Source organism: Mastacembelus armatus, chromosome 15 (assembly GCF_900324485.2).
Source record: "Mastacembelus armatus chromosome 15, fMasArm1.2, whole genome shotgun sequence".
NCBI lineage: Eukaryota > Metazoa > Chordata > Actinopteri > Synbranchiformes > Mastacembelidae > Mastacembelus > Mastacembelus armatus.
The window spans coordinates 8,400,441-8,670,016 of NC_046647.1; the positions used below are offsets into that span (position 1 = coordinate 8,400,441).

The 269,576-nt window shown below is 41.2% G+C and overlaps 7 protein-coding genes across 14 annotated transcripts; 3 read left to right on the forward strand and 4 right to left on the reverse strand.

Annotated features, from left to right (window-relative positions):
- Nucleotides 1–5,938: 5,938 nt before the first annotated feature.
- Nucleotides 5,939–6,889, forward strand: LOC113131998 (transmembrane protein 121). Its single transcript, XM_026309795.1, has one exon. It carries the CDS (start codon nucleotides 5,939–5,941, stop codon nucleotides 6,887–6,889), a length of 951 nt encoding a protein of 316 aa, XP_026165580.1.
- Nucleotides 6,890–72,253: 65,364 nt separating this feature from the next.
- npas4l (neuronal PAS domain protein 4 like) lies at nucleotides 72,254–81,033 on the reverse strand. The gene is made up of 10 exons (XM_026308547.2): nucleotides 77,973–81,033; nucleotides 77,658–77,779; nucleotides 76,485–76,648; nucleotides 76,151–76,296; nucleotides 75,915–76,014; nucleotides 75,418–75,682; nucleotides 75,220–75,329; nucleotides 74,673–74,808; nucleotides 73,302–74,566; nucleotides 72,254–73,203 (listed from the first exon to the last, which is right to left on the reverse strand). The coding sequence occupies exons 2-10, from the start codon at nucleotides 77,756–77,758 to the stop codon at nucleotides 73,175–73,177; spliced, it is 2,316 nt and encodes a 771-aa protein (XP_026164332.1). The 5' UTR covers nucleotides 77,759–77,779; nucleotides 77,973–81,033; the 3' UTR covers nucleotides 72,254–73,174.
- Nucleotides 81,034–81,502: 469 nt separating this feature from the next.
- klhdc3 (kelch domain containing 3) lies at nucleotides 81,503–105,224 on the reverse strand. Of its 2 annotated transcripts, none has more exons than XM_026308548.1 (11): nucleotides 105,143–105,224; nucleotides 103,259–103,500; nucleotides 101,731–101,907; nucleotides 101,368–101,483; nucleotides 101,188–101,259; nucleotides 99,694–99,907; nucleotides 98,997–99,083; nucleotides 97,847–97,955; nucleotides 87,385–87,458; nucleotides 86,558–86,636; nucleotides 81,503–84,693 (listed from the first exon to the last, which is right to left on the reverse strand). In XM_026308548.1, exons 2-11 carry the CDS (start codon nucleotides 103,410–103,412, stop codon nucleotides 84,627–84,629), a joined length of 1,149 nt encoding a protein of 382 aa, XP_026164333.1. In that variant the 5' UTR covers nucleotides 103,413–103,500; nucleotides 105,143–105,224; the 3' UTR covers nucleotides 81,503–84,626. The 2 variants fall into 2 exon arrangements, with proteins under 2 accessions (XP_026164333.1, XP_026164334.1); XM_026308549.2 differs by lacking the exon at nucleotides 105,143–105,224 and adding an exon at nucleotides 104,488–105,133.
- Nucleotides 105,225–117,465: 12,241 nt separating this feature from the next.
- On the forward strand, nucleotides 117,466–144,723 carry mymx (myomixer). Of its 2 annotated transcripts, XM_026309419.2 has the most exons (34): nucleotides 117,466–118,109; nucleotides 118,689–118,742; nucleotides 119,892–120,035; nucleotides 122,520–122,666; nucleotides 123,133–123,324; nucleotides 124,151–124,237; nucleotides 124,473–124,591; nucleotides 124,697–124,811; nucleotides 124,900–124,977; nucleotides 125,053–125,168; nucleotides 126,207–126,369; nucleotides 130,421–130,557; nucleotides 130,672–130,777; nucleotides 131,244–131,393; nucleotides 131,643–131,792; nucleotides 132,305–132,561; nucleotides 133,587–133,722; nucleotides 134,168–134,362; nucleotides 134,826–134,978; nucleotides 135,833–136,050; nucleotides 136,357–136,540; nucleotides 136,623–136,778; nucleotides 136,973–137,350; nucleotides 137,582–137,701; nucleotides 139,229–141,196; nucleotides 141,771–141,890; nucleotides 141,984–142,073; nucleotides 142,170–142,256; nucleotides 142,361–142,452; nucleotides 142,561–142,646; nucleotides 142,749–142,812; nucleotides 142,928–143,127; nucleotides 143,634–143,777; nucleotides 143,870–144,723. In XM_026309419.2, exons 1-34 carry the CDS (start codon nucleotides 117,609–117,611, stop codon nucleotides 144,121–144,123), a joined length of 7,161 nt encoding a protein of 2,386 aa, XP_026165204.1. In that variant the 5' UTR covers nucleotides 117,466–117,608; the 3' UTR covers nucleotides 144,124–144,723. The 2 variants fall into 2 exon arrangements, with proteins under 2 accessions (XP_026165204.1, XP_026165205.1); XM_026309420.2 differs by lacking the exon at nucleotides 137,582–137,701 and having other exon boundaries at nucleotides 130,421–130,556; nucleotides 130,668–130,777.
- A 4,639-nt stretch (nucleotides 144,724–149,362) lies between these two features.
- Nucleotides 149,363–152,170, reverse strand: ntpcr (nucleoside-triphosphatase, cancer-related). The gene is made up of 5 exons (XM_026309576.1): nucleotides 152,098–152,170; nucleotides 151,504–151,666; nucleotides 151,312–151,414; nucleotides 150,580–150,789; nucleotides 149,363–150,107 (listed from the first exon to the last, which is right to left on the reverse strand). Exons 1-5 carry the CDS (start codon nucleotides 152,165–152,167, stop codon nucleotides 150,030–150,032), a joined length of 624 nt encoding a protein of 207 aa, XP_026165361.1. The 5' UTR covers nucleotides 152,168–152,170; the 3' UTR covers nucleotides 149,363–150,029.
- A 710-nt stretch (nucleotides 152,171–152,880) lies between these two features.
- map10 (microtubule associated protein 10) lies at nucleotides 152,881–155,910 on the reverse strand. The gene has a single exon (XM_026309589.1). The coding sequence runs from the start codon at nucleotides 155,831–155,833 to the stop codon at nucleotides 153,329–153,331; it is 2,505 nt and encodes an 834-aa protein (XP_026165374.1). The 5' UTR covers nucleotides 155,834–155,910; the 3' UTR covers nucleotides 152,881–153,328.
- A 483-nt stretch (nucleotides 155,911–156,393) lies between these two features.
- On the forward strand, nucleotides 156,394–232,768 carry LOC113131589 (signal-induced proliferation-associated 1-like protein 2). Of its 6 annotated transcripts, none has more exons than XM_026309011.1 (21): nucleotides 156,395–156,687; nucleotides 183,688–185,498; nucleotides 189,216–189,349; nucleotides 190,596–190,784; nucleotides 195,404–195,578; nucleotides 195,818–195,921; nucleotides 197,128–197,285; nucleotides 197,943–198,519; nucleotides 203,904–204,178; nucleotides 209,751–210,005; nucleotides 212,826–212,972; nucleotides 214,330–214,433; nucleotides 214,578–214,666; nucleotides 216,027–216,400; nucleotides 218,410–218,655; nucleotides 221,654–221,792; nucleotides 225,249–225,468; nucleotides 226,894–227,025; nucleotides 229,349–229,466; nucleotides 230,650–230,725; nucleotides 231,147–232,768. In XM_026309011.1, exons 2-21 carry the CDS (start codon nucleotides 183,965–183,967, stop codon nucleotides 231,291–231,293), a joined length of 5,193 nt encoding a protein of 1,730 aa, XP_026164796.1. In that variant the 5' UTR covers nucleotides 156,395–156,687; nucleotides 183,688–183,964; the 3' UTR covers nucleotides 231,294–232,768. The 6 variants fall into 6 exon arrangements, with proteins under 6 accessions (XP_026164797.1, XP_026164796.1, XP_026164793.1 ...); XM_026309008.1 differs by lacking the exon at nucleotides 156,395–156,687 and adding an exon at nucleotides 156,798–156,836 and having other exon boundaries at nucleotides 231,147–231,293; XM_026309009.1 differs by lacking the exon at nucleotides 156,395–156,687 and adding an exon at nucleotides 161,402–161,424 and having other exon boundaries at nucleotides 231,147–231,293.
- Nucleotides 232,769–269,576: the final 36,808 nt, after the last annotated feature.

Here is a 269,576-nt window from a genome sequence, read left to right on the forward strand (position 1 = left end):
CTTTTAAAAACTGTAAAACAAGCAAACTTTAAACCTGACATAAATTCTCTAATGTCTAGTTCATCATTGATATCAAATGACTCTAATGGTGCCTGGTAGGCTGTGTTGGGAATTATTATTTACAAATCTTATCTTATATGTCTGAAACTGATTCAGACAAAAAAGTATTGTGAGGAGTCTGGATTGTTGATGAAGTGCTTGCTGTAACCCCCCCCAACCTGACCTCAAAATGGGGGAGGATTACATAAAATAAATCTGCAATCATGAGCAGTGATCATAAGGCCTGACACTTTTTTTTTGTGTGTGCGTGGTTGTAGGTACCATTTGAAGAGACATAATAACCGCCTTGTTATATAAGGTCTCTTGAACTTTAGATTAGATGTTTTTTTTTTTAGAGGTTGTGTTAAATGTTTTGTGAGTTAATCTTCATGCTGGTTTTGCTGTGTGTGCAGCGGTAAAGTGAACAGGTTTGTTAAGCTGTAAGGGTTTTTGAATTTATATTAAAATGTCTCCCAGCTGATTTCCTGATTGTGGCAATCATTCTACCCTTCCTCTGTTGCACAGCCCACCTACATGGGTCTCCAGGGTGTTGAACTCAGCAGTAGACTTTCTTCTGTCTCAGGTTTCAGCTGATGTCAGATATAGCCATGACACCAGATTACACCTCTTTAACTGCTTTCTTACAGACAGCTCCACACCTTAGCCACAGAGGCTGAAATGACCTGCATCTCCTGCAGTGTGTCTATTGGGTGGTTAGGCCCCCTGCCCCCCTCCACTCCCACCTCTGATCTATTAGCTCCATGGGGAGCAGCTTTGCCTATCCACGTCATGTGTCCCATTAGGTGGTTACAACGCTGATGGGGATGTTTAAGGATGGGAAGCCTTAACGCTCCTATTTGTTTTCCTGTAGGTAATCGATGGCAGACTCAGGGTTACAGCTAATGTGATTTATGTGTTCTATTTCCACTGTTATGCTTCATGTACAAAATGTCTTTGGTGATGTAAATTCCCCAGTCTTTTCACAACTTGCTGATACAAAATGCCAGCTGCCAAACCCAAGCAATTAATCCATGTTTTCATGCCCCCCCCCCTTTATTTTAAACACACAATGTTTTGATGCCAAAACAGTTCTTTGCTCATCCCTCTGTATAATGACGCCATGCAGAGACAAAGACCCACATTCACATTTCACCTACATTTCTTGTCAAAACATGACGACGAATCTCATGGAAATTTCTAATTGGCAGGTTTTTCTATTTGGATTTCATATAGCAGAGTGAAATTAACCATGCATCTCTCTTGAGTCTTAAGTAAATCATCTGCAGTCTAAACACAAAGAAAATCAAATCAGCCTATTCATTCACTGATACATACCCTTCTAATTATGCCAGTGCCTGCGGCAGTAAGGTGTGCATTAATATCTCATCTAATCCTCACACTGGCGGAACAAGGATGCAATAAACATTGGTTATGTTAGCAAAGTGTGTACTGTGTTTGACAGGTGCACAAGAAAACCTGTTTTTGTTGTATCAAATATAGTACAGTATTTATAGTAGGCAGTACTTTGATAAAAGCCTTGTAGGTAATTTATTTATTTGAAAAACGCAAAAAACACAAAGATCTTCTGTTGAGAGTAAAAAAGAAAATTGGAAAACGATATGGTCAGAGAGGTGCCATAAACAATGGGCACAAAGGGGAAATGAAGAAAAGACTCCTGATTGAACCAGCAACTGCAATCAGCTGAAAGGAGAAACTGCACTTGAAAGCCCAATTTTGTTACTACTGTGGCATTTTCCTGTTACTCCTGCTGCAATGTTTCTAAAACATATTTTAAGTGTCATTTAAGCTGAGTTCAAGGTGCAACTTTGCGGCGGTGAATTCCTTCCATGATATCTTTTCTGACAAGATGAGAAAACATGTTTCTCAAGCTGCTGCACTTGGTTGTCAAGGGAACATTTCTGAAACTGGAGTGAGTGATGCTCTACAAAAGAATGCACAAATATTTACATAAAGGCAACCCTCCCCCTACGCATTTTAAGGAAAATGTATGAATTTGACTGTTTTATTTTTCAAAACAGAGCCCCTTCTACAACAACTCCAGCCCAGCATTGAGAAAGCTGCATTATAGCTGCTCCATGGCATTTTACCTCCAGTCCTCTGACTGGTTTCTGTAGATGCTTTATGTTACAGAGCATGTGTCTGGTATTTTATCGTCTGCTATCTGTTGGTTGTTAGCCTATCTGGAGCTATCTGGAACAGTGATGATGCAGTGTCCCTCTCCAAGAGCCAAGGACAGTCCTCTGTAGGAGGCTGGGCAGAGCCTGATGGACAAAATAGAGAGAGCAGAAAGATGGACCGGGGTGTTCTTTTGTTGGCTGAAACTTCATAAATCAAAACGTAGAGCCTCGTGTTGGTGTAACAGCATAATTACATTAATCTGAACTGACAACTTTGACATCAACTGAGTATATAAAAAAAACATGAACCTGCGCACAAATCAGCTTCATCCTGCAGAGTACCTATACCTCTAAGAGTATAATGTGATTTCCTTTGTACTCATGAATTATAAACAGAGTGAAGGAAGACAAAATGGGGAAATGCAGAGTATGTATAAATGGAGATATTCGGTATATGTGATATGAAGGCAAACCCAGGTTAAATGCCCTTTTGAATGAAGAGGTTAGGACTGTCTCAGACTCCTTTACATATCACTAAAGCCATGTAAATGAGGATATAAATTATAGATCACTAGATGAGATGTTGCCGGAATTACGAAGTGGATGATAGAGATGTATTAATCTCTTAAACTGATTTTAAGGGGAAAGACTGCTAGGATTACAGGGACGTTATCTTGTGGAACAGACAGGCCATCCACTCATTTACGTTTAAAATTCAATCGTTCAGCTGATGCCGTTACCCAGAGTGACTCTGGGCAGGTAGCAGCTTAGCGTCTCAAGGACACATGGCTGTTTATCGGTGCTCTGCCCGCCGTGAGGATCAGACCTGTGACCTTTCATTAGACAGTGAGGTTTCCAACCACCAGGCCACCTTCTCTGACAGTGTGCTAAATTTGATGCAGGATCATTTAAACACCTGTGTGACAGTTTTATAAATACTGTCAAAATTTTGTGGAAAGATCACCAACTTTACAGTTTGCAAAGGAGGATATTGGTCATCACTTCACTTGTCATATATGGTTGGTAAATCCAGAGGAAGTAGACAGTAAGAAAGGAGCATTTTGAAAGAAATTCATTTTGTCAAATGTGAAACCCCCACATGCCTTCATGAAAAAAGCATCATAGATGTCACCAATAGACATGATGGCAGCTGTCAGCTGATCCACAGCTGGTCGATCTGTAACCACATTCATTCAGGACTGTAAAAATCTGCACAACTGATTGCCGTTCTGTTTAGTTGTCATTACCCAGTTGGTTGAAAAGTGCAGCTAAACTGCATTGAAAAACCAACACTTTTGACTCTTCAATGACTGCCATTCATGAAGGAAGCAGTAAATGGCTTCATACTGTAGTAATGAAAGCAGTTTGGTTCCTCTGAGGACAGATTATCGCTAATTGGCCCAGCTGGATAAACAGACCTAGCGGTGTTAGCATACTGCATGAGAAGCAAACCTTTTCCTACCTTTTTAAATTTTTGCATAAGCATTAACTCCCAGCCCAGGTATGATTACATCTCAGGATAAAAATGTTCCATCGGCATTTAGTCCCACCTGCACATCTGCTGCTGTCATTTTTTTCCCTCCTCTCATCACGTCACTCCTCATCTTTTTTCCTCTTTCAATTCGCTCTCCCCACGTGTGCTTCCCCATCTCCTCTTACCCTCTTCTCTCTTGGTCTCTGGCCCTGTCTCAGCCTCCTGATTCACTGCTCTGTCAGTAGATCAATAGAAAGGCTCTCTGTCAGGAGGAGCCACTGCACGCCTCACCCCTCTCTGCCTCCCTCCCTTTTCCCCCTATGTCTCCCCAGACTGCAGACACACAGCCTGCTGGGAAGCTGGCTTTCTACATCTCATACTGGAGAGCATCTCCTCTCCACTGCCCCCCCCCCCCACACACACTCCTTATTTTTTCCTCCTTTCCAGATCACTTTTCATCCTCGCACCTCCAACCGACGGAGAGATGAAAATGCATAGCACCTTAATGGACTTCTCAAAGAGGAAGGAAACCAGGGATTTTTCTGGGAGCTAAAAACATTAAAAACATCCTGAGAAAACAGGATATCAGGATATCAGCACAAGACACAATGTATAAAGAAGAGACAGATATGAAATAAAAAAAACAAAACAAAAAAAAAAGGGTGAGAGAGAAGTTGTGCATTCAGCTAAGCTGCAAAAGGCTGGCTCGCCTTCCTTCCCACCCTCCCTGCCTTTCTCCACCCCCTGGAAAAGTGCTCTCTCTCTCTCTCTCTCTCTACCTCTTTTCTCTCTCCCTCTCTCTGCAGCTGTGGTCTACTGAGCGTCACCTCCACACAGCAAGTGCCTTTACTTGCACAGAAGAGGAAGAGGGTAGAGGAGGGTAGCTGCGAGCGACAGAGAAAGAGGAAAAAAAAATCCCAGGAGTGTGTTTGAACCCACCAGAGGATCATCTCGCTGACTTTGCACAGAGAGCTGAGAAGTGCACTGAGGCAGACGACATTGGAGTATCACTGCGCTGGCGGTGCTGGCAGAGCGTGCTGAGTGGAGACAGGGGAATCCACTGGCGCTGTTGATCTTAGTGTCCCTGGCAAAAGCTGCTTGAGCAGGAGACAGAAAACGGCGCAGCAGCCAGGATCTCGCCAGGGGGGCAGCATTTTATATCGACAACGAAGCGTGAAGACGGCTGAAACCTGCACAGACACACACAGGGACACAAAGATGCACACATGCACACAGCTGAGAGGGGATGGACAGTCAGACACACACTACATTTAAAAGACAACCCTGCCTCCACACTCAAACTTATAAGCTGGAAAACAACAGGAAACTCAGTGTAAAATGTTTGATTTGATTTCCATGTATGGTAGATGATGGAGAGGAAAACTTCTGGGGGGGAAATTTTCTTTTAATCGAAGACTTACTGCAGAGATTTTTCCACTAACTTTACCACTTATTTCTTTTTTGTTTTTGGAGTCGGGGATTTAAACCCTGTAAGCACAACACAAAATAACTTCTATTCTTAGTTGCTGAGCTTAAAAGCAGCCTCTGTGACCATTAAGATGCCTCCTCCTGATTCAGTTTGAGCTGTAAGTGGATTATCACAGCAATATTTTGGGATTTCTCTTTTGCTTGAAAAAAGGAAAAAAAGAAAAAAGAAATCAATCCAGGACTGGTGGATTTACGTCTGTCAGAGAAGGCAAGGATCTCGTGTGTTTTCTCCTTTCTTCTTCTGTGGATTACAGATGGGCTTTGTGATCTCCCAGCGCAGACTCATGGATGATTTCTCACTGCCAGTGATTAGGATAAAGTACAAAGAGGGACACAAGTGAGTTTTCAGCTTGATTTTTATCTCTTAAGGTTTAAGCTATATGAAAACAAGGGTGTTGGGAGTGAATCTGTAATAAGAGCATATTGCAGCAGCTTTTTTCTTCTTTAATAACAGAAAATGTAACTCGCTGATGGTGTTTAATGAATGACTATTGGGGAGATTTATTCAGTTTTTACACAGGTGAACCATTTGACCAGTGAACATAATTTACTAAATGAGGGGTGCTGTCTATCTGGCAGGTGGCTTGGGCACAAGTGGAGATTGATTAAAGTGATCTGTGTGAATCCTATTAATGCATCCTGGATTCTGGCCAAGGCAGAAGCAGTGGAGGAGAACACCGCTGTCTAGCAGCACTATCTGATCTGCCTCCTCACTGGACAAACTGAGGACCCTCTGCACTCCCTCTTCGACAACTCTCCTCCTCCTCCTCCTCCTCCTCCTCCTCTCTCCCAGGCAAGGATGGTGCCCCCACCCCCAACAAACAAGCCCCACGTGTGCCTGTCCACCATCCTCATCATGAGCAGCATGGCACTGATTGATGCCTACCTGGTGGAGCAGAACCACGGGCCACGAAAGATTGGCATCTGCATCATGGTGATGGTGGGAGACATCTGTTTCCTAATCGTCTTGCGTTACGTAGCAGTGTGGGTGGGTGCTGAGGTGCGCACAGCTAAGCGAGGCTATGCCATGATCCTCTGGTTCCTTTACATTTTTGTGCTGGAGATCAAGGTCTACTTTGTGTATCAAAACTACAAGGCGGACAGGAAGAGCCTGGATGCTCTCGCAAGGAAGACACTCACACTGTTGCTGTCCATCTGCATTCCAGTGTTGTTTGTGGTGCTGGTTGCTATTGACCATATGGAGTATGTACGCGCCTTCAAGAAGCGTGAGGAGATCCGTAACCGTCTCTTCTGGGTGGTGGTGGACTTGCTGGACATATTGGACATCCAAGCCAACCTGTGGGAGCCTCAAAAGAAGGGACTCCCTCTGTGGGCGGAGGGCCTGATGTTCTTCTACTGCTACATCCTACTGCTCGTCCTGCCCTGCGTGTCCTTGAGCGAGATCAGCATGCAGGGCATCAACATAGTGCCCCACAAGATGCTCCTGTACCCCATCCTCAGCCTGGTGACCATCAACATCATCACACTCTTCATCCGAGGGGGGAACATGATTCTGTACAGGGACGCCAGGGTGTCTGGGATCCTGATAGGAAAGAACATCTTGGCTATCATCCTAAAGACCTGCAGCTTTGTGCAGTACAGGAGACAGTTGCAGAATGCTCCTCCTGCCTTTGGGGTCGAGCTCCAGAAAAACTCTGTGGCCCACGCTCGCCCTGCCCCCACCCCTCCTCAAGTGGTCATGCAGGACCAGACGCCCCTCCCCGAGGTGACGACCTGTGAACACACATGACAGAATAGTGAGGTGGATCCTGGAAAAGTCAACATGAATTTTTATGAGCCTCAGGACGTTGGCAGGGCACAATGTTCCACAACCTTTTAGGGCATGTGAACGCTCATATGAACAAGAAGGAGACCATGAACTCCACTGATGCTTTATGGCACACAGGACACTGCAGACGCTCAGCAACGACAGAGCAGTGCTGTATCCAAAGCTGTCATGGTGCAAAACTACAGTATCACACGTGACTTTGTGAAAGCATTTCTCAGTTGTGTGTATTTTTTCTAAGTATACAAAAAAAAAAAAAAATGCTACTACTGCAAGATTAGAGGATATATTTTTTAATTGTGTGTATTCTAATGTTAAACCTAAGGGTCTGTGTGCTGTGGTGTGTATTTCTGTTGCTCGAATGTTCGTAGTAGTGGATGGTTTTCATGTGATAAACTCAGAGGGAGCAACGTAAAGAGCGAAAACAATAGTTAAAGCTTTCCCTTGAAAGAAGTGTGTTTTTATATGTGATTCTTTGATAAAGTATTGTGTACGAGATAAAGGCTTTCCTGCTCTTTTATTGGCTGTAAATGTTTTCGTTTCTTGAAATGATTTAACTTATTGGACCAAATAAGTATATTTCACTTTTTAATTAAAATTCAGCAAATGTCCCTTAATTAACCTGGGTAAGAAAGGAAAATGGACAATGATTTTTAACCTGCTCTAGTCCAGTGAGTGGTGCCTTTGTAATGTCATTCATCTTTAGCGTGACTGATATATTTCATGCTGCTTATTTTGAGCAAAAGGATGAACAATGAAATAAATCCTGTGTGTAGTTATGAACAGTTTGACAACTGCAAACGGTGCTTATGGTGCTTTCGCCATATAGGATTCTATCCATATAGGATAGAATACACAGCCAAGGGGCAACACTACAGATGGATAAATGATTCCCAAATAAGGAAACCTGTTTAACATCCTCCTCAGGCCTCAGTGACTGACTGTGCTTGTGCTTAGTGGCAGCAGCAGATCTTTGTAAGCGCTGTCATTTTGTTCCTCACACAAAAGGACAAAATGGATACTTTGGTCCAGTGATGTGAATCCAAACAACAGCCAAGAAAATGTCATGTCTTCTAATATGACAAATCTCTTTCTGTCTCCAGAAATTTTTATCTTCATCACCACCAGTTGAGTCAGAGTTTTTTTTTTTTTTCAGGTTTTTCCTAAAGGTCACAGTGAAATATATTCGGCTGATGGAGGATTTTTTTTTTTTTTTTTTACAGAGTGACCCATTACTAACACATCCACAGATGCTAAATGGAACAATGAGATCAGGTGGTGTGATAAGATAATAACACTAAAACTGGTGCCACAGTAAAAAAAAAAAAAAAAAAAAAAAAAAAAAAACCTACATTTTTATAATAGGTTCATTCCCTTCTGACTACACAACAGTTACTTCCCTTTGTATAATGTGACTGCACAATTGAAAGCAAATGGCTGTACATTTGTTAAAACCCTGGGAGTGCAGGAGCAGGTCTAAAATTTGCATCTATGCAAGGAGCAGCTACACAAAAGGTGGCATCATTTGATGGCACAAACAAGACTATCACATCAGACTGCTGTAGCCAGCATTATTTGTCAGTGCTGTTGGCTTGTAAAGTTATAACATCAGCAGTTCAGACCCTGTAATATAATATACAATTGGATGGCATTGTTTTTACTGCAATAAAAATAATTTATTATGGTTCCACTGAAGGGGCCGAATGATGAATAATGAGAAAATGTTTTTGGTGAAATGGGCTGCATAAGTAGGGTTGACCATGTAAAACTTCTGATGAAGTGTGCTCTACCAACAGCATTAATGGTTTGCATAGTTTTCACACTATACAGTTACTGGTCTTACAAAAGCCGACATGGAAGTTAACACAAGACTAACTGTCTTGATAATCTTCAGTGTTAACTGTGTATATATTCACAGATTCACACGCTAAATCTCCGAAGTATTTCGGGTATCCCACAAGACCATTCTCTCTTAAGCCGGTGAAATATCTGTTCCCCTTTAAAAAGCAGACTTTGTACCTTAGGTAGAGCATACTTCATATTCGCTGGAGTTTCTGGTAAAGCACAAAATGTGGATAAGAAAATGTTTTCTAAAAGTGCTACTGAACCAGCAGCACTGGGTTTATTTAAGGAACATGACTGTTCCTGCCTAACTGCAAAGTACATTAAAATACACAGATTCCCAGACAGCATCAGACAAGGGCTTTAGAGGTAAGTAGTCCATTGCAGAACAAACAAACAAGCGTGCTTTTTTTCTTAGTCTCAAGTTCACATGTATTTTGACTGTGTGAAGAAAAAAAACATCTCTAGTATAAGAAACAGTTCAATATAAAGTGTGCATTATGTAAAGTAATGCTAAAATTCAAGCCTTTGTGCTGTGATGTGGCAACTTTAAACTGTGACAATATGTGCAACATAAATTCTGCCTGTGCAAAAGAGCCACTTTACACAAGACAGACATAAGCAAAACTGTATATCTGAATTTGAAATAGCATTTCCTGGATGATGAGTAGGTTGCCACGAGTGCGACCAGATGATGCACTACAATCGCACACCAAAAACAGATGGCTGATCAAGAGATAATGAGCTCATGACGGCTCAGTCCAAAAGCCTTCCTCTCTGTATGTTGATACTTTCATTTGTTAAATCAAACATAAGCTAAATTTAATAATGAGGCACTATGCTGTATCCATTAATTTACAATTACTATATCTGATGTTTACATTTGGAAAAATATATAAAATCACACCAGTGCCCATGTTGATTTTACATCTTCTTTCAGAATAAACTAAATCCGTATTATTAGCTTATGACCATCTAACGTCAGTATGTTTCAATCATGCACAGATGATTTCAGAAGAAAAGATAATCTACTGTTCTGCAGGCCACAAGTGTGCCTTTGGGCATTCTCCCAATCCAATCTCGCTGTACCCTCCCACACCACTGCACATCACCCTTCCCGCACTGCCAGTTCCTGAATGAATGTTGCATTCATCCAGATGACCTGTTTTTTTCTTTGCTTTGCACTATCAAATGTTAATAAACTGGGAAGGCTGTTGGATGCACCTCCACATTTTCCACATTAACACTGACAAAGAGGCCTGTGCCAAGCAAACAAGACAAACTGCCGCAGTAAATTCACAGCTCGACCTTCGGCAGCCTTGGATGGCAACTGAGCCGAACCAATGTATTTTTCATGTTGGAGCATGAGGCAAACAAACCAGTACAGAAAATTAATGCTCATTAAGTATTGATTCATTGATTCTCTTGTCTGAGGAATAACCGATGTTAGATTTTAAAACTGCTTTCTAAAAACAAATAACACCATGTTTTTTTTTTTCCATAAAGCACAAAAAAGACGTGATGCAGTTTGAATAACTCAAACAGTGAAGTGGTTAAGTTCACTTGATAGTGAATACTTTAATGTAAAATTCAGGATGTGTTCAAAGCAAAGACAAGTCCATAAAGTTGTTCTACAGAGTTTAAGCCATATCTGATACCTAGTAAACTTACCAAACACAGATTACACAGTGATTTTTCCAAGGACGTTAGCTCTAGGCAACATTTAACACCCTTGAACAATTTTGCTGAAGACCTGCAATTATCCGTCCCTCAGTCAAAACACTTGTGCAAGTTAGCGTTTTTTTTTTTAAGCACACTGGATCACCAAATTACCGCCAGTGTAATTACAAAACTATTTCCTCACATATACCGCTTAGACACGCATGCATGCATTTTATGAGAAGACATCTGAGAGCAGAGTTGCTATTTGTGGCACCCCTGCAACAGGGAAGGTTTCACTATCTTGCTCCTGCACAGTTCAGCGGGGATTAACGACAGCTGTGAAGTGTGAGCCCGATGGAGGAGCCTGTGACTTGCAGCTAGAGTATGATGTTTGTAATAATCAGGTCACACTGTTGGACTGCCAGCAACTTCCAGTCGACCCAACAGGGAACCCAGGGTGTCAGTGATGAGAGTCGGCCGCTCCGAGCGCTCTCAAGTGCTGAATGTAAACGTAAATTATGTAGAAGTGTTTTAATATTTAAACATGTTGGCATTTTCTTGAGTTTTGGCATTTAAATCTGGGCATTTATACAATATTTCTATCAGATGCTGTTGACCTATTAAAGATTTAGATTCTTCATGAGTCTTCCAGTTGATGATAGTGCTTTTTCACAGGAACCCATTTATTTAATGGTATTAAAGTCCCTAAAGACAAAAAAGTTTACTCTATACCTACTATTAAAGAAAACCATATTGACCTGCATCTGTATAGGGTTTAATTTTAAGGAGCATTTTATTTGCTAATCACCTAGACGTCAAATTGAATACACAGGAATTAATGAAACAGAGCACAGGAAAATTCAACAACAATGATTTCTCACCTCTGTCCACCATCGCTGCTGTGACATCCCAGTGCTGCACGGCCACAGTCACAGCAAAGCTATTTCTGCACAAAACGTCCTGTCGCTGAAAACCTACAGCGATCAGAGATTATATATTAATGTTGGCTGAGCTGGTGCTTTATTGGTTAGTGTGTGACATGGAATGTCTAATACATTTTTAACAAGGGATGTTTTCTCATGCTCGTTATTGTGTTGATAGCTCTGACATCTGTAGTGCTGTTTTGTATTGGCGGAGGCCAATGTTTGAGCGTCTCTGGTATTTTTCATTCTAATGAGGCGAATCTGGTGTTATAATGTTTCCACAGCATGCCGCTGGCATGATAGTGGCTGCAATTATGACTAAGCATTTATTGTTGGTTGGAGGCTGCTCTCAGCTGGGGCCTGAAAGATGAAATAGAGCCTCACAGAGGAAGAGGGATATCCCTTACAATGAACACTGGAGCATCCTGGGTAAGAAAAAAAATGTACTGTGCAATGATTTGGTTAAAATGGTCATTTAATACACTCACTGGTTTCTATGCTATATGATGATTTTAGGAGTGTTGGACTAATAAAGGGTTAATGTTTTAAGCCACAAAGTGCATTAAAACATTGTTCTCTTTTAAAGACTGGGACATTTTGGGGGAATTGTTTCTGATTTAAAATATTATTGGTTAATTTTTTAATAGGCTGTCAAATTTAGTCCAACTAAATGATTAGTTGGAGGACTCCAAATGCTCTATAGTCCCCAAAAACCTCTCAGGCACTTTTCAGAGTATGCACCAGGTGAGGAACTAAAAAACAAATGGGGAGCCATGTTTGATACTTTTTTAGTATTGAAAAACAAGAAATTAATCTTAAATAATATCATAATTAAAATTCTAACAAATTGGATTTGAAGCTAAAGGTTTTAATGCAAGTTTATTTTCTTTTGTCTCTCTGTGCCCCTGTCAAGTCTCTGTATTCTGGCTCTGGCGTCAAACACAGATAATGATAGATCCATTCAGACGCTGGAGAGAAAAGAAGCACATTTGTCAATTTATCCAGACCTTTTTTCCCCCCTTCCTTTCAATAACGAAATAAAACATTAACATTAGATTTTAAATTCATCTTGAAGCTTGACAGCTAAAAAGGATAGTCACTTCAGCTGAATTTTAACTACAAACCTAACAAACAGCATTTTATCTTGGTCTTGTCATAGCAAATATTTCCTGAGGCATTTTTATGATGAAGCATTAGTTACAGCTGTTGCAAAGCTTGGGTATACTCCATCACTGTGTGAGACCGACCTCGACTTCTGATGAATCTGGTCAAGTAAACAACTTTCAAATTATTCATGTTACATTATTCAACTTTTGTTATTGCAGTATCACACCTTTTCCTTTTACATTTTCTCTCTATATTTTGTGATACTAAAAGTTCGGGAATCTAGGGACTTGTCAAATCATCGAGATTCAAACTCTGCCGTCTTCCTGGCAATCTCAAATCATCATTTTGGTCCTACTGAGATATAGCACATCTCAAAAAAATCAGATATTTATAATAATATGCATATAGAGCGGGAGAGTAGTGTAGTTTATGCCTAAATCAGAAAGCATAAGAGCATATTTCAAATGGGTAGCTTTTTGTTCTACTCTGTTGGTTTATTGTGCAGTTTTCTTCTCAAGTAGCCACTGAAGCTGATGCTCTACAATAGCTATATAACATATAGCCTGTACTAAAGTTGTTTTCAGCAGTGCAAACATCTGTAAACTATAAACAGACTCAGAGGGCCAAGCCTTTTGATGATACACAGTTTTTCTTTAACCCTTTTTAAAGAGATGTGTCTGGAGGCTGCTGATCAGAAGAACAACTTTATTAATGTGAAGTGAAACGGTCAAAGGTGTATCAGCTGGTTGTAAATGGCTATAATATATATTGCCGGACTGCCAGGGCGGTATAGATAAAGTGTCCTCTGGAGAGAGCTGGGACGCCTTGGGGGGAGGTGGAGGAAGACAGAGCAGTTTGCAGCTCAGTGTGGATCTAAGGAGGAGAGGGAATGGAGGCTGCTGATGTTCACAGAAGGCAGACCAAGGCCTAAACAGATAGAACTTGTGAGTTGAACTTTGCTGTGGCCAGCAGGATGGCAGGAAAAGAAAAAAGATGACCCCTCTTGCAAAGATGTCTCCCAGGAAATAGTCCAGCCAAGACAGCAAAGGGGCAGGAGACATTTGCCCTGCTGTCACTGAACCTTCTTAGTATCGATGGCTGTGTAGTGACATTCCCTAACCTTCTTTGTATCTGTGGACATAAGGGAGATTATTTATAAGCTTATTAAACCATAAATTCTGAAACACTGTTGGACAATGTGTGGGAGGCATATATTAATCTGCCAAGTTGCCAAGCTGATAAAATAGTGCAGATAAAAGGGGGCAATCATGTGGCTCATGCTTTGATGAGCAATATACAGTATATTTCAGATCACAGCACCCTGTGTATGTTAAGCCTTAACACAGTATAATATAAGGTTTTTTTTTTATATACTTTTAATATAGAGTTTTCTCCACAATAAAAGAAAAATGAATTTCGACACCTACATGGCATTGCAGGTTTTGAACAGAACCTGAACAGGGTGGATGACAGGGATATAGTCAGAAACAAAAAGTCAGAGCTGATATGTAGAAAGGAAAAGTAAATTTTATGCAGATAATTTTAGAAATTACCTTAATGACCTCCCCCTGTTTAAGTTTGTCTTTTTAGGCATGTTTGTTGGTCAGTTGCTGATTTAGGAGCCTGTAAGGTTATGCTTCTACATTTACCCTCAGCTTTTAGATCACATTATAAAAGCTTCACAATGGAACTGAACAAAGGACTCCTGTGGGAAAGTCCTCTGTTACTTTCTGACTCACCTGGAGTATATATCCACCTCAACCTCCACTTAAATGGACTGTGTTGGTCTATATACTACACAGATCTTAATTTCCACCTTTGCTTGTGTTATAATTAACCCAACCACTATATAAGTCAAACAACACGTCACATTTTTACACAGATTTTTGCAAAAATGAATACAAACAAACTAAAACGTGTTACTGTAATAATGCACATTAGAGTGTTACCTTCAGACACAGCCAGGCTACAGTAGCTGTCCCGCTGTTTTGCAGCTTTGCAGCCATCCATCTGCAGGTTGTAACATCATGAGAGGCGAACTCAATTTCCTCATGTAACTCTGCCAGAAAGCAAATGAATAGATTGGCAGAAATGTTAAACAGTGTCTTCAGGTTTGTAATTAAACACCGGAAAGACTAAAAATGGAAAACGATAGTAACATTACATGTAATCTTGTGTGTATCATTTGCTGTATTTGTATCTGACAGTGCAAGTAAAACCTATTAGGAGTTACACTCAAGGGTGACACGGAATTACTTAGGAAACATATAGTAGCCTTAAGAAAAGAGGCCTTTTGCACTAATAAGATGAAGTACAGAGAAGCTCCCAGCAGCAGACTCAGTTCAGCTGCCAGCAGGTATTTCATGCCAACCATGCAGAAACATTAGGACATAAGCCACCATGACACTAAGCCTGCATTAAAAAAGGCTTGGATGCAACATTTCTGAAATACAAAGTTAGCTTTGATGTGACAGAACATTGTCCAGATTGAGACTTATGTCAAATATAATTTTTCAGTCCATGTCAAAGGCCAGGATGCTTTGGATAAACTACTGAATGTTTGTTCAGGATGTTAGCAGAAGAGATACAACACTATGTTTGGATGAAAACGTTGGATCTAGCATGGGAGCTTTTTCCTCCTTGGTGCATCGTGCTCAGATGGCAATTATGTGTGTAAAGCTCTGAGTGATCTCAATGTGGGATCTGGTAAATATGGGCTTATTTTACAGCTCTACAGGCTTTGTTGTTACAGTGATGACAGCCCCAGTAAGTAATGCTGGCACAAAAACAAGTGTGTATGTTGGGAATTTCTCCTTTTTTCTGTCCCTATTAGCTGCTACTCTGTGAGGTCCAGTACCTGAACACACAACATGCTCAAATGAAATCTAAATTCATCGTTTCAGGATGGCAACATGGTTAGATTTACCTAAATGAATGTGCTTAGGGGCAGCACGGTGGACCTGTCCAGGGTGGACCCCTGCTCTTCACCCAAAGAGAGCTGGGATAGGCTCCAGCAGATCCCTGTCACCCTGGTTAGGAATAAGCAGATATAAATAATGGATGGATGGAAATGTGCTTAAATTACATAAAAGAAAATGATATTGCAAAGAAATCAGTTATAGATAAGAATAAGAGTAAGTGTTCAAAAAAATAACGACAGCAAACTGATCACAGGAGACAAATGTATTAAATAATTCAGCAACTTTTGGAGAAGACAAATATTGTTGCATAATAGCCTATAATGATTATTAATACAATTCCATATTACACGCTAACAAGTTCTGTCTCATTAAAAAACAGCATTAAACTTCTTAAGCTTTTCTGTGAGAGCTCAGTGATTAAAGGACTATAATTATGTTATAAATAAGGCTACACTGTAAAGCAATTACAGATTAAATACTGCGCAAATGTTGCAGTTTTGTAGGGAAGACTTATGATTGCCACTATAATTATATGTGAAAGAGTCAAGAAAGTTTTTCATTCAGTGCAACTCATAAAACTACACTTTTTGAAAAATTCAGAAGGGCAAGATAAGTCATGATAAATTCTGAAAGTCTCTGGCCAGATGACACAGTCTTTCCTCCTTTCTGCTGAAAGGCATGTGTGTGAAGTAAGTGCTTTGGCATCGGACTCTTAACAGGTTTCCTAATTTGAATGAAATAAAACTGAATCTCTAATCTTGTCTGTGTGCACAGAACAATTAATCAGTGTTCTACAGTATGCCAAGCTGCCGTTTAATGGGTTGAGTCACCCTGACTGCTTTGTGTGTACAAGTTGTTATCACTGACATTGATGTGTTTGTTAATTGCTCGAGTATTGTCTCATACAGTGTCGTCATTTCTTAAAGTGTGACCAAAGACTCTCAGTGGTGTTTTTAAAGCTCCTTGACTTAAACAATCTGCAAAGACGAGTGTCTGTGTCAAAATGACGTGTAAATGAAACAATGTCCACACAATGTGTAAACAATATCTGTTTCAATAAGATGAAATTTTGCTTTTTGACTGGCTTCATGATTTTATATGGAAGTCTACAGTTTTGAAATTTTAATAAAATAAAAATAACTGTTTTCCCGTACTAAAAGAAAAGCATTTCAATTCCTAAGACACAAGTTACTTCGAGGAGACTTTGTGGTGGGATGAATAACCCTCCATGACTGAAAGTACAAACACTGGCCACCGGACCAGCACCACCTTCTAAACCTCTGTCTTTTCTCTCAGCAGTTCTCCTTCTCTTTCTGAGGTTTGGTCCAACATTGTCTCGGGCAATCTGGGGCTAGAAATCACTTACTAGCGGTCGCTGCACAGCATCCAGTATTGTCAACAACCAGGCTGGAGCTGGGACTCAGCACAGGGCTGTGTGTTATAGCTGCCATAAGGTTCAGAATCTGGAGGAGCTCCTGCATGGAGATAGATCTGTGTCTGAGGCGGGGTGGCAGGCAGCGCCGGCAGCCAGCTGTCTGTGTGATTTAACAGGGTGTGTAAATCAACAGTGAGTCTCTGCCCGACCAGCCAGCCTCATTTCAATCTCTCTACAAATCACAGCACGCAGGCAGTGCGAAGGGGGAGAGCTATAAAGGAACCCCAAAATAATCATCCTCCGCAACTCTCTTTCTTATGCTTCCATTTATTAAGATGAGCAGAAATCTGACATCCATCATAGGAGACACTGAAAATATGGTTTGGTCCAGCAAGATAAGATTGAGGTTTTGAGTATGCAGGGGTCGCACGTTGTCTTTCAGAGGTGATGCATATATGTTAGAGCAGTATTTGAGGTAAATGTTTGCAAAATCATAAAGTAGCTCTCACAGAATGGCTGTAAAGCTTCCACAAACCCAGGCTTGGGAGAAACTTATTTATGACATGTAAAAAAGTTAAACTGAATTAGCATTTCTTGCCATCAGCCAACTGATGTTAAACTAGATATTAGAGTGAGCCAATGCCAAGGAGCAGGCAACATGATGATTCACAACCAACAGATTAATTCTCTGCTCTGTTGAGGGACTAACCCGAGCACCCGGGGAGGGCAGAGACTATGAAGGACACACAATTCTAACAGCCCTCACAGAGGCATAAAGGTTGTTTGGAAGCAATTAACTCAGAGCTGCCACACAGACCTGGTGGTCGATACCAACAATGTCAGGTTTAAAAAATAATACCAGTAGTATTTTAACAGATCCTCATGTTGCTCCTGTTTGTGTCCAGACACTGAATGATCCAAACAACCACATTACTCCAAAAAAAAAAAAAAAAAAAAAAAGCAGTACATTTATTTGAAATAAACCATCTCCTTGGGCTGTTGGACGTCACGGTTAAATGTTAATTGTAATATAAAATATAACTGTGTTTTTTATGCGGCCACTATCAAAGTCCAAATATTAAGTCAGAGTTCATCAGTATTCTTAAGGAACAGCCTCTGGCATTAATGAATTCAGGCAAGCATTCACTTTGTGAAATGGCTTTAATAGAGGGCTTCCCATTTTCATGAATGGTCTGTTATAGATTTATTCAAATGAGATTGAGATGGAGTTACTACAGTACTGCAAATCATCTGCACTGAGTTGCTAAGATTGCTCTCTGCTTGTCTTCTAAATTGTTTCTGGGGCCACTTAAGCAGTGCCTGAGCTGATGGTATTTACATCTATAAGATCATTGTAACATGTTCATCTAGGGTCTGATACAGTAGACACTTCAATAGGAACAAGTGTCCAAGCAATTAAATCTATGTAGAAAATAAAATACTCTCCACAAGGATAAGGAAGTGGGAGACTTCTCTACCACAAGGCATTGTGAGTGTGAGAAAAGCATCTGAATGTAATAAAAAGGCTCTAACAAAAGGCTAGTGCAACACAACTCCTATTATTACTGCAGCAGTTATTATTCAACATGCATATCAAAGTCTCAATTATAAATTTAATTAACACTGCAATGGTTGGTGCAATTTTGACAAAAGATTTGCTGAATCCTTTTAGGCCCTGAGAGGTAATTGTAAACCACAGCCAGCTGGAAGTAAACCAAGAGCATTTTTTTTAAATTCATGCCCCACTACAACCCAGCTGAAGTTCAATATACATGAGCAGAGCCTGTGCCAGTGATAAGGACAATACAGTGACCTTTGTCAGAAATGCTGAGTCGCTTCTCTTGTGAACAAACCTGCTCATTAGTCAACCAATAAGATGCCAGCTACTATTAGCTGCCGCCGCTAAACACAATCATCAAATCAATACTGTCTTGCAAATTAAGTTAAGTTGCAGGAAATGCTTGACAATATTACCAATGTATGTATGTAATGCATGAAATATGCAATTAAAATGGTAAAGAAAATGTTGAAATTATATTGTTCAAGTATTTCCCTGATATTATTGGGGCTCTGAATGAACATGGACTGGTGACCTGTCCAGGCTGTACCCCTGCCTTTCACCCAAAGAGAGCTGGGATAGGCTCCAGCTGATCCCTGTGACCCTGGTTAGGAATAAGTGGGTATAGATGATGGATGAATGAATGAAAATGTCTGGTACATTGAACCTACTGTATGTTTGATCTGTAGCATGTGGACCTGAACAACTCATAACTTAATGCTATCCAAAACAAACAGAAAGACACAACCTCTTACCTGCTGCTGTGGTAGTACATTCAACCCCTGTTGACCATGGTGTGAGTCTTTCTGAGGGCTTGAAGAGCAGTAATGAGCACAAAGTCCAGGAATCTGGCTCAGACCTCTGCTTTTCACTATTTCATCCTATTAGTACAAATGCCAAAACAAAAACAAAGTAAACTCAGTGTCTGCAAACCCAAAGGAAAAGCCAAATCAATCACACAACTGTCTTAAACACTGTCTGGTCAAACTATTTGCTAAATATTAAGGGTTAGTTCTATTTTAAATGTTCATGACATGAACTTTTCTGTTAACATACCATTCAGGCTACATGTGGTCCCATTGTTGATGTGCTTGCACCCAAAATATTGTTAAGGTAAACCAGGATAAAACATAAATTATCTGAACGTCTTTGGTAAGAAGCCACCTGACACCCACTGCTAAATGTTCCACCAGTCACTAACAGTGTGTGCCTATTGTTTGTGGCTGGGCAGACAGCATACAGGAGAGTCTGAATGCTTTTTTTGATGAAAACAGCTGCTTGTGGGTTTAAGTGATGCTATGAGAGAAGTAAGACCAAACACAGAAAGAAGTTGGGAGCCATAAAAACCACAACAACGAGTGGAAAGAGGCTAAAAAGCTCCATAGCTGATGGCAACTGAAAAGTTGGCCACTTCATCAGGAGAAGTAGTACCTTTCACATGCACCTAGCCATTTGATCCACTGTTAATATAAAAACATTGATTATGCAGTAGCAGCTTTTTGGCCTGCATCCTCACAGAAAACAACGGCTACCTATAAACCATACCACTGAATGAAAAATGTTTGTCGTCTAAATATCACAACAATCGCCATAAAATTTCCAAGCCTGGAGCTGAAAGCACAGTAAAGTTGTGCACTGTTAACATTGACATGCCCACTTCTCAGCTTTTAACTTTGCTGAGACTTCTGTGACTTAATGACGCTTTCCACAAAACTCTAGTGTGGTGAAGGGTATTAATGTGCTACTAAAAATGTAGATTTTCACAGTGCTCGACTCTGCGGTTCTCATGAAAAACCCAACTTAACAGCTGAAAGTTGAACCTCAGAACCTCAATTTCCCTAGGAGCTCTGTCATAATTTATTTAATTGCCAACACCAAAACAACAACATTAATTAGGAGAGCATAACTCATGTTTGTGGAAAAAAGGTTTAAGCACCATTTCAGCAAACTGCGATAATATTTTATTCATTTGCTTACATGCTAAATGGACAGCAAAGAGGTGGATGGAGTAAAATTGCCTGCCATTAGGAGAATATAATTACAGCCACTTAAGAACAGAGTTGCCATTATCACACAGGAATTGTAAAAACTGGTCAACTTGCTTCCAACTTGCCCCCCCCCCCCCCCCCCCCCGCAGAGACAAACTTAATCTGCAAACCGGGACTCGCAGATTGTTCACAGAGGCAAAGCAAAATGCCCGAATAACGTACTGGTGGAGTCCAGAGCACACACCAACTCTGAAGTCGAAGTTTTGGAAACAGAATTTATTAAAATATGTCAAAATTTCCTTTGATGTGTTATAACCCAGTGACTGATTGATGAAGCTCAGTTTGGCCAAATTACCTTCAGAAAGTCATACACTCCATTTATTACACTATGGAGGAGGAAAGTGTTTTGGAAACATTATTGTTGATGACAACCAATTCTGCACCTAATTATGAAATAATTGCCACCAGTTTGAACTCATTGGATATTAAAAACAGTAAGTGGGTTACTTTGATGCCGCCTTCTTGGCTAAGAATTTCTTGACATTTTTTTTGACATTGCCATTTTTAATGGTAAATAAATAAATTAAGAAATCCCAGCACAGTTAATTGTGATGAATGGTGCTGTATCACCTGAGGCATGAAGCCTGACACTATGGAGTACATGGCCCCCAGTTGATGTAAATCAGAGCATTTGCATGACACCAGAACATTTTTTTTTTCCAGAGAACAGTGGAATCCCTTTAAGCAACACGCCAGCACTGTTGTACACAAATCTGTTTGAAGGAGGTGAGTTCTGGCTGACAAGTGACAGCTGTAACATGAATAAAACATTGTGTGTGAATAGAATATAAATTCTGAGAAATCTGATTGGACATATTATCAGTCCTGAATGTGTGATGCAATGTGAAGGAATTCTTGGTTGCGTCCTAATCTCTCTTCCCAGCACCGAGCAGTACTGTGAAAGACAAACAACTTCTGTCTTAGCTACCGCACGCAGTCCACAGCTTCTTGGCAGGGTATAAAACTATAACACTGACTACATTTATCACACATACTACCACCCCTGTGTCTGCGTTCACAACCAGATAACTGGTAAGAGATACAGTATGAGTCAACAGGGTCTAGGCCCTGTTGAACTTTAAAGTGCGGGCCTGTGAAGTACGGTGCCAGGTGACTGGAGGTAAATGAGCCTGTTCTCACCCTGCTGACATGGCTGGATCCTCTCCAGGTAGCACAGCCTTGCACACAACTCCCGCTAACTAAGCACTAACAGAGACTAATGTCCCAGCTTTAAGTGCCTGCACCGCTTTACATCTGACCATAACCTTGTTTTGTTTTCTCCTCCATAGCAACAGTTTGGCATTAATGTAAGTCGTTGCAACATGGGGCAAAAAGGGATGGACACATCTCCTGCTTTCATATTCATTGATTTTAAATATTTTAGGAGTCAGGTGGAGGTAAACACTAGTCAGTTTCAACAGGGTATAGTCTCACACATTTGTCACTGCTTCCTATGTAATTATAGCTGATGCTTTGCAGCCAGACTGAGCATTAAGAAAACTGGTGCTGGGTTTGTTTTTAGTAAACAGATGCAAGCAGGAATTTATTTTGGTTTGTGCCAAACATAAAAAAAGGGAGGAATTAAATGTTTATTTAGCTTCCCCTATTTGGTCTGATAATGGTGTTTGTCCATATGGAGCATGGAGACAATGCCTTAAAGTAATGTAGTTGAGGAGATCCATAGAATTAATTTTTGCATAAATTCAGAATGAGATCAGATTTGAATGAATCTAGAGAAACAGAACAGAACAGCTTAAAGTATTACAAATGGCAATAAGATGCAGAGGTTTAATAGCTTAATGTCAGCTTAAGAAGTATTAGGCAACTATGTACTTTAACAGCATTTAACAAACCTCTGTAGCCAGAATGACAGTATAACATAAGTGAAATGTTGTATTGACAAAACTGCAATGTCATTAAGCACTTGAGGGAATAGAAGTTGTATCTGTTACTTCCTGAGGGGAATTAATTAGTGAAGAGCTTAATAAGAAATACATTTCTCCAATTTCTCACAACGTCTGTATCAACTCCATCATGTTCTACATGAGGCAATTTCACCAAAGGAATCTTGTACAATATAAGAAATAATTACATTATTGCTTGTTGGAGTTTAATGTCCGTCAAGAAACTTGATTTAGCACAGTTCCATAATCACACAGTTTTGCCACACTGAGTTTGGATGGATTTGCTCTAAGGTGACTTTCAAAGTGAAATTATAAGTCTAGACCATTATCAGCCAGAGAGAGGAAATCCAATCAGGCAGCCAGGTAAGTGAGACTGCCCTCCCCCCGAAAACCACCCCATATGCTGCCTGTTATGACCCATAGTTACTTTTTATTTTTAGGTGGGCTCTAGTGGCCATGTTAATAATGGTGGGGCCAAAGGAAAAGTCAGATAACCTAGCATAAAGAGGAGTATACTGGGAGTACACTGGGAAGGGTTGGTCAAAATACCAGAGGGATTTGACCAGAGAGACCACAGTGTGTTCCCTGTTTCACACCAATAGTCACCATTTCATAATAAATGCATGTTTATCATTATAACCAGGAAGACAAAGGTCTGTGCGATAAAGCAATTCTTTAAACCAAACCCTGATCTTTCTCTAAACCCAAGTTATTTTTGTGCCTAAGCCACGAGCATAGCCTTACCTGCTCCAGTGGTGTCATAACCAAAGGCTGGGACATGCAGCCTACATGGTTGTTTAGGTTGGAGCACTATTTATCTTAAGCACGTTAATATTTGAGTTTGCTTTGGCAGGTAACAATGTCTTCAGAGGCTTGTTGCCATCAGCTCTATGCAAAGTAAAAAGTGTTTATTAGTTTTGAGTTTACATTAAATCAGATGATTGGCTAAGCAGCAGCTTCAATGTTATTTCAAATGTTTTATTATATGTGTTGAAAAAAAAAAATCAGGCATGTGAGGAATTTGTAATTGGTTTCCAAGCTAGCTCTTTGCTGTTGTAGTAATGCACAGTTTGTTTAATTTATAGTTGTATAATAGGACTTAGAGTCTTAATATGGTTTAGAAAAGTTCTGCCTTTAAGTTTGAGTCTTCAGTAGGCCCAATAAACTGGCTGATACCACAGCTGCAGTCTGGCTGCAATCCTCACCTTCACTGTCATTAAACATATAACATAGAGGTTGTCACGTCTCTTGTTTGAACAGACCCAAGTTCAGACAGTTAAATAAAATAAATAACCAGAGAAACTCACTTTCTATCCAGGTAAACAGGATCAGTGAAGTGCTAATCCAAACAAAGTTCAGGGGCAGGAGCTAATGAGGAACTGGAAACAGGTTGGTGAGTGTGGAAACCAGGACTGGATAATAAAGGAATGACAGGGAGCTGTGCTGGACAGAATCAGGGGAAACTTCTGGGCACATCTGGAGACTGGATGAGGATTGACAGTTCACAGAAACATCTGGAAAACAACAGTGCCAGGACTGGAGGCATTTTTACCACGTACGTGTGACAATTTGATACAAATTCCATCATCTGCCAGTGTTCAGCGGGTTTGTACAGTCCAAATTTTGAAGTCTGCATACATGTGGTAGAAAAAGCAAGCTGGAAGTGTGTTTCATGTACTGCATTTCCCATCCTTTGTCATATTCTTTTTCAGTTCTCACACAGACCATTTTTTTACATAACATGTCACACAACTGTATACAACAAACAACAAATCAAAAGGGACTGTTCTTGCTGTTGTGAGGTTGCCATTCTGTTTTTAGGTGTGTCTAAGGGGGGCCTCATTTGTAGTATGCATTGTAGTGTCTGCAGGAGATCATCTTGAGGGGTTACATGGCGATCCATCTGATCACTGTTTCAGACTGGATCAAAGTGGTGGATCAAAGTGATCAAAATGAGCACAAACCTCAACATATCGAACTGCTATATCTAAACCACGACATCTGTTTTGTGCAGTCATCAAGTGGTAGCTGCTGCAGCAGTTTCAGTCACAGAGAAAAGGAAATCTGACTTAATGGACTGAATGTTTCCTTGAATTTTTCCAGCCACATGTTTTTATTTAACTTTATAATGGTAAGGCTTCTGAAGAAGAAAACGTGTGGTTATCGACAGAAATTCACCCTGGGGGCTTCCTTCTGTCTCCCATTATCTTTTGAAGAGTCCCATTAAGTCCCTTTTGAAGGTGTCAGATTGGTCCAGCTTCTATTGTCACAAAAAGATTGGAGAGTTCTGAGGGACACATTTTCACTCTAAAAAAGAAACCCAAACATTGTGGGAGAAAAAAAAAGTTTCATGAAAGCGCTTGAAGAATGGGAAGAATGACAGAGAAAAATTAGTTTTGGTCTCCCTTGGGACCCCTGCCTTCATTATTTTACCATCACGTTTCATCCAGCAAGTGGGATTACAGGGTTTAAAGTTCTGTTCTTTTTTGATATAACCTTTTTCATTATATGAAGTTGTTGACCAATAAATAATTGAAAATTGGCTCTAGCTGTACCATAACTTATCCATTCCTTTATTTATTACCACACACCCTGTACCACTCTGTCAGTCACCTTTGAACTGAGCCCCTCAAAGGAAGCCAAGTCTCGCAGTGCAGGTGTTACTCAGAGTAAATATGCAGGCCCAGCACTGCAAGCTTATACATTTATAGACCTTCTCATAAATATTTATAGCTAGTGGTTGGACCTCAGTATCGCAATCATGCAAATTGCTTGTGACGTGAATATCTATCAAATATATGGATCATTTACAGGCATTAATGAATGAATTTGCACAAAAGAAAAATGATTACACACATTGAGTACCATTTTCAGTGACAAGCAACAAGTCCCAAAACCCCTTATCACAGCTAAATCGCCACAAATTATGTTTGCTTTTTTTTTTTAGTTTTTAATTAATCTCATATCTGAATTATAGATACACTTTATTCCATATAAGCCACGAAGAAGGAGGAAGATGTAAATGCTCCATATCTTCAGATTTTCTCAATGGCACTTGATTTAGAAACATTAAAAGTCTTTTCCTATTTTTCTCTCTTGTCCCTACAAATCCTGTGTACTGATAAACCATATAAATGACAGGTGCGTTCTGAGATATTAAACATGCCTAATTCTGAATAATTCCCTGAGCTCGGTGACAAATTCTGCCTTCCTCCTGCACTGTGTAGCTGTCGAGTGTATGCATGCATACAAAGCAGGGTAGAGATTTAGCTCAGCTTGCTGTAGTGTGGCTTCCCACCTCTCTGCAAACTGCCTTGCACTTCTCTCCATATTTTCTCCTCACTCGAGCCTCACCTCTGTCTGGCATAAAAGGACATGTCCTCTGTGGCTGCTGACTGCGCCACAGTGTCGGTCAAGGTGGCACATCCCTTAGAGACACAACAGGGGTGGGGGGTGAACCACACATAAATAAATGCTGAAGTGTGTGTTGGTAGGGAAGAGACGGCATGGGTTACGAACCTTCCCCTACTGCTATGAACTTCCAAGCGAGCAAACTTTAAATTTCACAAAAAACACTGAGGTTGGACAGAAAATGAAGCTGCACCGCTCATGGTCATAGCAGAATAAGTAATAACTTGTGTTGGAAGCTACAACAGAGTGCCTAGCTCCTTACTCATTACCACACTTGGCCTTTCCTTGAATTCAGCTGCCAGAGATTTAGCGGAATAGCAAGCTGTACCTGAATAATTGATATAAAAACTCAGCTGGGAAAGAAAGTTCTGAGCTGGCAATCTGCAGCCTCTTATTGATAAGTTTGTGCACAGGTCTTGTGCCAAGTTCTGATTCTATGCTGCAGGCCAAACCGAGGCCATGACTCATACTTTAGCGCAACAGTTTTCTCTACCACACCACCTAGAGTTTACTGCAAGGCCTCCAGAGCATTGTACGAAAGAAAACTGAAGTAGTAATGATAAGGTGCTGTAAAAAGTCAGATAAACTCGGTGTCAGGAGGAGCTCGGAGTAAAGGAGTGGGTCAGAAAACACACATTTTTCCCACTAGAGGCCATCTGTGTGTGCTATTCATGACCATTAATATTGTAACCATGACGATGAACGTTAAGTTAATCCAAAACTTGTCTAAACCTGACCAACTGGTGTTTGTGCTCAAACCTAATAAAACTGTAATGTGTTTATGATTGTTCCCATGACGACAAAGTTTCAAGTCGCTCCCCACAACTGTATGAAGTGTCTGCTTATCACCATGACAACAAAAGTCTGGTGAGTGTGCTGTGAGTACACTGTCATTCATGTTTTGTTTTTTTTCATTTGTAATATATTTTTATCGTACATAAATAGTTTTTTATTTTTCTATTCTGCTCCGCTGTGGGACAGATAAAGGTTCTTATTTCCTTATGTTATCTTTAGATGAGAGGACTTGTTGGTAAAAATATTCATGGACTAAAGCAGCATAGGCGCTGACCCTGGGTTTAATGACAGGGATAAGTACATGAATTGTGTGAAATTCAAGAAAAAGCTGGCAGTGAATGTGCATTTCCAACAAAGACTACAAAGTTCTTAGTTACTGAGGCACTGAGGCAGTTTGGTTGCCTCCAAATAGCATTGAAAAACGGAAATTGCTTCTCATGGTTTATTTAATAAACTGTTTCCACATAAAAGCAAATTCCACACTTTTAAATGGATGAACAACCATGAAACACAAACAAAAACAAATCACAATTTATAAACTTAGTGCCTCATACTAGATTATAAGATATACTGATGATAAATATGGTGGATGTGTGTGTATGAGCGAGATTCTCCTTCATATTTGGTGCATAATGAATTTATTTTATGGTTATTTTGCGATGACGTTTGTAGGCTTATTTAAATGATTTAGATTAACAATACATGACGACAACAACATTTTATAATGAATTCATCTGTTATGCAAAAATACTGTAAAATTGAGACAAAGACCCTCCAACACACTGGGTTTGTTAATAATACATGAAGCAAAAGGCCTAAAGCACTGTCAAAATGATGTGGAATATGCCAATGTTGTTTTCACATTTAATGTTGTCTTCATGGTAGTGACTACACGCCAGATGACTAATGGTGCAATTGTTTTAAGCAGTGTCACGTTTTGGAGTCTATATGCACTTAATGTGACTCAAACTACTTTTACAAAACCAACAGCAGCTCAGGAAAACAAAGCGAGTCCTTGACTGCCTGCAGACAGCCTAGTCAAAACGCTGTCAGCTCTGATCCTCTGAAAAACGTGTCAGATTGCACATGTCTGTGCTGGGAAAACACACAGTACAAATAGGATATGTTATTAACATCAAAGCTCATACGTGTGTTTTCTGGGGTCCTAACCAAAATCTGCTCCACAACCTGAACCACGCGTTTATTATTGTAACCATGATGACAGTCTAGTATGACACCATCATTATGCTCTGCGTCATCAGGGGGGGTGTCAAGGATGCCTGCAGCCATAGGGGACCTGCTTCATTAGGGACCTGTGGTTTGTATTAAAAAGACTTTGTATCAAGACCTCTAACCTGGCAGACCAAAGCAATAACAGAACCAAAACAAACTTTCACCATAAAAACAAAATAATAATAATAATAATATATAAATTATATAAATTATTGTCCCCAAATGTTTGATTAAAAGCCATATTTTAGACTGCGTCTCATTACCCAGTTCAGTTCAGTAATTAAAATAATAAACTAATGTTACTTGTTCTCCTGTTACATTTATAACTGATATTATTTTCATGCTGTTTCACGCTGAACTCAAATGACACCTTTTTATTCAGTTACAATACGACCACAAGTGAATTAAAAAGACAGAGCACACTTTCAGTTCAATCATTCAATCATTGATCATAGACCTCATACCGGTTCAACTGGAAATTGTGCATATTAAATACAGCGTTAGTCTGTCATAGAATTAAAAAACAGGCTCAGACCAACAGGTGTAAAATTATTTGGATCAAAAAGATGCATTATATCCAGACACTTCTGTGTGAAATTTCCTTTCAACCCGAAGACTCGTATGAGAACACATAATGGGTTCACTCCTGAGAAATGCAAGACAACAAGCAACAGGGGAAGTGGAACAAATATGAGATTTAGAGAAAAAATGGAAGGCAGTGATAGCAGGGAGAAACTGTGTGATGTATCTGACCTGAGTAGTGAAAGATTGAAGAAGATCACATGCTGGCAACCCAGCTTTGTATCTGTGGTGGGCTAAGGAGATTCATCAAATGCTCCGACATGCTCATGGCTGCAGCAGAAATTGATGCTGTCCAAACATATTTCATCCCACATGCTTTTTAGGGGGCCAAAGCAGTTCTCAGTTAAAGCCGGACTGAAATTAAAATGCATTTTCACCAATAAATCAGTAGATACAGTATATTCTGTGCTTGTTTGGACTTTGCATATGGATTTGTTTGGTAAAAATTCCATTTGCCAACAACAAACAAAGGGCTGTCAGTTCATAGGCAACACTGTGCTTGATAGTAAAAAATTGATGCCTTGGATCCTCCTAGAGTATACGATTGTAACGTGCTTCAGTTATGATATTGACACCTGCACTATTCATACCAATACCAACTGCCAAATGTCAGTGAGTCACTGCCAATGCAAAACAATCACCCAGTCTCAGAAAATGTCAGAAATATTTGGTAAAATACTTAACAAAAGTGAAATCATTATACAGTAAGTGTTGGTCATTAGGCATTATAGCATATTTCCTTACATGAAAGGTGAAGAAAATCCAAGTTTCTGTTTGAGTGTTATGGCTGATTGCTGACTGACTGAAGAGAAAATGTACCATTCTCTTGGAAAATGGATCTGCATCTTTATTTCCCATTAAATCTCTGAATGACCAAATACATCATTTTGTGCACAGACAAGAAGAGAAGGAACTAAAAAAACTATATGGGAACACTATACTAAAACAAGCTTGGGTTTTTGTTTTTTTTTGAAGTGTCATTTCAAAGCACACTGACAAGATGAACTCATTAGAGGGTGAAAATAGAAAATCTTAAATGTTAATCGATGCACAACAAAGGCTTCATCTAGTGCATGCACGGGCCGCAGACACATGAGCAGAAGCCGAATCACTGTATCCATGGTAATACACGTTACCTGACAAGGGTGGTTGTGTTTGACAGGGTGGCTGGTGTTGCTATATGCAAACGAGTTCAGCGTTCTGCTGACAGTCGAGTTGAGGGCAGTGACGGGCTGCTTGTGGCTGCATCTTCATATGGCACATGTACCTGCTGCACAGTGCAGGTGGTGTTTTGGCAGGTATGTAAATGCTTACACATTCTGCAGAGTGCAAATGATACAAATAAATTAAAAACAGATGTGTAATTACAGTTTGTCAGTTTATTTTAATGTTCTGGTGCAGCATGTGCTATGTGATTACAGTGGATCAGCAGTATCACACAGCACGTTCAGAGCTACAGCTATAGAACAATAAAAAAAGTCTGTGATTAAATAAAAAAGATTTGGCACATTTATGTAACTCTAACGATCAGTTGCTCTTAATGTATCAAGTTGGATCATGACCTAGACTGATTTTAAATGAGCATCTCTCTCATTGTCGGATTCTTGCTGAAGTCAGCTGGCTGCTCTGAAAGTCTTCTTGTGACTCATATTTATAGTTTAATGAGGCACTAAAGGAGTTTAAAGTAGAGATACATGATTAATTGATGTTTTGTGTAATAAAAATGGATGATTAACTTGTTTTAATGGGTTTGTCAAAGGCAGCGGGGAAAAAAGGAAACAACCAGCCTGAAGTGTCATTTGGGTGGCAGGGAGTAAATTATTATAGTGCTTCCATTAAACTAAAGACAGTTTTGGGGCTTTTGCACAGGCGAGGTGCTACCTTTGATATTATTCTACCAACTTTCTACAAAGCTTCACCTGCTTTGTTCGGCCTGCCAGTAAGCTGTTAAACAGCATGTAGTTTAACTTTTCCTCCTTAACTGATGTTAAAGGATTATTAGCACCCCGGCTGCCTTCACAGCCAATAAAGGGAGCTTCAATAAAGCTGTTTAAAATCATACTTAATAAATGTTTAATACACCAACCTGTGGTAATGTTTTTTTTTTTTGTTTTACCTTGTATTATTCAAATTATTAATGTTTTACTTAAGGGGAAAGTGGACATTTCAATCTGTCATGTGTTTCTTATGTCAAGCAGTTAAATAAATAAAGCCACTAGTGTTATCTCTTCTTTCACTGCCTATTCCAAAAACTGATAATCCACGTCAAAATAGAATCTGATATTAAGGTCTTTTCAATCCAGGCGACAGATGCAATCTTGTAAACACACAAGGCCGCAGCCAGCAATATTGTACACCATAACATATGGCTGTACAATAAACTATCCTTTAAAAAGAGGAATTTCAAGTAGACAGGCAGGCGATGTATGATAGATTAGTTGTGTCAGGTTTTATATCAGCCATTTAAGTTGTCACCCTCCACGGCAAACAGCCTCGGAGCAGACAAACCTCAGCAGATTTCTGCACCTTGAGCACTCGTCTACTTATGCAATAAAGCCGATGGATATGATTGAAAAATTAGAAATGTATGACAAAAGCAAAATATAGAAAATAGATTGCACATTACAGACAACACATCATCAGCCTCTACAGACGTTGTGTCCATTTCAGTGTACTCTTATGTATTTGTTTTTCCCCCCCTGCATATTTATCAGTATCAACCATTCTTAATAAACAGGTTCTGGATTTGCCATTGAGTCTCATTCGAGCCTTCCCCCTGGCAGCCCACCCAGCTGCATCCCCTGCCACTCTAATGGTATTTTCTCATATCAACCAGCTTATCAAATCCAAATTCCAATGATGGATAAATCTGCCTGAGCTGATGCGCTGGAGTGCCGCCTGCTGCTATCAATCAACGTGTTGCCAGGTGATTGTGTCCTGCTGGGATGTATGACATTATGAGGTCTATTTGGAGGCCCAGCTGAGTTACAATGGCTCCAATCACTCAAAGTCAATTTCTGGCATTGGTTGCCTTTTCGTGATCTGTAGATATCCAGTTAATCTCTTCTTGTGCCCCCCTTAAGCAAATTGTGCTCTTCATGAATAAAGCAAAACCATTTTGCCTGTTATCCCTCAACATGTGCTGTCCACTTTTCCAAGTCATTCCTTTAACCCTTAGGAGTCTATTGCCAGCGTGACGCTAGACTCCTAAGGGTTAAGCAAGTGTGGATTGCATGGCTCTATGTTGAAAGCAGCACTTCTATACACACGGACACATTTAGGCACCATGGCTATTTCTGCTTGTTATTGAAGGCGTCTCATTTGAAGGCAGTTAGCATCTGGTGGCAGCATCACCCAAGCTGGCAACATCCAGCATTTATTTGCAGCATTCTGCAAACTGCAAATAAAGTACAAGTTTACATCTAAACCATAAAAAAAATAATAATTTAATAAAAATAAAAAAACAGGCAAAACATCAATGTTGGGCAAAGACACTGGAAAATAAAGTTTAAAAAGCTAGAACGATATCATATTGCATCTATAACAAAAATAAGAGCAGTGCTTTATAAAGAAATTCAATAAGTTTTTCCTGAAGTCATTAAAGCCAGCCGCATCAGTGAGACACACGTTCACTCCTCCAGTGTAACTTAAGAATATAATCTTGCCATGAGGAAGCTGCTCTGACTCAATATTTGTAGGTTTAAAATGCTGATCTTGACCTGTTAGTAATTGCTTTGCTTCTCTCAAACCCATTTGGCCATTTTAAGTCTGACTGCCAGTAGCTATTGGGACATATAAATTAAGGAAACAAAATAGATATTTATTAATTGAACCTTAAAATATAGCTGGCAGGTAGACTCACATCACAACCAATAAGACCTAACACACATTCATTATTGTTCTCCCTTTGCCCTTTATACCTATATATATATCAGAATGTGTGGGGATTTTTAAGGATTAATTCAATTTTGAATTAATTATTCAGTCTCTGCTGATCAAATCATTTAATTTTTTATTCCTGCAATCAGGCTGTTGGCAAAGTAGTACCCTGGGGTGTCAAATAATAATCAGCGAATTTGTCTATGTTCCACTACTTTCCTAAACATTCCCAAACACCATCTGTAACAACGGTGCAATGCAAGTCGAATCCAAGATGATAAAAGAAAGTTTAACAAATGATTTTATTTGTGATTATATTTCAATTTGTGTGTACAGGAAGGTCCATGATATGATTAAACACTGGGGATGCTGACAAGTTGGAGTGACAGTAGGTACTCAGACCCTGATTAAGTTTGGAATGATATCCATGGCTCCGAAACTCAAATTAAATTATTTTTTGTTTACATGACACAGCTCCAAGACTAATGTGATTAATAATTGGACAACAAAGCACACAAGGTTTCACATTTAATTGCATTTAAACACCACAAGCGCTAAACAGCATCTTACTGTCAAGCTGTCAGATTTAAAAAGATGTAATTTATGCACAGCCTTGAGTAAATCTCACTTTAATTTATTTTTATGACAGAGACCTTCCTTCAGATAGGTGACATCTATCTGTAGTGACTCACAACCTAGCAAGGTAATGCTTAAAGGTCATAGATAAAATTGCTCGGGTGATAGCACTAAATACTAACATGCAGCAATATAGACACAAAAGAAAATGGGTTATTTATCAATGGGCAGAGCACACTGTAAACCCATGAATGTCTCAGGGCAGATAAAACAGCATTTCACACATAATGAAATCATGCTGTCCTTCTGATTAAATTAAGGACCATAAGTTGTGTGCAGGTTGTGGCTGAAAGAGTCACACAGTCGATTCACTTTGGTCTAGAAAATGAAGCCATTTTACCACTGTGTGGAGGGGGATGTAAATAAACCGTGAGTTAGAGAGAGGGAAGTAGAAAAAGAGACAGCGAGACAGGAAAAGGGAGAGGAGCTCTCTTCAATGAGAAAGATAAGACTTAAGAGGTACTAAGAAATTGAGTCTAGCCTGTGTTGTTAGACAGTGAATATGCACATTGTATAATGTTGAGCTCAGGTCTTTTGAACTGCTATATATTATTGTACTGTAAGTACATTTTTATTGCTCTTTTTTCAAGACTATTTCTTTACACAGTAGGATACAACAATAAACTCCAAACATAGTAACAACTAGTTTCAAACTATGTCAACATCTATTTCCATTTGTTGGACAAAGCACCTACCATGCAGCACTTGGTTTGTTTCTGAGCGTTAGATGGAAGCATGATGGTACATGTGTATATGCACGTTGGAGCTGGGAGAGATTAGTTTTTAGCCTTATGATAACACAGTGACACAGTGTTTCTCATTTATTTAACCTGCACACAAACAGGTACGGCAAACACACCTGTTTTAGTCATTTTTGCATGCTGTCCCCAGCTGTTGTGAATAGCCTCACAACACCACAAAGAAATAAAATTCTGAGAAATCCTCGATTAATTAGCTTTAGAGACATTAAAGTAAAACTTTGAACATAGCCAGTCTAGCTGTTTTCTAGATAGCTAATTACTTCCCAACCCCAGCTTTTTTAGTGAAGAGTGCTATCTCACGTTTAACTAGATCACACTCATGTATTCTATTTATACGTATTCCAAGAGTTAGATTCATTCATTATCTTTCTAATCTGACTCTCAAAAAACATAACTATATTTATCAAAATACTAATGATTGCTTCTTGTACAGCTACAAACAACGTGCCTTATGCTAATAGATGTCAAAGATTATACTGTAGATTTCTTTTCTTGGTTGTTCATTCCTGAATATTGTTATTCAGTACACATGGTGAAGATATTTACAATCACAACGGATTAAAGCTGCACAGCAACTAATTTAAAATTCAGCTGGAACCAATACCACTAATAGAAGCTAAATCCAAAGGGACTTTATCACCCTCCGCTCAGTCTTCATTAGTCTGTCATTCATTCTTGCTTTGAGCGAAATCTCCTATGGTCTCTGCTTTGAGTCTGGAGCCCTATTATCTGAGGGAAAACAGTAACTGCAAGTTACAGCAAGTAACAGCTCTAACCACCCTACTCTCTTTTTTATATCAATCTCTTTTCTCGATCAAGGAAGCGTTCACCAGATTTTCTTGCTCGAAAACAATATTAAAGTGAAATTTAATCATTTGCCTGTGAACATCAATGTTAAAAGCGATATCTCAGGTGATGATGTTCACAGTTTTCAGCACTCACTGACACTGATGGATTCATTTGTTTGTACATTAACTCCTGAATTGAAGAAATTCTTCATATATTTTCTTAAATGAGACTTTGCTAAGACCTGTGTGGTCTTTGGCAGCAGTTAGCTGAACGTTTCATCTTTTTAAAGACTGTTTAAATCAATAATTATGCATGTGGTGTGAGCAGTCCTGCGGTATCCTGTCAGACAGTTATACTTTACTAACTGTATTCACATGCTGCGTTTAATCTAGGGATGTTTCAAGGACTTTATTGGTTTGGAAAGTTTTCTATCTTTCTCTCTATCCTGTCATCCTGGTTTCTGCTAGTTAGTGTTACATTTGATACTTAAAAAAAAAACGCCAGCAGCCGTGAACGTAGAGTTATCCTTGTGGCAAAAGGTTAAAAAAATGCAAAGATGTAGCAGGAGCTTTTAAAAAAACTGTGTAAAAATCATTAAAAATCCACCAACCTTCACTTGTACTTCAATTACAGTGGCTGCAAATTGATTATGTACACTTCCATTCCCTGTGGCTTTTCCAGAAGCATGCTGGGAAAGAAATCATTAATTGAATTGAAATGGACAAGAGAGGAAATGGGAAAGTGGGTTAATCAAAAAAGAAAACATCACAAAATAACACCCACGGTGCATTTAACGTCACAATCCGACAATACACAACACTGTTAGAGCGTCCTTAAAACAATTTGCTTTAGTTCATACTCATATAGGTGGAGATTATTGCTGATGTACCGAGCAGACAGGCAGCCATCAGCCGTCTTCGTATTTGTTTTTGTGTCATGCTTGGCTCTACTCATCCCTTATCAGTGACTGGTGAGCCGAATCAGCATGTTGAGTTGGTGCCAGAGGCAGTCATTGAGAAAAAACTGTCTGACTGGCTGTCTAGTTTATATCAAAGCGTGGTTATCTTTTTTTTTTTTTTTTTTGGTTTTCATTTCTTCTTCCACAAGCAAGAGTCAACAAAACCAGGGCAAAACTAAGATGAACTGTACAGTGCCAAATGCCACTTTTTATTGGAGGCATGCTCAGCTTGCATTTAGAGAATTTAGAAACACAATTTATGGGATTGAAAATAGTGGCTGGTTTGTCTTCTATCTTTATCCTTTTGCAGTGCTGGCTCTCCAGGTTTTATTTATAAGAAATACAAAGTACTGACCAATTATTTCCTCTATGCTGTATACAGCATGCAGAAAATGTAGAAACCTGACTCAGAAATATCTAGTTTAGCTCAGCTGAAGCATAACTGGGTGGTTCATCTTGTTATAGAAACTTATTTATTTGCATCACTGCTTTACTTTAATCCACATTCATATTTGTCCAGCTTCTCCTTGTTCTCTGGATTATTGAACAACATCATCCTCAAACAGATAATGTTGACATTATCAGGAAATGAAGTACACTAGTCTAATAATACTGTCTGTATGCAGCAAGCTTTTTGCATATTTCTCCACAAGTCTGGCTGGAAAAACTCATTTCAAGCGATAGATAAAAACCCAATAAAAGGACTTGTTGAAGGAAATTTAGGAGGTGGTCAGAGTTTGTTAAACGTATTACACACTGTGGCAATTGTTAAATTATGGGATGTACAATTGTGATTAATCTTTTAGGCATATTAAGGTCATGATACAGGACCCTCACCAGGACCCACTAATTTTAGTAGATCTGTGTGGTGGGTGATGAAAATATGGCCGAATAAGTGTTCAGCCTACACAGATGTTGGCGACATATTGTATATACAGATACATTTATCAAACATCTGCACTGGTTCATTCGCTTATACAGAGATGTGTGGACGTGTTGTGACTCAACACAGGTGTGTGGATCAGACCTTAGCAGTGCACATACAGTGGACAATGCAGCTGCTACCAACTGTCTCATGTCTGACTGAGTCTGGAACCACATATGTCATCCAAGCTGGAGTTCAAACGTTTTCTTTGCCTCATTCTGCGAACATCCGCCCTTGTAATTTTTCTAGAACATATTCACTTCATGAGTCAATCCTTAAATATAGCATTAATTTCAGAGAATCAAACTACATGTACTTCACAATAAGATTATATTGCAGCAGCATAACTGAGCACCCACATTTCAGCTGCATTGTTTCTAAGCTTTTACTGTAAGGCCAGTTTTCAAGAATGCAAACTGAGTTGAATATGAACATGAATAAGAACTAGATTTGTAAAATATGTACCATATATAGCTTGAATGCATAGTGGGTCCATGCCATGGTAAAAAATAAGCATAACAGAATCTTAAAATGGGTGTTTAGGAATTAACACAGAGACAAAAATTAAACAAAAGTGAAGACATTCAGGTTGTCTGCTGACAAATACTCAATCTGAAGCCTAATAGTTGAAACAATAAGAGAATAATAACAGAAATATTGTGATTTTACGGCTCACTGCTTAACTAATTTTACAAATAGCCAATTTTAAAAGCATGGAGACATTCAGTTTAATTTGATATGTTAAAAAACTTTTCAATATGCTAATCAGAAAACTTAATCAGGTGTATTGCTGAATGTGACCTTTCCTAATACTTGAATATTTTCATTGAAAACACATTGTTGCTGTGAGCTGACTGTGACCTTTTGGGAAGCCACTGAAAAATGTTAAGTAGGGCTGCAGAACAGAAACACAGAATAACAGATGCAGGCTTCTGGGGGGCTTTCAGCACTGAAACTCATCAGAATAGAAAATTTTAATAGTAATAATCCATTCATCCATTTTTTATATGAATGAAAGACATTTACACACTTGTTCGTTTACACATAAAAGACAGGACAGAAAATGTTTCATACTTTTGGAAAATTCTGAAAAACAGACAGATGAAGTCCTGGTTAATGTGGTTATGTTATCCGGGTTATTCACCTTTGATTCTCATGTTCTTCTGTTTGTTTGCAGTTTACTGAGAATCCTGTTGTTGTTGTTGATGAGTTCAGAACTTGATTATAGATGCAGCTTCTCGTATGACAATGTTGCAGCTTTTACTTTCTTTAAATGTGTTAGTCGTCAGATATTTCTGAACCTTTTCAGCAGTCATCACAATAAATTATGTCATTTCTTGAAGCGAAACAGATTGGGGTGATATGTGAAGTATCTCTGGTCACTTCTGTTTAGAGGTTTTGATTTTTTTTTATTCTCCACAGTCTTCTCTCCTCACCTCTGCTGATTTTGAAACTGGTGGGAATTCCTACCTCAGTCTGACTGAAGGTATAAAACTGATTGAATTTATTAATTAGTGAAGCACAATTGAAAGAATGCAATCCAGAGTACTTGACATTTTACACAAAGGTAACAACCGGTCTTTCGAACATGTGTGTATTTTCATGCAGTGATGCTATCACCATCAAAGAGCAGGTCATCTAATAATGACATGCTTGGCCATTGACTCCCCAACTCCCCCTGTCTAAGTGTGTGTCACTGGTGTTTGAGTGAAAGAAAGACAAATTGTAAATCATTTTGGACAGTAGTGCAAAAACACAGCCTGACAAAGCATTCGCTCTTGACATGTGGCACGTAGTATATGCAGCCTTTTATTTCCTGACAACAAGCACTCAGTGTGTTTTTTTTTTTTTTGTCATATGTATTGACGGGTTGTCACTCTTTATTTGGCCACTGTGGTCACAAGTGCTATAAAGTGATGTTGTGTTTGTCTTCCCTGCCTGCAGCGTCCTTTTTCTTACTACAACTTGAGTGTGTGTTGGCTTAAAAGAATGTACATTGTTATCAATTAGATGATGCCTTTAAAAATGTGGTGTGACCTGCAGAATAAAATAAATGCATCTGCACACATCGATGATGAATGTGTGTATGTGTATGTGCAATGTTTCCCACTATAGAAGGGCACCTTCTGTTGATTTGTACCCTACAGAAACACCCGATACCCAGCCGGGAGGAGACAGAGGAAGACTGCAGCTCATCTATAAAATCCCCAGTAAGTACGAGGCAGCTGAGCAGGTGAGCTCTGCTGAAGCTTTGCTCCTGTCTTTCTGCCTTCCCTCTCATCATCCATCAGTGGTAAAATCGAATAGGAAGAGAGTCAGAGAGGAAGGAAGACAGCTTCTACACAACACAAAAAATGAAAACAAAACAAAAAGTCCAGTGATGCAGGTGATCATCCCCAGGCAAAATGAAAAAAAAAAACAGTCCAAGAGTCCAACTGTTTGATGTTATCACAAAGAAACCTACAGAGCTTCAACTAAAAATTCACTCAAAAACACCATTTGTGTTTGTGTTTGTTTGTGTGGTCCTATGTGTATGGATGTACCATATAAAATGTTAAATCCCCTGCATTTCCTATTTGATTATTTCTTGTGTTGACAAAATGAATCTTTATTCCTTGAACGCAAACTAACCTGAGTATGGTAACTGTTTCTCTATGTTTTCTTAGGTCTTTGGTTTTTATTGTTGATAAAATGGCCCCCATTTACAGATCACAGTGTAATTTGTCCAGGAGAGCTGTTATACAATGAACGTTTAAGATTCATCAATTCTCATGTCTTTGTGTTAAAAACAAATGACAGCAGTGGTAGCTCTGATTCATGCCTTTAGTACATGATTTTATGATATATCAAATTAAAAAAACGTTTACTTCTATTCAGCAATGACGAGAGGCTAAAGGTATTTCTGTAGACACATTGGGTTTATAAAAAAGAATTAGATTAATGTAAGGTGTCTGTTCGGTTTGAAAGCTAACCTTTGCTGCTGGGCTAAAATAGAGTAGAGAAGCTGGAATAACATCAGAAGGGCTGTAGGTCATGGAAGGTGTAGTATAGCTGTGAGACAACCACGCTCTGTCCTATTTTCACTTGATTTATCAGACAATGTGTGAAATCTTAATGCACCTTAAACTCATTCTAATTATCCTTTAGGCAGGTGAATGAAATCAGCGAGAGGATGAACAAATTCTCTCAAACACACACACAGAAAAAGTTCCATTTCTAAAATGATGAGGTTTAAAAGAAAAGTGTGTTAATAAAGTTAAATGATTACTAGTCAATGTGAGCCACTCCATTATAAATGCAAATGGCAAAAAAACAAAAAAAACAGAAGACAATTCAAAAAGATTGATCTGGGGGGCTTTCAAACAGTGGTGAAGATTCGACACAGAGAAAATTTGTTTTTCATGTTGGACACAAAGACTGCATTTGATTGGGTTATCTCCTTCCCCCAGGGCACAACAACCCAGAAATCAATAGCAGTACATTGCAGACAATGTTAGTGAGTGAGAGCGGCCAGCAGCCAACACGTGGAGGAGAATGAATCATTTGATCAAGGTTGGAGTTATATGTTCCAGGAAAACGTCCAATGCTGTGTGCTAGTGTGGCTATATTCAAAAACATCTGCCACTAAGATACCCCTGCCATCATCCCCACCCAACACAAACACACAACTATGAATATTGTATGACCATCCAAGCTGAATACCAGTGTTACTCGTTGAAACCTGTTAACCCTACAAAAGGCAGGCCAACAAAACATCTGGAGACTGACAATGACTACAAACTGCACTCTCTTCTTGAACTCTTCTCTGTCTTTTCACCTGAGGACTAGTATTGACTAGGTATTGACTAGTGTACATTTTAATTATGTGCCTTGCTAAGTGGGAAGTCTTACAGTGATTCTCCAGCAAGTTAGTGCAATTTCAGAAATATTGGAAGTGTGAGGGACAGATTTTTACAACATGTCACACTTGATAAGGTTAGAATGACTTACCTCCTGTTTTATGGGTCAGACAAAATCTCCAGTTTCCACAGTGCAATTCAGTAGTGACCCTTACTGATCAGTTATACAGACATCACTTCTACAGGTGCCAGTCTGTCCAGGTAACTTCAATAAGAAAAGGTAACAGGAAAATTAACTGTATGTAAAATTGGTGGCATGCCCCTTTAAATAGTTTGCCTGTAAACTATACATGTGCACATATATGTTGCAAAATGTCTGATTTTACACTGAGCTTATTTCTCTAAATTTCATGAGACCATGCTTAAAAGCCTTTGTGCTGTTTTCTCTGAATCTTCATGAAAAGCAAAAACCCAAAGCAAAGCTTGACCCAGGTCCTATAAATCCCCAGTCATTTAGTCTCAACACTAAAACAATCCATTATTCTCTGCCCATTTACACCTTGTTTACTTGTAGCCTTTTACCAGCAGTCACTATATACTGGTGCATTTTATTTATCACTGTTGAAGGTCAGACATGGAGCGTTGCATCATGCTTGCTAAATCAGGGGTGAAGGAGAGCGACAGTAAAGCCTCAGGGAAGAACAAATTAAACCAGTCAAGATCAGAATGATACAGCTGCTGAACTTTTTATGTACACTGGCATGCTTCATGTAATGTGGCACCTGTTTAAACAAAATGTCAATTTCAAAAGGTCTTTAAGTTGTGGATTTTTTTTAATTTTTTTTTTTTACAGCAATCATGTTTGAGTTACAGTGACACCATGTCCAATCTAAAACAGATATTACGGGTTACTTCGGTGAAACTGCTGATGAAAATAACGTCCTCACAAAACACAAGACCAAAGAGTGAGAACAATTTCCATGAAGGTTTTTTTTTTAGCAAGATGAAATATTGCAGCTGTAGTCCTTTTGTTTCAAATGCTCGATAAAATAAAACAGAGCTGACCATAATCAAAGGAACTAATAACAATCAGCTCTGTTTTGTGTTGTTGTAGACTTTTACTGCAAAGACTCATTCAGTCAGTAACAAGCTGCATGTCTGTGTCTGTGTCAGTTCGGGCTTAGGCACACTCTATGAGAAGTAATGTCATGTATTGTCTGTTATTACTGCCCTTGTGTGAATTATCTTTTCCGTTCATCAGCCTGTGGCAACTTAACAACCTTTTCTAATTATATTTGGGAAGAAATTGACCGTTAACTCTTAGATGAGCCAGCACAACTTAGCAGAATCATTTTTTTCAATCAAAGATCTAACTAATCTAAAGGACTGATGTAATGCAGTGATGATCTCCACTTCCAGTGATGATCTTGTAATGAAACAAACCATTAGGACAGTAATGGTTTGCTATATGTTTGTTTAAGTGTTATACTGTTTAGCTTCCCTTTTCTCTTTTCATGTTCTACATTGCTGTCATGTTGTTCACCTCTGAGTCAGTGGCATCACTAAAGGGGCTTGTCAGTTCAATTGTTATGACCGTGAATGTTCTGTGGCATTGAGCAATTCTTTTAAAACACAATTTCTGCCTCGGTGAAGTCTTAGTGGAGACGTTTATAAAGGAGTGATTGCTTAGTTATGTGGCAAAATATCAGGCTATTGTGAAGATTTGAAAAACTAACTTTCTAAATTTTAGTGTTGCAAATGTGATGTGAGGAGTTTCCTGTTTACCCAGCTGGCACCCACTTGGCCTGGTGGGAGTCGACCCCATTTACACTTTGTCATTAATTTTGGCCGAAAAAATATTTTGACCATTTACTGTATAAAATAATATCAGAGCTTCTACATTAACATTTTGTTTGCTTCTATGTTGCAAGTGACTCCATTTATGTCCTGTTGTCTTTTTAATCAGACAATGAGTTTCCACCCTTTGTCCAATGATCAGGGAATAATGAAGACCTAAAAACACCTGATTGATTTTGTTATTTGTGGCAAGTAATGTCCCAGTTTTTTAAAGCTTAATTTAGATTTGTCCGCAACTGCGCATAGACATTGCCATGTACTTGTGCAGCGAAGGGGTTTATGGGTAAACGTAGGTCACTGATGGTTGCAGAAGGTCTAACGCACACACCTCTCCCACGCGTGTCCTGCACACTGATTGATTGATCTGATTTCCTGATGGCGGGCAAGAGCAGTACTTCGTGGTTTGAGTGCCCTCTAGCCAGAACATTCACATTCACCTAGGTATAAATGTTACAGCTATGCAACCATCTCTGGACGCATATGATACCATATGTGCAGTGACACAGAAGCCTGAATTCAGCTTCATAATCAGCAAACTGAGAGAACTTAGTGCAGAGATGGGTGGCAGATAGCCCTGCAGATGAATTTAAATAGCTTATTAAGGTGTGAGCTTTGAGTCCAAACAGACAATACCAGACAGAGCAGGAGACAAAGTCCAAACACAGAGTGAAACATAAGTCTAAATCCAAGCCAAGGGGAACATACAAGCGACAAAGCTTAGAAACAAAGCACAAAAATTTGAGAAATTCAAACAGGTTACACACAAGGACGCAAACAGGTAAAACATGGCTGGGGCCCTTTGGTTCTGAAGCACAACAGATGATCTAGCAGAGGACAAGGCATAACAAGGCCAGTAGGCCTGTACTGTACATACTGAGTAGGTGATGAGGGAGCTCCAAAGGTGTGGTGGCTGGGGACAGGATAATGGTTCCCTCATAGAGAGACAAATCTGGGGACATCTGGAGACTGGATGGGTAATAACAGATCATGGAAAAGTCCAAAAATGAGCAGTGCCAGGACTGGGATTATGACAGATCTATTAAAAGGATAAAGGGCTCCATAGAGACTGCATTGGTACAGGGCCCAGGGCCATCTCTGCCCGGAACCCAAAACTACAAATCAAACAACTCAACCTTAGAGACTTGTCTCTGCATCTGTGCACACCTCAGCATTTCCACAATTGGTCTCTCAGTTGCACCTGTCATGTCTGTTGCATCAGTGGCTAATTATAAGTCAGACCCATCCTCCCAGGTGTGACATCAGTGCTGACTGTCAACATTTATCCTGTGCATGCCCCAATAGGACTTTTTGGCATTTCACTTTAGGGAAAGAACAGACCGATTGATGGATTGTTCTGTGCATTTTTATCCCAGTAAATATTTCTGGAGTCCAATAACAAACAGACACACCACACCACACATACACATGCTGTAGCTGAAAATAGTGGAGGAGAAGGAAAAGAGAAGAAACCGAGAGAGACAGGAACTGCTTCTCTTATACTGTAGCTCAGGACTGAGAACACATCTTTCTACAAACATTTTTACCCTGCCACATACCTGCTGCGCAGGCTAAAGTTAATTTGAAATGTAATGGAGACATCAGTAGGATGTCCATGTGCTGCATCCTTTCACTGTTTGCCAGCCAAAGTGTTCCTGCTCTTCAGTTTTAGTGACTGCTGTCCTTACTCTTACATCTTACACATTTCCAACAATGTAAAGTAAATAACCAGGCAAACAACCAGCACTGGGTAAATTTTACTGATCATTTTGTTCAGAGTAACCAACAGCTTTGTTGCGAAACTGACAATGAGCCTTTAAATGTTTTAATTTCTAGAGTAAGGTTGTTTCTTTACAGTGAAGACTGCAGGTGCCTGGAAGGTGTCTAAGTTCTCTGGCAGTCCTGGATAAATTATTCTTGTATGAACCAGCATTAGGATTCTGCCGGGGGTGCTGGGAACCTAAAAACTGCAGTGAGGAGGTACAGCTGGTGCGATATCATAAGGCAAACTGCCTAGGCAAGTTAGCAACGCACTCAATTTCAGGTTTTAAGTTTGTTTTTCCACAGCCTACAGTAACAAACAGAATTAAGATGAGGGAGAGTGTTCAACACAAGGCCTGGGGAGTTTCAGAGTCCAGCTACTTGCCTGTCTTAAGCTGTTTAGTTCTGAGATTGCCATAATTATAAGTGCGACTGCTGGAACTGAGAGCGCACTTCAGCACACAGGCAACAGAGGTGGATTCACACTCACCCATTACACACTGTTTTTCTGTGGTGGGCTCATAAGGGTACACTGAGCTGGCACTTGCAGAAACCACCACCACGTTCACTCACCTTAGGGTCTGCTGCAATGAGCCACCAGCTCATGGTGTGGTGCTGAATAACTAGGAGCTGAAGGAGGAGGAGTGGAGCACTGGACGACGCTGTTACAGTCCATAACGTCCACATACACTCTAACACACACTCACTGCACCGTAACCACCTCCCATTATGCACTGCAGCTCCCACTAACCCATGATTACAACCATAAGACTACAGTGGCATGCCAATCAGGTATGTAATTGCTTGATATGCTGCCTTTATTTGGGAAATGGAAATGAAATGAGAAATGGAAATGAGCTGAAATTTCTCTAATTAGTGTCTGGTTGCTATTATCTATGCACAAAAATGATCAGAGAAGATTGGTGTTTTCCAGGGAGAGTAGGTGGAGTGGAACATTTTGCCAAGAAGCACTGTCACTCCACTGAGTCACATGAATCAGTGTGAGGTTTGGCTCTTTTTCTTCCCCTAAACTATTTCTATACCTTCTGTGAGAAACACTGTGGCAGGTCATAATCTCCACCTTCATCAGTGCCCAGAAAGGTCAGTCAGCAAATGTTTGATAAATCATCCGCCTCCATTACTGTTGCTGCAAAGCCAGCAGGATAACTTAGCTTAACATATCATAAACACTGGAAACAACTAGCCTAGCCCTGTCCAAAGATACTACACACAGGTCCTGATTTTAACCATTTTTAAAAAATAATCAGCATCAGCCAATGGCTGAGCTTGTTAAGCTGGTTAACAGGCAGATGCATCCACGTGCAGCCCAGTGATGTTGTTCTGGGACCTGTGTCACACTCCCCCTTGTGTCAATCAAATTGTCTTTCTACCAGGCTTAAATTCTTATTCTTCAAAAGCCTAAATATTTAATTAGTTAGATATCAAATCTTACTTTTAGACAGAAAATGTGAATGAACTCAGGCTACTTTGAACCACTGCTGAAAGTGAGCCTTCAACCAAGTGTAGCTTACAGATGGGAATAGGTACTGAAATTAAAAAAAAATCAATCCAACATATGGACTGAAAAAAACAAAACAAAACAGTATCATATATCCACCGTCAGCTGCCATGATTTCTAAATACCACTATCGACATCATATAAAAAGCCATATTGGTCATCCTCTAAAGGATACAGTAATACAATTCACCTACAAGTGCCTCTAAAAGTCAATAATTAAACGGTACAAAATCCAAAGCATGGAAACATCAGGCACCTAGTGAAACTCTAGGCGGTAACTGGTCTTTTGAGATGCTGGTAGTAGATTGTGTTACTTTTGGAGAGGGCCAGACTGGCTGTTTCTCCGTTCAGTGTTCGTGCTAAGCCTTACTTGCTGTAGGCCTTACTTGCTGTAGGCTACAGCTGCAACTTTTTTGTAGCATTTCTTATACAAACATGAGAGTGATGTGTGTTTCCCAAAGTTTCAAACTATCCATCGAATATAAAATGATTACTTCAACTCAACTATTACACCAGCACATAATATTAAAAGAATAATCACTTTTATGTGTGTCAGCCTTTAACTGCAGTGATGTGATAAAATAGCACCTTGCAGATGCAGGAAGTGCCAACTCTAAACTCTTAATTTGACGAAAAGCTTGAAAAAACTCAGTGTGTTTATCTTACAGTGATTCCCAGAATATGTCTGGGACCACAGTGAAGTCAGCTCGGTGCCTGTCAGCACCTGCGCTTCTCAAATGGTGCTGCAAATAATTGACTCATGTTGCTGATGCTTCATACATCAGAGAGTTTAACTGCTGCTCTGACCTAAGCATCACTCACCCACCCACCCACACATGCATTACAAACAGACACCTGAAGATCCTGCAGTGAAAACAGCTGAAAATAATTTGAAAAAAACCAAAAACAAAAACACTGTACCCAGACGTTTTCCTGGAGAATGTCTGAATGACTATATGGTTCGCTGCACGTGATGTAATTTGTGGGTTATTGTGCACTATTAAAAACACTAAAAGGACAAAACCTTTTTATCTTTTTTATAAAATTTAAAGACTAACCATTCTAGAGGAATAAAAAACATAAACCCTAGGGCAGTAATGTTACATTCACAGTTTTATGCCTTGAATTAAATGCAGGCTTTGGTAATATTATGGCTTGGAAGCAATTTTTTCACAGAATATTTACTTTTGTTTACATTGCTGTCGAGCACGCCTCTTTAAGCTGAGTGCTTATGGGTTAGGTTTGTTTTTTTTTTTATTGCTAGGTTTATGAATGGATAAACAGAGCAGGAACCATTCTATTCAAAACACAGGTGATTTTAATCAATTTATTATTTATCATAAGACAAAATGTGCAGAGCTTGTAGTGCCAGGCAAAGTCTTGTTTGCCAAAAAAGTTTTTTTTGAAAAGGCAAAGAGATGACATATACCATTGCTGTCATACATAGTGTAGGAAGCCCAAGCTGCAGACTGTAGATACTGTCCTTGTCAGTATGTGAATCATAGATAACTTGTGTGCAGAGGTCACATCACAAATTGATAGAGAAACAATATTTCAAAGGATGACAACATTTCATCAGAGGGCAATATTTTATACGGCCTGTGAGGTGATATTTTAAGCAGCCTGTCAACCATTCCTGGGGAAGCTTCAAAGCCAGAATAAGCCATGCTTGCCTTTGAAGTTATTGATGAAGAACAACTTTAGAGCTATGGATTATCATAAATATCTGGAACCACAAAATAAAACTGCCGGCTCCCTGCATGACCCTAATACATGGCATGCAGATTGGTTATTTCTCAATTACAGTGTCAGAAAATGTCATGGCCCAGATTTAACACAGCTGTTTTCTCTCATGAAATGTATCTGATTTCTCTCAGTGCCAGACTGTATCTCTGATGCAGAGGACAGCAAACAGACACTTGTGAGTTTCCAAAGAGCCTAAAAAGAGACGTTTCTGTGTATGAAGTCCAACTTAAAACCTGCTGCATTTTATTGATATCTTCAGTGCACAGTTTGGTGCTGCAGGATATGTACAGTATAATCCTCCAACACAGTCACATCATCTTCTTCATAATGGAGCTGCTAGAACATGTCAACACACAGTGGCCCAATTTTATCTCAGCAGTGCCAGTGGATCATTAGCTCATATCGCTTTGCAGAAGCTCCAGTTGCAGTGCAGTTGAAATAGCTGAAGGAACACTGCTGTATTTTCATCTAATTTTGTATTTCACTTTCCTGAGAATGGTATTTCTCATTGAGATCAAGGGTCACAGTGACGAAAAATACACCCAGTTGGCAGTTTATTACAAACACCCAACCTAAACCAGTCTAATGCAGCAGCTTCACAATAAGTCCTCCCTCACAGGGGTGGTGATATTTAATGCTTTTGCTTAAACTGTTTTAGAGAGGTGTTGATTCAACTGTATGGTCATTTTGGAGAAAGTGCATTGTGGTATGACCTTTTGCATTAGGGCTGAGTTGCTCTCTGGATACAAGTATGTTCTAAAGCAATAGCAACATTTGCCACAGAATTGAGAAATCATCTTAAAGTTGTTCTAATCAACAGTTTTATATTACAAATAGATCAAGCAACTGTATATGAAAGGCATCACAAATCTTCAAAGAATTATCACTTGAATCTGCACTTTCCCTCAGCCCTGTGTAGCTTTATAGCCTCTTTGAGTTTATTGTTTTTGTTTTACAGGCTGCAACTTCAACATTTCAGTTCACTCCCACCCAACCCAATCACACAGCTTCAGCTGGCTGCTGATTTCAGCCAAAAAGCTCTAATCAAACTACTGCACATTTATTTCAGCTAAAGAGCCAAATATTTCCCTTTTGAGTTGGTGGAGACCAAATATGGAGCTAAATTAGTGGATAGACTTATATTCATTAGGTGCATTAGGCACATTAAGGACTGTAAATACACAATAAAAAACTGATCATCTGTCATACCATTTTAGGATGATAATATCCCTACCTCTTTATTTACAGCTTATTGCACTGTCCCCAAGTGGGCAAAAAAAAAGAATTAACTCAAGTTTAACATTTAAGTGTTTGCACTGACATTTATGTGGACTGCATGTGATATATAAGAAGATGGTAAGTTGAAAATAACTTCTACATTGACAGTAGCAGACTTGGATATTTTTGTGTGTGTATTTTTCATAACAGCACACCAAACTAACACCTTCAAGTTGTCAAGAAATAGACTCCAATCACAAACTGGTGCAAGATGCAGATTCACTGAGGCCATTGGGTTTGGTATTGACTTCACTGCAAAGTGTCAGCATCGGTGTTTGATGTTCCGAGACAAAAACACAAGCATCACAGAATCATTCTGCTCTAATGATCCACAAGTAGATGGAGACATGGAGAATATTTGCCTAATTAAAACTTTAATATGCATTCACCTCACTAAAATGATGGAAGCAAACATTAGCAGAGCCTGAACAAGTGCAGCTTCACCCTCTGTAAAGTTTATCATTTTAGGAGAGATTGCTGTTTCTGTATCCGGAACAAGAGGCCTTTAAGTGGCTTAGTATTCACTTCAAAGGAAATGTGTCATTTAGTAAGAAGCGATTGCAGCAACAAAAAAGCTGTTTCCCCAGTCATGCACGTTGCAGGCATTTCACATTATCCCACATTAACCTAATGCAGCCATTATCACAGCAATTTCAGTTTTGCCAAATGCGTAAGTGCTCCATTCAGTAAGGCAACATCCCTAAGTCATATATGGGAGAGGCTTCTGTGAGGCAGTTTGAGGGAACAGAAAAAGCAACAGAACTTAATGAGTGAACTTATTTATAAAACAGCCAAGCTCCAAGCTTACAGCCTGTGACAGCCAGAGTTTACACATCACACATAGAGTAAGCCACACAATCAATAATAAACATCTTTGTAAAAGTATATTTAAAACTTGGAAGTCTGGTATTGTTGAATTATTACAGTATGTGCTTGTGCTAATAAAGAATTATTATATTCATAAACAATATAAGACACTATATATGACAACACTCAGGGCAGGATGTTAAAAAACTGGTATTAATAATGAAATTCATGTGTCCATGGCAATAAAACCTTTAAATGAACTTATTTAATGATTTTGTATATGTTTTAGTGAATCAGTACTGTACATCCATCCATCCATCTTCTATACCCGCTTTTCCTGGTTCAGGGTCACGGGGATCTGCTGGAGCCTATCCCAGCTCTCTCTCGGGTGGAAGGCAGGGGTACACCCTGGACAGGTCACCAGTCTGTCGCAGGGCCACATATAGACTCCTACGGGCAATTTTAGAGTCACCAATCAACCTGACATGCATGTTTTTTGGACTGTGGGAGGAAACCGGAGTACCCGGAGTAAACCCACGCAAGCACAGGGAGAACATGCAAACTCCACACAGAAAGGCCGGGATGCGAACCCACGACCTTCTTGCTGTGAGGCAACAGTGCTAACCACTCAGCCACCATGCTGCCCCAGTACTGTACATTTCATGTTAATTTATGAAGCGTATTTTATATGTATTAATTAAATCGAACAAAGAATGTGGCTATAGGTTGTTTTCTCTGCAGTTTTAAGGCATCTGACGTTGTCTGTGCTGAAACTGTAGTCGTGGCTGCACTTGCTGTTTTGCTGGGTTCATTTTAGTTTGCTCAAAATGCTGCCAGAGGGGGTCCAATTTGAGATGGCAGTAGCTTCAAAATCAATATTCTGAATGACCTCAAAAGCCCCAGTTTTGTTTTCTTTCTTTCAATTTCAATTTAGGGAAAAAAAAAAACACTTTTTTGCATTTTAGCGATTTTTAATGAAGCAGAAATGTTTTTTGTTCAGAGTGAAAATTCAAACAATGCAGACAAGAAAGGTTTTGCAGCTGTAGATGTGGAATACATAATTAGCTGTCATGTGCAGTAAATCTGACAATTAAAAAAAAAACCTTTGCTCTTGTGATTTGTATGACTGTTTGTTGTCAGGGTGTTAGGATTAAATCAAAGATTAACAAATCTCCTTTTAGGAAAGTAAACAAACAAGCGGCTTGTGTAATCACCATTTTGAAGCTCATTAGATGCAGAGAATTTTAACATATGGGTGTTTTGCTGTAAGTAAATGTATGTCATTGAAAAAACATGCAGACTAATGTCACAACAACAACAAAGTCAGTCTGAGATTAAAAGATTAGAAACTTGGCTCCAGTGCATGTTTCCTTTGCTGTCTGAACTAGCCAAGTTCAGTGTTGGCTTCAGCAAATTCAGTATGAACTTGAGCTTTAGCAATTTATCTCTCTTGTCACAAATCAGTTTTTCCACAGTTCTTCAAAACAGTGTGTCCCAGGGTTGCATGCCCCTTTTATACCCTGTAGCATTTAGGGTGAAATGTGCTCATTCAAATTTCTGTCCTTGCCCTTGAGGGTGTGTATGCATGTCACCAGCAGAACCGCTTTACATTTGGTAGGGCTGACAGCACAGCGAGGAGAGGAACGGTGAGGCCTGTTTTGGGAATTGCATGGCAACATTTGTTTGTAGAGGGGAAGATTGGATAAGGCAAATCCTCTAATGGTTTAAATGTCAGCTGGTCAATAAAAGCCTGGCATCCTGTCACTTCTCATTTGAACTGAGACAGAGGATGCTATTAAAATATGAAACTAAAATTACCAACCTGACATTTCCCCATTTATTTGCTGTTGTTTCTCATGTCAGTTCTTCATTCTGCTCTTGAGTAACTGTGAATCAGCTTTCCTTCAGACTCCTCACAGTTGCCTGTAAAATTTGAAAATCACATCTATCATTCGCTCCAGGAGTCTGGGATGGTACTTATTTTCAAATAGCACAATATGGCTGACTGAATGTGCCTTATATTTTTGTTGATCATGTGATCTGTTGAAACAGAAAGTTAATAAAATATATTATCTGGATTAATAAATTAATCGCTGTATTCCACTTTTGACACCCAGTATTTTCACCCAGACACTTCCTCAATCAGTTCTATGTAAAGATCCAAACTTTTTACTGGTGGTGTAGATTGACATTTTGAGAAGTATATGACAGCCACAGTCAATGTGAGCAAGTGCCACACAACAACCTAGTTCATATTCAAATGTTAAAGCCCCCAGGCAGCTGAAGTACAGTAATTATCATGGGAGCAACTGAGAGAGTCCAGTGACATTTTTATACAGCAACAAAGTCCAGATGAGCAAAACACACAACTTTAACATGGGAGAGCCCTGCTCATTTGTTTAATATGGAGAGTTTGATGAGAGGCCTGAGACCACTCTCCTGTCTGCATGTTAAATATGATGCTAGAGCCAGCAGAGATTAGCTTAGTTTAGCATAAGATATATTTAGAAATGCGTTTGTGTATGGATTAAATAAACAGGGTAACTACTTAATTAGGCAAATTTCGAAGTGCCAGTAAACAGATTTTTAACTTTGGGTAGAGCCAGGCTAGCTGTCTGCCCCTGCTGCCAGTCTTAATGCAAAGTTAAGCAGCCATTTCCAATAATGTTATCACTCCATTAATTGGCCATTATCTGTTGTTATCTCTCTCATAAGTATGGCTCACTAGGGGCAAACTGTGCCTACCATTACACCAAAAGGTGCTTATCACTGATACTTGCTAGAATTAGGCGACCTCCAGCGGCTGCAGTAATTACGACAGGAGGGCTTTGTTCGAACTGCTGGGTTTGTGCCTATATATGGTATTCTCTACATGTATTACTAGAACTTTGATGATAAAGGTCCAGCAGACTACAACCTACTGAGAGGTGGAGTAGGGCCACATGTGTGATCCTGATAACAACTGATATGAGCTATCGAAAGGCATGATAACATTTTGAGTGGGGGAGTTAAGCTAAGCTAATTACCTGCTTTGGGAATTATGTTTATTCACTTTTTTTTGTATAGTAATGTCTTTTTATGTTCAACAACCCAGTTGTACTGTACTGTAACAGGTTGAATGAACGTATCTTAAATATAGCTGTGGCTGTATATTTCCCTATCAACATGAGGCAGGCATTAATCATCTCATTTAACTTTTTACAAGAAAAGGGAATAAATGGATTCACCAAAATATCAAACGTTTGAAGTGCTCAGCTTATGGGAAAGGTCATGTGGGTTATGGCTGATTTTAAGAACATATTAATGGATATATGTTTTATTTAAAAAATAATGTGATTACGATGCAGTGTATTATATGCGGTATCTGTCTGGATGCAGTAAATACATCACTTCGCAATTTTCAGGGTTATTCTAAATGAGATGTGACAGTTCAACATCAGGCCCTTCACTACAACAAATAAAGCATGTACGCAGAATTCATTAAAATCTAATGGGATTCTTTATTGGACACAGCTACATGTACAAGATTAAAACTGCTTTTTATCTGATAAGAAAAATGAAGTCTCCCAGTGTGTCCTCCAAGGAGTATGGTTTTTCCGTGCACAGCGCTGGTGGTAACAATGAATATGTTAAGAGTTCAACTCAGAAAAATAATCCAGGCCACAAAGATTCAGGCAGGCTCCCCACTATCTACCCTCAGGATTAAATAAGTGAATATAAGCAAACAAACAAACAAACCAGAGGAGCAAGATAAGGATTTCTGCTTGTGTCTGCTAATGAGCCAAGCCAAGACAGGCTGCAGATAAAACTACTCTGCTGTCTGGTAACAGACAACAGACCCAATTTCATCCATGAAGCTAGAGACAAAGCTTTACTGTTGTGGTTGTTCAGGGAAGGACAATGAGCCTTAGCATCTAACACTAAGAAGTTAAGAGGCTGCCTGCGCCTACGCACCCTCCACTGTTGTTTGACCTTCTCTGATTTTATTTAATCTCACTCACAATAACTACATTATTGAAAAAAAAGAAAGTGAATGCTTTATTTCGCTTTGATTTGGTCGTCATTCAATGAGTCAAGTCTATGTGCAATATGTACACTGATTACTGCAAATGAAACTGTGGTGAAAATTCACTTACAATAAAAATATATTACAACTCACATCTACACATTTGATTCAGTATTTACTTCATTAATGTTTCTGTAATTCTTGACTGTTTTATTAGTGGCTGTAATCCAGACTATTTAAATCCTCTTGGCCCTGAAATTAAAAATATCTTTAAATCTGTTACAGTTGTAAAGGTTATCAATTCAGAAAGGATTAGAATATTAAGTGCACTGATGATACAGATTGATCTCCTCTGCTGAATTAATTACTTCGATCCATTAGTGTGTCTAAGTGACCCGTTGCCAATTTTCTCATCAGCTCAGACTAATGTGAGGTGATGTTCCTTGAGTACTGATGAAACATTTGTTCCTCCAGCTCACTAAACAGGAATACCTGGTGTATGGGCCCTAATTGTACGAAGTGAAATAACAGTGTTTTTCAGAGCAATACAAGCACAGCTGTGAAGTACATCCCAGAACTCTGGCAGCAAACAACCAAAGCACAATTCTTTGCAGCTGTCATATTTATTTTGATTGTAAAATCTGTCTTTGCATATGCAGTGTGAGATTTTTCAGTTTCAAATAACACCATAACTAGCTGAAAAAAGAAGCACCAGTACTGAAAATAGAGCATGTTTGCACAAAAGATCTTATGTGATTATACAAGTAAACATGTTAAATCACTGGAATCTCTCAATTCTGTGTTTTTAAGCATTAAACTTGCCAATTAGCTGCTGTATCATATAGCGACATCTTGTCCTGGATGAATTCTCAGGGCTTGTTTGTGTGGCCATGTGTGATCTGTCAAGACAAAAGGCTCTGGGGTACTTGAATCCACTGTTGGCCAGTGCTTAAACTGCCTGCGTACTTCTACACTAGTTTGCAGTCTGTCTCTCATCACTTTCTGCAGGGAAAGGGATTCATTACCCTCTGAGAGGATCATAATTAGTTTCTCTTCATGCATATTTGGTATGAAGAGAAAAACGATGTCAAATTTAAATGTGTGTGTTCAGTGGATGTGTCACTGTGTTTGAATAATTAAGAGAAATTCCCAGGTGTATTCAACATATGGAGCTGCATGTAATGATCAACATGGAACTACTGTAATTGCCTGTTGTGTAACTTCCTGCCTGCATCTGATAGTTTACAACAAATACAGTCAATTAATATGAGAAACAGCAGATGAAAAAGTAAGGACATTTATTTTTGCTAGAAGTGAGTTTTATTAGTTGGTCCATAAAATCTGGATGGCTACTACAGTACTTGTACAGCTGCAGAGAAGCCTATTCTTTATACTATACTATACTATACTAATAGTAAAATTAGTGATACAAGCAATTGGTTACCTTTATCAGCAAAATTAAGGTAATCAGCCTGAATTCTTAATTTATCTGAAGTCTATTGAAATTTAAATGTCTACTATCAAGAAGACCAGGTGCTGTTGCTTATCTTATCATATTCTGTCCTGCTTCCAACTTCTGCAGTGCAATGTATAATTTATGTTTCTGTGACAGAAAAGAATGATTAGCAGGACTAAAAATGATACTGGGAAGAATCCCCTCTTTATATTCAGTTTTGTCAAAGACACATAAAAACAAGGCTTAATGATAATCATTTTTTAAAACTTATTTGATTCTTAAATCCAGAGGCGAACAGTGACAGAATGCTTTGTAGAATGGTTCACATTTTATAATGAATGGCCTGTCATATCGAGCAAATGTGCACATCTAATGCTAAAAAATGAGATGACAGTGAAAAGCTGGTTTTCGCATACAGTCTCCTCTCTCGCCTTTATTATTAGTGCTGTAACTGAAGGAGTGTAAAATGACAGCAGAAATTGCTGGCAATAATTCAAGTGAGGTGCAATCTCAATGTTCACTGCATTGGCTTAAAATTTCAGAGCAGTCATTGTTTACTGTTAAATCCATAAAGCTGTCAATTCAGGCTGAGACAACAGACTTCTAGTTGCCCCTCCTTCTAGCTCAGGACCTTGATCTGAGCATGTAGTGATGAGCGATTAAAGCACAGCTAAACATGGTAATCTGAATGAAGTGAAATAAAAAGGGCTCTATTTACAAATCAGCATTATTCATTTGCAGAAAACAAGTGAAAGACATTTGACTGAAACATTCAGAGATAAAACATCTCTTCCCTTTGTACTGTGTGCCACAAACATGCGTGACATCCCCCGCCCCCCTCACCCTTTCCTCTACAATAATAATTCCCTGCTATGGGTTTCTGACCCTGCAAGGTGGAATGATGGTAAAGGTATTTCATTGTCAGTCGCACAATTAAAATGCACTTGTACAGTTTGTATACAGTACCTGACTGAAAACAAGTGCACTTTAAAAGCTTCCAGTCTCATCAGTTATATTCCCACTGCCTTTGATTTGCATTTGTAGGAAACACAAATTAAAGGTTCATGAATTGTTTTTTTAAAAGATGCTTTCTTTGTTGCAGTCTCTTTTCACATGCAGCTGGGTAAGATTCAAAAACAAAAGCACGGCAGCTTCTTAATAGGCAGAAAAAGACTAAGCAGTTTTCTGGGTTACATTGTACCCTCTCTGTTGTCAGCACATTGAAACAGATACTTCAAAACCTTCTTTTGTGCTTTATTAACTGGAAATTCCTACATCATGCTCTTTCATTAAAAATGTTGCCACCAAAGGATGGAGCTGAGGATTGAGAGAGCAATTACAATTCAAAAGCGTACTTGAACTTTGTTATTGTGCAACAAATTACTGCTGTGGAACTCATTAATTCATTTATTAATTAATTAAGTGTGTACTGTAAAGTTCAAAGAAAATGCATCAGTCCAATACATTTAATCATAAATGACAATTCCTCACAAAATATCATAACTACACATGTAAATCAACATAACAGGCATCTATTCATGCTCAGGCAACACTATGCCCTATGTCTTCATATAGTGACTGCATGGATGTTATACAACCCTCTTCAGTGCAATCCACAGTTTCAAGAGTACCACAGTGACTCACATGGGCCAATTCAAAGCAGAGATCAGTGTGTTTCATGGCACAGCATATGCTGGGAGATTAGTATACCTGCACTTTGTATTAGGAAGCTTATGGAGCAGCCTTTGTATTAATTCCCTGCTGCAATAACCATATTAAGTTCCACATTAATCCCTGAAGCAAATGCTGAGCAGCATAGAGAGCAGCTGTCCTCAGGGGGAGTCAGGAAAAGGAGCATGGATGATATGAGTATCATGACTGCTTTGAGACATTCAGAAAGAGGGAAAGGTTGATTTTCACAAAAGCCCTACTTGTTTTGAACATGTAAGCTTATTTCCTCTTATTGTACCGTATATGTGGTGCTATGAAGTTGGGTCTGGGAAGCAGCTCTGATGTGCTTTTCGCTGACTAGATGGAAACAGAGATGTCCGCCTTAGGAGGTTTTGCTTCAGTGCTGCTGAAATTGGTGTCTGTGTTAATTTATTTATGTGTAAACGACCAGAGGAACCTACTGTAACACAAAGCCTTGTGAATGATCTTCCCAGGCAAAGAGAAGGTGGTATAGCTCTTTGCTTTGGAAAGTCACATGAATAAAACATCATTTCCTGGGAGAAAGAGGTTAAACCAAAGTTCAGTGATCGCATTTTTAATAACTGTCATAATGTGAGGGTGAAGATTTTCAGAGAAAGATTTTCACAGAGGGGGAGATGTTTAACATCTAACGTGAGCAGTGATTAAATGCTTTGAAAGACTAGTAAAGGTTTTCATCTGTTCATCACTGCCTTTTCCAGTTTACCTACTGCCAAATCAGAGAACTGATAACACCATGACACAGGTCATCCACATCACTCTCTCCCATCTGGTCAAGGGCAAGACAACATACGGCTGATATTTTTTTGACAGCCCAACACTGCTTAACACCACTGTGAAATTTACAGGGCTAATATCTAATAAGAAGCAGCCAGCCTATTGAGAAGAGGTGGAGAAGCTGTCTTCATGGTGCAGAGACAACAACCTGAACGTCTCCAAAACCAAAGATCTTGTGATTGACTATACAGGAAAGTGAAACACAGGTCTCACCGCTTACCACCTGACATCTCCGGGACTCTGGAGGACTTGACATGGTCCAACCACATCCACAGTAGTGAGCAGCTAAAGAAGTTCATGTATCATATGTAATAATAATGCATGCAACAAATTAAATAAATCTTTATCTTAGATGTTATAAAAATATTCTTCCTTACTAGAGTTTTAGACAGCATGGGGACATTACAAAAGGTGAAACAGGATAGAGAGAACATTTCTATGAGACATGATCCGCCCGTTTTAAATAATGGAGACATTGTTATGTGCTGCAACTCTAACATTGTTTAGCTAAGAGCCGCGGTTCACTCCCTCTGGCTGGAGCTAAAATGCTAGAGGTGATTCCCAGCTATTCTCCTGAGGTAAATTAGGTGAGCCATCAGGATTTGTCTTCATCTCAAGTCAATTCAACAGTTCCTCTTACCTTGCAATTCCTGAGATGGGGATTCTATCATCTCGCTGCTCTGCTTATTTATAAAGCTTCATAAATACAGGTAGCAGAAAATTAATAGAAGGCATGGGTTGGAAATATGCAACTTGCTGCAAAGGTGATGACAAGGACACCTCTCTCTGGTTCTTTCATCTCAAACCCTCCTTGCTCTCTCAGTCTCAGCTTTTTTCTTTAACACATTGTGCTTCTTTAACACTTTTAACACTTACCTAAAATCCCTGTCTATTTTAAAGAAGTCGTACAAACAAACCTCTAAAAATGGCACAAATGAAATATGCATTGTAGGCACACATTATGTGCTCAAGAGACTTGCTCTCGGTTGAAATGGCACAATTTTGAAGAGGTGACATCCCCAAAAGGTGCAGCAGCTCAGTTTCTGTTGGCAGCACTCCAGCAGAGGGAGGTAGGAGTTTTACATGGAATAGATACAGCCTCAGTTGTGGGCTTATCTTGGGACTTTCTCTCAACCGTCTGACTGACCCTCTCTACTAATTGAAAGATGGACTCAATAGAATGGATATTGTTAAATTCACTTTAGACTTGATCTCCAAGTGAATGAAACAGGTCCTTAAAAATCTTCAGTGTAGAACTGTGACTCACCAATAAGAAGGAAATTATGTTTTATGGTGCTTTCAACTGGAAACAGATCCTTCAGGTCTCTCACGGATCCCAATAACTCAAGAAAAACCTTCTAACCAGTAAAATAGCATTAAAAACAATCAGCTTTTCATTAATGGAGTCACAGTTGTGACTCCATTAATGGAAGGTTTTGGTGGCTTTTAATTAAAGTCTTAATGCATTTATTTAAAAACATTTTCGCCCTTGTTTTATCATTTTTCCTCTTCATGTTGACTTGTGTGTTAGCCTGACGTGTGTGTGCTCCTCAGCAGCCCTCAGGACCTCAATAGATATGTTTATTTACAACTGTACAGCACCACTTTGCAAATGAAGTCAGTATCAAACACATTTGCATTAGTTGCTTCAGTGATTCCTGTGATTTTATAGCTGAAACCTCACACCACTTTTGGGAGTGTCTCACATTTATGCCGCCATCAAGTGCACCACCCAGAACGATGTGTGTCGTCACAAACGTCACTTCTGACTAGCCAGGCCTAGCATCCAGCTACCCTTTAGTTTTACCAATAGGTGTACACTGCTGATTCAGACAGTAATACAGGCTGGCTGTTCAGTTTACAATTGCTGCATTTATCTATAATAGCTATTGAGAGGTAATGAAACAATTAGCTCAACATGTCATAGAGTGTATTTATAGCTCATCATAATAAATATGCCACATTGTGAAAGCACAATGAGAATGTAAGTCTGAGGCTTTTCACTGAGAGGCAGAAGAGTGACACCACAGTCACGTCTTAGACAGGAATTACATCTAAATTAACAAACACACACAGTGTATGTGGGTAAAGATTAAAAGATTACTGTCACCACTTTCCACAAGGAAGTGCGGTTGTAAAGTAGTAGTAAATATTAAGTTAATAAACGAATGGCTGTGCCTATAAATGAGACAAGTCTGTCAACACAGACGTCTGGATCAGACCAGCCCTGAGCAGAGAAATGCATCAGCAGCTAACAGTGAATCCTGCAGACCTGGGCTCCAGGCCGTCTGTTCACACATGGGAAACCTGAGAGTGATTTTTAAATAGACAGTGCAGTTGATAAACCTATAGGTGTTGTCCTGATGCAAATAGCACTGGAGTATGAATGTTTGATAAATGCTGGGTGAGTGCTGGATGCAAGGTGAAGAGTTCAGAGGTTTAATTTACAGTGAGACTCCAGTGAACTCCCAGGCTCTTGTTGCTATGGCAGCTGGGGCCAAAAGGTTTGCCTGTCTGTGCTCATCGATTGGCAACGACATACTAATGTGTTTATTGATATGCCACTAAATATAAAGACTACATAAAACCAGATGATAAAACATCTGATATTTGATTACATTGAAATGGAGCTTCTCCTTCTTCTTTGTTCTACTAAACATTTCCATCAATCTTTAATGTGCTGTAAACCACAATATCTGTCTTATACACTGCCTTCGCATCAGCAAGGTTTTAAAGCCAAACCTATTTGATCAGAGACATGACCTTTTAATATTAAAAAAGGAGCTTCTGGCACTATGATTGATTAAGAGTAACCCTCCTAAATCCTCTGCCGTCCACTTTGCTACATGAAGATAAATGCTGTGTGCATGACACTGTTAAGCATTAAAGAGGCAAACACAACTCAAGATCCACCAGGGGTTTAATTTTCAGGCCCCTGGCTGGAGAAAACAGTTTGGGTGGTCAAGTGGTCTGTCAAATCAGGGTGAAACATGCCGACAGTGTTATCCTTAGGGGTGATACCTTTGGGGGCTCAGCCTGTAATAAATTATTTCACTGCAAAGTAATTAATACATTAACATTGTTCTATATATCATTATTTAATTCATCACAAAAATACTTAGCACAATATCATCACTATGTGGTCTTGACTACCTGTCCACCTTCTCACCTGTTCTCCTTCTGTCTTTCTGCCAACTCCTGCTCTCCGTCCATCGCTCCCTCTCTGGCCTCCTCTTTCCTCTGTGCTATCAACTGAAATGCAAACATAAGTGAACTGAAACTTTATTATTTAATAAGAGGTATAATGGATCCACATTTATTTATCACATTAATCTAATTGAATCTGGGGTTGCTGCTGGCAAAACAATTCAGTAACATCCCTGTGACCAAACTCTCATTTTCTTTAAAATAAATAAATGTATAAATCCATCTATGAAAAAAAGACAGTTCAGATGATTGAGGGTTTGTTTCACTGCACTGTGCATAAATGTACTGTTAATAATAATATTAATATATTGATGTTTTTACATGTTTTTACCTGCTTTAGCTTCTTGACTATGGTGTATCCGATATGAAGGACAATAGAGGACATCTTGAGTACAGTCCCTAACCGTTGTGTTGGTGGGACCCTGCAAATGTGCAACACACAATGTACTTTTCCTGTGCTTCAGTTGCAGCTCATCTGAGGATGCCATGCAAATCAATTAGAGACGCATCAGAGTTTTCTGAACCACCGGAGGGAGCCAGTCAGAGCAAATTAGGGAGCACTCTATCGTTTGATCCAGGGGTGAAGTGTGCCGGTAATATAATATAGACCATTGTTATCTCTTTGTCTACTTTTGGCAAATTCACTGAAAGAAAAGTACCATTTTAACGATAAAGTCAACAGAGCTACATGGTGCCAGTTTCCTTTAAAATAAGTTACTGGTGCAGCTGTGGGCTGTCTGAGTGACAGTAATACTGGATGTCTAGTGGTACTAAGTAGGGAATTGTTTTTGCCGTGGGATGGAACTCCTGAAGAGATTAGTGCCAGATGAGAAACTTTGGAAAGAGACAATTGATACGGACGCAGGAACTTAGAGAGGGGGTCCTGTTTTACCCCACACTCCTCTGGCTCTGGTATTATCTGGAAGATTATCAGATTGAAGGTTTAACCTGTCAAATTCTTTATTTGTAAAATATTATTCAGACATTGTTGAGCTCTGAAGAGGAAATGTTCTTTGTTTGTGTCCATAGATATACACACTTAGATGTTTATCTGTATAAAAGTTTGTCAGTCCATCCAATAGTTGTTGCGAAACTTCAAGTGTGGGCTGAACTGGTATACTGACAGAAAATATACTGACAGAACCAGTGGCAGACTGCAGTTCCTGTCCATTCATTAAAAAAAAAGACATAATTACACTGAGGCAACTACACAACAAATTGTGTATTATTTTATTGGCTTCTGTGATTACAGTAAGTTCAATGCAGGAGTGCTTGTAATTGCAGAAAGTCCCCGTAATGAAGAACTCAATAAGCCAGGGAGACATTGGGTGAAAACAAAAATCTAGCGAGCGCTTTAGTGATGCTGGACTCATCCCACTGTCGCTCTGTTTTACAAACAGTGCATGAGTGTGCAAGAGTTGCCTTGTTTGCTGTGCAGAAAAGCATTTAGGTTAACAAGGCTAAAGTAAGATAGCAATGTCACAGCAGAAGCCTTAAATAATTAATGAGTTAGTGCTGTTGTACTATGTGTAAACTGTTCACAGCTCCCTCCTCAGTAGGGGAAACAAACATTGATCCTGTTGCTGCTTTATGGCCACAGCACTTTTATAAAATCAAAGAAAAAGATTTATATTTTGCTTTTGTTTGGTCAGTGTGAGACATTGTCTGAAAGTAAATGCTTCCAGTCAGAAGTGTGGAATTTGTGATGAAGACAGAGTCTAGATATATATATAGATATTTGTATTTGGGCAGAATTACAGTGCATTTTTGTCTGAATGTATTTGCTGTTTTAATTTAGTGTACAGACATCATTTCTATGAGACATAATTTTCTTGTCCTTGAGTTGAATGTTGTTTTGGCTGATGTTTCTATGGTAAGTAATGTCAATGCATGATACATGTGGCCACCCACACGCAGCCTCCTTTGTGTTTAAATGAAATGATAAACAAGAGTCCTGGACTTATATTTGATGCTAAGGGTAAAATGCTGCTGTCTTAGGTTTGTAATATTTCACCCAGACCTGATCAAATGCTATGAAGTTGAATGTTGAGAACATAACATATATATGAAAATCTTTTCTATAACTTTAAAAATGGAGAAATGCTAACTCAAGAGATCTGACACAGTCTGTCTCTGCATGCCTCTGATTAGTTACCAATCAGTGCCATTTACGACCATTTTCTCATGATTACTCTTATTATTAAAGTATGAACGAAACAGTCCCAGTGACAGTGATGAGATAGAAAGGGAACAGATGGCTGAGGATCATGTAGGCTGAGGATCAGATGAGGGTAAAGGCACAGAGATCAGAGAAGGATCTAGTGAAAAATAGCGACTGGGACTCTGCTAAACGTCCTAGCCTCTCAACATCAAAATCAGTGAAGCCTTTTGTCTCATGGATGAGATCAAGAGAAAATGTGGCTGTTTTTTTTTTTTTTTCCTGTAACCTTGGTCGTCAAAGCCGAAACCCATGGTCTTCACAGAGACTTATTCAAACAGAGCAGAAAAAAAGCAGGAGAACATGCATATAATATATAATATAGCTGATGTATTGTGAATTGAGTTTTGTATTTGAGCATGCTTGTTGCTGTTTCAAAGGTCACTGACTCCGATGACATTTCTGAGAGGTTTTGTAATGCAGACAGGCGACGCATGGCGAGCCCTCCAACACAGGCTACGACAACACAATAACACGCAGTGGAACATGTGTGCTAATTGATGCCAGCCCTCTTTCCATCTGTATTACGTGTGTGTGTGTGTGTGTGTGTGTGTGTGTGTGTGTGTTTGTGTCTTTCTGTGCTCTCACACATTTTGTTTGTGTCACACACCTCATTTCCCAAACATTTATTGACACATCATCAGGCCTGAACAATGTGTTTTACTCCAGATAATTACTGTCTCTGTTTTTCTCTGCTGTGCAGCCAAATTTGGTGAAATTGCACTTGTCGCTTTAATTACTTAATTGATTTAGTTTAGTGTCATGGATCTCCTGATTGGTTTCAGTATAAGAAGGTCACAGTTTTGGAGTGTGTACTGTAATCCACTGCTTCCACATTTGTCATTAGCTGTTACGTTGCTTTATTTGCCATTCACATAATCACATTTGTATCTGTCACAGATAGCAAGCCTGACTAAATGCATCCAATTATTTTAGATTGTTTCAAGAGAATTTATTTGTCATCATACCGTGTTTGACCAGCTATGTAATTGTCTTTGTATTTTTCTTAAGGAAAAGAATTACACATCCATGCTCGCGACTGCATGTCCAGATACAGACCTAAAAATTACCATGTCCACCCTATTACTACCATGGCTAAAATAACCCATTTAAAATAATAATGCTATGAAAAGTCAACCCTATAAAGTCAGTGAAGACATGACTGAAGATGATCCAGCCCTGATGAGCCAGGAATGACCTTCCTCGTCAAGAGAACCTCACATTACAGCCACAAACAAAAAGCCTGTGGTGGATTTCTAATAAATAACAGCTTTTTGACCCATGACATTCATTTTTATTTTTTTTTAACTAGACAATTAAGGAAAACTCTGGTTGGGTTTTCGCCATGTCCATGTCAGGCCAGGGTGTAGGTCCGCGAAGGCCATTTCACCCCGTGCATGAATGAACACATCATTATTATCCCATGAGCGGCTGAGTGATGCACTCTTAGTCACCTAACTGCTTTCTCACCTCGTTTGCATTCCAGGAGCAAGATTTTCCTATTAGGGGAAGTTAATAACTTGCTAATACTCGGAAATTTCAACCTCAGCAAAAGGCCACTCAGCACTTTAAACATGATTTGAATAAATGCAGTGAGGACTTGGAGTGCACTCGTTCAATTTTTGACCCTTTCTACGTTACTCTGTAATCTGCAAAGTTTGATTAACTGTAATTAACACTTGATTCTTGCTGCCAATTGAAGGGTACAAAGTAATTTAATCAATTTTAGTACAAGGCTGGGATAAAATGAACTCTATTTCTTTTCTCAGTGGTTGATTGGTTGGTTGGTAGGGACTTGTGATTCAGCAATTCAGTCCTTCCCCTCAGTCCCAAAGGTGGACAATGAAGTGCTGTAGCTGAACATCCAGAGCATTACATGCCTCCCCACAGGCTTTTATGTATGTAAGAGGGTACTAGTGTTGCTCACAGTAACACCGGAGACATAAAAAGAGCCTGTGACCTTTCATATGGACAGACGTGGTCTAACTGGCTCTGATCGATAGGAGAGAAAACGGACTGCTGCAGTTCTTAGTTTGGGGAAGCACATCCCTTCCACACACTTCCTTACCACCCACTAAACCTGTCAGTCACAGGCTGCTCTCCTCCAGTAATGCATTGTGACTGAAAAGGCCATGCACTGCATGAGAGCACAGCACAATTTAGATACAATACATGACGTCTAACTTAGGATCACAGGCAAATTGACTATAATGAAACCCTTGGCGAGGCATTTTATATTAAAATGGCACAGGAGCATGTACTTTAGCATGTGTTTTCAAAGTTCTAATCTAATACATATTAGACTTGGTCAAACTTTCACTTATGTAGAAAATGTGGCCTTGCCTTTGGTGTTTATTGGTAAAGAGAAGAATGACCTGAGGATCATCCAAATGACACCATGTGTTATTTTTAGACATGTAATTTTCCGTTTCTAACCTCATTTTGACTCATGGTTTCTTCATGGCAGTAAGTTGGTTGATTATTAGGGAAGGATTTATCAAGGACAAAGAATAAATTTAAAAAAATCACAGTACTGGTTTGAATGATTAAACCTCAGGCTTCTTCTCTTTCTGCCATGAAGCTAAATTAGTCTCAACAATGTAGACAATGCATTTACAAATTAAAATATAGTGTATTACAAGTATAGAATAAAATATGATTGTATTAAAGGAATAGAAGAAGGACGATGTACATGCATTTTACCATTTTAAACACAGATTGCTCAGCCTACATACATTACCCTTCATTTATTCTTTGACTTTGTACAAAAACATCTGCTCGATCAATGAATGTAAATGTACATTCAGGAACAGCATTTTCTGTATTGCAGCCAGCTTTTATAGGCTTTGTGCAAATGTACTGTTTTCAGCCAGTTTGTGCAGATTTTACAGCCACCAGGAATGTGCGCATTAATGCATATTGATTGAAAGGTGGCAGGGTTACATGTTTTTTTAAATTGTCACATAGAAAGTCATTGCGACTTTGACGAAAACAATATCTTATAAAACAGCGTGCGATGTTGTGACATGTAGTGTTCACGTGGCGAAATAGGACATCAAAATATGATGACATGTCAGAATACAATACACAATCAGAGTCAAATCTTTTCTTGGGTATTGTGCTGAACTGTGGCTGCTTTTGCACTAATGTTTTTCTTTCCGTGTTTGTTCACACAACACGATGGCCCTCAGTAAGAAGCATGAACAGACCCTGGTGAAGAGCTTTGTTCATGTTTGCAGTGAAGCACAAAACAATAGTGTAACTGTGAGCAGAGCGCTCTCCTGTCCTGTGGGTGCCTCATTAGTGGTGTGAGTCATAGTCGGTGCAGAAATCGAGTAAATGCAAATGAGAAGTGATGGAAGGCATCTCCAGGGGTGGCACAGGCAGAGCACACCAACACTGAGTACTGTACAATAAATCATCCTGGTGTCAATGCCTCAGCGTTCCTAATCAGAACTCCCATTAGACACCAGAACCTGCATGGCCAGAGTCATAAACCTTGGATTAGAAAAAAAACACAGCATAGTGTCATGTGGTAAAAATACACACACAGAAAGTGTCGCACAAAGAAGAAGAAGTGACGGGAGTTTCAAAAAAACCTGTAACCTCTGCTATTCTGGCTCTTTGAGTATTTGAAGGCACCCCTGAGGAGCTCAGATGTATTCAATAAAACTGAGCTTACTGAGAGACCAAAGTGACTGTTTTAACGCTAAATAAGGTTTATTCAATTCAAATCAACTGCTTTTCCTGTCCAAAGTCTAAAGACATCATGTTTGATTAGCTGCGTGAAATCTATATTGATTTTTGTGTGTGAGTACGATACTGTACATGAGGCCACACACACACACACACTTCAAGAATCCATGAATACAGTAGAATATCTGTGCTCATTTTACTTTCTAATTGCATCTTTATTTTCCACTTGGCAGTCAGGTCCAGCTGCATTATCTGCCACTATCATTTTCAACAAGGCCTGGATTCTTGCGCAGTTGATCCAGCAGTGTTGTGTGTGGGAGGAGGTGGGCATGACCTGAACATGTGACTAAGGTCCCTGCAGACTGGAGGTCACCAGGATCACAGTCAGCACATTAATCTGAGTGTAAAATAAATAGATTAATGAGCAGGTAATGCCAAATTGTCACCTCGCCAGCACTATCTTCAATTATCATCATTACTGAGGGCTGGAATGATCTGTATAGTGATAGCCAAAATGAATAGGTCTTGCCTCCACTTGTCTTTTAAAACAGGGTTTTATGTGTAACATGACTGATTCATGAAATAAAATAGGAGAAGGATAAAAGGTGCTAATAAACAGAAAGCAGGACAGGGTTCACAAATCTGAGGAAATATCTCAGCCTCAAGTATATTTTACTGTGACAATAACCTCTCGGGACTTTACATTTTATGAAGACTGTTCTCTATAATTCAAACCAATTCTCTGTTAATGAAAAGAGATGACCTTGATGCAGAAGCTGGAAGTGTCAGGGAATTTTTTTTAAATTTTTGGTACGGTAGTCTTCCAGTTTCTTTTTATGCATTTTGTAGAAATGCTCACATGCACATGTCATGTCAATTTTTGGCCTTCCACAGGTATTAACTAGATTGTTTTAAAAATATATCCTGTTTATAACAACCTGAATAATCTGGTGTATGCAAATATTATGCATTATCCTGGGATTCAGTCTGTTTATCGTTGCTCTGTGCACTGTACCGTTTCCAAGGTAATTTCTTTGCACTTGAACATTGGCACTCGTGTGACTGCAATGTGAGGATAAAAAATTTTGAAATCTTGTTGTACAACGATCTTTTATCTGGGACACTTGGTACATTTACAGAGACACTTAAGCGTTTGGTGTCATCCACTGCTTCCCAGCGTGCATGTTTGCACAAACAAACAGGCCGAGAGATAAAAAAAAAAAAACATGAAAGAGTGTCATTGAGGTGTGTTCTCTTGCAGCTTAACTTTGTCGTTCGCGTTATTTCTTCATCTTTCAGACGGCTCACCTACGCTCTGACCCCCGCCAGGCTGAGTATACGCTGCAGAACTGGGAAACCACAGGAGTTCTGCATTGTCCCCAGAGTTTCCCTCATGTTTGGCAGTATTTCAGAGATGAATATGTTTCCTCAGTAATAGAAAAAATTATGCTCCTGCCATTTCATCAGCACAATAAGCCATTATTCAGAGATATTAATATCCACTCAACACATATGTTAATCCTGAGAACTTCCAAGTATCTTGCAGAGAATGTATTATTTAGAAATGCAACTGACTGTGACAGCAATGACAGAGCTCTGCTGTTGATCGATTGCACAACAGCATCAAAAAAATCCGAATGTGATTGGATGTCAAAAAAAGGACGGGGAGCACTCTTTGGTAACGGGTGTGAACAATTAGGCTTAAAAATTCCTTTTAAAATAAGGAGAATTGAGTGAAACACTTGAATATTGTTTCTGTTCTGCATGAGGACCCTGTGCCCTTCGAGTGAGCTGCATCGTCAGAATTATTAATGAGGGCTAAACCCAAGCTAACTGGGTGTTTAAAGGGGCTGGTGATTTGTGATGAATTTTAAAGAACCATCCTCTCATCCACCCACACACAGACACACACACAGAGAAAGAAAAAAAAAAGGCAATATAATTTTACATTCCTCCCAGTCAAGTCAGATTAAGTCCAGTAATAATTAGTCATAAAATGCCAAACGTGCTTTGAAACACAAACTAATGACAAAGAGAGAACAGCTATAGCAAATGTTACAACAAAGACTTTTAGACAGGGAGGAAGTGTCACCCGCTCTATCCCAGTGTGACCAAAAGTCATTGTTAAAATCATGATTAAGAGTGGCATTGGTGAGAGTGAGTCAACTCTCACTAAATTCAATCCTAACACTTGCCATAAAGCCAGCGATCACCGCTGTGCTTATCAGTTACTTTAAATATCCAGTGTGCTGAATAAACAACAACATGCTGGCTAAATCAAGCAGCAGAGATTCACCTAAGTGCTGCTGTGTATTAATGTACACACATGTTATCACAGAAAAACAGCTTTAGAGCGTGCCTCGCCATTGTTGTGTATGAGGCGCATTGCAGTGACTTACTACCTGAACTGAAAGATGGATGAAAAACTACTTGTGCTTCTGGATCTCCAGACCTGCAAAATAATAAACAAGCCTCATGTGTAGCCCAGACAAAAATATGAAATATTCACCAAGCAAAAAGTCAAAAATAAGAGTCTCTAAAATACAGCTATCTACTGGCAGCAATGTCACCACTGCAGCTAAGATGGTGCCATTTTGTACAGCAGCACTGGAAGAAATACTGCACCAGCCAACATAGTAGGTGCAGCATAGGGCATGTTTAACGTGCATACTCCTTCAGAATTTCAGCACAGATCATTGATTTTCTGATTTCCGGAGGTTTCCGATATAGAGGGTAAATACACAATTTATTTAGAGACGTTCAGTGGTATTGTTTCTGTAGGAAAGAGAACTAAAGACTCTCTGTCTTTGTCCATTCTCGATATGAGGGTAATTTCTCATTGTACAGTTTGGGAAATTCAAAAACAGAAGCGGCCTAATTTGTTTTTTGCCCAGTCGAGCAGTGGGTCACAGTGATTGGCTGCACTCACAAAGGTCAGCACAGCTGGAGTCGAAGACGAGTTTGACTCTGCTGTGGACATTAGCACAGAAACACACACCGTACAGCACATACACACCGCAAAGAGGAGCCATAATGTCAACACGCCTATAAAGGTAAAACTGAAAATCTGTTTGGATCCCTGAAAAGCACAACACAGCAATCCCAGCACATACTGCAAAGTCCCAGATGGAAATTTTTACACTATATGAGAAAATGTTTTTTTTTTTTTTTTTTTTTTAGTACACAAGAATTTCAACCAACAAATATTATCATGTTTATCAAATCCTACCACAGCGGGATGCATATGTTGCTTCTGTGGACAGGTGGATTGCCTAAAGCAGCAAACTCCTCCCTGAGAGAGTAGAGAAAACAAATCAGATATTCATATGCAAGCAGGATGTGCTATAAGGCTGCCGTTTGTATTCTTTTGCCTAGTTGGCTGGCCTCTCTCTCGTGAATATCAACAGGATATGTTGACTCTGCATGACTGGGATCCAGTGTTGAATCAGAGCTGTGGTTTCAGGCACAGCAACAGAAGAAAGAAGGAGAGGTACTGAAGAAACAGGCTGCAGTCTATTTTGGGCCTTTTTGTTTAACCCAATTGCAGTGTCAGTGTAAACCAGCACCAGTCACCTCCTTTGAAAAGTGGGACAACGACAATAGAGACATGAAAATGTGATGCAGCCAAAACAATAGCAGGCAATGTTTTATGCATTGAGACAAGGAGAAAATGAATTGCATGCTGGGAAGGGTCTCCTCGTGGAGACTGGAGAATGAAAAGCGAGGTTGAGGTTAACATGCAGCAACAGCTTGGGTCTCCCTCATGACAGCATGCAACACGTTTCTGCGACCTTGGCGGCTATCGTCTGTCACCGCTTCCATCTGCAAAACAATCCCGGAGCAAAACAGACAAATCAAAAGTTTAGCTGGATAGCTTTCCACGTCTTCATTTACTCCAAAATGAATGTATGCCTCAGGACAAACTTTCAATAAAGCCCTCAAGCCCAGTTTCACTGACAATAAAAGCATAAAGCTGGTAAATAAACAAAGACACTGCAGTGCCACCTGAGACCCTGTTGTCTGAAATCAGCAATGAGTTTCCATGTGGAGGCTTTTCTTTGCAAGTAAATGAGGTAATTGTTTGCGAGAAGCCACCGGTGAGATAGGACATAAAAACCTGGCTGCTTATCGGATGCACGGCTTTGAAAAGAATCATATCCATGAGCTGCTCTGTTTAACTGCACTGAAACGCTTTTCCCTCAGCATCCGCCCTCCAGCCATCCACCTGAGAAAGCTCTTCAGGAGCTACTGAAGTACAGCAGATGACAGTTTTGCCTGTGTTTCTTTTTTGTCAGTTCTGCTGTGTGGTATCGTCTTCAGCCCCACTGCCGTTCTCAGATACCAGATATGAATCACACTCTAGCATCACTCACTTCAACCAGCAGACTCCTACAGTGAGGCATAGAATTTGATTCAATCTCACATCATCTTAATTCAATATCAGGGAGACAGGAGGGTTGCCTGTGAAATTAAGTCATAAATTAACCCAAGTTAAAGTGAATGTTTTTGTGTGTGTGCTCCTTTATGAATCGTTGTATATTCACCTTTGTATCTCCCTTTCTTTGCAAGACCCTTTGTTTTACCTTTGCTTGAAATTTACATTATATACTATTTTGCATGTAGTATATAACATCATTTTTATCCACCACAGCCAATAATCTGCTGCTGCTACTTCTACTACACATGAATAATAATGATATTATAACATTTTTATTTATTTCCTAGTGAAAAATCCCCACCACTGCAGGGTCTAATTATAGTCCTGTAACCAGAGCTACATAAATGTGCCAAATTCTTCTTACTCTTGAGTCGTGTAATCTGCAGAGTGTTTGGTGTGTTCGCTCTGTGTGTCGGTGAAAAGGTGGAATCTTGCTCTCTCCTTGGTGTGAACAAACATGTCAGTGCCACAGGTTTGGTGTCCCCGTGCCTCGGGTTAATCATTATTGTTCCAGGTAACACAACGTAGTGATGCAGGAGGACTGAAGCAGAGCAGATGTGGGGACTTGTTAGGAACCCCTTTGTACCCTTCACCAGACCTCACTCTTAATTAGCTCTCCATGGATAAGACCAGGCATCTGGACTGTTTGCTCATGAAGAGACTGAATGATGTGCTTTTGTGCTCCCATCACCACACACATACAGGCACTCCTCCTTGCACTTCATTTCAGGCTTCTTTGAGTAATATTACACCAATTGCATGCAGATGTCTATGTCAGTGGGAAGCTATTGGAGCTATCACTCCATCTAGTGGCTGTTGCAACTTGCATGGGAAAAACAAAGGGGGGGGGGGGGGAGTCTGCATTGCACACACAGCACCAGCAGTATGACTGTAGTGCCCCCTGTGAGCTTTCTGTTCCACATTCATGCACATGGACCGGGTGATTCTCTGGAGTGACATGTCTGTTTAACCACGGTGATCCATCAGTCGCTTTACTGCCCAGTCAATTCAATTCTTTGTCTAACTACTCATTTATGCATCGACTCTGCACATCTGTCCAAAGCCATAATTAATTCCTCTGTGTACAGTCGCTGTGTATGCTCTCATTGGTCTGATCAGTGACAATATGTAAAAATCAATTGAGCAGTGAGGAGCTGGTGTTGGGGTGGGGCTTCTGACCAGATTAACCAATAGAGAAAGTGCACATACTAAAATGCAGCGTAGACCCCTGTGTGATGAATAGGTCACTACCAAAAGGTACATTTTAAAGCTGCACTTACAATATGAAAGGTGTCAGAAAATGATCAGTCAACTCTACAGTTTCCCTCAGCTCCAGAGACAGATGTAGCACTGGTTTTATGGCTCACAACTTTACTGTCATCAGTTTCCACCCACAGCCAGCAGCTGCTTTTGGCAAAAAAAAAAATGTTCTAATGAACACGGTGCATTCAATACTGCCCAGCCCAGCAAACTGCAGATGAACAAAGTTAGCAACCAGCTGGTAAACATAGTGGAGCATTTAAATAAAATATATCTCACAGGAGCTAGCAGAGACTAAAACAATTATCAGAAGACAATGAATATTGAACTTCAATTTATCAGGAAGCCAGAAACAAAACTCCAAATGAATGCTTAAGTTGCTATGTGAAAGTTAGATACAAGTGTTTGACATTAACCAACCTAATGAATAGATCCAAAGAAGCCATGTATTTTTATTACTTTTATTTGCGTTTTAAACGTTCGATACAAATTGCAGCAATAACACAATATCATTAAACATTCAGACATTTACAGTCCCAGTACCAAGAAAAAAAAACAAAACAAACTCACCTGAAATAAATGAACATATGCTTAAGATTCACACTGCAGTTAAGTAAACCATTTTTTTACAGTACAACTAAATAAAAAAAAAAAACAGTGTGTTCAAAACCAAATAAATATGATTAATTACTACAATTCAGACGTGGAATGTATTTAGATGGACCACTGAGGTAGCTTTTGCATTTACAATCATCATCTCGCTGCCAGCTGATTGAGGTTGTTTTCTTTATTCATAACAGCATGAAAGCATCAATAGCACACTGAGAATAATGCAGCACTAAGAACAAATAATGACATATTTGTGAGCAGACGCACTCAATTTGTTTTGCCTACATGTTTTAAGGCACCTAAACACGAGCATTTACAAATGGTTTTATTTATTTATTTTAATCTCAGTAGCTGTGAAATCTAGGTAATAAACAGCACATCCTCTCTTTTGGAAATTGCATTAATAAAGTGCTCAAAAGTAAACTGTGATTACTCAGTATTAGGAAAAAAAACATACAGGTCTATTTCAGTGATTAAGTGTTGTCAGGCAGATTTTAAAAATAGTACCTTTTCCATCGCATATAAGACATCAGTAACATAAAACACAGTTGACAGTAGACTAAAGCAATGAAGACAAGTTTGTGTCTGAGTGCAGAATCTACTTTAGATTCTTTTCTACATTCAGCAAGAAGTAATCGGTGTCTTAGCAAAGATGTCCTTTAAATGTCTTTACTTGCATTCTTCTTTGAATCCAGCGAAGAAAGATTTGCACTGACAATATGTCATACAAGTGGTAGTACAGCAAGTCACAGACTTATTTCAGTAGAGGTTTTCTTCAGCAAGTCCATCTGGAAGGACACAGAATATTTTATTATAAGTTTTTTATATTCATATATCAAAGCAAGATATATTCACATCAATATCTGCACTGTTTGAAGGAAATTACCTTGCTGAAGGCTACTCTGTACATAGTGGTTGAGTTGATGCAACCCATTGTTTTGGTCATGGCTTCCCAACTGCGAACTGAAGGGGTCCATGGCAGTGAACTGCTCTGCAGAAAGCGAGTCCTCCGGGGAGGCCGTGGAGAGCCCGAGGGGCTCCTGCTGTCGGGTGTCACTCCTGCTGCACACTAAGCCCTGCTGGTAGCTGCATGACACAACAGCTGGGCCCGGCGTGCTGTTTTTCCTTGTGACCATGTGCAGGTCTTTCAGGATGCTGTCAAATACAACGTCATCGGGGACCAGATCGCGCTTCAGAGGGAGGACCGAAAGGACGGGAAGGTGATGGGAGCTGCAGGCTGAGGCCACAGTGTTGGGTGCTGTAGGTTGGGACACATTTGGAAGACTCATGGTGTGGTACATGTCAAAGGTGCTGGCCAGAGAGGAGATCTGCTGAGCCAGAATACTGATCTCTTCCTGCTCCATCTCGTTGTACTGGCTAGACTCTGTGGATGTGGGAGACTGGTTGGGCGTAAGGAGACTGGAATGCATGGGCAACACATGATGGGGAACATGAAGGAAGTGGATGAGGGTGCCCCCTTGTGGCTGCTCAAGAAGGGTGAAATCATCTTCATGCAGAGCACAGTCCACTGGGCTCTCGCTCATGTCGAACACAGACAGGCAATCGGGAACTAATCGAGCATCAGACATACAAGCTTGGAAATCATAAGTCGGAGATGAGGGGGAGAGAGGAGAGCGAGCAGTAAGCGTGCCAAAGGCTGTCTGGTCAAAAGTTTGTTCAGCAGGTGCAGGGAGGGAGCCTGAGGGCGACTGCTGACAGGGGAGCCCTGCCTCTGGGTAGGAGTAATAGGAGGGAGAGCCCTCTGGGGACGACAGCAGCTGATCTGTGTATCCATGCACATCCATCAGGAGGTCATGGCTGAGCTCCTCCTGCTGCAGAGGGGAGCTGGAGGAGGTCGGGCTGTAAGGAGGGGTGAAGAGAGCAGGGCTGTCACCCAAGGGAATAGGTGAGCTATCGCCTTTGGAGGAGACCCATGTCACACCGTAGTCTTGCTCTGACTCCCTCCTAACTTTGGCACAAGGCTCCTCACTTTGGCTGTTAGACGTTCTCTGTCTTTTAAAACATTTAGCACAGCTGTAGCTCTGAGTGTGTGACACTTGTTGAGCCCCAAAATGACAGGCATTTGAAAGAGGTGACGGCCTGCAGGCATCACTGCTGATTTTCCCTTGCAGAAACCTGGCCTCTGCTTCACTACAAGAGCAGAACAAAGTGTCATGAGTAAGTGTTTTTTAAGTTGAACAGCACTGAGTCATTACATGCACTGTCAATTGAGGAGGAACAGTGAAGTTCATCATACCTGATGATAAAGTTAGTGCAGCTGATGCTCTGACACTCTGAATTCTTGTTAGCGCGAGTGTAGATCCAGGTCCATGACAGATCCTTGCACTGGAGTCTCAGCACCATCTCTATCTGAAAGCCCTCATCTGCCTGCACTGGAACAGACATTAAAGAGATGCTCATTGTTATTATCATGCACATTCACACACATGATCCACATAAAAAGTTCTAATAACAAACTATTCTTATTTTATTCTGACAGAAACTGCACCTGAAGTCGTAGAGAATGCTTGCTTCATTAGAAAAGACACTGTACCAAAATTCCTGCTCGGAATTTGTGATTAAAAATAACTTCTGCAGGCATTACAGACTGAAAGTTCAAGTCCAAGTTGCTGCACGAATAAACTGATGGTGGAGAGCAATTAATGTACCAAAGAAATGTCAATAAGCTTGTTCTAGTTCAGCTTTGTCAATGCGACTTTAACTTGTTCACCATGGCTACAGGCTGTTGGCTAAGTACTCACTGTAATGCAGTAGAAGTTTTCCTGCAGTGGATTGAAACTTACCTAAACTTCTATGAGAATCTGCACTTGATGAAAGGTCTTCAGGATGGACGAGACTGTACCATGAGCGACCTGTCATTTCATTCGCTGAGTATCCCAAAAAATACAAAACACTGAAGAGGAAAAACACAAATGTTTGTCATTATATGGGCATCATAAAAACATCTGAACCATGTTTAAAGGGAGCAGTTGTGAATTTACCTGTCTGGAAGCTGAGTGAAGGTCATATCCAGCCTGTGCACGCTGTTGAAGCTGTGGCAGAGGTGGGAGTCAGAGCTGCTCAGGCGGTTCACTGTGGGGGTGCAGAGAGCCACAAACAGAGGCCCGGTGGTGGGACAGGCTACAGACGAGGACAAACAGAGCTGAGGGAAGGACTTGAAGCTCCCTCTGACAAGCATGGAGCAGCTGCTGCCGTGCTGCAGCTTGAAGGCCTTGGAGGTTTGCATACAACATATAAAGCTCCTTTCTGAAGAAAGCAAGATGGGAGAGAGTACGACGTTTTAGAAACTTTACTGAGAACTGAGTGATTAAAAAGAACTGCAGGTCAAAGGTACTTTCTGTGGTATTTTTAGATTACATACATGATATCAACTTTGGAAATCACAACATTAAGAACAGAAACATAAAGCGACCAATCTCCATAGTTATATTTATGTTAGACACAGCGCTAACAGTTTAAACTGACATTTCGTCATTACCTGTTGATGAGTAATTGTCAGTGTCCAGGTTGGATCTAACAATATCGATGTCAGAGCACTCCACCATGTCATAGACAGAGTCTCCTTGAAGCACGTCCACCTGGAAATGTTACAGGTACTACCATTAGACCCAACAGATTGAAAGCCAGAGTCCAAAATATGAACATGCACAAAATAAAAGTACTGCAACATTTGAAGTGAAACTGAAGCATAATGTGTTAAAGCCACAAACTCACCATGGAGATACCAAGATATTTAGCTACATTTTCAGACACATAGACCAGCCTCCCATTGGTGGTGGTGACCAGGATAAAGCCATGCAGGGCTTGAAGAAAGGCCTCGTATGGAAGGGAACGGGGTAATCTCTCCCCAGCCGGAAGCCCTGAGAGAGGAAAGACTGGGTTCAGCCTGGGTGACACGGTCTGCAGGTTGTCACATCATGTACCTTTGATATATTCCCTAAAGTACTGCAGACTTAGTCGTGTTTAGCTTGACAAGGACACATTCTGAATGTAGATTAGAAGTTCAAAGATATCAAAGAGCGAGTGTAAGTGAAGTTTGCAGCCTTACCCTGGAAGAGAACAGACTTCTTGATGTAGGTGCAGATGGCGGCCATGGAGTGCAGGTAGGAGAGACGCTCCTGGTCCTCCAGGGTGATGGGCAATAAAGCGCGCATGTTTCTGATCTCATTGTTGATGTGGTCCCGTCTGGCTTTGGATGCTCCTTTAGTGGATCTGTGAGAGACCATGGTCACTGAGTTCAGAGATTAGAAGAAACCGGAGGAAACTAAATCAAGGCAGCCAGAGATGTCACTACTGCCACGCTTTCATTTAAAAAAAAAAGTCTGAAGTCATTTTTCTTCATGTGGCAAGTGTGAGGAAAAAAAAAACTCAATGAAGACAAAAAAATAAAATAAAATTGGCCTGAAAATGATCCGGCCACTTATTCACAAATCAGCCTGGTGCCTCTTTCCAATGAGCTGAAGCGGCCTTTGAATATCAAGGGTTCCTATGGAAACTGCTGATATGAGAGGCTGTCGTGCCTGCAGCAGAAACAAGGGCTCTCAATTCACTTAGTCTCTGTGATCAGTGTCTGTCTGGGCCCATCCACAGAGAGCCGGGGTTTTTATAGCTGCCACGGCTGCAGCGTGGGCGTCACACACAAAGGGGAGGCTGGGCTTCTGCTGCTCCCTTCATTGCCTTATAAAGTGGGTGTCAGTGGAATGGGCGCCCCACGTCAGAAGGACACACAAAGTGCCACAAAAGGAAAATTACATCCCAATGTGTTAATAATAATACTTATTAGTATATGTGTATTTTTTTTAAATATTAGAACAAAATGTTAAATGTGTTGTGGATGTAACATAGCACTTTACATTCATTTTAAATTCCCATCAGTTACCTGTAGGCTTATTCCTTAAGCAACAAGGTGGTTTTTGAAGATCTGTGTATTTGCAGGCAGTTTCTGTACCAAAGCAACGTTAACACCCTTTCATTTGTGACAGGCCCGCTCAGAGGCCGCCCTGAGCTGTCTGATATGTCTTTCCAAGCAGCAGCAGCGTCCCTGTGCCTAGATTAGTATGTATCGCTGCAGACGAGAGAAAACTGGATTAAGTGCACCCTGTGGTGCCTGCACCGCACGCAGCAGCAGAGCTGGGTCGAAATTTTCTCAGCAGCCATTTGTTGACTCGGCCACTAGAGGACGTGGAGCAGAGGGGAAGGGGGGGGGGGGGACTTCACTGACCTGAATCTTCTGCAGAGCGACCGGCGGTGATCCTCGGGCAGATGAAGAGAGGTGCACGGGGCGCTTACATAACATTTGCACGAGTTGCACCAAAGAGTCATTTTGAACGCGAGAGAAGCCACCTGTAAGGCAAAACACACACCCAGCATCAGACACGGCTCAGAAAAGAATAACAAAGTTAGTTTTCCGTAAGAAAAAAAAAAACAACACTTTGCGTAAAAATGGATAAAACTATTTTGAACTAGAAACCTGAAAAGAATTTCAGCGAGAGGAAGAAAGCATCTTGGCCAAAGATAACTCGTCTTCATCTCCTACCTTTTCCAGGCTCCAGTCTGGATGATGAGTGCTATGCCCTTGTGTGCGTCTCTCCTTTTATACCCCCAAACCCGACACCTCTCATCCAGCTCAGCCGGCGGCCAAGAGAGAAAAAAAAGCAAAATTGGGATACTGTGACTTTTTATGACGCGCTGATAAAAATAACCCGTCAGATCGGGCGTAAGTTCCGATGTGGGAAAGATATGAAACATCATTAAAACAGAAGGAATCTGTGTGTGCGTATTAAACACGTGATGCTCCATGCGTGTAGGTAGATGGCAGCCATCTGCAGGTACTGACCCGTGGGTCCAATGTCTGCAAATATTGTGTTAATTAAATAAAAATAAATAAATAAACATTTTGCGGCCAATCAGCAACAAAAAGTTTTTCCAGTGTTGTTTATAGACCGATCCAGCATATGAACACAGGTTGGAGCTCTCCAGATGGACTGCGGATATGTTAAGTGAAAGCTCAATGTCTTGTGTGACTGTTCATCATTTGCTCCCTGCAGCAGCTTTAATTAAGAAGTGACTGAGCAGAAAACACAAGTCCCATGAGCCCTAATGTTTCTTAACAGCAGAGGCACCACTTCAGTCTGCTGTTTTGTTGACATTGGCTTTGGGATCTCGCAGTGGTGGGAGAAGTACTCAGACCCTTTACTTCAGTATCAGTAGCACATAGTAAGTAAATAGATGTATTATCAAAAGGTAAAGTATTCATTTTGCATTAAAAAAAAATCTGACTTTTGTAATCAGTTATTTTATTAATAGAGGGCAGCAATGTCTAAGCAGTATTTTTCAGCAGCTCTGTAGTATTAGGTACTTTTATGATATTGGTTCCCAAGTTAGGGGTGGGGCTCTTCCAAAGTCTCCCAAGATAAATCTCTGAGGCCATGACCTGATTAATGGCCAAGGAAATTCAACAAACAAACAATTCTATTTACATTTGTAGATTTTTTCCCCAATCTTTGCTTTTTCTTTGACAAAATAAATAAATTGAACTCATGCACCAAGACCTGTTATTGATGTAACAAGGCATAAACATTTCAAACATGAAAATGTGGACAAAAATAACAAGAAATGCAGAATCAAATCTCCCTCACTTTCCAGAGTCCCAAAGTGGACACTGGGGTTCACATATTTGAACTTACTGTCTGTACTGGCCTTATCGAATCCTTCTATGCATTTTACAGTTCAATATCAAACCGGAAGGTTTTAATGACAGAAAAGCACTGAGTTGTCTTCTCTGTTTGGTTTATCTTCCTTATTCTACTGGAGCACAGCTTACAGAAAAGAAAAAAAACTTAGTTATATAAATTGCAAAATATCTACTTTTATTCTGCAATATTCAGTACAAGGATTAACACTGTACTATACCTTGTCTCTTTATCTTTACTGATAATGAAGTCACCTCCGCAGTGGAAGATAAAACTCTTATGAAGCAACATCTGAGAGAAGGTGCTAATTATTAGTTAATAGAATGAAATGAAAGATTGCAGGGGGCTGCTTATCTTGTTTTCACATTACGCCTGTATTCTTACAGTCTACACATCTACACTGTATTGAATTTTGCAGCAACCACACCCTGAGCATGAGTTAAACTATGAGTTCATCATCATTCAAGTTTCAGCAGAAAACCAGCTTGATGCATCATGGTTTCATTTTGGAACAGAGCTGTGAGGCAGACAGCTATGGCAGTTTCTCATCAATAGGCTTTAACTGCGTGTGTATTAGTCACTCAATTAAACCCCTGCTGGAAGGAAATTAAGCTACAGGTCTGCAAATGTGACGCACTGAGGCTGAGAGGCTCGATCACTAAATTAGTTCCTTCAGCAGATGAACAGATTATGGGCATCACCAAACATGACTAAGGCATACTAGACAAACTTCCATTTTACAAAAAGGGTGCCACTCATCCTAGAGGAGTTATTTTTGCATGCACGATGCCTATATGGAAAAATAAACACTCAAGTTTCTCTCTTTGCCAGTGTTACGAAACACGTGACTCTTTCTTTCTCATCATGTTTGCATGAGTGTAGCTTAGATCCTGCAAGGACTCCAGCTCCTTTAATGCCTCTTTTCTCAAATCCCCAATTTAGTGGCCTCAACAACACTGGGAGCAAAGAACTCGAACTTGAGTGAGGTAATTGGACAGGGGTGGTTGGCGGGGACAAGACAAAACAAATCACTCTGAACAAATCCTCAGTCTGATTCTCAAGGGCCAGTGGGATCGTCGAAGTCCTGAAGGGAAATTAGAGAGCAATTTGGCTGACTGTCTCCCTGCATTAGCGCCTGGGATGTTGGGTGAGGCAGGCTCCGGGGCCAGACAGACAGGAGGGACCCAGTGCAGCCTTGCTTCCTGTGTGCGGCGGGCTCAGGCGGGACAGGGTGTCTCTGCTGCCTCACTTTAAGCTGACCCTCCGTCTGTGGCCTGCACTTAACACTGCAGATAACAGTGGCTTTATAGCACAGGGCTGGTGACAGACAGGAACAAACTGCCAGGCCGCTACTGGCAGCACAGGCAAGATTGGAGCTGGGGTTCAGGGTGAGACACTTTCTAATGACAGGACCCCCAAAGCAGCCGCACGCATCCCATTAACCAGTCTGAGGGCCAGCAGGGGGGTTGGGTGGCACCATGGCTTCAGAATACCCAGTGGAGCAGACGATGAGGGCTATCAGACAGGCCGACTGGGGTAGATGCGACTGGTTTTCGGCAGGAAGCAGCGATGGGCTGACTGCAGGCTTCAAAGACCTGGTAACTATTCCAAAATAAAAGATGTGGAATATAGATGCATCTAGCTTTGGTAAGGATCAGTCATGCTGAGGTCTAACAGTGATGGGGAAAACAGTTCAAAATAGCAGCAGCAGCTTTTAGAAACTGACAAGCTCATCATACCAGACTGAATGTACTGTCATGGTGAGCATTCCTTTAGTAGAGATCCATTGTCACTTTGATATTAAACACTGTTTTCTCAATTGTTTTTTTTTTTTTTTAATCAAGGTCAAATAAGTTTGATTTATCATTGTATCAAATGTTCTTCATAGGCTCTGTATGGTCCTACTGATGTTCAAATCATTCATGTAAATGAGTTCAATTTTCTTACAAGCGTGTTAGGCAGCAGTTCTTTTCTGTGAGGAGACGCATGGTGTATGGCATGTGAACAATAAACACTTCAAAGCTGAGCAATTCCTCTTTCTCCCTCGTCTCCTCCAGACCTGTGATAGTACAACAGCCACGCGCACTGACATGGCTGGTTCAGCTTCAGGTATCATCATCAAGCTCAACAATTTCTGAAAATTAAAGAAATATTTCAACAAATGAATGCATAAGACACTTAAAGTGGATACCAAAGTTAACAACTCAAATTGTCTCAGATTTATTATTGATACAGTTATAAAGCATATTGCACAGGAAGTCCTGACCAACCTCGACAGAGTCCTCTCTAAAAACGTGTAAAATATAAAATAAAATATAAACAATAAGCATAGAGAGCCTGCACAGTTGTAAAATGAATCCAAATACATCCATACTTTGTTCTCTTTTATCCAAGCATTCTTTGTTGTTTATTAGTATTTCAACCACATACTGTAAGCCCTAAAGATACTTCTTGGCATGAAAGTCCAACTGATGTACTTCTGCTTGGCAAAAAAATATTCTCACACTGAATAACTACATTAAGCCTGAAATTTTGGGGTTTTGCATCGCCGCCATTAAAAATGTAATGCCAGTATATTTACTCCAAATTACTAACACTTGGCATTAGCATTGGCCAACTGGAGATGAGTGACCATCACTCAGCAAATTAGATTTTTTTTTCTTTTTTTTCGATGTAGTGTCTACAAAATTATTTATTTACTTCATGACACATTCCTGAAAAGTCCATTAATGAAATTACCATCACCTATAGTTTCATTCACAACAAGAAAGGACCAAAATCCTGAAAAAGGGCTTCAATGCCACACATCAGAAAAACAAACATCAGTTTTGCAGACAGCCATGTGGTGTCACAAACAGATTTGTTCACAAGAAGTATTTTTGTGTGAACGCATGATTAGCTTTCCCTGTGGATTCACTGCATTGGCTGTTGTATTGTCCAAGTAACTGGGATACTGAGGAATTTCAAGTGCGTGATATGTCCACGTGTGTGCAGTGCAGAGGGTGTAAGACTCACTGAGTCACATTGGCAACACCGGTCTTTAAGTAAAATTCAGACTTGGTTTGGGCAGGCAAACGTCTCAAAGTCCGGCATCTACTTAGGCAAAAAGCAGCATCAACATCTCCTCCCAGTAAGGCCTGACATGCCATTATCGGCTTTAGTGCAGTTATCTGGTGACTTCAACCTGCGTTTAAGATTGTTTTACACTGCTTTACATAAACTACACAGATCTGTAAACATTTACAATGTAGGTCAGTGTTATTCAATCCAGATGTTTGAGACACAGAAACTTGCTTCTAACCAGCTAATCAGGGTCTGACGGATACAGAGGAGATTTAACTACCTGGCAGAAGTGACAACAACAACACACTTGGTCCCAAAGACCGGGACAGAAAAGCAGTGATGGAGCTCACAGGTGTGAGGCAACACAGTTCCTAGTGACACATTAAATTTTCAAAGGTTTAGGGTTTGTTGCTGTTTCAGACCAACTGAAATCCATGGTAAAAATGTTCAAATACAAAAGCAGTATTAAGAACAGCTCCTTCTGCCTGCATATTTATCCGCACCAAGTCATATCACTTATTATGCACATTTGTAAGATTCTTGGAATAAGTCTGGTGACATTTAAACATTTTTTTATATTGTTGACTAAATCCAATATGAATTGATCTAACAAGCACTGTCTGTGAATATTTTTTTAGTCCACAGACTTTGAATTTTATGTAAAAATCATTAAAACCACAGAGCTCGGAGTTGCCCTGATGACAGGAAAGAAATTCCCTAAATGCACCACCCTGCTGCCGTAACTGCACCAAATTCACAACTGGTATTTAGTCCAACAAATGTTCTAATTTATTCCTATCTGAGTATTAAAACTACTTATAATAATAAAAGCAATCACGGTTTAAAAACTCTAACATCCAGGTGTTTTTTGCTAATTAATGAATGTTGGGTTAGTACCATTTAGAGGCAAAGAATGGCAGCTGACAGGGATGGAAAGTGCAAGTGAATAATGCACTGTAGGCTTTGTTTTCTGTTTTATGTAATTTGCTGAGAAAATCAGAAAGATAAAATATCACCAGCCTTATCCTAAGATTAAAATGGATGAAGTTATAAGGTTGAAAAGATTACCAGCTGTACGTTGCCCACGTTTTGTTATAGCAACTTGTAATTTGCATTAAATAAAAACACAACACAAATAAATGGCCCCAGTTTAAGCTGTTCCAAATAATTTTCAAGATGTGAAGTGGGTAATCTAGTAACAGCCCTTATGCATTTATAAGATCTGCTCAGGTGTAGCTTTATGTGTAGCTGTACATAAGCACACATGCACACTTCTCTGGTTTTTCACCATACTGTGAATAAGCAGGTCACAAAGAGAGTCTCTGAACGCTGTTTGACTCAGTTGGATTGTCTACTAGAGGAACAACTACACTATGCATATTTAGTGATTCTCTCCCCCAAAACAACAAACTGTAGCAGGTGGGCTGGGATTAGACAGGACCACATGCTTACACACATACACAGTATATATATATTTGCATTTGGCACTGAAAAACAAAGGGGTAGGGTACAGAGTGGAAAGTGAGGCACATTCATCCGCTGACACTTCAAAACTGCTTGGAAGAATACAACAGATGACCACAATTACAAACTTACCTGTGAAAGAGATTTTTAATGGGGTGGAATAGATGTGCCATGAATGAGAAGTCTTATTAAAGACTCAGTGATTCATGTTATTGAGGGAGGTAGATGGACTCTTACAAGGCAGACCGCTTGCCTTGGGCACCTTAAAAACTACCTTAACAGCAGAGGGGTGCCAGCCAAGTTACAATGAAGTAGCAAACAAGCTAAGCACTGAAAGCCAGTCAAACAGAACCTTTCACAAGCACTATATTCCAATGTTGCAGTACATTGTGCACTTAACACCAAGTAAGTCAGCATTGCCCACTCCATTCACTGTGTACAATAAATTAATTTGCTGTAAATTGACGTGGGAGCTTTACATGGTTTTAGGACCAGGTTAGAGCCAACTGCGTCTCTTTACATCAGGAACAGAAGGTTCACATTTGTTTCTTCAGGGAGATATGCTGAGTGTGACGTAAGCATGACATCCTCGACAAAGAGGTTAGCTCTCATGACCTTTGGCTGAAGTTCTCGACTCTTCCTGTGCTTAGGATTAGAAGTCTATGATTATCATAGGCTGATCGGATTTCTAGAGATGCTAGAAACAAGAGAAAAAAGGTGAACAGGTGTCAACAAATTCTGTCTCACATAACCCGTGTCTCAGGAGTTAAAATATTCTTATCCATGAAAAAGCTCATGATGTCCAACAAAGCCATATGAGGGATAGTTTGGTCAGTAATGGCAGTTTTCACTTGAAGAATGTGAGAAAATAAATCCGATATAGATCCAAATTCTAAACAGTCCTTCGGAGTTCAAAGATAAAGAGCCCAGTGTCCTCAAAGAGTTCTGACTCTTCCTCCTATTCAGTGGCGTTAGCCATGGGAGGAGAAGATGGGCCTGCTGATGTTGCTGTTGGTGGTCATGGCTGCCAGTTCCCACCTGGAGTGAACAACAGAAAGAAATAGCAACACTCTTTATCTTCAGGAAGGCAGAACGCTCCAAATTTTGTTTGAAAGTTGCTGCTGGCTTTAAGATTTCAGGTTGATGTCTTTACCCCGAAGTCTTCATGCAACTATGAACATTTTATGACTCTGACACAATGCACAATAGGCTTCTATACATGAAATACCAAAGGAGCCAAAAATCTACTGCACTGACACTCTATCAAGCAATTGTGTGACATTTGCTGTCACCCTGTACTCCCCTTGTCTAAGTGAAGGGCTATGATATGGACAAGGATGAGGGAAGGCCCCACGGTAACACGAGAACCAGGAGCAGGGGCTGACAACAGGGTCCAGTGCTGACCTGATGACAGGTCAGAGGTTGAGCTCCAGATTGTTATCACTGGCTCTGGTTTCACACTCACTCCCTCTCAATTGCTTTGTTCGTTTTTTTGTTGTGCACGTGTGTGTTTAAGAGGCGAGATTGGCATTGGAGCTGGAGATGCCAGTGAGGGGCAAAGGGAGTTAACCAAAGTCTTGTGACCCCACTGAAGCCACTAGAAGGGTTAGAAACACAACTGCGAACACCAAAGAGGGGAACATGCAAGGTGGCAGTGACGATGTAAGAAAAATGAGAGGCTAAGAGGAGTAATTAGTATCAGGTTCTATGGGGTCCATGGGTTTAAAAAACACACTTCAATCAAACCCTTCCATTTCAGACACACTTGCCTATGAGATAGATCAACTTGACAAAGTCTAGGTGTTAAGGTTACTTTAGAATTGGTAATATGCTTAAGATGGATGGATTATGTGAATTAGTCTATATGAAGCACAATGCTATGTTTTATGTTAGTGAGAAAAATACAGTTTAGTGAACCTTCACCTGCCATTTTCAGACAAGTAGCAGTGTGTTTGCTGAAAAATCTTTAGTAATTAATGAAGTTATTAAAACTTCCCTCACTTGTGATTAGACCATCACATAAAAACAAAGTGGTGCACTAAAACTTTGAAGTCCCTCTTTCAAGTTACATGTCAAAATAATAACATGTCAACAGCACCACAGCACTTATGATGTACCTGCATTATAAGTATCTTTAAGTCTATAAAGGTGTTAGTTAGGTGTTAATTTCCCCCCAACTCAAGCAGCCAATGAGAAGAAATGCCTGGTGAAGATGACAGAAGTACTGGCAACTTCTAAGAGTAAGCCACTGACCCAGTGATTAGTAGTCTCACACCCTGAACCAATAATGCTGTTAAATAAACCCTACAAAACAGGGCTCAGAGCTTGTTTCAGAGATGTTTTCCATCATTTGTAACAATTAAGGAACAATGATTGTGACAAGCTGAAATTCAAATAAATGAGTTAATCATAGCCAAATCCAGATTGTACTCGACAATCCTCACCTGGCTGGTGTTATGTTTTTGTTATGTGGACTGTGCTAGCACTCAAGTTTTAACATTTGAAGTCTGCCAGCTTATGAAGCATGTTATTCAACAGGATAATGCACTGTAATATATCTTACCTGTCTTTGTGTGTGTACTTTTGGGAGACATTTTTGAGCTATCATCATTCTTTCAAGACTGTGTGTTCCTAGGTGCCATCTTACAACACACCATGATGATATAATTATGAAAATATTACATGCAGGGCCTCAAAAGAAAGTTAGCCAAAAGCCTGAATAAAACTTACACTTGCTAAATGAAGGATAATGAGCCATAATTTGTCTCTTTCAATAACGGCCTCTCTACTGAGAGAGAGAGAGCAGTGGCAACAATGACAAGCATCATACAAATAGCAGGAACAACAATATGTCAGTTCAATGACAAAACAGGACTAATGTTTGAGAGGATGCTTGTCTGACCTGATATCATGTGGGAGTCCTGACTGCTCCAGACTGTACTGAATAACAGCTATTTTGCATAATGTCTTCAAATTAGGGCCTGAAAAGAAGAGAAAGTGTAATGAGTCATACTGTGATCATAGACACTAATCATACTCAGGCTAAGAATATTCACTTCAGCTGTGGGAATTCAAAACGTAACCAGAATCGGTAGAAGAAAGGGGTAAGATCTGCTCCCCATGAAAAAAAAAAAAAATCCCCACACACTGTTCAGAGAAACTGCAGAACAACAGCATTCACATGAGGACACCGTGGTGATACTAGGGTTAAATCATGTTGGTACACAAGGCATTTTATTACAAACCTCCTTTTTAATACGAATTACAAACTTACTCCCAACTACTGTCAGCTCCACCATATGTTCAGAGATAAACAGCGTGAAGGCACGAGTGACTGGCATGTGGAGGCGTATGCCACAGGGGAAGCCACTGGGTACTGCCAGTCCCATACGGTTCCTGTGTCCCTGTGTAAGCCCACCTACACAAACCCTAACTGTGACCTGACAGCCTTACAGGCTACCCCAGTGCAGGCAGGATATGGCTATATTTGGCAAAACGGAAATGTCCCATGTGATAACACAAGACAGGACCAAGGCCAGGTGAGAGATGAAGCAGTGATGTAAGCAGTGTATTGGTATTATAATATTTGAGGGGACCACTAAATATCCAATCTAAACAAGGCGAGGTGGCTGAAAATACAAGGTGGGGTGAAATATGTGGATTTATATACCTGGAGTTTCACACTAATCTCAATGTACCTTCTTTAAGAAATAAGACAAGGATACTTACTGAAGTCCAAGATATAGAGGTCTGAATGATCCATGAGGTTAAACTCATCACCCATTCCTTGCTCTGGACAGGGGCTGTAAAGCAAAAAAAAATGGTTTTGTTGATCAGAGATCTCAACAAAAATACACCAAAATAAGTTACATACTGACAACTAGCCCACGTTTTAACACTTTCACATTATGGAACGCTGTGTTTACTATTCAACTGTTTTATAAAGGTAATTTCATTATATTTTCCCCCTTATGGAATTACCAACAATTAGTTACCAGTAGGCTCCCTAATATTAACCTTGTAATCTTTCTCTAATCACTAAGGTTCATAATCAGGGAGCCACAGATTGTTCTCAAAAAGAGCAGTGCTGGTCACACAGCGCTCTGCTGTCCTTATCATGTGCTGGCATGATTTAAGCCCACAGGAAGTCGAGCATTGCAAGCTGGTCGACGCTGATAGTCTCCCAGACCCGTGCAGTCGCTGATATCACTGCACATCTGTTTCCTGCCAGAATTAAGCATACACACCTGTGATGTACCTGGTGCACCACAGCTCAGAAAACCCAGCTGTATCACACTTTCCTTCAGTCACCATCTCTGCATGAACTGATTAAATGCAAAACATGGAATGATTCTGTGTAAAAATGCTGCTGAAAGTAACAGGCTACAGCATTAATAATTTGAGAAAGATTTATTCCCAGAACAGCAGTTACCATATTCCTGTAAATGTACTCGATGCACATAATTGCTTTATATAGATTACAGCAGTGCACCAAGAGAGCTCTGAGCTCTAGTGGATAAAAATGCACTTTGCAGTTTTACACTACCCAGAGGACAGTTCCAGCCAAACAGGTGCAATCACCAAGTTTAGTGTCTATGACTATATATCATGGAGAATAACACAGAGATGTGGCCAGACAGGTTTGGTGTGGAAGAACAGCTTTAGAAACACACAGAGTATCTATGGGCTGGCAAATGTCCAACATCAGATACCACTACAGTTCTTCTGAACAAATCTAGCAGAAACTACTGGTTCCGATTTACTTTATTATATGTTCCTTCTCCTTCCATCACTTTAAATATTTTATGCTTGCACCAAACCAGCCTCTTGCTGAACACAATATGCTCTTGCCCCATCCATCTATTTCTATTTCTCTTTCCTGCTGTCCTCCTCTATGTGTCCCCCTTTCGCTGCGTGTTCAGGATGTTGTAAGGATTTTACGTTGCTAATCTTCCCTAAACAAACATGGTGGTGACTTAAAGTGGCCACGAGAGGTGCAGAGCACGAGCACAGTCGTCCCAGGGGACCAGCTGGGGAAGTCATTACGTCCCCTGCCCCCCAGGAGGTGATCCACCCGGGCTTATAGCATGGCCCTTTATCACAATACTCTCAACCATCCAAGCCCCTCTGTCATCATCAGACCATCTACTATTGGACCTGCACTGCACTGCTGGATGCAACACTGCTGCAGCAATTAAAATGGTAGTTTTTCTGATTCATGCAAACTAACAGGCACTTAAATTGGTCAACTGCTAAAAGTGCCATTTATTTGAGATTTAAATTCCAACAATCAAAGTTAATAACACAACAACAGTGAGCTGTTGTCATCGAGCTGCTGTCATTAAGGAGTGGTGCAGTATGCCTAGCATCACTGGCTTGAGTTGGTCCTTACTGACTGCTGGTCACAACATCAGCTGGATGAAAAGAGAAAAAGGAAGAACACTTATTGGATATATTAGAAGCTGTATGTGTGGAAATGAGACCAAGATCAACAGCCTGTCTCCATTACAGAAGTAATGAGGAGTAGCATCTCTATCTGAAAAGCACACTGCAGTAGCTGTCAACTACTGTGCAGTATAAGCCTGGGATGCTGACGCGTGAAGGGGTGTAGATAAGAGGATGCTTTAGCAGGAGCAACATGAGAGATGAAGATCGTGTCCCCTGGGACAAGTCTTTCTCGCATGCTCATGGATACTGTCAACCTGGGTGTGAAATTCGGCAGAACATTAGAGAACAGTAATGCTTTAATGGTCACCGCAAAAGGGGAGACTGAAAAGGATCACAGAACCGGGGGCAGAAAAGAGGAGGTGGTAAGAGGTATCTCATAGATGGGCAGCAGTTAGAAGCAGGAAAATGTGTGTTTTTATGTGGCATCCTGGTGTTTGATGGGTCACTTTGTTACTTGATCAGCAAAGTATCACTATGTGTGAAGTGCTCCTCCCCCTACAGCAGCAGTGGTTCCCAGTCTGAATGAGGCCTGAGTGATGTTGCACCCCCACTAAAACAACATTGGTTGCTATTTCAAACAACACTCATTGAGGGTGTCTAATCACCCAATTGCCAGTACTTTCTAGCAATGCACTGCCTGCTCCACCTCATTATCTTCGAAACCGAGGTCTCAAAACAGCAGAAGAAAGGTGAACTACTGTCCTAAAACTAATGAGGGAACACCATGGAGCCTGGGAACATGCCTAACTGTCTGAAGTGTCCAGGAATTGAATTGCCCACAGACTTTGCAAATGACTTTGAGAAAATCCATCAGTGACACCTCTTTTTTTGAAACACTGGTGTGAACAATATAACAGGAACCAGCTCTGTAAGACGTATGCTTTCAGTGGCTTCATTGGCCATATCCTCATTCTTGAGAGTGAGCTGCATCCTTCCCCTTTCTTCACTTCCTATTGAACTTTGGTCCTTCAGAACCATCTACTTCACAGGAACTCATCATGCACTACAACTTCCTGCAAAGCACCTTATCAGGATGGCCAGACATGCATCAAATTATTTCATTAGTACTTTGGGATTGAGTCGAAACACATGAAAATGCTGGGAACATGTAGTGGCCGTATAAAAACAAAAAGGCATAGAGGAATTTATACTGTACAATACCTCTGCATATTATCTACCACATGAGGCACTGCATGGTGAACAATCCCTCACAGAACAATATTGGTAATTTCATTTACTGCAAGTAGCCACAATTAACTTATAACATTTCTTTTGCCCTCTATTTTTTTTACTATTACTGTAAAGCAAATTTATGTTTCAATTGAGCCTGCAAACAGGCTCTGAGAGAAGAAGTTCACTTGACTTATAAGAAGAGTTTGCAGCAAATTCTGAGCTCAATTTTCTTAAATCCAATCAAATAGATTTAGTTATCACAGATCGATCGATAGATTCCTGTCCATTTCTTTTGTCTTAATCTCCACTGTCTCACCTCATCTTACCTAGCTATCTGTGCCCCCTCCTGGGCAGTGGCTGGACAGTGGATTAAGACCTGCAGCTGCCCAGACCTAAGCCCCATGCAGAGGGTGAGACACAAACTACAGCTGGCTCCTCGAAAGAGACGCCTGACTTAAGATTAGACAGGGGAGATGCCAGCTGCTAGTGAAGCATACATCTCAGATTGCAACCCCTGTGGACAAAATGTAGCTGGACTTGGTGATGTGCTGGAGAGGAAAACTGGACTTTCAAGCGAATATGTATCTGTCCCTTTTATCACAACAAATTTAGTTCCCTTTATCAGGACAAGTTATTATCAACTTTGCTGCTTATAAAATAAGGAAGGAGATATTAAACAGGGACCTTGAACACAGCTGGTTAATATAAAGGAGATGGGCTAAATGCTCCTCAATAACTGGCACATTGTTTTTTGGAAAAATAAGGTACTTCCTCTATAGCCCCAGTCTTCACCTGCAGCTCATTTAACAAGGATTCAAGGTCAGTCGTCTAGCAGTCGACATTCACAATATAAAATACAGACACACAACAGCTACAGTTTTAATACATGTATGGTTATGATCGATGCCCTACATGACAGTATCTTATTAATAATGCAGCTACTTATGGAGGCTGAGTGATTATCTCTTAATATCCTGCTCATTTACCATTGTTACAAGTGTTTCCTCTCATGAGAGTCAGATCATTCTTTCACTAACAAAAGCCTTATGGTGTTTCCGACAAATATGTTTCACAGGCAAGCAGTGTTGTTTAAACATGATCTGTTGACTGTGAATGAACATCCACATATTCTGCTAAATAGCTAGGTTAGCATGTTGCGCTTGTAATTTTTACTTGTCTACATAAGTCTGATGTTGTCTACATAAGTCAGGGCCTAAACCACCAAGAGGTGGCTTGCTTATAGTGGCAGTAGTAAACCAAAAGTTAAACTACTACTATTTAGACATGTTAATTTATGTGTGCAAAGGTTGTTTATTTGAGCTGCTGTTTAACACTCAACTCTCTATCACCTTTATGTATACAGCCTGTTAGTGGGTTGAAAAGGGTTAAGATGCAGATGAAAAACTATCATGAGCTTGTCTTTGAAGAGTAAATCAGTGTTGCTGTGCTGCCCCAAGGTCTTGTCCTGCCACGTGCAGGATGCCCCAAATCCTGCTGGGGTCACCTCGACTGTTTGACAGATTTATCTCAGGCAAACTAAAGACAGACACAGACACAGACACAGACACACACACACACACACACACAATTAATAAAAGGAAACTTCTGCAGGCTACCCCTTGACACTGAAGGCCAGATGACAACATGTGTGGCATCAAAATCTGTGGAGTGTTGATAAGCATGTTTTCACGGAGCCAACCTCCACTGCAGCAGATTTTAAGATATTATGGGCTGCAGCAGGGGCTGATATCTAAAACTCAGCAATAAAAAACTTAAAACAGAAAGAAGGGGTTTTGTACAACACCTAACAAGACAATTAAATGCTTTAGAATGAGTTCTGCCTAGGTCCGATGGTATGTTTAGTCTAAGATTTTTAACTGTCACATTCACCCATGATAACAAACCACACTTTAAGCAGCTGGATTATTGTAACAGCAGTCCTCTCAGCTATTGATAACACACAAAATGGCCTTCTAGGTGATATCGAGGCACCAGGCTTCTGACCTTGATTATCAACTAAACCAAATCACTGCATTCTGCAGAAGCTCTCTGGCTCAACTTGCTTTAAAATGCCCAGTCAAATTCCAGGCAGATTAAATATCATGGTGAGATTTTGATGGATTAAACCAGAGGTTTTGGGTCAGAATGTTGTGGCTACCAATAAGATTACCTGGTATGTGGCCTTCCTCTCGCTCAGAGGATCTAGCAGCCACTGACTTTCTACCTGAAAAAGGTAGCTAAACAAGTGACACATAAAGCCTGTTTACATTTTATGTTGAATTTAAAGTTGACTTCTATATTTACCATTTTGCACTAAACTAGGTTAAGCAGCATGAATGTTTCTGCATCGAACGTTAGAAATGCCATCAGCACTCCAGCTTCACAAGATGTGCCAGGCAGAGCTGCATATTGATAAAGTGAACACATGCATTAAGGCTGGCAGAGCATAGCAAGCATGTGCGTGTGTTTGTCCACCACTCTGACGTCAGCTCAACAAGAAAAGCTGTGAGTCATTAAGTCATGTGAATGCATCCAAACATACAAACACACAAATGGCACAATGCACCGGAAAATTGGAGTGATGGAACCACTAGGATATCTCAGCAGTGATCTGCAGTCATTTCTACAATTTGACAGAAATTCTGCACTAGGAAGTGAATCATGGCCACTGGGACATCTGTGACATATATTTAAAATAGTTTGGCTTTCGAAAAGACCCCAAAAACACAATGATCTGAAAAAAAAAGTTATCTTCTCTATTTAAGAATAATTTGTTTGTTCTATGAAACATCAAAAATGGTGGAAAATCACGACCACAAGTTCAGAGAGTCGACAGTGACCAACTGTCAAAAATGTGTTACCTCATAATTTGTCTGATCTTGTACAAATGCAGATAACTTTGTTTCTTATGTCACTGGATAACATCTGGGACAGGCACCTCAGTTTGGTCTGCATAAGCAAAGTGATGACATCAAAGAGGCTCATCCATCGCTAAGGTCACTTTGGTATTGTTAGACCTAAACTGTCAGCCACTGGTCAGTGACAGGCAATTTAAAACCCTTTGAAGACCTCTCATTATCAGCAGTTTATACAAATGTGTAAAAGGGCTAAAAGGCATAAAATAAGTTCTTCTGACATCTGGGATGTTTAGGTCTTAACTTTTAGCAAAGACACAAACAAAAGCCTTTGTAGTAGACAGTAGTATTTCAACACAAAGAATTTAAATCAGCCATCATTACAGTCTTCACAGAGGCATGTATACTTGTCCCCATAAAAATATATTTATATATGAATATGCAATGATAAAATGAACTAGTTCAAGGGCCAGTGCCAGCTTTCCCGTCACAGATTCCAAGCTGTCTGGTCCCAGCATGCCAATCTGTCATGTCCTTGTTCACATCCTGCCCCTCATAGGATGCCCTGTTCCCAAGCTCAAAACGTTTCCCTATTTAGCCCAACCTGGGCTTGTCGTAAGCAATTATACACAGAGTGTGACGAATGCCAACAATGACAACATAAGCTCAGCTGGAGATCCATAATCTCTTGTGTCTTTTGTGTGCAGCTCAGTGTTAGCTGTGTGCAATTCCCAAGAAGATGAGGAAAAAACAGAATATACAGGGTTTAGCAAAGTATGTTGGTCATTGCTTGAGCGCGTAGGTGAAGGTCAGTGCAGGTGGAGTTAGTCATGCATGGGTCCTCCTTCGTGGGGCAGCGAGCAAATGAGTGTAGCAGAGGTGCTGAGGGCATATCAAATTGCACTTTGAGAAAGAATGCTCCCTAAGGTCATAAATCAGAGATGGGGCAGAATTTCGCGCCTTTCTGCAGCTCACCAGGCCTGTTTACACTGACGTAAGTGGCACTCAATAGACTGCCACTAATTCCCAGCCTGTCATTCACACACACTCTGTTCATTTATCCTCAAAGAAATACAAGCATGGACAAAAAAAACAAACAAAAAAAACAAAGGATATCCTGCACCAAATTATGCTTATTAATGACAACATAAAAATAGAGGCTCATTAATCTAAACATAATCTAATACAAAAACTGAGTTAGTGCTTTTTTTTTTATAAACACCAGGATGTTTATATTCAGTAGCATTTATACTGTATCACTCTATAGATGTTTGTTTCACAAGGGTCTTTATAATTAACATGCCTCTGTACAAAGTGTAACCCCTTTTAAAGCGGAGGGCTATTGGACTTAACAGTTTAATTTTCTTTCACTAAGGTAATAAATTATTCCCGAACAAATCCCTGCAGGTAAAACAAATATCATAAACTGTGTATAAATATCAACAGCAGGGTTCTGTTTTGGATCAGCTTGAAAGAACAACCAACCCAGGAAAACAAGATGTGGACCATAAATTTCAACACAATTTCCTTGGCGGCCTTGCCAAATTGAGGAGCCCCACAAAGAATACAAGCAAGGTGTCTAGCAAATAATTCATGACGGCCTGTGCACGCATTTGTCAATTGCATTGAGACAAACACCAATAACTTTTTAGCCCTGTTAACTGCCCTCATCTTGTTAGGTCATGCAAAAATAAACACAGGAGATATGCCAATGGCTGGTTTTAAAGTTAATGTTCAGACAAAATTAGAATAAAGCATTAATTACAATAACACTTGCTCTGTCTAATGTTAGTCAGTACAAATCTTGACAAATTAAAATATCAAATGGGAAATTATGAGGAACTATTCGAAAACCTTTCTTAAAAAGAAGAACGCAAACAGTTGAGTGTGATACGAAACTGCTTGGAGTGTGTTTGTGTGTCTAAGTATGTGTGTGCAAGTGCTTATGAGAGTTCCTGTGTGTAAGAGGCTTAAGTGTGTTCATATAAACAACAACCATGCATTGCCGGTTAAAAGAACTTGTGTGGCCAACTTGGTTTAGAGCCTGCAAGGATCATGCTCTAATTTGTACAGTAAAAGGGAAACATCTTTACAGATTAGCAAACAACAGAGAAGTTGCTGTAGTCTACTTTACAAATAATACCAAAACAACTTCTCCTGTATAAAATACTTGGTGTGCATTCAGGTGGAAAAGTTGAACTGGCCCCAGCTTCCTAAAAAACAAAAATCTGCCCTGCTGCTTTTACACAGGATGTTGTAGATATTGTGTGGTGTTTGATTTCTTCCTCTACTCAGCCAGCACTCTCCATCATTCCAGTGGCCTCCCTTTTCCAGCCCTAGCCCTATCTGCTCACAACAGGAAATCATGACTCCTTAAAACCCATCTTGGACTAATCCCGGTGAGAAACCAAACAACGCATAGCAAGCTTCAAAAATAAGCACCATCTTAAGCTCTTTGTACAATGTCTTCTCTTTCTATTCCAGCTTAACAAATGACTTCACTGATATTTCATTGCTACTGTTATCAAGCAGCAGTTTCCGTCTCTTTTCAAATATGAAAAGAAGTCATTAAAATGGATCTGCTGGAAGGTGGTCACAGCAGCAAGTTAAGGTTTGTGAACTACATGTTCTGCTATATTATATTTTTACCTAATCACTATCATCATACATATGCAAACAGTTGAAAAACAATGATTGTAATAATTCCTCTAATACTGCTGCATAATGGATGACTCAAGATTACACTTGTGGATTAGGGTGGGTTGCTCCCCATGATGTCGTGGAGCAGTGGAAAACAAATTCAGCAGAAGCCAGAGGCCTTGAGGCCGTGTAGACGCAGTGGAGCTGAGAGGACTCTTATCCACAGCCTCCCAATCCCCACTATCAGGTTATCCCAGTGGGGTTTGCCTGATAACACAATGCTGCTGATAACGGCAGCCCAGGTCCTGAACGACTCTGGACCATGCTAACGCAGTTAGCTACCTCACTACTCCACTGGCTACTGGGCTATCGCAAGCTCGTCACCAGCACAGTGGCACCTCAGCAGTTACAAACCCCCAACAATCCCTACTGACAGAGCCAACAAGGGAATCATCACAGACTGCTGTCTACAGGAGCCAGACCCTCCCTTGGAATACTTGAAAAGAAAGGACATTTTTCTCCACAAACTACTCTAAAATACAGAATGCTTTTGTTTTTTTATAAACATTATGATGACAAATACTGAGTGTTAGTGAAGGAACTGATAACATTCCCCGTCTTCAGCCAACCTTTGAACTTACACAGTTTTTCTGTTTTTTATTGCAGCACATATTTCAAGAGTGTTCATGTTTGGAGAAATTCAAACAGTGAAGTGGTTAATGTTAATAGTTTATATATGTGATTCACAATTCAATGTTTAGTTCACCTTTGCTTCATAAGCCAATTCACATTTGTGTATGAGGCAATAAAATGAATGAATAAATAAAAATGAATAAACATGCCATAATGACAGACACTATCCTTATTCTTTCAGAATTATTATTAACCATTTTTGTAATTAAAAAAGGTGAAATATGTCATAGTGAACTATATATTGTGCTGTTTTTCTAAAACAGTAAACACTACAGGGCAGGCCCTTTATACCCTTTAGATTTGTGTGTTTAAAGGTTGAATCTTTAAATTTATGCACTAGCTGATTTCAAGGTGCACCCAGCACATTCATTAGAAATAACCTGTGTAGTTATCACTCTACTGATCAGCTCCTTCATCTGTTAATTGAGACAGCCAATCTTGATACAGTGACAACTTTACCTTGATTTATTAGCTTTGTACATCATTGTCTGTGAACACTAGCATCTTGGTATGTAATACCCTGGCCACAGTGTCTATATCATTTTTCAGAATCAGATAAGCAGTGTGACTCCATGTCACAAAATACTTTCTTAACCAGAAGTTCTGTCACCAAGTGTGTACTCAAGCAGTTACAACACACCTTGACGATGAATATGCTGATATTGTTCCTACCAATCTGACATGACAACACACCCAAGCATTTTCTATACTTTCCCTATTTCCCTATTGTAATACCATGCAGCAATGACCGTAAATAAATAATGAAATAAATGAAATATAAATTAGACATTTTGTTCATTATGATAGATTGCCTGATTCAACCAATTTCATGTTTTTGCAAGCTGGCTTTACATACTGGAACCAACAGTGTGTGGATAAAATGAGACACACATTTTCATTCATGTTTTACATATCAAACACCACAGATCATTAACTCAGGGTTCATCCACACATTTTACTTTGAGATACTTTGTGTATTTTTTAGCATAAGTAGGATGCTGAAAACTAGTAAGAGCTGTGTGGGACTGCTCTCTGTATAAGAAAACGAGCTAATCTGGCACATAGGGGCATTATCATGTGTAGTCACTTTAAGGTTTTATCTCCTGCGTGAGAAGTAGGTGCACAGTCAATAAGAGAAACAAATTGACAAGTGAATTCAACTAGGTATTCTCTGACCCTATATATGATACATAATACAATATTGAATGCTTGTGTATAATGCATATTAAAACCTGCTGTAGGCTTTATAGGTGTTTATGTGCTTGCTTTTTTACTTTGCATAATTGCATTGAAGCATAAAGGAGCCGGTCGTATTTGTATGTTTATAAACTAAAATAAAAATATATGTCAGTTTTAGTAAGTAGTGGTATTTTGTTCTTCACCTGGTTCCTCCAAAGAGGATGATTCGATCTCCAACCATACAACAGCACTGCCGTCTCCGTGGACATGGTCCTTTCCCCTTTGGTTCTACCTTCTTCCAGGAAAAGGCTTCTGTAGTATGTACACACAAGATGTTTAAAGATGAGATAACAATATTCAGACACAATGATGGAAAAAGAAGGAAAAAAAAATAGACATATATTTAACTTCTTTTAAGAAAGAAGATTCAGTAAATCTCCAAATTACTTTCTTGAGTTAAAAAACAGAGGGACCTTTGGCACAACACATCTTTTGGCCTGTGTGGCCAACAGCACAGCAACTAAACAAACCTCTCAATGTTGTTCACTGAGGTTCCTACTATATTTACTCACAAATTTAAGGCCCAGGGATAAAGGAAGAAATGGAGTGATGAAAGCAAGAAAACAAAACCTAACCTTCATTTGAAAACAACACTTTACATTTCAGAAATAGAAACAAATCCTCTGTTCTGATCTGCTGAAGTGCGGTATGAGTGACGATGGCAAAGCTCTCTCAGTTGTTCCATATAAGGATGAACCATGGTGCCTCATACTCTGAGCTAACAGCATCATTACTTCTCCATAGCAACAGGCCATTCAGACTTCGTAGATAATAAAGTCTGTTACTGAGGTGCTGCCATCTAGTGGCCTGCAAGCACCGGTTTAAACAGTCAGAGGAAACACACTATACTGGTTATGAAGACAATAGAGAAAAAATGTTTAAAAAAAAAGCTCCAAAAAACATTATGATCTCTATGACTGTGAGAGCATAGCAAAACTCCAGCAAGTGAATTATCACTTAAATTATCACTTATTATCACAAAAACTACAGAGCGTCAGTGTTTCACACCCAACATATTGAAAAGGATATGGCCAGTCACTACCATGAGAATCACAATGATAAAATTAGGAAGCAGAGGACTGTGTGCAGGACTCTCTGCAGAAGAGCGAGGAAGAAAGTGGGTCAACACAAGACAGCAACTGCCATTACTAAAGTAAACAGTCAGCAGTGAAGGGAGATGAAAACTAAATTACTATGCACTAAGCAAGAAATGTTCCCAAGAAGGACAGTCTGAAGGAAAGCTTTACAGCAACATAACACATTTTCCAAAATTTAACATAAGAAGTAAATCACCTGGATTAAATTTCCAGAGATCATTGAAGTGCCGGTCCAGGCGGGCATTGTATCCTCCAAATATGTACAGCTCCCCATTGTACGCAACTTAAAGAAAGGAAAGGAAAACAAATTAATGAACCAGTTTTTATCATGTATCATACAGATCAATGAAGTGTGCAGCCCAGTAAATGGAACCAGGCTAAATAGATACCTGAATTTCTTTCATGAAAAAATGTGGACAAAAAATACAATCTAAGTAACCCACAGAATGAACAACACTGTTTATAGTACACAAACAATAAAAAACAAGCCATGTGGGAGAATGAAGCAGAGACAAGTCACACTGATGATTCCAGTTTGTACACAAATAATCAGTTTGAGTCTTGAACATGACTGAATAGGTTGAGGTTCTTCCCATTAAAAACAGAGTATTCAAACTATATCATGTTGGTTTAATGACACATGCTTGATCGTCCAATTTAAATTTAATTTCTTAACCTCCACAGTTTATTAAGCAATGTGTACATCTGCCACATGTATTCTTTTAGTAGTAACATTATCATATTTAGCTATTGTCTAACACAGCTCTCGTGTCTACATTATTTATGCTTGGAAATGCCTGAGAATACTCAAAATAAATGTAATGTAATCTTGTAAACTCAATAATTACAAAACTATTCATTACAGTGATTTTATGTGTGTGTTTGTGCCTTACAGGCTGAATGACTCCTGCGTCCCTCCGGTAGTGGCTGTGTTGAAGGAGTGCTCAGCCAGCAGTTGGTCTCCGTGTCAAACACTTTGATCTTGTTGCAGTAAATCTCGTTGTTGGAGTGAAAGGGGCCAAAGCGATCGGCTCTCCCTCCAAACACAAACATCTTTGTCCCAATGATGGTAGCTGAGTGGAAGTCTCTCCAGCGTGCTGGAGTGCCCTGTGAAGAGAAAACCAGCAGATGATTTTTACACTCGATAAGTAGAGAACACAAGGTAGTGTAAACAGAACAAACAGCAAGGATGCTGGATGTAAACTACATACTGCATTCTTGGTTCATGTGAACTACTACTGCTAAACTGGTTTCAGTTCAAAATTCTTCAAATATTTTATGTTCATCATAACCCTGAGTATAGACTATAATAAGCAACTTCAGGTACAGAGCACCATCTAGTGGCCCAAGTTACCAGCTTCAAAAGAGCAGTTTAAAAAAACAAAATCATTTGATCTTTTCAAAAATAATTTACACTAATAAGAGCATTGTATAGTGTTTAGTGGAAATCCATCTCATATGCACCTCATACTATCCGTGGTTACTAGAAAACCCAAATAATAAACAAATATACCATATTGTAATGTGATCTGTTTCCCAGAGTGAAACTGTGCCTAACAGACAGACCTCTATTGCCCAAGATTTACCTGGTTTGTAGCCATAATAAATCCTTTCACAGGCCTTTCTTTCCAGAATATGCTGCCATTCTTTAATACATTTTATGCAGAGAAGCAAGGCCTTACTCACATTAAAAAATAGAGCAGTGGAAAAAAACCTAACCATATAAAACAGATAGTAGTGCAAAAAGAAATTAATTTTAACACATCAACTTTCAGAAACAAAGTTCAGCAAATAACTTAGTTTTCCAAAGAAAACAAAAGCCTGAGAACACGAGGAAAAATGTATTATTCAGTCACATGCCAAACTAAATCTAAATCACAAAGCTGTAATCTCCTTGATGGCTTGAAGTTGTCAACAACCAAAGCTAGCACTGCAGGAGTATGTCCTTCATCCAGCAGCCCCTGGTTTACCCTAGAGTCTGGTGTCTATGTCTAAAATATACTTTCACTTTATCACATGAGTAAGTTCCCTGGATGAAAACACAAATGGCATTTGCCAAAAGGGGAGTGTATATAATCCACTGCTAGGCTTTTTTTTTTTTTTTTTTTTTTTTACATGGCCACCTACCAGGGTGCAGAATTACATTGCAGTGCCTTTGTAACCAGCCAATCTAACCACTGGGTACTTGTTTAGCTGTACTGCCAACCCCAGTAATAACCCACAGTTTGTGCATTCCCAAGGGCGTTTCGGATGTAACTGAGAACGCTAGCTGTCTTATTCTGTCTTTATGTTTCTTTGAGTGAGTGCTTTGTTTCGCTGTCTTTCGAAGGGGGAAGGGGAAAACATTTTATTTTTTGAAGAATTAACAGTTGATGCTTTTAACTCACTCTGGCATTAATTAATGACCAAACCATTGTGGTGGTGTCCAGCTTGTGGATGTCATTGGAGAAGCAGTCAGCCTTTAAAAAAACAAAAAAAAAAAGGCAGGGGAGGGGTTAATTTAATCATGTCTTGATGTCTCAATGTTCAGAGAGTGGGTCCCACAGTGAAGAGTGATGATAACTCACCAGCTGTTCATATCCTCCAAATATATACATTGCCTTCCCCAGGACACAAGCTGAGTGGCCATCCCTTGCCCCTGGAACAGTCCCCGAAATCTTGGGTGTGAACCATCTGTGGGTGTCTATGAAACCGGGACAGTTTATATTAACTCTAAAAACTCTGCCAGGGACCTAACCTCTCATTTTACACTATTGAAATAACTTTTGAGTCATGTGCAATGGAAAAACATCTGACGTGTAAACAGGTGTTATACCTCCCTGACTTAAAAGCAGTATTCTCTCCCTCAACATCAAGCAGGTGCAACTGAGAGGAAATACAGCCTGAAACTATCACTTCACAACACTATAACTTAACAGCGTTCTACTTACTGACATCAAAGGCATAAAGCACATTGCAGGCCCCCTCTGTGTCGTTACGCCCACCCCAGAGGTAGATAATATCATCCAACAGCACAGCTGTGTGGCCATAACGCATATATGGCACTTCACGGGTACGCTCTTGTCCTCCCGTCCACACTGGGGGCAGCTTCATCCAGCGCAAAGACACTAAAGACAAGAAAGGGACATTTATTCAATATATACAATTATTTAAAAAGTAACTTCTTTAATACATCCTGCATCATGTTTGTGGAAAACAATTAGAAGATACATATGTGAATTGTGAAACATTTCTTTGAAACTACTGTATAGTATGAGAAAATGAACACAATGTATAAAGGTATGGATTAAATCCAAACAGCTTATTTTCCAACAGTCTCTACTGCAGAACAGAAACCAACAAGAAAGACCACATAGCAGGCAACAAGATAAAACACTGAAACAAAGCTTAAGGTGGTCTCATTTCCATTTCAATCACCAAAAGGCATCTATAACAGGGTTTGGCTCTATAAACCGTTTCATGATAGAGCAACAGCAAGTAGGCTAAAGATTCTTTAGGAAGTTGTAAAATCATAAAACAGGTGGCTCGCCACACAGAAGAAAAGACCTATATAAAATGTGTTACAAGGACAAAACAGAACCTTTTTCTAAAAGATGGAGCAGAACATTTAAATAAGCACCTGTTTGTTAGACAGCAGTGGAAAAACAACTAACATAGATTTGCACAAACCACCAATGGAAAGCTTGGCTATGCATTGCCAGCTGTACTGAGTTACCGTTAAAACTAGAGCCTGACCGTTATGGGTTTTTTGGGGCCGATGCCGATACCAATATTATGAAGTAAAAAAAATATATATATCTGATATTAATATATTGGCCAATATTATTTATGTGTATATTATAGTACAGTACCAGTCAAAAGTTTGGATACACTTGCATAGGCAATGGCATTTCAATTCATGTGTCCAAACTTTTGACTGGTACTGTATATAGAAAACAGTATACATAAACAGGATATGTATACTTAAACGCATTTTAAACGCACATTAAAAAATGTTAATATCGGCGGCATATTCGCCGATACCAATATATCTGCGATAGGCTCATGTCAGCTCTATTTAAAACATGGTGAAGGTTCAACAAACACAGCCTGCATCCTTACTACCCAATTTAAAAAGGCATTTTTTCCCCACTTTGCTATGGATAAAACACAGTGCATTGATTAATGCTACTTGGGATAGAAATAATTTGAGTGCAAAGTAGGTAAAGAGGTGGTCCTGATGCAAAATTCTAAGACTCTTGAGATGTGAAAACAATTTTTATTTATTTATTTATTTTTTTGATTTGATGATTTTGTTTTCTAGGTCATAAAACAGCAAAAGGATGAACAATCATGTTCCCACAAGGGCTGCACTACCTGTCAGCTAAATAGATATTGTTGTAAGTATTTATATTTATACATTTAGAAGTTTGCCCATGACCAAAGTGATCCCTAAATATATCTATATTCACCACCTACCTGTGTTGAAGACATGCACGTCAATCTGACGGAGTGTCTCATAGTCCTCCCCAGAGCAGTAGCCTCCAAAGGAGTAAACCTTATGCCCCACTGCCACAGCAGCATGGTTGACTCTCCGTGGCCCTCCTTCTAGGTGCACCGACCAGCGCAACATTCCACGCGCAAGCACCTCTGTGACTGTGAGTCCTTAGACCATCACTTTGTTGGCCACTTGGACCCCATCAAGCCAACACCATTGAAACCTGTGAGCACAATGACAAGAGTCTGCTCAGGAGAGCGGGGGCAAACTGGCAGGGGCAGCTGAGGAGAATACAAAAGGGAACTGTTTGTTCTCTGGGGCTAAGAGTTGCTCAGCTCTGTGGCTGCTGACATGCTCACAAGCCCCAGTATTATCTAAGCTGGGAGAGTATTTTAAGAGGTGATTAGATCTACACCTTACATTCATCTTTCTTTCTCTTCACTCTTATCCCTGTACCCTCCTGCTGCACCACAAAGATTTTAAATATAGAATCACATAAACAACTGTGCACTCCTAGGAAATGCCACACAAATAACAACATTATACCATTACACAAACTGCTTCAATAACCATTTAAAAAACAGTAAAATCCTACAAAGTTACTGCAAAGATGCAAAACAAGTGTGTTTCTAACCTGCTGAAAAGAGAGCAATAATGACCGTCATCTAACTCTCTTATCAACTAGGTCTGTATGGCTGGATGGCCATGCAAATCAAAAGTGGTGCTAACAAAACCTAATGGGAGAATCTGTAATAAGCGCAGCTCTTAATTCAATGGTGGCCTGTAATTCAATAGCACTTACAGAGGCAGTTTCTAACTCTAACACAAACCTTTTAAGAATACAAGTCATTATTCATTCATTATGCATATATGAATTGCAAAAGAAGCCTGTAAGACAAGCAAACCGGCTTCTTGCGAAACCCAATGTGTCCCAGCTCATTTTGTTTCAGTGACTCACTTTCTCACTGACCTCCAACCTTTGTTTGCTCTTAAAAATAAACCTGCAGAACACTATTAACATAGATCTTTCTATTTCAAGCCCGCACATCTCTGGGGACCAGCACAGGCCAGATAAACAAAACAGACAAACATAAATGAACTTAGACTGTTTCTTCTTCTTCTTTGTTTTTGTTTGCAAGTGTAAAGGTTGCCATGTAGGCAGAAAACAGAAAGGAGGACCAAATACATCCTGAAGCCAAAAATATCTTACCTTTGCTGCAGTAGACAGGTTTCCAGTAGTTTTCCCTGCTTGAATTAAACAACAATAGTCGCAATTTTCATCCCTAGTCTGTCTCACGAAGCCGCATTTTGAAGACAGGTGTATGTGGAGCTCCTACCACTCAACAGGACTACGTTGGCACCAGATGACTCGGGACTGACAACTCCCAAAGCTGTGCTCGGTCAACAGACAGGAAAACCGAAGCGTAACCTACAGCAGTGAAGTGTCGCTGTGGGCACGTCTGCTGAGGACGCACACACTGTTGGTGAGTAAAGCTGATCCAGTCCCGGTGACATTGAGCTGTAACACGGTTAACACAGTCCTTATACACAAGCACATCGACGGCAGCCGTCAGACAGGAACAAGAGACGCCTGTGACAGCGGCCACGGTACCCGCAGTGTAACTTTAATAATAAAACCAGCAGAGATAACCAGCTCCACTGCCTCCAGCTGTTTAGTAGAGGCTGCTAGCCCGGCTAAAGCTAACGTGTAGACGCTAGCTAACCTGCCGCGTTTAGCTGTTAGCAGCTAACGTGGACTCGGTGCAAACGACCGGCGGAAGCTCACATACCGACGTCCGGTCCTATCGGTACGAAGAGGTGAACTAACAAAGAATAACAGCAACAGAGCAGGGTGATTTATCTACCTTCAGGTCGAGTCGGCTGTGGTTAGCTGCAGCTCACACAGGCAGTGATAATGTTCAGTGGGAGTCACTACCGACTCCCTCGTGACTCGCTGGGAGGAGAAACGTCCGCTGGCGCCCCCTGTCGGTGGTTTTCATCCTGCACTTCTCACACTGGCCAAACCTGGACTAGGAGCTGAGGTTTACCAAAACAGACCAGTATTCATGCTTAACCACTCTTTTTCCTTTGCATCTCCCAAAGCAAGGCTAAGGCTTCACAACCAGTAGAGCTACTGACCCCATCTCTCACCATCTATGTACTGCAGGGGCGATTTTAGACCCTTAAATTATAATAATCATCATTAGGCCTATTATTAACTAATGTCAGATTTTGTGAACACACTGTTTCACCACACACAAGCAGTGTAGGAGAAGAAAGAGCAATGGATTTCAAGTTGAAAAGCAAATACAGTTTACAGTTTCTGATCTAGCTGCACACTTGCCAGGGAATGAGCTACTGTAACTGCTGCACCTTATAATTTTAGTGTCAGTGGAAATAAATTGCCCAACCTGTGCACTATTATAAAGATTTGCAATTATTAATCTTCATTATCAAATTAAAGAACATTCAGTTTTATGTTAACATTAAAGGTAGGATTTTTTTTTTTTTTTTTTCAAAGAAAACGGTTCAGGTGAGAAAGTGAGGTCAAAATGACTCTACCTGACTGCATTACCCATAATAACTCAGTATTCAATTCGAGTAATATAAATCTGTATGGATCAATTTATGCCTTTTAAAGGGTTATATATTTTGTGATTGGATGTTAAGTTTGCTTTTTGGCTGAGAGCACAGAGAAGTAGAGAGGAGGATAGAGGTGACAGTGAGACAAAGGGAGAGAGCAGGATTTAGTCACCAGATAGACCACTGGGCATAGGGCCATGTATAAATGCCCTGGCGGCTGAGCACCCCTAAAAATCTGATCCCAGAATTGCCCCTGGTGTATTGTTGAACATGTTGCATGTAGAGCTTCCAAGAAGAGCTACCTGACCTTACCCCCAAATGTCAATTAATCACACTGACAAACTACACTTGCCATGAGATTTAAAACAGGAATATGTACGCTGGGACACTTGAATAGAATGACGCAGAATGAATCAATTTGATAAGTAAAATCTGTGCCTTTCCCGGTAATGTGAGAAATATACTTTTGACAATGAGATACAAACAAGTAGTTTCAGTCTGGGGGGAACAGGACCTCACATTGTGTCTCAATATATATCTGAAATGTATTAAAGAGAAACAGAAAATTCAGATTCTTGACTAGTCTCTTCTTTGTGGTGAAATTTAGGTATGTTTACCACCCCAGGTCTATAAACATCCTTCAAATTAAATATTCTGAGAAAGAAAAAATATATATTTTTGGTTACAGTGCTTCTAGCATATCCCTTTCATGGTCCTACAGGCCACTTTATGGGATCACAAGTCTGCAGCTGTTCTACTAGACCAGGTTAATGGAGGAAGCTGGACCCTACCCCTGTTGTTTACGACTGAAGCAACCTAGTGGAATGTCTCACACACAGTTATGTAGCTGGGTCAGTAGATGGCGCTGTCACACACGTTTTGGAGTGCTCATCAGGTGAACAGACTATCAGCCTCCTGACCATAATATTTCTAAGAATATGATCCTAGTATTATTAGTCAGATAACATGATGAGAGGGTCTAGTTGCACTGGCTGGGGAACACATTGACAATGCAGTTAACAATTTATTGCTCTGTTTTGGCTGCTTGCAAGACAACAATTCATAAGAAGGATTAGACTATGGTCAGTTACCAAGTAGAATTCATAGAGATCTGGGTGCTTTATTATAAACTGTATACTAAACACACTTTATAATAAAGTGTCTTTAGAAACACTTTAAACATTGTAATGGCATACTGACAGAGGCTGGTGTAAAGTCAGTGTATTTAACATTTTACCATTGAAATGGGGAGCAGGGGCTTTGTGGTAAGATCACTGTGAAAGGGCTACAGCCTCCTGGGCATCACCAGAGCATACAAAAGAAAAGCCATCTGTAGAGCCTCAGAAGCTGCAGACAAAGTCTCAATATAAATGGTTTCAAAGAGATAAACAGTGGGCTAGCGCTACTTGAGCACAGGCTGGTGACTGGTCACCCCTGGTTGGGTCTCCTGGGTGAGGGGGTCTGAAGTTGAAAGACCCAAAACCCCCAATGACCCCAGGTACAGTGATGATGTTTCCAAGTGCATCAAGAGATGTATGTATCAACAAACAACTGAAAATAACCCTGACAACCTCAACTTATTCCAGCGTAAGACTGTGGGATGTTTTTAGGCATGAATTTGTATTTGACGTAAAGAAAAGTCCTTCATCTTGTAACCATTACTTCTAGCTTAGTGTTGTCAATAATTAAGAATGTGCTTCTGGACAGCTCGCCTGGGTTTGAGAACAAAACAACTCTCATCTGAGGTTCATATGGGCATGACTGAGCTAATTCTATTGCAACTGAGGTCCAGGTGACGGAGGCCAAGGATACAAGTGAACAACTGCAACTTGCTATTTTGTAGTATGTGAACTGTATCCCACACAGTGAATTTTAGTGAAATCCATTAAACATCCTGTTTTGCACGTCTGGGCTGTAAATATGGCACTCATGCAATTTGATTTTGCTACCTCACTTTTAAAAGCAATGACTTACAAAGGCCTGGCTTTAATGTGAGCAGCTTGGCTCCGAAGGGTCAGGCCGACATGAGAGTAGAGTTGTGCAAAAGGGATTATGGCACCAAGGAGCCATGTTACAGCTGCTCTAGGTCTGCCCATATCAGTGTCCAGGTCTGGTCCACTTAGGAAGGGTTTTGATTGATTCGCTGTGTGTAGGCATTTCAACCCCATACCAGCTGCACGTCATGCACAATGGTCAGCTTGTGCCTTAGGCTGCCAGAACGACAGCTGCCCATGGCTGCCCCATGGAGCAGTTACAGAGCACAGACAGATCACTACTGAAAAATGGGTTACAGCACAATGTAGGTGCAGCAGATTCTGAAAAATGTATCACCGTGAAAATCAAAACATCACGAGCTCTGTAGTTTGTTGGACTTGTAGAAACACTTACAATGTCATTTTAATAACCATCCATTTTTCACACATTTTCTCTTCTTTATCTCAACCTGTTAGATGATGTCAAATTCTAAATAAATTCTCACAGTTCGATGTTTCTTTTATTCTCTTGACAATTAAAAGTTGGAAGATATTATTGTCTGAAAGTGAACCCAGGAATTTCTTGGATTTAGCTGATCATGTCTGATAAACAGGATGTTATTTTGGGTAACGGTTTTTGTTTTTAGCCTACATGCAAACCTCATATTGCAAAATGATATGGGATACACCATATACTAAGGCATGGACACACTCTTCCTATTTTATGTCGCACCTGCCCTCAGTTTATAGTAAATCTGTTTATGCACCAACAAAGACAAAAGAGAAGACTGCAATTATTTTGTTATTCCAGTATATGCTTATATTTTACAGAGCTGACATATGCAGCTACTAGTTAAAAATGTCAGTTTGCCATTACACAGGAACAGAGACTCGAGCCCAACCCAGTGAAAGTCTTTTTAATCACTTGCAGTTACGCCCAGCCTAAAAAGTCAGGCATGCCATCCCACCTGTCAGCATTTGCCCAGATTGCATCACCCATCTGCCCTGCTGAGCAACTCTTCGACACATTTGCTTCATGGTGTATTTTACAAACTTTATAGCCAACACATGTGATGTCTGTCTGTTGTTATGCTTTCACATAGGGAACAGGAGTTGCCCAACTGCAGCATAGCTCTGCAAGTCAACAACAACTGTGAAAACCAACTGTTGTTTGGTATTCCTGGGCAGACCCAGTGATGGAAGAGCTTTGCAATGTGTTGTGGCAGAGAAAAATATGGCCTCTACTTACTACAGCTCATTTGGTTAACCTTTTTCTTTACCATGGCACATAAAAATCCTAAGTGTGCTGTTATTATAAACAGTAAAACCAACTCCATTCAAAATAAACCCAAAATGAAAGGATAAGGAAAGAACTGTTTGTTGATTTTGACATAAAACATGCATTATAAGAGTATAATTTTGCAGCATTATTTCCGCTTGCTTCTCTGTTATCTTTAGTTAGTGAGTGAAACATGCCTGACAATCTTGTTATCACATTTTACACTATAATGGATCGACCCCTGAGGTTCATCTGTAGTTCTAATTATGTGTTTATATTGCATGGGCCGAAAATAACATTCTTGCCTTTGGGACCATTACCTCAAAAATGTTAATATGCTGCATTTCCTAAGACTTTACTGCAATAAAATCATATCCTGCTACAAAAAAGTGCATCTACCAGCTAAGGTCAGCCCTGACTAAAGTGTGCAGAGATATTCCCCGGATGTTTAACACACTGATTTTACTTCCGCTATAGTTGGATTAGGTCAGCTGCATTAACCAGTCCAGAATGATGTCATAAAGCATGATCTAACTCTGTGGCCAAATGACTGAATCATACATTTTCCTTTAATTTGGGGGTTATTAAATGAACAGAGCTCCTCTCTGTGAGTTTTTAAAGAAGACCATTGGTATGTGCCTTAGGTCATTTTCTCGCTTATGGTTAATTTGAGTTGCTCTGAAATAAGAGTGAAATTAGTACTTTGTAGCAGTGTTTTATTGGTTAAGCTGTGTTTCTAATTACCAATTAACCAACAAGCCGTAGTTTATAAGCAAAGTCATGAGGCTGTGCAGGGAGGCCAGTTATTGGGCAAAGCTTAAAATCCTAAACAGATGAATGACTGAAGAGCATTATAATTTCTAGTCTGGTCATAAAAACATGCAAAAATGCTTAAGCAGCAGTTAGGATGGGTGAAAGCAGGTATGAATCTTCTATTGCTGATCTCTAATGTGAAAGCCAAGTAAAGACTGAGAAACTAGAACACTGTTCACTGCATTTGTGATCATATGGTCTTTATTCAGAGTCTATGAGGTAAGTCTATGACCAGTTTGGTTTGGTGATATAGGGAGAACCAAATTTGAGTTAAGCTTCATTAAAACTGCAGTTCTGTGACTAATTAGAAAGAATATAAAACAGCTCTTAAAGGCATTTTGTTTGTTTGTTTGTGATTCTTATGGAAAGGTTTCTGGTTTTAACTAAATACAGCTTGTGTGAAAGTGCTCTTCAACCTCTGTAATCGCACTCTGAGGCTATGCATGTATGCCATCTACATAATCACACTCAACTGTCCCACAAAAGTTTTTTTTGACTGGCAACATTGTGTGTGTGTGTGTGTGTGTGTGTGTTTTGATAGTGATACTGGTATTTATTATGAACATGTACAATGGTATATAATCATTTCTAATACATAGGATGTTTCTGATCTTTTGGAATAGGAGACAACTGGCAGCAAGAAGTATTTTTATGTGAACCACTTTAATTATGTGGTTTGCTTTCTATTTTTGCCCCATGTGAGCTCCACGTCACTCCTGTTCCTACATCCGCCCCCTTGCCCCCAGTCCTCCTCCCACATTTTGTGACAGCTGCTTTGTAGATTGCACAGCACCTGCTTAAAACCCAATTGTTATCACACAGTCCTCACACCTGTTCCTATCATATATTGCTTGAATAATGTAGTGTGGTGCAAAGCATTGTTTTATCACATGCAGTCGCTTCAAAGCAACACTTTGGCCTAAAATACTGCATAATTTATGTGCTTTGGACAATCCTGATCTGTGCAACAATCTACATCAGAAGAAACAGCAGACTGGGTTATTTTACTAGTGAATGTGATTTTGTGAACACCAGCAGTGGGATTAGTTTCTGATTTGTGACTGGAAACTCTGCAGTGAAAAGTCATTTGAAAGTAAAATATCTATCAGTACTTTCTGTAAACACAAACTGAGCATCACAGCATCGATGTGATTGCATTTGTGATGATGCAAGCTGAAGTTTAGCATCACCAAGCCCTGCATAGGTCAGACTGGTGTCAGCAGTGAGCTCATCCATCCCACTAACAGGCGGTGACATGAGTAAAGCAAACAATATGGCCGAACGTTCAGGTAGGTCCAGTGTGTTCTGTAAAGCCCTCAAGGCCACCTTGCATGTCAGAGCAGAAAAGTCTACATTCATCTGTCCTGTATTAAATCCAGACTCTTTGAGGTGAACTATAATGACATCTGCATGGTGAGATAAAATAAATGTTGACCCTGCTGCTTTTCAATAAGGGCAAAGAACATCTGTGAACATTTTTCCAAGTTGTCTCTGTATTTATTGGTATTTTTTTATTTACCTCCAATTAGAAAATCACAGAGAAGAATGACCTCAACCAAAACATTAAACAAACCTGCAATGCAATAGTGGTGTTCAAAAATGACTCAAGATGTACTTTGGCTTACTTATATTTTTCCATTTGCCTAAAGCACCTCGATGATGTGTTGTTTTCTACTGTTGTTTGTCTTGTGAAGGTTTGAAATACATAATGATTACAGAGCACATCCATCAAATATCTGGACGTGCATATGTTTAAATGTATGTTCTCCTCTTTCTTAATTCTTTATGTCTGCGTTGAAAATGTTTAACAAACCGCTCTGCTTGACAACATTTTCTGATTCAGATCTCAAACACACATGGAGGTTGGAGCACACGGTTAAAGTTCCTGTATGTCATTAATAAATCACACTGCCAGCTCAACAGAGCTTCCATATAAAGACCTTAAGGCACCCAACCTGCAGCAGAAATGAAATCAGAGGTCAGACATTGAGCCTCACTCTCAAATCAATCTCAAGATTGATACTTTCAAAGAGGGAAAGAGAAAATAAGGTACAGCTTATTTCTGTTATTTAATTTGTGATATTGAAAATTGTTTCCTGCTGCCAGAGCACTGTTGCCATGATGTCAAAAGATGGAGTAACCTCAACCCACCATTCAGCGTGATTTCAACCTATGGGCGGTATACCCAAAGAATAGTACAATTACATGGTACTGTGTGTCCCTGCTTGCTGTGCTTCTCATATTAGACCACGGATACAGTGAAATGCTCTCTTGTTAATGCTTACTAAATAAAAAAAAGCCAACTTCAAGCAGGAGCTAGAGGGGAGCAGAGGATCACATGTAGCAATAGGATTCAAAATGCCATGTCAAACCAGACGATATTTACTGATGCAGGTGATTCTGGTCTCAAACTGTGGACCGACCCACCACCACTGCCATTCCCTGAGGCACAAGGCTACTGTGGCTAAAAATGTAATAAATTAAATATTTTCTGTTTAGTCCAATTCTTTTTCAGTAACAAGTGAAAGTTTGGCAACAAATGATCCCAACAGATCCGGTCCAGAGGTACAGAAACAAACTTACTGTGAAATGAACACATTTGATCATCTACAGCACATTTTTTTCTTCTAACCTCTTCACTGACTTGTTGGATAAACCTGAATGCTGACTTTGAAATATCAGCTTTGCTAAGAGCCTGTGAAAGCCTGTTCTGATGGGGATTTTTTTCCAGTTTCCAAACTCTACTGCCTGATGTATTTCTCTAACGTCGAGGTTGATTGTTCCGGTAGGATTAGAAATCCATTTAGGAGGTCTAAGTCAAAACAAAGGCCCTCTTGTAAAAAAGCCAAGTCTGACTCCTGCCTTTATATTTTAATATACTGACTAACAACTAACAAAAGCTTCGAGACACTGTTTCTTCTCATGATACCATGTTACTGCCAAAGTGGGAGGCTGAATAGAACAAATATTACAAGTTGCATGTAGGAATGCTGCGAGAGGAGGCCAGAGATCATGGTATTATTTATGTCAGTACAGCAGTTACCTTTAAACAGGCCAGTCCACATGACAACCACCTACAGTATGAACATAAGCCAGAGGAGGGTATATATTTAACATAGGAACTTTGTTGTTTGGAACAATTCTGCCACAGTTTAGTAGATTTTTAAAAAAATATACGCTACGTGACAGATGGTTGAGTTATATTGTCGCTGCTTGCCTCCTGCTGTGTGACAAATTTGGCACTGTCTCCCTCCAGTGAGTACTGACTAACTGAGATGGCATTTTATTGCATGTGATGTCATGCAACACTCAAACTTTCTTGGGCTCTTCATGGCTGTGATAAGAGTGAACATGTTCAGGAGAAATGTGTGAAACAGGACTCCCAGGATCACAGGTGTGTGTGAACGTCAGCTGATAAGCATGCAGTCTCATTAGGTCCAATATAGCCTCAGGTGAGTGTCAAACCTCATGTCAGTATTATATCAATGATTAAAGGGCTTGGCTGAAAAGTTTTTGGGATGTCTCTTTTAAGCTTAAGAAAAAACTGACTGAAGTAACATCACAAACCGGTTTCTAACCCATTCTTTGCTCAGGCTGGAGAGAGTGATCCTAACCCATGTGGACATAGTCGGCAACATGTAGTATATATATACTGAAAAAGTAACAGTTGAGATGTGTTTATATTTTCTGTTTCCAATGAACTACAACTACCATGGTGTTCTGTTCAAGCACAGATCCTTTCATTGTTAGAGCTGTCTTTTAGCTTCAGCAGCTGAAGTACAAATGCCCAGAGGCGACCCATCTGAGAGTCTAGGTCATTGTCAAGATGTGGGTTCAGACTTGTGAGCTAAGAACAAAGGAATTTAAAGCTATTCAGATCAGATAAGCACAAGTACAAAATGACTTCACAATTTTGTTGGCACTATGTCCCACTCCCCTTTTTAGATTTTGTGTTTGATCATTGCCATTCACTAACAAAGAGTGAAAAAAACTTCTGCATAGTCTTTTGTTTCCTCCCTTTAAATTAAATTTAAAAAGTAACTGAATGGTATAAATTAGTTTCATAACTTTGTCAAAACCTTGTTTTTTAAGGTATTCCTTTTAACCATTGTCTGCTCTACTTGCAAAAACATAATAATAGTGTCTTGGTCCAGGTCTAGCCTTTAACATTCAATAATACAGTTTTAGCCATAAAACTAAACTGATACTAAAACTATTAAAAATAAATAAGTAAAAACAAAAACCAATAACCAATATTTGATTATAATGACTTAAGATGCAAAGTTTAGTTAAATTCATTAATCCCTGATGTTTTTTGTATAATGTTAAGCTGTTCACTGTTAGATCTCTGAGTACTAAAACTCTCAGGCCAGACGTCTGGCATATGACTAGTGAAGTCAGTATTTTCATTTTTCTGTTCCTTGCGTATCAACCTTTTTTAGAACTTTTGAATCTTTTCTTTTCTGATCATGATCCAGAACAAAAGCTTAATCTTATCTGTACTGAAACTTGACCAGCAGGCTGATCATGCCTTTGTGATGACATAGACTGAGTGGAAAAGTACAGACCCCCTTTAGCTCCCATGCATATTCTCTCCTCCACCGCAGCTATCAGTCTCCTTTCATGCGGGCAGCATCAGTGACATCACCCCTTGAAAAAGTCCTCCAAGTTGTAGTTACTGACTCTAATAAAATGGAAGCTATCTAACAGGGGGGGTCACCAAGCAGGGTCTGCGGTGAGAAAACGTAAGGTTTTTATTATCATCTTGGGAGGCAATGATATCAGCCAGAGCCACTTTGTCTTTAACATCCATCCTCAAAGATGAAACTAAAGAAAGATATCAAAAATAAAGATCTTTCAGATCCAGGCTGAGGTTGAAATTACTTTTAACGGATGCAGGGAGCACAGTTAAACATTACGCACAAGATGTGACTGAGAGCTGTGGGGAGGGAGGGAGGACTTCCAGGGTAAACAACATAAGGAAGGTGTTACAGTAGCTTAATCTGACTTGGATGGCAGAGGTGTGACACCTGGTTCAAATCTAATCCAACAGTGTCTGTGGGCAAACAACTTTCCATCCTTTATAAATGTTTACAGGCTAAAACAGGGGATACAAAAACAAAGCTTCCAGACTAAAACCGAAGAATTTGGTCATTTTTCCTAAAACTCTTCACCTCGAAGTTTCGCATTAGTACACTAAATGTGTACAAGCCAACCTTTAGCAATGCTTTACATGATGCTACGCAAAATGAGGAGATTGATAAGACTTTTTTATGTTAAGTACTAAGCTTGAGCCAGGGGGGAAGCTGGGTCCTTAACATTAAGTAAATGTTAGGTATGTTTTTGAAATATGAAAATATCCTTTCTGGCTGTTCCCCTCTGCCTCCAATCTTTAATGCACTGCTAATCAACTCCTGATGCTAAGTCAGTACTTACCTTAATACTGAAAATGTATGCCCCAAAAGGTCACCACATTCCTTTAACAGTAGTGGTTATATCTTATATTTTAAGCTCCATGTAGCAAAAATAATATAATATATCTCATTTGAAAATATGACAGAGTATTTTGAGTATTTTTCATTCTCAGTGAAGATCTGGACATTTTCCACATGTAAACACTGAAAATGCTTTACACTTCAAAATACAATAATAATTAAACCATTTTATGTGTTTGTAATTTCCATATAACTTTATATTTTGATGTAAATGTATCATAGGCTCAGCAGATTGCAAGTTGTCAGCTCTGCTTGTTCACACAGCATGTCTTGCGTACAGATGTGTAGATTTTTATTTCTCAACAAAAACTGGTGTGAATATAAATAATCTCCCACATTTTCCAAAAGTTCCAGCTGAACCGTAGAAGCGTTTAGGCATACTATGGTGTCATAGTCACACAGTGTACTCACAGCACACATGAATCATTAACTTTTAGAGCTGTTCACCCAGCAATATGAGGAAATGGCATTTTAAAGTTAGCCAAACCCCTTGAACTCCACCCATATTGCCTTCCGCTAACACCACCCAGCCTGTGCAGAATTTATCTCTGATTTCAAGCTGTAACACATTAAAGCTTCGTTAGATGACTTCATCATGAAACCAGAGAGCTTTTAAAAGTATCATTAACCATGTCAACTCCAGAGCTCTGTCATATGGAGCTCTGCTGAGTGACTGTTGTCCCACTGCTGGCTGTTTTAGCCCTACTCAAATAAAACTGGAAACATTAGACTGCATGAATGAATACATTACTTCAACGATTCTATTTCAAAATGTTATGTAATTTGACTAAATGGGTGGATATTATATAAACACTAATTCCAAAAGCACTGTATAATAAAACATAACATCCCTTCATGTTTACTGGCTTTTGTTGGAATTGGATAAACTGCTCCTGAGAGCCATCGAACCAGGTGCAGGGGTCACGTCACAGGGCAGTGAAGAGTAAAGAGTGAGACTTCCTTTTTTGGGAAAAGCTTTCACCAGTGGAAGTAGATTCTCGCCTCTGCTCCCTGCAAATATTTTTTCTGTCCTGCTCAGTAATCCCTGCTTCACTGACACAGACACACCACCCCTGACATTCCAATCAGTCATCCCGACAAATGCTCTGCTGAGCCCCAGCCACCATCAAGGAGTGGTTTGGGTCATCATCTGCTTGACTGTTATTTGCCCCCAACACTTGTCGTGCCAGCAGCTCCGTGGTTTAAGGAGCCGAGCGACGGGGATGTGTTGCATTCAGCTGTAACCTTTGTGACAACTGCACCTCACTGATGGGGAAAGAGGAGGCTCACAGCAGAGGAAAGCACTCTCACTCCCGGGCAGACAGCGCTAACATGAGCCTCTGACGCTGATTCTCTCCTTAGATTTTAACTACTTGGATTCTTTTTTTTTTTTTTTTAAATCTGTCTTTTATTTTTTTTGTATTGTTTTGGTGCTGGAACAGAGCAGAACACCTAAGAGCTGAATCTGTTTCTCTGCAGTTCAAAGTGAAGGTAAGGCTCAGCCAGTGTGGGTGTGAGTGTGTTTCAGCTGAGGATATTACCTCATAGAGGATAAGCCGTGACTGAAGAGGTCTGACAGAGGTCTCTCCCTCTGACTCCATTACTCCTCGCCTCTTATCTGGGCAGATTTTCTGTCCAGGTTCAGAGGGGAAGCTTTGACAGCCAAGCTTTACAGCCCCCTCTCTGCTGTCGCTCCTGACAAAAAAAGAGGGAGAGAGAGGTGGTGACTTCATCCCTTCTCTTAACCAACCCTCCTCTTTACCCCTCCTTTTTTGAGCTTTCTTTTTTTTTTTTTTTTTTTTTTTGTATAGCACAGTCAGGCAGCATGCCAGCAGTTTTCATCTTGCTGCGGTCCCTGGTTATCAGGCTCCTCAGTAGCAGGCTGGCAGGCTCACTGGCACAGTTCCTCAGAAGAAGCCTCTCTACAGGCGCTGCCCACCTTGGCACAGCACTGCGCCACGTCTGGGACCGCATACGATCCCAGGAGTCCAAGGAAGCCATCCTGGGCTGTGTGCTGTGCATTCTCAACATGCATAAGAAGGTGGAGAACTGAGCTCTCCCTCCACTTGCCTGCTGAACAGAGACTGGACAACTGTTGAGTGAGGAGGGTGCAGAGAGGAATGTGACAGACTTTTTTTATGCTCATTTGGACTTCAGTTTGTTGTTTTTTCTTATCGGGACATCTGTCATGTCTGAAAGTATTGTGAGGAAGGTGCAGCCCTTCACCATTGGGACGAGGCTGTCAGTCCCCGCTGTGCCAAAATGCCAGGAGTTTACACAGAGTTATCTGCAGAGCCAGAGTCTGGATAACTGCACGATACAGCACAACCTGAACTCGCTCTACCTCAGTCAATCCCAGGTCTGTGCACATGGCCCCTGTCTCATCTCACCCATCGTCAAGCAGGTTGCCCCTGTGAAGTGCAACCAGGAGCACATGGCAGCAGAGGACCACCTGAACCAGAACGTCGCTTCTCCCTCTGCTGTCTCCAGATCCATCAAGAAGATCACAATCTCTGGAAGCCAAGAACGATCAGACAACAAGGTGACACTGGGACCAGCACAGCGTTCAGTCCCAGGGTCCACATCTGAAAACAACAACAACAACAACAACGTCACCAACAAATCAGCTCCACATCTGCCCAGGATCTTAGGAGTGAGCTGTGAGAATAAACCCAATTCTCAGTTTAAGGTAAACTACAGATTTTACTTATACTAATACTAATACTAATACTAATACTAATACTAATACTTTACTTATACTAATCTAATAACCATGGAAATAATAAACATCACATGCAGATATGATATGTTTTAATATTTCAGTATAATTAAAACACTTTTGGGGTTAAGCTTTCACTTTTAAATTCAACTTTAAATTGTAAATCCTCTTCTTTGAACAGGTTTAAATAATATGCTGATAACTACACTCAAACTCAGCACAGAACACTGATGTTTTATTACATTTTTTAAACTTACAGTTCAAAAAATATATTAGTTTTGGCTACATAAGAACACAAATTGTTGTCCCCTTATTTTATTTGTTTGATTATTTATTTATGACATATTATTTGACAAATCTATCTGCAATGAAACTGTATTTGATCAAAAAGTCAGTTTTAAAAAAGAAAATGTAAGATTTACTGTAGTTGGGACATTTAATGTGTCTGTCTTTGCCTACTTTAATTTTTCTTTCTCGTCCAACTTGTTCGACTCGTTCACGGCTCACGTTCACCAAATGCGTGCTGCTTATTTTGTTTTCATATTTAAGGTTTTACTCAGAAAAGACAGCGGGGAGGGATTTCAGCGCACGGACGTCCAGCAGGTAAGATGCAACTAAAGTGAACAAAAAACGACAAATAGTCAGTTCGTTGCTGTTATTTCAATGAACATGCGTTTAATTTAAAAAAAAACAACAACAATGTGAGCGTTATATTCAGCCTAAAATCGTTTGTTATATTGGTTGTCGCGTTGTTGATAATGATGCTGTTTTCCTAACTTCATTCAAAGCGGAGGAGAAACAGTTGTTTAGTTGCGAAGCAGCTGCGGAGCTGATGAATCTCTTGGAGTTTAGGAAGTGAAGTCATGTGGTGGGTTCGCCAAGCTTAAAGAGTTTATTATATTATACATTTGGAACAAAGTTAAACAGAGGTGGAAAACGCGTTATAGAACCAACCGTGTCTTTGAACGCCTCACAAATATTCCTCTCTTTTGGCTGTAGTTTATTAAAGAAGAAAAACAGCATCAGCATGTTGTAGGATATTGTTTAAAGTCAGTGGGCTGTTGGATTTGGCCTGTTCCTGGTTGAAGTCATCCGTGTGTGTTACAGCAGACCCTGCAGAGGCAGGACTCACTGGAAAACATGAGGTCAGGGAAGATGTTAACAAAAGAAAAGGCTTGCTGAAGTCCTTATTGAGGCTGCTTATAATAACACACTGACACAGCAATGGTCTCATTTCCCCTTTTAAGACAAAAATGACAGTAATCATTCATACCATCTCTTATTCTGTAACCACAACAATGCTTTACTTTGTTCTGCTTATATTTTATTCATGCATATGGCCAAAAATGCTTATAATTACACTGGAGAATGAGGTGGTGTCGTTACCTGTTGCACATGATTTACCTTTAAAGGTGATATGTTTACATGCAAGGCTGACAGTAAAACACGTCAGACAGACGGTCTGTCCGTTCTTGCTTCCTTCATGCGCCCAGATGTTTCCTGATAGGAGAGCTGCATGCTTGTCCATTACTGAAACGGTGATATTTGTGCTGATTTCATCTCATGTAGTGCTGACAGTAGGGTTTTTTTTTTAAAGATGGACCTTGGCAATGTCTCCAGTTAGTATAAAAAAAAAAAAAAAGTGTAATCGAAATTAATGGACATTTCTAGAACAGATCCCCTCAGTGTGAAGCGATTGTATCGGGACCATATCACATTGATGATCTGAAGGTCTGCATTATGTGTTCACAGATATCAGTGTCTGAATCACAGAAAAAAGAGCTTCCAGGGAAAGAAAGTCATCCACACACCCAGAATGAAGCATCAGCAGCTGTTACGTCCCAGTCTGACTGCTTCACTCAGCGCAACTCGCTCTTCAGCAAAGAAGTACTGCAGGTAAAACGTTACATACTTAACCAAAAGCAGCACTTTTTCACATGCTGCTTAAGTGAGAGCCTGTGTTTCCCACTTAAGTTTCTCTGCTTCCTCGTATAAGTGGAAACTAATAAAAATGTTTGAAGAGGGTACACTTTTTCCACTTCACTTTTCCACAATCTGTTTATTTTGCAGACGGAGATGTTTTAAATCATTTTAAAATGAAATATATCAGTATCTCCCATCTCCTTTGGTGCTCTGATGCTAAATGAAAAGAAGCTGGAGCGGGTTTATGTCAAAAGCAACAGTTACACTCTTGAAATGAAGTCAGACTGGAAGCTGCCTGTTGCATGACCCTCGGAGGAGAGCAAAATATGTACTGGTTCTTATTTTGTCTCGAGAACTGTATGAGCTGTGTTCGGCTGAGGGAAGAGAGGGAGGAGAAGCCGCCACAAGTGAAGCAATTATTTAGGGATGAGATCATTGTTTGGCTCCATCTCTTCACGCCTATGGCCCAGAGAGACTCAGCCAAGCAGCACAACTGGTTGTGTTATCTCATCGCTGCGTCCACCCCAACGTACAAGGACATTTCTCAGCGAGTTCGGCTGAAGGACATTTTGTCCAGCAGTTGGCTTTGTCATCAGATCGCTGTTGAGCAACCAATTCGAGTGATAGGCTGTGAGCTTCCAACAATAAGAAATGAATTTCGGATGTGTCCGCTGAAAGAAACATATGATATGCGTACGTGCTGAAAACAGCTCTGTAGCACGTCGTTAATGTTAACAGGCTTAGCAGGCCCTTTACTCTTAAGTGGAGCTTACACTTCTTTTGCTTTCAGAGGAAGCGGTTGTTTGTGTTTTAGCTTTTTTTTTTTTTTTTTTTTTGTACAGAGGTTTTAGTAACTGCAGACCTGCTTGTTTTACAGGGATTTGCTTGACTGCTATCGCTGATGAAAATGTGTTATTACAGTATTACACCACTGTGGAAGTGGAAGTGAGCCATCCACAGACAGACCTTTAAAGGCCCCTAATGTTTCAAGCTAAGAGAGCAAAGCAGGTCACCACATGGAGAAGCATGTCTTCACTGAGGTCTCAGAGGCTGTTCTGCAAAACCTCTCCCCTTTCATCATATCGTTTCCATGATAGAGAAAGTAGAGAGGCTTCCACTCCCTCAGTCTTCCCAGGGCCAGGTTGATTTCCAGAGAGGCTAAAAATGTGGCTTGTTAGTAAACATTTTATGAGCGTAAAGATGAGCACACCATCCTCACTTTCCAACTAATCTGGTTCAACTGGGTTTGTTTGAAGCTTGTAGAAATGAAAAGATCTGAAAAACAGTGGTTTCTGCATACAGATGAAATGGGGAGTTTATTTTCAGATTTGTTCTGTGTTGACTGCTGTGATGTTTCCAGCGTGGCCACACATTTTTTACAAAAAAAAAAAAAAAAAATCACAAGCAGTCTGAGCTGCATACATCTGCTCTCTACATAGCCAGACTATGGCCCAACTGTACATGTCGATAAACAGACTATTGTTGTGGAGAGTGCACAGGAAGAAACAAGGGAATCATAGACTTCCTGTATGAGGTCATTATAAAGCCATGGGAGTCAGTGTGAGGAGATAGAGGCAGGCCTGTTTTGTCAAGCTCTTTTCCTTCTGTTCAACCTAGAAATACCTCCGCTGCCCCGAGGGCCTCGTAAAATTAATGAACTGCCTCTCTGAGGAGAAGTGACATCACATTTTAATCTAAAGCAAAGAGTTGTTGAGCGTTCGTATCGTGTGTGGTCTTAAGTTTTTGATGGATTCAAAAGAAGGGTTGCTACAGAGTCTATTATTCATTGTCATACTGGATTCCATGGGAAATGATTGTTTGATGTAATGTTATAATGACTTATTTATGTGTGTAAGTATTATTTGACATTTTGCAGCATACACAAAAGCAACAAGCTGGAAAATAAAATTCTGCTAATTTTATCAGCTGTATGACTCATTTAGGATCACTTTTAGAAGTGGAGGAACATCAGTTGATTTATTGTTCCATTCAGTTGTTGTGACTTGGATGGATCATTGACTTCCCACACTGGGTTCTTTACAGAAAACAATGTACTTTCCAACATTTTCTGACTTTGGCCACCCTATTTGCTGCTCTCACTTCATACAAATGTTGCCAGAAAAGGCTGCTGTGCAGGACAAAGTCTTATGCAATGGAGTCCGGACACATGCCAAAAGAAACTTCTGCTCAGCATAACATGACATTGGAGAACAAAGGGCTGTTCTTGATGTGTCTGAGGCTCTGTATTACTTAGGTCGGGGAAGAAATTATGGTCTGTTAGCTCTCCTGGTCAGCAGAAGTAAAACTGTGTTCCCGATGCCAATCTCAGTTATGTTATATTACATCAGGTCTCTGAAGCAGATGCCTTCTCAGATTTAAACACACGTAAGGTAGTGCTGGGTGTTGCATACAGTGTGCAGCATATCTTGAACATTTTTGTCTGTGTCTGCGTCTCAGGCAGAGGCATGGATCAAAGGCAAGCTGCAGGATCTGAAGGATGGCTGTAATATTCAGCGCTGCCCCCTGCAGGACTGGGAGGAAGCCTCACAGACACTTCAGAGAGACCTCAAAGACTTTGAGAACACCCTAATTCAACTCAACCAGGTAACAAAATGATTCAACAAGAGGCTGAACTCTAACTGAAATATCCAAAATGATATGTTTGCTTTAACATCTTAGCAAGTAATGCAGATCTGAATGAAACCATTAATCACTGTCTTTGGTGCTAAAAGAACCTGTCAGATCACCTAACACATAACATAATGGTCTCATAGACCAGAGGGAAAAGCAGACCGTCAATTTTCTAGTCAGCTCTGTCAAGACAGTTTGTATTTTTTCCCTCAGGAGAAAGTTTTGTGGAAATGGTACATTGCTGATAATTAACCTCCCCCTGACACAACATTTTTCAAGGTTGTATCCATGACATAAATGGCAGTTTTCCAAGATTTGGGAAGCTGGTTATTAAATGAACAATGACCCTGGCAGCCACTGTTCTGTGTTAGCCTGAGTGCTCCATCTCTACCAAACTTCAAATAAACAACATCTTAAGGTTGTTTTTCTGTCTCAAAAGATGGGTGAGCAGTTGATCTGCAGGCTGAACCCCACATCTGATCTGGTGAAGAAGCAGCTCAGTCAGCTCAGGGACCAGTGGCAGACCCTGAAACAAACGGCCGCAAATCAGACCAGGGCCATGGGTGGAGCCAAGAACCTGCAGGAGTTCAACAAAAAAGTGGACAAGCTGGAAGCATGGATCAAAGAAAAGGTAAAAAACGTATTCCTCCTTTTCTGTTATCATACCAAGTGTAAGAAGAATTTGAAACCATTGCATTTTTAATAATAGCTGTTTTTCAGCAGTTGGATGTTTGGGATTTGGCGTTTTCATTTTCTCTGTCTTCATTTTTAAATTTTAACACTGACTACTTCAGATAATTGTGTTAGTTTGGTGCATTTTAATCTCACAGGCATCTCACTCCTAAGATGTTTGATCCTGTACCCACCCTCCATTTCTTCATTTCCTCTTCGGCTTTATCTAAACACAAAAGCTAGGAGTGTTAATTAAGGTCTCCAGCTGAAACACTTAACTCCTAAAACAGTTGACTCAGAGGCAAATGTGAGTAGACAGACAGACCCTAATCAACAGTTGTCAAGATAATTGACTAAAAAAAAAAACACAACACTTGCTAATACAGGAAATTAGCTCAGTATCCTGAAGCCATCACTTGTTTATTATTCACTGGTGTAAAACATCTGCCTGTCATTATCAAAAAGCAATCATCTAGCGTGTCTCAGTGCTTGTGTTTATTTCTGTTCATGTCCGAGGGAACTGATGATTGATAACGGACCTGTGGGAAAGTCCAGGAGGATGTTGCTTATAAAGCTTACAAAAAAATATATCATTCTTCATTTTGTTCCTCTTTTTCTTTCCTCTCTGTATTAGTAACAAGTTTGTCTCCTAATGTTGACAGCTATTTCTGTTCAGCATCTTGGTAGCTGGGGTAATGTGGTTTAATCCTGGTGTCTGTGTAAAGAAATAATGGTTGGGTTCCTGAGAAACAGAGGCTATAAACACTGACTTTTATGTGTGCCAGCAGGAAGAGGAACAGACTCTGGTGAACATCTTAGGGGAAAATGTTGACAAAATGCAGCTGACCAGAAGAATTTTAGATCTGAAGCAGGTGAGCGTTTGTAAAGGAACAGTAAAAGGATCAAGTGATTAAAACATTTTACGTACTTGCTAAAGAACTTTCTTGATATAAAGATATACACATTCCCAAATGTTAATGGTTTATGTTATAATTCAGTAGAGCCTTCCCGGTCATTTATCTATGGCTGTCTGTAATTTGTCTCCCAGGGTGTATGGTAAAGACAGCTGAGGTCATAGTTGGATTCTGTTCTTCTGTTTCCTTGCAGGATGAGCAGCTATACAGAAACCTCTATGAGGAGATCAACCACTTGGCCCTAAAACTGGAGAAACAGGGGAAGACAGATGGCAAAAACATCTCCAGCAGGAGGAAACACATTAATAAATTGTACACTTTGTCCCTTAAGTTGAACTAATATGCAGAATGAAACAGCTTCATTCGCGATGACTTGACAAATGAATTTATTTGTTCTGTCATCTGTTGGCTGTGTAGGTGGCTTAAGGTCCAGTCTCATCTGAAAAGCTGCCATGAAAATCTTCAGCTGGCACTGGAGTTGTCCTCATTCTACCAGCAAGCCAATAATACATTGTTTGCTATTAACAACATGGTAAAAATCCCCGGCCGCTTCTTTCTTTTCTACTTAAAAAAAGGAAATTCAAAATTAACTCACCTCTGATATATATCATTTCTCACAGAGGAAAAGCATATCCGAATCCAAAGAGCTGGACAACTTCGGAGACAGAGAAATCCGTGAAATTGCCGGACAAATCATGGTAGGAAACACCTTCTCATTTGAAAGTGTGTTGCCGAGGCCTTCTCTGCCTAACCTACGGGCCTGTGTGTGGTAGATGCTTGATGTGAGTGTGTCCCAGCTGTCTAATCTCCATCCTACCCTGGCTGCCGGCGTCACACTGAAGCAGAGTGAGGTGAAGGACTGCTGGGCGCTTCTTCAGAAAATTTTCAGGTAAGACAGCAAGCCAAGGATATCATCAGCAACTTCGGTGGCCTTGTCAATACATGCGCCATTTCACCCAGTAATTGGTCCTCCACAATTTTCCACTGGAGTTGGAACAGTATTTTTTTTTTTTTTTGTTTTTACTGTACTTCAACAATCTGCATTGGCAAAACCTGTTAAGAAGTTTTCCAAATGAACATGAGCTTCACGTAAAGAATTTTAGCTCTTGATTAGCCTTGTTTAATTTGGGTTTGAATGAGTGAAAAATTATAAGCAAAGCAACAGCCCGGTCTGTCTGGATGTCTGGAGACTGACACACAGCGCATCACTCATCACCCACTTTTGGGTTTTTAACGTAGTTTACTGCGCTGCTTGGAAAACTGCTCGACCATTTGTTCGAGTTACTGCATGAGGTGAATAATGTCTTGTTTTTCTAAGTAAGCCTGGTTTGTTCTCACAGTTTCAAAACTGTGGTCACCTCGAATAGCCAGCTGAACCTAAAGTAAATACATTACATGCATATTTTGTATAAAATTTGTAAATGAAGTTTATAGTTACTTTAATAGCCTTATGTAAGAATCCTGGCTTTTGTATTATTATACTGTCAGAAGTAACAGCTACCGAACTAAATATATATCATTTAAATCATGTAGTAAACTGGGAAACAAGATTTGTGAAAAATATTTTTGATTTGATTTGATTGTATAAAGGAAACATGTTATTAAAATCGTAGGGTTCTTCAGGGGATTACAAATATTTATGGCAAATTTCACTTTATCTTAATTCACATGATAATATTACAATATTTATACCTTGGCAATAAAGATGTATGATAGTGGTAATAAATGTAGTTAGGAGTAAGGTCACAGTCATGCATTTATCGCCAACATCTTCTGCTTTCCAAATATTTCACAGGCTGAGAGACTCTCATGTCAGTGGGCTATCTTTAGATTCAAGTATTACATCATCTCATGTGTCTTATCAACTTCAGCGCTATAATTGGAGTTCATCATAGACTTGCTGTCAGCTGCTCTGCTTGTCCTGCAGGAGTGACAGGACTACGCTCTCTCCCACTGGCTCCACTTTCACCAGGGAAGATGCTGACCCCCTGACACTGGGCCAAGAAGCCCAGTGGAACGTGGGAACAGAGACGCAAAGGATCATGGGAAAGGAGGTGAAGGAGGAGCAGAATCGTCTGAAAGGCTGTGTGGTAAGTTCCTCTGGTATTTTGTTCTATTACTGGAGTAACCACACTGTGGCTCACGACTGGGAGAGAACAACGCCGTCAGTGCTGGCAGAGGATGAGCTCAGCTTCTTCCAGTGCTACGGCATCTGTGGCTGCAGAAAGTGACGCACTTTGTCCTTTGGTTTGGAAAATACCTGATTTACAATAAGCAGTTTTTTTCCTAAATAACAGTATTTTCGTATATTCTGTCAGCGCAGTGGTTTCTACTCAACCCAGTATACTGCTGGGTTTCCATCCCTCCATTTGGTTAATTGCATTTAATCTGATGTCCTAGTTGTGAGGACCCCATTGATAAAAAAGTTCAGATTAATACCAGCTCTAAAAATCAGACAACAGGATCGAACAGAGCAACATGTCCTTTCGCTCTCTGTTTTCCTGCTAGGAGTCTCTATCTCCTGACCAGAACCCCAGTCTGCAAATATTATGAATATCGCCCTGTAGAAGTCACAGGAAAAGCTTTTAGAGCTGTTATTTACCCTGGCACAAGAATTCATAAGTTTCCATGAAAAATGTCAACTTGTGACTGTACAACATGATTCCAGGGTGTGCCAGTGCAAACAAGCCTTTTCCTCTGACTCGAAATTTCATGTTATGGTAAAAAAAAAATATATCTTGGATTTCAACTAATTTAACAAAAGTAACCAGTCATTGGATTTCTACTATAAGAATAGACAGACTGTGGGTCCGTCCAGGTTGACAGATAATCTCCAGAACACGTGGATTCCTCAGACATTCCTCATCTTGAAGGCCTACCAGCACTTTAGTGAACACGTGGCTGTTCATACAGTGACCCCAGTGCTCATAAACCTACAAGAAAACACTGTGAACTAAAGAGTGTGCTGCACTTAAAAAACAGTAACTAAGTATATATTTAGTCTTAACACGTTTAAGGTCTTTATAATCCATACGTGAATATACAGTGGCTATTTGGTTCAGAGGTATCCCATAATGCAGTGCTCCTCTCCTCTTGTTGACCCTGGACTCTTATGAAGTGCTTGGTTTGCACACTGAGAAAATGCTGCTGATGTCAGAGGAGAGAAAACTTTAGCTTCAGCTCTCCCTGGGTTTCTGGAAGAGTTTCTCTATCCCTGTTCATGTCCTTAGGCTCTTACCCGCCCTTTGGTCTCTCCACCTGTAAGAGGAACCATCAGGCCAGCAACACTGACTAACTCAACAGGAGCTTAGCTCATTGGTATGGCTGTCCTGAGCCCTTTCAGTGCAGGTAGTAGTCTTTATTGCACTGGGAGCTGGGTGATACCTGAATGTAGTGTTTGATAGAGCCCCACTTTTTACAATTTATGGAAGGATTAATAAGACACTCCAACCAAAACCCTAGAGCCCAAAGGCCAAACTGTGCCAGACCAAACCACCAGTTGAACAGTAAAAGTAATTTGTCACATACCTTCACAGCACTTTAAGTTCAGCTCCCGGGTGTGCTGAATTGATTGCAGTGTTTTTAAGATTAAGAGGTGCAGCTGCACAGGTCTCTGGGCTAGTTTTGACTCTGAGACATTTGCATGTGTGCTGCTAGACAGTACTATGTATCTGCAGACGTGCGTGCATATGCAAACTTCTGTTGTCATAGTATCTCTCTGGTGCAATTTGACTCAGTCAGTTAAAGGTAGCTGTGATTGGAATATATACATAATGTATACGTATGTTAATGTCTGTTTTAGCAGTAGTATGGCCTCTTGTTCCTGGAGGTAAATATGGCTATTGTCTGTTTCTCTGGCTAATTGCAGCCAGATGCTGAGGCTGCGGACCAGATGGGCTTGGTGCTAAGTAATAGTTCTTGGCTGACATCACTTCATAGCACATTGCAGAAAGACACACAGGAGTGGAGAAGATCAGAAGAAATCATTTAAGAATCAATAGTACCCAGATAGGAGACTTATACTAAAATAGAAGATGATTGGATGAGGCCTGAAAACACAGAAGACCAGTGCATATGATAGTAAATGGCTTTTTCTTTCCTGTGGCTGATTTAATTCTTTTTCATATGGTAGAGTGGGATGTTGTGTGCAGTGCACCTTGGGAGTTGTTTACAGTGGAAGCCACAGTGAAGGATGGTGGACAAGGGCAAATATCAGGGGAGGAAACATCAGCAGTGGCTATAAAGTCTGTTAAATTAATAACACTGGAATGATAGTTTTGCAGCTTTACCACTTCACTGACGGATAATGTGTCTCTGTGAATCTCAGACTTGCCTATAAAATGAGTAGCACGGTAGTAAATGAGGTTATACCCCTTGAATTTACTGCATGTCTTGAATAATTTTGAAGGTGGAACTTTTCTCTAGGTGACTCACTTCTTCTGTAAACCTAGTTAGAAAATTACATGCTTAAATTAAAGTTACTCAATAAAACTCTATTATTAATGTTTATTTTGTGACTTTTGGCTGCTGTGTAAATTTAGCATTTTTGATTTTTTTAACGGGCAGCACGGTGGATGAGTGGTTAGGACTGTTGCCTCACAGCAAGAAGGTTCCTGGTTAGAAACCCACCAGGGGCCTTTCTGTGTGGAGTTTGCATGTTCTCCCTGTGCTTGTGTGGGTTTTCTCCAGGTACTCTGGTTTCCTCCCACAGTCCAAAAACATGTATGTCAGGTTGATTGGTGACTCTAAATTGCCCATAGGAGTGAGTGTGAGTGTGTGAGGTTGTTTGTCTCTATGTGGCCCTGTGATGGACTGGTGACCTGTCCAGGGTGGACCCCTGCCTTTCACCCAGAGAGAGCTGGGATAGGCTCCAGCAGATCCCTGTGACCATAATTAAGAATAAGCGGGTATATAGGATGGATGGATGGATGGATGGATGGATGGATGGATGGATGGATGGATGGATGGATGGATGGATGGATGGATGGAGGTTTTTTTTAACATGAAAGCATTAACACATCTATATTTGCCTTGCTGTTTGTTGCTTATGTTCTATAGAACAATAAAAACAGCATGGTCAGCATGAGTCATAGAGTTAGAGAAATGTCAGTGTAACAGAACACTTGAATAAATTTACAATTCCTTTCATTATTTCCACTTCATGTCACTTGTTTTATTTCCCTTGGTTACAAACAGCTTCACAGTTAAAAACCTATATAAAGAACACAGGCACAAAGAATAGACACAAAAATGGCTTAATAAGTAACATCTCTTAGTGTTATATAAGCATTCTTCCATATATATGTTATGTTATGTTTTTATAGTGGACTGCAGTTGGTAAAAACAGAAACTATCAGGAAACCCCACTGTGGTTCTGTAATAGTCCAAATACATGCAGCTCTCATTAGAAAACCCACAGCAGAGTGTTTTGGCCAGCCTTTAAAGATAGTTAATGGTTGGGCAGATGATTTTAAAAGAGGCTTAGTGGCTGTTGATGTCTTTAATATATTTGTGCACATAGACAAGGTCTATAGCTCGGCGCTTGACCTTGCTAAAAACTCCACTGAACAGAGTTGGAGCCGGCAGCCATGGAAATCAGTATCCAAGGCTGAAAAACACTGCAGCTTTTTAATGAGATTTGGGACTAGAGAAAATAGGGATATATTTCCAACTTTTTAGTCATCAGAGCGGTATGGCACATGTTGGCGACATTTTGTTCATTCATAAAGCAATTCTAATTTACCGAAACCTTTGCTGCCATCTCAAGTATTTTTATTACAAGCTTTGATCCTGTCAAACAGAAAAAGCAGCTTGTATCTTTAGCCTAGTCTGGGTTATTTCACCGAGTATAGCCAGCCTTTGTAAGAAAGTTGTGTCAGTTACTGCAGGGATTTTACTCCACTCTGGGCAGCTCTCCATGTTGTCCAGCCTCCAGCTACACTATAACATTCACGTTAGCAGCGAGCTACAGCAACGTGTCACTGTCTGTTGACTGCTCATGGCATTACATCCTTTATCTGAGATGTTTATGCATCCACTCAATGTTTATTCATTGGGGCAGGCAGAAAAATCAAAACATTATCAAGTGTCATGTTGATGATCTTTTGGATTTCACAGAGACTTTTTCTCTTTTGTCCACAGAGTACTGTTAAATGTGGGAGAACAGTGAGCAGCCAAAGCCAGGAGAAGCAGTTGGCGAACCACACCTCTTCAGCCATGGGAGACAGCCCTGCCAGTGCAAATGATGTCATCGTCAGACATCAATCGAAGGGTGAAAGGTGACATTTCAGCCCGACTTCTCCCTCTCTCTCTCTCTCTCTGTGACTTACATAATGAGAGGTCTTTATGTAAGTCATAATTGGAGTCACATGTCCGTGTTTTCTTTGCCGCAGGAAGCCTGGAGCAGAGCCCAGAGCAGAGCCCAGGCTAGCCACCGCCCCGCGAGGCCACCCACAGCTTCACATGCAGCTTCAGAGGTTCACTGTGTCTGCTGACAAGGTGACCTGACCCTTGCCAGCCACAGCTACATTTCCCCTTATAGTAGATATCATTTTCAAAATTCTCTCTATACACTAAGGAACAGATGTTGATAAAAAATGGTTCATCCTGTGACCCACCACCACAGAATATGAATTGTCATGTCAGCACTACATTTGTATTCATCAGTTATAACACACTTTTCTTATAACCACCACAGACATTATGTCATATTTTTAAAGTAGACTCAATTGTTTTGCATTCATGTGTGGCTATGTGCTGACTGGTGCGCCACACTTCCTTCATTTCCAGTAATTGTCTTGATTTTTTTGTTTGTTTGTTTTTAAATTGGAGATATTGAATGGGTCAAGATGGGCAACATCACCTAGATGCTGGATCTTTTCTGCTGTTCTGCAATCAAAGAATACTCTATTAAACTCTTCATCTGTTTAACCCTTTCCCTGTCTGTCTCTCCTCTCTTCCTCAGACTCTGTCCTGGCTGAAAGACAACGTGTCCATGGCCACACAGGTGTGTTCAATAGCCAGCTTCGATGGGCTGGAGCCAGCCAGGAGGTGTCAACATGCTCTGGAACAAGAAATCCTCACCAATAGAGCCAGAATAGAAGTGGTCAAAAGGGTAAGCCAAAGCACACCATTTCTCTTAAAACATAAGTACTGGATGAATGCCTTGAATGAAAATATTCCCCATATTTTGCAAACTGGGCGCCTTGACAGGTCTGGTTTGTGTATTATTCAAATAACAAGCCGACATTTCATCTGAGACTGCTTTGGTTACCCAATGCTTCAGATTAAGCCTATATTTTGCAACATAAATCCCAGTACCTAGTCATCAGAGGCTCTCATCAGTTTAACACCCCTTCCTCAGGAGGGCCGCGGGCTGGTCCGTGCGCAGCATCCAGGCAGCGCCAAGATCGAGGAGTTCCTCAGCCAGCTGGAAGTCCTGTGGGAAGAGCTGCGGAGGAGGCACCAGAGGAACACTGTGTTTCTGCAGGCCTCAGAGGAGCTGGGTTTTAGGGTAAGATTCATAAAACATCTCACAGCAGGCACTCCTCTTAAGTCATACTGAGGCAAGTTACTTAACTCTGAAATTGTAAGGGGAAATTTATGGTTATGATGGGTCTATCTGGATCAGTTCTCCCCTCCCACTGTGAGAAGCTTTATGCAGGCCCACAGCCTGGGCTGTATGCATACACTCATTTTTAGAAGCTCATTTGCTTTCATCTTCACCAGCTTAGCTTGGAGCGTTTGTAAGCTATATCCCTAACAGTTTATGAAGGATAATCCAAGGGATATAAATTGTGCTTTCACATAATTCCATTATGGGATAGAAAGAGGTTACAAATCCACTCAGACTGATGACTTATTTTGTGAAGGGGTTTTTATTAAAAGATGTAGGTCAGAGGTGTGTCTCTTGTGTTCTTTGTACACTACATCACCTCTGGTTGTTTTCACTGTGCACTAAATCACTTGCAAATCACAGCGGCATGATCTGTACATTACCAGCCTCTCTGCGTCTCTCCTTTACAGGTTGTAAACGTGCTCCAGGCCCTGAGCAGCCTGGAAGCCTGGCTGGAGTCTGTTGAGCTTTCCATGAAGGAATCAGTGCTGGCCGGTGACCCTGAGACAATGAGCATGGCTGAGAGGGAGAGCTGTCTGCTGGAGAAAGAGGTGGCAGCACGCAGCCTGGAGCTTAGTGCCCTGAGGCAGGAGGTGGACCGCCTCTACGGCCACAGTCACCCACACACACGAGGTCTGCTGGAACGCATGGAGGAGGTGGAAAGAAAGTGAGTTTTCCAGAGGAGGAGAGGTAGAGGGTAACCCCCTGATGTCTCTCATGATGAAAGATCGATGTTATGGATGTGAACAATCTCAGACTGGTGGCTTCGTTCATCACTGTGGCCAATGAAAATAAGCTACAGATTCAGACTCAGTGTTTCCAAGAGAACACAGGTTTGGTGTTGCAATGTCTTCAATCCAACAAGAGTTTAGTTCCTAATAAAGACAAACAGTTTTCACCATGAAAACCAAAAAAAAAATATATCCACAGATCTCAAGTTTTTTTTTTTCTAGCCTGGCAAAAAATATTCTCCATGTGCTCATTCACTGATCAGGTTTATGCTTTTGTGATTCATGCAGCACGTAGTAAGGTCTAGCCCACAGCCGTGATGTGCAGCCCCAGCTTGCTAGTGTGTGTCAGAATCACCCCTTTTATGTTTGCAAGTTGATAGCTACCTCTCTGGTAGTCAAAAGACAGGTCGGACTCGTGATGATGGTTGGTTTACTGGACAAACTGTAGCTGTACCAATAAACACGAGTTCAGACCTTGTAAAGAACACAAAGATGACCAGAGAAAATAAAGAAATGGAAAGGCCTGAGTTTAATTGTTTCCAGGGTGGGGGTGTCAGATGCGGCACGGATAGACACTTGTAGAGTCTCACTGATGCAGGTAGAGGCTCTTGCTAAGCAGCTGTAAGACACTTGGAATGATGTCACTATGTAACGCTACATATAAGCAGCTTAAGGCTCATTTATTCTGGAAAAAATACTCTTTCAAGTTGTTCCTTTTACCATCTCAAATAAACTCTGCACAGACAGACTACCTTCATTCTGTGAAGTAAAGGATATGTTTATGTGAGACATGATATATGATTACTTTAAACAGTGCTCCAGCATGGTGTCATGCACTCAGTATGCTGCATGTGGGTTCTTTGTGGTTAAGCTGAAGGATGTGGGGTTATACGTGCGGATGTGGATTACAGCTAAGGTGTAACTGGTCATAACAACATTCCTGCTTGTATGTACTTCCCAGGTACCATCGTGTCCAGTGTGCCCTGACCCAGCAGAGCTCAGAGCTGCAGGATACACGAATGCTGACTGAGTTCCTGGAGCGTGTGGAGCTGGAGGAGAGCCAGGAGCTCAGTGACAGTCAGTACAGCCTGGGACAGGTGAGGAGCATTTTAGGGGTTTGAGATATTCTTTTGCCTCTACTCAGTATAATGGAGCTGCATAATATTTCAGTGGTGATGCTTTGAATATACACAAAGCAAAGTGAAAACAATTCAACAGCATGTCCTTCTAGACACAATGTCTAGAAATGGTTAATGGAACTACTTTCTACTGAAGATATAGTCCTTTACAAAACTCTGGATAGTGTGTGTTGTGTGGATTAGTTGCAGCAATGTTGATTTTTTTTTTTTACTATAATAATATTTCAGTATTAAATTTTGAAGTACTAGGGTGGCATTATGAAAATAAAACCAAAAACTCTCTGCATTAATGGACTAGTCTACCACTATAATGAGAAAGTATGTTGTGTATAATTTGGGTTAACAGAACTTTTTCATAATTTTGGCTCATTCGTCTGTCAATCTCTCTTTACGTACCTAACAGCCTCTCCAGAGTGAGCTTTCCTCAGCTCCTACTTTGCTGGGACTTCAAAGCAGTGCCGGAGGAGAGCCGATGATAGAAAACATGGGGGACCCTGTGGAGGAACTACGAGAGGCCGTAGAGATGCTGAATGACACTGCAAGGGAAAGAGGCCGATCACAGAGCCATGACCAGGCCATCCAGGAGCTCCTGAGTGAGGTACTGACATTGAGGACAGATAGTGTGTTCACATGACAGGTCTGAGCCTAATCCATTAAATCCAATGGTTATCAACAGTGTTTGCTAGTCATCTTAGATGAGGCTGAATGGTTTTTTAAGTCCACCCACTTCTGCTAGAAACAGTTGCACAAAACAATAGAGCCACATCTGGTTTCTTTTTGTCTGTGGCTATGTACTTTAATGGGTCCCTAATGAGCCACTTCTTCCCTTCAAATGAGAATTTTGCATTCATTTGATTTATTTTTTGGTAACAAAGAAAAAGAAAAAAAAAAAGCAGCACATGTTAAAATAGCATATGCACACATACTAGTGGCAGCTCCATGACACTGTTTTACAAACTAATTTGCAATGTGGCTCTCACTGGACAACAAATAATACACAGTGATGTATGATGACTTAATGACATCCCATGAGTTCTTCTGATGTCTTTGTGCCTCACCAGCACGCCAGCCTGGCGGTGCGAGTGGAGGAGTGCTTGAGCTGTAGCAAGGAGCTAAGCCTGGACATCCTAGAGAGGGAGACAGACATGGCAGTCCAGTGTGAGCCAGACCGCTGTGGCCTAGAAACTCTGCAGGAGAAGCAGGACCACCTGGAGGTGGGAGGAAGATGCCGACACATGCTGTGATTATGGTTTAAACATTTAAAATGATTCACTGGTGCTAATACGATCCAGTATTCCATTCCACTGACCCTCGCTCTTTCTCGCACTCTCTCTCCAACACATTGTTCCACAGTCTGTTTCCTGTTGTGCCAGATTTTCTCACATCTAAAAAAAGGGCCAGCTCACCCAACTTTGTGCTGTGTTTAATTTATTATATAAACTGCACTGTGCAATCACACACATGGAGCGTGCAAAAGTTTATTATTCACACAGGATATTTATTTATGCTTGTGTGAGTCACTGTTCTGTGAGCTCTCAAAGTGTGTGTGTGTGTGCATGCGTGCGTGTGTGCGTGTGTGTGAGTTTGTGAGTAAATCTGGAGGGTGTGTACGTGCGTCTGAGTGGTCACAGGATGGGAGAGTTCGGGGATGGTGAAGTTCTGTGTTAGTCATTTTTGGGCAGTATTATGCTTATCACACGCACACAGCTGTCTGGATGTGATACCATTAAAGAGCAGAAATGACCTAATCTCCTAAACTGAAATAACTGTGCCGTCAGCATACAGGCATCCACAACTCAGTGTTCTGGAGGCTTGCTGTAGCAGAGACGCTATGAAGTATTACTCCCAGAAAACCCTCAGTGCTATTAATTACTGCCTTGTCAAAAGAAAAAGACTGCAAACTTGCTATAGCGTGGCAGCCCATATGTACACCATATGAGCCTCTAGATGAATGGTATGCATAAAGCCATAGTGGTGAGGTCATACTCATGCAGAGATCGAATTGGTACAGGCTGAGTGAGACCAGGTTTGATAGGAGATGACAGAGTTTCACTGTGATTCTCCACAGATTGACTATGAAGTCATCAGGGAGGAGGTGAAGAAGATGGAGGACCAGGCTTCTCGGTTGGAGGAGCTTTGCCCAGAGAGAGCACACATATTTAGGGCAAAGATCCAGGCCACGCTGCAGGCCTGGACTGAGCTGGTGAAAAGCTTGATGGAGAACAAGTCTCGTCTGCAACAGTTTGTGCAGATCCAAGACTTCTTCAGGAGCTACCTCGCTTTGATGTAAGAAAGACATAGGGATGAAGCAACCCCCCTTTATTGTAATCGTCTTTGTGAAAACATGGTGTCAGGGGGGAAAAAACCAAAATGTTCTTATTGTCAAACACAGATCCCTGGTGAAATGGCTAATTTAAGACGTGCTGAGCAGGTCAGCGAGTTTCCCGGGCCAAGTGTGACAAGACGATGAATGTTTTGGTCTATTGGGGAGAGTCTGGTCATTCTCATCCTTTGTGATTGTATGACTTTTCTCATAATCCTGTTCCTTGTCTCCTTCATCATCTCTTACCCCATCCCTATTCCTCTGGATAGCTCATGGACAGAAGACACCAGGTCATGTATTTTCTCAGATACTGCCTTGTATCTTGGGAAGGATGGTCAGAAGCCACTGGCTGCAGAGCTGGACATGCAGATTGAGCAAAGGTTTGAGGAGTTTGATGAGCTGGCAGCCACAGGGAAGAACCTTTTAGACAAAGACCACCACCTCACGCAGATGGTGAGCAGGATTACACACTTCCTTGAGAATATTGTTAATTTCAGTTTTTCTACCTTTGCAAACCCTGAGTGATATCTTGCAGGTAAGAGAGCGCATGGAGGAACTGAGGAGCATGCTCGGGTGGATCTTGGTGCACTGGAGGGCTCAGAAACGACATTGGCTTCACAAAAAGAGCAGACTGGACTCTTCTCAAGATAACATTTATTCTGAGGCCACCGTGTGCTCTCCATTAACAGAGGTGAATGTGCTTAAAGGTCTTTAGTTTAGAGACCATATTTATTTTCATGTATTTTAGAGTCCTTAGCTAAAAAAATATGCTCTTGAAAAAACTAAAATAAGAAAACAGTGCCAGGTTGACATATGTTTCCTGCTACTGGAAATAAGTTTAAAGTGAATATTTGCTATTTTTTCTTTCTATGGTTTCTCACATAGAATTCCACTCCTGAGCTAGAGGCCTGCCAGTCCCATCAGTCCCCAGTCATCACCACCGATGACGACAACTTAAAAACAGCAGAAGACAGCCAGCCCTCATCCCAGCTGCCTAGACCAGCTGGGAAACAGGAGGAGAAGCAGTTAGAAGATGGGTATGAAGTCATGAACAGTATCGGGCCACGGGGCTGTGAGGCTTCCTCTTCTGAGTCTCCTAAACCATCTATTGTGGTCCTCAAAGAACCCGGAAGCCCCACTCTAGGGGGCACGGTCAATCTCATCCTTAGCTTTGGTAACAAAGGGGACAGCCAGGTTCAGGTGCTTGATCCAACTGCTAGGACGAAGGAGGTAGTGGAGGAGACCTCTGAGTCTGTCCACAGGGTAAGAAACACCTATGTCACTTCACACTAGAAGTTACTGAACACTATTATAAGATGCCATTAGCACTGGATGCATATGTTTCTTCCCCAAAAGTACTGAAAAAAGTGATTTTGTCTGTAAAGGACAAACATTTATTCTCTGTAGTGACGCTGCATGGGATTTCCCTCTTTGACTGTATTCCTCCCTCTCCTTTGGCCTTCATGTCTTCCTTTTCCCTATTTTCTCCCTCAGCCCACTGTGGCTCAAGCTTCTACCTGTAAAAACTTTTGGAGGCGATGCCAGGGGCTTTTGGAAAATACTTTGGGTAGTTTAAAGCGAAAGAGAAAGCTTTATCGGCAGAGTGCAAACGAGGTAAATTGCGCGGTGTGAATTGCCATTGCATGCTGCGTCTCGAAGTGTGCTGGGGCTGCATGCTGTGTCCAGTTGTTTTCCGAGGGCAGCATGCTCTACTAACCTCTGTTGCAACATACAGTCAGTCTGCAGCTTCTCCCATGTTGCTCGCTGTCTGTTAGCCTTGAGTAAGATTAAAGGGAAACAAGTCATGCCAATGCAACCATAATTGCCCTCACACCATTTCCAAAGACACTGTGGCTGGAAAATTTACAGTTAATGTGAGAAAGATAGAAAAGACAACAAACCATTTTACTGTCAGAACTTACCATTTCCTACTTAACTGCAGTCATTAATGCAAATCCAAAACCAACACGATTATAATTTTAATGAAGTCCAGTTTTTTGTGATATTTATTGAGGGGGAGAAATAGAGAGGTTCCACTCTGTTTGTAAAAACATATACATGAAGGAATGCAGCAGTATGTCTGATTCCCAATAAGTGAACAAAAATCTGTCATCTTTCCAAAAAATAAAAGATCGTCTTTAGAAGTTACTATAATGAATACAGTTAACTTAAACTGAAACAGACAGTGCTGTGAAATATCTGCACTTATAAGTAAAGGAGTCATGGAACTGAGCTTGCTTTGTGTAAACTCAGATGAATGGTTACAACCCAACTTTCTACCAACACTAAAATTTTTCTTTGGACCATATCTTGTTCAATGAGCCTGGATTAAAAGCTGGAACGCCCTGGTGAAAAAGGCAGAATGAGAGTGATGAGTAAGAGAAGCATATAATCTTCTCCCTGCTGCGATTGTTGATAGAAGCACACTTATCTCCTTATGTCATTTTACCATGCTGATGGAAATTTGTCTTGTCTTGTTTGGTTCTGCCATGATTGTGTGAAATAAGTGACCCAGCTCTCACTTCCTATGAATCTTGTGCTCCAAAATGGCTCTCAGCAGGAGAGCTGCAAAACAGGCCCAGTCATTATACAGAGAACTGGTGCTGAACTTTCAATAAGGGGCCCCAAACTGCACACTGTGATTTATAGTCTGGGGCTTCCACAGAAACAAGAGATTAGTCACAGAGTTGAAAGGTCAAGCCATTACAGCTGGCTATGACGGCATGTACAACCACATATGATTTTGATTAACTCTTGCAAGTGTGCGATTGCAGTTGTGTCAATATTCTTTTGTCCTTTTATCTTTTCTTTTGTCGTATATGTTTTTCATACATATCTGTGTTGCTGTGTAAGGCTCTTGTTTTCCTCAATCCATAGGGTTTTTTCTATGTGTGAGATATGGAAAAAAAAGAGACCCATGTTTGTCTATGACAAGTAGTTGATTGTCTTTCTTTTTCTTTCATGTCATCATTCATCTGTAACATATAAAACGGTGCTTGGTGTCACAGAGGGCCGAGGGCTGCAGGGCTCTGGCCTGCAGCGTGCATCAGTCTCTCTAGAGTTCTGCAGTAACATATTTGCAGCTTAAATGAAATGAGAGCTCACATACACACCTCATATCCTTTCTTTTCTTTTTAATAGGTAAGTACCTACTTGCATGTCAAGGATAACAACTTGGCTGTGGCCCCTGTGTATGAGAGTATCACCCTGCCCCGCCAAAAGAGCCACTCCGCAGCCTCAGCCTCCCCGGTTTTCTTGCCATCCTCTTCCTCCTTGCCATCTGCCTCCACACCTGCACCTCAGACAACCAACGTGACCTTCCACTCCCTGACAGGGAGCGGCGGCAGCTCCATCTTCAGCAGCCTCAAGAGAATGAGCAAGAAAAGAAAGAGGAAGAGAGACGCTCGCAGACACACTATCCAGAAAATCATGGGAGTGGAAGAGCAAACAGAAGGGATGCCTCACTCTGACTGTGAGGCAGTAACATATGACACACATACATGGCCTCTAAAGGAAGGCAGGAGGAAGAAGAGTTCACCAAAGAGCCCAGCCAGTGGGGATGGAGTGGAAGCTATAGCCTATGTGAAGAATCCCCTGTTGAAGGACATTGACACAGAGTGTTCAGGAGAATACAGCATTACTCCGTATGCTGTATCAGAGGGGCCAAGCAATTTACTTCCCACCAGTCAGGTGAGAAGCCACTGCAGAGTCCTCTCTTTAGGCTCAGTGCTGAGCTTTGACCTACCTAAGGACATGACCCTGATCCCCAGTATTCAGGACATCATTACTATCGCTCCCCCCGAGTCTAAAAATGGATCAAGGACTGATCCAGATCCCCACTCCCAGAGACAAACAGCCCTGAGCTCTTTCAAACAGACCCGAGCCACTCCTGTTGTCACACACAGCTCGGGAGATGTCAGCTTTTCAGTACCACAGAATTCCACAGCTGTAGCAAAAGATCCACCTGATGCAAACAAGAGTGTCCAGCCACAACCTCCTCTTCCCCCGGAAGCGCATGAGAACCAGACAGAACTTCGTAAGGACCTCCCTACAACCCAGTTCAGTCTGCAAAAGGGTCAAGGGCCGGAGTGGGACAAAATGCCATCAAAGGTTAAAACCAGCACACCTGAAAGGGATGAAACCTGCCATCCTTCACAAGTCCCCATTTATGTGAACGAAGCCCAGAGTACTGCAAAACATAAACACAAGTGCCCCAGTGTCCATACACTCATTAGAGATCTTAATGGACACCAGTACCATAAAGGTGCAAGAGTCCAGGGTGTGCGTGAAGAGAACCCTGCACCTCAGTGCCTGAGCCAATCTTCTCACATGGTAGTGAATCTAAAATCAACAGTGAGTGTTCGTCAGGACTCAGTAGACTCTGGGATCTCCACTTCCAGCAGCATCAAGCTTTGCACTGAAGCACCATGTCCCGATGTCCAGCAGCCTAAAGGAGTAGTGGGGAGGCTCATCTCCCTAGAGGTGGGAGGTATAGACTGCACTAAAACAGGGGAGAACAGTGAAACAGCCTCAGGTCCGTTTCAAGAGTCTGCATTGCTGGATACCGAGCCTGTCCACCTCAACCACCAACAGTTTGAGGAGGAAGAAGAAGAACTGGAGGATATCTGGAATCAGACCAACTACAGACAGAGCATCTGCTCAGACATCATGTACCAGCCCAACCAGGAAGAGCCTGAACTCTCAAACCTGTCCAAAGACCCTAAATCTCGCTCACCTTCCCCAAAAATCCCAGCCGTGCTCTACAGGAACCTGGTCACGGCCTCTGCACCTAATCTTCTTGTGGCCGAGTTCAGACTGCCCTCCTACATTCAGAACTTGCTGGGTTATGACAAGGAGCAGAGTCCCAAAGGACACCTCCCTCCACTGGCTATTGGAGACAGGAGATCTTGGGCAGCATTTCCTAACAGGGAGGCAACCTGCAAAACTTCAGTGACAATGAATGAGACAGCGTCTGATCCGGTGAAGCTGCCAGATGTGGGAGACAATCAGAGATATGTTTATCAATACAGAGAGGATGAAGAGGAGGAAGAGGAGGTGGAGGGGGCAAAGGCGGGGAAGGAGGCGGACCAGTGCACAGGTTGTTCGAAGGTGAGGTCATCACTTAAGATACTGTGACGTGCACACGTATGAGACTGTACTTTTACACGGTCAACCATTAAAGGATCAGTTCACCCAAATTACAATCAAGCTCACAGTGCACCAGTTAGTGTGGCTAGTCCACAGACCTCAATGTGAACCACTTTTGAGGGAAGAAAAGAAAAGAGTACATCTGTTTTGTGGTGGGAAATTGTCTTTGGCCCTTCAGTCAATAAAAGTACATTAAAATCTACAACACACTGTACATTTTAACAAAGGTTAACATATTTTGTGCATAGACATAGACATCATTGTCTATGCATGTCTAGATTAACATACTGGCCTTATTTGCTGGAGGTTTAAATAATGCAATAGTTGAGTAAAAGTGTTTAATATTTATCAGAATGCTCATAATTATTTCTGCATAATGAATGTACATACATTGCAAAACTTTAGATGTAAGTATATAGTAGAGCTCAGCAACTTTTATCACTGTTGCAGTGTTTATATTAAAGATAGCACAGCAGGATTAACACTAATATTCCTGTCATCAGTGATGACTGTGGAATCGTCTCTTTCTGAACAGGATCATTCCATGAGTCTACTCTCAGTTCACATGGGTTTGGACGGAGTCTGTCACCAAAGCCAGGAGGATGTGGAGAAGCAAGAAAAGCTGATGCCCACAGGAGGGCGCTGTTTCAACCTGGTGAGATTTTCTGCAATCTGCAAAAAAGTTAATGTTTTTATGAAGAACCACAGAGAGGAGTTTTTTCTTTTTTCATCTGAATTCTGTTGTTAGTTCAAACCCCGTCAGAGTGGAAAGCCCGAGCTGCAGTCTATGGAGGGAACGCTGGAGAGGAAGCACAAGCTGCAGCAGGGAGGAAAGAAAGTAAGAAAGGCTCCATTCAATGTTCGAGCCAGTCGGCACGGTCAGCAAGTGTACAGGCTGCAGTCATCAGCTCACACTCTTATCTTATTTTCACAGGCAGCCTCCAGAGGCTGGAGCTCATACCATGCCGTCCTATATAGACACACCTTGTGCTTCTACCAGGAGAGAAAGGATACACTAAGGGTAAGCAGAAAAAAGTATAACAGAGAGCTCAGGAGAACAGAAAAGGTAAATGATTAAAGTGGACAGTATGAAGTGAGTGATGATCCGTCTGTGTTGTGCTGCAGAGTCCTGCATGTGGACTGCCGCTCAACCTGTTGGGAGCTGAGTGTTCACCTGCACCAGAGTACACCAAAAAACCCAACTGCTTTCGACTACGGTAAGACTTCAACAACTACTAACTTAAGTTTACACAGAGTTTTGAAGGCCATGATTGATGTTTAGACAGCCGTGTGTTTGATGATTCCTTGTGTTTTCTGACCTCCAGGCTCCACGATGGGTCTGAATACCTGCTTAATGCCTCGTCACGCTTTATGATGAAGAAATGGATGATGAAAATACAAGCAAACACAGGTAACATCAGTATTTCAAAGCAGGTTTTTATGTGAATACTAAATTTATGTTCCTTTGATATGACTAATTTATCTTTTTTGTGAATTTTTTTTTGCCTTAAAGGTCAAAGTGAGTCTGTGTGTTCAATATCAGGTGTCCCACTTGATCAAGACCTCCCCATTTCCATGTAAGAAAAAAACAAACTCTTACTTCTGACATTTCCTTTGAAAATTGAAATGCTTCTGATCTTTGCAGTGATGTCTGGTCATTAAAAAAAAAAATGCTTCCCTCCCACCTTCCAGAAATCCCTCCCACTGCTCCAGTTGTCACACCCTGGCCAAATGTCACTGCTCCTCCCAACATGATGTCACCTCCACGTTGCCCAGGAGCAGTCCGCTGAGCGCTTCCCAAGCCAAAGAGATTGTTGTCCTCACCAGAGAGTTCACTCATATACCACAGAGTGACTTAAGAAGTCTGGATGAGCAGTCGCAGAGCTCTTGTGGTACGGTGTTTTGCTGCTCTTCTGCTCTGTAGACAAACATTGTGTTTACCTGGAAAGACTTTAATGAACAGAAGCAATACAAGCACTGCTTTCCATTCCTGGCTACCAAATAGTCCCACTGGGGCACTCCTGCTTAGAGAAAGGAGTTCTCTCTGCTAGTTATTGATCGAACGGTATTTGCATTCATTTCCCCTACAATGATTTTATCAGCTAAGCTATCCTTTCATCTTGCTTTATCGTCGAGGGAACCATTTGTGTTTGAAGAGGAATTCAAGATTTGATTTAACTGTGTAATGTTTCAGACTGATATGTTGTGCCAATACTAGTGAGGAAAATAGTGTTGCAGATGTTGTATGTGCCACTAGGGGGAGCTAAAGCATTGTCCTACCACGTGTTAAATCACTGGATTATCACAGGGCTGCACAAATACAGATCACAACTGGTGTCTCTGCAAAAGATTTTTGTTGCTCATTTCTGCTTTTAAACGTGTTCGTCCCGGCATCTAGATGACAAAGACATTTCAAAGCAGATGATGGCTCACAGCCTGTCTGGAGCATTGAGACACATCACCTCTTCCTCCCCTCACTCCCCTGAATCCAGCGGTCAGGACTGGCTCATCAACAAGCGTCGCTCCCACTCCTTCACATCAGGTTAGTCTGTAGTTATTAACCCCCATCTGTCTGTGGATCATAAACAGCTGGGGTTTGTCTTCTAATATCCTGTAGTTTGTGTTTTCTCTCAGCAACCTACCAGAAGATCAAACCCATGTTGCTTAAACCAGGATGCCTGGAAAGAGGCTCCAACTACTGTGTGACTCTCGTGGTTGGAGACAAGACATCAGACAGCACATCCAGAAGCCCCGAGCCTCCGCTGCTGGCTGTGGCAGGATGGCAGCAGGACATTCATCAGGACTCTGCCCTGAGGAATTACACCAGCCTGCCACGGCCACGCAACAAGTCCGTCTTCAAAAAGTTCTTTGGGAAAAGAGACCTCTGAAGCTTTTCAATGAGGACTTTACTAATAAAGGGTTTTACAAAGAGTTTCTAATGTGCAGTGCACATATTAAGACAAACAAATGCTACTACTGACTATATTTATGATTGGAAGAGCTACCACGGTTTTATTTTTAATGTCTTATATAAATCACTTCATGGACTGAAAAGTCCTTTTAATAGATGTTTGTAAAGCTCTCCTTTACTTTTTATTTGTTCAAGTGAAAGGAACAATACTGTGTGAGTGTTCACTGTGTAGATGTAGATTTGATTAATGCAAAAACAGGATTTTCTGCCACTGTTATTCTGTATTTCTTTTGGATTGTTGTGTTATTGGGTTAACAGTCTGTGTAGACAGTAAACCTCCCTTCTCTGCAGAGAAACCTTTAAGAGACCAGATTCATCATGAGTCAGTTATGACTAAGTTTTAACAATATCCTGAACTCATGACTCTTATTCTCAATATACCTTGTGGGGCACAGTAAAACATTTCCTTCCTTACTCAAAAAGCAGCAGTTTGAGACTGCTTGAGTTTGTTTGACGTTGACATTTTTTAAACACTAAGTGTAGCGAAGACTGTTCATAATAAAACTTTAAAAACCAATAATTTGCTGCGAATGTGAGTCACCAATGAAGATGTTTATTCTTCTTACAGTTGGAATGAAAATGTCATTCAAGCTTTGTTGTCATGTCTGGAGGCTTTGAAGAGCAAGAGGATTAGATGAATAGAGAGATTAAAGGCCAGGCCAGGCTCGGAGAATCTTCACATCATTAGCCTCATTTTTGCATATTAAAAACCTGACACCATTCAAAGACAGAATTCAGATAAATCCATAATCAACTTTGCATTTATGCTGAGGGAACCACACGTTCTCTACAGATATTATGTCTGCATAATGAGTCATATGCATGAAGACATGGCAAAGAGCCGCTGTTTAGCATTACAAAATATTCAGTGATAGTGATTGCCTACAAGATGTCTGAGGGACAGATTAGTTCCCGCAGACAGGGAGGTGGCTAAGAACCTGGTTTCTATGGAAGTTAGAACAACCAGGAAAGGATCTAATGAGACCCATGCACTGGCCTCTGACAACACCAACACACATCAGGTGATGCTATATACTGTACCTGCTGTGAAAAGAGCACTTTTCACCCATTAGCCACGACACACACACAAAGAAGCAATGTAATAGATGTAAAAAAAAAAAAGAACAAACCCTGAGCTTTGGCACAACCATGACACCACCTTTCCATTCACAGTGCGCTGTGAAAAGTCACACTCCAGTCTTGGCATGGTCATACACATACACACATGCACACAGCAACTACATTATGGTATGGAAATGGAAACATTTCGAGACGTTTTGTGTTCGTGGTGCAAATTGGTCGAAAGCATTCAGGGGAGGTATTAATCATGGCAGGCCAGCAATCTGTGAATCATTACCGAGACTATATAGAGCTGAATGCTGCATGACTCACTCTCACTGTACTGTAAAATACACTTGATATTTGTTCACTTTATATAAATAATCACCATGTAAGTCATGTTCATGTGCCACTGCGGTGATCTATATGTTATTAGTGTGCTCCATGCACAAGTTAATGATCTACAGTGACAAACTGAATGTATCAGCAACCTCACATAGTTGCTGCAAGCACGTGGCATCTATTTTCTTGATAAGCACGGACTACAAACATGTGGCATTTTCTCTCCACAACACAGACAGTTTTTGTGTGTTTTTCCTCTTTGTCAAGTTTAGAATGACAGCCACATCCTTCGCAGCCCTGAGGGACGCAGCACCGGCCGATCGATTGATCACCGTGCCCCCAATTCTTCGTGCCCTCTGACCTCCATATCATCCGCTGACAGCTCCCACTGCTTCCTTCACAGCTCGGGGGGGATCTCAACCCTTCACTGCAGACCACATTGATGTGCTACCTCTGTGTGTTCGTGTCACCACACCCTGTGATTATATGGCGAGGCAATGGATATGTGCACCACAAAACACAACACCCACACACTTCTCCAATTTTCAGTTGTTGCAATTCCCCTCTCTAACCACTAATAACAGCCAACATGACATATCCTCCCAAAGGTGAGGTAAAGTCCAGGTTTTGTTACATACCCATACAGAGAGTGAATCACGGCAGTTACCACAGCCATTCGAAGAGATCCGGCGATCACAAGGAACCATCAAGGTAGTGTCACAGGAGAAGGTTGTCCTCAGGCATGAGCCCTTCCTTGCTGTTGATGGAAATTGGTACTTGTGCCTCTAGAAAGATGTATGACTCTATACACGTCACAGATTTCAACAGAAAATATATGACCACCATAGCTGAGCTATTAAATGAAAAGAAGTATAGATTTATCTTAGTATTTTTGGAAAAGAATACATGCCAAGGAAGAGGTTTGTATATTGTTGAGACCATGCAAAGATTTTCCTCTTTTATTGTCTGTCTTTCACATGCCTTTTTGAGCTTTGATGCCAGACTCAAAAGGTGTTCTTGCAGCAGGGTGTGCTAGTGGCTCAGACACAGGCTTTGAAACCCGACACAGTCTGCCTCCAAGCAACCCTGGGGAGCCCATGAAAATGATGTAATGGGAAGAATGGTTTAGAAATCATCTGTGGTGGGCAGCGGGGTGGAATTGTGGTTAGGAACCGCGATCAAATGGCTTCATTTCCACAGCCTTCGGGTCCCACTTGACATTAACTGCCCACCTGTCAAGACCAGCGGACATTAGTTGTGCCCATTAGCACAATGAGCTGAATTAAAGCTCAATTATAGCTTTCTGGAAATATATTTGAAGTTATATCATCTGCCCGTAGTACTGCGTCGGTCGTGCAAATCTTTGTGGCAGAAACTGTAAGAACTCCCATAACCTATGCATGCTGAGAAATGACCTTGATTTAAGGGACTATTGCTAAGCACTTGTCACGCGCAGGCTTTTGCACTGAGAAATTTTACATCACAGATGCTAAGAAGCTTTAGCTGCACATCAATAAATCATACAATCATCCTGGGAAATAAACAGTGAATTGTCCAGCTTTGGAAAAGCTGGCGCACGCTTCTGTTACACATGGTCTTTGAACAATATGTCAGATTTTCATCAGCAGTGTTTGGCATTTCGGCCAATGGTTTCTCAGACAATATATCATATGTCCCCCCTCCACTGCTGTCACCGTGCCCCCTGGGCTGGTACAACAAAGTGCAATAACTGGAGAGAAATTTTCTCATCTAAGCACCAGCTCCCCACCTTCCACACCACAACACCCGCTAACCAGCAACCTCCCTTTTGTCCTGAATTGTTGGTAAGCTCCTCGCATTTGTGTCGGCCGTGTGAGGAGGGTGCCACACAGACATCTGTCCCACAGATACGGTGTGAATGTCTTACTGTGATATGGAAATTAATCCACTTCATATTTATTCAAGCTGCTCTATATGTCTTTTCATATAACACTGCTCCTGCTTAAAACACATTCAACATTCAAGTCCCCTTACAGGGCATTCAATTGTTAGAGTTGCACAGTGGTTATCTTTGAACAAACCCATGTAAAATTTTGTTCCCATGTGTCTAGATAAGGTTATCATGTGTTTTTGATGTATGAATGTGGTTTCTCTTCTGTGCAAGCAACTGTGCTACTGTATTACTAACAGAGAACATCTCATGCTCACTGACTTTTTATTTACTTTTAGTTATTCCACAATGTATCACTTAGTTTTACATAGCTTTTTAAATTTTGTATTCATTACTATCAAAAGGTTTTACCATTTTTTAAATTATATATCTATTTCATCTATTTTTTTTTGTAGATAGCTTTTTTTAATCCAATTATTCACTTTAAAGCTAATTGACACAGCTTTTCTGCTTCTTTGCTTTTTTTTCATGTTCTCTAAACACGTGGTGTTCAAGTATTAGAACTGACACACTGAGGATTTCTTCCAAATAAATAACATTCAAATAAAAAAAAACAAATGTTTGATTTCTTTGTTTTTTTTTTTATTATTTGAAATACTCCATAGTCCACAATCTTTTCTCATTCCATCTCTGGCAACTTCATCTGGTCTGGCTGGGAATCAACACTGAACAGTATGCGTATGTTCATAATATCACAATATGGATTCTAATTACATCATATAACACATCAAATGCATCCACAAACACACACACACACCCTTTACTGGCAAGGTCTTCGTCACTGTTACATAACCCATCTGCTGCCCTGTGCGTGGTGCTGAGGATCACCTTCCAAACAGAGGAGCCAGCTCCTCAGTCGTACTGCTCGGTCTGCCCTACCATGAGCCATACTATTAACTCTAACTCCCTGTTAACTGTGCCTACAATAACAGCACAATGCCATATTTCCATGTCAGTTCGAAAAATACTAGCATTGCAATTTTGACTTTGAAACCAATTCAGAGTCGAGTCTGCCAGTGCCAGTTTATCCAGAGGTACATCAGCGGCGGCCACAGAACAGATGCCGGCACAGCAGCATGTCTGACGCACATCACAGCTGGCAGCTCACTCTGCAGCCAGCCTGACAGGTTACATCAGTTACACAAGCAGTATTAATAAAACAAGACGAAAAGCCCTCAATATATTTTCACTTTGCAATGACCTGAAGATGCTTTGGTGATGAAAAAAATATCTCTGCCAGAGGATTTCTATGAATAACTTTGATACAGCTGCCAGACTCAGGAGCTCAGGCAGAGTCAGTCAAATTCCCCTTTCAGTGAGTCTACTTTGTGCCGGATCTAAACCACTGAGAAATTCATGAACTCTGAGTATTCTTCATCTACTTTAGTCTCACTTATATGTCCACAGCATCAAAAAGACAGCTACTTTGTGTAAAACAAATCAGAGACAAGGTGTTAATGTGGCAGCTGTTCGTTGACATTCAAAGTTTCACTTATTTGTAACAATTGAATTTCCCCTTGGGGATTAATAAAGTACTTCTTCTTCTTCTTATTTTCCTGACATCTAAAAAAATCCTACATTTTGTGGTACTACTAATCCATTACTGTAATCTGACTGCACATGGACAGAAATTCCATTATCTCAGAGGATTGAACAGAAAATCCCTGAAACACAAGTGAAGCATGTTTTTGTGTGCATGTATTTGCAATGCTTGACATGAAAACAATGAAGCTTATGATCAGAATCAGAATTTCAATACATACATGAAGAAATAATGAAGAAATATTAATAAATATTAGAAAAAAAATACCAGAGACAAACAGTCTGACTGTTGAAAGACAATAACAGTTTATTGTTAGATTTTTGTTTTGTTCATTTCAGTACATGAATAAACCAAAGAAAAAGAAAGGACTGGACATATCTGCTCTGTTAAATAGTGATTGATTTTCATTGAGGACATCCTTAGGTTAACTAAACAAACACAACGGAGGCTCACGGAGCAAAAACTAAATGAATGAAGAGAGATGTGTCCCTTCATTAAAAAATAAATCTCTCTTGTCCTTTTGAACAAATTAACAAATGCACAACAATAGAGAAATGCCTATCATTGTCTTTATAAGACCAACAGCTAAATAAATATAAAACCAAGCTATTTTCAGGATTAACAGTATGGCCTTGTTGTGTTCCATATCGCAGTCACTTATTCAGCATCAATGCTGGGTCCACAGCATTCACCATTTAGAGGCTGTTTAAGAACAAAAAAAAATGAATTGTCTACATAAATGCACCCATGTGACATGCTAACTCTTCCAGCTGCTCACATACCCCTCAGGTTAGGTCACAACCCTGCTATGAAACATATGGAGATCCACTAAACAGTCTGTGCCTGTGTGCACTGTATATGCAGACACACAAATCAAAGCTGTCATCAGCACAAAAATACACACGAACTGCAGGGGGTTTCCCCATTTTATTGGTTCTGAACCTCTATATTAGGCTGTGTGTTTCAGACATTCATGTAGTGTTACTAAAATTTCTTGCAGAAGGGCATTTCTGTTTTCCTTAGAAACCTAAGTGGGAAGAGAAATAACCAGAAATCATTAAACTTGTAAAACAGTCTGTCAGTATAACCTGTGCTGCCAAGGGTAAATAAAATGAGAACTGCGACAACTAACTTGATTTGTCGGATACGTGCCTCAGAGAATTGTGTCCACGTTGAGATTATCAAAGCATGCATGTTTACACTGCCTCATAACCTTGTTTGATGTAACAACTACACCCTAGCACACTATGCATTTTGCATTACAATATCCATAACCGAGTCTTCCGTGATAAATTATTTTGACATTTGAGAGCGCTCTTTGTTGTTGAATCAGTCACGCATGATTTAGAGTTAATCCTGCTATAGGAGAGGGATAAAGCAGGGCATGCCCCTTCTGCATTAGTGAGCAGAGTCCCTTCCTAAGACCAAGTGGATACAATGTAAACAAAGTCCTGTAGCCACTGCGGGACTTAAAAGAGTATGCTAGTATTTGTACTCACAGTGAAGACCTTGACATCTCTCCTGCTCCGCACCTCTTCCACGAGGCCCAGTGGTTTACCCTTTGGGATCGGGATGGTGCCCAGGATGGTGCAGGCAGAGCCATCTAAAGTCTGTCTCACTGCCCTGATGAACGACTGGCTGAAGAGCTCCATTTTGCCAATCTCATCAATGACAAATACCTTCCTGCTGCCTCCATCAGCTGCCCCTACCTGAGACGACGTGTTAACATTAAGAAACAGTGCTGTTAGTGCATGAGGAAATGTACTGTATGTTTGACGTCTGCCGCAATTTAGAAACAAAAGGTAACTAGTTGAGTTTGGACATGTATTAATAAAAGATTATCTAGTTTTGGCTAATTTAGTGTGCGGCAAAAACTCATCATGTCTCATGTGTGAATCCCCCCGACTGATCTGCAGTGATGACATCAGTGCTTTAAGTGAGAAGAAAGTGGGATATGCGCCGCCAAGACAGAGACACCTTCCTTTACTCTATATGTGTAGGCGTCACTCCAGGCTCACTTTACATGGTGGATTAATTATGGTCAGTGACAGCCAGACGGCACCACGAACACTAAAAACGTCACTCTGGAATTTATGTGCTTGCAAGCTTCCAATTATTCCATCAATTCTAAGAAAATCAAAGGTTTGATGATATGTTAAAGTGGGGAGAAAAGGGAGTATTTCGCTCACTGTGATCTATTGATGAGGGTGAGTGTAAGAAAGCAGTCTTACATTTCTGAAGAGGGGGAGAGCCAGGTTTTCAAATGAAGGCAAGTCAACCACATACTGCCCAACTGTGTATTCTCGTCTGCCATGAGACGCACCAGCAACGTCTCTGTGAATCGAAATGAAACAAGCATTAGTCAAAACAAGGTGACAAAAGGTGAGGCAGTCTGATTTGGATTTGGATCACAACTCTGCTACCTGACTCTGGACAGGTGACCCCTCTCTCCTGTCACTGTGACCACATCAAAGCCGACTCTCCGGCCTCCCTCCCTGACCTCCTGGGTGTAAAACCCTTCAACACCCACTCCAGATGACACCAAAGCCTCACAGGCTTTCTGCACCAGTGTCGATTTCCCCACACCTGTACGAAAAACAAGGAAAAAAGAGCAAAATAACTACATCAGCATTTAAAACTATGGTACAGTACCCTATAATTAAATGTTGGGCATGTTTAATCCACACTTGTTAAACATCTACTAAATCTGGATAACACAGTGTGCAGGGTGAGAAGTCTGGGGCTGGCTGGGGCTGACTGATGTCACACAGCTCAGTTAGAGGCTAAAGCGATATGTTAGATACTGAATAAAAACCTTTAAATACAGTGTTAAGACGGAGCTGTTTATATGAACGTTTGAAGGGTTTAAAGGAACAGCATGAAAATCCCTATTTCCCTTAAAACATTAGCAGTAACGTTATGACTCCACATTAACCAGACATAAGCAGCCAGAAAGACAGAGAGCCGAGTGACTGGTCTGTCCAGAGACTGGAACTCCACTGGCTGTGATGTGTTACCTGGGGGTCCCGTCAGGAAAACGTGTTTGAACATTTCGTCCACACGCTGCTGCAGCGCTTCCGCACACATCGATGTGACGCATGCGCGGTGAAGACAGACGACTTTATTTTGTAGGGATTAAAATACATACTTTGGTAAATATAAACAAAAAATTAAAATAAATACATAAATTAAAACACATTGCACCTAATGTCTCAAGGAGCAAGTTGAGGCAGGATGCAAGACATTTACTTTATTTACACATCGAATAGTGGGAAGTATTAAATTAAAGGACAACTCCAAAAATAAAAGCCCCGCATTCATTTGATTTATTTCAATAAAAATTTGCTATTGGTAAAATTTTCGTAGAGTATTAAAAGCAAAATGACTCAATATACACAATACCATCCCTGAATGTATTAATTTGTGCTTTAATCGTTTTGAGGGTATGCTTAGTGTAGCAGCAGTATATGTTTGGAGATGGTGGAGGTGTGTATGTATTTTTTGTGGTGCCATTTACTGTGTAATAATGCAGTGTATTTTATATATAGGCTAATACATGTTTGTAAACTTTTAATCTGAAAAGAATCAGTTATTATACCACAGCTGTTCAATAAACATCGCAGAGAAAAATAAAATATTTCTCATTGACATTTAGTATAACACCACTAGAATGTAGCACAAAATTAAATACTCAAGGTATAACTAGCTTGGGATTGTACTTGAGTAATTAGGCTCTTTATGTATTTACATTTCCACTGGTAAGGTGTTTAAAACATAAATTTGGAAAAGAATTCCTGAACACAACATTAACATAGAAAATGCACCTGTTTTAAAGTGAACAGATGTCTGTTTATAAAATAATATCAAGTAAAAATGGAAAGTAGCAGGTGGTATTTAAAAAAATAGCCTCAAATCAGGAGCTGCCCAAGGATTAGAGGGAGATTTTCAGCTTCTGACAGTTTCGCTATAAACAAGAGCTTGACAGTGAAATGATTTGCATAAACGATGTGCACAGAGAGATTTTCCATCCTCTTATGTTACCCATAAAATCATATTATGCAAATGTCCAGCAGTCTGAGTGATAAAGAGGTCAAATGACCACATTATTTCCACAAAATGTTGCCTTTATTCAAAAAGGGTGTCAGACTTTAAAAGTGGAATGAAAACATTTGCTTGATTTGTTCAGTACATGAATACTCATCTGCTTCACTTGCTTAAGGGAAAGAGTGTAGTTATATATTTCTATCTTTACACAGTGTAACCAGGGAGTTTATTGGCCACTAGCTCAGAGATATGCTGATACTCCTTTCTAAAATCCAGAGATCCAAGCTCGTCCTCCAGTTCCTGTGCCTCCTGTGGTTCAAATGAGGATTCTAATTCTGCAGAAAATCCTTGAATTGGGCCGCTGGTCTTGGTTGACTCACTCTTTTCACCCCTGGATGATATGAAACTCTCAGTTCCAGAGGTCCTTTCCACGCTGATATTTTCTGCTGGTTGCTTTTTGGAGAGTATAGTTTGTAAGGCGGCTGATCGCTCTGTGTCACCCTCATCAGAGGAAAAGCTGAGGGCCGACGCATGGGTTCGGGGTCTGATGATATGTGTACCCCTCAGAGCCCGCTGTGGTGAGCTGGGGGCTTTGATGGGCACAGGGAGGATTGTTCTCTTCTGGACAGATTCAGAGTCAGAGTTGTAGAAGTCGGAGTGGACTGGAGACTTTGGAGTCTTGGCTCCGCAGGGCTCTGGGCTACTCACAGGATCAGGAGAGTAGGCATCACTGGGTTCAAGACTGTTAAAGTCATCAGCGTAGTCTACTTCATCGTTTCGTTCCCCGCTGTAGTCTGAAAATGAAGACTTCGGGCTGCTGTGTCTGCTGCTTCCTGAAGATTTGATTTTCTCTCTGTGCCTGTCAGATTCAGTCTGTGATTGATTTGATTCACTGTGATGTTCATTCCTGTCTTTGTTTCGGGCAGCACCATCACTATCCACAGTGGGAATGCGGATAAATTTCAAGTGTCTTTCAGAAAGGGAAGTTTTTTCTAAAATTCTTGGAGAGCCTTTGTCCTGTTTACCATGAACTTTCCCATGGCTGTGTTTCTGTTTAAGTGTGATGGTTTCTTGATGTGCAGAGTCCACTGTCACGTTTTGCATCACAGTCTCAATATTCTCATTGAGACTGGACCTCTGATGTAATACTGATTTTCTCTCACTGAATTTCATGATCCTATTACTTGACTTTGTCTTTCCACTGGCCATTCTTGACTGTTTTTCAATCTGGCTTAAATCCATGCATTTATGACGTTTTACTTTAAGAGATGAAATTTGCTTCAGCCTTAGATTAAATGTTCTAGTTGTTCCATAGACAAGCTTTTTCCTAGGAGATTTACTGGGGCTCGTACTCCTCAATAAAGTGTTTTCTTGTTTGTCTTCCTTTCTTACAGATGCAGGCCTAACTATCGGTGTAGAACAATTTCTAGGGGCATGTAAATGTTTAACATGGGGACTTGTCCCCTGTATAGTTTTCTGTGATTTGGCGTTCATGTTGCTTGGTGTGTTTCCATGCCATGGTGAAGGCTCTGGGGAAGCAGGCCTGTAAATCCAAGCCAAATTGGGATGAACAGGCAACGGCTGCTGTGGGCTCTGACTATTCAACTGTGACAGCTCAACAAGAAGAGCATTTAGTAGAGGCAAATGTCGTAAAGCTTCCCCAAGGACGTTTGGACTCACCCCACTTGTTTCTTGGCTGCTTGACATTTTTGCATTATGTCTCACTTTCTGGTGCATCACTGGAGATGTTGTACCTTGAATTTCATTTTCATTCACCTCATCCTCTGAGCATGAGTCTTCAAATACAAAGGCTTCTGAGTCAAGAGTGAATGATTTGTATTCCCTTCCTTCATTTTTGCTTCTCTCCTCTGCAGAATTACTGTAGTAAAGATGTGGGGGGCAGGATATGGTTAAATCATCCTCAAAATTGTTCTCAGCTTCTTTAAAAGTTGGAGGAATTTGGCCTCTTGCTCTGTGCTCAGTGAGAGCACACAAAACATTGCCGTCCTGCTTTTCCTCACTTACCAAGATGTTTGTGTTTGCTGGTCTTTTTGTTGATCTGTCCAGTGTGGGCGCACGGACATCTCTACAGTCAAGAGGTGGAGATTCTGTACTTGTGTTTTTCTCCCTGGTACTTTCTTGTACATGTTGTCCTCCATGCATATGATCCCTCCTGCCTCTGATATGTGGGAGTAAACCGGCTCCCAGACTTAGCAGCTTGTAACTCAGGGAAATTGATCCAATTTTCTCCCCAGAGAGGTTGCATATACCGACAAGTCCTCTTTCTCCATGTGAGGAGGGGGCAGAAACGCCGTGTTTGGCCACATCCTGCCTGATTCTGTCCATCACTTTAGCCAGTGATATCAGGGAGGAGCCAAGTAACCTGGGGATATCCTCTGTTACATCCAAAACCATAGCATAGAGAGGGCTACTGGACAGATGTGTGTGCAGCAAGTTGAGGTTCATTTTGAAGAAACAAGCTTTGCCTCTGTTGAAGGCGTATTCACCCTCCTTATCATGTGCGGTCTGTTCTTGTTGCTTAATGTCACCGCTTCTCTGCTGAGGCTGATAAATGAGCAGCGTTGGAAAGTCCAGCAGTCGTACTCCAAGAGCCAGCTCCCCGGAAGCTGCTCCTTTCTCCATTCGGATAAATTCCACTAAAAGCTCAAATGAAAACAGAGTCTGTGTGTTATCGCTGTTTGCTGACATCTCAAAAGCTAAAAGGCCACAATATAAACAACAAACTAACTCACAAGCTTTTCGCTAATCACAGGCTTTAGCTTCTATCGGCTCCATGGAAACAAACAAGCGTCGCGAGCATTTTACGTCACACAATGCCTGGGGATATCTGGGATATGAAGTTTCAATGGTACTTTCGGTATAGCGCGGATTAAAACATGACTCACTTATCATTAAAAATGCTGCCTTTGACTTGTTTTGTTTTTAAAAATAAAGCATTGCTCGTATTTGTAAATACACGTAAATGTGGCGGTCTCCATTGTAAACCAAGGGGAAATACTGCAAAACAACAGCTTTATGGCAAAGTAGAGAAATGCAAAGAATTCCAAGCATGGGCAGAAGGGGTACGGAGATGATCATTTATTCAGGCAGAGTTTGGGGGAGCTACTTTTCTGCAGTTCACCAGATGGTGCCACTGCAGGGCTTTTTGGACTAACAGACTAAAATAGTCTTGTGGGAAATGGAAACAAGGCCACCGGACTTAGATTACATGGTAGGTTCATTTTTCGCTTTCAAGCTGTAGCGGACTCTCAGTGTCCCTTTTACGTACAAAAACTCTGGGGACGGTTCGTCCGGACATGCGGGAGTAAAAAGCAGAGTTTCTAGCGGCGTCGGGTGGGCGGAGTCTCGGTCCGTGCGTGTTGTCATCACTGAGATAGGTGCTGGATGGATATCGCTATGGTCCGTGCTACTTCAGTCTGGAAGCTGAGGCTGAAAGAGTGAGGTGCGACGACCGCCGACACAGCTGGCTTTACCCGTGTAGGATAACTGAGACAAACCTCCCCGCTGCCGCAGCCTGGACAGGACGCCGCTCACGCTGTAAGGTAAGAGCCCGAGTGTCCTTTTCTGCGTCTGAGCCGAACAACAAAGTAAAAAGTAGAGCTGCGGCCAAAAGTGAAGGAGCGACACACAGCGAGAGCGGCGAAAGGCGCAGAGAGACACTGGCATATCCATGGTCATGGTGAACACAAAGGTAAAGTTAGGCGACTTATGTCAGCGAGACAAAGATATGCACGATATGGTTTTAAAGCAGCAGCCTAAATATTTCCTAGGTTTGCGTTTATTTAATGAGTGTGTGGAGAGAGAGAGAGAGAGAGAGAGAGAGAGAGCTAGGGCTAGGGTGCTGTGGACTTATACCTGACCCCTGCGTGTTTGTTTATTTACCAGTGAAAAATGTCAGACGTAAGTCACTGCAAAGATACATTCAGTTTTCTGTCCATATTCCTGAAGGCAGGCTATTTTAATATCACAGCATATTAAATCACATACTTAGTTTTCACTGGTAATTATTTAATGCTACATGTTGATGTGAGATTTTCGGGGCATGGAAGGAGTGGAGGTAAATGAGGTGGATCTGCATTGAAATATTTTTGAATGGATTTGTTTAGTGGCGTGTTTCCGTGAAAACTGTGGGGGGCGATAAAGGCATCATTGTCTAACTGGTGATGGGTAATAAAGCCTTCACATATCTGCTGTAGTCATATAGGCCACATTTAATTGTGGGATGTTTTATTATTTATGTAAGCAATTTCTGAACAAGTCACATCAACCATCTCTCTCTCTCTCTCTCTCTCTCTCTCTCATTGTTCTGTGATTTATTGTTGGATCATTTGGGATATCTTTATTTTTTGCCAGTATGTTCAGACAAAGAACAATGTCCCCTAATATTAGACTTCTTTGGATTCTTAATTAATAAACTCTGGCAGTCCGCTTCTGCACAACATGTGCAATCTGCTTTGTCTATATTTAATAGACAGTATATCGTGTACTCCAAAGGGAGACATCTGAAATGTTGCCTGTCTTCCAGCAACCATATCCTTGGCTGTCTTCCTGTAGGAAGTTTGTCCTCCACAATACTTAAATTCTCACTAAAGAAGAATAGGGTCATTCCTCTGCCGGTGGCTGCAGATGCAACAACTAGGTGTAAATGTAAGTTTTCATGACTTAATTTTCAGCGCTCTGGATTTATGTCCTCTTGACTACACAGCTCCCACCTGAACAAATCAAGCATGAAGAGTTTTCTGCTCCTGGAGCGTTGAAATCAATAAGACACCATTATTTTTCACAGGGTTCCATGCCTGGGAAAGATTTGTTTTCCATGGGGCTGTGCTGATCGAAGTATGCACAGGAGTGTTTTAAGATGGCTGCAGTATGTTCATGGCCTGGTATAACATTTAACATATTTTCCTTGAACACCAAAAATGTTTGGCTTAACTCCAGCTGTCATAGATCTGCACATCAGAAATCTTTAACTGTCCGCTGTCCTGAGTGGAAATAAAGACATCTGTAAAAATCTGTGCATCATTCGCTATTATTGTGGTTTTGGATTTTGGATTCATGCCTTTCCTCATTATGTAGTTGTGCACATTTTTAGAGAATTTCACTTATTTCCTGGCATTTTGACTTTTGTGTTTCTGTTACATTTAGGAAGAGATGGTAGGTTTGTTTCCAGTTAGATCAAAATGGATGCAAGATAATATCTTTGCAAACGCAGACGAAAATGGTGCTGCCTAGGTACCACATCTCACCCACTGCCAGCAGTGCACTCCTAGAGGGAGACCTGTTCAGCAGCCATGATAATGACGGTGCCAAAGAAAGTCTTCCCACCTTAGACTGAATGGTGATCTGTTGTATTCTGTCATCAATAAGCTGCATGGAGGACTATGAAGAAGAAATATATTCTCATCTCTTTCTAAAGCATTCTTCATGACTAACCAGACAATGGGTAATTCAGCCAGATGGATTTGTCTTTCAAAAGAAAGTTATGTGCACAATGTGTGCTCAGCTGAACAATAAGGAACCTGTCAGGTTTGGCAGAGGAACAGCTTCCTGTGACATGCCCTCAGGCCCTATCCACTTGTTATCTTTGCAGAGCTGTTTAGGATGTCTTCTGGCTAGTGGAGACAGCTCACTAGAGTTACAACTGTTAGACTGTGTTTGTGGCGCAGGAACTACAACACAACTGTTTTGGAAACTGCTGATCAGTGATGGATGTTTTAAGTCTTGTTATTACCCCCCCCCCCCCCCCCCCCCCCCCCCCCACTGAACCCTACACTGCCTGGTCTCCTGCTCTTTCCCCTTATTTGTCCCTGTTCCCACGGTGCTTTGGTGCCAGAGATTTGGAGAACAGTACAGGGAAAAACAGTACTAAGGATTTAGGTTCTGCATTTGTTAGGGGTGATGCATTTCTCCTTATTGTACCACAGCCAAAGCATGTGGCACCCTTCGCTTTCCAACATCATCCATGTGAGGAGGATCAGGAAACCTGGTCTGGTCTGTGCTGACTAACCAGCTGGTTGCCTGACTGGCTGGCTGGCTGGCTGGCTGGCTCACTGGCCTGATGGATGGCTGGTTGGCTAGCCAGGAGTCACAATAGGCCTCAACCAGCCAAATCCTGTTGCTTCAAAACCAACCAACCAGCAGACAGGGGATCACACGCTGCCTACTCCTGTTGTGAGAGCAGGACTTTCTGTCTGTTTTTTTTTTTTTTTTTTTTTTTGTCAGTCTTTGTTTTGATTGCAGTCTGGATTTATGGAAGAATTTAAGCCCACTCATCACTGTCAGAGAAAGACCAGATGCTGTCATTAGGTTGATGCCCTGTTCCACTAGAGGTCTGTTTGTGAGTCTGAGTGGTTCACTGAGCATTCCTAATGTGTACAGCACAGACTCTTTTCATCTGGGACAACTCTTCGATCTGTAACATTGACAATCACATAAATGTTACCGGACTCTGCCTCTTCAGTGCCTACTACTTTACAGTGGCTCCATTAGATTGGCATAAAAAAAATCTTCTGGTTATCTGAGGAATCTTGAAGCATGTTTACCAGAGGACCTTTTCACTCACATTAGTTCAAGGTCAGCATCTTTTGTCTACACGGCACATTATATGACTTTAAATGTGTAATCAGCCTAATGGTGTTAAGGCAGCATGTGTAACAGCTGGCTCAGGTGCTGGCAGATGTCAGTATGCATCTCAGTGTTTGGCCAGATGCAACACCTGCTAGGTATTTTGACTTAGAGGTTTCACTATTGAATATGATTTGTAATTAGGATCCACAGCTTTCAGTCTTTTTATGGCTGTGTTTTTCAGGAGTATATATGATTAGATATAGGTATTAATGATACATGTAAAGGCTGTTGGCTAAAATGGCTGCTACATTAGCCCATCCTGTGTGTCTTGTACATCCTATTTCTGTTCAGCTTTTTAAATTCCCACCTTCTTGCCACTCCTTCAGTGACTTGCTCTCATGCCAGGCACATTATAGTGAAAAAGCAGTGGCATGGCTGGAGGGGAAGCTGCTGGATGGAACAGATGGTATAGTGACAGAAGTCAAATGCTGATTGAGCCATAGCTGGTGAGGACCCTGTCAGCCACTGGGGCTGCAGAACAAAGCATGTGAAGGACAGAGGAGGAGGTGGGATGCAGCGGCAGGAGGGAGGTTTAAAGGTTTGATCTCTTTGATGGCTGACTTTGCCCTCGCTGCCTGTATTAGCCATTACTATTATGTCACCGGTCATGAAAACATCATCATATAATCAGCTTATACCACTATGTAACCATTCCCTCCTGAAATTGTGCATTATTTTCTGGACTAAACAGACTAAACATATGATCTTCTTTACTGAAGGATGGTGGCTTACAGTTGCAGCCTGGACATCCTGCTTGGAGCATCTGTAAAAAAAAACAAAAAAAAAAACCCAAATCCTCCAGATAATGTCTTTGATTTTCAGACACAATCGACCATAGACATTTCAGCTTCTGGAGAATGACATCATTTTTCCAAAGGTTGCTGCTGTTACACACTCTCCTCGCCCCACTGTTTGTCCATACTGGGTTAAATAATGGTGCATGTATACCTGTGGCTTACTCATAAAGCTAAATTGAGGTCTTCTTGTACCTTTTGACAAATTCTACCCCGTGCAAATACCACTTGTCAAAGCGGTGAGCAAGGAAGGATGACCTCTTATTTCATCAAGCCAATCATTTAATGAATGTTACTCCAAAAAACACCCTGTTCATGCATTATGGATTTGCAGTAGTCAAGCATATAGGACTATATGTTTTGCCAGAATGAATTGTGTCTGCATCTACGCTTTCCTTAGGGATTCATTAGTGTCAGTATCAGGAATGTTGGTGAAAGGTCACCAAAAGCTGCTGAGTCTCTCTACATGTTTTGTCTGTGTCTGTCACTGGTCCACAATGGAGAGAATGAGCGCTGGCCAGTCATTAACCCGATGGCCACTGAGTCCAAGGACCAGTTGTGACCCATGGGGTTAACTCAGTCGGTGTTCCCCCTAGCAGGCCCAGACAATCAGGACAAGTGACCTCCATGGTCACAGCCAGTCTTTAATGGGAGATGAAAAGGAATTTGGTTTAGTGCTGCTGTGCATACCTCCTTCCCACTGTAGCGAGAAAGTCAAAGTCCTGTCTGCCTATTCAGACAATGCCTCAACTAGTCACCTTCCAGTAAGATCAGCTCAAACACTGAATAAATAGCAAGATGAGTTGGTTGGCAGGATGGGATTGATGGAATTATTTTATAATATGTTGGTACATTTGTGTAAGTTTTTTCTTTATTTTATAAGATATATTAATGTAATATCAGTAATGTTGGAGTCCTTAAAGCTACAGTAAAGTGGACCAGTAGTCGGACATCTGTGTCCGTGGCTAGGGCCAAAGCTAAGCTAAGGAGCAAATAGCCATTGGATGAGTTGTTTTAAAGTACGCTGACTTGTTTGTGATAGAGGTTGATTGTAATTAACAAGTCAAATGGAGTAGAGCCATGACAGATGTGCCATAAAATGCTCAGCTCTAGTGTGCGTGCGTGCGTGCATATGAGGCATTGCTGCTGGAGCCAGTATCCTTCCCCTCACCAGTGCTGCAGTGCTTCCACATTGTTGCTCATTCAGTGTGAGGTTTTGTGAAAATTTAATTAGACATGAACAGCATGATTGGTTCAATATGTATTTTACTGTACACCATGAACCAATAATTTAATCATTATTTCCTCAAGGTGTTAAGAATATAAGGACCTAAGAGCAAAAAAAGAATCTATAGGGCATTTTAGCATGTGTTTTTTAGAAGCTGCTGTATATTGTTGTGAGTTGGCCTGATCTTGTTTTGTCCCTGCTTTGTGTACAGTTCTGAGGGCAATGTATAACTTTTAGAGTTTCAGGAAGGAACTTTTTTCCTAAACAGCCCTTTATCAATTGTGAGAAAGTGTCTGTTTTTTGGTTGGTCCCTTTCATGTTGCCAGCTCACTGACATGAGGCAAATTAGAAAGCCTAGTGCTGGAAGTCTGTCATTGTCTGTTTTTAAAGCACTGGGGAAACATACTGGTAGGAGGATGTTTCTCATGTTTGTGTTTCCACTGGTCCGTAAATCAGATGATAATGACTTTACTGACTATATGTGGTTTATCCTGGGAATCCCACAACTACAACACAACCGTGGCCATCTGCAGTTTTATTTTTGGTGTGTTTTTCATAGTGGTGTGATGCAATATATTATTCTGAGTTGTTATGCTATGTTGTTCTCTCATTTGACAGCAGTGCAGAGCTGTCAGACTCCTTTAAGTGCTGGGTAAAAGGAGTCCGAGACATTATAGCATTCTTCCAGGAAGCTTTTTTTCCTGTTGTAGGGCTTGATTTGATCAGAATAAATGTTAGTGTCTTTGATATGCTTGATATATAAATATTTTGTCTCTCAGTTCATTTCACATTGTATGTTTGAATTATGCACGCTATTAAACAAGGACATTATTTGGTAGCTTTTGTATCCACTTAATGAAGCACAATAAATGCATGTAACATAATATTCCCTTAGGCCTATACCTGTTACTTGCTATTAGCATTGACAGAGTCTGTGACTGTTTTAGACATGGCTGAGGCACTGGAGTCACTTGTATGTGTGGGTAACCCTTTTGCTCAAAGTGGAGGAGAAGGCTAACATGGAGAAGAGCTGAAGTGTGCAGAGCTGGATGTCAGCCTGGCCTTTCCTTGCACTTGGGTTTGCTGCAGCAGTGGTATGTGTCTAAGGAGCACCAGCCCAGCCAAGCAGAGCTAATCTGCAGCTAGAGTAGTGTATTCCATCTCACTTTTTAAAAAAATGTTTTCTTTTCCTTTGGAAGATCATTTGACTAGCCTTCATTTTATGCCATTTGTAAGGGCTGTTGATGGGGGATAATGATCTAGAGTGACAGTGGCCTGGTTTTTTTTTTTTTTTTTTCTTTTCTTCTCTTTTCTCCTGATTCTGCAGTCGCACTGTTTGTCAGTGTTGAGATCAGCTGCTCCCCTCCTCTTCTCTGCTGAGGAGTATTGAAAGGTGATGTGGATGGTTGGAGGTTAGCCACAGAGGCTGGGATATTGAAGGATCCAGAGCTTTTGGGACACTGAATGCTAGCCTTTATTTGGATTTACTCCCTTAAAAGAAGAAAGAGCAAAAAGAGATTACATAACACATTCAGGCAAACAGCGTCCCAGACACTATGTTAGGATCCTAACAAGAGGTCTGTGTATAAGTAATTGTTGCAATGCCTTGCAGCTGCACTGGGTGTTCATTCAGTGCTTACCTTCCCCAGGCTATGTTTACTGGAAGCCTGTGGGGCCTCTCTGATATGTAAACAGCACTGCAGGGCCACATACAGTTTAGCATGGAGGTGTAGGGCCCTGGGCCAAGACACAATGAACACATAATAGCTGGATACACAGCCAGGTGCTGTATGTCTGACTACAGGAGCAGCTGTATAACTACAGTGTTCTCATCCGTCTCAAGAATGATCAGTGTTTAGGCGGAGCACGCAAACATCAAAGGTCAAAGGTCAGAGTCAGCTTTCAACTTTATATATGTGCTTTAATATACTGTAAAGTGAAAGTTACTTCTTCTTTCTCCACACTGCTGCCGCACTTTACATAGCTGAAATACACAATACACATAGAGAGCCAGTGTGTGAATTTATTTTCCTCTAGCAGAAATCTAGCTGTGTTAACCAGATCTCCCCCAGTCATCTGCCCTGATTAAGGAAACCGATATTTTCATTTACATGGCTCTAAAGAAATTAGGTTACTGCAGAAGGCTGGATAATCAGGTTAACTAAGTGCATGTAAACACACTGAATCTCATCATGTCACACACAAAGATTTGTTCTCTCAGGTGGTGACATTTGACATTTTCTGGGGGGAGCGCAAGGAGAGAAACGAGCGTAGGCTAATTGTTTCCTGTCATTTTGTTTCATTTTCACTGAAAGGCGGTCTGAGTCTGGGGTCCTTGAGGAGACTTTTTGCATTTCCCCAGATTTCTTTCCAAACAGAGACGTTTCCCTGGTTAGCTACTCTGCGCTGCTCTGTTTCTTGGCTCCAGGAATTGCTGATGCACTACTGCTTTGTCACTGCAGTATTTTGTATTGCATTGCAGAATCAACAACATGCCAATGGCTATGTTTGAAATGTCTAATATGATCAGTTTGCTTGCCATTTGTGTTGACAGGATATTGGTTATTATGGATTTAGTACTGAATGACAGTGATGCTTATATTTCATATTTCTGAGGTGGTGTGTCAAGGTCACATGGTCATAAATATATACTATCAAGATTGAATAAGATCTGATTTCTAGCATCGACCTATGGGAGTTGTCCATCTTAACAGCCTCACCTGGATGAGACACACTGCTCTTGTAGTCTACCTAACCAAAAACTAGTCTTTTCTCTTCATTCCTTCCAATTGGTGAGCCAGAGTGCACTTTGTTTGGCTGCCAGCTCCTGGTGCTCTCAAATGCTGCCATCTTGCTGACATTCTTCAGAGCCTGCTGCAGTTTAGAGATAAGCAAGTGAGGAATAAGGAAATAAGAGCTTATTTGGGATGCTGTTGTAAATTCTGGCCAGCTCGGTGATTAAGGACAGACCCCTTCCTGTGTGCATTTTTCATCCTGTACCTGATCTCGGCTTGGGTGAGGTGGAAGTACATTAAAAAAAAAAAACTAACTCCAGCTCTTTTTATGTTGCTGTGAATTGCATAAATATGAATGTCAAGGTACTTGCATTCACCACTGAGGCCTCTCTGGAGGAAATGCTGCAATATGCAGCGCAACCGTGCTTCTTATGTCTGTTGGGATACTGTCTGTTGTCTTTTTATGCCTCCCTCATTCTTCGAACACTCCCTTCCCCCATCAGAAGACTCATCGGGTCATTGGCCTTGATCACATCTAAAGGTCAAAGGTCACTCGATATGTGGGGGCCCTCTTGTCAAGTCTGATCAGTGGTACCTGCCGGAAGGAATGAATTTATCAACACTCATGTCCTTGGATTCTTTACCCGATTTAGCATTCAGGAGGTGGGGTGGTAAGATGGAGGTGTAACAAGGTCAGAACAAGAACAGAGATGTGTAGGCAAAAAAGAGCATTCCTGTCTCCTCTTTACACTTTTAATGATTCATATGCAAAATAAACGTGTGGGTGTTAACATGGGATGACGATGACCCATTGACTGGAGGAATGAGATGTCTTTTTATTACTTTTTTTTTTTTTTAAACTAGCAGCTGACTCCTCTAAATTAGTGACATCAAGGATGTGCTGCCTGAGTGGCAGGGAGTCGGAGGGGAGCAAATTTTAGAGTGCAGTGTTTCCCATGATGCTCTTCTATATGATTAACATTACTAATCTGTACACTGAGACAGAAACATTCTGTGTGATTGTGAACATGTGGGAGTCACTGTGTGCATTTGCCTGTGTTTATGCATAGGTGCGTGTGTGGGTGGCTCTTGGTGGGAGGCTGGTCTTTGACACCCTTTTAGCTGCAACACCTCCCTCAAACACACCCACCACATGCCATGCCAGCTGCAGCTGTTGTGCCTCAATGCTAGAGATGTAGAAACTCTGCAATTAGAGCTGCAGATTGCTGAATAGCGCACATTGCAATGTCTTAAAATTGCACTTGGTCCCCTTTCTAGTCCCAAAAACAGTGAGTAAATAGAAACTGATGAGGGTGAAGCTTGAATATATCGGCCCTGTCTGCCTGCTAGTTGACAGATTGTATTTTGTGCACGCTGCTCCTTGTGATTTGCTGTTACCCCGGTTAAAGAAACTAAAGGGTGGAAAAAGGCTTCATTGATGGGGTGGGTTTCTCACGCTTGAGTGAGAATGTTCGCTTTCCGTCGAGTCAAGTGGTGCATTGTGATCTCAACCAAAGAAATGCAAATATATAGAACAGATGTACTACCTCTTTTTTCCCTGTTTGTGGGCAGGAGTAATCCCTCACTCTGGTGGAGATTGTTGGTTGCACTCTGGGTGTTAACAAGGGAAAAGCCATGTCACCCAGGCACATGGGATGGCTGCCTGCCTTTCAGGGCCTTTTCTCAATAAGGCTAGATGCTTGGGATAGATAAATGGAGGCTTTTGTGGCCTTTGCCAGAGGGACAACTACACAATGAAGGACACACACAGAGCAAGGTCTTTTCCAGAGAAAACAGCTAAAAGCAGCATTTCTACCATCTCCCCTCCTTTTTTATCTTTCCTCTCCTCCTTCACTGCTCTTGTCTCTCATTCTCTCTCTCTCTTTCCTGCTTCCCAAATCTTTTCCTCCTCCGTGAGAACTGAACCTTGCTCCCATAATGTTTCCATAAACGGGTTGAGGGAATGGAAATAACACGGGCCATTTCCCATTGCCTCCCTCTATTCACTCTCGCCCCACTAGCAGTCTCTTTATGGAGCTGTGGACAGTACTTAGACCCACTTCCCTTAATGATGCACTGTGTTTTACACTACTCTGAGCACTAGCAGAGTGCACATTTAAGGCATCTCATAATACACCTTGGACGTGGCAGCCGTAATATGGCTGTGCTGCTCCTGCTTTGTGAGATACCAACAGGACTGCTTTGAACGGGATGGAGGTCAAAGTGGCCTTCTCCCTCTGTACTATACCACTTCCTTCAATATGTCCAGGAGACAGGGGCTCAGAATTACAAGTTACTGTACTGCTGTTCCTCTGCATCCTGTCATCTCTCCCTTCTTTCATTCTCCTTTGGAGTCACTGTTACCTTTCATTTTAATCATTTTTCTTGGTGCCTATATTTCCACTCTCTATTTGTATTCTCTCTTTTCCTCTCCATTCCCCCTCTGTGACTCTTGGCATGTTGTTTTCTTAACTGTCACAATGTGGCTGTGTGAGGTTTTATACATTTATACATTTGCATGTCAGTTGTTGCCTACATCTGCAGGCCATCCTGCCAGGACTGGGCAATCTCTCATGTGGGTGGCTGCTCTGGGAACAGATGTTTTTGATGCCACTTGTAGGAGAGAAGCTTTGAAAGTGACTCCATAAAAGAGATGCCAGCTGCAGGAAAAACCAGGGCCTCCTACTTCTCAGGAATTCAATCGGAGCCATTTCTCTCTGAGCTCTGCATACATGGCCTGTGGAGAATAAGAGTTTTCACTTAATAAGACTGTTCCCTTTGGAGAACCTCGTTAATTACAGGAGGAAGTTGCTGAACTGGAACATATACTTCAGATGGCCATGGACTTCACAAAAATGCTCTGCTATTATTATTTTTATTTTTTTTTATTAGTCTTATGGCTTAGACTCTTATTGCACATACCTGCACATGTCAACAAGTTGATATATTTACTGTAACCCAGATTACACTGCTGGTTTGTAATGTTGCTTTATGCTTCTCTAGCTAGAGATGGTGTAGGAATTACATAACCTTCTTGATCGTCTAAGAGCACTGTCAAATTTTCCAAAACTACTTTAGTTGCAGTGTCAACTTTCCTTTGCCCATTCTCCATGCACACATCCATTCAGTAGCACCCCTGATCTGGCATCAGTCATGCTCTCCCCTGCCAAACATTAAATGAGGAGCAGCTCTCTGGTCAGTGATTATAATTCATTTGCTAATTTTAGCCCCTGTAGGCATTATAAACCCTTATTGTGGGCCATATGTATAAAATATGTCATCTGTGCTGCACACAAAATATGCCGAGCCAGAACTATGGGTGTCTGCCATAGTGTAGTTTGTAGGTTGTAGGGTGTAACATTTGTATACAGCCTCAGTACTTTTGTGTTCACAAGTGTTATGTTGTTATATGTCTATGTGCACAACTGAAAAATATAACCAAGACTTTAGCAAGACTTCCAGCATTTAGCCGCCTTGCTTAAAACTTTGCAACATAGAGGCTGTCCCTGTATTTATCAAATTACCACTTGTCTCTGTCCTGCTCTCTGCTCCTCTGCTCACTTTCCCTCTTTCAACTTTCCATCTTTGTTCTGAAGGGAGGTCTGCTGTCACTCAAGGCTGTCATATGCAGAAAAAGTTGCCTAGCAACAGCATAGAGGGATGCAAAACCACTGTTTACTCTCCACCCCCTCACCTCATGTGCCCAACACCCCCTTGTCATTCGCTCTCTTCCTCTGACATGGAGATGGAGTGGCATGGGAGGAGAGTGGAGGCAGTGCAGCCTCCTGCTCTCTGATGAGTTCAGACAACAGAAGCAGCCGAGACGAGGAGAGAAGGTGGAGAGAGGGGGAGGGTGAAGAGGAGAAGTGACATTCAGAGATGCTGTGTCTGCCTGTTGCCTGCCAGCTGCTATTCCTCCCTTCCTCCCTGCAGGAGAAACAGGCCATTCCCCCAGCTCCTCTCTCACTCTGTATAACGAAGAACAAACTTTCTTTACCACAGCATGCTGTTATCAGCAGGACTAAAAATACTGGACAGCAAGTGCATCACATTCCTGGCTATCATCACACTCTCATGAAAGAAAGCTCAATCCGGGCGGATGCAGGTGCCTTTCATTCTCTGTGGATTATTAAATGCCCCCTGATGGAAGCAATCAGGCGAAAGCCTTTGTGTCTTACCACATGATGCTGTTTTAAGTTGTTTTGTATTGTAATTAGATAGTAAGCCTAAATGGCTTTCATACTACCATGCTAAATTTGGGTGTCTTTTCATGCTGACCATCGAACTACAAGAGAAAAGAATTAAAAAAAGCAAAAAAAATTCAAAAAAGAATTAGCTCCACTATAGAAAATATAGAGTTTGACATCACACACCAAGCTAGAAATCTCTTACACTTTTGCGTGAACATCATATTTGGGAATATATTTTAATAAGACAGATGTTTGCACAAATAAGAGATTACATTGGGTTTTTTTGATGGTTTGTCAAAGTGGCCCTCATATTGAATATGGCAGGCAAAAAAAAAACAACTGTACCCACATCATCTCTGAAGTGTTTCCAGGAGAAAGTTGTGTCCAACGCTAATAATGCATTAATGAATATTTTTACACTGTGGGAATCTTCTCTTGCCAAGAGTTGGATGAAAAGATTGATACCACTCTCATATGAGTCCACTAAAAACGGAGCTGCAGCCAGGAGACGCTTAGTTTAACTTTCGAGCAGGGTGAAAGAGCTAGCTTGGCTCTGTCCAGTGGTAAAACAATGTGTAAAAACAACATGCGGTGCTGTTACAGGGGGCGATGTGCTAGACTATATTTGGCTGGGCACAATAACTTCACAGTCACTGCTTAAAGCTACAATATGCAACTTCTGGAAATCAATCCAGCACCAGCATGAGACTCAAAACAAACCCCTCTGCTCCTCCCACCCTCCCATATCCCTGCTGCGCTCCACTTGGCCCCTCACCTACATCCTTGTTGTCTCAGCTAATGCAGGAATCGGGAGCTTCCTAGCCCGTGAGTCAGCCCACTGAAAAACCTGAGAAGAGAGTATCTCTGCACTGTTGCCAGCTGTTCAGTGAGTCTGGCTCACAGAAGCCTTTGACAGCACCTCTCAACATTAAGATATTGGAGCATATTTCAGCTAAAAATATCAGTAAAGAAAAAGTCACATACTGCAGCTTTAAAGCTGTGGCACCTGGCCAGAATATCCCACAGCATTAATCTTATTGGCTCACTTTCAGCACGAAAGCTAAAAAGAAAATATTTCCTAAAATGTCTGTCTATTCTTTAGAGCATGAGTTGAGTGGAGTACACAGCAGTGTGATTTGCAGTGTATAGACCTAAACCTTCTAATCCAAAGTGGGTGTTTTTCAAAAATCCCGAGGAATGTTTGTAATCTTTATAGTAATGAACAAAAACATTACGTTATAGTCCCATTTACTGTGGGTTCATATGTGAATAAATCAGTCCACAGTCTGCATAGAGTTTAAAGTAGGAGCAGTTGAAGTTGTTTGTTACTGTTTGTGAGACGTTCTGTATGTGTATCCATTTTGTGTAATGACTACCATCACTGTGCAAATTACCCATCAGTCCCGGTCGTCCACATGCAAACGAGCAGCGTTTGTGGGATAGTGTGTCTCCCCACAAGCCCTGCTACACATGTGTGTAGGCTGATGAATAGTTTGTCTGTTTGCTGGGATGCAGTGACAAGAACTCTTAAGTGTTACCTCCTGGGGCTTCCCACTCTTCAAATAAAATTCTTTCCTTCCCCTCGACTCAAATCAAAGCTGAGAACCTGCCTGTAGAAGCAGGATCAAAGCTGGATGTGGCACAAAGACCTGTACTTGCTGCCATTCATTCAGCTTGATTAAAGTCTGTCATTTCCTGCTATTAACATGCTCCTACCTCCAACCAGTAACAGCCAGAGCAAAGCAGTCATCAGGAAGTGGTTAGAATGACACTGTTTTTGTACAAAACTATGTTGCACTCACAGAGTTATACTAAATTTAGCTTTTATATGTCCAAGATAGGCTGACTTCCTCAGGAATAACATATTTAACCATATTTACACCTGATAGTTATGCAGCATAACTACCGTCTTTAAGACATTTTTGAAGACTAAAATAACTCATCCACAAGGTGCCTGAGTGGTTGTTGAAAAGATTTTATTTGCCTCCACACCCACATATCATGTTACTTCACAGATTTCAACCACACACACACACACACACCCTTAGAGTTACACATCTGCTCTGTGCTGGGGCCATTAGCCAAGTACTGTCAACAAACAACATGTGATTGAATGCTTTACGATGACTGACGCGGCCTGACATCTTCTGTTAAAAGCTGAATTTAAACATCACAAAGAGCAGCTGACCTGCACTTGTATAAAAGGAAGTAACTACTAATGAGCCAAATGTTTTTTTATTGGTCATATCACATCAGTGTTTGAGTTGGTTCAAACGTCTCATAAAGTTTAAAAGGGTGCTGTGAAATTTGACTACTCAGCAATGTCCCACCAGTAAATTTGTTGTTTTCACCAGTTTTCCACGGGTTCACCTTTTTTTTTTTTTTTTTTTTGGTCTGACAATGCGAGTGCATAGCAAAACAAACGTAAAGCAAAACTTTATTGACAACTTTACAGTGCCAGTTGAAACTTTTTAATAGACCACCAACTTATTTTCTGCCAGGCAGGCGCAGAGCGCACATGAATATCAGCGGTCGGCCTGCCTTAAGCTGCAGTATCTGTCGCTGTGGTCTTTGCAGTGTTTAAGTGCAGCTTTTATCAGAAGATGTTAGGCAGCACATCAGTCAGCCTTTGTTGGTGCTTCTTCTTTGGCTTGTATGCAGGCCCTTAAAAACACAGCTGTTTGCAGTGAAGCACCGGAGAGTAGCACCCTGCAGAGACAAAGTCCTTTTCTCATACATTTTTCTGCTTTTCTTCTTTCTGCTCGTAGGACTTTCCCCTCCCTGGCTCCCTCCTGTGTAGCTTTTGCCTCTGCTGAAGGTAGAAATATGCAGGCTCAGCATATGGCATATGTGCTGGGCAAATCCCCTCTCTGTCTGTGTCTTTCTCCTCCTTATCTCGGTGTTTTTAAGGTGGTTACAATTGCTGCAGGTTCTGTTTGTCTGACAGACCTTTGTACCAGGCTGTAGTTCATAGAACATGGAGCACATAAGCGGATTCCTCCATCTTCGCTGCTCCAAATTTCATCTGCATCTCATCTCAAGGAATTTAGAAGGTCATGGGCTTGACCTGGGCATCTTTTCTCAGGAACAATAGCCCAAATTTCTCCCCACCCCTTTATTTTCTTGTTCTTCCTGTCAGCCAGAGAAACTCTGAATGTCACGGTCTAGCCACTCTCCTAAACCCCCCCCCAACCACCAACCACCAACACCCAACAGGCTTACTCCCCCACCCTGCACAGTCACCTACTTTCCCTTACATATGCTAATGTGGCAGTCTCATTCAGCTGTTGGTGGCTTTGTCGCAGGGGGAGGGAGCCGGTTGTGTGCATTAAGGGGCAGCTGTATGCATTTGCTAAACTGACTCACCAGACTGGCTGCCAGACTTGTCCTTATTTTACACTCTTTTTTCTGTCTTTCATCATTTTCTACCCAAACCAGTTACTGGATAAAGGAACAGAAAGAAGGGTTGTGGCGCTGTTGTTTATTTAAGACGCTTTCTGCTGCATAATGTGGCAGATTTTGGGGTGGCTTGTACTCAACAAGTGGCTGATGGATTTAATGCACTTGGATAGCATCTCTACAGTGGGCTCATTAACACAGTGGCTCTCTGGGCTTCGTGTCTTCTGCTCTTAGGATTTATGGCTCTGATGAAAAAGGACTCTTAATCAGGTAAACTTGGCAGCTGTTGAAATCTGTTGGTCTTTCATGCAGTGGCTTCATTGGAATATGTGTTAAAAAGGCTAAAAAATATCTGTTAACCTCAGTTTTACATATATTTATGTGCAGAATAAGCAACGAAAGTCTTATTTGTAGACAGATGTATGAATGAGTGTTATATCATGAGTGGTATCATGCGAGGCATTCACAAGTGTGTTTCCTGGCGGACACAGTGCAGAAAGTTCTTGCTAGGTAAATAAATGAATGATTCATCTGTGTCAACTGTGTCAATTCACATTCAATTCACATTCTCCTGTTGACCAAGCCATATTCAGCGTCAGTGTGGAGCTCCCAGCTGCTGCCTGGACTGGAGACGTCCAGATTGCCTCTCTTTTGCCAGGTTGATCTTTGTAACATCAGGTCAAGGGTAAAAACGAAGTTTGAAAAGTAAATGAGTGCCATGAAGTAAGAGGAAGGTCAGTGGTGCTGGTACAACCTGGGGTTGCTCTGTCTGTCAGCATGTCTAAATGTTGCCCCCTGAATGAAGTTTGAATGTGTTTGTGGGAATGTGTTAGTTATTAACAGTGTCAAGCAGCATACCTACTTCCCTCCTCTGCTGCTCAGTGACAATGTGAAGGCATGGACTCTTACCTCTTGTTTTCCTTCCCTCTGTTCCCTTGTAAAGTGCCCCCCCCCCCTTTTCAGGCTGTCATTAGCACCACTGGTGGTACCTGAGTAAAATGGCAGAGGGGGTGGTTTGGGTGCTGATGGATATGGGTAGTGGTTTATTCTGGAGGCCTGCTGGGCCCCATCAACACTGCATGTCCCTTTCTGTCCCTCCCATAGCAGTAAAGGCCAGTGTAGCTAGGCCTAATGCAGGGGACAGATGGTCCCTTTTGGAGGAGGGCCACAGCACAGTGCTCCGTGTTCGTGGGGCTCCACAGGAGCATCCAAGAACAAACACAGTCTCCTTCTGTTGGGAACACAGGGGAGCTTCAGTCTGAGAGATCTGAATGGACTCTGGGAGTGACATCTAAAACTATACATGTGTTTTTGGGTGTGTATCTAATGCTGCTTGTTACATAATGTTAACTGACAACTCAACTAATTGCTTCATGATAGCACTGCTAGTCACTTTTCCAATAACACAGGATTCCACTAGTCACATTAATCGGTGTTCTTTAATTTTGCATCAGTAGGGGAGCACTATCTCCTTTATTCTTAGCCAAGCTTACAGCATTGCTTAAATCTTTTAACTTGGTGTGTTCTAGGTCTGTGTTTACATCAGCTCTTCTTCTTTGTTCTCATGTGACTAAACAGGGAGAATCTGTTGTCCTGTCTATTTTAATTCTCAGATCACCCTGAAACAACTTAAGGACAATGGCGGTGTGCTGCCTGGCAGGCGCTGGGCACACAGCCAGCTGGCAGAGAAACAGGGTAGGAGACTCCCATTTTCAGGGGGTCCAGGAGGAGCCTGCCTGCCTCTTTCCTGTACCACTACATACAGCCCGCACAGTAGTGCCCCCTTATCTGTGAGGTGCAGTCCAGCTTCAGAACAGGGCCTCTTTTATTTTCTTAACTTTACCACATAGCTGAGCTCCACACCTTGTCAATGTGATTATTAGAAGCAACTGTCAGTGGTGTGCGTGTGGCTAAGCTCTCATTTGATGGGTTGCTGTTGGTAATTACGTTAATGTTGGCATATAAAGGTCATCATTCCAGAGCTGTAGCAGTAATTTTATGTCATCAATAACCATCATCTTAATGCAGTATCTGCCAAAATTTAACAAACAGTAGAGCTATTACAAAGGGTGTATTTTATGTTTGAAACAATAATACAGATAAAGTATCAGCTTAGCTGCACCCAGGTGATAATGGTCAGGTCTCTTATACACTTAAAATCATCTGTTTTCTATATTTAATGAGCATATAGCATACCAAAACACCATTTGGTGATTGTTTTAGAAGCATAAATGCTTCTCTTGACTGATGTTTCAAGGGGAACAGAGATGAAAGAGATGTACAGTCATGTTGTCCGTCAGTTTACACATAATTGGATTTACCTCAACTCCCCCCCTTTTCTACTCCACTGCCTTCTATGCACAGCCACGGACCACTCTCCCCTGGCAGACCCCTTTACTGTGTAAAAGAGCATATGGTAGATATTATAACATTCGAATGCAGGAAATGAAAAGAATTTACCATTTGCAGTTACTTGCTGTTCCCTGAACCAAGTGAAATGGAGTCAGATCACTGGTGACCCCTTTGCTTTACACTCAGCTGTAGCCAGCACATTCCAGATGGAGCTACCGCTGGCACAAAACAGAGCGGGCTCCGGGGAGCACTGGTGCAGCAAGACAGACACATGCACATGCAAGCTGCAAGCCTCCAGGTAGAAATAACTACTAGTCCAAACCACAAAGTCCAACGGTAAAGCAAACAGTTATCCTTTGTTTAATTTTACACATGAGAGCATAACTGTGGACAGATGAGGTGTGGCAGAGGGCAGTGACTTCAGGTTAGCACTGAAGCCACAGGGGCAGATAGCAGACAGTGCCGCTCAGAACAAATCTCTCAGGCTTTTTGTCTGTCTTGTGCATCTGTGGAAAGCTGTTCAATTTTCCTAGGCTCCTTTGGAAGTATTGAAATCTTATTCTGGTATGAAGCAACATCCCTTTTGAAGAGATTCCTGTCTGGTGTGCTTGATCCAGAAGTGAAACAGGTGGGGTAATTTTATTTTTATATGAATGCAGACAGAACATATAGGGTCTCTTTTGAAGTAGCACTCATGCCAGGGGTTAGACTCCTGCAGATGCTGCAGAGGTTGTTTAAAAGAGGCTGTGTTCTCTATAAGTCTGTGCACCTGGGGCACTCACTGGGCATAAGTGACTGTGGGCATTTCCCACAGTGCATTGTGAGGTCTGGCACTGAGGGGAAGATGAGACAGTGAGGGTATATGTTTACTCTGTGTTGTCTGACCTCCTTTTTTATCTCTTCTACTGATTGTTCTTCTGCCGTTGGGTCAACTCGGGCCTGTGTGCACTGAGATGTAAACAAAAAGCCTGTAATTGTTCCTTGCTCCTACTGAAGCTGCCTCTGTCCAGCCCCTGTGGTTTTGCGCATGCACATACATGCACACACTCCTCTCCTTTGTAGTATTTTTTTCTATTTCATCTGTCTTCTTTGCTGCTGTCATGCCCATCACTGTGCTGGCATGAGCTCACCGTCTTGTTTGTGTGTGTGTGTGTGTGTTGGCATTGCCTGGTAAAGTGGATCATGTCAGAACGGTCAGTGATGGTGACACTCTTGGGCTTTTACTGTGAGGTTTTAGCTTGAAGGGGCACGGTACACATGCACAGGCTGTCACAGAGGGATGAGACCTCAGATGAGTAGTAAAACATGGCTGCTCCTCAGCTGATTGTACATTTACAAACATGTCAGGTTCTCTCAGGCTATGTGGCAGGTCTGTGTGTCGGCTTCTAGTGAGAACTTATCCACTTGTTCTAAGTACTCCCTACCAGTCGAAAATGTCATGTGATCATTTACTGCTGTTGGCTTTGAGGAACACGTTTATTACATTTCTTTACATGTCCACAACAAGTAAAAGGACCAAAGGTGACACCAAGATCAATAATTGCTAGTCAGCATGGAAAAAAATCCATCCAATGAATATGCTCCATGAATGCACAAGGATCTGCCAGGACTGTTGTTGTTTTTCCAATGAAAAGAAGCAAAAAACAGCTGTACTTGGCTGTTTTTATCAGCTATCATGCTGCCTAGATTAGACAATGAGTACTGGTAATGAAGTGTAGTTCAGCAGTTACAGAAAACTGCAATTATCTTACCTGGGCCTAGGCAAAATATAAAATGCAGAATGTGCCAAAGTTTAGCATTTGAAATACACTTTTAATGCAATTAAATAAATGACACCAATCTTATTTCTGTGGATTGTTTGTTGCTTGTTAAACACTGCAAACTGACTCATGGACATGTGAAACATGAAGCGTTTTAATGAAAGAGGTCACTCATATTAAGCAAATCTTCAGAGGATTTGGCACAAACTGTTCTGTTTCCTTGTTTGCTTTAGGGAGCAAACGTACCACGTTCTTGAGAAGCAGTATCAAAGCAGGTCTAAAGCATTTTCCGCCTGCTGTAATATGAGCTGTAACTTTTAGTGCAGATGGTGCTTTTGTATTTACTCATTTCCTTGTGTCTCTGAGACTCTGAGAGGACATTCCTCCGGTCACACCCAAAGCTGTGTTTAATAGCCTGTGATCTTGGGAGCAAAATTACGATTTCAAATTGCCAAAGATCAAAATGTCATAAGAATGAGATGGTGTGATGCACAGTGAGTAGAGAGCAAAAGAATGGTGAATTTGTCTGTTTGGTTAGTGACAGTCACATCTGTATATCTGCTCTAAAGGATGAGGCAGTCAAACTGCCATCCATCACCCGGTGAAGCATTATTTTAATTCTGTAGCTGATTATTTATGCAACCTTACTTAACCTAAATAAATATTAAGCATCTGTGGCTGTTGAATTCTCTTCCATGCAAATGTTTTTAAAGGATAACTATGCTTGATATGCTGGATATGTTTTGCTGTTAGTCTCTACATATCAGCTCCTGTAAGGGAACTGGCTGGAACTCGTTTCATTGGTTTCCTTACCCCCCACTGAGGGTGTGACCCTCCATTCACACTGACCATTAAAATCTCTGAACTGCTCCCTGCAGGCAATATTGGCACATCAGGGTGTTCGGTTGGTGGTCTGACCACAATAACAGAAGGCGGAGTTAGGCGATTGGGTTCTTACAGGCTCAAATATAGTGAGTTATTGGTGTGTACAGGAAGGGGCGGGTTTGGCCAGTAATGGCAGGGCTTTAGCATCAGTGCTAATTTGAGTGTCAGCTGGTGGGAGATTCCTCCCTGTTGTGAGGTTGAATTGTGGGAGCAGTAGATGAAAGACGAAGAAGTTGAATGGTGCATTTGGTTTTCTTTGGTCCATACTTTCATAGCCTCAGCCAGTGCGAACAGCCATACACACACACACACACACACACACACACACAGTCCTAACACCCATTTACAAGTGTTTTTTCTGGTTATGGAGGCACTTAGGGATGGTGGTAAGCATGGTTTCCCAGGCCCCAGTAATGAACTCTCAAGGATAACATTGCCCAATTAATTGGGTCTGTGGTTTAATTGCCTGAACCTCTTTCAGTAAGGTTTGGCAAAACTCCCATTCTTTTCTTTTTTTTTTTTTTTTTTTTTCTTGCCACTCCACCACTTTTACTTTTCTTATTAACCTCACTTTCTCCTTTGCAATAACCCAGTAAAGGTTATGGTTAGAAGAATCACTCCAGTGAAGCAAGAACAAAAGTGTTTTCATCAGTTTGGAGGTGCCTGAGTCTTGTTGCAGTCATACCCTCCTACTCCTCCTGCAAGTGTGATGAATTTAATATCTATCCTGCCCCAAACCATCGCGTACACCCCTCCTATTCCCATCACAAGGTTGGAACAGCTGCTCACTATAGAGGATTGAAAACAGAGCTCCCACGTTGTTTTAAATCAACTCCTCAGAGGGTGAAACGCTAAAACCGTGTGCAGAGCAAATTTGATTGTATTTGAGTGTGGAGTGACATGGAATGTGATTCATTGTTTTTATTGTGAGTTTATTGAGGAATCAAATGGCGGGCAGTGAAGCATAAGCAATGTGCCTTCAGGTTTGTTTGCTTTCAGCTTGGATTTTTTTTCTTCCTGTGTGTTAATGATGAACACAGTGTGACACATCCAAATGTCTGACTGACTACAGCCTCGCAACATAAAACCGTAGAAGGCAGGTAACAAAGACCTAAAATAAACCAGGCTGTGAATGCACCGAGATGGACTTGTAAATTTGCTTCACAAAGCAATGCTCCCTGACTCACTATATGATGGAGTCCATGAGCTGGAAAATTGCTGTAATCATCTTGGCCTCTAACCTACATTGCACCCTAATTTGGCTGTGGGAGGGGAGGATGACTGCATCACAGCTTGGCCTCAGCTCTGGAGGTCGAGGCGTCTTGGGGACGAGGCCAGCTACTACTTCCTGCTTGCAGAGAACAGGGGAGCATTAATATGGCTCAATTACACAGGACTTTATTAAAGATAATTGACCATAATCACCGGTCTGTGTTCACGCAGTGAGCTCAGAGTGACCCAGCAGCTTGGGTGAGTCTAAATAAACATGTTTGACCTGAGATGCAATCGGTTGGACACTGTGGAGGATCACACGTTTCAGCTGAAGGTGAAAAGTCAGGAAGGAGAAACGCATGGCTTCAATGTAATTGCCTCATTTAAATGCCATGTGTCTTATTTTACCTGCAACTGCAAAAGAACACAAAATAGTGTTATTAAAATATGCACTTGCAGAAACATACAGTTCATTTGTGGCTGTGACAATAATATATATGCAAATCTTGATATTTTGCTCAGATAACTGTGACTTCTTTGATTTTTAACACCCAATTTGCTCAACCTGTGCAATGTCTGCTCCTTCAGTTTATGCAGCACAGGATATTTTGAGAGAAAACCTTAGGTCTAAGCCATGTCATTATGTGTTTGGCTTTTCAGAGAATCACTGCTACCTGAAACAGGCCTTGTTGCCAACAAATAAAGCACGCAAAGACATTCAAGATCATTTTTAAAGAGCTAAAGACATGGTTTTTTTTTTTTTTTGAGAGCATACAGTATGTGCCTAATTTTCTCGAATGCTGTCAGCTCTGAGTGGATTAGTCTTACTAATGATGTGCACAAAGTATGTTTGCAGCTGTCATGACATGGAGCGTCATTGTTAATGTTTGCATTGCTGTTTCGGAGAACGTCTCACATGACGACTTGGGAGCAGAGCCTCTCTCTGTGTGCCAATACTATCCAGTTGGAGTAGAAGCACCAAAGAAGAAGTCATTTGGGCTCATGAGTCTATCACAGCTGGCCGTGTGACATCATGACATGTGTCCTGCTTTGTTGAAATGACCTATCAGTGGTAGTAAAGTATTAATTCAGGGTGGTGGACAGAACTTGTTAATTTTTTTTTGACAGGCTATTAATATCTGCCAGGGCTTTAATCAGGCCACAATGTCAGAAGATTATTTTAAAACCTGGCAGAACTGCTGGGCTTCTCTTCTGTGGATGAACCGAGATGAAAGACCAGCTCTCCAACATCAGAGACAGAAATGACTTCATTACTGTAATTAGTCTTCTTTTTCTCTCCCATCTCTCCTTATCTACCCTTTCCCCCTGTTCACCAAGCCTTGTGTCTTAAACACCCATAATGGCAGTGCATTTACTCCAGTAATAAAGGGCTGTTAGGAAAGCAGACCGCCCACCCTCCATCTGCTGCCTTCCTCGTACACAGCCACAAAGGACAGGACAGAAAACAGCCACCTTTGGGTCACACAGAAGATAGATTCTGCTGACCAAGTCGCTTGTGGCACTCTGTTGGTTGAGACAGCTGGGGGGTTGGCTGTGGAATGAGACATGGTACAACTGTGTTCATTAATCACTGTCACAGAGAAAGTAGCTAATAGAAGGAAGGAAAGGGAAACACAGACCACCAAGTTGACTGCTTCATCCTGTCCTGTCCTCGACATGAAATAAAGTCCAGCTCACCCTCTCCTGACCCCATGTAGCAACACAAACAGGGACAGCATGAACATAAACAGACTAGTCTCCTACTTCTGTTTTCTTTAACTGTGAATTCACAACCAGCGGGAAAGAGATTGGAGGCTAAGCTACAATGGTATATAGCACATTCAGGAACAAAACAACCTTATATATTTGCAGTTTTTGTTTTATGTGTGTTATGTTTTCTCCTAATTGTTTAGGCACAAGTATTTTTTTTTTTTTTTTAGTTTGGTTTATCTGTGTTGACATTACAGCATTACACCCCTGTATCTTGTCACAGACTCCTGTGAGAAGTCGTTCATATTGTTTTCCTGATTACAGTATGTCAGCTTCTTTGTTCTTGCTGGCCCCAGTCATCCGTTAAAGCCTCTGTTGGAGTGTCACCTTTGATAAAAGTATTTGCACAGGTGGCACATTTTGGTGTCACTTGCTCTAACGGCATATTCATGCAGACATATGCCCTGCAGTGAAACAATACAAGCCTGTGTTGTTACACATACTGGTGGAACAATTGAAATCCAATGCAAAACATAAGCATGGAAGCATGGAGTTTTAAAGTGTAATCACGGCACAGTGGTCTGTAATAGTCACAGACAGACACTTTACGCACCTGCTTTATCTTGTGTTGTGACAATGTCTCGGTAACCAGCAGAAACACAGTGTTCATGTTACAAAGTAATCCACTAAGAATGCACGCTTGCATGTGCGTGATTGACCTACGCAGCAACACGTTGGATGAAGTCATGTCACACTGCAGAAAAGATTCACTTTTTTTTGATTAGCAGTGCTGCGTAATTTTGCATGACCCACACTCTGTCAGTGGTGCATACCTGCCCCATTCATTTTTTTTTTTTCATGTGCAGTGAAAGTCTGTCTAAGGACATCATAACCGTGAGTGTGAAAAGGAAGCGTTCATTGCTTGACATTTGGAAGTCGGTCAGTATGACTGCTGTAGTCACCTCTGCGCTCTATTGACCCTGGGGAAAAGACAGCTGATAGATTTTGGCTCACTGGACAAACGTGAAAAAAAAGTATAAACAAGAATAGCAGATACAAAGGAAAAGCCCTTAGAGCCTTTTTACTTGATGGATATTTAGTGTTTGAAGCGGTGGACTGAAGCGGTAAAGTCATCTTTCCTCTCATTTATCTTATGTCAAGGCATACAATATAATTCAGACTTCAGAGGTGGCCTGTACCCTTTGAAAAGTAACACCAAATTCACTTTACACTCTATCTACACATAGTGGCAATTTTATTGAGAATATGTTGTTTCAATCCCAGGTTAACTCTACCACACTGGTGTGTGTGTGTGTGTGTGTGTGTGTGTGTGTGTGTGTGTGTGTGTGTGTGTGTGTGTGTGTGTGTGTGTGTGTGTGTGTGTGTGTGTGTGTGTGTGTGTGTGAGATATTCAGGAGGTTAGACAATGTTACTTGTGAGTACACCAATTGTGAACAGGGAGATTTCTCTTATTTAACTCAGGAATCACTGCCACATTTAAAAATAAGATCAAAACCAACCTCATACTGAATTTGCACACCCTGTTCTGACACACGTCATCTTTATTAAAAAACAAGTGACACTGGCCTTGTTCACTACACTGCAGCCATTCAGATATTCCATTATTCATCATTTGAAAACTGCAACAGCCACATTACCGGAACAGTTCCTGTTGCTACATGATGCATTCCCATGACACAATATCGTCCAATGTTGTCCTATCGAAGCCTTGTGCTCAGTACAATGACACTACTGACAGTTTCCTGTGTGTGAATGAAGCTGTTTTCATTACCAGACCAGTCTGTAATGGGAAGGAGAGAGAGAGAGAGAGAGAGGATTGTGGATACTTTGCCAGTAGATCTAACTGAGAGAGTCTATTCCTACACATTTGGGTCATGCATGCATTAACCTGTATTTGGCCCAGGCAGAGGCAGTGTCTTTGTTGTTACAGTGTTTCCGACTTGTCCCGGGTGAATTTGGACTAGTCTAGCCTGAAGCTAATCTTGATGTGGCCCACATTTTCATCCCAAAATAGTTTATCCTCCTCTTTAACAGTAATGACAGAGAAATGTAAACAGCTGTCTGGGAAAAGAAGCTCTCATATTAAAGCTAAGCAGACGGAGCTGTAACGCTGGGCACAGCTTAATCTGTCACGTTCACAGTGAAATTTCTTAAAGACAAAAGCTTTACCTGGGCATATTGTCTTCATCCAAATAGAAAAAAAAACTAAGAATTCACTGCATCGTTCTGTTTGGTGTGGTGGTTTGTTTATTTTATAACCCATGGAGGTTTTCACTTGATTGCAACAGTAGGTGAAATGAGGCACACTACCACTCCACCAAGAACAAGCAAAAAGCATTTAGGCCAGTGTAGGAAGACCGGCAGTCTCTGTGGTGCAGAGTGGTGTGCTGGGATCTGTTCATGCAGAAATCAGTGTCGGGTAAGAAAAAAGTCCAGTGTAACACCTCAGTCACTTAGCTCCATTGGACCTACCTTGGACAATACCTAATAGCATGGGGTGGGATCGATGAGAGTGTAGCTTGCTTGTCTTTCCTGGTGTTGCTCATTTCCTCCTGGAGTTTTGCTTTAGCGCTAGTATAATCTACAGCCTATATGATCAAGCTGATGCTTGTTTAGCAAAGTCCCCACATGACTGACATGTGGGGACATTACTTATAGATAAAAATGGAAACCATGTGAGTTTTCATTGTGTGTGTGTGTGTGTGTGTGTGTGTGTGTGTGTGTGTGTGTGTGTGTGTGTGTGTGTGTGTGTGTGTGTGTGTGTGTGTGTGTGTGAGACATCTGAAAATACTTGGGAAGGAACAAAGCTGCTTTTCAAGGACAAGCCAGCCAGTGTTTTCACTCTCCTCTCTGTCCTCAGATGTGCAGGTTAATGAATAAAACTGCTGTTATCAGCCTTTTGTCTGTTTATTATTTCCCCAGTTGAACAAAGCTGAACAAGGGAAAAGATAAAGTGCAGACTTTCTCCTCTAAAGTTACAGTAGTGGACTAAAAATATTTCACTGGGAGAATTGTGGCTTTTATTATGCTTCTGTTTATTTATTTGTCATAGGCAATTTACCTCATCAGGTTCTTGTTAATTTTCCTTCGAACCAACTACATCAGATAAATAGTAAGTGGAATTGGCGTTGAATATGCAAAACTATCCCTCCTGTATAATTTGCAGGCTTGATGATGCTGCGAGCGGTTGGATCAGATATTGGTACATGTGAACATTTAGCTGAACATCTGCCTCTTGTTGCTGTAATTTGCTTCACCACCATCTGTTAGGCATTGGCTGGAAGCACTAACAGTGATATACATCTATCTATCTAGTTATAAACCCATAATGGCACCATCTCCTCTCAAATACACTAAATGATCATATTTGATGAAATGTTTATATCGTATAGTTTTAAAATTAATACAGCCCTGCATTACCCCTTGGTAAGAGTTTGTTGTGAGATAACTGGGTATAGATGATTTAGGTCAGCAGTATGATCATTTTTATAGCCAAACTAACTGTTGGTCTGTGTTTTGGGGCCATTTTGATGAACACAAACCGCTTCTTCTCATGTTTTAAATGAAAATGTCTCTGTGTTTTTCTGTGTGCTGACATTTTCCTCTGTGTTTTTGTTTCTGTGCCTTAGATCCAACTCTTCCAGCTGTCGTTCCACATTGGCGGCATGCTGTGAGAAACGTGCCCACTGCTCCGTGCACCGTGCCTCAGCGCTCCTCAGACACTTGTTCTCAACATCCAAATGCTGTGTGTCGATCGTTGTGCCAGCCACCTTCTGTGAGTTATGATGACGGCTGCTTCATTGACTCAGGAAAGAGGCTCCTCCTCCACTCACTAGTGAGCGAATCACATGATGTAATGAACGAGGGTCCTGAACGTCTGCTCTTCAAGGAGTCTGCCCCCAGGATATGAGTATTTTGAGCCCTGTGACGGATAACAAATCAAACCTTGTGGGAATTGTGGGAGGCCCAGAAGAGTTCTCCAGAGCCATGCAGTCAGAGGAGCTATTCAGCAGGAAACTCAAAGCCCTAAATGGTAGCATGGGAGCACCAGCCTCCAACATGCCGGTGAAACCTGACGGTGCTGGCAAAGCAAACGGTGCTCCAGCCATGCCTAAAATGGGTGTCAGGGCCAGGGTGACAGAATGGCCACCAAGGAAAGATGGATGGGACGGACGCCCCTCACCGAACTATCAGAGTGTCATACCAGTATTTCAGAATGGCCAGCAGGAGCATACTGTGGAAATACTGGAGCAAGGTGAAGCAGTCTGTCTGGAGGTAGACTACTCAGACAAGTACACGCTAAATGACCTCCTCAGCCATTCTCCACTGAAGGGTCTCCATCCCATCCGCCAACGCAGCAACAGCGATGTCACTATAAGTGACATTGACTCTGAGGACATAATGGACCAGAATGCTGTCAATCCAAACACTGGGGCCTCACTGCACCGTGAATATGGAAGCACGTCCTCCATTGACCGTCAGGGCCTGAGCGGGGACGGCTTTTTTACTATGCTTAGGGGTTATCGAGTGGATACCCTGGACCACCGTAGCATACCGCCCCTGGGATTTCCAGAGTTGCTGCGCTGTGATACCTCCCTTTCCCCTAGCCTGCAGACTGCAGCCCAGATCGCCAGGGGTGAAATAGTCCACATTCCAGGCTACGACTACATAGACAACTCTCTCCTCTACAGCCGGGAGCGGGAGAAGTCCTTCATGAGGCGTCTTAAATCGGAGCCATCTGAAACATCTCTGTTTAGGAAACTGCGGCCCATAAAGAGTGAGAGTGATGCCTTACGGCTCTCAATAGAGGATGACCGGCGAACTCTCAGCTTCCAAAAATGCTTCGCTCACTATGATGTCCAGAGTGTTCTTTTCAACATCAGCGAGGCAGTGGCTAGCAGAACCAACCTCAGCCAGAGGAAGAACACAACTACCGGGGCTTCAGCTGCCTCAGCTGGAGCTGGGGTTGGGGCTGGTGCTGTTGCTGTTGCTGTTGTTGGAGGAGGGGCTGGAGGTGGACCAGGACCAGGACCAGGACCAGGGGCAGATGCAGCAGGATGTAGCAGTGGAAATGTACCCATGTTTGATTCTCCACTAGGCAGCAGAGAAGACTTGAACCCCAAGGAGAACCTGGATGCTGATGAAGGCGATGGGAAGAGTAATAGCTTAGTGCTGAGCTGCCCGCACTTTCGCAATGAGATTGGTGGTGAGGGCGAGAGGAAGATCTCCCTCTCCAGAGCCAACAGTGCCAACTACAGTGGTGTGTCGGAGAGCTGCTCTTTTGAATCTTCTTTAAGTTCACATTGCACCAATGCAGGAGTCTCAGTGCTGGAGGTGCCTCGAGAAAACCAGCCAATCCACAGAGAGAAGGTCAAACGCTACATCATTGAGCACATTGACCTTGGAGCATACTACTACCACAAATACTTCTATGGAAGAGGTAAGAAATACTTTTGATAAATGGATCTTACTTCTGCTCAAAGAGCTTATACGGTGATGATACAAGAGCATTTTGAAAGTCACAGTGTTGGAGATTATGAAACTTTCCAGAATAAATCCATTTCCCTGAAACTAGTGCCGTGTGAGAATAAGTTCCCTACTAGAACAGCCTCAACTCACAGGGTCAGATATCTCGACGGTCCAGTTATTTTTGTCGGACCAGATAAAATAGGGTCCAGAACAATAGCAGGCCTGTGTCTGGTGTGAGGGGGTGTGTTTCACTTCCTCAGCAGAGGAGCGGTCATGTCCTCCCTGCGATATTTCCTTCAATCCTGTGGAGAAGCTGTGATTAGTCATGTGAGAAGAGAGAGGTGAACGAGAGGGTGTGTTGCAGCTGTTCCCCATTGGGGCAGCAGGGGTGTGAGGACCCCTCACATGAAACTTTAGGGTCAGCAAAACCATGCCAGGTCCTCTCATTAAAACACCTACGTGATTGACGCTGGATATGCCATCCTGACCCCCACCAGTCAATGCATTGTACATGTCTGTTTTTCCCACTGTCTGTGTGTCTGCTTTTGCTCCTCTCGGTAGATTAAGTTACTGATCCTTGAGCCCTCCCAGCAAACAGTTGCTTCACCTCTCACAGTCAGAGATGCCTGGAACTTTTCAAAAAGATAGTCTGTATTAAAGTTTTCCTTTAGTGCTTGATGTGTCTAGTCAGGCTTAATGAGACCATTACAGTTCTGCTCTGCTTTACTGTCCATTTGAATGTACCATTGAGGTTACTCTGATAATCATTTACTGTGAAACATTGCCTCACTCACTCCTTATCGTGGCAATGCAGGTCAATGTATAATTGAAACGCCCCACTTTGCTGTCGGTTTAGTTTTGATGTAATAGCTTTTACAGAAGATGCCTTTTTCACAGTATGTGGATGTAGCCTTTGCCCTTTTTTCATGAAGTGTTTTATTGGAGAGACAAATCTGTCGTCACCTCTGCTTCACCACAAACACAATAACACAGGCACATAATCGCGTGCACACACTCACACAATCATGACACCGGGTCACCACTTTAGGCAAAGCTTTTATCAACCTGCGCTGAACATTGATCTTATTGATTGCTTAAAGGCCTCCTTCCCTTAGCGGTGGGAGCGTTTCTCCCCGGGCTGCCCTAATGGACACAATATGTAATCCACATCCACAGGCCAAGCCGTTACATAGAGATCATAGTCACATACCATACGTGGGTAGACATTAAGGCTAATGTAAACCATGCCTTACATGGGGATATGTGATGTAAAAAAAAGTATTTCGGCAGTAAATATAAAAAGGACATGCACTGTTGGATTCTGTAGAGGTTTTTGAAGCATTTCTGTAAACTAGTTATGGCAGGAAAACAAGAAAAGCCATTATTTGTCATGAAAATCAAAGTAATCCATTTTGCAACCTTTGGCAAATTATCAGCAGAAGTCAGTGAGTAAAAACAGCTTTTCTCACTGTGCCGTTAGTATTTGTGTCTCTCATATGCATAGACAACCCTGCTACTGGCATTAAACCTTATACCTCAGAGCATTTACCGTCAGTGCGCTGTGCCCGACAAGCCTTATGTTCCTCAGCCGGTTAACCCTGCGCTGCCTCCGAACAGGTAATTTTAGTCATGCTGATATGTATTTTGCCCCAACATTAATGCCACATGACAAGACCAAGTGTATTTACATGGCATGCTCCACAAGGCATGAATGCAGAGAACATCTGCAGAAGCCTCTTTGCGAATGTCAGTGCTTCAACATCCCGCTGAGGTTTTTTTCTTTTGTTGTCTGCTGAATCCAGGTCTTTCTGCCCAGATTTAGCCTGGATTAGGCTATGAAAGTGTAAAGCTGTACTCCTGTCAGTGTCCTAAACTCACACACACAGAACACACAGAACAGACATACTCCGACCTTTATTAAACTTATAGGTATGTTTTGTACATTTATACTATATGTTTTCAACATTTACATTAGGTACATATCCTTTACATCTTATCTTAGAAGTATGTTTTTTGTCATTTTGTTGTTAACGAACAAGTCTGAAGACCTTTTAGGGACCCCTCTTCTCTACATGAAATTTTTTTATTATACTCCATATATCAAAACTGCTGGAAAGAACTAACAACAAGTTGGCAAGTTTGCTGTTCTTAAAGCCCTGACAAAATTAGTATAATCAGCAGATTTCATGGCAGTCTGCCCATTAGATTATTATAATGCTACTGCACAAATTAACATCTTACCCTGAGGGTGGCAAAAAAAAGAAAACTCATTGAGTGTCCACAAATGAAAAACTACTCCTCCAGAGGCATAAAGGTGGCAAGGAAATTTAATAAGAACCTGCCCATTAGAGTTTGTCACTTTTCAGTACACTGGAGAGGTGGGAGGGTTATCAAAAACATTATTAGATTTTGTCTGGGCACAATGAATATCACCCAGAAATTTCAGTATTGCATGTCATATATCAAGCAGTGGGGATATAAGAAAATTCAGACCTTATGGCAGCAGGTCAGTGGGTCACCAAAAATATTTGGAGTCATCCTTCTGGGATCATAAATGTTCATGCCAAAAAACATTGACTGAACTTGATCTTAATCAAAATGTTGATGGATGGACTGACCAACTGAACATCATAATCCAGAGGTCTGCTACAAAGATCCGGATTTTTAAATTATATAAATCAAAATCTTAGTTTGACCAGGATATATACTTAGAGAATATAAAACAGTCCAGAAGATGACCTGTCAGCCCTAAAAATGTCAGACACTGTTCTGCTTATATTCCATTGAAGTGCGCAAATACTCTGAGCTTTACCAAAACCAAAAGGGACAGCCTGGTGGCCTCATGGTCTAAGGCACATACCATATAACCACTTTGTCCTGGGTTTATACAAGTTTGCCTTGTCTGTCTCACCCCATATTTCCTTCCACACAGCACAGTCAGTTATCCAATAAAAGCAATATGCCATTAAAACAAAAATAAAAGCCTGGCTGCTGTATTATTTCATCTGAACATAGCTGGTAAAGCCTAGGTTTGCTACTGTTGCAGGCGCAGACTGGCAATCTGTAGTAGCGTGACTGGTGGCCAGGCTAGACCTACAGCAAGGATATTGTGATAGTTGTTAGGGTATGCATTATGCAGGTATGCGTGTATTGGGATCATAATTTCAGCATTTCAGAGTTGGAAACCTTTTTTAGTCATATATATATATATATATATATATATATATATATATATATATATATAATACACAAAAACATCCTTTGTATCTCTGATATTACATTATTCAACATGTGTGTGTATTATGAGAAACATGATGCTATGTGGGGTTTCTGGGTCAGTGATGGATCAAACTTCCATGGATAAAACTTCCAAGGGTTGCATTTTTTTATTTATTAATTTGTTTACTTTTTAAATCCCAGTGTTGCTACTCTAAGCAAGGTTCTAATCAAAATTGAATCAAGTTCAAATCCCCTCTGGACGCTTGGTGCACTCAGTGTCACAAATCGGCTATAACCAGTACACAAAGAATTTATATGTCTAAATACATGGACTCAATTGTATGAATTGATAGTGTTTTGATGCAAAAGCAGTGACTTCATAAATATGTAGACAAGGTGGTTTTATTCTGAAGAAATTGTGCATGTAAAGCAATATGACAATGTCATGTCTGTCTTTTTCTACCTGCAGAACATCAAAACTATTTCGGGGTAGATGACAATCTGGGACCTGTGGCAGTCAGCATTCGCAGGGAGAAATTGGATGATGGGAAGGAGAAAGATGGAATGCAATACAACTATCGGGTCACCTTCAGAACCAGTCAGGTAGCTGTGTGTACACTTTTTCTGCACTGCTTATTGTCTTAGCATAGAACGGCTATGAGAAACCTCCATGATGCCCATCACTCTAAAAGAAAGAGTTCACTAGCTAGAAGATGGTTTTATAGGATATTTGTCATATTTCTCATTCAGCAAGACGTTAAGGCCACTTGGCTCAGGGCTCAATCAGGCAGAACAAGAGTACTGCTTCAAATCCTCTAAAAACAAGAAGAGGCTTCTTGCAGCTCACTGTTCCTAAATCTGCTCCTAGCACCCTAATGTGTGTGGTGATTCTGTGCCAGTTGTGACTCAGTTGGTCAGGCATGCATTCGCATTGCTCACTCGCACTCTCGCATACCCACGCGCAAACACACACACACACACACACACACACACACACACACACACACACACACACACAACATGATGAATCCAAAAACTGAGATGCCTGGTCTCACAGTCCCTGGTGGTACAGAAAGCTGTCCTTGATTGATGCTGGGTGGTCTCATCCACTGAATAATTCAGGTACAACAGATGCGTCAGGCAGGGAAATGTCACTGATATCCAGTGCCCTTCTTGGTTTAAAGCACCACTCCCATGATAAAACAATGAATCTGGGTCACGGTGCCCCTGCAAGTAGCACGCATACAGTGTTTTAACTCCACAACCAGTGGAGCATCTATTTGCATGTACTTCTGCCATTTAGCCTCAGCCCAATCTTTTCCACTCTTACTCTCCCTCCCTCTCTGAGTCTGTTAAGTAATCTGCTTTTCAGAAAGCCTCTCAGTCAGACAGCCGTTGACTGCTGACATTCATGTCTGCAGGCTGTGCAGATTTAAATGGGAGTTATGGGCGTAAATGTGTCTGTGATGTTCCAAACAACAACACATGGTTACACTGGGTGTTTTGAAGCTGTTTCGGTCAATGCTTACTGGCACGTTAATGTTCTTAAATGTAAAATACCACTAAACATTTTGGGCTCAGTTAGCCTATCTTAATTATTTAGAATAAGTGAGTCCCTGATGTGTTGCCAGTGGAACCATAATGGAACAATTGCCCTAAATAATAGGGGATAACATAAAAGAATATTACGTCTTGGCTCACTCAGCAGCCAGCATATCAGCCTGGTTTTCATTTCCAACATTCTGGATGATGAAAAGAATCAAATCACTGTCCCACAGACATATTAGTCAGTCATGCTGTTTAGGCATCAGAAATTAAATAACTGGATTACCATCTTCTCTGCTATCAGTTGACCACGCTCCGTGGAGCCATCCTGGAGGATGCCATTGCCTCCACGGCAAGACATGGGACGGCCCGTGGCCTGCCGCTGAAGGAAGTGCTTGAGTATGTCATTCCTGAACTTAATATCCAGTGTCTGCGTCTGGCCCTCAACTCCCCCAAGGTCCCCGAGCAGCTCCTGAAGCTGGACGAGCAGGGGGTGAGTATATCAAGATAGTTTGCGACCTTCTGCTGGAACATCGAGAGGTTAGGTGTCGAGATCAAGGGCACATGTTGATGAGAGGCAGTAGTTATTAACAGAATACTGAAACATTTTGGCAAATTCATCTGTTTGCTCTTTGTGCAAAAGCCACAGTGAAAAAATTGACATTTTAAGAAGAGTTATGTGTCATATTATTACATGTCTAAAAACATGGAGTCTTGTTGTCACTGAGACTAGAACGTCACTGATTCTGGACAGTAGATAGCATGTAACATAAACCATAAGTTTTTGTGTTCATTATGCAAAGTAGGTGTATCATGGCTATTTTTGAGCTTTGGAGATCCTGGTAGGCAGATTTTGTTACTGTTGGAGAGAGCCACCCTAACTGTTTACAGTCTGTGTCCTAGGCTAAGCTAAGCTAACTGCTGGCAGTTCCTCATACAGATGTTCGTGTGAACAATCCTTAATGTCTATGGTATTGACTATTCCTTAAAAGAAAGGGAAGAGCTTACTCAGTCAGTCCATACTGATTTCTCAGTTGTTTAATTTTCAATACCAGTGTAAGATCAAACTAATGAATTGTTGCTTATGATTGAAGACTTATTTACTTACAGCCTTACTACACATAGGCTATATTTGTGTCACTTTACATTTGTTACTCACACTTGTGTCTGGGAAGCTGGGAAGGGATTTACTGTGGACAGCAGGAACCATTGTTCCATATGTGGGCAGCTTATTAGAGATGACCGGCTCACAGGTGGAGGCATAGAACAGCCAATATCACACTTACATAGAATCAATATGAATCTTGCACTCCCCGTAGCCAGCATCGACTACTTTGACACACTTTATCAGCTAAAAGGACAAGCTGAAGTAACTCAGTTTGATGACTTACTTTATCTAAGAGCAAATTATTTGATATTCTGACTGGGTGGGTGGGGGTGTCGTCTTGCATTATCTCTGTTTGAATAAAAAGGCTATTAGTGATATGGGCACTGTCTATTCACAGGTGTCAGAGTTGCAGTCATTGTGTGATCTTAAGACCTTTAATTTCTCCTTTAATGAAACTGCATGATGGGAAGAAAGTGGGAGGCTTAGCTAGTGCTGTATTGCTTGTCTTACTATCAGAGAATTGACTAGTTATTAGTGTAATTACATTTATTACCATGCATCCATCCTTCCAGCTGACAGAGGAAAGGCTCCTATAATAGATTGTGTCAGCAACGTCCCTCTCATAAACAAGATCACTGTAGTGCCCTCTTCAAAGTTAAGATGATAACAGACTTTATGTAATTATTGCAAAGTAACTATAAAGCAAGTGCTCAAGGATGTTTTTCCTGCCAGATCTCAAGGAGCTGATACAGGAATTTGTTCACCTACTGTAAAACTCCCCAAGCATTTGCTACGAGAGATTGTAGATACAGACTGAAACTGACACATAAGGATAGAAAACGCATTAAATTAATGTAAGAAACTGCTTTCGAAGGAGGAGAGCCTATGATAAGTGGGGCCTAGAGCTCTTCCAACTGGCACGCCTCCTTATAGACAGCAAACCAAACGCACAGTGGAGGCCAGTTTGTTATATTTGGACATCAGTATTTTTGGACGCTCCTGATTGAATCATTAATGTTATGCTTGCTGTACAAATGTTCAATGTGTCAAGTAACCCATAATCTACATTTTAAGCTGGACTTTTACAGCCCCTCTAATGAGGAGGCTAATACTGGACAGGAGGAAATACAGTTAAGTGATCTGCCAGGCCTGTTTTTGTTTGTTTGAGAGCATAATTTTCTTCTATCAGATGTAGAGCATGTAGAGCACTTTATCTAGTCCTCTATTTTTGTGTTGTGTGTTTATGTGAGTGTATGTGAAGGGATTTTTTTTTTTTTTTTGCTATGAACAAAAACCATTTCTAGTGAGTGAGAGAGTGTCCTGGAGCAAGACAGCCTGCACAATATCCCAACGATCAGTTCTGCAGAATAAATATCCCTGAAAGCAGCATTGTAGACTGTGCTGTAATGGCCCTGGGTGTATGAGGAGAACAGAGCATATGTGAATGTATTTTAGATTACATTATAGATCATAGTGTGCTGACTGTGTGCAGATGAACTGGGAAAAGCATTAAGCATTTAATTAAGAGTTTGGAGATGAGATTTCTCACTGATAGAAATCTCGAACTATAACGGAAGCTATTGATGTACAATGTGCATCTGTTGTTTCCGTCTAAAAGTAAAAACTGGAAAATTCCTGTTTAAATGAAAGATCCTTTATCAGCTGCTTTAGTTTCAAACTGAAAAATGTCACTTTCTGCTTCAATTTATGATTCTTGCTAATTAAACAGGATCTGAAGAAGATTAAGGCTGGCCTGCGGGTGTCTGCATAGCCCCTTAGAAAATGTACCTGCATATGTTTGGTTATAATAAAGAGATCAAGGAGGTCAGAGTAATACTGCTAATCTTTCTTTCTCAATAAACCTCATTACCTTCTCCTGAATCTGGGAAGCTATTTTCATTGCAGTGCTCTGTATCAAAACAAAGTACATCTGTTACCAATGCTGCTTTTCAGGTTTTGCAATAGTGCAGCAAAACAGGTAAAACAGAATCACAAGCCACTCCTGAAGCCTTTAGCAACGCCTCTAAAGTATAATTAGGGTTTAAGTGAGATTCATTTCTCGACTTCAAGTGAGTAATCTACCACCTACTGAGGCTGTTATTGCAGTGCAAAAAATCACCTCTCCTGTACTTGAGGGTTACCTGAGTGAAATTATATAGTGACCAGATTTTTCCCCCTTTCTTGTTTACTCCCTACTTCTCATTTTTAGACATTCTTGTAGTAAACACGAACAATAATACCCTAAAACAGAAGTAAATGTTTGTGAAATGGAGCATGATGATGGCAGCCAGGTTTTGGAGAGCCATATTTTGAATTTTTGCTGCATCAGGACACTGCAGTGCAGACAGATGTCACAGGGAAACACAGTGTGTTGTGTTAGGCCAAAGCTGTGTCCCTCAGGTGCATTGTCCATGGGGAATGTTGTCCTCGTTTCTGTCTCTGCTCTCACTATCTCTCCATCTGTGTGTGTGTGTGTTTTTGTTAGGTTTCTGTTAACAAGAAAGAGAGAGGAACCATTTTCAGCACCTCCCATCACTGCAAAGACAGAGAGACAACCACTGGGGGGAAAGATATTAAAAAAATTGAAGAAATGATTGTGTTATTGCATTTTATGCTCAGAGTTTTGTCTAATAGAATATTTTAGCTAATCCTACAGCTTTAAACGAGATGTTGTTTAATTGGTGCACAGCATTATCAGAAGCTGCTGCCGCCAGAGAAGACATTAATGACAGTTACACAATGAGCATCACCTGAGGAGTGTTACTTATCTGTATATATGATCTGATGTGTTTGCACTTTTCAAGCAGAAACAAAATCGCACCAAAGGGCAATGCAGTTGTCCTTGCCATCGGCCAGCCTGTTAAGAGGAGCACGAGGTTAAGTGAGCCCCTATAATGCAGGATAAAAAAAAAAGAGAAGACCACATCATTGCACATCATGCTATTTCCACTGGGCTTGATGGTATAATAGCTTTCTGTCACCGTGGGAGCTTTAGTGCAGCGCGGGCTGCCTGATAGAGGAAGTCACCATGACAACAGTGTCAGGAGCACACCAGGAACTGATAACCTGTAATGGAGGAAAAAGACAATTCCAATTTGTCACAGTATATAGATCATTCGTTGACTTCACATCCAGAGACACCTTTTTGTCTTGCTGTATTGACACATTGACCCAGGGTCAAGATCAAGGAGCTGTCCTCAGCTGTGAATACTGGGCAACAGGTGGCAAACACAGGGGGCTATTTTTCCATTTTTTCCCCCCTTTGACTCTCTCTCTTGGCCAGCATCAGAGAGCCAAAAGTCATAAAAGATTCATGTTGGTCTAGAGGGCTCTCACGCTCACTGTGCAAGAAGAATCACTCCGAATGCTTTATTTCTTCCTCTCTCTTTGTGAGATAAGTTCATATCAGATCTGTCTTTTCTGGACAGTATTTTTACTTGCACTGAAAACCTGTGAGATTTGGATGGCCTGTCTGTGTCTGTAAATACTCCTCTTTTAGGAATTAGACATTTATCTTTATTTTGGTGCTTTTTGTTGAACAATGACTGAATCCAGACCATTAGTGGGGGTGTAGAGGGGATCAATGTTTTTTTTTTTTATTTCAGTTCAGTGCATCCTACTAGTATTTCATTGCTACAGTGAGGACTTTACCAAGTATTCTGAAGGAGATCTTTTTAGAAAGGATTAAAATTACGTTGCTGCAACAGAGTTTCATCATAAGCCAAAGTTACTATGCCGTATGTCTGTAATTCACTCCCATGTTGCTCCACAGTTACTCAGGCGGAGCTGCTATTAGCTTGCCTTGATTTATGCTCCGCTCAGAGCTCAGAGCTTCAGGTCTTTCCTCGACAGCTTATGAAGGCCTTTGCATTAGCTGTGACATGATGGAAAGTGGGCACTCAACATTCTTTGAGTGTAAAATGTCCTGCATGTATGAGTTTGGTGTGTGATACATATCACTGACAGGGAATCATACTTGTGTCTGTGTATGTTTCTAATTCTAGCTGAGTTTCCAGCACAAAGTAGGAGTGCTTTACTGTAAAGCGGGCCAGAGCACAGAAGAAGAGATGTACAACAATGAGAGTGCTGGACCGGCATTGGATGAGTTCTTGGATCTGCTTGGCCAGAGGGTGCGCCTCAAAGGATTCACCAAGTACAGAGCTCAGCTGGATAACAAGAGTAAGATAAAACACACGTCACACCTCCCAAACTAAACATGCACAAAGTATAGGACTACACTTCTAATCTACACACTTCTAATCCTATGAAGTGCAGAGCCTCTGCTCTGTTTTATGTTGCTTTTTGTTGGGCTGTAATGCAATTTACACGTATGTATCTTTACTTTTGCTTTCTATTCAATTAAATCGTGATCTCACTTATCTAACATAGTGTAATGAGGCCTGTGTCCTGTGTTACAGCTGACTCCACGGGCACACACTCGCTCTACACCACCTATAAGGACTATGAGCTGATGTTTCATGTGTCCACCATGCTCCCCTACACGCCCAACAACCGACAGCAGGTCAGTAAACTCTACACTTCACACCCCCGCCCTTTACAATGCATGATCATGTTTTCTTTTCTGTGTGCGTAGCCAGTGTCTAATGATGGTAAAAAGTCCAAGAGCAGCTTCGCTTCAGGATTTCTTCTATTCTGACTCCTGCCAATCTTCCCCAGAGACTCATTTTACCAAAGTATCGGTATCAGTAGAAAGCATAAGTGTTGCCATGGTAACGGCACCCCATAGTAGGACTTTAATCAATGTTTCCCCCAGGGCTGGACATGACATGGTATTAAATGGGTCTCTGTGTCTGCCTGCACTAACAAGTGGAATAAAGTGGGTGTAGTCGTGGACAAGTGAACGATGGTCAGATAAAGCCGCGACTACAGAAGTCCATCTCAGTCTCTACACTTCTTGTAGGGAAGTAAAACCTCCTGTTGTGACCCGGCACAAATATAAACAGAGATAACTGAGAGTGTGGAACCTGCAGTGTCCACAGTGATACAGCACAGAGACCTAATCTGCCACATGTATCTTGTTGGTAGACTTCAGGGCTTTTCTTGTCTTCTCTCCCCCCTCTCAGTTGTGTTTTCTGGAGTGGGGTAGTTTAATTTAATCCCTGGTGGTAATCTTCCAGCAGGGCGAAACAGAATTTGCCCCAGTTGTCCCATCATCCTTTCCAATTTACCTCTGTAACCTCTAATCCTACTTGTTTTGCTGTTGCTGACCTTCCCTGACAACCTCATACCAAACAGAGAATGAGGTTAACTATCTGCACAATGCAGCAATACAAGTAGCCTAAATTGAGTTGTGGGAAATATCTCTGCCTCACCCCAGAAGGCTTAAATTGGGTTAGGTGAATGTGGCTTTTCTACCCAAAAGACCTTTATTCTGATTTTGCACAGAACCCTACAGGATCAAAATGTGGCGTTTTGATTCTGTCAGTGAGTTAACTCTGTAAAAGGTTTGGTTTCCAGCTTTGTGGTGCTGATGGAGATAACTTGAATGCATTCAATCTAGTGAGAGTGAAATGCTGTCCACCTGCACATTTTTCTCAACCACACTGTTACTTAAGGCCTACAGAAGTGTTTGTTTAGCAAAAGCTTCACAGTCTTACTTTGGCTTATCATGTTCTCCAATCCTTGTACTTTTGAATTATCTAACTGTATCCACCCTTTATGAAATACCTGTCTTCTTGAATCTGACTTCATTTCTCCTTTTTTATAGTTATTAAGGAAGAGGCACATTGGCAATGATATCGTCACAATAGTATTCCAGGAGCCCGGGGCCCTTCCTTTTACTCCAAAAAACATCCGTTCTCATTTCCAACATGTGTTTGTCATCGTCAAAGTCCACAACCCCTGCACTGATAACGTCTGCTACAGGTAACTAGAACAAGCATGCCCCACGCCTGCGAGGCTCTGTCTGAGCTATTTTATTCAGGCTGATAAAAAATCCCAGGGAGAGGAGGAGAGGGCAAAAATGCAACTTCTGAATTTGGTGGCTGTTCAAACCAACAAGTATTAGAGCGCTCCAAAATAGGATAAGAAGCAAACTAATACCCTCAAGACATTTTAAGGGAATGTGTTTCTCTTGTGATGTGCTTTGCATAAATGTCTTCATTGCCAAATTGCTCTACATGAACTTTTAAGGGTACTTAATTTGAAAGAATAATAATGATAGCCTGCTGAGTGCTTTCTGTGGTTTCTGTCCTGACTTCATAGTAATGTGCAGAAATCACAAGACTCTTTTGATTTCTTCAGTGATGATACAGTTATTATCTTCAGAGACACCTTTAAATTATGACTTGGGAGTCTCTCCTCCAGTGTTTCTGAAGTCAAGACAACTCATGTTAATAACATAGCATTTTTTTGAACAGAGAAAGATTAATGTAAGCTCCGCTCAGTCTTTCCACCAGAAAGAGCTATGTAATTTCAGCACTCTTTAAATGGCTGCTCATTATGCATATAGTTAAATACTCACCTCTTTTGACTGTTCTCACTACGTTTGATTTATTAATTGCTTGGTGTCCTGCGTTCCAGCGTGGCCGTGTCCAGGTCTAAAGATGTGCCTCCATTCGGCCCCCCTATTCCAAAGTCTGTAACTTTCCCAAAGTCAGCAGTTTTCAGGGACTTCCTGCTCGCCAAGGTCATCAACGGAGAAAATGCCGCACACAAGTCTGAGAAGTTCCGAGCCATGGCAACTCGTACGCGGCAGGAGTATCTGAAGGACCTGGCAGAGAACTTTGTTAGCACTGCTACTATTGACTCTGCTGTCAAATTCAGCTTCATCACCCTTGGAGCTAAGAAGAAAGAGAAGGTGAAACCCAGGAAGGATGCACATCTGTTCAGCGTGGGAGCCATCACCTGGAGCGTGTGTGCCCGGGACTTCGGCCAGTCAATGGATGTGGACTGCTTGCTTGGCATATCCAACGAGTTCATTGTGCTCATTGAGGAGGAATCGAAAAATGTGGTCTTCAACTGCTCGTGTCGCGACGTCATTGGATGGACCTCAGGGATTATGAGCATTAAGATCTTCTATGAGCGCGGAGAGTGTATCATGCTGTCTGCCCATGACAACTGTGGGGAAGACATCAGGGAGATGGTGCAAAGACTGGAGGTAAGAGCCCTAAAGACTGAACTGTAATCATCCCTGTCATTTTAATGTCTTAATGTCTGCTGGACTAGCCCACAGCAGAGACTAGATGATCCTGTGAATCCATGCCCCTGTATTCAGCATCAGTCTCAAATGATATTATAGATAGAGATTTCATCAAACAAAAGACAGATAATGAGTTTGAAAACACTGTATCCCCCTCACAGAGGAGTAATTCATTCTTTTTGCACTCAGTGTGCTTAATTGAGGGTGTCATCTTCCTTTGGCATGCACTTTATTTTTTTCATATAATGAGCACATTACAGTAAAAACAATTTAGTTGTCACACCAGTGGTGTGTCAGAGGGGATTAATGGATTGGCCAAGGTGAAGCTCAGGTTGGCACTAATACACATACATGCACTGACAGATAAAAAAAAAAAAACAAAACAACTAACTCAGCATCAACATTAGCCAAAAAATGAAGACACCTTTCCCTGTTTGACTACAGGACAGAGATAATTTGCATTTCCAAATTACAGTCTCATGTATTTATATAAAATAAACCAGGCTCAATTCTGCATTCATTTTTGGTCCTCTTTGGTCCTCTTTGGTCCTCTCTTGTGATCTACATTGCTGGGGCCACAAAACTCTTTGCTTGAGTCTACTAGTCAAAACACAAATATGGCCAATGGACAGTTTGGTTGAGTGGTGTCTTGGGTGGCCCATAGGTTTACAGGCCTTTAGCATCCCTGGTCTTACAGGTTTGTGTGCAGTCTTTGAAAGGTGTTATTATTACCTATTACTCTTATTCTTCCTTGCCTTCTTCCCAGTGTCTAATTAATTAGAAGTTTTTTCTCTGCCTAAAAGTACTCTAAGTAACTCCCATGAAACAGAGTAGTAGTCTGTCATCAGAGTTACCCATTTAATCTGTTTTGACTGTGGTTCACATATAGGCTGCATGGCATATGACAGGAAATGGCTACTTTTATTTTTAAAGGTCCAGCGATACGTTTTACTGTAGGGTATCTGTGGTCTCTCTATAGTGGAACAATACAAATATTGCTCTTGCTATTGTAGCTGAACTACTTACCCCAAATAGTGTTATTTTTTTCATCATCGTGTCAGCGGAGCCGTTGCTTGGTCAACCGATATGCATCCTGTCAAGTCTCATGTGTTTCAGCTCAGCTTCTGTTGTTCTGGTTTACAGAAAGGACCCAATTTGCACGTGTTTTTCGGACTTTCTTAGGATTGTAGAACCCACGTTGTTGTTTTTTTGTTTGTTTGTTTTTTTAATTTTTTTATTGCTTATCACACAGAATCAACAGACATTTAAGGTCACACAGTTGCCCTGTTCTTAATCAGGATAAACCATTACGAAACATCATAGCATTTTCATCGAACAGAACAAAGCTGGAATGTCTCAACGTGGCAGACAGTTCATTTAATGAAGTGAAAGATTAGTGATGATGTGATTTTGGTCTGTTCTGGTATTAGTAGATGTCTGGGTCACAGGTATACAAGGAGGCAGCTTAAACAGGACACCAACCCAGTTTTAATGGGGAGAGGAAGCATAGGCACATTTTTTGGGTCTGACAGACTAAGAATAGAGGACACTTGGCCTCAGACTGCTTCACTCCCATTAAGACCTCCCCACTTCTCATCTCCATTCTGTGTTTCTGCCTCAGCCATCTGTACTACTCTGTGCCTCTGGTCACTTTGTAGGATTTTTGGAGGGTCAGGTGGGACTAGGTGTCTTGAGGTTAAGGGAAAAAAACGGCTAAAACCCCTAATTCCTCAGTCCGGATGCTGTCATCTGATGGCTTGTTTCCGCTCCTTGTCTCACTGAGAGGCTTGTTCTTCCTTTTCTAGTTTCCATGATTTGTTTACTGATCTTCTAATCAGGCAACCCTTTGTGTCCTTTAAATAACATTCAGATCCACCTGCAAAACCTGAGCCGTGCTTGACCTTATTTCTGCCTGCGTGCCTGCACACTGTCCTCCTCTTAGTGGAAGTCCTGAAACTTCCAACAAACCCCAGTCAGTAAATCAGTAGTTCAGCCAAAGATGTGAGGAAACTAATCTATTTCCTGCTATAAAAACCAGAACAAGATTCTCATTCTTTTGAGGATTAAGATAGGCAGAGATAATTGACACTTTTTTATTGTCACCTTTTGCACTGCTATTTTCAGATGAGCTTATGAGAAGACAAGAATTAGTAAATGTGCTCATGTGTGCAAAGATTCTGCATATCCGAACCACCCAAGAAAACCTGAGTATTTACCATAATTAATCTTAAAAGGACATGGATGTCATTCAGTGCCGACTCCACTCATCATAAGAAAGGACAGAGCAGGATATATTAGCATTTGTGATTAACCAAAGGACATCGATTCCTCATTCTCTATGCTAATCTCCTCTCACATTTACTGTCCACTTACCCGTGGGATTTGTGAGGGATATTTCACAGGAGAAGCCTAGAAGCAGTATTAATAAGTTGGAGGTTGTTAGTGCTACTCTCACAGACAGTGAATCAGAAGCAGTCGGCACATTTGGGTCGGAGCTGGACGTGCATGCTTTGTCCCAGAGGTGTCTGTGTTTTCCTAAATGTCCCAGAGGTCGACTCGAATCATGTTTCATTGGTGGGATTTACAGGCTGCCGGACCTGTGATGTAATGTGAACCAGGGTGAACAGATTGCCCACTGTAAAACACAGAGGAGCACAGTGTGAGAGCACAGTGAAAGCTTTGTGATGTAACCCTGCTCGCTAAGGTGTTGCTGATCTGGGTGGCCACATGTTCGGCTTTTATGAGACAAGTTATGGCGGCTAGTGCCGTATATTGACAGGTTTATTCTCTGGTTTGTTTTCTGAACAAAGTACAGACATCGTCCTCCATTTTGTGTTACAGACTTTAATGATAGAAGCAAACTAAATATCTGTTTGATCAATGAGTGCAATCTATAAAGAAAATAATCCTTAGTTGTTTTGGTTTGCAACAGACGTTTGTTTTCATTATGGATTAACCAGTGTTTGTGAATCAATACATTGCCTAGTCAATGTCCAGGATATTCCCATTTATTCCTATTATGGGGGCCAACAAACACCCCACAGGGAAACAAGAGGCCTTATGTTTACCCTTGTGTTCTTAAGGTTTTTGAAGTTGAGTGGAATGACAAGGTTTTGTGATGTTTGTGTACCATGTTCCTACAGACAGTGTCCTCACTGTCAGAGCTACTTCAGGCAGATCGTCTCACTGAGGATCAATGCCAACGACGCAACGTGACAACAGATTTGAGGCTGACAGTGTTTGTGTCTTGAGGGAAGTTATGTAATTTTATGTCACCAGTTGTTTGAGCTTGGATGTACTGTGGTTAGCAGGACATCATTATGCCAGACATCATGTCACTAAATTTATAAAAATAACTTTACATGCTCTAAATCTATTCAGTTGTGGGTTTGGGCCACTCAGAGGAGAACCTGAACCCATTCGTTTTGTGGTTGGACTGAAAAAAGGAAATGCATTTAGAAATCTATTATTTATCCCTAATGTATTTCTGACAAAGGAAAGTTTGATTCATATCCAGGGCAATGTCTCCCTCATACCTGGGCAATTTACTTCCAACAGTTGCCCTGTGAGAGCATTTTAACTTCACATTTCCAATTTCTTTGGCCCTTGATGTTTGTTGCAAAATGATTGTTTAATTTGTGTCATCTCAGCCTGTGCGCCTCTAGTTTAATCTCCCTTTGAAAGCAAACTCTTTGATTGTGTCAATATCCCAAAATGAGACGGAGACTGTCACTTTACTAATTAAAGGTTCAGTCGTTTCTGGAGTTAATAAAGTTTTAGGATTGTGCTTTATTGCGAGCGCTCAGTCAGTGCGTGACGGTCCATCATGGTTGTCTTGGGTCCCCTCTCACACAGCGGGGTAGGATTTCTGCCAGTGTGAGAATCTGATGGAGTGTTGACAGGCAATAGTCTGAGTTAATGTGTCCCTGAAGCCAGCTGCCACTCTGAGGCAAATGCAGGCAGTCATCCACAACTGAACCAAGACTAATCTGATGGGTGATTAAAGCTCTTTGGATCTAGTATGAGATTTCCCCCCCCCCCCCTTTAAGGAAACTGTGCACTGACACAGCAGTGTAGCCTATATATAAGCCCAGACACTGGCAAACAGATATGTTACAGTTGTGCTTTTTTTCGTCTCTGCTCACTTTGGCGGTTGTGTACTTACTGAAATGCTGCTGGTGAAGCAAGAGGATTGCCTGAACTTCAGTTGAACTTGAATTAAAATTGAAGTGGAGGATCAGGCCAGGCCACAGCTGAGTAAAGTGGGCAAACGAATCTGCTGACAAGTACATGGCTGACAAAGAAAAGTAATAACTTTATTGAAAGCAAGAAGGTCGTGGGTTCGCAACCCGGCCTTTCTGTGTGGAGTTTGCATGTTCTCCCTGTGCTTGTGTGGGTTTTCTCCAGGTACTCTGGTTTCCTCCCTCAGTCCAAAAACATGTATGTCAGGTTGATTGGTGACTCTAAATTGCCCATAGGAGTGAGTGTGAGTGTGTGAGGTTGTTTGTCTCTATGTGGCCCTGTGATGGACTGGTGACCTGTCCAGGGTGGACCCCTGCCTTTCACCCAAAGAGAGCTGGGATAGGCTCCAGCAGATCCCTGTGACCCTTGTTAAGGAATAAACAGGTATAGATGATGGATGGACATTTCTGTGTTCATCAGGTGTAAACTGATGCAGGTTGTGTGTTTGTGTATAAGCGTTCTCTGATGTTCTTCCTAGTCCTTACCTTTGGCTAAAAGACCAAGCTCCATGGGCAGGTCTGTGTATCAGAGGCCAGTTAGAACTTCCTCACAGAGCTGCTGCAGTTGTCATCCATAGACAGAGATGTGTTTTTATGTGCACAGTGCATGTGTGTTTGTGGATGAATCAGTTAACCTTCCATTGTGAAGGTTTTTTTTTTAAATAGGCCAAACATGCTCAGCCTCTCCTGCCTGAGGACAGGATTTTTACTCAGCTTCTAATGCCTTAAGAGTTTTTCTTGTGTGTGCGTGTGTGCGTGCGCGTGTGTGTGTGTGGATACTGTATGCGTGTCGCTTGTGTAGTACAACCCACACATATCTATTAGAAAAGATACAAACAGTACACTGTTGAAGGTCCCTGTTGGAATATATTGTGTTCACTTAGAAAGCTCTTATTACGGGATATTAGGATCCCTCAACTCCCAGTCTTCCTCTCTCCATGTCGTGCCTGCTTTCAGTTTTCTGTGTGTGATTTGTGTGTTTCACTTTGTTTGCTGTTTAAGTGCCTCTAAAGGCCTGTTGTCTTTATTTCATTAGATCAGTGCAATCAAGAGAAAATTGATGTAGACATATTTAATTTCTGATTTTCATTTTGGTTCCAGATCGTCACCAGAGGCTGTGAGACATCAGAGATGACTTTGCGTCGGAACGGCCTCGGCCAGCTTGGCTTCCACGTCAACTTTGAGGGCATCGTCGCCGATGTGGAGCCCTTTGGTTTTGCTTGGAAGGCGGGGCTGAGGCAAGGCAGCCGGCTGGTGGAGATCTGCAAGGTGGCTGTGGCTACTCTCACTCACGAGCAGATGATTGACCTCCTGCGCACCTCTGTCACTGTCAAAGTGGTTATAATCCAACCTCATGAAGACGGCACTCCACGGAGGTATGTCCTCACCTTTGCTCTTTTATTTGTACCTGAAACACGAGCAGGCCTTCTGTTGTTTTTGAATTCAGGCTTTTATTTCGTGGTTGGTGAGACAGAGAAGCAGGTGCTCCTCAAAAATGCATGAAGTCAAGTGAAGAGTAGTTTCTTCTCATTTTTCCATGCAGCTGGAGTAAATTAGCTTGACATTTGCCGATTTGGGATGATTAGCATAAAGAAATGCTTACATACTGTTTTTTTTGCGCCAGGGTTGATGTTGGTCTCTGCTGATTTCTCTGGAGAGGAGACACTCTTTGTATTGATGTGGCTTTGTTGAGAGGGAAAGCTCCAGCAGAGCTGTAGAGTCATGCAGACATGGACAGTCAGCGCTTCTCACTAATGATAATGAGAGGAGCATTTTGATTAATGGCTAAACTCTCGCTGTCATTGTCTGACAGCTCCCATTTGCAGATTGCTTTTTCTCCCCTCGTCCGATGTTTTATTCAGCAATTAGGATGGGAGTGTTTGGCTTTTTAGGGACACGCAACCACGGGGAGACACCATCGCTCCCATAATAAAAAGAGAGAACATTTCAAATAATCTTTTGTGAAGGGAAGAGATGAAGGTCTTTGTAAAATGCTTGTCCTGAAAGCACATCTGCTTGTTTTCTCTGTGAGAGACAGATAGGCCTCTGAAATCATATCCATCACTCCTTCACACTCACATTTTTGACATCTTTGTTTTTCTTGTACTTCAGGCTGACAGATTTGTGTACCATCAGATGCTGTTCCCACTTTCTCACAGATAACCACAGCAGAACAACTTGACAGTGTGCAGGGAGAAAACATTCACTCACTCCCATTTCCTGTTGAAGCTAATGATATTAAGTAATGATTAAAAAGAAAAACCAGTGGATAACAACAATTACTCTCTTTGCATATTAGCTAATCCTGTGCTTTTCTTAACAGATAACTGCTTTGATCACTAGCATACCATAATTTAATAAACTGCTTGTGAATGAGGGATTTGAGATAAAATCTGTTTACAAAAGATTTAGACTAATGTATGTTGTTGTTGTTTTTTTTTTTGTTAAATCATATGAACACATTCTTGAATAGCTGTGTGTATTTGTATATGTGCATGCAAGTCAGTACATAGTAGTTTCATATTTAGCTGCATTTCAACTTTGCATTCTGGCCCGGCAACAGAGGAGTAACATATTTGCTCCCCCAGATGGTGGGCTAACATGGCCTGTCTGTGAATCCAACACAGCAGCCTCACTGGCAAAACCACCATCTAATCCTCTTACCAAGATCTGTGATGATACATGGTGATTTGATACAATCATAATCGCAGTTCAGGGAAGCAGACACCATCTTCCAAAACTGGATCTGTGTAGACAAATGTGATGTCCAGTTCCCTGGGGATGTGGTTCCTAGTAAATGAAGCTCTTTGCCTGTGGAAGACAGCTGGCTTGAGTGATACCACTGAAGCCGGTTAAGGTAATTGAGACAGCCAATAAGTGATTGTTTTAAAAATGCACATAATACACAGCATTGTGCATTATGTCATGGTCATAATGAACTGAGTGGTTATGGTAGGCCCCTATATGGCTGAGTTAACTGAAGCATCAGTAGGTATTACAGTAAAAGATTATACGGGTCTGTCTTGACGGGCTCTGCTGGGAGGTTTTTTTGTTGTGCTGGAGCACACATAGTTGTCTCATGAGAACCAAAATGCTTCCACTCAAGTTCTGTGAATTTTCTCCCAAGGCTCCAACAAATCAAGAGGTGAGAGGTCAGGTGAAGAATCTCGAGGGCCCTCAGCTCTTTTCACTGCTGTGTCTTTGAGTTGCTAAAGTGTTGCAGTCAACAATAAGTGCTCCAGTTTCTCCACTATTATCTCAAAGGAAAGGAATTCAACAGGGGCCTGAAGGCCCCAGTCAGTCCCCTGTGGCCAGAGAGATGGGGGGTTAGTCTAACAACAATGGACAAGAGTCTCATGACCTCTAGACAAAGTACCCTGGCTCCACACTGCTGGTATGACAAGGAAAAATGTTTTCATAAGCACATGTAGGGACTAGACAGACTAGGTTTCCGCTTCACTGTTTATTAATTGTCACTTTTTTATTTAGACTTATTCATTTAGTGATTCCTCCTGATTCAGGGGGTCATTTAGCTACTATAATTCTGTACAAATTCGTTTGGGGATAAAACAGGAGTGTTTAGACCACTGTGGTGTATTACTGTTTTGTGGCAAACCTCCTAAAGCTGTTTATGCCCTAAGCAGTTTTACCCTGCTCAGTCTGAAACCAGCGGAGATATGGCTCTAATATTAGTCTTACCTAGTACTGTATTTATTTACACTGGAGGCAGGATGTGGTTTTTGCCTGGTGCAATACCAGAGGCTTTTCCATCGTCACTCTGAATAGCTTTAAACAAGTTCAGCATGTTAGCCTTGGATCAAACTAATGAGAAAAAGATGATAAGGATTAGCTCATTGAAACAGGAATGCGATGTACAGAACACAGCAGTGATTGTATGTTTTGGTATATGGTCATCAGAGATGTACAAGTAAACAAAGGGATCAGTATGTTATGGACTAAAAGAGATGAACACACAAACAGTAACAGAAAGACAAACCAAAACCAACTGTATTGTCACAGTATGAGCCTTTTATGGTTTGTATTATAATGTCTTGCACATTTTAGGTTCTGATCACAAAGATTTATGTTTGAGATGGTGGGTAACCCAAATTAAAGTGGATTCAAAGTGGACCACATCCCTGCTGATAAATCAGTATTATCTGTCCCTTTCTTTGAAGTGTCATCAGACTGGTCATCATGGATTTTCATCTGGACTGAAGTTAAGCCGGATTTTTCACTTCCCATGTCGACACCTTGTGAAAGGGAGCTAAACCAAAACACAGAGAACCTGCACCACAAATTGCTCGGCTTAATCCCCCTCTCATTCTTCACACATTCATGTTCTTTTCCTTTAAATCAGACTACAAAGAAACCACTGAAATTTTCTTCTTTGTTTTTGCAAACTTTTACCCATTTGAGGACACCTTATTTAACGAGCCCCTTGACAGTGGTGTGCAAAGGGCTGCTGGAGGTTACAGCCTCTGTGGCTCTTCGCTGTGACATGGACTCTGATTGTGGGACTGGATTAGCATGTCTCTCAGTCACTGACCATGTAATTAGAATGACAGCTCTCTGACTGAGGTCTAAGGTCCTGCTAGCACACTGAGATCCATTGTAATTCGTTAAGAGCCGATGGCTGAAGGAACTGATTGTTCACCTCCAACAGGCCACTGACTGAACCGAACTCTTTTCTGTTGCAAATGAGCTATGATATTTAGTCATTTCACTTCAGGTTGCGACGATTGTGTGGACAAATCAGTTTCTCCGACATAGCTGTGTTTTTTGCCGCTGGATGTTTTAGGTTGTTGAGGTTTTTCCTTCTTAACATATGTGGTGTAATTTATAGTCCCCCGCACTAAACTGGGAGGGTGCAGAAACACTTTTGGTTAGTGGTGGAATCATCAGGATGTATACGCGTTATTTCCCAGCAGTCCCTGTTTTCCTCCTCTTCTGATGGCTGGATGTGTGTGACAGCCTCTCCTTCACCACCAAGCTTCAGCTGAAGTTTAACTTTTGGCCAAACGCCAGTTTCCTGCTGTTTCTTTGTGATTTTATACAGAGAGTCCATGACCCCCTATACATTACAAACAATCGCATTCCACATACATTAGGCCAACGCAATGGGTATTTCCACTTCCAGCATAGCTTGTGAGGCGGTGAGGGATCATAAGAGAAATTTACCTCATCGGTTCTTGGTCTTGGTCAGCTGAGATCGTTCCTGTTGACAGGCTGCCAGCTTGTCAACAGCCACTACTCTTGTTTAGCCCATTCGGAGAGTAACGATGTGTGGCAACCTGGCATGACCACATACAGACACAGTTAATCAAGATAATGAGTGGGTTAGCAGCCCCTGTTAAAAACCAATTGACCAACAGTTTTTAAGATCCTTTTGCTTCTGACATGAATAGAAAGTGATTGAAAGATGTCTGGTTGAGCTATAAAAGTAATGGGATAATGATTTGATCTGTTAAATCTCCAATCACTGCACGCCATCCATTAGCTTCACTCAACTAGATAAGTTCCTTTCTCACTTATGGACTTTCTGCAACCATGTTACTCTCACCAGTAGTTATATCAGCATCAAACCAGTGACATGTGAAGCATACAGTAAAAACTATAAGACGTAGAGGATGCCACTGACAGTCCTCAGACTGTTTGGCTCAGGCCAGGTTGGTGTTGACATTGACCAGATGTGAGACGAGTGTTGTAGGAGGAGGAGGCGAAGGCTCGTCTCCTCCTTAGATCTTACAACACCCATAGCTGTAAACAGCCCATCCTCCCCTGGCCCAGTTCGATGAAAGGGTCTCTCTGAAACGGGATTATTTGCCTCCCTCCACCGCAGTCTTTCCAATCAGCCAGCGCACTCACCTCAAGTCCTGATGTGTGTACATATATGACCACAGTAAAGCATACACACATTTAGCCCCAAGTGGATCCTGGGAAATGGACCTCGGAGCTGGAGGGCAGGGTAATCATTAGGGTCATGCTTCAGATGCTTTTGGAGTGCCAGCAGAGCACTGAAGCTGTTTAACCCTGACCCACCACTGTGTAAACCCCCCATCCTTTCAAACATACAAACCAAACCTCAGCCCCAAAGATTAATGTTGCATGAAATGGCATCACAGGACTTGTCCATCCCAGAGATCTTCAGTGTTGTTAGCAGTAATGGGATGGGGATGGAGAGAAGAAACGCCTCTTATGTAGAGCTACTCAGGGGAGTCCAATACCAAGAGGCAAGCTGAAATTTTCAGCTCTATTAAAATAATATTATTGTTATTGTTAAATATCTCTGATGTGCCCCTGCTCATTAACTGTGTCTGTGTATAACTGTGTTTTTATTGTTCATTTATATCCAGACGTCTGCCTCTGGCAAATATTTCTGTAAGCATTAGTGTAGTCATGGTAACACAAAAGATGAATGCTTCCCCTCCCCCCGGTTTTTACCGAGGACATCAGGATCAGCCGTGATGTACAGTGTAAAATACTGTAATAACTGAAAATGTACCAGCTTTGTAATTCAGTAGCAACCAGTTATTAAACCACACTGAAACATGTAATATTCGTTTACCATTATTGCATTATTATTATTCATACTAATCATAATATATAATAGTAGTCTGATGAAACAATCATGCAGTGAATAATACTAAATGTAAGATGAGTGATTATGCTTACGATTCGTTATGTCATTGATATTGAACTGTAATTTGTAAATTAACTGTGGAAGAAATAGCTACAGAATAATGTGATGTTGCTTCAAGATTAACATATTCCTCAGAATAATTGCTGGGCCTTTTCAAAAAGAATGAACTTGTATGATTTTCCTTAGATTTACAGGTTATCATAGATGTTATTATCATAAAGGATACCCGCCATAAAACTGGGATGTTGCTGTATCCTTTTCATCTGTGGCTCAGTGTTTCCTTCTCCATCCTTCTAACTTCTCAGGGGCTGCTCCGAGCTCTACCGCATACCTATGGTGGAGTACAAGGTTGACAGTGAGGGTACACCTTGCGAGTACAAGACACCCTTCAGGAGAAACACCACCTGGCATCGTGTGCCCACAACTGCTGGACCACCTCTGTCACGAGGATCACCCACACAAGGCCCTGATCGCCTGCAGTGCCAGCAGATCCTCCAGCAGCACCAGGCAGCTATCCCGCGGAGCACCTCCTTTGATCGGAAGTTGCCAGATGGGTCCAGGTAAACCTGATCTCCACATCTTGTCTTCTCTTGTAATTTAGTTGGTTAACTTCATCAAGTGTGCACGTGACAAGGAAGCAGTGCATCAAAAAAGATAATGTTAGACTATCAAAGGCTATGAATTTACACTATTTACAATGAATTTTTATTCACTGTTTTGGTCTACAAACAGAAAAAGCACATAGAAAGAGCAGAAACATGTCTCAGTTGCCTGCTATGATAAAGGTTATTTACAGTAGTGCAGAAAAGTGTGAAGATTGAACAAAAAAACACAGTAATGCTTTTAAAATGTTCTGAAAGTCAAACTTTCTGCTCAATGTTTTTCACAAGTCTAGGCAGAGCAAAGCTTGCAATCAAACATCATGATGCTCAAAAGATCTAGTCCTTTTGAGATAAAATCTTTGAACTCTCAGCCTTTCTCATTTAGAAAAGAGCTGCAGTAACACTTTGAGGAGCTGTTATTGTGTTCAGTTATTTGCATACATATAAATGGAGCATTTTAGTCCAATGAATTCACGGCTTTGCTTTTATTTCCCTTTAGATGATAAGGCCACAGTCAGACTTTGTTCTTGTCCTAGGCTGTGTCTCCTTTGGACATCTCCATTGAGCCATGTAAAGCAGTGATTTGTTCATTCTAATGAAACCCCTGCAGTCGTGATAACCTTTCCAGTGTGTCACACCATACCCCCTCTCAGTGTTGTCTGTTCAGACTATACTGGGATAATGGCTGCCTTCTCTGCCTAATCAGAGTCCCTGGCAGTGGGAGCGCTCCATTCTCCTTTGCTCCTTTTCTTTTGGACTCTGTATCCCTCCTACTCCCGAGCCCCTCACTCTTCCTGCGCCTTGCCAAGGAGGAGGTGATGGGGGCACTGACACGGCTCAGCTCATCTCATCCAATTACTGCAGAAACAAAGAGTGCTCTTCCTTGGACCATGATATGAACTGAGGGAGTGGGATTCAAGGATGAAGGAGGAGGAGGAGGAGGAGGAGGAGGAGGAGAGGGAGGGAGGGAGGGAGGTAGAAAGACAGAGAAAAAGAGATTGGGGGAAATATTATCCAGTCATATATTCTGGAGAAATAAATTAACATGACTTTATTGACCATTTATATTTGGTTTGAACATTTAGCTTGTGCACAATCAGAAGGAGCACATGGAAACCAGGACCACTGGTTGATAGGACTCATATGAACCTTTGCTTCTTAAATAAAGCATCATCTCACCCTTGTGTAGCAGAATTTGGCACCGTAAAATATGATGCCTGCTCTGCAGCCAAATGAGACTGGCCTCTAATCTTCGTAGCCTCAAATGTTATTTGCAGAAAGAAAAATTACAGTCAGTGTCCCTCCTGAACTTTATATTATGTCTCGGGAGTGAGAGAAGAGAACAAAAAGCAGCTGCTGCTGTTTCACATTAAAGTGCCTGTACCTGGCTGAGGAGACCAGAGATGAAATGCAGCAATCTGGCCAAAGCATGTGTGCTGTGATTGAGTTACTGACAGTTTAGTGAGTTTCCCATGGAGGTCTAGACAAAGGAAAGCTCCTGACAAAGCAAAAAAAAAAGTCTGTGTAGCCTTTTCAATGAATGTTTCTATTGTGATTTTGGAATTATTAATATCTGTCCATTAAATACAGTATGTAGTTGGCTCAACCCAAAGGCAACTAAATCTGCCTACTGGCTCCTCAGGTTTCTACTGCATTAATTTATTGGATTAGATTTATGTGAAGAATCAAGTTAATAAAGACCCAATCCTCATTAAACAAATATATAAGCAAAGAAATGAGGAATGAACAGTATAGAATATGCAGTTAGACCTGACGTGAAAGCCATCCTGCCTATGTTATTGCAGCCTTAGTCCTGTCTGGTCATACGTACTGCAGTGTGCTGTTTAAAAGGAAGGCCTCTAGCCAGCAGAAATACAAATCAGATTCAGTGTTTATTTTTCACTGTAGGCTTTAGGTCTCAGGTTCTTCCTGGCAGGCAAAAGAAAGCAAAGAAACCTTTTGTCTCAAGATATTAAGTCATGTCAGGGTTTATTGTAAGAGTAAAATACACTGTGGATAGGTTGAACTAAGATAATTGTCAAAGACAAAGCCTGTAAATGGTGTAAATGTAACAGCCCATGTGTTAGGGGATAGTTCAGGTGCAGAGTCAAGTTTATGTTTCATAGCAGAAAATCTCAGGCGTCCTCTCAAACACAGAATCTGCTCCTGTCTTCACTCTGCATACTCTCCAGGCTTCACCATCTGGATTACTTATTACCTTAACAGATCTCTTTTCTATTTGTCTTCAGAGTACAAGTCAGCTTCTCTCCCAGTGACAGCTCTTACATTTTCTTAGAGATTATCCACGGTGCTCACATACAAGGGACCATTCACTAGAGGGATATGATGCAGTCATTAACATAGGACAGCGTCGGAATGACAGTTTTCCAATTTGTTGTGCAATTTTAGCTTCTAAAGAGAAAAAAACCCAATTGAGTCAGTGTGTATCAAATTGTTTTAAACAATCATTTTTACGGATAAATTTATTAGATTACTGATTGTTTGATTAACAGGAATAGTTTTCTTTTATCCAGCAAAAAGGTTAAACATTTTCAGGATTTCCCACTTTTCTTATTTAACTTGTTTTATATCACTGCATATTAGGTATCTCATGGATCAATATAAACAGTTTTATATATTTTTTACTACTTTCTAACATTTTATAGAAAACTAACCAGTTAGATGTAGCCCAAATTTGAACACATATAACTTTATATACAGCCACAGTTTCCACCATGTGTTTGCAATTGTATATCTTTTTTCTCCTCATTTGTGCAGGACGATGCAAGATATGGAGAACCCACAGGTCACCTCCTGTAATAAGGGAGACCAGCACTACCGCAGCTCCCCCAGTAACCAGTCCTCCTCCAGTGATCCAGGACCTTGTGGCAGCAGCACCTGGTCCCAGCAGCCTGGATTTGATGGGTACAGAACTACAGTGGTGTTACTTTTTTCTAAAATAGACTATGTATTCCCTGCAGGTTTATGCGGCTTTGCAGTAATGAATGCAGCTAGAATCAGTCCCGGCGCTATTTCAGAGAACTTGCAATTTTGCAAAATGACAGCAATTTTTCCGTATGAAATGGCCAAATCACCAGTGCACTTTTGGCTAGTCACTGGACTTTTTTTGCAGGACATGATCCAACAAAACAATAAAATTATGTCTGCCATGGTTTAATACCACAACCAAATCTTAAAAAAGAGATTTTGCATGTTTCATATGCAATATTTTTTTTCTTAACATGCATTATTATCATTTCCATTCAATCATCTCAAAGCCTTGGCTTCATGATTACATTTAGAAGAACATAAAGGCTTTTATTGTTGTAGATTGAACACATTTCCCTTCCTCTGTTTAGAAAATTTAAAAAGGATGAGCACTTAAGTATAATAGCAAGTTATTATAAACATTTTTCTTGTCCATCCCTGTGTCCTGCTGTGGCTGAAGTGCCACTTTAGCAAACTACACTGCAATTTTGGAAAAAGCCATTGAAAATAAATTTTGATGGATAAAAATAATCACATATAACTGAAATTCTGCACAGAGAAAGAGAGAGAGGCTTCAGATAAGAGGCCTTGTATGTATTAAATTTCCAGTTAATATGTTTTGTTCCCTGACAATACTCTACATATCACTATAGATCTCTTTAATATTGTGCCCTTTTTCCTCCGTTCAGTCATAAACAATATACCGTGACTTCAGACTGCACAGGTGTAGCGTATGTCAGGCTGAGCCTTGTACATAAGCACAATGCAACAGGGACCCATGTCAGTCTGAAAGTGGTTACAGACCATGACAAGAGGCTTAGCTCCACACTGCTGTCTTTTTGTCAGAGGCCTTGAAAATGCACTGAACTCTCAGGGACCACTGTGCCCTGTCAGACCTGCCACAATTCACAACAGCACACATTCTGACTAGCCCACTGATCTCCAGTTAGGGTCTTTGGTAAAGATAACAAGACACTGTGCACTCTGTTCATTTGCTGTAACCTTTATTGGCTCTTTAAGGTTTAATTAAGACCTGTATTGAAAAATCTGCTGCTCCTTCCCCTTTGTCAAGAGCAAGTGAGTGCCTGGCATGCCGAATCAAATGAAAGGAAGTCTCTTGGCAGCGTTGTCTGGCAACTTCTTTATTCTGTTATAAGCTCAAGTGATTTGACCTTAAATGATCTTGAGCTAATTGCTGTACGTCTGTTGTAGCTTTTCTCTGACTAGAATACAGAGCTCACTCTGTAGACAGAAAATAATTTACAGCCCCATTTCCTCCTCTTTCTTTCTGCAGCTGTCCCTCCCCTGTCCTCCATGAGCGTGCAGGAGACATCCAGGGAGGAGATGGAGAGATCCACAGGGAGAGAGAGCCCACTCTGGAGAGGACTAGGTCTGCAGGTGAGGCTGTCTTCTCTGATTTAAGCAACATATGAGTTTTAAAAGGCGTGTCAGACATGCCTTTCATCAGTTACGCTCATGATTCATGTTGTCTGTACATACCTGCTTCTTCTCTACACTAAGCTGTCTTTTCTCGGTCCACAGAGGCCAAATGGCACATCCCATCCACCAAGATCCTGAACCCTCTGAAACAAAGAGAAGGAGGCAAAGACTCGCCCAACAGGCTGTCCAGGGTGAATGTCCGACCTATTTTCATGTCCATTTGAAGTCAGAGGTGTCCAGAAGTTTATTGGGAACTCGTTTTGAACAGCAAAATGTTTGAGTCAACTGCAACCTCTACATCTAGTGTGTGTGCTGTGGAGCAGTGTTTTTTTTTTTGCACTGCTACACCTGGTTTACTGCACACACAGTTGGTGTTGGAATTGCAATAAGGTCAAATTGCCTTATTTCTGAGCTTAGTAGCAATCAGCAGCTCAGCTTGGGTGTTTAACCTCATGGTGTCCCCCCCTAGCTGCTCTTTGCACTTATCACACTCTCCTCATCAGCATGCCAATGGGTGTCTCATCCCATCACATTTCTGCTTGTCTCACACTTTTCTAGGACACATTTTCCTAGATGTTTTTAAAAAATAAGTGCTTCAGCCTCTCATTTTCCTTATTTTTCCATATCCTCTCCTCTCTCATTTATCTTTATTTATTTATTCATTCGTTTGTTTATTTATTTATCTTGGCTGGCCCTTACACTGTCTCTGTTTGCTTTTTCCTGTGATGGTGGAGGCTGCCACATATAGCTAACAATGTCTTTCAGTGCTTTCAGCCAGTGCTGCATTAATCCAGGCCAGAGGATAAAAATTTAAACCCTTCTCTTGGCACTGAATGTCCCTAATGCAAAGAGCTTGTTTTTTTTTTTTTTTGATGTGATGTGATTTGAGTTGCTTTCATGATTCAGCAGTGTTTAGCAAAGCATAGCGTAATAGGAAAAACAGGACTGGTCATCATCCTGGCTCTTCCAGGCGTTTTTTTTTTCTATGGGTTTCCTGATCTACACTGTGGATACACTAACGTCAAGTTAGCCCGGCCATATGCATTTATTTTATTTCCTGCTCAATGAGCTCTGGCTCTCTTATCAGACCTCAGTGAACTATTTCCTGAAAACATAATTTTTAAACTGCCTCAGGGCGTCACATCATTTAGAATTCCCACATAAAGTGCCAGGATTCAAGGGGTTAAAAAACAAAAAAGAGGTCAAAAAAAAGTATGTGACAGTCGGCATGTTCTATTTCTGTTCTTTCCTGTTACTGTCAACTACCTGGACAGCATTATGGGCCTCAGGAACACAAGTTGGCGCCTCACTTAGGGACACATGTGATCGGTAGAGCTCATCATCTGTCTGGTGTGCCGAGCATGCTGCTGCTGTTTGACATCATCTGATTTCCTGTATTTCTTTCTCCTTTACCCCGCTTAAATCGCTCTCTCTCCCTCTCTCTCCCTCTCTCTCCCTCTCTCTCCCCCCTCTCTCTCTCTCTCTCTCTCTCTCTCTCTCTCTCTCTCTCTCTCTCTCTCTCTCTCTCCCCCCTCTCACTCTCTGAACCAGATGGGTGATAAAAACTCGAGCCACTCAAGTAGCAACACTCTCTCAAGCAACGCCTCCAGCAACAGCGACGATAAGCACTTTGGCTCTGGAGATTTGATGGACCCAGAGATATTGGGCCTCACTTACATCAAAGGCGCGTCCACAGACAGCGGCATTGACACAAATCCCTGCGTGGCCCCCGGAGCCCGAGTGTTGCTTCAAGGCAGGGTGGGGGAGCAAGGACATCCCTGGGTGTCGGAGCACCATGAGGACGGGGCATCAGAAGACGATCATGGAAAACTGTACTTACCCCAGGGCTACGCTTCGGTCATCGTGCCCAGTCATGTGACGGAGGGCAGCATTGGAGACCTGAGCGAGATCTCCTCCCATTCAAGGTACAGTGCAGAGGCAACTTCTGTATGCTTATTTTTAGATTTTAGTTTAGACATGCCAGAAAACGAGGGAATATGAGGGAATACGGAATACGACTACGAGGGAATATGTTTTAGAAGAATGATATTCATCCTCCCGGGAGGGTTTCAGGGGGTTCTTTGCCATTGAGTCCTGAAACTGTTCTGGAGGCCCAACACCACCAGGACACTTTATGCAGGTTGTTCCTTTAGTTTTGAACACAACTGTATACTGCAGCCAGTGCCATTGGTCTGATGTTTCTCTCTCTGGGAAATACATTTATGGTGGCTTAGCTCTAGCGTGCTGGATCATTGATTTGCCTGCTGATGAAAATCACACCCTTTTTATGGTATATGGCTTTGAGCAAAATCCACTGGGTTTATACATGTGGATGAACACACACACATACACCACCACCACACTATTAAACTTATTATGAGTTCTGTTCATCACACACACGCATGCACGCGAGCGCACACACACACACACAAACAACACAACGGATGGGTGCTGCTGTTAACTGACCTTTTCACCCAGCCATGCTCCCTCACTCCTGACCCTCATCCAGCTGTGCTGAAGCCAGTGGGTGGGACTGCTGTCAAGCTGGGGCGGGGGGGGGGGGGGGTTCATCACACCGTCATCCAAGTCTTCATCACCAGACTGAGGCCCATCTGGGAAAGTGAGGGGGGGGTTGTCAGAGAGGGTTGGCCCTGCAACCACTCACAGTCCGTCTCTGAAATAAAATGGGTATCTATTTGTTTATGCCATACAGAATTATGTTAGCACAATCTGTTCAGATCATTGACCTGGTTGGGACATGTCAGAACTGTCTACTCCAGGATATCACTCAGAAACAAGGAAAGAACCCATGCTATCACCTTGACTACTCCAATGCCTCCCACCTTTTATGTAATGGTCTTTGACACCAGCGTGTCATCTGAACAAACAGTGAAGCAGCAGGAGCACATTTTGCAGGGTGTGGCCCAGATGGTCATGAATATGGAAATGATATGGAGTATGTAGTGCCTCTAGCTGAAGCCAACTGTAATGTCCTAGGGTACTTCAGGAGAATGTTTTGTTTAAAGTCTTTCCAGCAAATAACAAGATGTAAATACTTAAATCTGGCATATTTATGAACCTGTACAATTTATTTAAAACTCAAAATGTAACTGGTACAGTAAATCCTTACTTACCAACAACATACAGAACATCATGTCCTCCTTCATATTAGTGATGAGATGAATAGGAAACTAAAGTGGATGTGCTGCTCTTAGGGGCGTCTTAAAATTGCAGTTGACATTGGAGCAAATTCAGACAGCCAGAGAACTATATACACACACATATATAAATATATATCTCTCTCTGTGTACAGAGCTCTCTCTATATACAAAGAGAGTTTTTATTGTCTTTTTAAACTATAGATGAAACAAACAAACAATACAAGGCAAAACACAAAACTGTTTCCTAGTTTTATTCACCCATGCACTTAGTTTATTTAAATGTCATTTTTCAATGCTTTGTACACCAAAAGCCAGCTGAGGTCTCAGCGGGAGACATCTCAAAACACTGGCAAGCAGACACTGTCTGGAAGGGAGTGTAAGCAGGAAAAGTATGAGTCTGTGATTTGAATGCACTGACCGTCTAATCGGGTTTGTCATTTGATATTTGACTAAATATTGAAAGGACAAAGTTCAACAGGAGTAGCCACGTGATAGACTGGATGTAAGTCATCTTCCAGCGCAGGCTACAGGTCAACTGGCTGGAATATACTGTATGTAGAGGAAATTATGTCCAGCTGCCTAAGCCAACAGCGTCTGAGTTTAAAATCATCACCATTTTTTTTTTTTATCTCTGTTGCTAGTAGTCTTTCTCATTTTGTCATTGTTAATGTTTATTTTTGTTTTCATTATTTTTTCTTTTTCTCTCTGATTTTAAAAGCCATTCATTTCATGGTCACTTTTGAGTTATGCTTTATTTTTTGCTGTCTGATTAGTGGCTCACACCACTCTGGCAGTCCCCTGGCCCGTGGTGCCAGATTCTGTATGTCCGCTGACTCCTCCAAGGTGTACACCGTCCCCCAGACCAGCAGCTCAGAGCCAGGGCCGGGGCCAGAGCCCAGCTCAGAGGCCTGTGGACAGTCACGGCCACAGCCCAGTTTCAAAGTCCCAGTGGGCGTGAAGACGACTGATGATGATGATGCACACAACAATGAGGGACCTCCCAACATTTCTGAGTGTGGGTGAGTGTGGGTGAACAAAAGAAACAAGAAAGAGCTGTTTAAGAACATCACCAAATATTCTCATATACCACAAAAACAAAAAAAGCTATTTTGGTTCCAGGTCACATTATATTCACGACACACTTTTTAACCTCACTAACTGGCCTCATCAACACTTTCTCTCACTGAGGAGCTGTTTCTTTCCAGACTCGCTGTTGCACTTGAGCCAGTCTCATTCCAATACAAGTGCTTCCCTTTCCCCTCCCCCCGCCCGGGCTGGCACAGTGTGTGCATAAACTGGCCTTGATTGAAGCTGACAGCCACAAAATAAATAAGCTCAATGAAGCCGCAGACATAATACACTTGGCACATGTCACTTGCTGTTATTGATTGTTCCCGTGAAGTCGGGTCCCTGTGGACTGCCAGGCTGAGCCTCTACTAGACCAGCATCTCTGCTGAGATCCACACGGTGATCCACATGCAGCAACACGCTGCTGTCACACATGCTACCCAAGGACACCAGCCATGGAACAGCCAGCTGAAATACAACAAAGGAGGATAAATGCATACAGTCGCTCAGCGAGTATTAGGGCACACTGTACACTCTCCTCAATGATGACTGACTGTATCTGTCTGATGATTAAATGGCTGTAGATAACAGAGAGCCAATGATATTGAAATTGAAACTCAGCATTAATGGCATGAGTGTAGATGTGTGTGTGTGAGGGTGTGTGTGTGTGTGTGTGTCTGTGTGCTTGTTTTGAAAGTGTTTGAGTGCAGGCTTGAGGTAGATTTTGCAGGAGAGAATGTGAGATCTGCCCTGAAAGAATCCCTTGCTCTAGCTCCCAAGTAATTTCATTTAGATTGTAAAATTTGCCACTTAAGAGCTGTGTGATTGATCGCACGCACTGAGGCTTCTTCTTCTGCCGACTTATGAAAAAGTTGTGTAATTCAGTTTCCCTCCCCATTGTTTGTTTATATATTCCTACAGTTTTATTTCATCTTACATAACAGTGCCTCATGATGAATGGCCTAATATTACTCACAGATATTGTTGTAACATAATGAAGTTTCTCTTCCCACTTTCTAAAAAAGTTTTCTCATTTGCTTCAATATTGTATGTAATGCAGGATGTGTAACAATGCTCCTAACCCAGGGCTGTTTCTCTCTCGCTTCTGCTTCTTATTCCAGAGGAGTGGAGAGCTTTTTAGCCTTCCTTCTTAAAATGCTGTCTGAGCACTCAAGGTACACAGTCAAAGTCAATCCCATGGCCCTGATGTGACCCAACCCTCTCCCCCACACACCACCAACCCCTCTCTGTCCCAGACCACCACCCCGCTCCTCTCTCATGAGAGGTCGAAAGTGCTGGTCCTGCTATGTGGCACATGCTGAGAGTGGAGGGCAACCAGTGGCTGTGACATTTCTGCTATAGCTCCTACAGAGTCCTACTACTGTGTACTGTCCGCCAACACTTATTCCCCTTAGATGAAGATCCAACATCTTTAGTTACGTTTCTATTGGAGGGTTGATTAGGATATAAGAACGTTTGAACAAAATAAAATGTGAGGATTAGTGCATGTTTACATCAGCTATGAAGGGGATGTGAGAAGATCACATAATTAATGAATCACAGATACCTCATTGCATTTCATGCAGCCTCTCTGCTAAAATTAATGAATTTGTGTCTTCTGAACACCGTGTACCCAAATGAAGGGTTTTATATTACTGGTTCTGATATTTTGGTCTTTCTAATGAAAGGAGGGCTTGTATTGTAACAGTGATTGCAGCATGAATTAAACCTGTACGCAGTAGAAGAAGCAGTAATAGCTGCAGCAACATGAAGGTGCAATCAAAAAAAAAAAATGTTATGATCAGCCAATATGGCTTATTCTCATTTGCCAGCTCTCTCTGCCTCAGCCAAGCTTGAAAACATTCTTTTTTTTTTTTTTTTTTTCATTGCTGTTTTCAATTTTCTGGCATAAAAATTTGTATTAAAAACAAGTGGAAAAAAACACACCTTTGTACTTTCACACCCATGTATTTAACAGATGCTGTCACACAGTAGAATAACCCCTAATTGCAAAGGTCAGGGCCTTTAGTGTTTCATCATCATGGATCGATCGTGTAAGAACAAAATAGTTATCAGCTGAGTCGACACACATGGTGTAGTGTTAAAGGAAAAGAAGGTGTTTTCCCTATGGCTTTAACACCACACCATGAGTCAACAGAGCTCAGTTAAATGCACTTCTTTTTCCTGGATTCAGCTTTCAGAATAGAGAAAACACTTTTCGAACCAGAGATCTCATAGGTCAGTCAGAATACATCTGGCAATCACACATGGGCATTTGCAGTAAATATATGTAGGGTTTGCGTGGTTGGAGTTTAAGCGCTTGGCATACTGTCAAAATCCAAAATCAGGGTGACTCTAGCAATAGCGTCTCTAGATAACTGTCGCAGCCAAGCTGTCCTATCGTCTTGCCATGTAACATATCCCTCTGTGACCGTGTAGCACCCTGCCAACAGCACTCAGTGTGTCATGGCTGCTCACTTAAAGCAGAGGTCTCACAGCCACACAGCGCCACCAGCAAGGCCAGTCACATTCTGCCTGCACTGTACACCCCTTGTAAACACTCAGCACCCTGCAAATCATGTAAATGTTTTTTGAAAACACCTCCCCCCCTGACAACCACCATGTTCAAAAAAACACGTCACCTCTTGTGAGTCTTTCTCCAACCCTCCCTCTGTAATCGTGTCTTGGCTGAGTGAGATGGCACAAGGTGGGGTTAGAGATAAGTGCTTCTCCTTAGCTCCCACTCTACCCCTTTTTTTTTACCTCATGTTCACCTTGCTAGCATTGGGACAGGGAGGCACCTGAACCCTTGGTGAGATACCAATATTATTTTCTAAATAGCTCTAACCTTCTTCGAACCCATGGGTTGTGATAGCCCCTGGCCTTCCTCGCAGGATACGGCACACGTGACCCTTACTGATGAGCTCTGCTTCTCTGTATCATCTACAGGCAGCTGTATGCACAGGAGGCTGCCTGTCGGCTCCAGGCTGCTGAGAGGGGTGACAAATCATTGCAGAGACTTTCAAAAGAACAATACCTTAAAATGATGCTGCCGGACAACCTCCCAGGAGAAGACAGGAGTCGGAAGGTGAGGCCTCTGTGACTAACCTCTTAATTACATCATAACTGTGACCTTGTTTATCGCATGGACAAATACAACCTGTTGCAAATGTGAAGTGATGATTGATACCAGGATTACAAGACACTGTAAGGATCAACTGCAAACCCTGAGGCTATTTTCTCATGCTGACTAACAGGCGTAGCACATATTGTAGAAAGCCATAACCGGAGCAGATAACCTCTTGATGTAAAAGCAGGACAAACATCTGCTGCCTATCAGCTGGCCATGCTGCCGAGCACCACAGATGATAGGGCCCCTCTTGTCTCCCAACACAAGACCCTTTCAGTCCCCGCTGACTGGAATAGAGTGTTTGGTTAATTTAATTTATAACGGAGACTGAGTTTGCTCAGTCAGAATGCCATGGATTAAAGGCAGGACGTTGCAGAGTGCATTGATGTTTGATGTTCCTGAGTCCTGCAGACTCTGTTAATTGCATCTTGAGTTCCCTGTGCTGTCCGCCATCCATTATGTACCAGGAAGGGACCCTGGAGACATACAGATTGGTTATTTTTGGATGCTGCTCTATTCTAATACAAATGCATTTCATCCCTGGAGTAGACATGCATGTTTCCTGGCACAGGCACATAAAGCGGCTCTGTGCACTGATCAGTTTGCTTTGCTGTTGTGCACAGGGTTAACAGTATATAAAATACAGCACTTACAAAAGAATAGGCAGCCTCTGCGCATGTCTAAAATGAAAGTAGGTATATCTAGGCTGTGCTGTGATTTTCCTTCATTTGATTCAATTTAGTTTCCCGCAGAGAAGGAAAGCTCAGTAATCAGTACAAAGATGCACAGTGGCGCTTGCTGGATTCAGAGAGTAGTAGGCTTTGTTGTAGACTCACTCTTCAGTCTGATTCATTGCGATTAATACAGTGTGCCGAAAAGCAACCTGAGAGTGGGGTCCATGAGGGAGGGCACAAAGCCAGATACCCCAACTATATACACATCTGATCCCAATGAACACATAGTGTTCATTTCTGGGAGCAGCTTCACTGCGACTGCATGTTTTCAATCATCAGCTGGCACGTAAAGGATTCACATTACAGTAATGACAATGTTGGAAACATCATTGATTTATTTCTGATTTAATATGCTCCGACTTCTTTAATCTACTTAGTAATTAAACCGTGTGTATGGCAAAGGTTAATGTGTGTGTCACCTCCGGTAGTCACCCAGTGCCAGTCTTTGTGTGGGTGAGCAGGTGCAGAGATATTTGTCTTGCCAGTCGCCGTGTCCGCTGGGGCGCCCTCCCACAGACAGGCAGACCATTGTGCTGTTGACGTAAAGGAAAGGCCGTTCACAGCTTATTCTCCCAACATTCTTCTTTTGAACCTCCTGTGGGAAAGAAAAAAAACCTCTGAATAGGTTGCCCAACACATCCTCCCAAGTGGCACGTCAAAGGGTTCCAGTGCTGGTTATTGTCTTCGTTTGCAGTGGGCAGCAAAGGGGGGAAAAAAGTGAGGAAAAATCTAGGTGGATGTGTCACTGCTTCCTCAACTGATATGAACATTGTTGTTCTGCGAAAAAAATTCAGTCATGCCAGAACCAGATCAGGATGAGGACTATTACCAGCTGAGGTGGATTTAGATGTACAGAAATAGTCAATAATCTTGCAGGTTTAATTATTACAATATTGTCTGCATAATGTGCGCAGCAGGTTCAGTTAACTGGTGCCAGGATGTGTTTGAAAGCCTTGTTTGATGCTGGAGATGTAATAAATAGGTGTCTTCTGAAAAACCATTAAGCCTTACTGCACATGGTTTTATTTGCTGTGACTCCATTGATTGCATCTCCAAATTTGTGTTATTTTTGCTTTACATGAGAGAGCAGCAATTCTGTTTAAAGTTGTTTTTATGAGTGAAGACCTTATGGGGTCTAATTTTGTAAAATTGGTTGGGAATACTTGCAATAAGAGATAACTTTGTTGAGTTAAAGCCTCTGAGATGTTCTTCTGAGGCTGTATATGTTTGGTGCTTTGAATTCCAGTATGTATCTCTGCTTTAAAGGCATACTAGTTGTTTGTTAAAGTCTCGCTGTGAGATTTGTGGGGGATCGGTCTTTGAAATGGAGATGGCTGGGTGTTGGCTTGTAGAGATGCCAGTCTTGTGTTGGTTACAGCTGAGAAGCCAAAGGCAGACACTCACCCATCTGTCCAATTGCCCCGCATGTCATTTGTGGCTGCTTTTGATGTCACTCCTGCAATATTTATGTAAACTAAATGGGACAATGATGGATGGGAACGGTCTTTGTGGCTTTGTGTGTTTTAACAGGAGATCCCCTGTCAAAATTCTGGTCACAGTCATGAAACTCTAGTATCTCTTCGGTGACATACTGGGTTATTTTCTCCGTACACAGAGGACATCCCCTCAGGACGATGCTGTTTTTGAAGCACTCACAGCTTTTGGATTCATTCCCTCTGACCTTGTGTTATGTTCTAACCTTTGCATTGCTTTTTATTGGTCTCTGTAAGTCACAGTGAAAGAAATTCTGTTGTAGAGAATGACATAAAACAGTCAACATAGTCTATATAAATACATATATCCCTGCAACTTTATCTGTGTTCACTCGTCTTTGGTGCATCAACACAACCAAAAAGAAAACACATACCAGTTTTACTTACAAAAATAATTTTAATAGAGCCATGTATTAAATTGATATCCATGAATTTTGCAGCGTTCATTCTGTATGGACAATTCCTGGAGCGAAGCTGGGTTATTTCCCAAATATGTGGCCATTACAGCTGTTTGGGTCATGCTGTCTTTGCACTTGCCACCTCTGTTTTGTGGGGGAAAAAAAACCCCTACAGCTTCCCAGTAAACACTTTTTTAGACAAATGATTTTAGTTTTTAACTTGTCTCTGAGTACAAGTGAATGTAGCTCCAAAAATTAACACTAGGCCTAATTGTACAGGAGGTCAGCGCAGCTGTCCCTGATATATATTTTGTGAGATTCCTCATTTTCTGGATCGCTATAACAAATTTTTTTTTTTTCTTTAGTTACTAACTTACCATCTTATATATATTAATTTATCTGCTTATATTTTTATTTTCCATCTACATCTGTGGTACCTAAAACTAAGTGTATTCTCTGCTCTCTGCAGTCTTTCACATTAAGCTCAGTGACCGTCTCTATCTCAGTGCAGTGACCTCTGTCACCACCTTCACACCTCTTTCTCCTACTCTGCCAGACTCTTTCCAGCTGTGCTGAATTCATCTGCATTTTCCTGAGAGTAAAGACAGTAATTGATTCCTGACACTGCTCCCTGATGTTCCCACTTTATTCACCCAGCTGTCAGCTCATGTAAACCTTCTGTGCTGTGGAAAGGCAAAGCACGGAGAAGGTGCTTCACTGCAGGCGGGTTAGGAGGTCATTCACCTCTGCCACAGGCATTGTTGTGACTATCTGCTCTCCTTCTCTCAGGTGTCGGCAGTGGGCAGTTTGTCACCGAGACGCTCCCTATACCGGACGCTGTCAGACGAGAGTGTGTGTAGTAACCGTAAAGGCTCGTCATACGCCAGCTCTCACAGCTCCATGCTGGATCAAGCCATGCCCAATGATATCCTATTCAGTACCACTCCACCTTATCACAGCACGCTGCCTCCTCGCATGATCCACAACCAGGGAGCATCCAACCTAAGGAGTAAGTACACACAGCGAAACTCTCCCGGGGCTAGCTGGGGAAAATGACACAGATGTGTACAATACTTGACTTCACCAAGGATGCTGCAGAGAGGAGGCTTGAAAGAAAACAAACAAAACTCTGCCCTGTGTTATTAAAATGCCTCTTAAAGACAATTAATGTTACTCTTAGATTATCATTCTTGTTCTCTGGCACTGGATAAGATTGAAGAGCCTCTTGTGTCCCACCAATATCATTAGCACAACTGGTGCACACTCCAGCAACACTCCTCAGTGTAGTCAACTAATTGGAACTGGACGAAGTGGTGTGCAACTTGCAAGAGGCCTGCCACTCTGTCTGCATTAAGCAGGCACCTGTCACTGTTGGCAGCATTCCCCTCTCTACTGTTCTTCCTCTGAATGTGTATTAGTGATGAGGTGTGTGATGTGTCCTGCCTGTACCACTGCAAATCTTTAAGATCTCTGACATGAACATGCCTATTTTTTTTCCATCAGGAGTGTCACAGTTTCTGTCATACATAATGTTTCATTCACTCATCAGTTCCCCTGCCTGCCTCCCCTCTCTGCCCCTCCTGTCTCATTTCCATACCGTTCCTCACCCGTCTCCGGCTGCTGTCGTTAGAAAATGGCGTTTCCGAGGCTATTTCTCTTTAGCCTCTTCTGGCTGTCAACCTGATGGATTCCTGATTGTTTTGAAGGGTAGTTGAGAACACAGGCTTTCTCGTTCCCTCGCTGAAACAGCCCAATTTGGTAAACAGTGAATCACTCAAGCTCCAAGATGCTGGATAAATTGAAAGGAGAGTGTCAGCATCACCTCGAGCTCTCTCTGTCTCTTCTCTGCTACTCATGCTTTTCTAAATGCCTCTCTGCAGAATGGGAGCTTGTTTATTGCATTCCCTATATTTCAGGGCTGAGAGGGAGGGAGGGCAAGAGAGACAGAAGGGAGGGAAAGGAGATATTGATTGAAACATGAAGACATTCACTTAGACAAGTGATTTATCACCACTCAGGCAGCGTCTTGCGAGTGTTATGTAGAGAAGTGGCTCTACCCTGCAGTGCCACTACATATACACAAAACTCTGCTTCTCGAAGGGAAATGGTTTGCAGTCTTCAGGAGAATTTGTTATTCAGCTGTGTCCCTATTAGAGTTGGTATTAAGTTGGTGGTGTGACTGCACAGGAGCTATTTTATCAAGCATAGACAGGCTAGGTGTTTTGATTTGCTGGGCTTGAGTAAATTATCGCCCTCTTTGGTTGTTTATACCAGTGATGACTGGTTCGAATGAAACCCCTGCCTAACCCTTCTATGCCCGTCCATTCCTCTCCCAGTCCCTCTTGTCTGATGCAAACTATTGGGCAGCTCCTAGATTACCCCTAAACTCAGGTCAGGTCCAGACACTGATCGAAGTGCCTGCCTGTCTCTGCAGGTGAGTTTTGGTTCTCTGACGGCTCCTTGGCGGACAGGTCCAAGTTCAGCGATCCAGGCCTCATGCCCCTCCCAGACACTGCCTCAGGCCTGGACTGGTCTCACCTGGTTGATGCAGCACGAGCTTTTGAAGGTAACCAGCCTGGCTGAAGCTGCTGGCACCTTGTGTAACCTTTCCCCCTCCTGGCTGCTTTGTGTGTGCGCACGTGTGTGTGTGCGTGTGTGTGTGTGTGTGTGTGTGTGTGTGTGTGTGTGTGTGTGTGTGTGTGTGTGTGCGCGCGCGCGCGCGCGCGTATATAATCTGCTAGAGCTCACTAGTTGGTTTGTCTGCACTGCGTGTTTGTGTTTCTTCTAGAGTCTCATAAGTGTTGTAGCGGGTGACTTTTGGGGATCCGTCTGCTTTTTGCACCTGCCATTAAGCACTGTAACTTGGAAAAACAAGTCAGAATTTGTCAGCACTGACATGGAGCCAATTTTCACACTATAAAGCCAGCAGGTCGCCACTCAGAGAGAGTTCTTACAGCAATGCCTTTTACTATTAAGCTCTTTGGTTGATAGTTTGGGGTAATTTCAGCTACTCTCTTGGGTGTTTGTCTATTATATCTCAATAACGGTCCCTTGGAAGATTTGTTTCTTCTACAAAATAAAAGACATCTAATTTGGTGCAAAGTGGCAGATTATATCCTCAGGAATAGAAATCTTCATTTTTAAGATGAACTTGTTTCTTATATACTGTCTGAATGGCTGCTCCAGAATATTTGTGGTTTTTGGTGGAACCTTACTCTGGCATAGGTGGTTTAACAGTCACATGGTGATGAATTTTAAGACCATGCCCAGTGAGAGTTGTCTTTATGCTCAGTCTTTCTCTTTTCAGTTAATTAGCGCTGACACATCTCAGCCATTTCATAATCAATGTCGCTTTTTTCCCCCTAATTTGAGTACCTTCTCAACCACTCTCATGGCAGCATATTCGCCCATCTATCTATCGTGAAAGCTCTAACACGCTCTGAGTTTTCTTTTTCACTTGAACGCCATCTGACCCCGAGGCTAGTGAGCAGGCAATGTAGCACGAGACCACACGTTTGTCATAATTAATGAATGCTCTGTAGAGTTTCTACTTTGATACATTTCCTGCTGCATAGCCCACAGCTTTTCATTTAACAAGAGTGGAATCAGTGGAGATGATGCAGAGTCTGACTGGCAGCAAGAAGGCTGTTGTCACAGCAGCCTTGCTGGCCCAGAAAAGCACTGTGTAAACTGGAGCCTTGTTGCCGAGCAGAAAGTGGCTCCAGGCGTCCATTGTGCCATGTATGTTTAACCAGCTCTGTTTAGAAACAGGACAGAAAGCTGCTGGCTGAGATGTGAAGCATTTATCGCATTCATAACCGTGGTCATGTGGGTCCTGAGAGACCGTTCATATTCATGGTGTAAAAAGACAGTTTGGATTGGCTCAAAAACAAAACTTGACTTTTGGAAATACAAGCAGATTGAATTGAAAATGGGCTTTCTCCTGGTACTTTGCAGCACCTTGGAGACGCTGCTGCAGTTTTTCTGTAGATTCAGGCTGTCCCAGTGTCTTCTGTCTCTTCATGTGATCCCAGACTGACTCCACACTGCTGAGATCAGGGCTCTGGGGGGATCAGATTATATGCTGCAGGACGCTGCATCCGTCACCGGTTTCCTCGAAGTCTTTAATCTTTCTGATGCAGCCATCAAATATGAGGAAAATGTTCATTCATATGTAAATGGCAGTTTGGTCTCACATTCCTGCTTCATCTGAACAACCAATTCTGGGCTTGTTCACCTTTTGTCTTAAAGTGGATTAGCTTTCATTTGCGGGCTAAATTAATGAATGAAGATGAATATGCAGATCCTCCTATCTTTAGTCTCAGACCAAGGGCTTTGGAGAAAGAGAGAGTGGTTTCTAAAGCATTATGCTTCAAAACTGAGCAGTCCTCAAGCATCACATGCCAAGTTTGGGTTTTCCATGGGGCTTTGCGTAAGCTTAAGGGCCTGATATGGTAAAACAAGCATGACTGGTGCCTTACAGCTCTCTGGGATTTAGCCCATTATAAGCCAAACAGCTGTCAGAGAAAACTCAGCGGGGTGAGGACACCAGAGCAACTCCTGAGGGACTTACTTTATCCGTGATGGTCTAGAAATGCTCTGTTTACCACCTTGTTTCTTATTGTCTGGTTAGAGATCTCTCAGTATGGGGGGACTGCCTTTGATGGCTTCACAACAGCACTTAAATCCGAACCATTCATTCATACAAAGCATGAATGAATCATCCCATCCTGTCAGGAATGTGTATGCATGTGTGTGTGTGTGTGTATGTTGTTCGCCTCTATTTTAGTTGCATGCTGACACAATGAAACTCGTTCGCTAAACGTATTTCCTGTTTGTACTGTTTAGGGCAGATTATGACCTGTTTACATCACCTGTTCTTTCTCCAGACCAGCGCGTGGCGTCATTCTGCACCATGACGGACATGCAGCGGGCCGAGGCTCTGCAAATCTCCAGAGAGCTGACCCGGCGAGTGGCGGAGGCAGATGGAGCAGCGCTGGAAGCAGAGTAGGCTTTACCGCCAAACACATTCACACCATCACTGACACTCCAGCAGCGAGTTAATAATTAACTCTTTGCTTGACCGTGTCCATAAACTCTGACTGAGCAGTCATAGCTTAGCAACTGACAGTAAGCAGGGCGGATCTGTCGAGCTTTGCATTTAGCAAAATGATGAAACTATTCATTATGTCAAGATTTTAGAGGGTGGTGTCTTTTTATATCACCTTTATGAAACCTAAAGGTTTAAGGAATGAATTAAACAGTGTCTGGCTAGATTATTACTTGCAGCACTATTACAACTGTATTAACTGTTATTTCTTCTTATTACTAAGCAAAGACCATGGCACTTGCTAACTACCCTGTGTCTATCATGCATTTAATGTGAAGAAAATGCTTGTGCAGGGCAGGAACATCCACTGACAGTGAGGGAGTAAAGTGCTGGTATACCCCAGTTTAGATGTTGGTGGTTGTCCTGTTCAATATGTTGTTAGAAAAGAGTTATTGGAGAACCTCTATCCAAACCTCCTTTAGATCACGTTCTGCTCCCCAAACCCATTTGTATTTCTCATCCTAAAAACCTTCTATTTGGTAAAAAAGAAAATTTAAACAATAAAGCATATATGGAACCATTGTGTCAATTGTCCAAACATGTTTCAGATAGTTAAATCATGCAAGGATTATGTTAGAACAAGTAATTTTTATTTATCATAGTGTACTGAAATACAGTATGAAAATTCAGCTCTACCCAGCTACATAAACAATGCTGATACTGTATTTTCAGACATGTCGCTTTAGGCTCAGTCTTTTAATATAATAGCAGGATGTTACCATCATGCATATTTAAGATCATTTTACAGTCTTGTGGTTTTAAAACAAATCATCTGTAAACATTAAAATGTCAGCTAACAACTGAATCTTCAACCAACCCATTATATTTTATGTTAGCAGTAGCTTACATTTGCTAACCAAAGCCATCAAATCAGCTGTCATGAAATAATAAGCCTGCTTAGGTTTTTTTTTTTCTCTATTTGAAATTCATTGAAACTTCAATAGTAGCTGCCATTATCACTGTAAACTGCATATTGCATATTATCAAACTGTCTGTTATTAGCCTGCCAGGCCTGGTACAGTCTGCCAGTGTGTTTTATTTTGATGATAAATGTCCTCATGTCCCCCCCCCCAACGGCAGCTCCCCCTCTACATTAACTGGCAAAGTGAACCAGTTGGAGGTGATCCTCAGGCAGCTGCAACAGGACCTCAGAAAGGTAAGTTCGTATATATCGAACTTATCTTGTGACTGTGTTTTCATCACATTTTTGCTTTCCCTTTCCATGTTGGCACACCCATGTCACACGGCTCAGGAGAATAGACACTGAGTAATGGGTGCCCTGAGGTCTGTGTAATACAGACTTGTCCACTTAATCCAATATCCTGCTTCCGTTCCTTATTGTGTCCCGGCCCAACATTTCCCCACCTCCTCTAATGTGTTTAAAATGGAGAGAGGAAATGCACTTCTATCGGAACAGAGAAAAGGCTGCCGCGCCATGTTAATGCCTCCCATTTGCTCAGCGTTGACGAAAGATGGATGTTCTTATAATAGCCGGGCTTTTAAAAACCTTTTTCCTATCCACTTATTTTGGCCACATGTTCCAGTGTTGATTTTCTGTGTGCTGTTTATGTGTCCAGGAGAAAGAGGATAAGGCCATGTTGCAAGAGGAGGTGCAACACCTGAGACAGGACAACATGCGACTGCAGGAAGAGAGTCAGACGGCAGCGGCTCAGCTCAGGAAGTTCACCGAGTGGTTCTTTCACACCATCGACAAGAAACCCTGAAAAAGAGAGAGAGCGAGAGAGAGAAAGAGAAAGAGAGAGAGAGACAGAGCGGCAAAATGAGAGAGGGAGAAAGAGCGAGATGGCCTTCACTTCTCTTTGACACCACTCAATTCCTGCTTAAGACTCCCTGAAGATCCACAGGCAAGCAAACTTTAAAACAAACCATTTCCAGCCCCCACAGGAATGAAAACTGTTTAAGAAGCCCCTGCTTAGGAGACTGTAGTGCCGGTCTTTGTGGAGAGACTTGAAATCCTGGACCTCAGTTATAGAAATCTCTTCTGTCTCAAGCGCAGGCCTGGTTTTGACGTTAACTGTGTCTCCGTTCTGGCACACAAGACTCTGGGGAAACCTCCTCATCTCCGACGCTGGAGAGCAGCCCCTAAGGGCCCCCACCTGAGTCCCTGGGATCTTCTTACAGTAGTGGAATGTAAAGCTCATTTACTGTAGTCAACATATAATCTACCTACATATGTCACGTCAGTCTACTGTACTGTATACTCAGCTGTACTGTATCGTACTGCGCACACTGTCACGCAGCTGTTTCTGTGCTGGCCTTCACGGACACAGGAAAGCAGAGAGGGTGAGACGAGGAGGGGAGGAATGTACTGGACATAATGAAGTGGTACTTACTGTGTGCTCACACCGAGAGGAATCCACACACGGCCGTCTTGAAATGTACTGTCGAGGGGGGAAAAATGAATGTAGCTCAACTGAGACCCTTTTGTTTTGTCTGGATTTCTCTTGGCCAAATCCACAAATATTTCAAGGTTTGATGTTTTGGGCCATTTTTCTTTGAATCGATTCCACTTTTTCTTTTTTCACTGTTGTAACGTAGGGTCACATGGCAGTAATTTTGGTGTTTAAAGGTGCTTTTCCCTACACGTTTGTCAGTAGTTTCCATTCACTGTCACGATGTCCTAGCAATAATGAAGTGGTAGTTATGAAACTGTGTTTTTAAAAAAAAAAAAAATAGAAGAAGAAGTTAGCACAAACATGAAGCGTTCCTGTTGAGAACCAGTTGTATTTGACATGTATTTATAAGACAGGAAGAGACTGTGCCTAAAACTCTTGGTTGTAAATTCATTGTTTTTCTTTGCTTTCAGTTCTCTTTTATAAACACATGCCTTGTCTGTGGCTCACTGATATAAAATCATGCGTATGAATGTGTCTGAGTGTGTGCGTGTGTGTGTGTGTGTGTGTGTGTAGTTTATCACAGCAAAATGTGTTCTTATGCAGTGGTTTCTAGAGCATTAGAGCAAGCGCCAGTGAACCACACTTACAATGCCAAATGTGTTTATTTCTGTACATATCTGCCACAGAAGTGTCTTGTATTTAACACTATTATTTAAGCTTATTTAACCTAAAGTTGTTTATTTTATTAAGGGTATTTGTTTTATGTTTCTTTCTGCACTAAGGAGAGATAAAGCTCTGTGTATGTTGTAAAGTGTGTAGCTTGTCAGGGCAAAAAAAACAAACAAACTATATATTTAAATATATAAATGATGATTTTGGAGATTCCAACATTTGGATGCTGCTAGATAACAGTTCGCTGGTTTGTATGCTTTTAAACATGTCTCTCGCCGTTAACAGTCTCACCACTGGTGGGACACTGCTTTTTTTTGTTTGTTTCTGTTCTATATTTTGTTTTTTTAATAAATGTAGTTGCAAAAATGATGGTGATGTTTGTGTCTGTTATTATCTTTCTGTTGACATCATTTCAGTCAAAAGCATAGATTTAGATTATTACAATTGCAGTAAATGAAGATTAGGATGTTAGTCTAGAGCATGGTGGCTTATTAGTTAGCACAGCTGCCTCACAGCAAGAAGGTTCCTGGTTTGAAGCCCATCAGGGGCCTTTCTGTGTGGAGTTTGCATGTTCTCCCTGTGCTTGTGTGGGTTTTCTCCAGGTACTCTGGTTTCCTCCCACAGTCCAAAAACATGTATGTCAGGTTGATTGGTGACTCTAAATTGCCCATAGGAGTGAGTGTGAGTGTGTGAGATTGTTTGTCTCTATGTGGCCCTGTGATGGACTGGTGACCTGTCCAGGGTGGACCCCTGCCTTTCACCCAAAGAGAGCTGGGATAGGCTCCAGCAGATCCCTGTGACCCTTGTTAAGGAATAAACAGGTATAGATGATGGATGGATGGATGTTAAGTCTAGTTTGGTAATGGTGTCCAAGTTGTGGTTAAGGAAAATGGAAATTTAAAAAAATGTCTCTTTTTTTAGTAAGCATGAGTTGAGTTGATGAACTTTCAAAATAAGTCAATTGTATAACCATAAAAACATGATACAGTACAGTTATGCAATTTACAGATATTCTGATATTGCATTCAAAGCATTGGAAATGTAGCACATCAACATCTTAGTGACCGTAGATTACACAGAAATATATTGTAAGTAAAAAGATTTCAGGGACGTGTTTTTGCTCCTGCTGGTAGGAGTGAAGATGACTGTCCACATCAGCTGATATCCAGGCTCAGCCAAGAAACAAAGAGTTCATTTTGGCCAATACATTTGTTGAGCTCCCACAGGAAAGAAAAACAAGATAAGATCATTTTCTATGAGAATTTTTCTATCCTCTATTTTGTAAACAGCAGGTGTGCTAACGCTTCTGAATGGGAACATGAAACCATAATGTGTTTGTGACTTGATTCCCTGTGAGTTGGTGTGCTTTAAATAAATGACAGATGTTGCTTTCACCACAGGGACGGCAAAGGAGTTGCTGAATAATTAATTATAAGCCCTTTTGGGTGTGGGGAGAAAAACAATTAAATTTGTTTGCTACTTCCTGTATAAACCTCCAGCCCAGCTGCTGGAGTGTGGTCCAATCCATCATGGCCTCTAGGGCCTAGTGGGTATGCCGCTGCATTGAGCTGTGGGTAGAGCTGTTCTGGACGAGTGTTGTTTTTTTTTTAGGGGGGGGGCGGATTTTTCCTATTGATCTCACCTGTGTGGGACCTGGAGCCTGTTTCTGTTAATATGCACCGCCTTGTTTCAGCAAAGCATGTGTCCAAGGTTATGAAGCTATTTCATCAGAAGTAACTTCACCCAAGTCTGAGGGTATGACATCAGCAGGCAGTCTGTGCCTGAGCTCTGTCAGGCACTCAACACTAGAACTGCCCATAAAGGTGCTTTGACAGTTGAGTGTGTGTGGACGAGCTCTGGCTTTGGACAGAGGCAGCGTGCAGTGAGATGAGGTAGTTAATCTACACGTGTGTGTGCAGTGCCAGGACAGCAGATGGGAGCTCACACTGGCACAGGACAAAAGCGTTGCCTGTTTTTGCATAGAAAAGGATTCCAGGATTTGTTTAGGAGGTTGAGTTCAGGAGTTCGAATGGTGGCTACTATAGAGAGGTGCCAAATGACTTTGGTAAAAGGGGAATTTGGAGAAATATCTGTGGATTAAGGTCAGGTCATCAGCAGATATTGAAAATGAAAAAACAAGCTTTACAGGACCAACCCAATACTACAATAACATGTTGGAATTAAATTAGTCCTGCAAAATATGCTGACAAGCAGGAAAGTTTGATCCAATCCATTTGGTTGACAGTCTCCTCTAACCAGATGGCATGTGCTTGCAGTTACATGGGCCATATTGATTTCTAATATTTGACTGCGTCAGCAGTTAAAGGAATAAAGGTTTCTCCTCCACTCAGGAGTAACGGTCATCCAACATTACACAGATTTGTTGCTCATCACATGTAATAGTATGTGACTGGGACACAGTTGTCCTGCTTCCACAGTCCCACAGCAGATGCTACCCTGCTGTGAGTGGCACCCTAGTCAGGATCATGTTACTCAGAATAGGGTTTGATATGCCCAAAGCACAGCTGGCACAGCACAGGGGGAGGGGCAACACTTGCCTGTACTTACTCCTAGTAAAATATTAAATATCTGTACCAACTTCAGCTATTAGCTGCTCTAAAATAACACATACAAATTTGTCTTGTGTTGAATCCACTCTTCATAAGTATCAGACACTCTGTTTGTGCATGATTCACTATGGTTCCTTGGTTCAATAAGTTAATACAATATTTCCCACTTTTACCAGAAAGTTAGATGTACCGTACACAGTACCAGCAATTAATCAGGTGTTAAGAATTGAGGACAGTGCGGACAATAAAGGGAAGATTCAATGGGCTTGCCTCTGGCCTTGCCAGACAGTTACAAAGTCTCAATTGTGTTGTGCGCCTGCCAGGCGTGACGGCAGGATAAGCTCTCTCACCTGCACTGCTTATCTGTGCAGCTCATCGCTCCTCTGCAGGCACTTTGAAATTCCCTCTCACTCGCTGGGGAGCTACACCTCACACATAACACAAAAGAAAGGAAAGGAGAGAGGAGGGAAAAATGGGAAGAGAGAAGATATTCCAAACCAGCAGACAGTCATCTCTCTCCTCCATCTGCCTCCCAGGTCCCCACAGGCCATCACTATCTGTCAGTCAAGTCACAGGTGACCACCCCCTTAGCCTTACCTAGTGAAGGGCGACATCTTATAAGCCGCTTGCCTGGCAGCCTGCCCGGCCTCAACAGAAATCAAAAAGGTAAAATAAAAAAATGGGAGGGGGGGTGCTGGGGGGACAAAATCATTTTCCACAAAGGTCACTGCTGGCAGAAAAACCTGAAATCTCACACATCCAGCACAGACAAAAGTGCAGCAAACCTCCTGTGTGTGAATAAAAGGAAGACTCATGTCTTGTGTTCTCCACATGTATTTTTTTCTTTACTGTCAAATTAGATAAAGAGACAGGAACAAATAGATAAGACAGAGCTGCTGAATTATCTTCCTTTGCTGAGATGTCCTTGTCTGTTGTCCTTTTCAGCCTCTGAGCAGCAGCGAGCTCTGCTATTGATTCTCTATTGGCTTCTTCCAGTAGAAAGAGCCCTGGCTGTGATGAGGAAGGTGGGTGAGTGGGTGGTGGGTGGTGGGTGGTGTTTAGGATGAGCTCAGTCCCAGATCTCTCTAAATTGACTTTTTCTTTTTTTTTAATTTAGTATATATTGATTATGTAAAGTTGCATTAGTCTAGCCTGGCCTGTGTGGCTGAGTAGAGGGGTTGTTTTTAGAGGGTCATGGGAATATTGATGACTGCAGGGTAAATGGTAGGTGTGAGAGTGGGGTCTATAGTACCAAATAACAAACAACCCCCACTGACCCATCATCAGCAATAAAAGCTTAACTGGAAAAGCAATCAATCCTCTGTGTGAGAGGACGAGATAGACAGACACCAAAAGGTCAAACGCAAAATGTATGTGAGCTGCTGTCGTTGGCACAGTGAGCTCAGGAAGGGCTGATGCCAGAGTGCATCTAGCTTCAACCAGACAAACTCACAACAACCTGCAGACTATACTGTGTGCCTGCTGTGTGCATGTGCAGCAGATCCACTAAGAACACGTATTGCTATGAATGCACTAGTCAAACCTTAATTCATTTGCTGCAGTTGCACTTATAAAAGATTTTGAAATGGGACTAAAAGTCTGGGTTGTGCACACAAGATCGGTCAGTTCATGGAAGCCAGTCACATGCACAGTCAAGGTTTTCCAACATATTCTCTCTTTATGTAGGATTGTTATATATCTGAAGAGCAGAGCAGATGTCTACATTGTGAACAGATGTGAAAATGTCATATCATGAGGTTGTTTCCTTACAGTAAGTCCACACTTTATTTTTCCATAGCCTACTATTAAGAGCTATCTAGGAAACTATTTGGTCCCATCCATCCATCCATCCATCCATCCATCCATCCATCCATCCATTATATATACCTGCTTATTCTTATTTAGGGTCACAGGGATCAGCTGGAGCCTATCCCAGCTCTCTCTGGGTGAAAGGCAGGGGTACACCCTGGACAGGTCACCAGTCCATCACAGGGCCACATAGAGACAAACAACCTCACACACTCACACTCACTCCTATGGGCAATTTAGAGTCACCAATCAACCTGACATACATGTTTTTGGACTGTGGGAGGAAACCAGAGTACCTGGAGAAAACCCACACAAGCACAGGGAGGACATGCAAACTCCACACAGAAAGGCCCCTGATGGGTTTCAAACCAGGAACCTTCTTGCTGTGAGGCACCTGTGCTAATCACTAATCCACTGTGCTGCCATTCAGTACAATATTTGTTATTACTATGACAATTTATTTATTTTTGCGCAACAGTATATGTATGTTTTGAACACGAGCAGATTATGCTAAAGTTATGTATCTATTTTTATTTTTCTGAACTATTACTTAGTCTTATCACTCTTTCTGAACCGCATGGCAGTTTGTGATGTTCGTAACGAGTTTTCACATGAAAGATGTTTTAATCCACTAATTAAAAGCCTTACACTGTCATGTCTAAACAGTCACTACATTAATACATTGAATTATTTTCAGCTAAATGCTAACGTGCTCACAGTGGCAATGCAAAGAGCATGTTTACCACCTTATTGTAATATTTATATAAGGCTTCTCATGTTATGAGCCCAAAGTAGGGAGCGTGTGTCTTTCTGTCTTCTAACCTTCCCTCACAGTCTGGTAGATCAGGGATTAGTGTCTCCTGTTTCACATGCCAGATGGTGACATTTATCCCTCTTTATTCAGCATGTCAACAAAAGAAATAAACGTTCATCTATGAACCCTAATAACACATAAGAACCAGGAGATTTTGATTTGTGCTTTTAATTAGTGTGCTTAATAGTAGGACTTTATGTGCACCGGGAGCAATGGAGCAAACAGTGAATATTGGTATTTTCCTGAATAATTCATTAACCGGTTCAATAAGTACAAATTAACGTTCACTTCCTTCTCTCTCAGTGACAGCTCAGTTTATGATGAGGGTACAAAGCTGCTCTATCACAGCCTGCTATGATGAAGGATCAGTTTGGCTGAGGTTGCCCAGCTGCAGTTTCCGTTAAAATAAACTGGTCAGAGAGGCAGGATGATATGGTTCGGGTAAGCGTGTTATCACAGTGTGTTTTTAAACTGCAGCATTTTCATTACATCACCTGTTTAACAGCTGAGTATTTCTTCATGCATTATTTAAAACAACATTTGCAGAGTTAAAAACCAGGCTGGCATTATGGCATCACACCCACACACTTTGTAACATCCAAATTCATTTATGAATAGAAGAATGAGATGAAAAAGCATTTTAGATTTGGTTAAAAGTAACAAGATAAAGACACAAGTGCAGATTTTTACCACAGTGTAGACAACATGTTAATGCTGACCTCTGACTCCAGCCCTTATTTTGAATTGATTGCTTATCAATAATCAATCAATAATGCACAACTTCATAAGTTTGAATGTTTTTGCATAAAACAGCGACCTGACAATTAATGACTTTTAATGTCAAGAAAACAAACCCGTATTACTTCAATCCTCATATGTGCTGTTGTGTGTTATTTACTTACTTAGGACTTGTCTTTGTTCCCTGGTGTGACATTAGACTTTGACAGGGGCTCACCATGCTGCCTCTGTAATTTATGTCTGTAATAACAAAAGTGCAAAGCTCTGGTGATCTATACGTCAGCGATGAGAGAGTCAGCTTTCAGTCTGCCAGATCCCTGAGGTATGACAGACTCTTGCTTCTCCAGGAATTTTACTATACCTTGATTTCATATGCCACCCACCTCTGCCATTCAGCTCTCAGGTGTTGTAAGGTAATGTCGCTTTTAACACAATCTCCTTCCAGAGCTTCCATTTTGCTTTGGTCTCTGTAGAGGTCCTGTACATAATGTTTCTGTCCATAATTGGTATGGTTCTTTACTAAAAACAGAGAAAAGATTAGCAGAAGACACCCTGGCTTTTCTGATTGCTGGCTCATTGTTTGCTTAGTGTTGGTTTTTAATGATGCCACTTTCTGTCTGTTGGCTGGACTAAGATTTATGGTCCCCAGGTGATTTATCTAATTGACTTTGACAGTCCTCTGTTTTTATATTACACTATCAGCTATAAACTAGTCATTTTTTAGCAAAACGTCTCAAAAATGACTATTGACTTTCCATTATATTAGTCACACACACTCATGTCCCCCTCAGGATGAACTGTAATAATCTTGGTGATACATTAAACTTTTTATCTAGCATCTTAAAGTCAATAATTCAATCCCACTGTTTTTTGGTTTATGAGCAAATAACTGCAAATCTAATGACAGTCCCATAAGCCTCAGCTGTACTTTGTTGTGTTTGGTTGATGACAATTTATAATACAGCCCACAAATTACGCTGTAATTTTGCTGTATGAATCAGTCTCCAATGAAATACTTACCAGTTCCCTAAATATAGATGCAGTGAAATGAAACAAGACTTTAGGGAAAAAGTGAACAACAATTATATAATAACAATAAAAAAATTATATAATAACACAAGATTTTGTGTTGGGACGATGCTGTGATATAATAACAGCCTTGAGAAAAGGGGTTAGGCCTTTGTTTTTATAGCACTCGAATCATTATCACCTACCCTGTGGTCCAATCCCAAAAGTAGACTAAATGTCCCATGGTCTAGTTTTTGACCTGTTAAATAGACTATAAGTATCTCACTATAATCCATAAATAACAGGCTGCTCATTGATTTCTATAACAAAGCTACATTACTGGTCCAGAGTATCAGTGAGTACACCTGTCGAAATTATGGCAGTGTGACTTACACGTATTATATTTTCTCAAATAACCACTGAAGATGATTTTCCTGAATCCTCCACCATTACCTTAATAATTACTGTGAAATATGTTATGCAATTATTACTTTATGGGATCTGCAATTTTGTCCTCCAGTGCTTCCTGCCCACCTGTATTTTTGTAAATACTGTGTTAGTTTGTTCCCCATAGACTTTTCTTTTGTTCACTGTACCTAGATTAAAGTAGCAGCTGGATCTGTTTTATTAGCACCTGATCCAGACAACATAATTACACTGAAAATCACAGGCTGTATTATAAACTGAACTGAATTTAATGCTTTTTACCATGATGACATGCTAAACTCTGATGATAACCACAGTAAAAATTATACCTGCTAAGCATCAACATGTTAGCATTGTCATAGTGAACATGTTAATATGCTGATCTTAGCTTTTAGCTCTAAGCATGGTTGTGCCTAAATGCAGCCTCACAGAGCAAATAGCAGGGCTGTAGGCAGAAACAAACTCAACAAACAAACAAGAGAACCTTTGATGGTTTGTGGTTGTAACACCAAACTTTTGTGCAAAGATTTGTAGAAGGCAAAGCTTATGGGATAACACAATGCAAGGATGAAAGAAGAGAAGAGTAGACAGGTGTTGAGGATGAGACAGAGGTTTTTCTGTTCCTGTCTTTCTCCTAATGCTTGGCTTATCAACAAAGCCAGGTACCAATCTGTCTCGCTTCCACTGCATTCTTCTGCGAAAGAGCATCTAGTCTGGGTATTCTGTAGCAGAAGGTTATGCATGTTCCAGCCAAGGATAGAAAACATTTTCCATGTGACCTGCTTTTGTTTTTTCTGGTAGCACCTGCTTTCCTCCGGCTCATGGTTACTGTAATTGTGCCCTTTCCCAATCATCAGCCTCGATCTGCAGCCATGTGACAATGTAAGTGGGCTGGGGAAAGGGGAAATAGTGAAATTAAGTGCAAGTCTTGTGGCAGCCTGCATGTCTGCGTGCAGCTCAAACATCTGCAAGGAGAGAGGTCAGGTTTCTGTCACACCACACACAGTGCAGAGCTCAGTGTTAATGTAGAGGCTGAAGTCCAGATAACAGAGCAAGGGGAGGTTGACAATGAGTCAGATGTATTATTACTATTACAGTCTTACCACTTTACTTCATGTTTATCATAAATCCTAACCTGTTTGGATGTGGCTGTAGTGTACATTGTTGGATATATTTTCTATGGTTTCAGATTCACTTAATCAAGTTTCCTGAATGTTTGAGATGACACATCTGGGCTAACAGCCAGAAGTGTCTGTCTCTACAACTCTTCCTACTGTTTCTATTGTCAACGGTCTTAAGCAAACATAGGCAATGAACCAACAACCGTGTCCCTATACACACACACACACACACACACACGCACACACACACACATATATAAGATGCTTTGTCCAGAGACATTCTCTCAGCTCAGTTTATTCATAAGATTTCTGTAAACATGTTCCCCTTGGAGCTTCAGCCATTAATGCTTTTAAGGGGCATGAGAATATGCATTTGAAAAACGTGATTTTAAAATATTAGTTTAATAAAATACATAAAATGTCAACATTTAAACAATGTATCTTATTGCATCTGTCATAAATTTATGATGCATTGTCTTCTGTAGTTGAAATAAGAGGATGATCTTCTTCCTGCAGCTACAGATCTGGGTCGTGTGGCATATTCCCTTGAAAACCTGGAGTTTCATACAGGAAAAACATTTTCAGTTATGTGTGACATCAGTTGTTTCTTAAATAGATCAGAATGTAATGCAGTTCATGTTTAAATCCATGACTTGGTATTTTTGACTGAAAATACCACCTTTTGCTGTATACACTCGGGTCTGCTTCTCTGCGGTGGTTGAAGGGAACTTTGGGATATGTAGGGTTTTAAACAAAAGAACAACCTTTCATCATAAATGGCTCCTTTGAGTGTTGATATGTTATAGAGCAGATTATCCATTCATGTCTGTGCAGTTTTGTTGCTTTGTTTAATTTAACCATAGACCCGTTTTTTGTGCACAAGCCTGAAAAATGCATACCCAAATTAAACTAGCTGTTGTACTTACATTTAAGGCTTATATTAGGTTAAACTAACTAACAGACTCTGACAAAGGCTGTATTCACACCTGTGGCTCGTTTGTTTTGTTCTGAATCAGGGAGCTAAAAAGATCCATTGTTGCATTTTTCTTTAGGGTTGTTTGTGTTCACAGGGTCACAGTCCCAAGCTCCAAAGTTGTAAACAAATGTCATGTGCGAACCAACTGTTCTCTCATTGGTCAGAAATCTTACTCAGAAGGAGGAAGAAGAGTTTACCCATGAATCCATTCAAATCATTCATTTGGTTGGCAACCGGGTGCATTACTGCCCCCTCTTGTCTAGTGTTTTGTGTGCTAGAAAGCTCTAAATGTAGATTGTTCTGATTAACCTAGTGACAAAATGGATTGAGAGTCACACTTGTGGACCAATACAGGTTGTTTTTTGTAAGACTATGTCTAGGCAGACTTTACAGTGCTGTCCTTTGGACACTCCAAAATTGGCACAATGTAACCAAATGGATGTAAAACACCAGATTTTTTATATTCAGATCAACAAAAGTAGATAAATGACTCATAGAAAATTTATTTATTGTAAAAAAAAAAGGCACAAAACATAAAAAACACCTACATACAGCTGTAGTGCTGTTAGTAGAAGAGTTGGTTCCCCCTACCTTGGCCTTGCTCTACAGAAGTGGATTTAGCAAAGTGAACAGTGTGTCATGTCATTGGCTACAACTTATGTCAATCATCATAGACAAACAATGCAATTGGCATTAGAAGTTGTTCTACCCCCTGGGTGGGTTTTGCCTGTGAGTGGTGATTGTCATTGGTTTTCCTACTGATTGAAAGTCTAAAACCTGACAGACAAGCCTGGTTGTAGGTTTGTTTTATTAACAGGAGTCTGCAGAGTGTAAATCTACACTCTGTTTGTCTGTTTGCGGTAAATAAACAGCAAAAACAACCAGAGAACAAACGGAATTAAAACAATGGTTTTATGGCTTTTACTCAAGGATAATACATTTTTTGGACTAAAAACTTGGAGATATTTTGTTGGAAAAAACTAATGCAACATTTGCTGTTTCTGTCCATGTGTGGATGTGTGCACATCAGCAAAGGTAGGTGCTGGTTTGCTGTTTTTGTACTCTTGTTAAATGTTAAGGGACTGTTGCTGTGATAATTCAATTCTAACTTGAATCGTGACGTTTTCTGCTTTCAATTGATATTGTATTATAGATGTATATAGATATAGAATATAGTTTGTCGGACTTCATCCAAGTTGCACCGAGGATATTTGGAAATATATTCGTAAATACACTGTCAGGCCCGAAGATGGGCCGTGGGACCTTAACGGGTGGGGGCACGGGGGCAATAACAAGAACACCTGTGTAACCTGCATCACATCAGCTCTGCATTGAGGTAACCACAGTTCACAGTCCAACACCTTTTCACCAAGAGCTGTGAGTCAGCTGTGTTGTTTTTGAAGCTGCACTTGTCGGTGTATAGTTACTGGAATGCATTATATTGTAATTTGTTGTGCAGTGTCCCCACTCCCTTGCTTCTAGGGATTTAAACCCATTAAACCTTATTCCCCTTTAAGTCAGCAAGAGATGACTTAAAGCAGGACCAAAACAAAAGGCGACATCTCCTCCCCTCACACTTCACTCTAGTATCACTTTGCATGCCAGGCAGTCTGGCACTCCACAGATAAAAAGCATTATATATGATGAAGCCAGACTTGGAGTCTTTCTGTTGGTAGGAAGAAACATCCACCCTGCTCTTCCTACGCTTCACACCAAACACACAGGATCTAATGAACCACCATCTGGTGCTCCGGTAGACCTGGGCAGCCAACTCACAGAAACAAGCTCCCCGAGTGGCTTCACAACCAAAATATATATATTCACAGTGGCAATGAGGGTTAGATTTCAAATGGCACCAAGTATAGGTTGAAAAGATACATTCATTATTGTTAGAGTGAGAATTAGTATCAAGGTATTTGTCTGGGAAGCTTGTAGTCGTGTCAGCATTGTGCTAACATATTTATGCTGCTGCTAAATACTCATTTATTCCATCTATTTGGTTGTATAAAAAGGGCAGGTAATGGCAGTGTGTGCTTGTGCTGTAATAAAAGAGCTGAAATGAATTTCTCAATGTGCATAAAGGCAAAGCGATGAGAGATCATGATATGGGCGGCTGAAGGTTTGCACATACAATAGGTTTAATTCAGCACACAAAGGCAGCACATTGTGTAGAGGAGATATGAGCGATAGCAGAAATGAAAAGCAATTGAAAGGTGTGAATGGCATCTCTCATTAAAAGCAAACACGCAGAGAGGCAAATAATCTTCTGATGCAGATGATTCATGCTTGTTTTAGTTGGACTTTCACACAGCTTGCATGTGAGAGAGAGCTGTCAGCTGCAGAAATACTGCGGTGGGAGTTTTTTTTTTTTCTTGCCATGACAGAAAGGAAAAGGTCTCTTTTTGTCTACCAACCCTGCTGCCAGGGTGCAAACGAGCTCTCTTCTTCGACATGGGGTTTGTAGCCACCCTCCAGGCTCAGCCGACGCTGGGTTTCCACGGCGACGGAGGCGTGAAATGTGCCCGTTAGCCAGGCTGTACAGTCTGAGTGGCCATACTGTCTCATTTCTTTGTCTTCTGACTATTCAGAGAGGCATGTTTGGCTAGCAGCGCTGTACAAATCAATACAGCCTGGCACACACATGCATGTTGTAAATTCCTACAAGCTGCAGCACAGCCTAGAGAGCTCCTCGGGCCTATTTGAGCTGTTCCAAAGTAGAGATGTGATAGTGAAGGGTTATCGGCAACAACAAAACAAAAACTTTGGTCTAACCATTCAGAATTCACCTGAGAAAATCCAGTGTCTTTACACAGAATATGTATTTTTGATAAAGATTTGTGCATTGTTCGTTTTTCCACTTCATTTTGGAAGAGAAAGCGTTTTATGAAATGAAGGCTCATAATTAGAGCATTGTCATCCTGATGATTTTGAAAATGTACAATGATTTTATAATCACAGTTGTGCTTATAAGAATCAATGTGATTAAGAGGATTTCTGTTGCTGTTTTTGATTCCCATTGTCTCTATTTGTCAGCCAATCTAACAATCATGTTCTGCTGTCACAGCTAGGTTGATCTGTACCTGCTATATCTCATCTGCTGTATATAAAGTCATAACAAAGTGATAAAATACATAATACATCTCCTGTTATTGGTGACCTTTTAACAGTAAACCAACTGTAAAAGCAAGAGGCATGGTACCAACCAGTAGGAGTCTCTTTTTTTTAACTTTGTTGTTGTGGGTGTGTGACTGTTTTTCTTTACAATCCACCGGCTCAGCAGCGACTCTAATGAACTGCTTATTGTCTTTGTGTAAGAGCCTGCTGCTGATTAAATGTGGTCGTGGGTGCATGAGTTGTCTTGACTTCTTGGTCTTTGCCAGCTGCTTTTCGCTGAGCCTCAGCCCTTCCACACAGACCTATTAGCAAATTCTTTTGCTGGCTTAACGTCACTTCTGAGCAGAGGGTGTAGACGTGATTGCTCACATTTGGGCATTTTTCCAAATACTTCAGTAAAATTTTACTGTGTAAGCTATTTAGCTTTGCCAGGATAATCCTGATTTAATTCTGGTTAGCTGATTTACAATATATCTTGTTATCTGTTTGTAGAGGTTTCTCATGGAGCTTGGTTACATTAAGGTTCAGTGAAGGTAAAAGAATTAGCCTGCATGTAACGGATCCGATCTCAGCTGGGAAACCTTCTCCCTCAAACCTCAGATCAAATGGAGGAATCTGAGGGCAGTGGTCATTGATTTATTATGCTTGTCACTACAGTTCACCATGATGAGATAAAGCAGATTACGGTTACTGGATAAGTTAGATTCTTTAAGTTGGTTTGATGTGATACATAAAACTTTGAGACAGTTATGAAATGTACATATTCATGTGTGTGTTTTTAAAATAATTATAGGGGCCTGAAACTGAGGGGGGCACTATAACCGCAGTTTAGTGTCTAGTTTGAAGATAAACTTGTTGGCTTTTTTGTCAAGAGTTGGATAAGAAGGCTGATGTCACATGTTCAGACATAAAATATGCAACTACAGCAAACAGCGAGCCTGAAAACACCATCCAAGATGCTGCCTTAAAATCTGCCAAACCAGAGCCTGTAAAGCTTACTACTTAACACTTTCCATCTCATTTCATTAAGTCTTTACTGAAACTTTAAGTGTAAAAATGTCACACTGTGGTAACAGGGTTATGTGCCAGACTATTTCTTAGACAAGCACTGTAGCTTCCTTGAGTTGTGTCATCACCATCAGGGTGCTATGTTTTAATTAGACATCTGTCGTCTGGAAGACAAGTTTGGTTAACTTTGGACTTAGTGAAGCTAACTGGCAGTAAAGAGTAGAGCGGTTTTGATCTTCTCTCCTACAGTCTTTCATTAGAAAGCAAATGTGTGTTTTCAAGAATGCTGAACTATTCCTTTACTAAGTGAAACAATTTGGCTGGTTTGTGTTTTAAAAATCCATTGAAAAATATTTCAGCGATTCTCTTTCTTATGTCTGTAAAGACATGGTGAGGTTGCGTAATGCTGTAGTTAACGTGAGCTTATGAGGTCACAAATAGCAGGCAGGAGGCCAATGAAATGATCCACCCATGTCTATTTTAAATGACCGTGGAGTCTGCAGCCGCAGGCCCAGCACCAGGCCAGCTGAATCAGGCCGGAAGAAAGAGGGTAACTCATGAAGACAGTTAAATAGAGCAGTCTGTGTTCTGCACTGTCATGTTGTGATCAGGCATCATAGGCACTTTTCTTTTGCAGCCAAAAACCCACAGAGGCTGTCAGACACAGCAAAGAGGAGGGAGGGAGTGGACATGCACTCAAGGACGGCGAAGCATTCATACCCTGTGCCAGTTTTGGATTTTAGGTGGATGACTTTGCTCTCTGCCTGTCTGGCCGCTTTGTTTCTTTGTCTGTCTTTGTTACGTAGCGCCTCACAGCCTAAGGCAAAGCACAAATCAGCTGATGTCTGCAGAAACAACGACCCCAGGTCTTGTGTGTTCTTGGACCAGCAAAGGAAAAATAATGGAGAGCATGGAAGGAGGACAGGTTGTTTGGAGAATAGTGAACAGCATGTATGTTAGTGTTCCTGCTCTGTCATTAATGGTATATTCTGAGATGGCAACCAGTGGGCCAAGGGCTCCAGATAAATAAAAGTCATAATAAATAATACAAATAATAATAATAAAAAAACACCACCCTAGTGTAAATAAAGAGTTCAGAAAATACAGGTATCACCTCTCTGGGAGGTAACTGGAAAACGATCTGATCTGTCATAATCTAGTCAAAGTTTCCAACACAAATGTTTCTCTGTTGTGTAAACTTTCATCTGTGGCTTTTCTGATTTGTCAGTTGTGTTTTGGTTTGACAGCACAAATGGCAAAGGAGGCCCACAGGTACGGTGCACTCACCTTTATGCCGCTTCTTATTTAGGTCAGGAAGGTTTAGGTCACTAACCATGATGCTGCTCAGTTCATCTAACAGGACGTGGACACAGCTTGAACACAACACTGACTTATCCCGTTAAAGTTTAGGTTGATGAAATTGGTGAAATTAAATTAAGGTGGTGAAGTTAAATTGCATCCAGCAGTATCATTTATCATTTATTTGGAATCGGGTTTCTGGCCACCTGGTAATGTAAGTTCTGTATTTGCTCTCTTTTTTACCTCTTTCTTGGTGGGCTTCGCCCTTTACCAACTCCTAAAGAAGATATCTGGCTCTGCTGTGTTCACTAGCCACTCTCTTGTCTACAGTGGGTTTTTTAAAATTTTTTTATCAACAGGTGGCTGCTGTGAGAGGGGTGAGCGTGCATCATTATGGTGAAGTTGCAAGCTGGATGGGTAAACAGTGAGCCAAAACTCAATATGTTATTTGGTAATATGCACCGCAGCTTGCACTCCTGTTTTTGAGTGCGATGTCCTTTACCTGTACATTGTTATAATAAAAATATTGATTATAGCTGATATAAATGTAGATTTACATAACAAAGGTGAAAGCAGAAGCCAAAGCTTATTACTTCTCCTCTCCCACCGTTTTATTTTTCCTGTTATTGAATTTGTTTGTCTTTGCTATTAGTTTTCCATGTAAAAAATGATTTGTATCATCAGTGTCTTAGGGCCTTCAGACAAATATATAATGTGAAGTGATTTAGAAAATACCATCTCCAAATCTGCGGTAACACCTTGTAGAATTTATGTTTTATCCTGCTGTAATGCACCACATTGTCTTACCTCTGCTCCAGAGATGAAAGTTACAGGACATCTCACCTAGATATATATGTATCTAGATATGTATATCTAGTGTTGATCAACACTCCTGAATTAGTGTCTATTTTTCCAACAATTCTTTTCCAGCCAGAAGGATGAGATGCTCACTGACAGTATGTGGATGCGAAAAGTTCATTTACCTTTAGGGCTTGCTTGTTAGTGGTCAGTGGGTAAGAGGTTTACATAAAGGGCTCTAGGCTTATGTGTTTATTTTAACAGTCTTCAATCTTCACTTTGTCTTAACTGTTTTGCTAGCTATCTTCACACAGTTGGTGCAAGGCAGCAAACTGTACATGTGCAGGAGTGATTTAGTGACAACATCTAAAGTAGATGGATGCAGAACTGGGCAGAAAATAAGCCTTAAAGTGACAGGAATGGACATTTTCCATTTTGCCAATCCTGTATTTAGGTCAAATGTCAACCTTTCCTAATATTTTATGCTTGCAAAAAGTCTACCTCCTCTGAAGGACAGTGACTGTGCATGCATGTGAAGAAAGGTCACACCTGTTTTTATTCTGCTAAAGCATAGTCATCTGTCAGGTTCTCACCCATATGTGTCATTGTTACAAGCTTCCCTTTGCTGGAAGAATAAGAGGGTGGACTGTGCTGCATTCACAAGGGCAGAGAGGGATGGAAGCAGTCTGTCAGTTGTGGCCTGATGGGGCAGCTGGAATCCACTGTGCCAAGTAGGAGGTCTGGGTTTGATTCCAAGGTCACATCAGATGATTAGCACCCGGTCCCATGGAAAATATGTTGTACTACTGCACATTGCCTAAGGGACACATGAAAAGTATAATCAATCACATTTGCAGGTGACAGACTGAAGGTTTCAACTTGCCAGGATACGCCCACTGCTGTGATTAAAGAAACCACAGCTTGATGCTGAAATACCCATCTGTAATCTTCCATACCTTTCAATCTGAGCACCTACAACTGAATAATCTTCTCAAAACCTTTCAGTCAGCTTTTTCATCCTACCAAAACTGCATTAGTCTACAGATGTACCTGGAAAAGGTAACATTTGTCTGCTACTACTTCCTGATCTCAGCATGGTGTTTGATACCATCAACCACAATATTTCACTCAAACGTTCAGCAAATGGATTTTTTTTAAATCAAAGGTATCTCTTTAACCTGGCTGGGTCCTTCCTAACAAAACAGAAATGAGAATATTATTTAACAATGACATGTCAGCTCCTGTGGAGCTCCCAAGCTCATGACTTGGTCCCCTACTGTTTGCATTATATCTGTTTTAACATTGATTCTGCATTCCAATGAACTTAGATGGTCCTACCAAACTGAATGGTCTCCAAAGTTATTGCAATGCTATTCATACATGGATGTTACAAAATTTTCTTCTGCTAAATGTAAAGAGATTGCGGTGCTTCGTTCTCCGCACTTGCAACCATACTATAACTTATTCTTCCTCTTAGGAAATAAATCCATTAGTCAAGCTAATTTTTTACTGAAATGCGGATTCATTTGTTTATTTCCTCTCGATTTGAATTATTGCAATGCTTTGTTTTCTGGGATGCCTCTGGCTTGTTTTAAATATCTTTAAATGAATAAAAAACACTACTGCCAGAATACTAAAGGACTTATCCAGATTCTACCACATTACCCCAATTTTAGCATGTCTTCACTACTTATTGGTTCATATACATGCTTATTTTAAGGTCCTAATTAACCCTTGAGACCACTTCAATCTGCTCACACCAAGCTTCTCATTATTCCCTTCATTAGGAAAAATTCATATTCTAACCCAAACTTAATTCATTTACAATTGCTTCTGATTAACTTGACTAATTCTATCCCTTCTAAATGTTGTGCTTTTTAAGTGTTTTAGTGTTAACTTTTGAAGTGTTGCTGGTGAACTGTGTTGTTTTTGTGCAGTGTGCTGCAGCACTTTGAGAAACACGCTATAAATAAACTGGTACTTGAACCAAAGCCAAATGTAGTGGCTGTAAAAAAACTAAATGCGACAAAAACGAAGAACATTTTTGTTGGGGTTACTGTGGCTAAAGAGGGTGAGCAGGTTTTATGTGAGCAGAAAACACCACTTCATTTTACCAAAGATTAATTTCTATAAGGCAGTTAGGAAATGTAGTTTATCATCAAAGGGAATATTTCACTTCTCGGAGCTGAAAAGATTTTTAGATATTTTTGGAACTAGAAATGTTGTATAAGTTGCAAAACACTGTAATGCAGGGATTATCTAAAAGCTTACTGTGGGTCTGTTTTTAGATTTGCATTTTGCCTGTTTTTAAAATTGGTTGTTTTATGTTGACAACAGATTTATAGCAGCTGTCACAGTAGAAGTGGTAGTATTATGCACCTGAGTCTTTTTTAATCTGTGCTTCCCAAATTCAGCAACCTGTCATCTGTATTTTTCTAAATAATCTTTTTGTTTGGCTTATTAAATGGACAGTTTGTCTCTGTCTGTGATTTATCTCCATCTTTTCCAACCAGCCAAACTGATAAATAACTTCACTCAGGAGGATTCCTCATCTGGTTTATCTTTGAAGAGGTTTGAAAATTTTTCATTTTCCCAAGACAAGAGATGTTTTCTCAGGGTGGAGGGAAACAGAGAGGCGGTTATTTCACATGGCCTCATATCAAAATGACTGCTGTCCACCCACATAAAGATGGCAGGTGCAATCAAACTGTCAGCGAGTAGAAACAAGGGTAAATGCATTTCACAGTCGGAGTAAAGCAAATGCAGGTCAAGACTTATTTATGCATGTACTGTAGGTCAGAAAAACATTAAGAACGGCATGCCATTGGTTTATGGGTAGGGGCACCTACACCCAGATCCCGCTCTGTGTTGATGCTGAGAAGGTGTAACCGAGTCCTGCTGTCAAAGGCTAATCCCTCACAGGGACAGATTTAGCTGCAGCGTTTCATCAAGCTTTCATCTGAGTCCAGAGCTGATGTCATTGAGCCTGCTGCCTTCACTAGGAGAGTTATGTCAAGAGCATACAGCTTCACACCTGCTCGGCATCAAGACATAGACGGCCGTTAGATTAAGGCTCCTTCCACACCATCAGGAGCGTTGGGAAGATTTGGAGCTGGTCAACATGCATATTCACAGACTGTCAAATGCCAGTGGGGTGTGCTGGTTGTGGAGATCTGAAAACAGCCTCAAAGTGCTACTCAGTCATCCCTTCCCCCATCTCCTTAAACCCCCTCCAGGGCCCGTGAAGCCGTCTGCGGACACCCTGCACACTACGCGCAGTAACCTTTTAAGCTGTTCCCAAGCCCAATTACCTTCACTCCTTAGCAGAGTAACACATGGTATTGCAATAATGTATGGAATGGTCACTGATGGCTGTGTGTGTGTGTGTGTGTGTGTGTGTGTGTGTGTGTGTGTGTGTGTGTGTGTGTGTGTGTGTGTGTGTGTGTGTGTGTGTGTGTGTGTGTGTGTGTGTGTGTGTGTGTGTAGAGGGAGGAGTGTTGAGTTAGTAACCCTACCCTTTATCCTCTGTCCCGGTCGGAAAGACCACACTGCGATCAAAGGCTCTTTGAAGATCTGTATTTATGGAGTTAAAATGGCAACTCCACTTTTTGGTCATCTGAGACTTGTTGATAATATGCCCCCAAAAAATGAAAAACCTCCCACAGGTAGTACCCAACCACACGCTTTTTAGCCATACTAGGTGCGTGGCTCTAAGGGTGACTGTGTCAGTCAGTTGGTCCATGTCAGCTACTGTTGTGTGGTTTTCCATGAAATATGGTTCAGATTCATTTTGCATTCATTATGAATTTACATTTGAATTTTAGTTACAGCAAAACTAATGACAACCTCACCTTTGTGCTCTACTCTATTTTGCAAATGTCAGTGTTTAGAAATGAACTCATTGTGTTTCAGTTATCAGTTAAGACACCTTGCATTAGTTCAGGCAGAGCACTGAAGTCAAGCTCCTGTCAGCAGCTATCACATTCGTGCCCAGCTGATTAGAAACAAGCGTGTGGTTCTCTGCTGATTTCTGATGCCAGCTCTGTGTGCTATGTCCTCCATGTCTCTATTTTGATCTCACTAAGGTTTGATGTTTGCATGTGTTTACAGAATCTTTACTTTCATAAATTATGGGGAAAGTTTTTCCAGCTCTTGATGTTTAAATTCTTTGAGAGTTCCCTGGAAGATGCTTCCCCTGAGAGATGAGCCTTGTCTGCCAAATCTATCTGTATCACAGTTTATGATGAATGAATGCATCACAAGTGCGTCTCTCTGAACTGTCAGCTGCAGTGACATTACACTCATTGCATCTACATTGCTTTTGTTTTGTTTTGTCCCTAACTTAAGTCTGTCAGAGCAGGAAACACTAGTAAGAAACTAATAGGAAAATGAAGTAAACTAATTACCCAATCTGTCAGGCATGTAAACACAAACCAGCTTGTGTGTTAAACTTTGATCTACTGTGCTTGCTGCAGCTGTGAGCTCACAGTTTTCCTGTGTGATGAGGAACTTTTTCAGACATTTTGGCTGCCCAGTCCAAATTAGACTGTTTAGTTAAAATGGTGAACTACTGTTTTTGTTTTGTTTTTTTTTCCACAGCCTGTGATCATCTGAATGCTCGTGTCATCATGTCAAGCTTCAATGAAATGAAACAGAATTTAAAATGTCCACAACTACGTAGATGTGAGATGGCGGACTGTGGGAGTTAAAATGCTGCATGCGCCTTCCACTTGCACTTCTTTTGAACGCTCCATGCGTGGTTTGGTGCCATTCATTGTTAGAGATGGCGAGGTGATTAATTTCCGTGTCGGGTCTTGGGCTGATTGGACAAGCCTTTTGGGAGAGTTGGATTGATTGGATGGTTCCTGTTTCTGCACAGCTGCAGTGGTTGTGGTGGTGGAGAGGGTCTGAGGGGCTGTCGCTCTCTCACTCCCTCTTGTTCCCTCCCCAGAGATTGGCCACAAATTAATACAAATCAGAGCCCTCTTCTCTGCCTGAGCCTCGTCACTCACCTTCCCCCCAGGTAGGAAAAAGGAAAGAGGACGATGGAGCAGGTGCAGCCAAGTGGTGAGCAATCGGAAGAGAAATGATTGGAATTTCAGTGAGTGAGTGCTTTTGTGCTTGAGAGACATAGGTGTGTGTGTGTGTGTGTGTGTGTGTGTGTGTGTGTGTGTGTGTGTGTGTGTGTGTGTGTGTGTGTGTGTGTGTGTGTGTGTGTGTGTGTGTACGTGCATGCATGCATGAGAGAGAGAGACAGCACAAGAGTGATCAGAGGAAGATATGGAAACCATTATCCTAAAGCTGTGGAAAAACATATGGTATTCCAGTTTTCCCACTACCACATGGTTTAATATAAATCTGCACTTTGCTGCATGTCTTGGTTAAACAGCTGGATCAAATGGTTGAATTCTGAAACCTTTAGATGTCATTATTCACACTCTGCAACTCAGCAGACTGGCAGAAAGCTTGATTAGCAGGTGAGACGAAAAAACTAAAAGGATTTTTCTCCTGGCTGGAAAAACGTTATTATTCACACCAAATCCTTTCTGCATTCAAGTGAGTATAAAATCAAGCATATTTCACTGTTTGTATGACGGTTGTCATATGGGGCCGCACAAAGAGGGCAGGACCAATACAGTGATGGTGGCAGAGTGACCCCTTCTGGTCTGATGCCCAGCACAATCTGCTCTACTGTGTGTTACCAATATTCCCAGTGCTCCCAGTCAAACAGTGATTTGTACTGCAGTCATAATATTCTAAGACACCATACCTAGATCATTCAAAGATATTTGAGTAGCAACTAAATTGCCATTTTTAGGACTGTTACAGCTGTTAAAATGTGTCTTTGTACTCTTCTGTCTTTACTCTATGTGTCTCTAGGCTTTAATTGTTTCTAAATCTGAATTATCTTTAGTGTGGACATTAGATAGCAATTTACCTGCAAGTGTTTTAAGTAAATAATAATTGATGAGCATGGATTTCTTTTGAGTGTGTCCTTATTGTAGAGCATTATAAGTAATACTATGTATTGTTTAAAACCAGATTATCTTGTTAGTCTTATCAGACTATATTTGCTACCCCAGGCTCTGCACTGAGAATCAAGATTTCTAAAATGCCTTTATTGATTAAACTCTACCCTTTAGCGGGATTTGTTTTCTTGTTGAGCGTCATTAATTCACAGCAAACATCTAATTTTGGTGGACGGGGCTTTATTGATCTGTTCATTGCGTGATATTTTTCAAATTCAGAGTGGGATCTTCTCCTTTTCATTAAAGAGCTGACTGACATGCATCGTTTGTGTGTGCGCAGTGTTTTGTTAGCTCTGTGGGGCCTTGTGTTAATCCCCAGGGGGACAATAGTGACACTTCAGATGGACAAATCCTTTTCATCTTACTTTCATAACACAGTGTGTCATCAGTGGATGAGAGTAGCTCAGATAAACTGCAGCCTTTAGCCCATGTCAAGTACAACTTAGTGAGAATAACACTGGATGCTTTCCTTTGATGCTGCAGACACATGGAGGTTAGCAGCCTGGTGTCAGTGTGTCAGAGCTGATCTCAGTCCAGCAGCTTTCTCTCTGATGATGTCTAGTGTCAGCGGTGACATATGAGCCACAGTTATCAGAGCTCTAATGAATTAGGTTACTCTGCAAAGCCATCAACTGAATTGCAAAGATTAGTAATGTAGCAAGTTAAAAAGATCTCCTTGCAGTACTCACAGCAGCATTACTGTGCTGGCTAATAGGTCTACATGTGTCTAACATGGATAGTGATGTGCTGACAGTGGACCACCATCAGTCCTGACATTTTGGCAGATGGGGCCCACTTTCGTGCCCAAATGTCAGGAAGTGGGGCTGTTAGGATAATGAAACACCACTCTGTGGCAATTCTTGTTTAATCTATATGACAACCAACAAATAGCACTCTCAGGGACCGTATTTGTCCGAAAATGCCCCACTTGCAACCCCTTGGTCCAATTATTAGCACACATGTAGTCCAATAAAATAAAGGAGCCAGTGGCTGTGAAGATTTACACACTACATAATTGAACTGGGTTGCACCACATTAACTTTGCTAAATAAACTAGATCTTAGAGGTCAGTAACTCATCAGATACAGCTCTTTATAGACTAGATTACATTGATCCCCAGCAGGGAAATTCAGATGCAGAAGGAAGCAAAAAACTGCAAAAAATAGTATGGATGAGCGTATGATAGCAATATTTACAGAAGAGTGTCTCTTAGGTTCACTATAGGTTTAGTTTCCACTCATCATTTGGTTTTGATTGGACAATGCTACAGTTATTTCCTAGCGATCGATTAAAACGTTACTAGTACTCGTTGAGTCGTTACTAGGTAAGACCTGTCCTAAGTTTTATTTGTACAATCCATTTCAGGAAATGACCCGATGTAAACTTTGCTAATTGTTACTCAAGACTTGTCACACAAACCTGAGTGGTGTTATGATTTGATAATGGAACAGAGGCTCATACTATAAAGTACCAAGTGGACACAGGAAGAGGACTCTCCAGGTGTTGACGGTGGCACTTATGGACCCACATAAGAATGAAATGTTTGGGGCTGATGGACAAATTGTTATGATCCCTATGGTTCAGACTCTGTCACCATTGTACATGAGGCTCACACAGACACGTCAGCCATTTGATTCACTGCTTCTTCCACTGGGCATTCGCTTCTGTCATTCATAGCACTTAAATGCAATCAGGGTGGCAGGCACCAGAGCTCATTTGCTTTTACAAGACTTGATTAAAATCTGTCCTCAATGAGAATAAGAATGTTTGCTCAGATAATATTGCTTCTTGTATGTAGGTCAGTCTATGTCTTATGGATAGTCTTTCTTGTACAGTTTTATTAAAATCTGCGCCTATGAAAACGCATCAACAGAAGGACTACAGGGCTACAAGTGGATCACAGAGGGGCATTTTCACCTCCTTCACTCCTCCTCTCTTCTCCTTGTCTGTCATCATCCACACCCGAGTGGTTTTTTATGTTTGGCCTTTAGTGAAATGGTCCATTGAGCCACAGTCTATGAGCTCATGATCCCCCCCCCCAGGAAATGTGCTGTCCACATTACAGCAACAGTACAGCTAAGACGAATATCTAAGCGAACAGTGGCTTTTTAATTTAAGACAATGGATTGTTTAGAATCGCAGCTGTGATTAGATTTTATTCTCCAGGATGCTTTAGGAAGACAAAATGGTCCGTCCCGGTCACATTTGCCTTTATCTCAAACTGAATGAAACATAGCTCCAAATCCTCTCTCGGGGCTGTTTTTCACCATGACTCCTGAATGTCCACAGGGTAGAGCACCATGCTATACCCCATTCCCTAGGCACCACTAATCACCTCTAAATCAGACGCCTTCAGCAATTTCACAGGACAATAGTGTTCCCACTGTCAAACCCTGAGGCAGATCACCATATGAAACAAGAACATGAGGCATCTGTAGAAAAACTGGAGCGCCATATGTTTCTCAAAGGGTTTTTTGGTAATACTTTAGTTGATAAAGACACAAACATGCACAAGGAGAGGGAGAAAGTGAGACAGACTGAAGCCCAAAAGGCTCAGGGAGGAGGGAAGCCTTAGATTTTCACACCAGACATGCTTTACTGATGAAAGCCCTCTAAGTGTCACATACACACACACACACACATACACACAGGACAGAGCCTTTGGCTGATAGTGGGCAGGCGGCTGATCACACAGTTCAGGTGTGGTGTTTCCTCTGAAGCTCCAATCGAGTTAATCAAGTTAACTCACCATCTGAAGTCAACTGCAGTTATAGTTTTTTATTTGGACATTTATAATTCAATATGTTTAACTTATTTACTTTTCAACTACTTTAGAGAAACAAGGACTGGACGCAAGGGGACAGTAGCATGCCCAGCCACACTAACTCTTCTATGAATCTATTCTGTTCAGATGGATTTCCAGGGGGCGGGACTGTGGATGCAGAATAAACCAATCAGAGAAAGGAACAGTCTGATGCATGAGGTAGAGTAGAGATGCTAGGAAATGACTGTTGTTGTTTTTGTTGTAAAAACATGAGAATACACGGTATTATCACCAGTTCTGTACATATTTTTAAACGGAGTAAACAGCAAAAGCCAACGTGAATAAGTCAGTGCGTATGTGCAAGGCTTGTTTAAAATCTGAGTGGACGACTGGAGCGTAAAGCCCACCCCATTGCAGATAAACGGCTGTGATTGGCCCGGCTCTTTTGAGGCCGGAGGAAATGCGGGTCCAGACCCGAATTTTTTCACTAAGAAATGAGTGGGTCTGACTGGCCAGGCTGAGGGGATAGTGAGCATAGTTCACTAATCTAGTGTATTTGTAAGTAGTGTATTTTGTCTGAATTTTAGACAAATGAAATGCAACAGTAAAATGGAGATTTTTTTGTTTTTGTTTTAAACAGAGAAACCTCCACTGTTTTGTCCTGCATTCAGTCCTTAAGCTAAGCAAGGCTAATTGTTGCCTTGCGCAATGCACAGACATGAGTGCCAGGTCTTCTTGCCTAAGTGAATTCAAGGGATCTGCTGTCTCTGTAAATGTCTCATCCCGAGACATTCCTTTCACAAAAAAAAGCAACACTCAAGAAATCCTGGATCTAAATCCACCTTGAAAATGTGCTTTATTGCACAGTGTTATGACCCAGCTTCACAGAAGCATCATAAAAAATTCTTACAAGTCGAAACAAAACAAAGTTTATTGCCAATAAGGTGAAAAAGAAATAAACCAAAGTGTGGTGACTGACAATAATGCAGCTGTGGCCAACTGCAGAACAGGAGAGACGATGTTTGGGACTAAATTTTAGGCAGACTTTCAGGTGAATCACATGAAGACAGAGGAACATTCAGAATACTGTCCACAACTCCATAGGAAACAGTGCAGCTTTATACATAACATCAGCAATGTTGATGTCAAATATTAAAAGGTTTAAACTGAAATAATTTTGGATGTTGTGCTGTTGGGCTGAATGTGTAAGAGGGTCAGACATCAGAGTTGGGTCCATCAGTCATATCTATACAGTGGCAGTACTGGAGACCATACATAGGCTTCTGCTGAGGAGGAGAAAGCCTCAAGGATCCCCTTTGAGCAGATGGGGCTATACTAGCAGGGCAGAGGCAATTAGGCCAGTTATAATCCTCCATCTGCTTTCCCCCAACAATGTTCCATCAGTCAGAAGCATGTCTGCCCCCAAACGCAGAAGACCCGACACCTACTGTAGCAAGAAAAACCCTGACACAGCACGGTGAAACTAAAGAAACTGTCAGCTATTTTTTTTTTTCCTTTTTAATTGCATTTGACTGCTTTTTGTTCTTTTTTCCCCACCTGCACCTGCATCTTGTCAGGTTTTGCAAGAATACTTTCTTCTCTATTTCAACACTTTCCTTCACTTTCCAGAAGTACTGAGCCATGGGCTACCATGTAACTTATAGAACTTGTATGCACATACTGGGAATAAATTGTGCAGAAGAGACACAAACATCTTTTAGGCCCACTGCTGGTGTGAGCATACTGTCACCATCATGATACTGGTATTTTTAATCTCACCATAAATAACAGTTCATCTCTCTAACCGTCTTGGTGCAGTTCACTTCAGTGATTTTCACAGCAGGATAACATGGAGTTATGTGGCTGAACCAGCTGTGATCTGTTGTGTCATGGCTAACGGAGCAGAAACACAATAAACAGCAGACGGGTCTGAGCAGAAAATGCAAGTATCCTGCTAGGATGCTGCAATGTCAGCCTTCCTCATGACAGAATTAATCTGTCAGAATGCTTTAAATGAAATGCTTGTTGCATTGTCAAACTAAGTATGAAGTGCCTTCTCACTGTCAGAGCTGGGGGCATTGCTTCCCACTGATTCTGACAATCTGATATCCATAACCAGTTTACACAGGGACTGGTCAATGTGAGAATGTGAGAAAACACAAAGGACTTGAATTTCTCTGTCAATCTTGGAGGAAAGATTGACTCAGACGCGTCTCTGTGGCATGCTTCAGTATTTGTCCATTTAGAGCAGGTATAACACCTCAGGCTTTCTGCATTCTCAGCTGCAAGATGGAAATTTACTACTTTAACTGGGATCTGTGCCCTCCCAAATATTAGAATGACATGTAGTCTATGAGGTGACAAATGGTTGAACATGTGTCTGTAAACAGACAATAGGTGTAGTATACACAGAAACACATGTGCATGTTGTCTGCATCTCTTTTGGGACAATATCAGCTCTTAACTCACAGGCGACTGGTATTTTGTACAAGTTAGTTGACTCCAAGTGTACTTTGACATATTGTCCTTTAGACGTTGGGCCACTAACATCTCTTACACAATATTTATGGTGTTTGTATTTGATATCACGCAGTCAAAGTGTCCCAATAGGTCCAGTGCACATGTTCATTTGTTCACTAAGTGCAGTAATCTGAGAAGTTCTTTACATCTGTTCATTCTTTTTCACCCTGTGAACTTGGACTTTGACATTTGAGTTCCAGTCCTGAATGTCTTCGTAAGTCCGAAGAGAAAGAACAAAAAAGTGTTTGTGGCAAAATGTTTCCACTTTTTGAGCGGTGAAATGAAATTGATTGGATTGAATTTCTGCTGAAGTCACCTTGTCACTGGACCTCCATTGTCACCGTCTTCTTTTTTTTTTTTTTTTTCTTTCGATAAATCTTTGTGTGGATGGAAACCAGTGAGCAGAGAGGAAGTCACCGTGACTGTGCACATACTGAGCACAAAGAGACCATCTGCTGGATTCATCTGCCTCTCTCGAAATGACGTGACATTTGCTGGTTCATTTGAGACATATGTCATTTAAATATAGATTTTATCCCCAAAATGTCTGTTAGTTACTGTTGTATTGATTCTAATTTGCTTTAATAGTTAAAATTCAGATTATGAGTATGTGTAGCTTGTGAGCTTGTTTTTATATATAGTAGTGAGGACTTATAGTAGTGAGGACAGTCGACACATTTCATTTCTATGTGGCGGCTTTAAATCTTCACAGTATGGCTCACTCCAGAGTACATGGTAATAAATGCTAGACACACTGCAAGACACAGATAGATATGGCATAAACTGTATTATGGGATAAACATGCAGAGTTGTCAGAACCAGGTTAACTTGTGTATCATATGGGCTGCTTCTTTCACACATACCTGCCCCAGGGACAGTGCATAGCAACAATACAACAAGAGCTGCCAGAAAAGGAGCATTGACCTTCTGCTGTGTTACCAGGTCACAGGGATCTGTCCTGCCTCAGGACTAATCCACCAAAGCTAAACAGGCTCACGAGAGGCGACTGAAAGAGCACACCAAGCATTCCTGCCAATCAAATAAATTGCTTCGTCACCATTTTTAGCACCCGGTGTTGTGCTAACTCCCTATTTATATTTTAATCTGGATTCAGTGGACTTCAGACTGCATATCCACCAGGATGACCAACACCCAGAGGAGATTCAGTCAGCTAGAATAAAAACGAGCCATATCATGTGTAGTCATGTTCCTCCACTGAAAGAAAAGCCTTTTTTCTGAGCTGTATAGAGGATTGTTCCACTCAGTGCAATGTCCGGGGGCACAGGCCTCACTTTCTCTCTATGGTCTGCAGGAACACAGGCTGAGGGTCAGTGCATTAACAACTGTCACTCTACAAGTCTACAACACAGATGGGGTATGAGGCTAGACAGAGCAGCGGCCATGTTGGAACTACTTTTTTCATCTAAGCATTTTATTCTTAGAAGAAACAAAGTGCACTTTGAGTAATTACAATGGCACAAGCATGATATAAATATCAGGAACAATATCAATAGCTGACAGTTTTCTGTTGTATTTTTCAGTCCAGCATATGATTGAAAAATACTGAGGACTTTATTGCATAGTCACAGCATAAACTGAAAGGAAAGAGACATTCATCATTTAACGCTGCTTCTAAAAGTGTTGTATAATATTAGTGCAAAAAGATCCATATTTCTGAGCATTCTTCTCAGCACAGACAGGCACTCATCTCATAATATTACTTTTACATATACCTGGATTGATTACTGTCTGAGCTAGTTGACCTTGCGATAGAAAAAAAAATACATCTGGCATGCACTAGTGGCTTGGGCAATCAGCATAGCCATGGCCACACTTGATGAAACGCCTTTTGAAAAGGTCACCTCTTCACATTTGTAAAAGTCACCTTCCATTATCTTCCGAATGTGGGAGTCGGGTGTTCTTTGAGCTCTGTAATGTTATCTTTTACAAGTGTGGCAGGACCAGCCTGACATTTGTAAACAGTCACTTTACTTCCTATTCCCTCGATTCAATGTCTTTATGGTCAATCAGATAGGACTCCTGTTCTCTTGATGGTTGGGGCAGAAGCCTGCCAGACTGAGGGTACATTAGCCTTCCAGAGCTGCACTCGTCTACTGGGCTAAATGCCAGTGTCATCACGCTGGTACAGTATATTTGACTGGATTTAGATGAAATACACTGCACTGATAATAACACAGCAGTGTGACTGCTAGGCAGTTGATAACAGAAAGTGTGTGGGAGAAATGAAATGTGCAGTTGGCATTGAATTGGAGTATGTGAACTGGAGGTGTGAAAGACAAGCAACAGTCCTCTCAGCATATTTGGAAAATCTGCAATCTGTGGACTCTGGTGGTTTTAATGGTCAGGCAAGAAAGTCAGTTTATTTAATATTATAATGATTTATACGTGTGGGGAAACCCCAGTCCTGCATTGAAATTGAACCTGTTTCCTTTGACATTTATGCAGATCATTCTCCTGCGATCACAAGTGGGTCTTTATAATTATTTCTGTTCGAGCTAATTACAGATATTTAAAGGATAACAGACTGTTGACAGCTTAGTCTTTCCAAACTGGAGAGAGGTAAATTACTCCAGGCCTCTGAGAAATGGTCGTTAAATTTACAGCCTGTTTTAAAAAGTTTTTAATACAGTATTAAATCTGCTGGAATTCTTAACATTTTTTCTTGATTTCATGTAGACTGTAGGTCATAGCTGACAGTTGATTAGATTTCATTTATAATTAAAACTTAACATTTTCAATTTGTTTGGCCTCTTGAAGGCAAGAGAAACCAATACTTTGAGTTATTGCTTTCTATAGAAAAACTGTCACAGCTATAGCAGCTTTAACCTAAACCTCTTGCTGTGTCCCATTTCAGGGGCTGCATCCTACAAAGGTGTGGTCCACAGAGGACTATTTGACCGAACAAGCATTAAAACACGTAACATAGTAAGTGCATTCTATAGACCCTTGCCAGCTGATTCATCTAAAACAGCCATTACATTGTGTTCATGAAAATGCAACTGCAAGTGTGATCTTGTTTAAGGTAGTGTACCTGCCAAACTGTCCTGTGGGATGTGCATGTAGATGAAGTGGAGTTGTGTTTCTGGCAAAACCACAGCTGGTAGTAGCTAATGTAGCATGGAGAGTGTTCTGCACGCGCTGCCATTCATTTCCATTATACCTGGGTGACTGTGCCAATGGAGATATCAATCAGTGTGTGCATACTCATGCTGAAGCTGTCATGTGCCATCCTGAGAGCTGTGATAGACGAAGATGAATGATGCGTTCCCAAACAGGAAATGTCCTTAACTGCAGGTGCATGAATTTAAAATTCAGTGTTCAAGGGATAAAGCTTAGATGATCTGACACGAAATTTGATTTCTGGTGTGATACTGCAGATAAACGTAAAGATGATGTCCTCATGTTTGTTTCCTCCAACACCTGAGCCAATCCCTGACTGGCATACAGGATCATGGTATTCTGGCTGGAGCTCTACATCTTTGATGGAGCAGCGTCAGGTGTCTTTTCAAAAGATTTATAAATAGCACGTAGCTGCTCCCTGAGCTGCAGATCTGCCTCCCTCTCTGTGTCATTAAGCCCAATTGGAGCAGTAATTGCTTATAGCGAGGCAGTCAACCACATCGCTGATGGAAGGAGACGGCAAGACTATTTTGGGAAAAGCTGCCACGGCTGTGAACGGAAGTAACGTGACACCTTTAATAGAAGCAAAACATTTTCTCATTGCGTTTTACCTTACAGGTGCTGCCAAACCCCAAACCTCACGTCCTCATTATCACTTTCAATGCATTTATACATGAATAGAGAGAAAGAACCGGAGAGCTAACCCATCTAGTGTTATTTCCTCAGTATGCACAGCAACAATTATCAGAGATCACAGTCTTATTGTTGACCCAGCCAGGGAGCCATCACACAAAGAGTTATTATTATAGCTACCCTGATTGTTTTGTCACAAACATTACACGCACAAGGCTGTTGAAATGAGAATGCCCATCAAAAAAGAAAAATGATCCCCCTCGCTTTTTCAATGCATTTTCTTTACTGCTGGAGGTTCCTGTTTGTTGGGCTCTTTGAAACAACCAGCCAGAAGGGTATTTTTCACCTCACCACCTCACCTGTCCTGCAGTCTGCTCAGTGACAAATAAACCCACAGGGTCTGTTCGGAGTCTTGTGCCTGCAGATGGCATGGTGGTGCTGATGGGGCAGTCTGGTAGGCTACATACTGTAGTTTGATTAATAGTATAACACTGTCCAGACGGTGAAATGCAAGAGAGAAATGTTGGGAATGGATGAGGCAGCACCATAGGAACAAAAACAAAGGGAGGGCAGCACAGCTATGATCCCCAAGGCAACTAGTTATGCTCTTTTCCTGGATCTGTCTTATCACTGAAAAAAACCCACCAAAAAATCCACTTCACTGGGGCTAACAGCTCATTAATGCCAGAGGGTTCATTTTATTTCTGTGTAATATTTGAACATATACTGCATGAATTAATGAAAAACTAAGATACCAGAACTTGCTCAATTTTCCCATTGTAGTTGATTAGATACAACTTATATTGGACACAAACTAAATTCATTTCTGACAGAAAACTGAACTGCATGTGTACACGCTCCTCTGGAATAGCTTTTACACTTTTTCAATTAAAAAAACAACTTTCCTTCTCTCACTTTGTAACAAACAAAGTCCATTGGCATATACAGATATTAACAAATAACAGAATCATGATAAAATGGATGCTCATATTCAAGAGACTTGTAACGGTTCCTACCGTGCCCGTGACCCAAGGGTTACACACAGACAGATTCCTCTGGGCGTTTACAAAGGGCTTCTCAAGTTCACTTCCCAGAGTGCTGGACGAATGGCTGCTTTTGGAAATCTCCTGGGGAGACACAACAAAGTGACCTCATGGTTCTGCAGTGGAGCGGCTACAGAGCAGGATGTGGCAGCTCCCTCTGCTGTTCCTGTGTCAGCTTCCTATTATGAATCTACCAGCTGTGTATTAATAAACCTCAAAGACCTCAATTCTTGCTTGCTTCCTTGGCGGCACCTTTGCTGTTTACTTGTTTTTCCTTTGAAACTGCTGTGCCTTAATTTATGTTACATGATGTTCCAGACAAGGACAAGGTCAGTGAGGCCTGAGGACAAAATGCGGTTCAGTGTTTCATGTTGTATGTGGACGGGATCAAACTGTTATTTTAAGATATTTTGTTTCCTACCATGAAGACAAAGAGAGAGGGGTAAAAAAAGACAGATTTTGAGAGTAGAGTAGTAGAGAAGAGTTGTTCCTACTAATTACAATGGTGTCATATTTTAGGAAATACAATTTTTAATTTTCTTTTCATTCTGCGCTACAGAAACAGGAAATCTGAGACAACACTTATGAGGAATACGCATTGAGCTAAAGGAATTAGATCTAATAATGATGCTATATAAAGACCTACCTTGGGACTCCAAAAAATATAATCTTAAGAGCCTTGAGTAAACAAAACTTTAAGTGTTCCCACCAACACAGTCCACAACAATACATGGAGATGTGTCATTTAGCTCTGTTAAAAATTTGTGCTTACAAGCTGGTCAGGAATAATGACATATATTTTAATAACATGAGCACAAAATATCAAATTATCTAGAAACTTAAATCTAAAAGCTTTTCATTAATAAATACAAGGTTAGCTTAAGATCTTATGATCTAAAATGACTGCAGTAGAGTCAACGTGCTCTGAGCGAGCCTGTGGCTATTTATACAGTTGTGAAAGTCACTGGAGCAAACTAATATATGAAAAGAAAGTACTGCAGGGCAACTGTGTCGTGAAGTTTAAAAAATAAATAAATCTTAGACATTGTTTGTTTTGATTTGGTTTACTTCCTAAACTACCGTCCGAGAAATTCAGATTAGGACACTAAACCGGGCCCTTCTGTAAATATACTGAGCCCTCGTGTCAGTGAGCGTAAATATCCAATCAACAGGCAGGTCTAAAGCCAGATTAACACATCTACTCTCCAGAAGAATCTCTCAGTCAGCACACACGTTTTAACTAGTCTTCAGGGCATTTCTTGGTACAATATGTGACTTTAATCCACTCTCAAGCTCTGTGATGAATACTGATGTTTCCATTTAATTTATCTTGTGTCCCGTAGCCGTAAGTCTGCTTATCTAAGTTTACTACTTTCATTTCATTTGGATATTTCATGCAAGACGATCGTCACGCACATATATGCAGCTGTAGTTCTTAGCGTTTGTAGCTGTAGCTGTACAGTATTATTATTAATATGTCAAGGGGCAAACGTTCCTCTGAAACAGCAAAACATTTCACAACTACTTTGTGTGGTATGGCAGAGAAGAGGTGCATATTATAACAGGCATCTATTCTCAGCTGTGCGTTACAGCCTGAATCTTTTATAGATATACATTCCCCCCCTACAGGAATACTCACATCATGATCTGTTTTCTCTGTCATTTGCAATTTCTTCCCCTCTTTTTCATCGTACTTCCATTTTAAATTCCAAATGGCACTAATGTCCTTGGGCTGCTCTTCATCATCGGTTTGTTGCGTTAGTGTGTTAGAGTGTAGAGGATGGAAAAGTGTCTATGTAGCTGCTCCTGACACATTTATTAAAATGTTGGACGTCTCAGGGCTAGATTACTATTAAAAGTGTTCCAAAAAAGGTGTGCGTGCGTGCATGTGCGCGTGCATGTGCATGTGTCTGTGTGCATATGGCATGAGCAAACACACTGAGTGACTCCCTGTAACAGAGACCCATGGCTTTGTGTGATAACCGTTTATCACACAAACTGAAAACTCAAATATTATCTGAGCGTTATGATGCTCCAGTATTAGATCAGTGTGGCCCAAGCACTGATCCCATTCATCTGTGGTGAACATGGGCAACAGGAACCGAGCCAGATGACAAGGGTCAACACGGAAATTTATTATGTAGAAAGACCTCATGCTAATTACATTAACACCAGTCATGGAGGCCAACAGGATAAATATTTGTACACTGTGGCAGAACTGTGGCATATTTCAATACATTTCTTCTGCAGTTATGATGTAGCACTCCAATATTGATCAGGCAGTCACTCCTCTCCGGTTGTGATTGGATGTAATTCCATTTTGACCTTGAGAACATAGAATCAGTCTGTAAAACCTACAACATTACAACATTTAAAACGAACATATTAGTATATAATACATTCTTTTTAAAGCTGGTGATATACAGGCTCTGTCTGTGATGCAATTTTTGAGAAGCAAGCAAGTGGTAGCATGAGACTCAAAATGAGTGATAGAATTTTTTGATCTAAGCCAGGCTTTGTCTTTTCACCTTTTTCTTTGAGTCTTTGTCTATCGGCCTTGAGTACGCCATAGTAAGGTCTGAAGAGTGTAATGGAGTAACTGCAGGTACAGCAGGAAGATACAGCAACCAGCATCCCTCGCTTTAGAATCACACCCAAAGTGTGTTCATTGTGGGCCGGTCAAGGCAGACAGCTGCTGAGACCCATCACCTAATAACACCAACTCCCTCACCAGGTCAGGAGCTCCACTAAGTCTCATTAGGCCAAACTGGCAGCTCAAGTGAAAGGAAGGCGGGCCACGCGCCCAGCCTCCCATGGCTAAAACCTCCCCATCGCTCACAGGAGCTCTCATTACATCTCGCCCCTTCCCTACGTCCCCCAGCCCCTCTCATAAAGGCAGCCAGCTCCATCCATCAGATCTATCGATCCTGTCTCCCCATGCTGTGGTACCTGTCTGTTTTTCAGACTAAGTGGGAAGGATGGCGGAGCTGGCATGATATTTCAGCTTTCCAGTGACAGCTGTGTCCCCTAGGGATGTTCCAAGGTGAACCTGGGCTTCTTGGAGGAAGTGCTCCTCTGTAGAGCTAAATGAAGGAGCTGTCCCTGGAGGAATCACTAACAATATGTTTTTTCTGCTTGGACATCGAAGTAATAATCAATTCCCTGTTGCTTCTGCTGCTGTTCGCTAAAAAAGAGGCTACCCCATTCCTCATGCTATTACACGAGATAACAACACAAACATCTCTTTGCTGGAAACATCCCGCTGTTTTTCAAAAACACTGTCATAACTGTTGTTTAAGGTTCGACATTGATGTTTCACAAAACAACATGGACACTGTAAATCTTTTTTAAAAGATTTGCTGGTGTGTCGCACAGAGTCTCTCTTGACTTTGATCTTATTTGGGGCAGAGAAGCAAGGGTAAGCTTTTAAAGAGATTGCCTGTGAGAAAATCACTTTATAGAAGTTTGACATGAGTATTTGTTATATTTTGGAGTGAGATAAAATTCACATTTGTCTTTTAACCTCCAACTTTTTTTTCTGTTTGTTCAGGGTCAGCCTGACTAAACTGTGGCAGTTTGTAAGGTTAGTGTGTCCTCACCATATGATATAGACAGTTTTATGTGTTTGATCTATAACACGCACAACACATTGATACCAGGTTGTATGCAGGGCTGGAATCACAACAGCTTTACTGTAAGTGACCTCAGTACATGTCACACCAGACACTAAAATCTCTTATGTGTGTGTTTTTAAATTGTACCATGCAACCGTCTCAGGTATGAACAGGTGTCAATGCCCCAGAAATAATATTCCATTTATTTATATTTCATCAGACAAGAAAAACAGAAAATAATGAATGCTTTTATTAATTTATATTTTGATGTGCAATAAAAAGAGGTATTCCAAAAACAAATTTACCTTTATATTAATCCTTCAATAAATACTTCAGCTTCAAAAAGGAGCAATGAATTCCCCATTAAATAGGATTTCAGAATCAACTCTCAAAATGCACTTTTAAAAGCAAAATAAATAATTTAGTTCATAATTTGGATTAATAAATCAGGTTTTAATTGGATATTTAAAAGGGCCAATTCCTATTTCCATCTGAAATTCTGTTTTCCCACTGCCTTTCCTTTATATTTTAGCCTCTCCATTGGCTTATTCATTTAGCCTCTCAATTTTTTGTTTCTGTTCCTGAAAAAGTATGAAGGTCATGACCTCAGATTCGTTTTTGCATTTAGTGTTGACTATGACTTTTTTATGCCACCTGTCCAGTTTTATTTGTCCTTAACAGCTGAAAAACATACACGGCTCATTGTGGAACGGAGGAGTTGTCCCTCTAGTTGAAGGAACTGCCAGAAACTGGGAGATAAAAACTTGGATTGATTCTGTCATTGTATGTTTTATGAAAATATCAGCTGGAGTGAGCATGTCAGAGCTGATTGTTGTCACAGTAGTGTTATAAAGCAGTTCAACTTTTCAGTGACTTCTCATCATTTCAATATTGTCATTGCACAACTTCCACCATTCTTGAATTAGTGGGAAATGTGGCTTTCTGTGTTTTGTTTTGTTTTCCTCAGGACCACACTACTTCAATTATTCACACGCAGGACCAACTTCAGTGTGAGTCATTAAATACGTAAACACTGGATTGGGTTTGTCTTCTGTTCTTACAAGCACAGATGCTTCTTCTTAAGGGCTGTCAGTCAGTGTGTAAATGTGATACATCAAAATGAAGATGAAAATGGACATGTGCTTGCATCTCTGAGTGCACTTCCTCCAATCTTGTCTTTCTCATCCAGCCATAAGTGATGGAAATAGGTCTGTTTCTGAGGAGACTGCAGCTCCTACTGGTATCGTGTTTATAATTAAGTGTGATTTTTAATGTCAGGATGAAACAACAGGAAAAGGAACAAGGAAGGCTATTTCCTGTAGTCTCTGCTCAGTTTGCTCTGTATTTCATTTGTGTCATACTTCCTTTACTGGTTTTACTGAGAAATATGCAGATTTGGCGTTGGAAAGGCTTGCAATTAAATGATTTAAAAAGCTTATTAATTCCACAGGAATTTCCTCCCTATTTAATTGCTCAGTTGAATTTATTCAGCAGATGAGCAAAGTGCAGGGTGAATTTGAATGAGCTGCTGAAAGCACGGAAAAGAGCCGAAT

Excerpts from the sequence above, each read along its gene's own strand:
- LOC113131998 (XM_026309795.1), top strand. The coding sequence starts at position 5,939 with ATGGTGCCCCCACCCCCAACAAACAAGCCCCACGTGTGCCTGTCCACC.
- npas4l (XM_026308547.2), bottom strand. The coding sequence starts at position 77,758 with ATGACTCTTTGGTGCAACTCGTGCAAATGTTATGTAAGCGCCCCGTGC. Across the intron at positions 75,330-75,417 it reads TTCACTCAGCTTCCAGACAG|TGTTTTGTATTTTTTGGGAT; the intron begins GTAAATTCACAA and ends TTTCCTCTTCAG. Across the intron at positions 74,809-75,219 it reads AGATTCTCATAGAAGTTTAG|TGCAGGCAGATGAGGGCTTT; the intron begins GTAAGTTTCAAT and ends TGTCTGTTCCAG.
- klhdc3 (XM_026308548.1), bottom strand. The coding sequence starts at position 103,412 with ATGTTGCGCTGGTCGGTGCACCTAGAAGGAGGGCCACGGAGAGTCAAC. Across the intron at positions 101,484-101,730 it reads GCTTTATGCCTTTGATGTCA|ACACCCACAGATGGTTCACA; the intron begins GTAAGTAGAACG and ends CCGGTTTCATAG. Across the intron at positions 87,459-97,846 it reads ATCCTCTTTGGAGGAACCAG|CCCCTGTCCAGAGCAAGGAA; the intron begins GTGAAGAACAAA and ends TTTGCTTTACAG.
- mymx (XM_026309419.2), top strand. The coding sequence starts at position 117,609 with ATGTCTGAAAGTATTGTGAGGAAGGTGCAGCCCTTCACCATTGGGACG. Across the intron at positions 124,812-124,899 it reads TGTTTGCTATTAACAACATG|AGGAAAAGCATATCCGAATC; the intron begins GTAAAAATCCCC and ends CATTTCTCACAG. Across the intron at positions 130,558-130,671 it reads CATCAATCGAAGGGTGAAAG|GAAGCCTGGAGCAGAGCCCA; the intron begins GTGACATTTCAG and ends TCTTTGCCGCAG.
- ntpcr (XM_026309576.1), bottom strand. The coding sequence starts at position 152,167 with ATGTGTGCGGAAGCGCTGCAGCAGCGTGTGGACGAAATGTTCAAACAC. Across the intron at positions 151,667-152,097 it reads TTTCCTGACGGGACCCCCAG|GTGTGGGGAAATCGACACTG; the intron begins GTAACACATCAC and ends TTTTTCGTACAG. Across the intron at positions 150,108-150,579 it reads GAGATGTCAAGGTCTTCACT|GTTTCTAAGGAAAACAGAAA; the intron begins GTGAGTACAAAT and ends CTTCCCACTTAG.
- map10 (XM_026309589.1), bottom strand. The coding sequence starts at position 155,833 with ATGTCAGCAAACAGCGATAACACACAGACTCTGTTTTCATTTGAGCTT.
- LOC113131589 (XM_026309011.1), top strand. The coding sequence starts at position 183,965 with ATGAGTATTTTGAGCCCTGTGACGGATAACAAATCAAACCTTGTGGGA. Across the intron at positions 198,520-203,903 it reads AGATGGTGCAAAGACTGGAG|ATCGTCACCAGAGGCTGTGA; the intron begins GTAAGAGCCCTA and ends TTTTGGTTCCAG. Across the intron at positions 218,656-221,653 it reads CCCAACATTTCTGAGTGTGG|GCAGCTGTATGCACAGGAGG; the intron begins GTGAGTGTGGGT and ends TATCATCTACAG.